The sequence below is a fragment of the Rhinatrema bivittatum genome, chromosome 9 (assembly GCF_901001135.1).
Source record: "Rhinatrema bivittatum chromosome 9, aRhiBiv1.1, whole genome shotgun sequence".
In the NCBI taxonomy this organism is placed as follows: Eukaryota; Metazoa; Chordata; class Amphibia; order Gymnophiona; family Rhinatrematidae; genus Rhinatrema; species Rhinatrema bivittatum.
Window position 1 is genome coordinate 77,965,548 of NC_042623.1, and position 288,358 is coordinate 78,253,905.

At 42.9% G+C, this 288,358-nt stretch overlaps 1 long non-coding RNA gene across 1 annotated transcript; it reads left to right on the plus strand.

The window, feature by feature from the left end:
- Positions 1–13,208: 13,208 nt before the first annotated feature.
- On the plus strand, positions 13,209–157,027 carry LOC115098511. The gene is made up of 3 exons (XR_003858539.1): positions 13,209–13,292; positions 69,542–69,664; positions 156,802–157,027. It is a non-coding gene; the product is annotated as an uncharacterized LOC115098511 (long non-coding RNA).
- The last annotated feature ends 131,331 nt before the right edge of the window (positions 157,028–288,358 follow it).

Sequence of the window (288,358 nt, forward strand, 5' to 3'; positions counted from 1 at the left end):
TACTATCGCTGCACAATCATATACATGTGTCTGTAGAGCCAAGTGGAGTTGTTTGAAAGTTAACCTCCTTGTTTATATAGTGTTGTCCACAGGATGTATCTTTCATGTTGAGTCTCTTGAATTTAGAATTTCAAAGACATATGCAATTATTTTGAAGTTTTCATGTTTTGATCAGTGATGTAGTTTAAATCACAGCACATGCATTGAATGAGTTTTGTCTTAATTTCATTGCTTCAGCTGCACTTTGCACGTTATTCTGTCTCCTAGTTGCTGCTGCTGGTTTGCTTCCTGCTGCGTACAGCGCTGGGTAGCTCTGCCTGCCATCATCCCAACATCATCATTCTCTCACCCCTTGGCCACCAAAAAGGTAGACTTGCTGGCAGGCCTGCAGATGGAGATGGAGAGCCACCTGCGACTACAAAGAGTAGTGTCCCTTTGCTGGTCCCTTCACTGGGATCTTTGCTGGGTTGCTCACCAGTTATTTTAGGCCTGGTACTGCTATTGGCAATGACTGTTTTGACACAAGCTATTTCGTTTATCAGGGGCAGGGGCAATATGGGACATTTTATAAGTCCTACCAGGGCTGCAGGTTTGAACAGAATGCTAAAAGTTCTCCCTAGGTTAACTTTATCTGCAACACAATGTTTTGTCAGTATATCTCTTGGTTGAATATGTCAATATTTGTTCTCTGAGGTCAAAATCAGATATTATTTTCCAGTTATTACTTAGTGAGAAAATAGATATCTTGTTTTTAATGGAAACCTGGCTCCCTGCTGCAGATAACTCTTTGCTGCAATTAACTTCCCCATGGGATTTCAGTTTTTGCATAAGGCACTTCAGGGGAAAAGAAGGGTTGGAGTTGCAGATATATATAAAGCCGTCTTTCATGGAGGACATTAGTCTTAGAATTAGGCCATGGAAGTGAAAGACTAACCTTTATATTTAATCAATGGGTTCTGCTTTAATTTTTTGTCCCCCTGGTGTCATTTATTTGGATCTTTCGGTGTTAGATTTTTTACAACTGCTACAAATTTGAGGAGAGAATGTTTTAATACTAGGTGATCTAAACATTCATCAGGACTGTTCCCATAGAGAGATCTATATTGATTACCTAACTTTGACATAGATTTATCATTTTGCTATAAATTTTGCATGAATAGCACCTGTGATTTAAAAAAAAGTGGCATGGTTAGAGTAATTTTTGAAAGAGAGAGAGAGAGAGAAAGAGAGAGAAACTCTTTATAAGGCTCTCATATAAGTAAACTTTTTATACCACTGTAGGAGGGACAAGTAGTAACTTAGGGTGAGGTTTTGGTGGTGGCCTAGGTTTTGGGGGGCAGTTTTACAAGCACAGTCAGAGGTGCGAACAGCACATTTCACATCAGTGCAGATTTGATATGATTTGGAGTGATTTGTAGTGAGGAAAGGTATACACAGATGAAATTTGTACATTGTACTCTTGACCTAACTTGATAACAGCTAGGAAGAGAGTGCATCAAACTAGGTTGAGAGTGAATTGCACCTCATCTTTGTGTACCTTTCCTCACTCCAAATCACATCAAATCTTCACTGATGTGTACTGGGATGGTACCATGGTTTACTATTGATTTGCGTACTGCAAATCAGGTTATGTGTAAACTTGAATGCAAATGGAGGAAATCTCATACTGTAGAATTACTAATATAAAAGTGCTAGGAATGAGTATAAAAGATTATTTATCATTGCAAGAAAATCTTACTTTACAAACAAGATCAGTAACTCTCTAACAAGGTCATTTATCAAATAGCGTTATGGCATTTTTGCATGTGTTAAGGCATTTTCGCATGCTTTAAGCACTTTTAACGCATGCAAAAATGTTTTTCAGTAGCGTTAAGCTGTGCAATAGGTTGCATTAAGGCTCTATCGCATGTTGTGATGTGTTCTCAAATACCGGTGTTAGTAGTTTTGAAGCTCCCGGAGCACCAGCCTAGCTATCAAGGGGGGAGAGAGAGAGAGAGAGAGAAAACCTAGTCCTCACACTAGATAGGTATTTATATCTCTATGGGAGGCCCACCTAATAACTCGAGGTGAGGTTTAGGTATTAGTGAAGGGCTTAGGGGCCACTTTGACATTCAAAGTGATATGTATGAACAGAACAGTGCTCTCTTGTGAAGATTTGATGAGCTTCGGAGTGAGGAAACTCACTCAAAGATGAGATTTGTGCAATGTTCTCTCAACCTAGCTTGATGGACTCTCTACCTGGGTAACATCAGGAAATTCATCTCTACTGACACCTTTTTAAAACAGTTTCCCCAAACTTACCTACCGCTTTATCCTCCAATATAAATGACACAGTAATATCCTGGAATACCGCCATCACTAATACCCTAGATACTATAGCCCCTCTTAAGTTAATAAAATGTAACAATAGAAAGAAACCCACTGCTCCCTGGTATACAAAATCCCTACACACTATCAAAACTCTTCTTAGGAAATTAGAGAGAAAATGGCGAATCACAAGAACTACTGAAACAAAAAACGCATATCGTTGCACATTACGCCGCTATAACAAAGAAATAAACCTAGCAAAAAAACTTTACTACGCAAATATCATCTCTAAAGCCAATGGTAACCCCAATACACTGTTCAATATAGTAAAATCCCTTACCACTCCATATACTGAAAACATTTTAGACTCTGATACCAACTTCTGCAATAAAATAGCAAAACACTTTGAAACAAAGGTTTCTAACATTTCAAAGGAATTCTCCAAGTTGCCCTACCCTACACAGGGAAAGGCCGACCCTAACCATACCTGGTCACAATTCTCTACTGTACAAGAAAGTACCATTCTTAATATCATTAGCAAGCAAAAACCCTCTAATTCCCCCTATAACCACTGCTCTGGAACCTTCTTTAAAGCCCTCAAACAAGAGGCTTGCTTTTTTCTCAGTCTTTTTGTTAACCAATCCCTAGAAACTGGAGAATTCCCCCATACCTTGAAAAAGACTTCCATATTACCTATCCAAAAATCAAAAGCCAAAGAAATATCAGATCTCAACAATTACAGACCAATTGCCTCTCTTACTTCTTTAGCGAAACTTATAGAATCTGCAGTACTACATCAATTAACCGATTTTCTCACAGAACACAATATTCTACATATCAATCAACATGGATTCAGAAAAGGACATTCCACAGAAACACTCTTACTATCCTCTTTCGACACTTTTTTTCGTGCTTTTGACTCATATACGGATTACATTATAGTTTTTTTAGACATTTCATCTGCTTTTGATACAGTGGACCATCAAATTCTCATCTCAGGTTTAAAATCTATAGGTGTTACAGGAACAGTTTTGAATTGGTTCTCATCATTCCTCTCAGAGCGCCCCCAACAAGTTAACTACAATCATCACTCATCCACTCCCTACATTATCAATTCCGGTGTCCCCCAAGGTTCATCTTTATCCCCTATTCTGTTCAATATATATCTCTTACCGCTATGTAACATCTTATCCTCACTCAATCTTCAATTCAAAATCTATGCAGATGATATTCAGTTCTATGTCCCTTATAAAACATCTTGGTCAGTAACATTATCTTTGGTTACCCTCTATCTATCCACCATAAACTCCTGGCTCTCTCATAACCGGTTAAAACTAAACTCCTCAAAAACTGAAATTATACATTTATCGTCTATTTCAGATACTACAATAGGTCCACCATCACACTTGTCAATAAACAATACTACCATACCCATAACACGTCAAGCTACAAACCTAGGTATACTCATAAACTCTGATCTTTCTATGAAGCAACATATCTCTTCACTTACCAAAAAATCATTCTACAAACTACGGCTCCTAAAACATCTCTGACCACTGCTCTTCTATCGTGACTATCGAACCATTCTTCAATCCCTAGTCTTCTCCAGTCTCGATTATTGTAATGCTCTTTACCTAGGGCTACCAGATTCTTCACTATACCCCCTTCAACTAATTCAAAACAGTGCAGCCCGAATTCTAACTAGAACACCTTTATATCATCATATCACTCCTATCCTTCAATCTTTACATTAGCTCCCCATAAAATTCAGGATAAAATATAAAATTCTTTCCACTATACATAGCTTAATCCATAATCCAACTTCCACCTGGCTTTGCTCATTACTACGGATTTACAAACCAACAAGACACTTAAGATCACTTACCCAAAATCTCTTAGACATTCCCTCACCCAAACAAGCCAGATTAGACGTCACCAGAAAGAGAGCTTTCTCGGTAGCCGGTCCCATCCTTTGGAATTCACTCCCAAACCCTCTCCGATCTATATCAAATCCGTCTCATTTCAAAAAATCACTCAAAACACATTTGTTCCAACTTGCATTTCAAACATCCACTCAAGAACAAGTTTAATGCTCATTCATTTCATTTCCACATTCACCAGATTCATCTCATTCCTTCCCCCTTTTTACCATTCCCCCACTCCCCTCTTACTAGCTACATTTCCATTTTCTCATACCTCCCTTCCCCCCCCCTCCTTCCCTTCCTCCCCCCGATAGGAAGTCCATGGCAACATATTCTTATTATTTTGTTTTTGAGTAATTAATTTGATTTATTTTTTTAAAGCTAAATTTTTAGCTATTGACTAATTTTTGTATATTTTAACTTATTTTTAATTTGACTTTCTTTGAAAAACTTTATTTTAATTATGTAAACCATTTTGACAAAAACTCATTTTATAAAACGGTATATAAATATTTTAAATAAATAAATAAATAAATCAAGCTAGGTTGAGAGAACATTGCACAAATCTCATCTTTGAGTGAGTTTCCTCACTCCGAAGGTCATCAAATCTTCACAAAAGAGCACTGTTCTGTTCGTACATCTCACTTTGAATGTCAAAGTGGCCCCTAACCCCTATATTAATACCTAAACCTCTCCTCGAATTACTATGTGGGCCTCCCATAGAGATATAAATGCCTATCTAGTGTGAGGACATTATGGCTAGTCTCTCTCTCTCTCTCTCACACACACACACTATTTAGTGCATTTTGATAAATCCAGGCCTTAACAGCTATTTGCCATTGCTCATAAAATTTTGGAACAAAATCATAATCAAACCTTTGAAATTTCCCCGCAATAATATGCTGATTTTCTTAAAAGTAAAGCTCTAGAAAATCCAGTAAAATGTTCCTTATTCGATACAGGGGCAGATTTTGAAACCAGCGTGCGCGGGGTACATTTGTGCGCACTACCCGGCGTGCACAAATGTACACCCGATTTTATAACATGTGCATAACCCTTTGAAAATCTACCCCACAGTGAATAATGTAATAGATTTAAGGGCTTCAGCTACTTGGAGCAATTTCAAGGCAGTTTCCAGTTATGAAATGGAAACAATGTTATGGGAATTTAGAAATTCCTTTTGTGCTTTGGACCATTGTCCAACTAGCCTTTTGGTTTTGTTAAAAGATAAATTTATTCAAATAATGATGAAACTGGTTAATCTTCCCTTGTCTGAAAGGATAGTTCAGCAGATCTTGAAACAATCTGTGATTTGTCTGGTTGTTAAAAAAGGCAATCTGCTGGTTAATACATTAACTAGTTTTAGGCCAATTTGAAATCAACTATCCATTGGGAAATTATCAGAAAAAGTAGTATTGCCACAGTTAACCAAGTGTTTGCATTCAGGGCATCTATTATACACTAAGCAGTGTAGTTTTCAATAACAATGTAGCACTGAAACCTTATTGGAAACAGTGAATGATTTTCTGTTGGATATGATGGATTTCGGGGGTGCAGTGATTGTCTTATATCTGGACATCTCTTCAGCATTTGATTTGGTTACTCTCATACAGTTTTGCTCACATGACAAAGAGAACTTGATTTAGGTGAGATGGTTTTAAAGTAATTTGAATCTTATTTGGATTCTCATTAACAACAATTTAAAATTGGAGCCACTTATTCGATATGTTTTTATTGGTATTGGGGTACCTCAGAGCTCAATGTTATCCACTACATTATTGTTTTGTCCTTTTGTAAGTTGTTGGATTCACTAAATGTCAAGTTTAGATGCTATGCAGACGACATTAATTTATATTTTATATTGTTTTTCCTAACCAAGACTATGTTGTGCTGCAGATGAGGATGTATTTAGAAGCAATAATAAACTAGATGGAGGTGAATGAATCATCATTGAATTAAAAAAAAACAAACAGATGCTCTCTGGATTTCCAGAAATAAGAGACCCGATAATTTAAAACAATTAGTTTTCAATGGGACAAAATTATATTTTCATAGAGGGTATGTAATCTTGGTTTCTTTTTTTATTCTGAATTGAAGCATGCTCAATAATTGCATCTCATTTTGTCTACAGGGTATTTCAAATTAAAATTATTGAGACACTGAGAACTCAGAATCATCGTTAGTTACGGGTGTGGTGTGTCTGGAACATGTGACCTCATCGTTGAAGAGTTTGCACTGGTTACCTGTAACACATCACATTAGATTTAAAATTGTGATGTTTATTTTTAAGTCCATTCATGATGAGGCCCCACAAGATTTGTCTGAGCTCTTTCAGAAATATCAGCCAATGCGCACACTGCAGTCTGCTAGCCAACAATTGCTGCAAGTCCCTAATGCTAACTCTGCACATCTGCAAACCTGTCAATGTGCATTATCTGTGATAGGCCCTATACTGTGGAACATACTTTCAGATGATGTGAAACAAGCTCAGGATATGAAATTGTTTAGAAAGAATTAAAGGGCTTTTTATTTGATGATGCACATGGGCGCATGAGCGGAGAAATGCTTGCATTTTAAATCATGGGCACATTTGGCACATATGATTTAAAATATGCCTATCGTGCATACATATGCTCCCAATTTTAAGAGATTACTCTAGCAAACCTACTTTGCGTATCTTCCATAGGACTTTGCCAGCTTTAACTTGAACATGTAAGCAGATTTTTAAAAAATGCTTGCTCAAGGGATATTCACAGTTTTTCAAATTAGTCCACCAGTTTGCTCAGTCAATCTTGAGGTCATCCAGACCTCTCTGTTTCTCTTGCCCACCTTGATGGACTCTATAACTGGGTACCATCAAGCTATTGCGAGATAACATAGTACAAAATTTCATCTTTGTGAGACTTTCCTTACTCCAAATGACATAAAATCTTCACCGAGGTGTACTGTGCTGTTCATACGTCTCACTATGCATGAAAAACTGGCCCCTAAACCCTAAAACACCACCAACATCTCACCTTGAGCTATTAGCTGCCCCTCCAATAGGCATGTAAATAGTTGCATACTGTGAAGGCCTCCCCAGAGGCTCTCTCTCTCTCTTTCTTTCTACTCCACTCCACTCCTCTCCTTCCCTCTCCCCTCTCCTTGTTCCCTTCCCAAACCCAGAAATGGCTGAAATGCAATTTGAAAAATGTGTCACAAATTGCGTTATGGCTGTTTCAGTCATATCGCACAGCTTAACGCCAGGAAAAAAAGGTGTAGTTATTTCCGGCATTAAAACCATGCAATAGCATGCAATAATGCTCCTCATTTTCATAAATCCCACCCAAACTCCTCCCTAATCACAGGTCTTCCCAGAATTTGTATTTGCACTGTGCAATAGTGCAATTATTTATTTATTTATTTAATTAGTGTGTTTTGTATACCGTCATTCGGTTTCGCCATCAGAACGGTTTACAGAATCATGCAACATGTAGTCTAAACATCATCACAGTATCTTATCATGTAGTATAAGTTGATTATTACTTATTCCTTGTAAGGTTCATTATATACAGTAAAGGTATTACATACAGCAAAGATATTACATAGATACTGTTGTTACATATAGGCTTGGGTTAATAAGTGAGGGAAAGAGGAATGTGTATAGGTTGGGTGAGGTATTATACATTTGGATCTCTAACAGCAGGGGTTTAACAATTCAAAGTATCTTTAAATGAAGTGATATATGCTATATGAGGTCGGTTGGGTGATCCATTGTTAATTGTTATTATATGCCTTATGATCCATAGTTAATAATTGTTATTATATGCCTTATGGCGTTGAGACATAACGCGTTTTTACGTGCGTTAACACCATAATGCATTTTGATGAATGACCCTGTTTGAGAGGTAAAGAAGATCAGGACAGGAGGAGGAGAAAGAGGGGAATCCTAGATCATTCATGTTTTGAGAGAAGGTGGATGCAGTGGCATTGAGGGGGTTCTCAGCTCGATAGTTGAAGTCACTTTAGAACTAAGATATCTTAGGACTTAGTGGTCAAGTCACAGATGAACTCTGAGAGTTTCAGGTAGGAGGCAGGTGAATATCAAGTGACTGATAGATCAGGGCAATCTTAGGACTTGTGTTGCCTTGGAAATTTAGCACCAGGCAATTGGATTTGCCTGTTTGTTGGGTGACAGCTAGGACGAGCGAGAGGGTGTGTTGATATATGATGGTGACACCCCCTCCAGGGCTCCAGTGATGGGCTTTGTGTTGTATTAGATAACCAAGTGGGCATAGTTGGATGAGGGAGGCGTGGTCTCCATCTCCAATCCATTTACAGTAAGGATAAGGATGTGAAGGCTAAATTCTTCAATAAGATTGGTAATGTGGTAAGATTTTTTTCTTTGCTGACTGAGTGTTAAGGAGACCTAGATGCAGTAAGAGGGAAAACTTTGGATATATTTAGAGGATATCTGTGGTGTAAAATGATTGGGAGGAGTTGACTAGTATGGTGTTGTTTGGGTGGTGAGGGGATCTTTTGCCCCATGTTACCTCCTGCTATCATGTCCAATACTGTCAAAATCATGGCAGCTCCCTACCACCTCATGCTTTGTCCACATGCAGGTCAAAGTGCAACACAGAGATGGACAAGAGAGCAGAAGGTAAGTACTCCTCATCCCTGATAGAGAAGCAGTTCAGGGAGGCCTGGACCCTGAAGAGGGTCTTTTTAGGATTGCTACGTCACCCAAAGTCATTGAAACACATGGATTCAGTCCTAGTTTTTCACAACCTCTCCATAAAGGGGCTAAGGAGAGCACAATAAAGATCAGACAATCCTGTCTTTCATCTGTCTGTCTCTCTTTAATTCCCTGTTGATCGGCCTTAATCTGTCACTATTATACCTGCTCCTAATCCTAGTTTTTAACTCCCTGTCTGCCTCTCTTTCCCCTCCCACTATGCTCAGATTATAAAATAAGTTTTAAAAGTTTAATGTATTTCTCTTTATAATGTATTTCTCTTATATAAATCAAAGTGGTTTACTCTACATTTACAAAAAAATATTTCATCAGAATAAATATAGATAATAACATATAATAAAAATAATTCAGAAACTAAAATATAAAAGTATAAAACTATAACAGTCATCAGGTATTAAAAGCATGATCAAAAAGCCAGGTTTTAATCTTTTCTAAAATTAGCATAGTTGTTTTCACACTGTGCCCAGAAGTGTTGTAAAATGATAGTTATTAAGTCTCTCCCTCTCTCTCCCCTTAAACTCTGCCCATCTTAGTAGATTTCAAGCTTTTTGGGACTGGGACTCTCTACCTTCATCCAATGCTCAGTATCTCTCCCTTTTTCTCACCCTATGCAGAATCCATATTGCCTATCTCCATCCCCTCCTATCATCTCCCTACTTCCCCCCCTCCCCCAAACTGGCTGCTCTTTAATTTTCCATAGTCCCAAGTCCTTCTACCAGTTGTGATTCCCTGGTCAGCAGAATGCTCCCTCCTTTGAAATCTGTCTCAGTACAGATAAGGACAGGCTCCTCCATTAGGAGTAATATGAGCAGGCAGTAATAGAGCTCCCAGCTCCTGCATGTGGCAGGTGTGCCCACTTTCACACATAGACATCCATGTGCCAGATCCCAGGAAGGGATCCTGTTACCAAATACAAAGTGTATCGTAAGTACAAAACAAGTTGTGACTCATCTTACGTGGTATATGTCATCATTTGCCCCTGCCTGATGATATATATAGGCAGAACCACCCGAAGCATTAAAACACGTTTAAATGAGCACAAATCGAGAATAAACACCTGCACCATCAAGACTCCAATGGTATCCCATTGCCTACTGGTTAATCATACCTTCAGTGATTTACAGTGGACTATTATAGATCATGTGAAGGAGGCACCACGGGGTGGTGATCGCATGCAGGTTTTGAACCATAGCGAATCTTATTGGATTTTCAAAGTCTCAGACACCGACAGGTCTTATTGAAGAATTGGACTGGAACTCATTGATTTAATTGCACGTCGGCAGCAGGACCACTTACATAAACGGTGATTGGTTCGATTTGAATAAAGGAACAGAGCATTTAATTCACCCAGCTGTGTAGAAAAATCAGCGAGCTTTTGAGAAGCACAAAAAACTATGGCTCATAAAGATAGAGAAACACTCACGGCTTGCCATTATCTCCAAGAAATTGATTGGAAGACCATCGTGAAGGAAAAATATAGCACGTTGTCCAATATAAACATGATTTAAGAAGTTGACCAGATTTGCGGCGTTTAAAATACCTACCGACCATCCAGCAGGCACATACATCTACTGAAGAAAGACCCTTCCGGGTCTGAAACAAGGCCTTGTCGGGGAGTACAAGTACGGGTGGAAGACGACACCCATCTAAGATAAGTCGGTTTCGTTTCATTCTAAGTTTCAAACATTGACATTGAGTTTAAATAAATCGGTTTAATATTGAGAACATGGACATTGATAGCTATAATAATCGGCAATGAAAAACATTTTAATTCACACATGCGCACTAAAAAAATAGCACAAGTATTACAAGGATGGAGGGGGAGAGTTCATGATTAAAAAATCAGATACATTACATTGTAGTAGTGTTCAAGAAATTTTATGAAACATTCCACCTTCTCCTTAACAATATTTTTTAATCAATGGATTTAAAGAAAAAAATAGAAAAATAGATTATAGATCTAATTAATGTCAAAACTCAATAAATAGTCATAACGGAATATTGCAGCAGTTGGTACAGATCCCAGGAAGGAGCATAACTGGAAATCTTTCTGTTATTGTCACCCTGAGATTCATTGTGGGGGGGGGAGGGGGGAGCCTCACACTTTTTTCTCTCTCTTCCCCTCATCCTTTAGGGATGACCCCAGTATTCTCCCTCAATTGCCCAAGACCAACAATAGCACTATTCTTGATCCCAGGACTCTCCCCCTTGCTAAGCATCTCAGATTCAGATTATTGGCATGGCTATTTGCATGTAACAAGGGGGACAAGACAGGGGGTAAAGTTAAAATTAAAATGTTAAAGTTATCTGTGTGAAGAAGGGTAAGATTGGTTCTTGTTTGGCCCTTTTGGTGCTGAAATGCAGAGGTGTTGGACTGCAGTCTTTTTTTTAGGCAGCTGTTATGGCCCATGCCTGTGCAAACCAGAAAATAAGACTATATTTTAAAGCTGTGTACGGCTGCAGAAATAGAGGAGGCAGTGTTTCATTGCAGCATTGTGCTGTTGGATCAATGTTCACAGCTGCGAGCGGCGTTTCACTTATTCTCACTTGTAGTGTTAGAGAGATCTCAGATAACTCTGGGAAGGGGACAAGCCAGTGGCAGTTTCCCTCAGTTGTGTCTAGAAAGTTTTGCCGCAGCTCAGTCCTTTGAAGTGGCGGCAGCCTTAGGCAAGTTGCAGCTGAAGCAGGAAGTCTAGCTTCAATGCCCAGGGGTATTAGGAGAGTCCCTGGTATTAGGAAGGCATGAGGGTCATATATTTTAATGATATCATCAGGATGTCACTTCTAGTTTTGCACAACAAAAACTGGTGTGAACTGTGGTAGAAAATAACAAATACTAAGAAAAAACCACGTTTAACGAAATGCCAACACTATGGAGCAAATGACAAAACCCTCATTGGTGAGCTGGTACCAGAGAACGACAATGCGTTATAATGTATTCACTTATACAGGTAATTTCTTCTATAACCAAGTGATACGTGATGAACCGCTCAAATGTATAATCATAGGGTTTGACATTAAATTTTTGAATTTTTAAGTTTTTTGGTTCAATTTAAATGCCACAAAACAAAGAGAAAAGAATGAAGACACTTAACATAAAAGTAGTGCAGCAACATAGATTTTAAATGTCCTGCATTGTATGCCCTTGTTTGCCCACACAGGTGTGTTTCGTGTAAACTTCGTCAGGGGCTCACAAGTATTTATTTGTGTCTTTATGCATTGGACTCTTCCTATAACAGCACTGTGGCTGAGGCATTTCAAAAACTTCTAGTTTTGCTGCACTGATGTGGGAAAATAAAGTAAAGTAACCAAAAATAAGTTAAAATGTCTATAAAAACACTTGGCCTTTGGTTAGAGCAGTCTCAAATGGACCCGTGAGAGTTTTTAAATTCTGGGAAGGAAAATGGCAGTCCCGGTGCAGACTTCAACAAAACATGAAACATGATAAAATAAATTTTAAAATATATAGGGGATACCTGAGAGTTTATCAGGAAACTCTAATATGACCCCAGATGGGTTTTTTAAAAGTTTAAAGGCTACGAAAATATAGTAAGTCCAGTGCCAATATAAAAAGACTAAAACCAGCCAAAGATGAATATAATAATATGAAACGCACTTAAGGAGCTACATGTTAAGTGGCCAGGGACCTCTAATGGGGCTTTTATTTGGTATAAAAGCACAAAGTGTAGTAGGTTTGACAGCCATTAACATCACTGCATTTTTAGGTAAAATTAGGTTGAAACAAAGGTTCAAAACAATGAAACTCACATCAAACATTCTTAAAACTGTTCAAAGAATATGTTTTGAGGAAAAAAGAATTTCAACAATTAAATTTATTGTACAAATTAACTCTTATCCAGACAGTCTGGGTTTTTGACACTGAGGAGCATGGCTTTGCAAGATTCCATACAATTTGAAATTTGTTACAGAAGCAGTCTCCATAGCAACTGACCTTCCTCCAGAATACTCTGCAGAAACAATAAGACGAGACACTGGCGTAAGGACACCTAAGCCATGCTGTGACCAACTCCCCTGGTGTTTTTGAGGCTACTCTGTTAAAAATTAATAATGTAAAAAATCCTTACCCTTTTATATCATCTGTGGCAAGTGGTCTTATAAGGGGCACAAACCATCATAACAACATTTACAGTACTTCTTTGGCACTACTTTCTTTAATGACATCAAGAGAGGAAGGATAACTCTAAAAGAGAAAAATCTCTTGTCAGTTTAGAATTACTGGGGAGAAAAACTGTTTTTATTGGGCATGTCAGAAGTGCTTCAGCTGAGCTCTGCAGAAATAAAGTGAACACACTACAGGATCTGAGGTACAGATATTGTAGGAACAATTGTAGGCACACAAGTATGACTTTATTTTAATGTGAATGAGAATGTAATCTTGTTAAAAGTTGGAGAGACTGGGGGTCTCACCTAGGCCATGGGCCAAGGCACAAAGCAATGGGCATGGCCTATGCCCAAGCATGACACCGGCCCCGCAGCCTAGGCCTAAACCAGGGCTTCACCTAGGGCATAGGCCAAAACCAACGGTAAAGACCACAGCCTAGGCCTGACTGTGATACCAGGGCCTCAGCTGAGACCAGAGCCCACCTTCCCTGAGTAATCACTTACCTGATCTGTTGGGTATCTGCGGAAGTGACCTGGGTCCTGATGCCAGGGCCGTGACACCGGACCCATGTCCAATGCCAGCTTAGAAAAGAAAAGAATAAAACATATTCTTTGTTTAAACAAACTTTTTCTTGCCTTAATTTCATTCATTGTAAATTCTTCTGGGTCATTCCACGAATCCTCAAACTTTAAAACAGGATCTGTGAAAACCAAGAGCCTTAACTGTTGACTACTTATGTAACTGTGGGAAGAAGAGGTCTGCTTCTGACCTGGGGGTTAACAATAGGAAAGATAGTGGAGGGAGGGGTACACCATTCAGAACAGCTTCTCCTCTAAGATTGCTGGAATGGCCAACCCCGTTCTGTCTTTAAAAGCAGCCTGCAGCATTTCACAGTGTCCAAAACAAAGAATTTCACTCTAAACTCTATAAATATTTACAAGGCACAAAACCGTTATGCAAAACACTTCAGACTTTATACTGAATGACCATCATAATTACATCAAAGGGCTGCATCAGTTTGCTTACAATGACTAATGTCCCAATTTTATTTTTTATTTATTTATAACTTTTTCTATACCGAAGTTCAGGTAACAGAGTTACTTATCACTCCGGTTTACATTGCAACAGATATAAATATTAAACAATGACAACAAGTGTCTTACAGAGAACAGGGAGAGACAACTTGGATAACATAACTGGGAACAAGAACATTACAAACTATTAATGCGAAACAAGTCCATGGAGAGGGAGATTAGCTATTGGTGTCGACAGTCTGTGAGAATTGAGGAGTACTTAGTAAGTTATGGGAATGCTTGACCGAATAGCCATGTCTTGAGTCTTTTTTTGAATGTGCTGTGGCAGTGTATCAACCTTAGTTCCAGAGGAAGAAAATTCCACTGTTTAGGGCCTGCTGTAGATAGAGCTCTTTTACTTAATGATGTTTTCATGGGAGGCGCGTGTAGAGTTCCTCTTTGTGCTAATCTTATTGGTCGTGAAGATGTGTGAAGTTGGAGAGGGATTCTGAGGTCCAGTGGGGTGTTATTGAAAATGGCTTTGTGGGTGATTGATAGAAGTTTGAAGAGGATTCAAAATTTGACTGGAAGCCAGTGGAGCTTTTTTAGAATTGGTGTTATATGGTCTCTTTTGCTGGATTTGGTGAGACATCTTGCTGTTGCGTTCTGTAACAGTTGGAGGGGTTTTAGGGAGTAGCCTGGCAGACCGGTGTCGCAGGAACACTCCGACACCGGTCAAAGAGCAATATAGCCCTCTATTATTTCCTCGACCGCCCATATCCCCTCAAGGCCCGACCACGCCTTATCTGGACAGCCCACTTGCTTTGAAAGACTCCATTGCTGATGCATCAGTTCTTTAGCTCATGCATTACTCTTGTATATGCCCATCAACACTATTCTGTTACCTGTATATCCCTATATAGCCTACCCTCCTTCTTAGCTAATCCCTACATTAATTCATGTTATTTTGACGAGTTATTGTTGTCTATTTAATATTTAATATTTATGTTCTTAAGTTCAGAAACCCTGTTTTATGTAACGCCTGTTTAATGTAACGCCTTAACCGCGACAGTTTTGTTCTATGGAAACCAACTTGATTTGATATTTGTATCGAGAATGTCGGTATATAAAAATCCTAAATAAATAAATAAATAAATAAATACCTACTTTGAAAGTTTCCTGGTCATTTGACCAATCAAAGTGGTAAACAGCAGTAAGAAACACAAAAATATATTAAAAAAATCAAAATCACTAAACAAATCAGAAAAAAGAAAACATGCAAAATAACTACTGAATAATTAGGTGAGAGTCAAAGTCCCTAGCCTATCATAAATTAATAATTACTCAAATTTCAATTCATTCACCCACATCAGCCAGATGTTGGGAGGTTCCTATTTTTGCCACTTAAAAGAAAGCTGCCCTGTACAAAAATGTTAAGACAGGCTTCAGCTAATCTGAGTGCCCTCAGTGTGACAGGTCCCCCTAGACCCTTGCCTTTATGAGATATCAGTGTAGTGTCAGTATACAGGGAGGAGTACCATTCCCCTTTGGGAGGGGTTCTGGGAGGGTATCGTTACCCTTGCACCCACTAGTGCAAGGGGAGAAAGAGCTAGGGATTCCAATATCTGGAGTCCTGGGTGGGTGTGGTTGGAGCTACCTCTTCACAGAGATGCCCTATTTAGGCCTATTTCTTAAAAAGAGGGTTCAGAAGAGATTGAGGAGAAGGATTCCTGAAGTGGAGGTCCTGAAAGTCCAGCAGGAGAGAAGGAAAAAATGGTCCCAAAGAGCATCAGATCCTGAGGAGTCCTGAGAAGGAAGGGATTCCCTGGAAGCTGGGGATGAGTGTACTGGGAGGTGACAGAGGAAAGGCATCTTGCCCAGGAAAGTCCATAGAGTCAAAGACTGATTCAACCAAAACTCAGCTACAGACAAGAGAAACAGGAAGAGGAAAAGAACCCTTGAGGAAAAAGATTTTAGCTACCCAACAAGTACTGGGAGGTCCCAGGGTGGAGCCAAGAGCTGACCTGTTTGGGGAATGGTGTATGAAGGTGAAGAGAGAAGAGAGAAGGAGCCTAGACTTTTATTGTTGCTGCCTTTTGGACTTTCTGTTGCAGTGGTACACTGTCCAATAGTGTACTATTTTTGGAATTTTGTTCCTGCCATTAGCTTCTTTGGTGTGAACAACAGCACAAGTGAGAAGAGGGGTTATTTTTGAATGCTTGAAGCTAATGTGCAGAAGAGCCCTAGAGAGGTAAAAATCCTAAGGAGGTCATGGGGGCCTGCATGGCTCATGGCTTTTCCTGTGTGCCCCCATGCCCAGGACCAGAACAGGACAGGAGCTACACAGATATTTCTAATCCTTTTCCTCCCATCCTGAAGATCTATACACACAGATAACTCCAACTCGTGTTACAGGGAAAACTAGAATTTTCCCTTGCTTATACTACAGAAGGAACCAGGTTCTTAACTTCTGAAATAGTGATAGATTTTTTTTCTGACCTAATATCAACTGACAGACTGTTCTGTAATATAGGTACTGCAGCCAAATACTCTCAGCTTGAGGTAGGATGAGAGCCTATCTCACGCAGAGAAGGCATCTTAAAAAAAAAAAATCTAACTTGATCTTAAGGCCTAATCTGCATTATAGCACCAAAACACTAGAGAAAATAGATGGGCCCATACCATATAAAGCTTGGAAAGCTAATATTCTAAGTTTGAATTTTACTTTTATTGCCACCGGTAACCAATATAGGTGCTGTAACAATGGCCCCTAATCATCCATCTAGAACTATTTGTGACCACCCTTGAGGTTAATTGTTGAAGGATTTGGGGCCTCCAAAGACTTGGCTTGAAGACCCATAAAAAGCATGTTATAATAACGTAATTGTGAATGCACTGGAATATGGACCATCTTTTGAAAGCTGCAGTATATTCAAAAAGGATGCAAATGTTTAACCAAATGTAACATAAAATATATTTTAATATCAACTGCAGTAAAAATGCCCACCAAGTCAAAAGCATAATCAAGCTCCATCTCTAGATCCATAATTTGCAAAACCACAAATACAGAAATCCCTCAACTGCAGGATCCATATTTTCCTATTTTCAGGATTTCTGTCTTTTGGCCACTGAGGACTAAATTATTAACTAATAGCCATTTGGCAATTGCCCCAAGGCAAGTATTCAATTTGATCATCACCACCTTGGGATCTTTGCCCAGCAGGACAAATAATTTGATGTATATAAATATGCTACAAACTCAAAGGAGCGAATAATCTTCCCTTGGGGATTCAAAAAGATGTTAAATAAAATTGGTGAACGAGATGACCCCGGATAACTCCACAACAGATGTTGCTAGCTGTGGAAGTTGTGCCATTAATGCATACCCACTATAGTCTATCAGTTAAGAAACACAGAATCCAATTAGTAATTTCCCCCTTGCAGAGCACGACAACACTGCCTTCCCCAGAGAAATTGTGTACAGTGCCTGGTAATCATCCAGTCCCCGTGAATCCCCAAGAAAAGAGGAATCGCCTCCTGTTTCTGACTTTCCTAGGAATGCCATCATATTGTATTATACAGTCCTTCTTGAGGCTTATGAATCATGTATTGTTACGTGCAAGATTGCAGACATGGAATCAAGCAGCCAGTTAAAAGTAGTGTATGTCCTAGAAAACTGAAGGGAACCCAAAACAAAACACTGCATTTAATAGTGTATATCCCTGTTAAGAAATGGAAAATTATTCTATGGCATACCCTGTAATCCTCAGCACATTACAAAGCTAGCTTCAGGTTTATTTTTCATTATTTTTATTCAAGTAATTAAACTGTATCTTATAAGCTCAGGGTCAGGACACGCTCTTTATTCTTTTAAACAGATGTTTGGGGAGATCTTGAATGCTTTTTATCACTTCCTGCTAATTACTATCTGCCCATTCCCTCCACTCTCTGGCTTTCAAGAGGCCAGTGGGCTCCTGTACACCATCTGTTCCTAATTCTGCTCTCTGCCCTCTGTGAGGCCTCCCTGGACCATAATCTCTTTTCGCCTCCATTATGGAGCCCATGCATGTCTTTGGTGGGCCATGTTCCTTTCATTAAAGACAGTGGCACGTGCCAATGCCCCCAGGGGGAGTCAGCTGTAATCCTAAATTTGCAACAGGCACAATTTCCCCCCAAACAATATACTTCATTAAGCTTTATTCTTCCAGATTCAAATGTGCCCAATTACACTGTCATGGCTAATTGTCTGACCTGGCCCACTTGGGACAATTTGAAGTATCTTTTTTGAGCAGGAAGCTACAATTAAATGTAAACAGTGCAATGCAAAAGGGAAAAACACTGTTCTTTAATAAGGATATTTTTGCATGTTTGGAAGAACTTTTTTTAAGTAGAGCTGACTCTAGGATACATCTTTGAAAACATGCTGATGTATTTCAAGGTGTCCTGGTGGTTAGAATAATGGATGAGTTGCCAAGTAACCTGGGTTCAAATCATGCCTCTAACAGTCTTTGTGACCTTGAGCAAATTCCTTTATCTACCTCTGTATCAGGCAAACATTTGAATTATAAGCTTTCTGGGGCAGAGACCCATTTTAACTGTAGGCATATTTTTGTGAAATGATCTGATTTAATGTAGTATAGAAATACTTAAATAACAATTTTCTAAAACCCCACGCCTAATGCCCAATAATAATCTAAATATATTGTTGCAAGTACATTGTGGTATACAACTTAAAAAAAAATAATACAGTTTTGGCTACCTTACATTCAGGCCAATAGAGAACGGTGCGCTCGGCCAAACGTACCGTTAGCCCCGGTTTGGACGTGCGTTTTTAACACACTATTATTACCTAGGGGTGTGCATTCGGATTGACCGCATTAGTAAAACGCAACTCATTTTTTTTTTTTACTTAAAAAATGGATTCGACATAAACAATCGGATTTCCCACATATCGAACATAGATATGTTCGATATGTGGGAAATCGCGATTGTTGAGCCAAAATAAAAATATAAACCCCCTCACCCTCCTTAATCCCCCCCCCGACTTACCACAACTCCCTGGTGATGGAGCGAGGAGTGAGGACGCCATTTCTGCAATCCTTGGCGAGAAGCATGTGACGTCGGCGGCACGTCGAGTGACGCCGGCGTCACGTGATTCCCGGCTCGTTCGCGCCGGACGGCTCGTTCGGCCCAAAAAGAACTTTTGGCCAGCTTGGGGGGGCCTCCTGACCCCCTCAAGCTGGCCAAAAGTTCTTTTTGGGCCGAACGAGCCGTCCAGCGCGAACTCGCCGGGAATCACGTGGCGCCGCGTCACTCAGACGCGACGTCACGTGATTCCCGGCAAGTTCGCGCCGGACGGCTCGTTCGGCCCAAAAAGAACTTTTGGCCAGCTTGAGGGGGTCAGGAGGCCCCCCCAAGCTGGCCAAAAGTTCTTTTTGGGCCGAACGAGCCGTCCGGCGCGAACGAGCCGGGAATCACGTGACGCCGCGTCACTCGACGTGCCACCGACGTCACATGCTTCTCGCCAAGGATTGCAGAAATGACGTCCTCACTCCTCGCTCGATCACCAGGGAGTTGTGGTAAGTCTGGGGGGGGGATTAAGGAGGGTGAGGGGGTTTTAAATTTTTTTTTTGCACATATGTACATATACCCAACTCATTGGATTTTTTTTATGTCCATATTGGCCGCAAGTGGGACCCCCTTTCGGACATAAAAAATATGAACATAAAATTTTGCTCTGCACATCCCTATTATTACCCCTTATACAGTAAGGGGCAATAGCGCGTGTAAAACGCGTGACCAACCACCCCCCCCCCCCCCCCCCCCCCCCCGAAACTAATAGCGCTCATCACATGTAAATAAATGTTGATGAGCCTATTAGCTATTCACCTGCAATACAGAATGCAAAATGTGTGGCACCAGGCAAGTGTACAGAAAAGCAGAAAAAACTGCTTTTCTGTACACCCTCCGACTTAATATCATAGCGATATTAAGTCGGAGGCCCCAAAAATAAAAAAAATAAAAATATTAAAAAAAAAAAAAATCTGCCCGCGGCCTGCGGGTTGGAAAACGGACGTTCAATTTTGCCAGCGTTCGTTTTCCTAGCCCATGGCTGTCAGTGGGTTCAACAACTGACACCGGTAAAATTAAGCGTCGGCTGTCAGACCTGCTGACAGCTGCCCCTTCCGCTAATAAGGAGGTGCTAGGGACGCGTTTGTGCCCCTAGCGCCTCTTTATTAGCACGGGCCCTAATTTAAATAGTGAATCCGCGCCCAGGAGAGGTGCCTGGGAGCGCATTGGGAGAGCGGGCGCTCGCCTCGGAGCGCTGGCTCTCCTGCGTACTTTACTGTATGGGCCTGATTATCACTTCTGCCTGGATCTGTTGTTAATTGTAAGAAACATTTTTTAGGAGAAAAGATGACTGGCCACGTGCAGCAGCACCTCCTGAATCAGGTTCTTCCACATAATTGAATATATCCACTATGAATTCAGTTGGTTCCTAGAATCTATTAAGCTCTGTGGGGCCAGAAGCATTTTTTTTTTATGAAGTAAAATTAACCAAATATGAAACTCTCAGTTGTCATCAGCGTGCTTTAAAATGAACAGCTCTTGTTTTTTTCACACTTGAGGTACACCGCTGTGGTCCTCAAAGAAAGACCTGCTTTTCAGGATAACAATAAGTACTCGTGAGATAGATTTGCATACGTTAGGTCTGAAAACTGGGCGAGTTTGCATTGTTTGGTTACCCAGGAAACCGGCCCAGGCTGCAACCCTGTTTGTTCTCCACAAAGGGTGATAATGGGGCAGGCGGGGGGGGGGGGGGGGGGGCGACGTACAATGTAACACACTGGTCATAGAGAACGTGGAATCTGGAGACACTGCTTTCAATTCCAATCTTTGCTGTCATATTAGTTACCTTTTTGAGAACAGAGTAAGCTTTACTATAACTGCTGCTCATTACTAGTTTCCCCAAGGGCAATATCCCCCCCCCCCCCCAAAAAAAAAAAAAAAAGGGCCCAATTTACTGAGGCTTTTTTTCCCATTCTGTGTCTGTGGCAAAAAGAAAAAAAAAAAAAAAAGCCCTTAATCACTGATCCAAGTTCATTCTTGGGACCCGAGTGCTGCTATTTGGTCCAGATGGTACTATTCTTAGCAAAAGTGAGACAAAGGCATAGCCGCACCTCCTGACCAAAGGCCACACGTCCACCCGGCTCCGGAAAGAGCCACCGTCTGTGTCTGCCGAGGAGACAATCGTTACCGCAACTCCAGGCAGAGCTTCCTGCCTAACAATAAAGTCCCATGCATTCAATAAGTAAGCTGCAGAGTCTAATATCAAAATGCATACCTCAAGAAGAGAGGTGAAATGAAACAGACAGGGAGGAATCTGCCACTTCTTACTGTCGAGATATGGGTTTTTTACCATTACTATTAGATTCTTTATTTAAAATATTAGATCTAGCATTATGAGACCCATGGCTGTTTCAATGTGGTTTACAACTTAACATAAAATTCCCAGCCATTTGGTTATACAAAGCCTAGCAAACATATGCTAACACACAACAAATAGTAGGCTGAGCTTTAACTTAAGATTAAAAAAAAAACAAAAACCCGCTGCCCTAATTAAAAATACTTCAGCTATTACTATGCTTTTGACCATCACATCTTAAAAATGCCAACTAATAAAGGCAACCTTCGTTTCACCCTTTCTCCAGCTGGGACGGTAACTTTTAAACTAGCGCGCAGGCGCACGCACATGTGGGCACAATCATCAGCCCACTCCCAGGCATGCAGCTATTTTATAACATACAAGCCCATATGCGTGCATGATACAAAATAGCCTGGCTGTGCCCACATGGCTGTGCCCACATGGGCACTGAATTTTAAGTGCCCACATGCCCACATGGGCACTTAAAATTCAGTGCCCATGTGGGCACAGCCAGGCTATTTAAGTGGGCGCGCATCTGTGCACGCAAATCCTGCATCTACCGCGTAAGGGAGGGGATTTTAAAAGGGATGCATGCATTTGCTAGTTTTACCAATTTGTTCCCAGTTCACCCAGCCAACAGATTAAGTCCTTCAACTCCCCCCCCCCCTCCCACCCCGGTTTGATACCCTGTATACCCTCCAGTTACCACAGACCCTTTAAACCCTTCCAAAATGTCTTGTTGTTTTTTTTTTTGTGACTGAGACTCCATCCTTAGCAGAAGTAAAGTTTTGCCACCAGGGGCCTTGAGGTACACCAGATCGTGTAAGTATTTATGCGCAAGTTTCTGGTTAAAGTTCCAAAATGCCCATGCCCTGCCCACCCAGACCATACCCGCACCCTGAGATGTGCGCGCAGCGGCATTTATGCATTTATATGAGCAGTTTTTAAAATCTACTCGGCCCACATGAGCCTGACATATTCGCACATCCCCTAATGAATGCACGCATCAGGCTTTTAAAATTCATCTTTCTGGTTCGAAGCATGGAGGGAAAATCCATGCAAGTCACAAAGGATGCTTAGTGGTACCTCAGCTGCTGACTTCACTTGGAGAGGAACTTGAGGTGCATGCTCCCAGAAAGTGAATCCTCATGGCTGACTAACTGAGGGACACATAGCATTACAGTTAAAAACAGCAATAAGCCGCCAGGCAGATGGCTTGTTGGTTCAGCAGCAGTGCCGTGATGTGCTCTGCCATGCAGAGATTCTTCAGTCACTCCCCGGGTCATCAGAGTCTGAGAATGCTGCAGAGATTGTGCTTGCAGCACCCGGGGGAGGGAGAAGAGAGCCGTGGTCATCACTCAAGGGCAACATCTAGTGACCGGATCAAAACCTCTGATCGCAGAGTTCCAGAAAGAGCTCTAGTCATAGACCCCAGCCAAAGGACTGACACTGCAATAAACCAGACTCGGTGCATTTTGAGGTGGGGGAATTTAAACATTAAGAAAAAAATGCCCATGTAGTTACAAATGAAGGATCATTGCATTAGGATCCCAGCCCTGATTTTGATTGAACTGGATGCCCAAAGGCGCAAAAGTAAAAACAGAAATAATGTCATTATAACAGAAAGGAAGGAAGAAATAAAAGTGGATGAAAATTTAGGATGAAAATTCAGTCTTGGGATTATGACAAGACTAATAAAATCACTTGGCCTTTTCTCCTGGTTAAGAATTGCATTAAGTATTACCCAGAAGCAGAGTGTGGTATTCATTGTCTGGGAAAGAGCCCAGAAAGAAACAAAGTGGCAGGAAAATACCACCACCAACTACAGTACGTGGCCACGCTAGGAAATTCCACTCCATTCCACCTCATTCCCTCCCAGTCTCTCATCCTTCTTTCAGAAAATTCTAGCAATATTGTCATTTTCCATAATATTTTTTCTATAACTTTGGCTACTTCTTCCCACTCAAATACATTTTATCTGTTTTTGCACTAGAGAAACCAAATGGATCTGTGAAAGTATATGACTTGAGGAAAATGCAGTACGTCCTCTCTCAATGCTGATTATAAATTCTGAACATGTGCTGTTCCGTGATGGCTTATTTTATGAGATATTTGAATCAAACTGATGCCCAGGGGATGTGAATAGAATTGAAATAGCTTTACATTGCCATAAGAAAGATTGGACCAGTTCCCTACGCAGAGGTTAGCAGTAGAATAACATATGACAGATGGTCATTTTTTGCTGCCCATATCTCTTGAAGAATATTTTTATATAGGAAAATATTTCTAATTTTTTTTTCTGTGGCTCATGGATGATAATAATAAGAAAAAAAATAATTCTTCATGCTTGAGTTGTTATAGCAATGTAGATTGTAGATTACAAAAAAGAAGTTATTTACAGGTATGGAAGTTTTCAGAGGGGCATGTTGGCACACATTGATGCATGTGCATTGGTGCACACCCAGAAAAGTGGCCATTTTATAACATACCTGCACATTATAAAATACCCTAGGCGCCCGTATGTGTACACCTAGGGCCAGATTTTCAAAGGGGTATGCGCGTAACCCCCGAAAACCTGGCCTAAACATTCCCTGTGCGCGCCGAGCCTATGTTGCTTAGGCTTCTGGTGTGCGCAAAGCCCCAGGACATGCGTAAGTCCCGGGGCTTTCCTGGGGGGGGGGGGGCGTGTCGCGATCCGCGCATCATCGGGGGGCGTGTCGGGGGCGTGATGCGGCCAGCGCGTCATCCGAGAGCGGTGCGCGGGTGTGGTTTCGGCCCGGAGGCGTGGCCGCGGCCTCCGGACCAGCCCCCGGCCCGACACGCACAAAGTTACGCCTGCCTCGAGCAGCATAACTTTCGCAACAGAGGTGGGGGGGTTTAGATAGGGCCAAGGGGTGGGTTAGGTAGGGGAAGGGAGGGGAAGGTGGGGGGGAGGCGGAAGGAAAGTTCCCGCCGAGGCCGCTCCGATTTCGGAGCTGCCTCGGAGGGAACGGAGGCAGACTGCACGGCTCGACGTGCGTTGGCTGCCGATTTTGGGCAGCCTTGCGCGCGCCGACCCCAGATTTTAATGGCTACGCACGTATCTATTGAAATCCCGCATACTCTTGTTCGCGCCTGGTGCATGAACAAAAGTACGTGTTTGCGCAAGTTTATGAAATCTACCCCCTAATTTTGAAACCGAGTGCACTCATCTGCGCCTATCCGGGTAGTGCAAGTGAGGGAATTTTATTATAGGCGTGTGTCCAAGCCATGACCAGTTTCACCAGTCCATCCAGTCTAGAACTAGGTCACCGAAAACCCCTTTGGTTCTTTAGCCTGCATTCCCCCAGTTACCCCAGATCCCTCAAACCCCTCACAGATGCCTGTTTTTTTCTTTTTAACTTAAACCTCCTCCATAGCAGCCATAAACTTACATGGCACTGGATCTGGGCCCAATACACATCTCTTGGGCCTGCCCCAAAACTCCCATGCCACACCCACACCATGCCCATACTACACCCTTTTATTGTTTGATGTGAGATATTTGTGTACTGGGAAATGTGCGTACATGAAGGCAGCTTTTAAAATCTGATGGAAATGCACATTGGCCTTCGGGCACACACATCTGATTATCATGCATGCCTGGCTTTAAAAATTCATCTTTCAACTTTTATATTCACAAGATTATTTTCTAGATCTGAGCATATTGAGATAATGTTAAAAGTAGGAAAATGTCTTTTATTCGAATAAGGCCTTGCTATATGTATTGAGGTAGAGTTTATAAATTTGCACCAGGCACGAACAAAAGTATTTTATAAGATTTTATAAGATTTTATAAGATACGCGCGTAGCCGCGTGTATCTTATAAAATCCGGTGTCGGCGAGTGCAAGGGGGTGCGGCCTCGGAGGGGACTTTCTTTCCACCCCCCGTACCTTCCCCTCCATTCCCCTACCTAACTCACCCCCCCCCCCCGGCCCTATCTAAACCACCCCCCTACCTTTGTTGGTAGATTTACGCCTGCTAGAAGCAGGTGTAAAACTGCGCGCGCCAGCGGGCTGCTGGCGCGCCATCACCCAACCTGGGGGCTGGTCTGGAAGCCTTGACCACGCGACCGGGCCGGCGCCTCGCCCCCGGTCCCGCCCCGAACCGCCCCCGGACCCCGGACACGCCCCCGGACCCGCCCCCTCCCCCGCCCTTTTACGAAGCCCCGAGACTTAGGCGCGTCCCGGGGCTGTGCGCGCGCCGGCGGCCTATGCAAAATAGGCGTGCTGGCGCGCAGGGCTTTTAAAATCCGGCCCATTGATTTTAATTCCTCTGCCTCTGTCCTTTGTCAAATACTTGTTAAATATATTGTAGATGGTGATAAGGGCAAGGAATAAACATGACTAAGGTTTAAATAGGATCAGAATTAGGTGTCAATTAGATAGATCAGACAGGCCAACAAGGTCTTCACTGGCTAAAAACAACAACAATTTTACTATGTGCAAAACCTTTTTCCAGATCTTTACTTGAAAAAGAAGTATAACTTCAGGTGCAGCTAAGCCTATCAAAACTCAACACAGTTGAAGAACATGAAGATTTCTTCAATATTTAAACAATTAAACAATATTTAAATTGTATGGCATGCAGGCTTCACTGAACAGAGACATTTTTCCAGAAATCTTATCAACTGGATTACCAAAAGAGTAAACATTAAGGGGCAGATTTTAAAAGCCCTGCTCGCGTAAATCCTCCCGGATTTACACGAGCAGGGCCTTGCACGCCGGCGCGCCTATTTTCCATAGGCCTACCAGCGCGCGCAGAGCCCCGGGACTCGCATAAGTCCCGGGATTTTTTGTCAGGGGCTTGTCGGGGGCGTGTCAGGGGCGGGGCCGATCGACGCGGCGTTTTGGGGGCGGGACGCGGTATTTCGGGGGCAGGCCCGGGGGCGTGGTTTCGGCCCGGGGCGGTCCGGGGGCGTGGCCGCGCCCTCCGGAACCTCCCCCGGGTTGCGTCTTGGCGCGCGTGGATTTACGTCTCCCTCCGGGAGGCGTAAATCCGTGGACAAAGGTGGGGGGGGTTTTAGATAGGGCCGGGGGGGTGGGTTAGGTAGAGGAAGGGAGGGGAAGGTGAGGGGAGGGCGAAAGAGAGTTCCCTCCGAGGCCGCTCCGATTTCGGAGCGGCCTCGGAGGGAACGGAGGCAGGCTGCGCGGCTCGGCACGCGCCGGCTGCTCAAAATCGGCAGCCTTGCGCGCGCCGATCCAGGATGTTATAAGATACGCGCGGCTACGCGCGTATCTTATAAAATCCAGCGTACTTTTGTTTGCGCCTGGTGCGCCAACAAAAGTACGCGAACGCGCAGTTTTTTAAAATCTACCCCTAAATAATTTGGAGAGAAATACAGCAATTTTCTTTTCTTTATGTTTTGGAGTGGTGTATTCTTTTTCATTATGGTTTTTGGCATTGGAAACAAATGCAGATTGCTAAAAAAAAAAAAAAAAAAGTGAAGTCTTTTACTGATTTTAAAAGTAAATACTGAGCTGGTAGGTAAATGCTTTGCTGCTGTTGTACATTTTTCCCATGCAAGATAAGTCAGATGGAGAAAACAGAATGAAAACATGAATTTTCATTATTAATCTCATTAGTAATATGGAACCGTATGTGCATGCATTTTGATATAAGTTTTAAATATCCCAGGAGTTTTTTTTCTTGACGAATTTAAGGATAAGGAGATGGTTCACACCTTATTAGTACTGACAGCTTATTTATTTCAAAAAAGATGCGTATATAACCTATGACAAAGCAAATCAACATCATTTTTGTGACCTATAAGTAAAATCTGCAACCAGAAAAAAAAACATGTATTTTATATTCAAACATTTGAAGTATGAATGCAGACCCTGTATACAAATAAGGCCAAGGTGCTATAAATTAGTGTCTTTTGAACATAAATTGTGTGGGTTAACATATATGCTAATGAGGTTGTAGGTCTGTAGATTTGTTATTTATATTCTGGTTAGTTGAACAGATTAACATTTTAACAAATGATAATCTATGTCATGCAAATGTATTTTGCAAAGTTCTATTTATCTAACAATCCAAGAATATTTTGTCATGGGTTGTCATGGGTAAAGCCTAGCTTTCCGTATCGCTTGATTGAATTAATTTACAATATGTTACTCGCTATACTAGATATCTCTGCTGCTTTCGACACTGTCAACCACCAAATACTCCTATCCCGGCTATCAGAAATCGGCATCTCTGGCACTGTACTATCATGGTTTACCTCATATCTCACCCATAGAGAATACCTGGTCAACATTGACAACTCTGAGTCCCCACGCATACCCCTCCTCCAGGGTGTCCCCCAAGGATCCTCCTTATCCTCCACCCTCTTTAACATATATCTTCTTCCCCTCTGCTATCTACTTTCTAACCTCGGTCTCAATTTCTTCATGTATGCGGATGATGTACAGATCCTCATCCCCATGCAAAAAACCCTACAAGAAACTCTAAACTTCTGGGAATCCTGTCTTGCCTCCATTAACTCTCTCTTAGACAGCCTCCAACTCGCTCTTAACACAGCAAAAACTGAAATCATCCTCATTTCCAACAAACTCGAGGTTACCTCACAGGCCTCTACTAAAACTACCCCCACAACCCTCCCCATCCTGCCATCTGTAAGAGACCTAGGTGTTGTATTAGACAAACACCTTAATTTTCATCCACACATCAAATCCCTTCTAAAAACCGGCTTCTATAAACTCCACATCCTCAAAAAGCTCAAACCCCTCCTCCACCTTCAAGACTTTCGCCTTGTATTGCAGTCCACAATCCTATCAAAATTAGACTACTGCAATTCACTTCTCCTAGGCCTGCCCTACGCCACAATTAAACCACTACAAATCTTGCAGAACTCCATGGCACGAATCATCACAGACACTCGTAAGAGAGAACACATCACACCCATTTTAAAAGAACTGCATTGGCTCCCCATCCCTTTCCGTATAAAATACAAAACCCTTACAATACTCCATAACATGCTTCACAAAAATGACCACGAATGGCTCAAGGAAACACCATGTTTCCGTACATCCAATCGTCCATCCAGAGCCTCCACGGCAGGCACTGTACACATCCCACCCCTCAAAATAGCACACCACTCAACTACCAGAGAGAGAGCCTTTACCATAGCCGGCCCCTCCCTCTGGAACTCTCTTCCCACGTATCTCCGCCTTGAACCTTCCTTACCCAACTTCAAAAAAGGCATCAAAACCTGGCTTTTCTTACAAGCATACCCTGACTCCAATCAGACCTAAACCCCCTCCACTGCCACTTCCAATTCCCTTACCCCTTCTAATCCGTTGATGCATCCTAGGGAATTCCTGATTTTGTAAATTTGTTAATTTTTATTCTCAGTTTTTTAACACAGTTCCTATCAATTTCTCTCTCCCCTAGCACTTCACTACCTTTCTCCTTCCCGCAACTCCTGCGCTTACTGTCACCTGACCCCCATCCTCTCCTTTTTGCTTCACTGCTCCACCTCCCCCCTCCCTGTTATTTGTAACTTCCTCTTCCTCCTTTACAATGTTGATTGTGAACCGGCATGATATGTCCTATGAATGTCGGTATATTTTAAAAGCATTTAAATAAATAAAATAAATAAATGTTAGGGATGTGAAAGGGCTCATCCTCACCTTCTCATGCTAAAAGTGTTATGCTTTCAGTATTCATAACTTCCTTTTCCAGTCAATGTGTTACTAGTCATATAATTCTTTTTATTTTTTCCTAGAACATCAACCAGTGACTGTATTAATGCTTCTTTGGTAGAAACATCATTTAAATAAGTAATAATGCCCCATGGCCAGGGTAGTTACTGGCAATGAATATTTTGACTGAAGAAACTGAATATCTGGTATAGCCAATGGTACGTAGCATAGACCGGGCATTATCTCATAGCAAATGCTCTGGCAAAAAATAGATTATTACTGCTGTAAATTAATATGCATTTGCCTTTAAGCAGCAGCATTTCCAAAGGATTTAGATTAGTGTTCCCCAGCCTGTTCCTGGAGATTCACCTAAACAAACCCAGTTTTCAAGATGGTTCACAATGAAAATGCTTAAGATATATTTCCTCACACTGTGTCTCCAATAACCATCTTCTGCAACACTTTGTTATATGACTAGGTTAACCTACAAAAATAAAATACAATTGTAGATAAGGCCTATAAGACCCATCAAGTGTACCCAGCTTCTGGTTTTTGCTAGGGATGTGCATTGGGTGCCCGATCGTTTGCGCTTTTGGGTTCGTCTGGCCGCGGGAAAATCTTGTTTTCCCGTGGACCGGCATTTGTAGTTTTTTAGTAAAAAATCTTTTTTTGGCTTAGTGCGTGCTAATGGGAGTCAGTGCGCACTAACCCGAAAAACGATTTTCACAAAAATTTGGGGGGAAAAACTGTTTGTTTCGTGTTTTAACCGATATATATTGAATTAAGAAATATCATACGATATTTCAATTCATTATAAAAATGATTTTCATCCTTAGTTTTTGCCTCTGCATCACCACTAGAAGGTTGTCCCATGCATCCACCAAAATTTAAGTGAAAAAATATGTTCTAACATTATTCCTGAGGTCTAACCAAAAAATCATTTAAAGTCTTTGATTTTTTTTTCGGGGGAGGGGGGGAGGGAGAGGTACCTAGAGAGCTTACAGCTAGATGGATGTGTGAGAGATCTTCTTTCTGAGGAACAAGCCAAAAAGAAATAAAGCCTATAAGTAAAACTGTTCTTCCAAATGCATATCCTAAGAGGTAGGTGGTACCATTCAGTAGTGAACAATGGCGCTAGCAGGATTGATCTCCTATCCCTTCTGTGGGTGAAGATGGGAACCACAAGAGGGGTGGTGAGTGGATAGAAGGATCTAGGGGTCAAGAGGAGAAAATTGGGGGAGTATCTGGGTCATGTCTGATATCAAGAGGGAAGCAGAGGCAATTATCAGACTGATTTCTTTATATTAACATCAGCTAGGAGGGAGGGGGGATTACCAGCTCCAGGCAAAGACATAGCTGACTAGATTTATGCCAGTTATGTCTGCCTCTAAGTTAATTGACTAATGCTGAATATCAGCAATAGCTATCTGACTTCCGTCCCCCAATACAATCCTGTCATGGGGTTTCCCACTTTTTGAGCAGCTAAGTTTAGTCGCTCAGTCCTGTTCTGTTTTCAAAAGGGCTGATCTATCTGCTGTAACAGAGTTTAAAAAAATGTATTGCCTGGGCCACCTGAAGAATGGTCCTGGGAGAAAGAGAGAAGCAGAGCTGCATTAGCTCTAACATAGATTCTGTGATTATTTTAATTAATTGCTTGCTAACTGATAGATCCTTCTGAGGAAGGAAATACAAACAAAAAGAGCACTTGGACGGGAAAGAAAGGTAAACAAGCAGTTGAGCAGAACAGTGCTCATTTTTATTGCTTCTGCATTTGGAAAAAGAACAATTTGGAGCCAGATTGAAGAGAGATTTACAGAGAACTAGAAGCATGCTTGTGTAGCTACAGCTAGTGAGAAAAAAAAGCAGCTTTCTTAATCAGAGAGAAAAAGAAATTATTTGGCAAAGGAAAGTTCTTAGCCTTAGCAGATGTGGGTTGCATTCTTGGTTTTAACTCACTGATACAGCTCTACTAGAAAAGGAGAATCTTTGAAGAGAAGGTAAGCAAAATGATTAATTTCTATGAAAGAAAATCTAGTTTAAAGTTTACCAGCAGAAATGGAAATCTGTAGTTAAAAATTTGATGGCAAGTGAAGAAAAACAGGGAGATCGATGTAAAAAGAAGCCTTTATTGAAACTTGCCGACTCTGGCCAAGTTTCTCTCTCACAAGAGCTGCCTCAGGGGCTACTAAGGGCAAAATTTAAAAGTTAATCAAGATACACATGTATATGACACATTTACATACATGTATGTAAATACATAAACAAAATTAGTAACATACATATAAAACAAAATAAACCTAAATGGTGTGCACACATATTGACAACATGCAGAAATGAATTAAAACAATTTAAATGAACTGCACAAACATAAACATGTAAATAAATGAATTCAATAAAAAGCACAACCAAATGAACAATTTTTTTTAATTACTTTACAAGAAACAGTGCTTATTAACCTAAACCATTTATTAAAATGTAATCCATTGAAACCATATGTGCAAGAAAAGAAATGGTACATGATGCCAGAGAGGGGGAGAGGAAGAGGGAGAGGGAAAGGGAGAGGCAGGGGTTATTACAACCCATAATAGAAAACAACAGTATATTAAAGGAGAATAATTGAGTGATTAACATCTCCAATAGGGTATTGAACACAGACAGACACATTCTGAACAAAGGCATGTCCTTTGTACCAACAAGGATTGAATTATTCAAATGCTATCAATTTTGTTTTATAATTCAACAAGGTTACTAGGTGGCCCTACCATAGGGATACAAATACCTACCTATGGGCCATGATATTATGGCCAGGCTCTCTCTCTCTCTCTCTCTCTCTCTGACTTACGGGAGACATCACAAATGGCGAGGAAACCTTACCGCACGGTCACGGCTGCTATCACATAGCCTAATGCAATCCAAAGAGGTGTTGTTATAATCGGCGTTATGGCTGTGCGATAGCTCTTCGCAGACAGGCTAACCCAGCCCACTCTCCGCCCCTAACTCCTCCTATTTTTGGAATTTGCATCGCACCATACAATATGGTGCGATCGCATGCGGTAAACACATTTTCGCATGCGTTAAGGGCTTATCGCATGCATTAAAGGCCTTCTTGCATGTGTTAACGGAGCTTTACGCTCCATGGAACAATACAGAGGCATTATTATATTCTCTGTTTTATTCTCCATTCCTTTCCTAATCATTCCTAGCATTTTATTTTCTTTCTTGGCTGCTGCCACACACAAAGCAGAAGATTTCAACATATTATCCACAATGACACTTAGATCCTTTTCTTGAGTGGTAACTCCTAATGTGGAATCTTGCACTGTGTAGCTATAATTTAGATTGTTCTTCCCTAAGTTCATCACTTTACACTTGTCCACATTGAATGGCATCTGCCATTGCATGCCCATTCTCTCAGTCTTGCAATTTCTCTAAATCCTCTTGTGATTTAACAACTTTAAGTAATTTTGGGTCTTCTGCAAATGTGATCACCTCACTCATTGTTCCCATTTCCAGGTCTTTCATAAATGTGTTAAAAAACAGAGGTCTTAGAACACATCCTGAAACCTCTCCTGCATTTTCAGGAGAGGTTTCAGAACAGTCCTCCAAACAATACTATTTTCCAAGATCGATTACTGCAACTCTCTGCTTATAGACCTTCCAACCATAACCACAAAACCTCTACAAATGTTGCAGAACTCCGCCGCAAGGATTCTTACTAACACCAGCAGAAGTGAACACATAACACCCATACTAAAACACTTACACTGGCTCCCCATCAGATCCAGAATCATTTTCAAAGTGCTAACTATAACACACAAGAACATCCATTCACAAACGTCGCTAGATCTAAGCCTTCCACTTCGCCTACACGAGTCTTCAAGACCAATCAGAAACAGATACTTAGGCACCTTACACGTACCTTCAGCCAAGTCCTCACTCAAGAAACGTGCATTCTCGACTGCCAGCCCCCTTCATTGGAATGCCCTCCCCACGGACATTCGCCTCGAAACGTGTACTCGAACATTCAAAAGAAACTCAAGACCTGGCTCCTTACAAAAGCCTACACTTAAAGGTCTAGCTCAGAACCACATCCCAGAACTTGAATCATTCTCGCTTTTATAATCATATCAAACAACTCCTAATTTTATCCTTGGTCTCACAATTCCAAATCATTAAATATTTGAGCATGCTACACCAATACCTCTTAATCCAGATGTAACCTCAGTTTTTGAAGTCTTCACTCCTATAGAAATAACCGCCAGTTCTTATTTACTTAACCCTATTCTGTAGACGTAAACTTTTCATGAAGACTGTAATCTGTAAACACCTGTATTTATTATAAGAATTTGTATTTACTATTTATATTTATTATTTAGCCATTAACATTGTTCTGTTACCACTTGGTACTATTTCTCTCCTTTACCTCAAACTCTAAGTTCCTACTAAGTTAGCCATGTTATTTATACCCAATTGTTGGATGTAATTGTATATTTGTTTAATTGTTCAATCTGTTTGATGTAATTTTCTGTTCCTTGTTCTGTGTAAACCGAAGTGGTATGCACAAGTGCATGAACTCCGGTATATAAAAGCCTTTAAATAAATAAATAAATCCATGGAGTAATCCACTATTCACCTTTATCTATTGAGAAAACTGACCATTTAGCCCTGCTCTCTGTTTTCTATCTTTTAAGCTGTTCCCAATCTAAAATAGAACATTGCCTTCTATCCCATGACTTCTTAATTCCCTCATGTCTGTCAAATGTTTTCTGAAAATCCAGATCCACTATATCAATTGGATCACCCATGGGTGGCCAATATGATGGCAATTTTTAAAAAGAACTCCAGAAGTGATCTGGGAAACAGTAGACCAGTGAGCCTGATGTCAGTGTTGAGCAAAATGGTCAAAGCTATTATTACAAACAAAATTACTGACCACGTAAATACACATGGTTTAATGGGGGATAGTCAACATGGGTTTTGTAAATGGATATTTTGCCTTAATAAAATAATAGGATGTCAATATTTAAAACTATACTTCAAATAATTGGTACACTTGGTATTCTTTAAGACATTTATAACATCGCTACCATGTATTTGTAGGACCTTTCCTCACAGAGTCAGAGCATTTTCCAGACTCCCTCTCATGGTAATTGGTCCGTTTTACTTTATATTTAGATGGATAACTCACAAGCTATCCATCTAACTCCAGATTATCCAAGTTATCCATCTAACTTATCTGGGATGTGCAGATAAGTACTGTTTATGAATGCACGAATTTTTGAAAAGTGACTGATCTTCAAAACATGGGATTGAGTTGGTAGGAAAGTTGTGTGAGATAAAAATGAAAAATGAAGAATGAAAAAAAGAGTTTTTAAAAAAATGTGTGCAAAAAATACTTGAAAAAATATAAAGTAAAACGGACCAATTACCATGAGAGGGAGTCTGGAAAATGCTCTGACTCTGTGAGGAAAGGTCCTACAAATACATGGTAGCGATGTTATAAATGTCTTAAAGAATACCAAGTGTACCAATTATTTGAAGTATTGTTTACAAACTGAGGTACTTGGAATGCATGTAGTTTGAGAGCCGACATTGTTGTGATTGAATATTTAAAACTAAACATTTAAATGGATAACTTGGAGTTAGATGGATAACTTGGATAATCTGGAGTTAGATGGATAGCTTGTGAGTTATCCATCTAAATTTAAATGGCTTTAAGTATTGACCGCTAGAATTGGTACACTTGGTATTCTTTAAGACATTTATAACATCGCTACCATGTATTTGTAGGACCTTTCCTCACAGAGTCAGAGCATTTTCCAGACTCCCTCTCATGGTAATTGGTCCGTTTTACTTTATATTTAGATGGATAACTCACAAGCTATCCATCTAACTCCAGATTATCCAAGTTATCCATCTATCTTATCTGGGATGTGCAGATAAGTACTGTTTATGAATGCACGAATTTTTGAAAAGTGACTGATCTTCAAAACATGGGATTGAGTTGGTAGGAAAGTTGTGTGAGATAAAAATGAAAAATGAAGAATGAAAAAAAGAGTTTTTAAAAAAATGTGTGCAAAAAATACTTGAAAAAATATAAAGTAAAACGGACCAATTACCATGAGAGGGAGTCTGGAAAATGCTCTGACTCTGTGAGGAAAGGTCCTACAAATACATGGTAGCGATGTTATAAATGTCTTAAAGAATACCAAGTGTACCAATTATTTGAAGTATTGTTTACAAACTGAGGTACTTGGAATGCATGTAGTTTGAGAGCCGACATTGTTGTGATTGAATATTTAAAACTAAACATTTAAATGGATAACTTGGAGTTAGATGGATAACTTGGATAATCTGGAGTTAGATGGATAGCTTGTGAGTTATCCATCTAAATTTAAATGGCTTTAAGTATTGACCGCTAGAATTTTTAGAGGGTATAAATAAACATGCAGACAAAAGTAAGCAAGTATATTGGGATACTCAAAGGCATTTAATAAAGTACTTTGTGAGACTTCTCTGGAAAATGGGAGGTCATGGCAATGGAGGTAGTGTCCTATTGTGGATTAGTAACTGGACAAAAGCAAGAAACATTAGGGATGTTGAGGCAAAGCAGGCAGGGAAAGTCGGTGGAGTCATGCCTCATTGGTGGCATTTCCTAAAAACCACAAGTGGGGCATGTCTCCACTGACTTCTTCTGCCTGCCCTGTCACAATCACCTCCACTGAGTATGGACTCTGTTGAGATCCTCTGCCTCCTTTGCTCTAAATGAATGAGAATGAAAAATACAGGAAAGCGCAGCTAAGAATAAATGACATCACGATATGATAAATACATAACACAGTTAAGAAGTAAATCGAAATAAAAGTATCTCAATAACTTTCCTGGACTAATCCACCACCACCCAAAAATTTGATTTTATTAATGTTATTGTAACCGTTCTTAATTGGCACTTGTTAGAATGTACGATAAACTTCCTATATATACCTTATTTTGAACCTATTTTGTAAACCGTTGCGATGGTACATGACTTAGCGACGGTATAGAAAAGTTTTTCAATAAATAAATAAATAAATAAATGCTACCACTGAGGCCTAATGTATCTGCATAAGCCTGTCTTGCTGCAACAATGACCTCTGTGACACTTCTAGCTGCAGCATCCAATGCTGCACCATATCCTCTGTGGCCTGATGTATCCTGCATAAGCCTGTCTTGCTCCAACCATGAGCACTGAGGCCTGACACTTCCAGCTGCAGCATGCAGCATTCCATGCTCCCCCATGTCCACTCAGGCCTGCAAATCTTGATTAAGCCTGTCTTGCTGCATCCATGATGACTGTGGCATGACACTTCCAGCTGCAGAATGTCTTGCTCTGAGCAGAACAATTCAACATATTTTCAGCGATGATACCTAGATCCTTTTCCTGAATGGTGACATCTAATGATGAACCTTACATCATGTAGGTATAATTTGGGTTACTCTTCCCTAAGTGTGTCACCTTATACTTGTCTACATTAAATCTCATTTTCCAGTTGCATGCCCAGTATCCCAGATTTGCAATAAATGATAAAGGGGATGGAACAATTCCCCTATGAAGAAAGGCTAAAGGTGTTAGGACTTTTCAACTTGGAAAAGAGACGGCTGAGGCAAGATATGATAGAGGTCTATAAAATAATGAGAAGAATGGAACAAGTAAATGTTAATCAGTTGTTTACTCTTTTGAAAAGTACAAAGACTAAGGGACACACACAGTGAAGTTACTAGGTAATACATTTAAAACTAATAAGAAAAAATATTTTTTATACTCAATGCATAATTAAGCTCTGGAATTCGCTGGCAGAGCATGTGGTGAAAGCTATTAATGTATCTGTGTTTAAGAAAGGTTTGGACAAGTTCCAGAAAGGAAAAGACCATTAACCAAAAAGTACAAAGACTAAGGGACACACACAGTAAAGTTACTAGGTAATACATTTAAAACTAATAAGAAAAAATATTTTTTATACTCAATGCATAATTAAGCTCTGGAATTCGCTGGCAGAGCATGTGGTGAAAGCTATTAATGTATCTGCATTTAAGAAAGGTTTGGACAAGTTCCAGAAAGGAAAAGACCATTAACCATTATTAAAGTTGCAGAAATCCACTGTTGTGCACCCCGCCCATGTTCGGCCCACGCACGGGCCTGCTCACTTCTCTGGCTCTTCTGCAGGTCCTGGGTTGGCCTCCCCAGAAGAAGCCGCGAGCTCCTCCAGGCCTTGGCGTCCTGCTGCAGTGGTCGCCGAGCCTTCTACTGCATACCAGGCCTCACGCCGGAGTTCGGCATCTCCCGAGGTGTTGGTCATGGCCCTACGCACACGCACAGACAGCCTGGCCCCTTGTAGGGCCAGGGGCGGGTCCTAGATCCGTGGCGTGCCCTAATTGAAGGAACTACTTAAGGAAGTTGCTTTCTGCACTTCCTTGCCTTGGCAATAGGGTTGATATTGTATGGTGTGCTAGATTGTCACTGCATTTTAAGCCTTGTTCCAGTCTTGTTCCAGTCTCTCCAGTCTCGTTCCAGCCTTGTTCCAGGATTCTACTGTTCCAGCCTTGTTCCTGCATCCTACTCTTCCAGTGTTCCTCTGTTCCTGTGTCTGTCTGTCCGTCTCCCAGGTAGTACCCTCGGACTGTCTCTCTGGTACTGACCTCGGCCTGTTCCTTGACCTCTCTGTCTGATGCCTGCCTTCGGACTTCTGCCTGCCTTGTGACCTTGTCTGACCCCCAGAGCCTGACCTCTGCCTCGTTGACTACTCCTCGGACTGACTCCCGAATTCTGACCTGTGCCTGATTGGGACAGTCTCCTGATTCTGGCTCTGTCCCTTGCCTTGACATCGCCTATGCTGTTCTGATCTTCCTCACTCCATCAGACCTACAGCCTCGAGTCCAACCGTGCTCCCCTGCTGTCTTTGGGCATGCCTGTCTACTACCTCTCCAGGAGACCCTGTGAGGCTCACCTAAGTCCAAGCGGCCTGGGTCCCTATGGGCTCCTCCCTGGGGGATCTCAGGCTTCCAGTGGTAAAGCACATCCTAGCCTCTGTCTCCTCCAGTGCAATCCCCCCTGGGGGACAGGTGCTTCCTGGTCCCTACCAGGGAGCCGTTCTTCACTGCTCCAGGACAAGAGCCCAACCCCAAGTGCAACATCTATTCTTCTTGGGATAAGCAGATTGGAATCTTATCTACCCTTGGGATCCTGTCAATTACTTGTGACCTGGCTTGGCCACTGTTAGAAAGAGAATACTGGGCTTGATGGACTTTTTGTCTGACCCAGTATGGCAAGTCTTATGTAACCATAACCACTGTGGCCTGATGTTTCCGGCATAACTCTGTCTTGCTGCAAACATAACCACTGAGGCTTGATACTTCCAGCTGCAGCTTCCCATTCTCCACCATATCTACAGAGGCCTAATGTAGTGTTAGGATTCGTGGGTTAGTGGGCCCTTGGCCCGAGGTGAGAGATGGTACCACCCACAGGGAGGAGCCCCACTGAACCTCACCATTGGGAGGCAAGGTCTGCAGCAATAGGAGACACAGCCTAGAGAGTACAGAGAGAACAGGAGACTGGGGTGTGGATATGATTGCCAGAATAGGTCCTCCTAGTGGTGAAGCGCTGAAGTGCTGAACAGGCCCCAAGGAGCGGGCAAAGCAGGCAGGGTATGGAGGAGTGCTGAGGGAGTGACCCCAGGGGGCGGAGCCACAAAGAGAGTCAGCACGGGAGGAATGACGTAGGCTTACCCGAGCAGCGGGCAAGCCCAGGGGCCTCTGGCAGTGCGAAAGGACACTTCCCCGAGGAGCAGGGGAGTGTGGTACAGTCTCTGAGTAAAGCAGGATGCTACCCCAAGGGGCAGAGAGCGAGGTGTAGTCACAGGAATACACAAGGCGCTGCCCCAAGGAGCGGGGAAGTGTGGCACAGTCAAGGTACACAACTCGCTACCCCAAGGAGCGGGGGGTGCGGCTCAGTTCACAAGCACAGTGAATGGCCTGCAGAGCGGGGTACACCAACGCTAAGTCTCCATGAAGCAGAGTAGTGAGGCAATGGCCTGCAGGGTGGGGTACACCTACATTGGGTCTCCACGAAGTAGAGTTGTAAGGCAATGGTTCGCAGAGCGGGGTACACCACACTGAGTCTCCACGAGGTAGAGTAGAATGGCAATGGCCCACAGAGTGGGGTACACCAATGTTGAGACTCCATGAGTAGAGTAGTTCTGGGAGCAACCCTGAGAAGCGGGGGAGCTGGTAGACAGCGTCCGAGGTGCAGGGCCATCTGAGGAGCGGATAGCCAGAGACAGGAGCAGGGCCCCCAAGGAGCGGGTACCCGAGAGTGTCTCACGCCAGGAGGAGCAGGAACCAGGAACCAGCATCCATAGAGAGATCAGCAAGAATCAGCAAGGAAGGAACTTGTTGCCAAGTCGATTAGAACCAGGTCCTGACGGTGCTTAAGAGTCCAGGGCTAGTGATGTCATCAAGAGGAGACGCCCCTGAGGGTCCCGTCCTGGCGTCCTTAAAGGAGGGCCATGGAGTGTGCGTGTGTGCCTAGGAAGGCCCGAGAGAAACATGGCGGTCAGTGGCGTCCTTGCCGCTCTGGGGAGTTCTGGAATGGAGCCATGGGTGTCGGAAGTGGCTAGCCCCAGCCGCGAGATTTCCCAAAGGAGTGAGGGTAGCAGCACACGAAGTGAGTAGTAACCATCTGTGATAGACAGTCATAACAGTACCCCCTCTCTTAAGGCCCCCCCCCCCCCCCGGGGGTTTGGTTTTTCTAGGATGTGTGCCATGGAACTGCCTACTTAGATCCTTGCCAAGGATGTTGGCTGCAGGCTCCCAGCTGTTTTCTTCAGGCCCAAAGCCCTCCCATGAGAGGAGATATTCCCACCTCTTTCCATGCTTTCTGACGTCCAAGACATCCTGCACTTGATAGCTAATGCCCGCCTCTGATGACAGAGGTTGTTGCTCAGGTGCTTTTTTTGAGAAGTCGTACAGTACCAGAGGTTTCAGTAGTGAGATATGAAAAGCATTGTGGATTTTAAGAGATGAAGGCAGTTGAAGGCTGTAGGTAACTGGGCCCAGCCAGTGAAGTACAGGAAAAGGCCCAATGTATCTGGGGGCGAAGCGGGCCGAAGGCAGTTTAAGATGAATAAAGCGAGTGCTGAGCCACACTTTTTCTCCTGAGTTAAATTGCGGAGCTTCTCGATGATGGGCTTCGTAGAACATTTTTTGATCTTTTGGTGGCTTGCTTAAGGAGTTGTTTAGTGTTGTCCAGAGTCAATGCAATTCCCGCGTGGTAGCCTGCGCCGCTGGGGACAACACTGAAAGTGAGAGCTGGAGAGGAGGCAGTGGCTGGCATTCATAGACCACCTGGAAGGGTGATAACCCGGTGGATGCAGACTGGTGTGAATTCAGAGCAAACTCTGCCCATGGCAGAAGGTCGGACCAATCATTCTGCCATGAATTTACATAGGCTCGAAGGAACTGTTTTAAGGTCCTGTTTGTTCTTTCCGTCTGACCATTGCCTTGGGGATGGTAAGCCGAAGTGAGATCCAATGTAATGTCAAACGTTTTGCAGAGGGATTTCCAAAACCGGGCGGTGAATTGTACTCCCCAATCAGAGAGAATATTTCTAGGGAGACTGTGGAGGCGTAATATGTGGCAGGTGAACAGATTCACTAGCTCCGGAGCCGAGGGAAGACCAGGTAGTGCCACAAAGTGAGCCTTTTACAAAAATCAGTCCATGGTGACCCAAATTCTATTATTCCCCCTTGGAGGAAGGTCCACAATGAAATCTGTGGCTATGTGCATCCTCAGCTCGCTGGGCATGCGAAGTGGTTGCAGGAGACCCCAAGGATGACCCACTGGAGGCTTATGATGAACGCAAGTGGGGCAAGACTCAACATAGGCTTGTGTGTCCTTCTTCATGGTGGGCCACCAAAAGAACCATTGGAGAGTGGAAAAGGTTCTAGACTGTCCCAAGTGGCCTGCAGTTAAGGAGTCTTGAGCCAAGCAGAGTATCTTTCATCAGAGTTGTCGGGGAACTACCGTTTTCCCTGGAGGCACAGTGAACATGGCAGAAAGGAGGATTTTAGCTGGATCAATAATGTGCCGTGGAACATCGGGGACATCTTCAGTGACAAAGTACTGGGAGAGTGTGTCGGCACAGCAGTTTTTATTGGCTGGACAATATCGTAACAGGAAATTAAATTGAGTAAAAAAAAGGGCCTAATGGGCCTGTCGATGATTTAGGCATTGAGCCCGGTGCAAATACTCAAGGTTCTTGTGGTCAGTATATACTGTAATCTGATGCTGCGCCCCCTCGAGCCAGGGACGCCACTCCTCAAAACCCAGTTTAATTGCCAACAACTCCTTATCCCCGATTGCGTAATTACGTTCCGCTGGAGAAAAGCGTTTAGAGAAGAATGAGCAAGGGTATAAGGTATGGGTGGCTGAATACTGGCTGAGTACGGCTCCTATGCCAACATCAGAGGCATCAACTTCAATGATGAAGGACCATCGGGGGTCTGGATGGCGCAGGCATGGTTCCTTTAGGAAGGTGGCCTTGAGGTCCTAGGAGGCGGTCATAGCCTCGGGTGACAACTGAGACGCATTGGCCCCCTTACGAGTCATGACCGTGAGTGGGGTGGTCAGCGTAAAATAGTGATGAATAAATGATCTGTAGTAATTGGTAAAGCCAAGAAATCTCCACAGGGCCTTGAAGCCTGTGGGTTGAGGCCATTTACGAATACTTTTTGATTTTTGAGGATCCATCCAAAAGCCTTGGCTAGAGACCACATAGCCCAGGAAGGGAACAGACTCTTGTTAAAAAGAACACTTCTCCAATTTTGCATACATCTGGTTGTCCCGCAAATGCTGAAGAACACTGCAGACATCTTGATGATGGCTCTGAAGGTCTTGAGAAAAAACCAAGATGTCATCAGGTATACTACGACACATCGGTAGAGCATGTCTCTGAAGACCTCATTCATCATATTCTGAAAAACCGCTGGAGCGTTACAGAGGCCGAATGGCATCACCAGGTATTCAAAGTGGCTGTCACACAAAGTGACGGTTTTCCATTCAAATCCCTGGCAAATTCAGACCAAGTTGTAGGCCCCTCTAAGGTCTAATTTGGTGAAGATTTTAGCACCCTGAAGTCTGTCGAAGAATTCTGAAATTAAAGGTAGAGAGAAGCGATCCTTTAAAGCGATCTTGTTTAAGCCACGGTAGTCAATGCACACCCTGAGAGAGTGCTGTCTATCTTCCCCATGAAGAAAAAGCCCACTCCAGCGGGGGACTTGGAAGGCCAGATGAAACCCTTGGCTAAATTTTCACAAATATATTCCAACATGGCTTGCGTTTCAGTCAAGGACAATGGGTAAATCCTACCCCGAGGATGTTCTGTGTTGGGCAGCAAATTTATTGCACAGTCAAAGGAGCGATGTGGGGGTAGGGTGTCCGCAGCCTTTTTGGAGAAGACATCCGCGTATGAGGAATACTGTGGCAGAAGGCCCGGGAGAGAAGCTGAAGTGGTTAGGCAAAGGCACAGGTGATACGGCCTCCAAGCATTTGTAGTGGCAGGAGCTACTCCATCAAGATAATTGTAATGTGACCCAGTCAAACTGTGGGGTATGCAGCATTAACCACGGCAGTCCCAGAACCACGGGGTATATTGCTTTATCCAGCATGAGAAATGATATGGTATTTACATGTAGAGAGCCGGTATGGAGCTGGATAGGGGCCATGGAGTGAGTAACGTCGCCTGGTAGAGGTTCACCATGAATGGAGGAGAGTAGTAAGGGCACTGGGGAGCGGATGGTGGGAATTCAGAGATGTTCCACAAGTTGCCTCAGAATAAAATTCCCACCTGCCCCAGAGTCCACAAAAGCCAGAGTGTGAAACTCTTGAGCGTCTAGTTTGATGGAAACTGGCAAGGTTAATGGAGGACAGGGTGAAGTCAAGCCTAGGAGCAGCCCTCCGGCAGAACCTAGGCCTGGGAGTTTCCCAGACAGACAGGGCAAGAAGCTATGGCATAAGAACATAAAAACATGCCATACTGGGTCAGACCAAGGGTCCATCAAGCCCAGCATTCTGTTTCCAACAGTGGCCAATCCAGGCCATAGAACCTGGCAAGTACCCGAAAACTAAGTCGATCCCATGCTACTGTTGCTAATAATAGCAGTGGCTATTCTCTAAGTCAACTTAATTAATAGCAGGTAATGGACTTCTCCTCCAAGAACTTATCCAATCCTTTTTTAAACACAGCTACACTAACTGCACTAACCACATCCTCTGGCAACAAATTCCAGAGTTTAATTGTGCGTTGAGTGAAAAAGGACTTTCTCCGATTAGTGTGCCACATGCTAACTTCAAGGAGTTGGCCACAATACAAGCAGAGACCTGATTGTTGGTGACGGCGTTTTTCTTTTGGAGAAAGCCTACTTCAACCCATCTGCATTGGCTTTTCCCCTTCTTTATTCTGAGCAGTGTTGGGCTTGGGAGATTGCATATATCGAATTCAGTGTGAGCTCGGTGCTATCCTTCTGGACACTCTAGCCTTTGAGAACGTTCTCGAAGATGGCGATTGATGCGACCGGCAAGGTCTATCAAGGAATCCAGGGATTCAGGAAGCTCCTGGGCCACTAGCTTGTCTTTGATCCATGGGCTTAGGCCTTCGAGGAAGATAGTCTGCCAGCAATCCGAATTCCAGTGAAGTTCAGACGAAAGGGTCCTGAACTCAATGACGTAGTCGGTCAACGACCTGGAACCTTGTTGGAGATGTAGAAGGGAAGACCCGTTTATGGTTCTTCGACCAGGATCATCAAAGGTGGAGCAAAATAAGGTGAGAAAGCCAGGCAGATCTCAAAGAGCCGGGTCAGCTCGCTCCCAGATTGGTGATACCCAGGCCAAGGCTTTACCATCCTGGAGTGACAGGATGTAAGTCGTCTTGGTGATCACATCTGGGAAGTATGCTAGTTGTAGGCAAAAGTGCATATTACACTGTTTCAGGAAACCCCTGCACATAAGAGGGTCTCCTGAGAACCGTGGATATGCCAGCAAGAGCACAGTAGGCCGGAGAATCGGCGTGTGTGTAGCAGGGTTAGGTTTTGGCAGTTGTCAAGGCGGAGTCCAACAGAGTACTCAGGTTATCTATGGCTGCTGCTAGAGTTTCCAAGAATTTTTGTTGTTCAGATATTTGTTGCGCCAGGCCAGGAATGGCCTGGAGAACTGAGACCTCTGCCAGGTCCAAGGACTTGGCAATCTGTTAGGATTCATGTGTTGGTGGGCCCTTGGCCCAAGGTCCTCCTAGTGATGAAGTGATGAACAGGCCCCGAAGAATGGGGAATGCAGGCAGGGTATGGAAAAGTGCTGAGGGAGTGACCCCAGGGGGCGGAACCACAGAGAGAGTCAGCACGGGAGGCATGACGTAGGCTTACCCGAGGAGCGGGGAAACCCAGGGGTCTCTGGCAGTGCGAGAGGACACTTCCTCGAGGAGCGGGGGAGTGTGGTGCAGTCTCTGAGATAAAGCAGGACGCTATCCCGAGGGGCGGGAAGCAAGGTGTAGTCACAGGAATACACAAGGCACTGCCCCGAGGAGCAAGGAAACACAGCACAGTCAAGGTACACAACTCGCTACTCCGAGGAGCGGGGGGCGTGGCTCAGTTCACAAGCACAGGCAATGGCCCACAGAGCAGGGTACACCAGTGCTAAGTCTCTATTAAGCAGAGTAGTGAGGAAATGGCCCGCAGGACAGGGTACACCTACGTTGGGTCTCCATGAAGCAACGTCATAAGGCAATGGTCCGCAGAGCGGGGTACACCAATGTTGAGTCTCCATGAGTAGAGTAGTTCTGGGAGCAACCCCAAGAAGCAGGGGAGGTGGTAGACAGTGTCTGAGGCACAGGGCCCTCTGAGGAGCAGATAGCCAGAGACAGGAGCAGGGCCCCCGAGGAGTGGGTACCCGAGAGTCATAGCGTCGGTTAGCGTCGGGAGGAGCACGATATAAGACATATATTTCAGTTGCATGTTAGCATTTCAAGTAAGAAAGAAAAAAGAACAAAAGTTTCCTGAGAAGGCAGTTCATGCCGAAACTTGCGCAAGTCGGAACACCGTAAGGAACATCGTAACATCGCCATATGATTCTAGCATATGGCAATTGAATATTGGACATGCAGGAGACCTTGAAAAGCTAAGTACATTTGAAAAACCTAAAATGGTTCTTGCATTCTTTATACTGGCGAATTTCTATGAATGTTAAAAGAAGAAGATAACAATATCGGCTTTTTTGGCACAATTTAAAATGACAAGCTAATTATAAATTCAAAGTTGCATTAATATTCGCCAGAGTTTTGCAAGCATTAATAGCCAGACATATAGTATATTCGTGGCTTTTTCGACGGTGATACATTTTAGGAGTTGTGCACACACGTATAAGTTTTTAAACATCAAGATAAAAATTGAAAAAGTTAAATAAAATAAAAATATGAGTTCTATGCGGGTGTTGGAGTCACACTCAAAATATTAGAAAATGTATTCTTAAAAAATGGAGGTTGGTGGGTGTTAATGATTAAAACTGATGAAGGCATTTGGGTAAGTGCCGAATAAAATTTATGAAACTTCCATCCATCCTCTTAAAAAAAAATTTTCAAAATTAATTGAGAATAAGTTTGCATTTCAGGTAATATTTAATAACAGATTGAGGACAACCTGAACCGATTATCTCCATTTAGATACAGTAAGCCTGTCTTGCTGCAATCATGAGCATTGTGTCCTGACACTTTCAGCTGACTTTATGCTTTCCCCATAGGTTTTAATGGAAAACAAATAAGTCAAAAGAAACGAATATACATTTTTTTTCATCTTGTAACTAATGAAGCAAATATGGGTGCCAACAGACTGAATGAATGAACCAAAATGGATTTTTTTCTTCTACACATTCCTAGGAAACATAGGGTAGGGCTAAATGGTCAGCTTTCCAAATGAAGAAAGGTAATTAATGGAGTGCCCCTGCGGTCTGTATTGGGACCTGTCCTATTTAGCATATTCATAATTGATCTGGCAAAAGGTATATCGAGAGAGGACTACATTTGGTGATAACACAAAATAGTTTTGAGCTGTCAAAATGGAAGTGGATTGTGAACAACTGCCGAAGGACCTTGTGAAACTAAGAAACTGGTAGGATTCATTTGAAAAGGAATAGAGAAAAAAACTGAGAATATCATAAGGCCTTAGTATAGATCCATGGAGGGACACACCTTGAGTATTGTGTGGTTGTGGTTGCCCCATCTCAAGAAAAGACACGGCAAATATAGAAAAAGGTATAGAGCAAGGTGACAAAAATGATAAAGGGGACGGAAATGATCCCTTATGGAGAACAGCTAAACAGATTAGGGTTTTTAGCTTGGAAAAAAGACAACTGAAATTGATTGAAATTCAAAAAATCATGAGTGGGAAGGAATGGGCAAATTGGGAATATTTATTTACCCTTTCAAATAATAGGACTAGGGGACAATCCATGAAACTAACAATCATAGGAAGTCGTTTTTCACTCAGCGCACAAGTAAGCTTCAGAATCTGTTGTCAGAGTATGTGGTCAAGGCAACTAATATATGGGAGCGATGCAATATATTTATGCGCTGAAAGTGGGCACCATGCCTCCAAATGCCCCTCCTGGGGGCGCCATGCAATATTTAAATTAGGGGTCACATCATCAAAGAGGCGCTAGGGTCGTTTGCACATCCCTAGCACCTCCTTGATAACGGGAGCCCGCGAACGTCAGCCATCCGCCGGTTAGGAAAACTGACACCGAATTTAGCGGCGTCGGTTTCCCTAAACGGCGCACAGCCAGGGATTCAGGAGCATCCGTTTCCTGCATCCAACTGCCAGGTGTAGGAGGCTGTACAGAAAAGCAGTTTTTTCTGCTTTTCTGTACTACTTTTAGGAGTGCTCAGCAATTAACACCTGCTCTGGACAGGCATTAATTTCTGAGCGCAAAAATGTGTATCTTAGATGCACATTTTTTTTTTGCATTCAGAGTGAATAGCTAATAGCCTCATTCGCATGTATTTGCATGCGATGAGCACTATTAGTTTCACTCTGCATTAGACGCGCGTTGTGGAGTCGTTAATTCACTTATTGCATAATGGGATTTTGTAGCACCTGTACAACCTGCGTCTAACTGCAGGTTATACAGTGCGCTCAATTGAGGATATTGGCCCCATACTGGAGCTCAAAAGAGGATTGGACAAGTTCTTGAAGGAAAAGTCCATTAATGGTTATTAGCTAATTAGATTTGAGAAAGCCAGCATCTATCCCTAAGATACAAGAAATAGATCAGCTATTGGGGATCTGCTGGGTAATTTTGACCTGGCCTGGCCACTGCTGGACACTGATTGCTGTGCTCGATAGAACTTAGTCTGACCCAGCATGGCACTTATGTTCTTATGTGCCTTAATATAGATGCATAGGTAGACAGATGAAAATGTAAACAGATAGAGACCTGCATTGACAGAAAAACTGTCTTTATACGAGATGGACTGGAAAGCAACACATTTGTCTACGGCAAATAAAAATTATTATTGTAGAATTTGACTGATATAACATACCCTGTAAAGGAAGATGTTTGTGATAAAAGAGAGGCCACTCAATATACAGTATGGGCCAGTTCTTTAAAAGCTGACAGAAAGCTGTAGTCATGATATGTGTAGAAGTTCCAATGAATACCATTTGGGCTGCCAGTAGGAGCATAACCATGGCTGCCTGCATTACTTTTATTGATCATACAGTGTACAGTATATCCTGCTCATAGAAGAACCAGCAAAAATTCCTGTGGATCTTAGATTACCAAGTCTAAATGATTAATCATGCAATTAGACTGATTATAAAAAGCAACAATACTTAATTTATTATGGACAATGCAGCATTATATAAACACAAGCTGACAACCTTTTCCTTTCAGTTGTAAATTGGATTTAGAGATAATAACAGACTCACTTCAATGTTTTCCTTTGAAGTCAATGATTAGAAGTCTCTTTCTGTGTGCCAAAGCCTATAACAGGAAAAAAAAAATCCCCTTGTAAAATACTGAGACCACTGTGTTTTTATTCAAAGACCATCTCTCTGTGAATGAAAATGATTAAAGGTTGAAGCACATAAGTGAGGCCTTTCTTGGCCTTGTCTCTGAATAGGCAGCAAGCATTACCAACACTGACTCTTCATGCTGCTGGAGTGCTTAGAGAGCCCCTGAACAGCAATATACCAGACCTATCAGCACAAGGAAAAAGTCACTCTTGCGGGGTCAGGGTACTATAACTAGAGCTTTCTAGGAACACAGCCAGTCTAAATAAAATGCTGCCTTGCTCTGATTTTTAGATGGCACTTTGTACAATAAGCCTGCATGTCTTATATTTTTCTCCTTTTTCAAGAGGTGACACAGTGCATTTACAAAACTGACAAGTGTAATTATCCTGACAAATGACTCATTCCATTTAATTAATAGCTTTAAATGCCTAACAAATCAAAATTTAATTTGCCTTCTATTTAAAAATGCACACTTATCAACATGTTGTAGTGAAGAAAATATATTGTGCATACATATTTCAAACTATAATCTGTATAGACCAGGCCAAATACTTGAGAAGGCACTCAAATTTAAGTGGATATAGAAAACATACTCTGAATCAAGGATGCCATCAGAGAGATTCTAAACAATTTATTTGAGGAAAGGGGTGGTTATTGTTTACAATATGGTAGTTATAGCTAGGCTAAGTAATTGTTAGTATGTGTGCCTGATTTTAAAAAACAGAAAACTAAGCAATTTTGTACTGTCTTTCATTCCCTCCCACCCATCCCTAACCACATTCTTTAATTTATAGATTCTTATCCAAATTAAAAGGACAAGAGCCATTTTAACAACTAGAATCTAATGGAGATTTAGATAAAACAAGGCAGTGACCCAAACCTTATCAATAAATTAATTATTGTACCCTTGCAGGTCATTGCCAAATTAACAAAAAATAAACCAAATAAACTGAAAGGATTTTACTTTAGGCATCCTTACTAGAGATGTGAATCGTCTCCTCGATCGTCTTAACGATCGATTTCGGCTGGGAGGGGGAGGGAATCGTATTGTTGCCGTTTGGGTGTTTGAAATATCGTGAAAATCGTGAAAATCGTGAGCCGGCACACTAAAACCCCCTAAAACCCACCCCGACCCTTTAAATTAAATCCCCCACCCTCCCGAACCCCCCCCAAATGCCTTAAATTACCTGGGGGTCCAGCGGCGGTCCAGAACGGCAGCGGTCTGGAACGGCCTCCTGCAATTGAATTGTGTTGTCTTCAGCCGGCGCCATTTTTCAAAATGGCGGCGCAAAATGGCGGCGGCCATAGACCAACACGATTCGACTGCAGGAGGTCGTTCCGGACCCCCGCTGGACTTTTGGCAAGTCTTGTGGGGGTCAGGAGGCCCCCCCAAGCTGGCCAAAAGTCCCTGGGGGTCCAGCGGGGGTCCGGAAAATGATCTCCTGCCGCGAATCGTTTTCCGTATGGAAAATGGCGCCAGCAGGAGATCGACTGCAGGAGGTCGTTCAGCGTTGCAGGAGGCCGTTCCGGACCACTGCCGTTCCGGACCGCCGCTGGACCCCCAGGTAATTTAAGGCATTTGGGGGGGTTCGGGAGGGTGGGGGATTTAATTTAAAGGGTCGGGGGTGGGTTTTAGGGGGTTTTAGTGTGCCGGTTTTCCTGCCCTCCCCCTTCCCCCAATTTACGATTTTTTGATGATAAATCGGGGGAATTGGTATTGTATCGTGGCCCTGAAGATTTTTGATGATTTAAAATATATCGGACGATATTTTAAATCGTCAAAAAACGATTCACATCCCTAATCCTTACTCACTTAGCAACCTTAATTAACTAAGAACTCAACCATATTAAGATGCAGACAGTAGTCCAGCAGTAAGAAGGGACCTTCCAGCTGAGTGCCTTATATATGATTATGTACCAACTGGTGAGTGGTTGTATGTGTGTGCTCAAAACAGAGATCTTCTAGCTCATTCAATCTCTAGAGGCTAGAGTGGCAGACCTGACGGAGCTCAGGAGAACAGAGGGATACATAGATGAGATGATCTGGGACATAGTAGCCAAATCCCTCCTTCGGCCTGGCAGCCCCTGTGCTGTCTTGGAGAAGCAAAGTCACCTGGAAGGAGACAATCACCTTGGGATAGTAAGAAATGATCCTGTAGCTAGGATCTGCTCTCCAGGTGATGCTGTATCCTCTCACATCGAGGTCTCCAAGGGCTTGTGCTCAGGATGGAAGGGTTAGGACAGCCATCATTGTTGGTGATTTGATCATTAGGAATGCATCAATCTGGGTGACTGGTAGACATGAAGATCACTTGGTAACTTGCCTGTCTGGTGTGAAAATGGCAGATACACACGTTACCTAGATAGGATTTTAGACAGTGCTAAATTTATCAAGGTACATGTGAGTAACAATGAAATAGGAAGATGTGGGAGGGAAGTTCTGGAAGCCAAATTTAGGATCTTAGGTAGAAAGTTAAAATCCAGAACCTCCAGAGTAGCATTCTCTGGAATGTTCCCTGTTCCGCGCACAGGACCTCAGAGGCACTAGAGCTCTGGAATCTCAATGTGTGGATGAGACGATGTCGCAGGGAACAGGGCTTTAGTTTTGTTATAGCAACATTTTGTGGAAGGGGAAACCTATTCAAAAAGGATGGACTCTACCTTAACCAGGCTGGAACCATGCTACTGGGACTAGCCTTTATAAAGCAGTTTTTAAACTAGAACATGGGGGAAGACCAACAGTTGCTCAGTGGGCGCATTGTTCAGAAGGAGGTATCTTCAAAGAATACTAACAAATTTGGAGAGTTAGAGCATCTAGATAGTTTCCAATAAAAACTCCAATAAAGGGAAATTATTGCTCTAGCATTTAACTTTCAAAATGGATACTTTGATAAAATGAGTAAATAGAAAAATACTAAAAGGTCTAGCTGCAAAGGTTAAGAATTTACATCAGATATGTGGACATTGTTTAAAAATACAATCTAGGAAGCCCAGACCAGATGTATTCCATGCATTAAAAAATTTCAAGGATTGCCAAATGACTGCCAGCTTGCTTAAAAGATGAGGTAAAGGAGACTATTTTAGCCAAAAAAAACTTATTTTAAACAATGGAAAGAGAATCCAACTGAGGAAAAAAATGAAAAAGCATAAGCACTGGTAAGTTAGATGCAAAACATTGATAAGACAGGCAAAAAGAAAATTTGAAAAAAAGCTGGCCTTAGAAGCAAAGACTCAGAATAAAACGTTTTTTCAAATACTTCCAAAGAAGAAAACCTGTGTGGAAGTTGGTTGAACTGTTAGATGATCAAGAGGTTTGTTTATTTATTTATTTTATTTATTTACAATCACATATGATCTTCCTATAAAGAGAAACCACCTGCTAGGCGGAGTACAATTATCCTTAGGTACACATAATAAACACATGTATTTATTTATTTATTTGTTAATTAATTAATCAAGTTAATCAAAATAAAACAATTAAAATAGGTATACTTTCAGTTGTTCATGGAATAATTTATAATCTGCCAGAGACCACAGTTCAATAGGCAAGCTATTCCATAACTTTGGGCCAATAATCCAAAATACCATCCTCTAGGTAACCTGCAAGTAATAATCCTTAAAAGATGGAGCACTCGATAATTGATTATTGGAAGAACATAAGCAGCCAGCAGGCAAATATGTAACTGGCATATCAGAAATAAATGATAGTCTCCATTCATGCCTTATATTATAAGTAGTCAATGCAATTGACGCAGTACTGATGTATTATGATCTTGCAATGAATAAGAGACAATCAACCGGGTAGTCACATTTTGTAATACTTGGAGTACCCTAACAAAATATTTGGGCAAATGAATACTTTGAATGAATTAAAGGGATTGCAATAGTCTACCTTTGTCAAAACAACACATATTTCAACAGTCCTAGCATCCAAAGCTTATAAAATCCAGAACAAATAACAACAGCTAACTGAGGTCTTACTGTCAAATATTGATTAAAAATAAAACCTAAATCCCTGACAGACTTAGTAAAAGGTAAAGGATACAATCCACCTTCAAGTTAGTAAATTCATCTGGACTGTCACCTTTACCCACCCACAGGCCAATAGATCTTGACACATTTAAAAACAAATTATTTTGTCAAAGCCATTCCTTAACTGCACCCAAGCAATCAGTAATAAAAGATACAGTGGAGTCCACTGGACCCTTAACTGGAAACAAAAATTGTATATCACCCATGTACATTTTAAAGTTAATGTTATATGACTCAAACAATACCCTAAAGGACTCAAATAAACATTAAATAACATGGAGGAAAGTGTAGATCTCTGAGGCACCCTAAAACAATAGGTTTCCATGAGAATTGCTGCTGACCAAAATGAACCTGAAACTGTCGACCTCCCAAGTATGACTGAAACCATCGGAGTACAGTATCACAAATATCTATTGATGAAAGTCTACCTAATAAGGTAGTATGATCAAACATACCAAAAGTGGATAAACTATCTAGAGAAATCATCACTACCAAGACACTCAATCAAGTTGTCATAGCATATAATCTTGCAACGCAAAAAGTATTCTGTATTGTAATCTTTATGAAAGCCCCGTTGATGAGGTGACAAACAGCAATTGGTTTCAAGAAAATCAGTGAGCTGGAAAAGCACAGTTTCTCTATTACTTTGGCAAGAGTGGGTAAATTAGAAATAGACCTAAAATTAGACATACTACCTCCAGCAGACTTATTGTCATTTGGAATCAAAACAACTATTGCCTTTTTTAAAGGATAAATTCACAATCCTCATAACCAGCTCTAATAAAACAAAGAGCATTGAACCAATAACCTAAAAAGGGCAAGGATCTAACAAACAATGAGAAAACCTAACCTGAGAGATAATCTCAGCAACCCTTGTTGTAGGCACCTAAACAAGTGTTTCCCAATATGCCATAACATCCTCTTGCAAAACATTAGAAACTTCAAGAGCAGCTGTCGCCAAAGAGCTTAGCAGTTGTTTTACTTTCTCACCCCAAAAAGGTAGCATAGTCTTCACAGTCAAAATCAACATTAGTGTGCTCATCTCTCACTGTTTGACTTAATGGATTGACTAAACCAAATAATTCCTTAGGAAGATTCAAAGACTCCTGTAGTCTCAAAATGTAATAACTACACCTAGCTTTATCAAACTCAGATCTATGGCTAAGCTGAGCAGCCTGATAGTTCTCCTCATGCTCTAGGAGTGCGTCTTGAGCCACTTTCACACCACATGCCACATAATATCTTTCTTCTGCCTCAATTCCTGAGAAAACCAAGGCACAGTTTGCTCCTTTGCATCAAAGGAGCCACAGCCTGAATAGTTTCAGCAAGAGTGTTATTAAAGGACTCTACTAATGATTTGACAGAGACAAAATCTATCATAGATTGTTTTATTGCCCACGCCACCACAAATTTTTCCAAATCTATTGGTCCATGATATGTCTGTTTAAGCACCAAGTTCTTATCACCAGCAACATCCAGTGACAACCTCAAACTTCATTTTGATCAAAAAATGATCAGATCATAAAACTGGACAAATCAACAATTCCTTATTTCGGGACTCCACAATCCAGGCATCATGTAGACATCAGCAAATCTAAAATGTTCCCTGCCTCATGTGTGGGATGCTGAATTACCTCAGACAAATTAAAAGCATCAAGCAATTGCAAAAACTCATAACAACATTTTAAAGATTTACCTAGGTAAACATTAAAATCACCTAAAATCATTAACTTCTCATTCCTCATCATCAATGGGGTCTAAAGTTCAGTGAAATACTGATAAATCAGAACTTATCGTCAATAGAGGACAGTACATCAAACAAACTACCCATGATTCAACTCTAAGCATTACACTTTCACAGCCATGACCAAAATCAAAAGGAAACTAATGAACAATTAATCGAGTTTTTAAAAATACCACAACCCTACCTCCATGTTTTGCCTGCCTAAATTGACGAAAAGAATAGCCCAAAGATCAAAACTGATTTAGTAAAATCCAATCAGCATCCACATGCCATGTTTCTGTCAAACAAAACAAAATCTGTTTTTCATTAACCAGGGTTGCAAACAAAATATCCATCTTACTATAAATGGACTGTGTATTAAAGTATGCAATAAAAATAAATCTATCCTGAACATCACTGGTTAACATATGTTTACTAGCTTTGCTACAAATCGGACACACTTATGGGTCAATTTTCAAAGGGACCACGTGCGTAAAAAGTAGGGGTAATGTGTGTGGCCGGGCTTTGCGTGCACCACGCACATTTTAGAATGGGCCCAGCCACACACGTAACCCCCATTATGTGCAGAGGTTCCAGGCCAAGAAAAAGAGACAGGCCGGGGCGTGTTCTGTGTGGGGAGGGGCAGAGCAAGTGAGGGCCAGGACAGCGTCATTAGCTGCTACTCTGGGGAAGCGCACACCAGCAGCCGGCTGGCATGTGCAGAATACTTTTGCTCCGGAGGAGCAGTAAGTAATCTACCAACAAAAAAGTAAGTAGTTAGGAAGGAGTTAGGGGTCGGGGAGGAGAGGAGAGGGGAAAGCGTAGGAAGGCTAGGTAGAGGTGTAGGGAAGTTCCTTCCCAGTCTGCTCCTTTGGAACTGGGGAAACCCTAGTCCTGACGCTATGCATGGGCTTTGAAAATCCCCCCCCCCCCCCCCCCCCCGTGCGTGGAAAAAGCCATTCACCTGCACATGTTATAAAATAGCTGCATCCATGTGTGCGCGCCAGGAACCGCGTGCACATGGTCAGGCATGCACTCCTTTGAAAATCGACCCCTAAGACCCCTACTGCCTCTGCCATGATATAGCCAAAGGTAGTGTAAACCAATAATTAGGACTATACCTGCCCCATCTGCTCATAACCATTATAGGAGAGGCATTAAAATTATTTCTCACACATTCCAAATTGCCCCTAAAACACAAAACCCCCACAATCCCTAGGATCACAAAACCCCGGGTAGAATAAAAAGTCATGTGAATGTCATGAAAAAGTGTGTGCAAATGGTCAGAGCTTTTTATCATAGCTATTTGCTAATGGCCTGCTGGCAGGGCAGGTCATTTTACTGGTGTTCTCTGTCGCCACTCTGCTAATGCCACCACCTAGTGGACGGAGCTGGTTGGCTCTGTCAAATAGGGTAGCAGGCTGCAGGTAGACCTGGAAACAACAATAGCATGATGTCAGGCCATTCTGTCCAGCTAAAAGGAAAGAAACTATACAGGCATGTCTTTTCACAAGTGTTAACCATCACCACTCTGTTCATGTCACCACCTAGTGGATCTATCAGTGTCAGTTTAGCAGAACTGCAGGTAAACCTAGAAACACAAGAACAACAATATGTCAGGCAGTTCTGGCCAGCTGAAGGAACAGGAAACTGTCAAAATGGTAGGTGGGTCTTTTTAATAGCATTCACTGTGACCACTCTGCTGATGGACCTTTAAGAAAGAGAAGGCCTTAGTGGAAAAACTAAATGAATTCTTTGTTTTGGTGATTACTAAGGAGGATATTGGGGAAATACTCATACCAGAAATGGTATTTAATGGTGATGATTCATAGAAACTGAAACAAATCACCATGAACCTGGAAGATGTAATAGGGCAGATTGACAAACTAAAGAGTAGCATATCACCTGGATCAGATGGTATATACCCCAGAGTTCTGAAAACAAATCTCATAAATGAAATTTCAGGTTTATTGCTAGTAATTTGTAGCCTATCATTTAAATCATCTACTGTACCTGAAGATTGGAGGGTGGCCAATATAACACTGATCTTTAAAAAAGGCACCAGGGATGATTTGGGAAATTATAGACCAATGAATCTAACTTCAGTCCCAGGAAAAATCATAGAAACTATCCTAAATGATATACAGATATACGTGGTTTTATGGGACACAGCTAACATGGATTTATCTTAGGAAAACCTTGCCTCACTAATCTACTACATTTTTTGAAAGGGTTATTAAACATGTGGATAAAGTTAAGCTAGTGGATGCAGTAAAGTTGGATTTTCAGAAGGAGTTTGACAAAGTCCCTCATGAGAGACTCCTGAGGAAAAAAATTCATGGGATAGGAGGCAATGTCCTATTATGGATTGCCAAATGATTAAAAGTTAAAAAAAAACAAAGAGTAGGACTTAATGGGCAGTTTTCTCAATAGATAAAGATATTCAGTGGAGTGCCCCAGGGTCCTGTACTAGAATCAGTGCTTTTTAATATATTTATAAATGATCTAGAAAAGGGAGCAATGAATGACGTGATAAAATTAGTAGACATCACAAAATTATTCTGAGCAGTTAAATCACAAGCGGATTGTGAGAATTGCAGGAGGACCTTGCGAGACTGGGAGACTGGGCATCCAAATGGCTGATGACATTTAATGTGGACAAGTGCAAAGTAATGCACATATCAAGAAGTAATCCAAACTATAGTTACATGATGTTGGGTTCCATTTTGGGAGTTACTACCCAGGAAAAGGATCTAGGTGAAATCATGGTCAATACTTTGAAATCCTTGGCTCAGTATGCAGCAGCAATCAAGAAAGCAACAGAATATTAGCAATTATTAGTAAAAGAATGGAGAATAAAACAGAGAATGTCATAATGTTTCTGTTTCACTCCATGTTCCCTGTCAAGCGCTAATTTAGTGTAGTTCTCTGTTTATTGTAAACCGATGTGATATCACCATTGAACGTCGGCATATAAAAACTGTTAAATAAATAAATACATAAATGATGAGACCGCACCTAGAGTACTGTGTATAATTCTGGTTCTGACATCTCAAAAAAGATATAGCTGAACTGAAAAAGGTTCATAGAAGGGCAACAGAAATGATAAAGGGGATGGAACAGCTCCCCTATGAGGAAAGGCTAAAGAAGTTAGGGCTCTTCAGTTGAAGAATAGATGGCTGAGGGAGGATATGATCAAGGTCTCGAAAATCATGAGTGTAGAAAGGTTAAATGTGAATTGGTTGTGTAGCACCCACTTTACATGTATACTGCTGCCAATGGGAAAGGGATTGTACACGAAGACTGAATCCCACCTGCACCTCTGAGCAGAAGTAAACAGTAGGGATTGAGGGTACATTAGCACTGCGGTAGATAAGCCACTTGCTCACCTGTTCCATCTTTCAATGGTCACTCTTTCATCCCAGAGTCCTTTTTCTGACCTCACTCCTACAACAGGGGCACAGGAAGGAAAATCACCACACTACGAATGCTTTTATCACTTTTACTTATAATATTAAACAGCAGGGAGGGATAGAAGAAGGAGGGCAGGGGATAGGAATTATATAGAAGTTAGTGAGTAGCAAAGTCAATATAAATAGCAAATGCACTCAAAAGCACAGTTAACATAAACTAGGGTATATGCAGTTCAGTAAACAAAGGATTAACATGCACGACAATATGTTGATTAAACTGCAACTAACACTTGCATATTGGCTCTCCCCCTCCCAAAAAAAAATGTTTTTTCTTCTTTTTTTGTTTTAAATTTATTAGTTCTGTCCTTGTGCACAAATAAACAAAACAGGTGAACAATCAAAATCCTGGTTGGGGCCCACAATTGCCTTGATAATGTGCCAAATGCAAACAGTTGCAAGTCATCTGAGATTTAGGATTGGGAATTGACCACTGGCTAAATTCTCTTCACTGTCACTTGTTTTATAGTTCCTTGTTGTATGTCCAGTAAATCCCATTGCTCCCGACCCCACACAACTCTCTCAGCTGTGGTGTCAGCTCTTTGCTGGTCATTCTGGGGTACAAAAGTCTGATAATCCACCCTCTAGATGGCAGGCTATGCCCTTAACAAGCTGACTGATAGTAGCCACTGATCAGTCCTCTATATTAATACCATTCCCTACTGTATGGCTGTATACTTAGCTATTGGCACTGATGGGAGAAAGAATTCTAGTGGGCCCAGCATCCTCTGACTCCAAAATCTTGGCAGTCCAACAGTCTCTTGTCCTCCACAGAGAAGACTAGCTGTGATCTCTCTTTTTTCCAAACAGCTCTTTTTTCTCCACAAAGTTTGCTTTCTTCAGAGCAGCCCGCTTTGCTCTGTCTCCTCTGGAAGTTGACACCCCTCATTCCCCTTCTCTTTCTCTAGCCCAGCCTCTATAGCCATTTCCCCAAGAGAGACTGGCCAAGACAGAAAATTGTGCCTTTTCTTCCTTATTTGGGCTTCTTGTTTTGCTGGCCAGCTCCATAGTCAGGTGTCCTTCTTCCCTTCTCGTTCTTGGTTGGGTTATCAATGTAATTGCTGGGACTTTTGTCAGCAGTACCATCTTCAATAGCACAAGTCTATTACTGTGTTTTGTAACCTGAAGCAGCTCTATCCTGGTGCCTCTGTGCTTGCATTGGGGGGGGGGGGGGAAGAAGAGGAGAACATTGCCCACCAGTTCCCCTACAGTATCTGGAGAATAGTCTTTACCAGTCCAGCTCGAGTCCAGAGTTCCAGGGCCACTGTATACAGTAGGGATGTGAATCGTGTCCTCGATCGTCTTAACGATCGATTTCGGCTGGGAGGGGGAGGGAATCGTATTGTTGCCGTTTGGGGGGGTAAAATATCGTGAAAAATCGTTAAAAATCGTTAAAAATCGAAAAACCGGCACATTAAAACCCCCTAAAACCCACCCCCGACCCTTTAAATTAAATCCCCCACCCTCCCGAACCCCCCCCCAAATAACTTAAATAACCTGCGGGTCCAGCGGCGGTCCGGAACGGCAGCGGTCCGGAACGGGCTCCTGCTCCTGAATCTTGTCGTCTTCAGCCGGCGCCATTTTCCAAAATGGCGCCAAAAAATGGCGGCGGCCATAGACGAAAAAGATTGGACGGCAGGAGGTCCTTCCGGACCCCCGCTGGACTTTTGGCAAGTCTCGTGGGGGTCAGGAGGCCCCCCACAAGCTGGCCAAAAGTTCCTGGAGGTCCAGCGGGGGTCAGGGAGCGATTTCCCGCCGCGAATCGTTTTCGTACGGAAAATGGCGCCGGCAGGAGATCGACTGCAGGAGGTCGTTCAGCGAGGGTTCCGGCGCCTCGCTGAACGACCTCCTGCAGTCGATCTCCTGCCGGCGCCATTTTCCGTACGGAAAATGGCGCCGGCCATACGCGTATGGCCGGCGCCATTTTCCGTACGAAAACGATTCGCGGCGGGAAATCGCTCCCTGACCCCCGCTGGACCTCCAGGAACTTTTGGCCAGCTTGTGGGGGGCCTCCTGACCCCCACGAGACTTGCCAAAAGTCCAGCGGGGGTCCGGAAGGACCTCCTGCCGTCCAATCTTTTTCGTCTATGGCCGCCGCCATTTTTCGGCGCCATTTTGGAAAATGGCGCCGGCTGAAGACGACAAGATTCAGGAGCAGGAGCCCGTTCCGGACCGCTGCCGTTCCGGACCGCCGCTGGACCCGCAGGTTATTTAAGTTATTTGGGGGGGGGGTCGGGAGGGTGGGGGATTTAATTTAAAGGGTCGGGGGTGGGTTTTAGGGGGTTTTAGTGTGCCGGCTCACGATTCTAACGATTTATAACGATAAATCGTTAGAATCTGTATTGTATTGTGTTCCATAACGGTTTAAGACGATATTAAAATTATCGGACGATAATTTTAATCGTCCTAAAACGATTCACATCCCTAGTATACAGTCCCAGCACCCTATAGCCCATGAGGGCAGGGACCCAAGTCAGAAGACCTTGCCACAATTGTTTGCTCTTTGAAAAAATAAAAGGACTTGGGGATACTTCATGAAGTTAGTAAATAGAACATTTATAACAAATTGTAGAGAATATTTTTTCACTCAGTGCACAATTAAGCTCTGGAATTCATTGTCAGAGAATGTGGTAAAGGCAGTTAGGGGGTTTTAGAAAGGTTTGAACAAGTTCACAGAGGAAAGGTCCATAATCCATTATTAACCAGGTAGACTTATTCCTGAAGCCACTACTTATTCCTGAATGTTAGCATCATGGGATCTATCTACTATTTGGGTTCCTTCCTGTCAGTATATGTGACCTGGTTTGGCTACTGTTGGAAATAGGATACTGAACTTGATGGACCCTCAGTCTGACCCAGTATGGCAAGCCCTATGTTCTTATGTTCTATGTATGTTACACCATACTAGATATTATGCGATGAAATGTGTATTTATGAGGTGTGGTCAAATGTAATACAATAGTCAGTAGATTTTAAAAGCCCAGCTCATGCCAAAATCGCTAGATACATGCATGAGTGGGCTCGTGCATGCCCACCAATTTTAAAAGCCTCACATATGCACGCATATCTCCCGCTGCGCAAACATCTCAAAAGTGTCCAAAAAGGGGCGGGGCATGGGCAAGACATGGGCAGGACATGGGTGTTTCATGGGGACATGGTCAAGAGATGTGCACATGAATACTTACATGCCCAGGCATGCGTCCAGATCCCCTACCACGTAAGTTTACTTCTGCTAGGGATGAGGTGTAAGTTTCAAAAAATAAAAAAATCTAGCCATACCTGAGGGGTTTTAAGGGTTTGGAGAAACTTGGTGGGGAGTGTAAGTTATTCAACCAGGGGAGTTTGGAGGACCTAGCTGTTAACTTGGCTAACTGGTGGACAAACTGGTAATGGCATGGATGTGCATCCCTTTTAAAATGCCCCAATTTACAAAGTAGAAGTAGCATTATGGAATGCTAGGAATTATTAGGAAAGGAATGGAGAATAAAACAGAATATCATAATGCCTCTGTATTTGTCAATAGTGTGACCTCATCTTGAGTACTGTGTGCAGTTCTGGTCACCATATCTCAGAAAATATATAACAGAATTAGAAAAGGTACAGAGAAGGGTGACCAAAATGATAAAGCAGATGGAACAATTTCCCTATGAGGAAAGGCTAAAGAGCTTAGGACTCTTCAGCTTGGAGAAGAGATGGTTGAGAAGAGATATGATAGAGGTTTATAAAATAATGAGTGGACTGGAACAAGTAAACATTAATCAGTTGTTTACTCTTTCAAAAAGTACAAAAGACCAGGGGACACACAATGAAGTTATGTTATGCCCGTCAGTCGCAGATGGCTGCAACCATGCTTACTTACATCCTGCACCGTCTCCAGCCCTCCCCCGGTCTGCTTGTGGCACAGGCCAATCTCTCCCGCCACGTTCCCCATAGCTCCTCGTGGCGGCCGAGACACTGCCGCCAGCTACATAGTCTCCGGGCCTTCCTAGGCAGGCGCACGCATCACCGGGCCCTACTTTGAAGCCTCTTCGGCGGGAACCTCAGGGGCATCCGTGCTTGATGATGTCATCGGATCAAGGTATTAAAGCTCCTCCTTCGCCCTCAGCTAGCCAACTTGGCAACAAGTTCTGTACATCTCTACTAGCTCCTGTTCCGTGTTCCTGTGGCTACGTATTGGACTCCATTGGACTTTGGACTCTTTCTGGTACCCGCTCCTCAGGGGCCTGTAGGCGCTCTTACTGGGACCTTATCTCCTGGCCTCCCCCGCTCCTCGGGCTGGCCCTGTGCTTCCTGAAGTCCTTCTCTGCAAGGCTCTCCGCTCCTCGGGGCTGCCCCCTGGAACACCTTTACCACTCAGTAGTTTACTCTAACGCTTCCCCGCTCCCCAGGGTGGTGCCTATGTGCTGTGTTGGACTGTCAGCACTTCCCCGCTCCTCGGGGCTGCGTCCTCCTACTTCAAGAGACTCTGCACTGTCCCGCTCCTCGGGACAGTGTCTTTGTGCTTTGTTGTGACTGTCCGTGCCTCCCTGCTCCTCGGGGTCACGCTTACGTGCTACTGGACTACCAGCGCTTCCCCGCTCCTCGGGGCTATGGTTCTCTATCATACAGAGACTGTTGGTGCTCCCTGCTCCTTGGGTTCTACCTACGTCATCATCGGAGACTGGACTCGGGCTTCCCTGCTCCATGGGTTAGCTTGCGTCACTACAGCTGCACCTCCCTCGCTCTGCAGCTCCGCCCCTCGGGGATGTCTCTCTGCTATACCTCCTGCATGCCAGTCTCAAGCCTCCCACTCTATGGCCTGCCTGGTGCCTTCCCCTTCGGGGGGTCTCCGTCAAGGTATTATCTTCAGCCTGCTTGTCTACTGGGGAATTCCTCCTGACTCCTCGGGACCTCTCCACAGTTTTACCCAGAGCTCCCTGCTGTGCTTAACCTCGCCTCCCGACAGTGTGGGCCTGTGAGGCTCCTCCCCACAGGTGGTAACAACTCATACCTCGGACCAAGGGTCCTCAAACCCACAAACCATAACAAGTTACTAGGTAATATATTTAAAACTAATAAGAGAAAATATTTTTTTTCTCTATTCATAATTAAGTTCTGGAGTTTGTTGCCCAAGGATGTGGTGAAAGCTATTAGTGTAACAGCATTTAAAAACGGTATGGACAAGTTCCTGAAGGAAAAGTCTATAAACCATTATTAAGGTTGCATTGCAGAAATCCACTTTTTATCCCTGGGATAAGTAGCTTGGAATCTATGTACCTCTTGGGATCCTGCCGGGTACTTCTGAACTGGGTTGACCACTATTTGAAACAGGATACTGGGCTTGATGGACCCTTTGGTCTGACTCAGTATGGTAAGTCTTAGGTTCTTATGATTTATGTGCATAGGCGTGCACCCATTTAAAACTGAGCACACATGCGCCTGGTCAGGCTGTTTATAATAAATGTGCATATAAATGCGCAAGTTATAAAATGGCTGCATAACTAGGGATAATAATCACAACTAATCTGTGGGTATAATGCTTTTTTTTAAACACGCGGAAATGGATTTTTTTTATTATTGTCCACCATCTATGCAGGTAAAATACTGTGTACATCAACAAGTTGGGTATTTTTAGCTGTGTATGACTGAAGGAGTTCCCGAGGAAGGCATTTTTGCAGCTAGATTTTAATAATGAAAACTATCAGGATAAGTTTGCCTTAAAAAAGTGCCCAGACAAAAAGCAGCTGCAAATTTGTGCAGATATTTTTCATGGGGAAATAACCAAAGAAAAACTACCTTGATTATTTTGTCAAACTCTGCATGTAAAATAACTTACGTGGCTTGCCACAATAAGGGCAGCTTGAGAACTGATTCCTAAATGAAAAGTTCTCCCTACTGTTTGCAAAAATGTAGGCGCTTATTTTTAATAGGCATTTAAATGTAGGTTCCTAGAAAGTGGGTGAGGCCAGTAGTGGGTTCATATCAGGAGAAGTACTGATTTCCAGGACTAGGCATCTAACTTAGGGCCTCATTTTCTAAAGTATCGCAGGCCTATGATACTTTAGAAGATGAGGGGCGGGGGGCCGAAACGGGGGGCTGGCCTGCAGTAGCCGGAAGCGATCGCATAAGCAAATAGCGCCACCATAGGAGGTGTAGCTATTGGGAGCGAAATAGGCAGCGAAAACGCACGTACCTTTTCACTGTGCGCGCCGTCGTCGCGGAGTCGGCCCTGGTGACACCCCGACTCCTCCTCTTCCGGGGCCGACTCCACCCCCATTTTGGTATCGCACGCGAAAAGGGACATTTCGCGTGCGAAACGTCCCTTACCGCGTGCGAAACATCCCTTACCACGTGTGATACATTTAGAAAATAAGGCCCTTAGTCCCATAAATATAGGCAAATAGATAGAAGGATACATTGGATGTCCTAATTTTAAGCCCCTAAATTACGTGTTCATTTTCAGGTGCCTATGTTATATGCTGAAAACAGGGATCTATTTTAGGTACCTAAATTTTAGGTGCTCAGCTTTTTTTTTCTAATATGTGTTTGGTGCAATATGCTCTAGTTTCTGCTATACCAATAATTCCTGAACCTGCTAGAATCAAAGGGAGCAGCTGAGTTTGAACAAAAATTGCTTAGACAGTGTCTCTCTTTTTAAATTCATTACAATTCCTTCTTGAAAGCAAATGGCTTTCTGTACTGTGTCATCCCCACAAGCTGATTAATGAATTCGATTTCAAAATATGCTTTCTGTCCTTCACATACGGTTTATTTGTGAGGAGTTTACAAATGCAAAAAGCAACATGACTAAGAAATGACCTCTCGTTAAAAAAATCTGATTAGTATTAAATTATTAAAACATTTTAATGCAAAACCAGTTGATTTGACTGACAGGTTTAATTATATCAGCTAATGCATTTTTCATGTTCTTTCTAATAAATTAGAATGTATAAAGAATATGAAATGTCATTAAGGTGCAGAAGACACATACTCTTTACACTGTATGAGTTCAGATAGATTGGTAGAACAAGATAAAGTGAAGGTTTAGATTAAAATAGAAGATTATTACCTTATAATGAATCACCTTTATACACTATTGATCATACTCTCAGAAGTGCTTCTTATCTGTTTTATGAAAAATGAATAAGGCTTGTGGCCAGTCTAGGAATTCACTATGATCACAGTTTTTAAAATCTTTTTGTTATACAGGTATGGCAAATTCGGTTTCATTAGGGTTTGATAGATATGGTCATGTTGAAAACAGAAGAGCCTCCAAAGGTTAGCACACTTTGGCGGCCATTTTCCAAGCCACTTTAGACGTTTATTGCACAGTAAGCACATTATGGTAGTGATAATGTGCGCTACTTTAAATTATTTACCCCAATAATGCTGGTATGGTTATTAGCTGCTTTGCAAATGCAGGCAAAGCATCTCAATGCTATGTAATTTAAAGTAAATAAAGTAGTACGGTTTTCCTGAAAAATCACAAGCCATATTATTTTTAGGAAAGTTAGCTACACTCAGGGGTTGTAGCTAACTTTCTCTGGAAGCATCAGCATGCTAATGTGCATCCCAGTTAATCTGGGGCTGGAATTTAAAGGGCTAGAGTCTCCAGAATGCACCCCCCCCCCCCCCCCAATATGTGGAACCTCCCTGGAAGTTTTGGCAGAATCCCATCCCACCCATCCTCCTGCCACCCATTGGTCCCAGTGCCCATTAAAAAAATTTACACATAAATGTGGCTCATGCCCCTCCCTCTGCCTTCCCAACCCTGGCCCTTTGTACAACATGACCCTTCCCAGCCTACAAATGCTCCCCAGCCATTGGGCATCCCTATGCCTCTCCCCAGTCATACCTTGAAAAACCTGATGACTTAGGGGGTCATTTTTTAAAGGGATCGCATGCGAAAAGGGACTTTTCGCATGCGATACCTAGATCGAGGCGGGTTCTGGGTGGCGTCCGCACCGGAAGGGGAGGAGTCAGGGCGGCACCAGGGCAGAAGCCGCAAAGATATCACTGATGGCGAAAAGGTAAGGACGCTTATCGCCGTCAGTAACGCACCCAATAGCACCACCTTTCATGGTGGCGCTATTGGTTTGCGAAAGCCGGCAGCGATTGCACCGCGGTGGTGCGGTCACTGCCGGCTTTCGCAGGCCTGCCCCCCGCTTTGCCACCCCCCACCCCCCAGTATTGCACGATTCACAGAGCCATGCGACGATAGAAAATCTAGCCCTTAGTGTGGCCCAGAGTGCTTATTAGGCTCCAGGTTCTGTATCGGCTAAAGAAAAATAGCATTAGCCAGCAATTTATACTTCTATCACATGATGGGGCTTAAGTTGAAATGTGGCTGGCCATTGCCATTTTAAATCAGACAATGCAAAGCCTGGAGCCTAGGGGGCATTCCAAGCCCCACTAGGCAACCAGGTTTTCAAGGTATGACCATGGAGGTTGGGGGTGGGCTAGGGTGGGAGGGTTCTAAGTCTGGGTGAGGGGATGGGGATGTGGAGGGATGTGTATTTTTTTTTATTGAGCACTGGGTTCACTTCTAGGGGCAGTGGGGGTGGTAAAAGGGGGTCTCACAAGACCCCTGGGGGGAGGATTCCATATATTGGAGGGGTTTGTTTGGGCCCCTCTGGCCCTTTAACATGATTGTGGCTCCAAGCTGAGAAGCTGCCATGATGTGGCATTAGTGGGGCTATTAACCCTCATTTTTTCCCACTTGGGAAAATAATGTGCAGTTCCCCAAGCTGCAGTACCTCTGGGAGAAAATACCACAGTTTAGTAAATCACTGATTTTCTCCCATTTTTACCATTACAAAAAGAAACACTGGGAAAAATAAAATAAAAATTGAAAACAGTCCTTAAATCTGGTGTGAATTTTCAAAAGATTTCAAGTATAAATATAGCATATATTTATTTATTTATTTATAACTTTTTTTATACCGAAGTTCAAATAACAGAGTTAATTATCAATCCGGTTTACACTACAACCAAAATACAGACAGTAACAAAAGTTGTCTTACATAGAACAATGGAGGAGATAACTTGGGAGCAACTTAAACAAGAGGAGATGTAGTGTGTCAACTGAAAGAACTGGAGGGATGAGAGGTTATTACAGTTTTAATAGGGGATCAGATGAAAAAATAGCAAGCTAAGAAGAAGATGAACTTAGAACCTAATCTTGGGATGAGAGGATCTGAGGGGTAGTAGTGAATGGCGAGTGGTTATGGGAAAGCTATAGCAGGTAAGCATCCAAATGCTAGTTTATAAGCAAGAGTATGCCCGTCTTTTTAGTTATGGGTGTATAATTTTCCTGGGGGAGGGGGGAAGGAGTGCTCCAGTAGCATTATGGGGCAGGATTAAGAAGTAAGTGCAAAAATTGCTATTTTATAAGAGATATACACTTATACACTATGAAACTTGTTTGTACACTTTTACACCTGTTAATTGACTGCTGCAAGTGAAATCATACTTGACTGCAGTTTTCGGTTGGGAGGTATAGGTGAAGTGGATTGAGGATGAAATAATAGAGGGTCTAGGTTAACTGGAGAAGGACTGGGAGAACTGGTAGTGGTATTGGCAAACTGGTATTTCCAAGCATTCTCGCATACTTTAAAATATACCTGCCTCTGCATTTAATTATGGGTGTCTATTCGCACTGGCAGGATTATTTTGAGTATAAAAGATAAGCACGCATATTTATAAAATGGATAAAGAAAGAATGCATTTTCTTGGATTGGAATTATTCGTTTATACTTTTGGAGTAGAAATATGCATTTTCTGCCACACGGTTTATAAAATCTTTGTGCATTCACTTACGCATGCAAATGCAGTATCAAGGATACATTTGAAAGTTAGGGTCCCTATTTCTTCTGCTCTGAAAAAATGCAATGTTTATCTCTTATGTGCTATTAAAAATGGCAATATTAAATGATATGTCCATGGCCTAAAGAATGTAACCATTTCTGGGGTGAGAGGTGCAACATTAGATTAATTTTATTGGCAAAGATGTATCTCTGTTTAATGAAAATTTGGTAAGATGGGATGTGATGGGGAGAGGGGTTGGGTTGTGGACTGTGGGAGGGATATAGGGAAAACCAAAAAGCTATGTTTTGAGACATTTTGTATAGAAGGTATGCAGAGTTCACACATCCTTGGGTGATTGCTTGTAGTACTTGCTATTCATACAACAGGTCAACTCATCATGGAGTAACATAGATCTAGTACATCTACTGTGATTTTCAGATACATATTAACTAAAGACCTTGTTTTTGTGATACGTATATTCTAATTCAATAATTTTAAACATATTGGTCATTGGGATGTCTTAAGATACTTTACATCTCTCATTGCTTCTTATTCATTCTTCTAATATTTTTTTTTCCTTTGATATTGTTATTCTTTGTATTTTGATATTTTAGATCTCTGCAATTTGATATTTTAAGTTAGATCATATGCATTTTTGAATAGCCAGGTTTCATAGTGTTTTCCTTAACACAAAAAATATTTACATAGGCACTATGCACAAAAATTAAAATTTGGTTCAGGTTCCTGATTTGTTTGGTTCAGATTAGATACTCATTCATTTCATCCGGGTCATACAAAATCAGAATCAACACTACGGAATCCAAACAAATTCCCCTCACTCATGGAGTACCTCAAAGTTCATCCCTCTCAACCCTGTTTAACATCTACATCCTTCCCCTATGTACGCTCCTATCAGGACTAAAGCTAACATTCTTCTTATACGCTGACGATGTTCAGATTCTACTCCCCATAAAAGAAAACATCGCAAACATACTAAAAACCTGGGACAACCACCTCCAAAAAATAACTCACCTTCTATCACAAATGTCCCTCAACATCAATCACAATAAAACTGAAATTCTGCACATCAAAAAGACCATCTCAATTCTCAAACACAACAACTCATCACCTACCAGAATGAGTAAAACAACCTCCACAGTCAGAGACCTCGGAGTTCTCATCGACAACGAACTCAGCATGAAGAATTACATCAACACAATAAAAGAGGGATTCTTCAAGCCCCAGGTTTTCAAAAAAATCAAACCACTACTCTACACAATCACGACTACAGAACAGTACTTCAAACCCTACTATTTTCCAAACTCGACTTGCAACGCCCTACTCCTGGGCCTCCCAACCAATACTCTAAGACCACTACAACTACTCCAAAATGCAGCAGCAAGATCAATCTCAAACATCAAAAGAACTGAGCACATCTCACCAATCTCAAAAACCTACACTGGCTGCTCATCCCACACAGGATTCAATACAAAGTCCTAACACTCATCCACAAAGCACTATACACCGAAAAATTCGACTGGATGAGCCCCGCCCTGCACTTCCAATCCACGCAGAGAACACTCCGCTCCACCAACACTGGACTCATTTCAATTCCATCACTAAAAATGGCCCACCTAACCTCAACAAGAGAACGATCCCTAACAATTGCAGGCCCAACAATCTGGAACAGTTTACCATCTCAACTCAGGCTCGACTCCACAACCCATTCATTCAAAAAGAACCTTGAAATCTGGCTCTTCAAAAAAGCATATCCCACAGCAACACATCACACATCACCTATCACACCAAGCTGAGCCCCCCCACAATCAACACAAATGTCACTCCCCCCACCCCACAAAAGAACCTATAATGGTTAACCCATGCGCATCAATCCATCTTGCTACATCTACACCTAAGTTATAGTGATCTCCTTGTCACAAAGTTACCCTTGTTCCAAACTTACCTTTGCTACAAAAGTACTCATCACAAAGTTACCTGTGTTACATATGCACTCATGTTTCAAAGTTTTCCATGTTACAAAAATAATCATGTTACAATGTTTCAATGTAAAATATGAAATCTATACTTATAGATTCCATTGTTTAAGCTGTAAACCGGTGTGATAAAACCAGTTCAACATCGGTATTGTAAAATAATAATTCTTTTTCCATTAAAGTCAAAAGAGGAAGCATTACATTTTAGTTTTGACTCTAACTTTGGGCTTTTTCATCCACATTTTTAGAAATTGCTGATAGGCATCACCAGCAGATACCACAGTGCCCCATGACACCAAGAGAGGCATGAACACTCCATGGCACAAAAAGAGGGGCAAAGAGAACCAACAGTCCAAGCCACAATCAGAAAGGTAAAGTTGAACAAATACTGACATGTACATCTCAAAGCACCAAAAGAGGGGCAAAACAACACAAACAGTGAATTGAATACCCCACAGCATCAAAAGAGGGGCAAAGGGGACAACAGTGGCATGAAGAACCCTTGGCATAGAATGAGGGATATGGCAGCAAGAAGTGTGGTAATAACACAGCAGGGTACTGAACCAAGAAAGAAGCAAGGCAATGAAGCAGGAGTAGCAAGGGTGGCAACAAGATCCAGAGGTATCCAGAGATTTATTTTCTTCTTTTTGGGAGGTGGAAAATACCTCAGTGGAGCCAAAAGAGTGGAAGGGTAGCAGAAGCAGGCTGGACAATGGCAGCAAGAGTGGCTTCTGAAAAAAATATAGCAAGGTGTTGAGGCCAGAAAGTATAGGCATTGGTTTGGAGTAACTGTGCAACCAGTCCTCCTCCCATTTACATGAAAATTCATGGAAACCCAGCAGTGAACATAAGAACATAAGAAGTTGCCATACTGGGTAACACCAATGGTTCATCAAGCCCAGCGTCCTGTTTCCAATAGTGGCAAATCTGGTTTACAAGTACCGGGCAAGTACCCAAAACTTTAAGTAGATCCCATGCTTCTAATGCCAGTAATAGCAGTGGCTATTCCCTAAAGGTTTGATTTTAAGACCCGTGTGTGCATCCATGTGCGTACGGTTCTTGGCATGCACACATGGGCGCGGCTATTTTATAACATGCTCGCATGGACAAATTTGGATGAAAATATGATGATTCGTTATTATTGAAATTTTGCTTTTTTAGCAAAGGATGTATAGATGCTTTATTCAATGGTACATATTCTTCTAAGAGGTATTGACTAGCTTAGTCAATGAGGCAGTTATGTCATCTTTCAATGCTTTCATAATCACTATATGAAAAGGATTGAGAAGAGGACATTATGATGCATTTATAGCTCTAATGAATTGATGAATTTCTCCATTGGAAGCTAGGCTAAACTAGTCCCAAGTGCAAACTGAATCATTTGATGTATGTATATTTATTTATTTATTTATTTATTTATAGCTTTTTTACACCGACATTCGTTTGCACATCACATCGGTTTACAATGAAACAGAAAGATAAACATAGTATTAGCATAGGAATAAGCAGTTACATCTCAAACATTAAAAGAAACATCACACAATTTCAGGGCAGTTAAGTTACAGGGTATACAAAGGTGAGTTATCTTTTGAAAATGTGTTATTCTTTAAAAACTGTACAAACACATCGGGCACAATAGAATGATTTGAAGGAGCACAGTACAGAGCCTTTGATAGCTGAGTAACAACAGAAAAGATTTCATGCAAATTACTTTCTGCCTTTTGAATTATTTTTTTAACAATATCCTTTCTTAGCTTCAACAACTATTTATCTATACTTATTAAGAGCCTGAATATAGGAGGAAAAATCACAATGCAATTTTAGTTTATGCCATCAACTCTCTAGGTGATGTAAAGCTGTTTTTGTCTTCTTCAGTTCTGCTGGACAACAGAGGAACCTATTTTTATTTCTGTGTCCAGAAATTACCTTAAGCAGTACTATTTTATTAATGTCCTCAGACAATGTGTCAAGCCGGATGGAAATGGCATTATGTGCACTCATGGAATCAATCAATCCCTAGCAAGGGCAGCTAATTTGATGGAAACAATCAAAAATCTGAATGCCTCCATTTAGTAAAGGAAAGGTAAGAATTCTGGGCGACAGTTCATGCTTACGGGCGAGGCATATTTATGACATTTAAGAAATAATCACTCCAAGGTACTTTAGTGCAAGAAATATTAGGTGTATATCTGGATATAATATCTTTGTTTTTTAAAAAAAAAAAAAGAAAACAGATCAAGTGTGTGACCATAGTGATGGGTGGATTCATGCACCATTTGCTCCCATTCCAAGGTGAACATGGAGGACATAAAGCCTTCACAAGCCATTTAAAGTGAGATGGCATGCACATAAAGGTTGAAATCACCAAGTACAATAATATTGTTAATGTCCACTTTGAGTAACATCAATGCCTCAATGAGCGGTGTGTAATCCGTGTTCATTAACAAAGGAGGACAATAAAATAAACAGATCCCCCATGATTTAAATTTTACTAATAAGGTTTCATAATACTTAACTACTTAAAGCTCCATTTTGGCCTTCAGCAGGTCAACAGACTCATATACCATTACCAATAGACCACCACATTTTCCATACAATTTTAGTCTGGAAAAGAGGGAGTAGTTAGGTGGACATAACTGTGGCCATAAATCAATATCAGTTTCAAGAATATATGTTTCAGTTACACACAATACATCTGGCTGATCATCTAGTAGAAGATCACGAAGTGTAATAATTCTACTCCTAGTTGATCTAGCATTCATCTGTCAGCATGGCCAACCCTTTCTTATCGGAGAGAATGGCGGCACAGCCAGCGGCAAGGTAGCTTTAATGGTCCCAACCTCTCCTCACTCCCTTCGGATGCCTGCTCCCTTCGGACGACCACTGGCTCTACGCTGCCGGACCCCCCCCATGCTGCCAAGCCTTGCCGAGGCCGAATCCTTCCACCGACGCTCTTCCCCCTGGCCACAGCGCACATACTCAACCCAACTGGGCCACCTGCGACCGACCCTTCTCGCTGATGCTCTCTTTCCCGAGCTGCCGATGCAGACCCACTGGGGTCCCGCGCCGACACGAGGGCGATCCCCATCACCCAGCCTCCCAGGCGCTTCCTACCGATGATGAGAAGAATGCCCACAATGACATCACTTCCATGACTGGAGTGCCCGGACCTTCATAAGGCAGGTCCTGACCTCTCCTCGCTCCCTTCGGACGCCTGCTCCCTTTGGACAACCGCTGGCCCTACGCTGCCGGACCCCCCCATGCTGCCGGGCCTTGCCGCAGCTGAATCCTTAAGCCGATGCTCTTCGCCCCTGGCCACAGCGCACATACTCGACCGGGAAGCTGGGCCACCTGTGACCGACCCTTCTCGCCGACGCTCTCTGCCCCACGCTACCCAGCCTCCCAGGTGCTTCCTACCGATGACGAGAGGAATGCCCACAACAGCGTCACCTCCATGACCGGAGCGCCCGGACCTTCATAAGGCAGGTCCCAGTGCATGACACCAGGCCCTCGCCTGGTGTCATGCACTGAGGAAGCGCGACAAAGGGGCCTGCCCCTTGGCATGCCCCTTAGCGCGATCCCTCAGAGAGATCCCACACACAAAACTCAATTCAAGCGACCTCATCAGCTCCCTCATGGCAGCACACACGCGACAAACAGGACCTCCTCGGCTATCGACCACATCTGCAGCGACGCCACCAACTCTTCCAATTTGAGTCCCTCCTATAGACTGCTGATTGCTCCACCGCCCCTTCCAGCCCTTGACTCCACGCTCCGCACCCCCATCACCTGACTAGCTGGGGAAATACCCCTGCCGGTCCCTACCACCACAACCCTAACACCTTCTTTATCACCCACATGTAATGTCCAAAACTGCCCACGACATGGAGAAAAACCATCCAATCCCAAAGCTATTACTTACTAACTTCAACAAAAGATTTTACCCATACCCGCCCACACACCGACGTTCCCCCTCCTTCATCCCTATCAGTCTTAACAACAACATAGCTGCTTTGGCAGTATTCACTCTTTTCCTACTTAATGCCCAATCCATAACAAAAAAATTTCCATCCTCCACGACCTCCTTCTGGACCAACACCCTGACATATTCTGCCTAACTGAATCCTGGTCAAAGGCTCAGACACCACCCTTAACAATCAACTTCCCAAAGATATATACGACATCTACTCCATCCCCAGATCAAAAAAGAAAGGAGGCCCGGAAAAATTTCAGATTTACCATCCAACCACTCAAATCTTCATCCCCGCTTGAGCTTTGTCTATTCAAATCAAAAAACCTTCAAATTATCCTGCTATATGCACCCCCGGGTGCCCTCGATCACAACATATCCCCCCTAATCAAGGCCATTACCAACCACACATACACAACCAACCCCACCATCATTCTGGGTGACGTCAACCTCCACATTGACAAAACACCCCCCTCACCTGCCTGTGAGCTTCTCATCAACACCATGACAGCCATCAGATTCAAGCAAATCATCAATTCCTCCACACAGAAAGCAGGCCACACCCTGGACCTAATCTTTATCAATCAACACATCTCAAACATAAACCCCCCTCAACCACAGCCATCCCCTGGTCCGATCACAAGCTCATCCAGTCCGAGCTAGCTCTAAAAACCCCTACACCGGTTGCCAAGTCCCCCAAGAAATACATACATTTCATCAAGCCATGCACATCTGAAGATCTCATCGAATCTCTACCAGAAGCCCTCAACTCTCTAAATATGAACGATCCTAACTCTGCAGTCGAATCTTGGATTGCTATCAATGCCGAAACAACTAAGACCCTATGCCCTACCATAAAAAGAGAAATCAAAACCACCAGCAAACACAAGACCCCATGGTACACTCTGGAGCTAAAAATCACCAAGCGCACTCTCAGATAAACAGAAAAGGCATGGAGAAGAAATCAATCCACGAACTCAAAAACAGATACAAAACCCTTCTTCACACCTATAATGCCAACATCAATAACACCAAATGCCTCTTTTACTCAAAAAGGATCCACAACTATCAATACAATCCCAAAACGCTATTCTCCTATATATCCAACCTAACCAGCCCCACCCATCCCTCCCCCCACAATGATAACCTGGACAAAATCTGCAAAGATTTAGTGCAATTCTTCAGCAAGAAGACCACCAACCTGATTGCAAACATCCCTAACACCAACGCAAAAACACCTGAATCACCCAACATAACCTATCCCTCCTGGACTCATTTTGAACTCATCGCTCCTCTGAAGTGGAACCACTCATACGAAGAACAAACCCCGCCACACACCCCCTTAACCTCATCCCAATAAAACTCCTCAAACAAGTCCCAAACATCATTGTCAAGCCGATAGCTGACATCATCAATCTCTCCCTAGAACAGGGCATCTTCCCAGACAGACTCAAATCCGCAATCATCAAACCTATCCCCAAAAAACCCAATCTTGACATCTCAGACCCCGCCAACTACAGACCAATCTCCAACCTCCCCTTCATTGCCAAAATCCTGGAAAAAAACTGTTAACAAACAACTATCCGAACATCTTGAAAACCACAACATTCTAAACCCAGCTCAACACGGTTTCAGAAAACTCCTCAGCACAGAGACACTCCTATCCCTCACCGACCACATGCTCAGAGGCCTGGACAAGAACACATCGTACCTCCTGATACTCCTTGACATCTCTGCCACATTTGATACTATCAACCACAACACCCTGCTAACCAGATTAAAGGAAATTGGTCTAGGTGACACCACACTTAAATGGTTTGACTCTTATCTGTGGGAAATATAAGCTTTGCCAGCAAGCCATTTCATCAGGGTTTAAACACTTAACTTCCCTTCTCCCTGGCTTTGCCTGAATAAAAGCATCACTTGTGCTTAAGTCTCTGCCTGGGAAAGGATACCTGACTGTCATGTATTTCTCTAGTTTATAATTAATCCTGATAGCCTGAAAGTAGGGCTGGGTGTTCCTTAGTCAGAGGCAGGACAAAGTCAGGAGGTATAGATTTCAGCAGCCAATGAAATGATCCGTGCACACCCCCTGAGCCAAAGCCAATAGTGTAGGGACTCGTCTGTTGCTATGGGGAAAGTAGCCAATCATGTAATGACACATCATCTGCCTTTGTATGAATGTACAATAAAGGAGAGCGCCAAAGCGTGCTCCAGTCCTTTTGCTGCCTGCGATGAAAGCTGCCTCAAGTGTGTTCTATGCCTCCATATTCAACATTATCTGTCCGGCAGATCTTACTCAGTAAAAATAGAATCATCCCAATCCAAACAGTTCCCACTACCACACGGCATACCCCAAGGATTATCCCTCTCCTCCACCCTTTTCAACATCTATATGTTCCCTCTCTGCAATCTTCTTGCCAAAAAGGCCTCACCTATTACTTATACGCAGACAACATACAGATTCTGCTCCCCCTCAAATCATCCCTTGAAAACACTCTAAAAACCTGGGACACCCACCTGTTGGATATAGCTCAACACCTCGCTCAACAGTCATTCTCACTCAACCACAAAAAGACTGAAATCCTACACATCATCAACAATGCCACCCGCAACCTTCAACATCAAAACACAACAATCTTCCCGAACCAACTACTGACACCTTCAGCAAGAAACCTCTGAGTCACTCTGGATCCTGAAATCAACCTCAAATTGCACATCAACACCACTATCAAAGATGGATTCTTCAAACTCAAAAGACTCAAGCCGCTCCTCTTCCCACACAACTACAGAACCGTCCCCCCGACCTTACTCTTCTCAAAACTTGACTACTGCAACTTGCTTCTGCTCAACCTCCCGGCTGCCACAATCCGACCCCTACAGCTACTTCAAAATGCAGCTGCAATATCCCTCACAAACACAAACAAGTCGGACCACATCACTCCAATCCTCAAGGACCTGCACTGGCAGTGGCTACCCATCAACTTTCAAATACTACACAAGGTCCTATCACTTATTCATAAGTCTCTCCACAATAACAAATTAAATTGGTTAAGCACACCCCTCCGATACCACACACCAAAACGAAATCTCCAATCCTCCAACACCAGCCTGCTCCACATCCCCGCACCAAAAGAAGCACATCTATCCTCAACAAGAGAATGTGCACTGTCCATAGCCAGACCCACACTTTGGAACAACCTTCCAACACAACTCAGATTGGAACCCTCAACACAGCTCTTCAAAAAACTCCTAAAAACCTGACTCTTCCGCCAAGCCTTCCCCCAATGACCCTATCCCCCCACCACCTTTCATCGCAGCTCCACACTTCCCGTCTCTGACTCCTTTCTATCCCATGATGCATAGTAAATGCATAAATGAATTACTAAATAAAGATATGAAACCCTTTATACATTCTTCTGCGCATAACCCTAGGGCGTATTTACAGAGCCCTTGCAATAATCCTCGACATACAACCCTGGTATATAACCTTTGTATATAACATTGTATATAGTCCTGTGGTGATACAACACTATATAAAAATCCTTGTATATAGTGCTCTTCTGTATAACCTTTGTATATGACCCGTACATGATCCTCTTGTGATCACTGTATAAAATCCTCCGTTTTTTAAAACCAACACTTGAACTAACCTCTCTCTCCCTCTAAGTAAAGTAACCAACAAAAATGGCCCCTTAGTGACCTTGGGCAAGTCACCTTATCCCTTTTCACCTCTGGTACAAACCTTAGATTGTAAGCCATCCGGGGATAGGAAAATATCCACAGTACCTGAATATAAACCGATGTGATATCCCTGATCGAATGTCGGTATATAAAAATAATAAATAATAATAATAATCATTTAAATGGATAAATTATTTGGAATGAACACAGATGCACCATAATGTTAAGAAATGTTGTATATAATATGGATGATCTAATTTTCTATTTTGCCTTCCTTTACATAAAGTGCTGTATCATCTTTTATCCATTATTACAGGAATATTCAAAGCATAACCTGCATCACTGATAGCTGGACACATACTGGGCAGAATATTACAAAAGCACCCATAGATAATCAAAACTAAATCCCTTAAATCTGCAAATTTACAAATGAACCAGCCAAAATATCCTAATAATACCGTACTTTGCATACATGAAGGAGCGCACAAAGAGGCAGGTTCCTTTGTTGTGCTCCTTAATGCGTATGACCCTTCTAGTGTACAGCACCTCTGGCATTCCACCTGACCCTTTAACACTGTGCTTAATGATATCACCAGAGGAGCAGGTCAAGCAATGTTCCTGCTCAGGTGGGAGGCAATCTACCGGGTTTGCAAGCTGGTAAATGTCAGCAGCTTTAAGGACTTCTGCTGTCTGTTGAACAATCCAGCAGGGCTGCAGGTGGAATACAGCATCTGGCAAGTAAGTTCTTTTCCCAGTGTTTCACCCGGCCCTTTAGCACCACGCTCAATGATGTTACCAGAGGGGCGGGTCAAGCAATGTTCTCGAGAGTCTTACAGAAAGCACTCATTAGTGTCCTGATGACCATGAAGCCTGGCAATGAGAAATCAGTGGGAAGACTAGAAAAGACTTCCTCTCCTCAAAACAGTGTCACTGCAATGTCCTGTAGACAATCTGTTTTGACTTGCAATGTTTCAACTTAAGAGACAGTTTTGAGGAATCAATTGTGTCTTAAGTCTAAGGATTTTGTCTATTATGTACATTGACAGAATGCCTAGAGGGGAGGGGGTGAATGGGGAGAGAATGCCTGGAAATGAGTAGAGGTAGGGAAAGGGAGAGGGAAAGAAGGAGGGGGTGGGGAAGACAGAAGGGGGAGGGCAAGAGGGGCATTGGTGTAGGGGAAGAGAGAAAGAATGGGGTCAGAGGAGAAAGAGAGGCTGTGGATAGAAGAAAAAAGGGTAGTCAGAGTATATTGGTACTAGGCAGAGGGTGGAGCTTGAGATGGAGTAAGGTAAAGAGGGATGGAAGGTGTTTGAGCCACTGAGCCCCCATTGTTATTATTGTGGGAGGAGTTGTGTTGTGGGCGGCTGAGTCCTTATTGTTTTTCTAGGGGAGGGAGTTAGTGGAAGGTGTTATGTTGTAAATGCATAAATAATATTTATATTTTTCGCGGGATGAGATGCACTAAGATCCGTTTTCACAAACCCTATCTTGTGTTGCTTTCAGGTACAGACATGTCAGGAAAATACAAACTGCTTTGATTTCTGTGTATAATCTATATTTGCACATATAATGAAATCAATCTATTTTGCTACCCTATCCTTCCTATAGACACTGTACATCTATAATTTGCTAAGGCTGTTTTGTGGTCACTCTGCCAGTCAGGCTAAAATGCTCTTATTTCCTATGTTTCTGGATCGTCTGGTGTTTGGATCTGGTGTCTCAGTTTGCCTCTTGGTTTCCCACTTAAAATAGGCCCAGGGAAATTTCCACATCATTGGATGGCATGTAGCACATGGTGAGGACATGTCACACAGGGGTAATATGCTCAAAATTATGTAGAACAGGTTTGACTCTGTGACATCTCCCTGCTACTGTATAGTTTTTATATCATCACTGCTGTGATGAACATGTTTTGCCCACAACCCCGTCTCCTCCGCTGTCACATCATGCCTTTTGAATTCCATTGCAGCTGGTTTGACTCATCTTTGCCAGCATGCTGCTTCTTTAGCACTTGATGGGGTTTCAGGCTGGGGCCTATCACCTTCACCAGTGGTGGCTAAAACAACGCTTCTCTTCTTGCCCTGTTGCACCAGGGTCCATCAAATGCAATCACTTCCAGGGCCTTCTCTGCATTTTCTCTAACCTATCCACACAGACAAGTATCCTTCCTTTCTCACTCAGACACACATAGTGTCTCTTTCTCTCACACATACCCATGTATATTCTTTCATTCAAACACACAAACAACCTCCCTCTCTTACCGACACAGTTACGTATGCACAAAGATTTTGAAATTTCAGTAAAGAATAAAGAGAAAAAGAAAACCCATCCAAACTGAATATTTTTAATTAGCATAGTCTACAAAGAGTTATTAGCAAGTTTGTGTTACCTAATAAATAACAAATATTTGCATTATACTTCAAATTAAATGCACAGTTTCCTAATGGTAGGGGTGGCAATAACAATCGTGCATGGAAGTGGAAAGACATCACTTCAGTGCATCCAAGTGTACTGAATTTCACAGTTGAAATTTGGCAACCCTAGTACAGCTGCACAAGAAAATGGTGCTGGTCGGCCCTGAGATCAGCACCATTGTGACATCACTTTGGTGCTGCTCTTAGGGTCAGTGCAATTTTTAAAATCCCTTCCAACAGAGGAAAGAGAGAGGCCTCCTTGGCCATGATCCTTCTTTCCAGCCATACCTCCTGCCAAATTATAGTGGGACTAGGCCCCAGTTCCTTCTTCCTCCCATCACCCCAGCTGGTTACAGTGAGGCTCTGCGCCCAATCTCCCCTCTATCCCAATTATTTTGACCAATAATAGAGTCATCAAGGACAGAGCCCCATTGTTGTGGGATGGAGAGAGGGTTGAGGCAGCAATCCCAGTGTTACCAGTCAGGAGGGTGGGAGGAAGGATCAGGGCCTGGGAGCCTGGTATTAAATTTTATCATGCCTTCCCTACCAACATGCTAACATTAACTCCATTTTCTAGCAAGTACCACATGTATCAGCTGTGGATGGCCTCAACAAATTTAATGATTAGCATGATAAGAGCTATTGACTTCATAATCACCCTATTTGCATATTTTGCATGTTCCTGCATGCTAATTTTTTCCTACAAAAAAACATTAACGACTAATCTACTATTTAGCATGTATACGAAAAGCCTATTGTTTGCACACTAAGCAATAGCAGGCTTTAATGAACTGTGCTTTTAGACTTTGAAAATGTACCCACTAAAGCAAGCATATATCAAACATTAGTGCAAGCACAGCCTTCTGGTGTAGATCCACATATAGTGGTCTAAGCTACAAATTTTAGCATGCAAGCTAAAATGCCCATTAATGGTCGATACACTAAATATTCATGTCTATCTGTCAAAAACATAAGAGCATAATATTGCTATACTCTGCCAGACCAAATGTCCATCAAACCCAGTATCCTGTTTCCAACAGTGGCCAAGCCAGCATTCAAAAATAGTGCATCTTAAATGCTAACCAGCCAAAAAATGAAAGGGCTGGTTTGCAGAGGAGAGTTCTTCCCTTCCCCATTGGACCCAATAAGATGAGCCGCAGTCACTCTCAATCCTTACTCCCACCCCTATACAAGATTAAGCATTACAGTGTCTCTTACTCCCTCCAGCCTGTCACATATTTAAGGGCTACAGTGTCCCCCTAACCCCAATAACTGCATGGACCAAGGGCCATAGTGTCTCCCACCCCTCTAAAAGCATGGATAACGAGCCACAGTGCCCCCTCACTCTAAACACCCACAAGATCAAAGACTCACAATGCTCAATACATGGTCCCTTTCCGTCCTCTGCTAGGTGTCCCGTCCCCCCCCCCCCCCCCCCACACACACACACACAATCCCTCTTAACTAACCACAGGGCTGATGGGGGCAGGAGGGAGTTATGCCTAGCTTTAAAGAAGCTGCTTGGCCCCAAGAATGCCTCCCACACACCCTCACCCATGAGTTGTAAAAGGGTCAGTGGTCTGCTTAGATCCCTATCCCAACCCTCCCTCCGGTGTCCTTGCAGGTAGCCAGAAATAGTACAAATATTAAAAAAAATAAAACTGTTTTTTAAGAAAGGCAAAAGCCCCATGCCCTACTCCCAACTCCATCCCTACCCTGAAAATATTCGGTCTTGAGGCTAGGAGGCCAGGACCCCTCCCCTCCCCCACCCTAGCCTACCCACCAGACTCCAACTTTGCAAAATATTGCCCTGGTAGTCCAGCGGACTGCCCTACACTTACTCCCTGGTCCACCACCTTACACAGAAAAAAAGCTCCCTGATGGTTTTGTGCACCTCCAACCCCCACCCCCCCCCCCCCTTACTCACCAAATAAATATTAGTGGCTCAGTGATAGCCCAGAGATCCCTCTAGGCTGAGGACCTGGGTGGAAACCATTTTACAAAATAGCAACACCCAGCCTGCAGGGGCAGGGGGAGGGAGCAGACCTCTAGGATGTTTTACTATTCACAGGGGTGCATTCTCAGGGCCAAGTGGCCCCTTTAAGTAATGGCAGCCCCACAGTATCAAAGCCACCATTGTGCGTCATGCAAGGGACTTTCACTGTCATGGTATTTTTCCTGAGAGAAGAAAGAGGGGAAAAATACCACAGGATTCACAAATCCAGAGAGTAATTTACCATGGCTTTGTGACTACCGTGGTATTTTTCCTCAGGGAAAATTCCATGACAGTGAAACCTCCCTGCACAATGCAAAATGGCGGCTCTGGAACTGTGGGACTACCATTGCTTAAAGGGGCCACTCAGCCCCTAGAATGCCCCCTGTGAGTTATAAAGCCCCTGGGTGTCTGCTTAGACCATCTATCCCACCACCACTCCCACCGCTCCTTACTTTGGAACTGACCATGTTTGCCTGCCACCTGGACCTGACCCTTTGCTTGGACCTAACCACGTTTGCCTACCCTCTTACTTGGACCTGGCCACGTTTGTCCACTACCTGCCCCGACCCTTGGCCTTTCTCTGGAGCCTATGCAATACGGTGCGCTCAGCCGAGCGCACTGTTAACCGGCAGTCGGACGCACATTTAACTGTCATCTATTAACGCCTGCCTGGAGCAGGCATTATTAGCTGTGCGCATCAAAAAAAAAAAGTACAGAAAAGCAGAAAAAAACTGCTTTTCTGTACTGCCTCCTACTTAATATCATTGTCAGTTTTTTCTGCTTTGAGATTTGAGCTGTGTTGTTTAACTGAGAGTTTTACTTTTGTGATCCTGTTCCTGTTCCTGCTTAAGGAGAATTTTATTCCCTGCTTTGGAAAATCAGCAAGGTGTTGCAACTCCCTCTACACAGCTAAGAAGTGATAGCAGTGACCTGACAGAGCAGTGCACTGACAGGGAAGAAGAAACTTGTATTGTTGCAGTTTTGTTCTTGTTCTTTTTGGGAGGAATTTTTGCTACCAGTTCCTGCCCACTGAGAAGGAGAGAGAGAGATTTTGGATTCTGAACACCTTTTTGGGATTTTCTATCACCAGAAGTCCAGTCTGAAACATCAGAGAAAGATATGAGATCCCAGCTCTGCTAGGAGCCCACTCTATCATCCAAGTGCATTGGGTCTTCACCTAGTGCCTGCCATCCTAAGGGACACTGACTCAGCTGTTAGAACTGAGAACAGAGGCACCCTTGGACTCTTTATTTTTGTGTGAAGAGGATTTGGAGAATTTTGTTGTGAATTGGACCTGAAGTATTTTTTGGTTACGGTAAATTTATTTTGGCACACCCCACATGAGTTCCTGGGTACAGAGACGGAGTGTGAGAAGCATTCAGCAAACAGTGTGTACACTCGTGAGAAAGAGAGTGAGAGCAGACAGAGACTTGGTTTTCCCCTCTTCACACCTTGAGCCCAGTAAGTTAAGCCTCCTCCCCCCATCGAGAGAATTCATGCTCCTGGTTGAAAGGTCTGGTGCAAGAGAACTGGGACTTAGCCTTGGGACTGAGTGTGGCCCCTCATACTGAAGTAAGGGGCTACATGCATGTCTTTTCCTTAATTTATGCTGAAGAAATAAATAAAGATAGAATAAGTATTTTGTTCATCCAACTATGTAAAATCATGCTGAATAATTAGATAGTAGAACTTCATCAGTGACCTTTCAACATTTTACACAGAAATATCATTAAACTATATGAAACATTTTGAAATTTTGATATTTTGGAGTATGATAGATCAGAATTTGGCCTTTTGCCTGGAAACACCACAATTTGTGAATACTGGGAGAACCTTCAAAATAGTGTAAGATTAATCTGAACATGAAGCAGATAGCGTTTTTTCTTTTTTGTATTAAACTGAAACACAAAAAGCCCTGGAGATAAGGAGAATAACTAATAGAGAGGAATAGACGTGGTTATACTATACCAAATGCAATCAATTTAATTATGAGGTATTTGGTCCAATTTTTTTAATAATCCGTGAAGGTCACCAATTCATTATGTAGTCATTCTTATAGAATAGAAATGTCTGCTTACAGATAGCAGTCTCCTGACCAGAACAATACTTCCTCCATGACTAAACTATAATACAAGCCTATAAGAAATGTGAAATGTGTACACATGCAGGATACATCCATGGAACATTTCAAATGTGCGACCATATTCAGCATATATAATCTTAGCAAAATAACTTCAACACAAAATAATGTCATCATGCTCAGATTGTAAATATTATCCTTATACATATAAATGCAATAGAACCTAATTCTGATCCTCCTGATCACTCCTTGTAACCCAAATTAAAATATTAGCACGCTAATGGCACTCTGCTAGGGTGTCTGTGTGCCTTTAATTAAATATGGAAAGGTAAAGTCCTTTGTTTTGATGTGCCTGGCGCCTGCTTTCCTCACTGTAAGGACAATGTGACAGGAAGTTACAGAAGAGAAGCTTTTACTGAAACCTAACACCTGGGTCCCAGCCTGGGTCTTGACTTTGCTCAGTACAACAGAGAAACATACAGAAATGACCACTGGTGATAGCTTCTATTAGAAATGATTAATCTCATTGCCTCTTCTGATCTGAAACAAGTGCAAAAAAGCAGCATATTATCGTTCCTTGCAGTCCAACTTAAGGGTAATACAAAATCTAGTAATGCAGCTCTTTTCCACTTAACAGGAGCCACTCTAGAGGGAGAAAGAAGTGACATTACAGCTAAGGAAGAGGCATTTATATGCTTACAGACAATAAGAACAATATTATCTAAACATTGCTGCAAAATCATTATTATTATTATTATTGTAACCCTTTGTTGGCAGGTTGAATGTGTACCAAAGGGCCATGAAACATTTGTAAGTGGGGGCTGTGTCCATGGGCTTGTTTTCTCTCTTTTTTTGTCCGAAAGTATGGTTCTTTCTAATGGGGGGAAGGCAAATCTCCAAGACCCAGGCAGTTTAATAAAATCCCTCCAGATGTGTGTAACTGTACCCTCTCTGTGATGGTGCTGCTGGGATAGGCAGGACTTAGTTTGGATGTTCAAATTAAGTTTACTGTGATTCTTTATAAATCTACATTATAAATGGGCTCTGACTGACGGCCCGCAAATGCGCAGTAGAGAGCAGCTCTGCCGCACATGCGCGGGTGAGCACGTCGGTCAGAGAGGAACGTGACCTGCTAAAAAACATGGCGCTGGGAGGAGCAGTAGCGACGGCGGCGAAGAGCAGTAATGGCATTAGCGGCAAGGAGCACGCAAGGGAGGGACCCCCAGATCTTCCATCTGCACCGTCCGAGGGTGACTGAGGGGGGGAGAAGGGGAGTGACTGAGGGGAGGGGGGAGTGACTGAGGGGAAGGTAGGAGGGGGGAGTGACTGAGGGGAAGGGGGAGTGACTGAGGGGAGTGACTAAGGGGAAGAAGGGAGTGACTGAGGGGAAGGGGGAAGTGACTGGGGTAGTGACGGGAGGGGGAGTGACTGAGAGGAACGGGGGAGTGACTGAGGGGAGGGGTCAGAGGGATGTGAGTGAGTAAGTGGGAAGGGTAAGAAATTGTGGAGAAGAGAAAAAGAGGGAGTGGAGGAGGGCTGAGGGAGAGGGAAGGGGTTGCAGATGAGCTGAGAGGGGATTGGAGGGATGAGAGTGAGGGATGGGATTGAGAGAGGGTGGGGAATGACTGAGGGAAGGGGAGGGAGGCAATGGGAGACAGATGGTGAGTAAGACTGAGGGGAGGGAAGGGGTGAGTGACCGAGGGGGAGGAGGATGAGTGACCGAGTTGAATGAGTGAGGGAGAAAAAGTGTATAAAGGTGCTGTGTTCAAAAATGGACTGAAAAAAATAATTTAATGTAGCCCGTTGTTACAGGCTTAACGGCTTGTAAATAAATATCCAAACAGATCGATATCTGTTCCCTTTTCATCTGTGTTTCCAATGGGGTATTTACGGTATAGACTCTTCTTCCTTTCCTCTGTGTATGTGTCCTCAGTACAGCACCTAGGCTACAACTTATCCCTCAGAGAGTAAGCTGATAAGATATTCCAGATAGGGAATTCCCTATGTGTGAGGATGATCCCCTTAGTCTCAAAATCATATCTGAGGTCCACATGAGTCCTGGTCATCCCCAGCCTGTATCCTGTGTCCCAAAGGGTAGAAATCCAGTTGTGGCTCTCCAAAGCTCTCGTCTCTTTTATCTGAACTTCTCTTGAAGTGACCTCTCATTAGGAAAAGTCTGATGTTGGGAAAAAACAAGCTAATATAGCCCAACTTCCACCATGAGGAGGGGGTGGCACGAAACTTCTTTACAAACCAAAAGGGAAATCATTTTCCAAGTCTCAAATCTTCCCCTGAGGTTCTGAGTCACTGCTGCTCTTCCCATTTCAGGTGACGGAGAATACAGATTTTCTCTCCCTTGACCTCCAGATTTGGGGCATGTCCCTCATCAGGCTAGACTAGGGTCTCACCACAGATAAAATCCAAATATTTGCCCAAACTGTAACAAAAGTCTCTTTTCACAAATCTATAGGAAGATACTGCAGGCAAAGGGTGCACAGCAGGAATCTCCCCTCAAATCAAATAGTTACAAAATGTCTCCTTCTATCCAGAAGCTATACCAAAATGACCACACTCTGTAAACTATTAGCACATTAAGGAGCTACCATTTACAGCAGGCCTCTAGAAAAAATGCTGTCTCAAACTAAGAGGGTTATTTTCCAAGCTGTGTTATGGGCTTTTCGCATGCGTTAAGGTGTTTTTCGCATGCGAAAAGCACCATAACGCATGGTGCGATGCTAATTTAGAAAAGGGGTGGAGTTTGGGGCAGGATTTCTGGCCAAGTGGGCTGGCTGGCTTCACAACTTGCAAAGCCATATCACAGTTAATAACTACACCTTTTTCATTTGTGTTAAGCTGTGCAATATGGTGTTATAATGTTTTCACACATAGCGTTGTTAGTCTTTTAAAGAGAGAGAGAGAGAGAGAGAGAGAGACTAGCTATAAGGCCCTTCTGGTAGTTAGGTATTTATACCTTTATATGATGTTACCCAGGTAGACAAGAATTACAACAATTGTGGCACTTACTGAAAAGTGTGAAAAGTTATTGCACTCTGTAATAATACCTGTGCACTTTGCGATAAATAAGCTATTACTATAAAATATACCCATCTTCTTATCACATGCAATAGTTTGATGAATCTAACCTTAAGTTGGAATATCCAGGGCAATGATTTAGGACTACCTAGTGGGTCTCTACATTATTATTTCATGATATGTATAGTGCATACTGTTGTGTTTGTGGCATATTAGACCCTTGGTGGCAGTAGAGATGACTCCGCTCACAGGGAGGGGCCCCGTGAGGAACCACTGTGATAGGCTGAACTCAGATAGCAGACACAGTATGGATAGAGTCTTTATTGTACTGCTGTATATAGATGGTAAAAGCAGGAAGGTATGGCACTGATCCAAGAGGTGCCAGTACGTTCAACAGGCTCAGAAGTGAAGTCTCACCCAGATGTTTCACGATAAGCGGAAGCCCACAATGTGGGAACATCGTTGCTGGAGGGTGGAGCTGTAGCACTGGATCGTAGAGGTACTCACAGGAATGATGGCATCTTCCTGATGGTGGAAAGTTGGGACCGAACATCTGTGGTGCAGGATATACGGCTGGTAGGCCCTTGAGGAGCAGTTCTATTAGTTAGAGAGGAACCCCGAAGGGTAGTTGGAAGCGAGAGACCCTCCGAGGAGCGGGTGTCTAGAGCTTCTACAGGAGCAAGGCCCTTGGAGTGAAGCAGCATCTAAGCGTGCAGCTTAGAGCAGTCAGAGTAGCTAAAACCAAAGTCCTTGCTAACTCAAGGTGGTAGCGGAAGCGAAGGCTAGATATACCCGGAGGTACTGACGTCATGCGGTGGGGCCGCCCCCAAGGTTCCAGCCATGACGTGTATTTAAGCGTAGGAGATGTGCACGCTCGTGCCCTAGGAGGCCATGAGAGTGAGCATGGCAGATTGGGACGCCCATGCTGGTTTGGAAACGCCAAGACCCTCAGCACTCGGCACAAGAGGCAGCCATATTGCCCAAAGAGAGAGAAAGAGGTGAAAAAGAGGTAAGGCAGAGTGGTCACAGCCGTCTGTAACTGACGGATGCATCAGTACCCCCCTTCAAAGGGCCCCCTCCAAGACATCTTCCAGGTGGTCTGGGCTTGCGTGGGTGTACCAGGTGGAATTGGCATACCATCTCCTTGTCTGTAATATTGGCCAGTGGTTCCCAGGAGTTTTCCTCTGGGCCATAGTTCTCCCATGAGATGAGATACTGCTATGTCTTGCCTCTTTTAAGTAAATCAAGGATGTCGTCTACGGCATATTCAATGTCATCTTCTGTATCCAGGCTGGTAGGCTCTGGGTGTTTCCTGGAGAACTCGGAGAGTATCACTGGCTTCAGTAGAGATACATGAAATGCATTGTGTATCTTCATTGATGGCGGCAGTTTTAAACTGTATGTTAGATTTCCTAATTGCCGAAGAATGGCGAAAGGTCCCACAAAGCGGGGCACAAATCTTGCAGAAGAGAGCTTAAATTGAAGGTACTTGGTGCTTAACCAAACCTTGTCTCCAGGCTGGAACTGGTGTGCCTTTTGATGATGAGCATCATAGGTTCTTTTTGCCTTCTGTCCTGCTTTGAGGAGAAGCTCCTTCATCTGTCTCCAAAGTTGGGCAGCAGGAGAGGCTACTGACAATGGAATAGGCAGCGGAGGTAATGGTTGTCTCGCGTAGACAAGCTGGAAAGGGGAAGACCCCATTGAAGAAGCAGGATGTGAATTGATTGCAAATTCTGCCCAAGGCAGTAATTCAGCCCAGTCATTCTGTCTTGAGTTGACATAAGATCGCAGAAATTGTTTCAGTGCCCTATTCATCCTCTCAATCTGACCGTTAGACTGAGGATAGTAGGCAGAAGTTAAGTCCAAGGCGATGTCTAATTTTTGACATAATATTCTACAAAACTTTGCAGTAAATTGCACTCCCCTGTCGGATAGGATATGTTTAGGCATCCCATGAAGACGGAAGATGTGTTTAATGAAGAGTTTTGCTAACTCAGTAGCTGAGGGTAATCCTGGTAATGCTACAAAGTGTGCCATTTTAGAGAAACAGTCGACCGTAACCCATATGGTGTTATTGCTGTTGGATAAGGGCAGGTCCACTACGAAATCAGTAGCGATATGGATCCATGGTTCATCCAATGATGGTAGAGGCTGTAACAGACCCCAAGGACGCCCGGGTGGTGGTTTTTGCTTGGCACAGACAGCGCTGGAACCCTCGTACGCTTGTATGTCCTTCTTCATGGTTGGCCACCAAAAATATCTTTGCAACATAGCTAGGGTATGACTCTGTCCTGGATGACCTGCCAGACAGGATTCGCGTGCCCATTTCAACATTTTTTTTTCTTAAACTTCTGGCCACCACCGTCTTCCCAGCAGGTACCGTGTGGGTAGCTGCGAGAACCACTCTTTTGGGATTGATGATATGACGGGATTCATCCGGCACATCCTGAGGTGAGAAGGATCATGATAGAGCATCTTCCCTAGTGTTCTTCTCTCCCAGACGGTACTTCAGAAGGAAGTTGAATCTGTTGAAAAACAGAGACCATCTTGCTTGACGGTGGTTGAGTCATTGAGCATGACGAAGGTACTCTAGATTCTTGTGATGTGTGTAAACTACTATTTGGTATTGTGTGCCTTCTAGCCAGGGACGCCACTCTTCAAAAGCCAGCTTGATTGTGAGAAGCTCCTTGTCTCCTATCCCATAATTTCTCTCAGCAGGTGAGAATCGCCTAGAAAAGAAGGAGCAAGGACGGAGCACATTGGTTTCACTGTACTGACTTAGAACCGCCCCCACACCAACATCGGATGTGTCGACCTCCATGATAAAAGGCTGGTGTGGGTCAGGGTGGCAGAGACACAGCTTCTTTTGAAAAGCCTCTTTGAGTGTCAGGAAGGCAGAGATGGCTTCTGGAGATCAATTGGCAGGGTTGACTCCCTTCTTGATCATAGCAGTTAGAGGGACTGTCAATGATGAGTAGTTTTTAATAAAGAATCGATAGTAATTGGTGAATCCCAAGAAGCAACGCAATGCCTTCAGGCCTGTGGGTTGAGGCCAGTCCCAGATACTCTCAAGTTTCTTGGGGTCCATTTGAAAACCATTCATAGAAACAATGTATTCCTCTGGGCCGTAGGGTACAGCTTCTTTGTGGAATTCACAGTTCTCAAGCTTTGCGTAAAGGTGGTACTCATGCAGGCATCTTAGGACTTTCTTAACATCCTCCTGAAGACTTTGCAGATCTTGAGAAAAGATCAGTATATCATTGAGATAGACTACTACGCATTGATACAGTAAGTCCCATAAGATGTTGTTCATCATATTTTGAAAGACTGCAGGTGCGTTACTTAAACCGAAGGGCATGACGAGGTATTGAAAGTGTCCATCATGGGTGTTAAAAGCAGTCTTCCATTCGTCTCCTTCTCAAATACGCACCAAACTGTAAGCTCCTTTTAGGTTTAATTTGGAGAATATTTTGGCCCCTTGGAGCCTATCAAACAGTTCCGATATTAAGGGCAGGGGGTACCTGTCCTTGATGGTAATCTCATTCAGACCCCTATAGTCGATACAGGGGGTGTAAGGTGCTATCTTTTTCCCTACGAAAAAGAAGCCTGCACCAGCAGGTGATTTGGAAGGTCTGATAAATCCTTTTTGCAGATTTTCTTGTATGTAGGTAGACATAGCTTTAGTCTCAGTAACAGAAAGAGGGTAAACTCTTCCTTTGGGAGGTTCGGAATTTGGCTTCAGATTTATGGCACAATCGAACTCTCTGTGTGGCGGAAGAACGTCAGCTGCTTGCTTTGAGAAGACATCCTGGAAAGAGGCGTATTGTGGAGGTAAGCCAGGTAATGATGGTGTAGTGGGCATGCAGATGAGCGGTGAAACTTCAGCAGTCTGATCTCCACCAGGACAGTTCCAAGGTAACACAATTAAATTGAAGCATATGGTCTTGAAGCCACGGCAGCCCCAATACCACCAGATGCTTGGTTTGTTCCAACACTAGGAAAGAAATTGATTCTGAGTGTAGAGCTCCAGTAAGCAGGCCGATGGCCTGGGTAGTCAATGAAACTAGGGATGTGAATCATTTTTTGACGAATTAAAACAATCATCAGATATATTTTAAATCGTCAAAAATCATTAGAACCACGATACAATAACAATTCCCCTGATTTACGATTTTTTACGATTTAAAAAAAAACATGACGATCAGATTTCCCTCCCCCCCCCCCAGCCAAAATCGATCGTTAAGACGATCGATCACACGATTCACATCCCTAAATGAAACTTCTCCAGGAAGTGGTTCTCTATGGATAGATGACAATAGCAGAGGTTTCGCTATTGGTGTGGTAGGAATCCGCAGATGTTCAACCAAGCACTTCACAATAAAATTACCTCCGGCACCGGAGTCAATGAGAACAAGAGTCTGAAATTCAAGACTTCCACAAAGCAAAGATACTGGTAATGATAGTGGAGGAGTAGGAGAGGTGAGGCCCAGAAGATGTCCTCCTGCAGATTCCAGGCCCATCAGTTTCCCCAACAAATGGGACAGGTTTGGACTGCATGACCCGATTGGACACAGTACATGCATAACCCCATGCGCTTACGGTAACGTCTCTCCTTGGAGGTCAAATGGCTTCGGCCTAGTTGCATAGGCTCTTCCTCCTCGAGGGGTGTAGAAGGTAAACTGGAAGCAATAGGCACAGGTTTAGGATGGTTAGCCTCCACTGTAGACTTTCGTGGACTCTTAGCCTCTTGAGTACGATCTCGGATACGGCAGTCAATTCTCCCTGCTAGTTCCATCAGGGACTCAAGGGTATCAGGCAAATCACGAGCCACTAATTCGTGCTTTATGTGAAAGTTGAGACTCTCCATGAATAGGGCACGTAAGCATCCAGTGTCCCAATGAATTTCAGATGCTAGAGTCTTAAATTCAATAGCAAAGTCTATAAGTGGCTTGTTACTTTGTTGAAGTTTGAGCAAGGCAGATCCAGTGATGGTCTGGCGAGCCGGATCATCAAACATAGACTTAAAAAGTTTTAGAAATGCTGATAGGTCATTCAGGATAGGATCGCCATGTTCCCATAATGGTGAAGCGCAGGCCAGGGCTCGTCCTTCTAGGAACGACAGGATGTAGGTGGTCTTTGAAGCTTCATGGGAGAGAGGCTAGGCTGTAATGTAAAATGCATGCTGCATTGATTAACAAACCCTCTGCACATCTTGGCTTCACCCGTAAAACGGGTAGGTGTGGATAAAGGTACAGTGGTCTTAAGAGTTACCACTGGTGACAGCAATTCCTTCACAGGAGGAGCAGAAGAGATCAGTTGAGTATGTAACTGATTGAAGGCAGTAGCTAGGCTCTCCAAAGACTTTTGTTGTTCCATGATCTGCTAGGCTAGGCCAGGGATGGCCTGCAGGGCTGCGAGCTGAGCCGAGTCCATGGAGTTAGCAATCTGTTGTGTTTGTGGCATAGTGGACCCTTGGTCGCAGTGGAGATGACTCCGCCCATGGGGAGGGGCCCCATGGGGAACCAGTGTAATAGGCTGAACTGAGCAGACACAGAATGGATAGAGGCTTTATTGTACTGCTGTATATAGATGGTAAAAGCAGGAAGGTATGGCACAGATCCAAGAGGTGCCAATACATTCAACAGGCTCAGAAGTGAAGTCTCACCCAGATATTTCACGATAGGAGGAAGCCCGCAATGCATAAGAACATAAGAACATAAGAAAATGCCATACTGGGTCAGACCAAGGGTCCATCAAGCCCAGCATCCTGTTTCCAACAGCGGCCAATCCAGGCCATAAGAACCTGGCAAGTACCCAAAAACTAAGTCTATTCCATGTTACCATTGCTAATGGCAGTGGCTATTCTCTAAGTGAACTTAATAGCAGGTAATGGACTTCTCCTCCAAGAACTTATCCAATCCTTTTTTAAACACAGCTATACTAACTGCACTAACCACATCCTCTGGCAACAAATTCCAGAGTTTAATTGTGCGTTGAGTAAAAAAAGAACTTTCTCCGATTAGTTTTAAATGTGCCCCATGCTAACTTCATGGAGTGCCCCCTAGTCTTTCTCCTATCCGAAAGAGTAAATAACCGATTCACATCTACCTGTTCTAGACCTCTCATGATTTTAAACATCTCTATCATATCCCCCCTCAGCCATCTCTTCTCCAAGCTGAAAAGTCCTAACCTCTTTAGTCTTTCCTCATAGGGGAGCTGTTCCATTCCCCTTATCATTTTGGTAGCCCTTTTCTGTACCTCCTCCATCGCAATTATATCTTTTTTGAGATGCGGCGACCAGAATTGTACACAGTATTCAAGGTGCGGTCTCACCATGGAGCGATACAAAGGCATTATGACATTTTCTGTTTTATTCACCATTCCCTTTCTAATAATTCCCAACATTCTGTTTGCTTTTTTGACTGCCGCAGCACACTGAACCGACGATTTCAATGTGTTATCCACTATGATGCCTAGATCTCTTTCTTGGGTTGTAGCACCTAATATGGAACCCAACATTGTGTAATTATAGCATGGGTTATTTTTCCCTATATGAATCACCTTGCACTTATCCACATTAAATTTCATCTGCCATTTGGATGCCCAATTTTCCAGTCTCACAAGGTCTTCCTGCAATTTATCACAATCTGCTTGTGATTTAACTACTCTGAACAATTTTGTGTCATCTGCAAATTTGATTAGCTCACTTGTCGTATTTCTTTCCAGATCATTTATAAATATATTGAAAAGTAAGGGTCCCAATACAGATCCATGAGGCACTCCACTGTCCACTCCCTTCCACTGAGAAAATTGTCCATTTAATCCTACTCTCTGTTTCCTGTCTTTTAGCCAGTTTGCAATCCACGAAAGGACATCACCACCTATCCCATGACTTTTTATTTTTCCTAGAAGCCTCTCATGAGGAACTTTGTCAAACTCCTTCTGAAAATCCAAGTATACTACATCTACCGGTTCACCTTTATCCACGTGTTTATTAACTCCTTCAAAAAAGTGAAGCAGATTTGTGAGGCAAGACTTGCCCTGGGTAAAGCCATGCTGACTTTGTTCCATTAAACCATGTTTTTCTATATGTTCTGTGATTTTGATGTTTAGAACACTTTCCACTATTTTTCATGGCACTGAAGTCAGGCTAACTGGTCTGTAGTTTCCCAGATCGCCCCTGGAGCCCTTTTTAAATATTGGGGTTACATTTGCTATCCTTCAGTCTTCAGGTACAATGGATGATTTTAATGATAGGTTACAAATTTTTACTAATAGGTCTGAAATTTCATTTTTTAGTACCTTCAGAACTCTGGGGTATATACCATCCGGTCCAGGTGATTTACTACTCTTCAGTTTGTCAATCAGGCCTACCACATCTTCTAGGTTCACCATGATTTGATTCAGTCCATCTGAATCATTACCCATGAAAACCTTCTCCATTACGGGTACCTCCCCAACATCCTCTTCAGTAAACACCGAAGCAAAGAAATCATTTAATCTTTCCACGATGGCCTTATCTTCTCTAAGTGCCCCTTTAATCTCTTTATCATCTAACGCTCCAACTGACTCCCTCACAGGCTTTCTGCTTCGGATATATTTAAAAAAGTTTTTACTGTGAGTTTTTGCCTCTACATCCAACTTCTTCTCAAATTCTCTCTTAGCCTGTCTTATCAATGTCTTACATTTAACTTGCCAACGTTTATGCTTTATCCTATTTTCTGCTGTTGGATCCTTCTTCCAATTTTTGAATGAAGATCTTTTGGCTAAAATAGCTTCTTTCACCTCCCCTTTTAACCATGCCGGTAATCGTTTTGCCTTCTTTTCACCTTTCTTAATGTGTGGATTACATCTAGACTGTGCTTCTAGAATGGTATTTTTTAACAATGACCACGCCTCTTGGACATTTTTTACTTTTGTAGCTGCTTCTTTCAGTTTTTTTCTAACAATTTTTCTCATTTTATCAAAGTTTCCCTTTTGAAAGTTTAGCACGAGAGCCTTGGATTTGCACACTGTTCCTCTTCCAGTCATTAAATCAAATTTGATCATATTATGATCACTATTGCCAAGCGGCCCCACCACCGTTACCTCTCTTACCAAGTCCTGTGCTCCACTGAGAATTACATCTAAAATTGCTCCCTCTCTCGTCGGTTCCTGAACCAATTGCTCCATAAAGCTATCATTTATTCCATCTAGGAATGTTATCTCTCTAGCGTGTCCCGATGATACATTTACCCAGTCAATATTGGGGTAATTGAAGTCTCCCATTATTACCGCACTACCAATTTGGTTAGCTTCCCTAATTTATCTTAGCATTTCACTGTCCATCTCACCATCTTGACCAGGTGGACGGTAGTATACCCCTATCACTATAGTCTTCCCCGACACACAAGGGATTTCTACCCATAAAGATTCAATTTTGTATTTAGTCTCATGCAGGATGTTTATCCTGTTGGACTCTATGCCATCCCGGACATTAAGCACCACATCTCATCCCGGATGCTCCTCTCTTTCATTGCGATATAATTTGTACCCCAGCATAGCACTGTCCCATTGGTTATCCTCCTTCCACCATGTCTCTGAGATGCCAATTAAGTCTATGTCATCATTCACTGCTATACATTCTAATTCTCCCATCTTACTTCTTAGACTTCTGGCATTAGCATACAAACATTTCAAAGTTTGTTTTTTGTTTGTATTTTCATTCTGCTTTTTAATTGATAATGCAGGAACGTTGCTGCTGGTAGGTGGAGCTGGAGCACTGGATTGTAGATGTACTCACAGGAACGATAGCGTCTTCCTGATGGTGGAAAGTTGGGACCGAAGGTCTGTGGTGCAGGATATACGGCTTGTAGGCCCACGAAGAGCGAGTACCTGATGGTCCGAATCCTGAAATGTAGAAGAGAGAGAAAGACCCCCGAGAAGCGGTTGTCTTAGAGAGGAACCTCGAAGGGTAGTTGGAAGCGAGAGACCCCCGGGGAGTGGGTGTCTAGAGCTTCTACAGGAGTGAGGCCCTTATAGTGAAGCAGTGTCTAAGCATGCAGCTTAGAGTGGTCAGAGTAACTAAAACCGAAGTCCTTGCTAACCCGATCGCCTTTGCCCTCACTATGTGACATAGTGAGGGCAAAGGCGATCGGTGCCATTTTGAGTATTGGCATCGGACAGCCTGCGTGCAGGAGGTTGCTCCCGGACCCCCGCTGGACTTTTGGCAAGTCTTGTGGGGGTCAGGAGGCCCCCCCAAGCTGGCCAAAAGTCCCTGTCTGTCCAACGGGGGTCCCGGAGCGACCTCCTGCACGCCGGCCTTCCGATGCCAGGACTCAAAATGGCGCTGATAGCCTTTGCCCATACTATGTCACAGGGGCTACCGGTGCCATTGGTCAGCCCCTGTCACATGGTAGGAGCACAAGATGGCGCCAGTGACCATGTGACAGGGGCTGACCAATGGCACCGGTAGCCCCTGTGACACAGGCTATCGGCGCCATAATGAACCGGCAAATGAGTGCAGGGATGGCTTCTGGACTCCCCGCTGGACCACCAGGGAGTTTTGGTAAGTCTTGGGGGGGTCAGGAGGGTAGGGGTTTAAATTTTTATTTAGGAGGCCGAATAAAACAGAAATCTGTTTAATACGTGGGGAGTTGCGATGCGTTTCGCCTCCCCACGTATTTAACAGATAGCAAAAAATAAGTGCGGATTACAAATACGTGGAAAACGGATGCACATCCCTAGCGGTCGCAGCCGTCTGTGATCGACGGGCGCAACACATACCAGATGCACTTGGCACTTAAATGCTCTATGTAATTAGGGATGTGTATGAAAAGCAAATTCATTTTCATTATTTGGTTCATTTTCGGGAGGATTTTTCCACCCATGAATTTCAGTTCATAGATCGCTTGATTTGTTTGATTCATGTGAAAAAAAAATGAATCAAGCAATTAAAAAAAAACACCTCAAAACAGTCAAAAAGTGAAAACTAGGCTTCCCTTCTCCCCCACCCCACGGTAAAATGCCATGGCCAGGATCCGCTGGCCTTCAATTTCCAGGTCCAGTGGGATTCTGCCAGTAGTGATTAGGCCAAAGTCTTGGATGTGTAGGCTGAGGCTACAGGAGGTCACTGCAGCCTCAGCCTACTGGAGGCCAATGCCTTGGCCTAGGCCGGAGCCTGAACTCAGGTCTGATGCTGGTGCCTGATCCAGAAATTGGGTCCCAATACCAGGGTCTAGGCCAGGACCCAGTTCCAGGCCTGATGCCACAACCTGACCTGAAGGTCAGATCCCGATGCTGGGGCCTTGGCAGAAACCCAGGCCTGATGCTATGATCTGATGTGGAGGCTGGGTCCTGATGCCTGGGCCTCAGCCTAGGCCAGAGCCTTGGCCTTGGCCTGGACCCAGACCCTCTGCCGCAACCCGACCCAGAGGCCAGGTCCTGACATAGGGCCTTGGCCTGGACCCAGGCCCGATGCCGCTATCTGACTTGGAGGCCAGGTCATGATGCAGGGGCCTTGGCCTGGGCCCATGTCTTGGCCTCAGGAACGAGGCCCTGGCTTCAGGACCCAGCCTCTGGATTGGGTCGCAGCATCGAGCATGCGTCCAGACCTAGGCCCCACCATCGGGATCCAGCCTTTGATGGATACCTGACAAATCAGGTAAGTTTGGGTTTTTTTGTTTTTTTCAGGGATCTCCAGAATGCATTTGTTTAAAAAGAAAAGAACAAATAAGGTTTGTTTCATGTGGGGGGCCCCCGATTCTGTTCGGGGGCCTCCTGAATGAAACAAATTAGCCTTATTTGTCATATTTTAAATTTTCATTTTAATCGAATGAACATCTCCACTGTTTATTTCATTTTTATATTCATAGCTGAAACTTTCTCTTTTCCATATTTAAATACATTGAAAAAGGTAGAGCAATACTTTTCTCAGTTCAAACATGAACTGAGTGCATAAAGTTGAAGGCAGTCTGTACTGTAGATTCAAAATACACAAGACCTGATTGTGATTTCCCAGATGGCGAATGTGGTGGGCCATGGTGTGTTACCTGTTGCAATACTTAAGATTCTCCTTCATTTCTTCATAACTAACGATCCTCTGTGCTTATCCCAGGATTTCTTTTATTGTGTTATTGTTTTTGACTCTACCACCTCCAGAGGGATGCTGTTCCATACAACCATCACCCTTCCTGGAAAACAAAAAAAAAAAAAGAAACACAAAACAATCATAACAATGAGAAACTAAAATTCTCTCCCAAACTTTTTTTTTTCATTTAACATTAAAGACAAATTTTGTGAAAGGATCTTCATACAAAAGACCTTGGCATTAATAATAACATATCACTGCCTCAATAATGTCCCATTTTATAATCATTGGTCTAATAATCCTTTTTTTGGGGGGGGGGGAATTGCTTTTTATATTGCAAATAAAACTAGAATGTCTGTGATAAATTAAGAAAGAAGAATGTTTCTCCATCAATGTTACACATCCCAACATAGGTCAGCATTTTGATAAATCTTCTGCATCAGGGACATGTTTCACTTCTCCCACATTCAGTGTTATAAATGAAGCTTCTATCTTCAGTGAATTCAACTGCAAGCCAGGCACAGAATTTAAAACTATAGACATTGCCAGAGAACCAATAAAATTCAACCTTCTAGTCTTGCTCCCATTGATGTTTAAACAGACCTACTACCTTATATTAGTGAATCAAGGATTCAAGTGCTATTACACCATTCTACCTCTCTGTTCACACCATAAGGATCTACAGTTTGTAACATGAGAATGCAAAACTCTTCATGATAGTTCAGCCAACATTTGGGATCATGCTCACAAACCACTGGCCATACAAATTCAATAATGATTCATTGAAGATCTCCGATATTCAATGAGCAGTCCAGTCTAGACATGATATATTACATTCACTAAATTTCCAGAGTTGGTACTGAGCTCCCTGAAATTGGATTTGTCCCTATGTCTCCTGGCATGGTTTATGCACAAAGGGGTAGATTTTCTAACCTGCGCGCGTGGCCTACATTTGTGCGCGCTACCCGGCGTGCACAAATGAACGCCTGATTTTATAACATGCATGCACTGCCACGTGCATGTTATAAAATCCAGGGTCGGCGTGTGCAAGGGGTTGCACACTTGAGCACCTTGCGCGTACCGAGCCCTAGGGGAGCCCCGATGGCTTTCCCTGTTCCCTCCTCTCCCCTCCCCACCTTCTCCTCCCTTCCCCTATCTAACCTACCCCCCAGCCCTACCTACCCCCCCCCCCCCCCACCTTTGTTTCAGGAGTTACGTGCACTGGCCAGCTGCCGGCGTGCCATCCCCCAGCATGGCCTCTGTGCTGGAGGCCTCGGTCCCGCCCCCAGACCACCGCCATGACCACAGCCCCATCCTCTTCCCACCCCTTTTTCAAAGCCCCGGGACATATGCGCGTCCCGGGGCTTGCACGCATCACCGAGCCTATGTAAAATAGGCTCGGCGCGCGGAGGAGGGTTTTTAAAGGGTTACGCATGTATATTACACGTGTAACCCTTTGAAAATCTACCCCAAAATGAAGAATTGCCACACAATCTATGACTAACATCAGGGAGTTTAAGTCTTTGCTTTTTTAATTATCTGGCTAAGTGAAAAAGTTGTCTTTGTTTGCATTATTGGGTGCCTTTTCTGAATAATTTCTGAAAGGGGGTGCTGCTTTGATTAGAAAAGAAGGAAAAATCTAGCCTGTTTTGTAGCTGTTTAAAAAAATAAAGGACAAAGAAACAAACTGCCACAAACCTTGTCTCTATTGGGAGGAGCTAGTTGCTAACAGTTGTTTAGCTTTAAAGGCCAGTCTGTGCCACATTGATTTGCAGGGTTCCAATGAGGAAAGTTCAAAAGATAAGTTCAATTCTTTGCTTTTTAAATTATTTGGCTAAGTATAAAAAGTTGCCTTTATTTGCAATATTATGTGCCTCTTCTGAAGAGGTGGGCTGCTTTGATTAGAAAAAAGGGGGTGAAAGGTAAGAATTGAGCCGGTTTTGTAGCTGTTTAAAAAAAACTAGGGGAACACCCCCCTCCAAATTTACAGTGGATTAGAAAATCTCCCAAAAAGTACACATCAGGGAAAGTATTTAGTTGCTGATAATCTCATGGTTTAAAAGCCCTTCCATTCTACTCTTTTACCCACCCACCCTTGGGCTTGCTCTTCTAATGTAGTCTTCTTCAGAAACGTAATTATAGTAATTAGTAACAGGGTACTTTGCTAATCTTTATCATATTAAAGGAGTTTCCTATCAACAAATAACAAATTATTAAAAAAAAAAAAAATAATAATAATAATAAAAAACCTAATTAACAAAATGACAGTTATTCAATGCAATAACTATGGTGAACTTGTCTTGAAAGCAAAACATCTAGAGGCTTAGAGCTTGCCCTGATGGTTCACAGCTCTCTTTAATGAAAAATGCAGTGACTCAACTCCGAGCAGAATTAGCTACAATGAAAAAGAAATTAGCAACCACTAAAGAAGCCTCCCCCCAGTTTGCAGATTTCAGAAAATTTGCCCCCACTACCATAGAAAATTGATAAACCCAGAAATAAGTGATTTACAGTGGGCTCTGGTAGGACAAGACCTGTGGCACACAGGCACCCACTCTTCCCAACTATGCAGCCCAAATATCCACCCCCTCTTCTGCAGAGCACTCAGAAACCCAGGAATAAATGGATTTTAGTAGGATCTGGTAGGAACCCCGGACCGCACCTTTTGTAAAGCCCCGGGACTTAGACGCATCCCAGGGCTTTACGCACGTCGCAGGGCCTTTATAATATAGGCCACTGGATTTACACGCGTAGAGGTTTTAAAATCCAGCCCTGACTTTTTAGTTAGTCTGTTAGAAATCACTCTCACTAAAAAATGCTCTGCCTTTGATTCACATTTTTTTCAACAAATTTGCAGTTCAGCTATGGGGGCGAACATGGCTCCAGACCTTGCCAACTTATATATGGGGGCATTTGAACCACAATGGCTCAAATATCATCAATTCAGCATCCAGATTATCATCTGGAAACGTTATATAGATTATATATTTTTGCTGTGGAAGGGTACATTGCTTTTATTTGAAGAATTTTTAATGTGGTTGAATTCATGTAATCCTCATTTGACGTTTATAGCTAATTTTCACCCTCAGGCAATTGTTTTTTGGAAATTATGATTCAGAAGACATCATATCGGTTTGTTACTTCTTTATACCGTAAACCGGTTAGTTCTAACATGTTGCTACACTTTACACGTGCTCATCCATGACCATTGAAAGAAAGCCTTACAATAAGACAATTTTTTATGACTCCGTCTATGTTCATCTAAAACTGAGATTCAGATTCAAGCATAACCATTGATGAACCGTTTTCTAGCACAGGGCTACCCAATATCATGTATTCGCAAGGCTTTTTTGCAAGCTAATTTCAGCCACCGTGAATGGGTTTTTCTTCCGCAGTCTAAAGATGATGTTCCTCACAGCATCTGTGTGCTACCCTTTTCTCCAGAGGCACATCAGATTCAATCAGCTATACTAAAAAATTGGTGAGTACTACAAATTCATGACATTTTTAAAGAGCTACCATATATCACCTTTACCCGTGGGACTACCTACGTGGTCACCTTGTACACTCCAATTTTGTAATTACTGCCGGCAGTGTTAACTCTCCTATTCCAGGTTCACATCATCCATGCAGCAATTGTTCAATATGCCCCTTAACCATGGCCATGTCTACATTGCTAACTGTTCCTGCTGGGTATAAGATCTTGTTGAAATATACCACTGTCTGTCTATCTAAGATGGACGTTTACCTCATTGACTACCCATGTCATATGATCTACATTGGAAAGACTACACGGATGATTGAACACTGATCTAATATCCTACATAGCTGCCATAGTGCACCCTTAGTGGCTCATTGTGTTGATTTTAATCACTCGTTTGATGAGCTCCATTTTGCATGATAGATCAGTTTTTTGACAACTGGTCCTGCGGCCATCCTAATTTGGATCTCCTACAACTTGAACAGCATTGGATATATAGGCTGCATTCAGTGGCTCCAGATGGTTTAAATGCAGAATTAGACATAAGTGTTTTTCTGAGCTGAATTATGTCATTGCATTTTGGAGATTTTGGCATTACATCTCTCTCTTTTTTTCACATTGTTATCCTTTATGACATCATGTCCATTGATGTATTTTGACATTTAAGAGATGCTGCCTCTTCCTTCTGGCTCTCCACTTCCCGAGATGCTATGTCTGAAGCTCTGAATGGTAGCCTGGCTTGAGTTAAGTATAACAGACTGACTCTTACTTTTTATATGAACTATTGCTTAAAAGTTTCTGTTTTGTTTTTAATTTTAGGCAACAATCCAACCTGTTTAAAATTGTAAGTTTTGCCCCTGATGAACCAATATTTGAGAAACATCGACCATGTTGGGCTATCTAAATAGACAGTGAGTGTTGTCCATTTTTCATTTGCATTGAAAAAAACATTTTTGAAAAACATTTCCCATACAAGATGAATGATATATATGTCCTCACAATCCACTTGGGTTTTAGCAATTTTGCATAACTTTGTATTATCAGCAGTTTTGATCACCTCAATCTTTACGTCCTTTTCCAGATAAATTATGAACATGTTAAGCAGCACCAGTCTCAGTACAGATCCCTGGGGTATGTCACTATTCACTCTCTTTAGTGGGAAAACTGATCATTTAGTCCAACTCTTGTTTCCCCATCTTTTAACCCAACTATGGCCTGAGGGCCAGATGCAGCTGTTGGCTGAATTTCAGCTGGCAGAAGGAGCTTGATTCAGCCCACAGCAACAACAGAAGGAATTTGATCACGCCTGCAGTGATAGCAGTGGGAGTGCATTCTGCCACTACCACCAACTCAAACACTTGAAGTTGAAAGTGTAAGCGGCAGCCCATCAGAGTGGCATGGGTGGGGCATGCCAGTGCAAGCTTTGGGTTCTGTCCAGATGCCATGAAAGGGTGATGATTCTTGGAGCTTTCAACTACACTGCCATGTCTTCAGAGCCATGGAAGAGGGGGCATGGACGTCATCTCCTAAGGATGCAGGCTTTGGAGATGCAGAGATGCAGAGTACAGAAATCTTCATTATTATATTCCAAGATTCTACATCTGAGTGTTTCTCCCTGGATTAGGGTCCGCAGGGACGATTATGTTTCTCATGTTACAAGAGACGGGCATGATAGGAGGGGAAAAGGAAGACAGGATGGAGAAAGGGATGGGAAAAGGGAAGGAAGCAGAGGGGGAGCAAGTGTGCATGGCGCTATGTGAGAGAGACAAGGGGTACCTCACACAAATACACACAAACACACCATCCTATCATCCATTCCTTCCACCCGCCCTGCCCCTACTTCCCTAGGTGGACAGATATTGGGGAAGAGAAGAAAGCAGAAGGCAAGGTTGCTAGGAGTGTGGCAGAGTTGACAACTTTAGAGAAATCTAGAAATAATGAGGTCGATATTCAGCCACTGAGTAGCTAGTTAAGTTAGCCAGATACAGCTAACTTAATGGGGATACTTTTGAAAATCAACCTCATTATTATTCCCATTATCTGGCGTACTCTGGGAACCATAGTTCCCTCTAAGCTGAGTGTGTGAGTGATTGCTCATACATTTCAAAACAGTGTTGCTCACAGGAAAAGAAATTTGCACACACCTTATCGCTCTTTTGCTGGGAATCCTGCCCCCTGCCTCCCCACTTTCCCAGCATTTAACTGCAAGGGCTCTCAAACCTTATCGGCAAACATCTTTGAGGTGCTATTTTTTATCTCAACCTTCCCCCCATCTTGACTCAGCAAACTCTGAGGACTCCCTTCCTGGTCCCTCGGTAATTTGAAATGTCCTATATGGCCATTCTCTTGAAAAGTTTGGGGACACTTGTTTGAACCAGTTACCAACCCTCACTAGGGCCTTGCCTCCTATCCCATGACTTTTAATTTTGTAAGGAGGTTTTCATGAGGAACTTTGTCAAGTTGTCTGAAAATCCAGATGAACGATATTGACCAGTTATTTATACCTTCAAAACATTCTAATAGATAGGGTTTGACTTCCCTTTGCTGACTGGCTTTTGGGATCAGCCTTTAAATCTTCCTATAAAGCTATAATGGACTTTGAGCTCATGCAGTCCCTTCAGATTGCTTCAACCTCAGGAATACCCAGCACAGTCAGAATGATATGGCTGCCTTCTTGTGCTCCCTTTCTCTCTCGCTCTCTCCTTTCTCCTCCTCTTCCTCTCCTCTCCCTTCCTCTTCTCTTCCTACCTCCTCCTCCTCCTCCTCTCCTTTTACTCCTTCCTTTCTCTCTTTCTCCCTTCCTCCTCTCCTCAGTCTCCTTCACTTTTCCTTGCTTGCTGCATTTTCTGCTAAGGCAGCCAAAACATTTTCCCAACAAACTGCTTCCAGCCAGCCAGTGGCTTTTATAGCATGTGCAATCAGTGCCTAACGCGTGGTTTGGAATGGGTGATAAATTTTTGGTCATAGTGTGCTGATACTAATTAGAACGTGGTTTAATAAATAGGTTGATAATTTGTCAAAGCTCATTACACCTTCATTGCCATCTCATTATGCTCATTGGCCTGTGCCTAAATGTTACGCCTTACTATCCACTTGCTAAAGCGTTTCTGGGTGCTATAACATGCACTTTAAGGCTTTTGTGAATAGGACATTATTTATTGTGCATGCTAAACTAGTTTAAAGTACACAATAACTGTCACCAGTCTTTAGAAATTATTCCCTACGTGTGTTATTTGAGATTCTTCTCAACAGTGCTCTCAGCATACACAGCACAACACTTTAAATCATTTCATGGTCTGATAAAACCTACTGGTGACTTAGAATTATCCACTGCAGGTGTGTAAAATTCCCAGCATATTCCAGATGGGAAAGCCACCCACTTGGTTTCAGATTACTTAGAGTGAAACACCATTGCTTTAAATCATAAGCTTGTTGTAGTGCCACAGTGCCACCATCTGGCAAAAGGCAGCAACATATTCTTGTAAAGGAGCAACTAAAACAGTACTGAGATCTTCAAAGCAGCTGGCAAGGTACCAAGAACTCACAGCAGTTGCAGAACAGCTGTGTGTGCTAAATAGGATCCCCTTTCAAACAATATTCTCTGAATATGTTCATGTGCCTATGTCTATGTTCATGTGCCTGTGTTGGATGGAAATAGCATAAAAAGAAGGCTACCATGATGTGATGTGTTGTCTTCTCTGTTTTGTAATAATGACCCAAGTGTCTTTCGATCCTTGAACTTTATATTCTCATGACTTCTTTGAAGGAAAAATAATAGTGCAAAAAACATTCATAACCCTTTCTTCTTCTTTACAGTATCTGAAATGTTTAAGTAACATAGGTTATAGGTATGTAAAATCCATCATAGAAAGTGTTACGGTCCCGGCCCGTGCCCCGGTCCCTCCACCTACCTCGGGGCCGGCCCAGGCCGCTGGGAAGCTCCCCCCGCCAGATAGGCCGGACCTGGATCCTGCCGCGGCGTTCCCTCGGAGAGGGAGATGCCGGCGATCCTTGGACGCTAACCCCGCCCCCTAGGCGTGCACGCGGGAGGCCCGTCATTTAAAGGGGCCAGAGTGGGAAAACTAAACCCAGCCCTAGGTGATGTCAGACGCCGGTAGGGTTATTTAAACCCTGCAGTCGGCCCCAAGCTTCGCCTTGCAACGAGGTTCACTCTTCGGACTAGCTAGTTGTGCTTCCTGCTTCCTGGTTCCTGTTTGTTCCCGACGTCTGACTTCTGGCTCCTGACCTTGCGTGTTCTTGACTCCGGCTTCTGCTCCTGTTCCTGGTTTTGGCTTCCGACATCTGACTCCTGGCTCCTGACCTTGCTTCATTCATCGACTCTGGCTTCTGCTCCTGTTCCTGGTTTTGGCTTCCGACATCTGACTCCTGGCTCCTGACCTTGCTTCGTTCATCGACTCTGGCTTCAGCTTCTGTTCCTGGTTTTGGCTTCCAACATCTGACTCCTGGCTCCTGACCTGGCTTCATTCACAGACTCCGGCTTCAGCTCTCTCCGTTCCGCAGGTATCCGGTTCTTCACTTGCCCGGAGGTTTCTCATAATTCCCAGTGGCTCGGGTCCTAATGGGCTCCTCCCGGGGGGGCCGCAGGCTTCCAAGGGTGAAGTCTCTTCTTACCTTCTGGGCTCCGCCTAGTCAGTAGACTATCTCGTCAGACTGCTCTTCTGGTCCTTGGTCGCATAGGATCACACCTAAAACCAAGAGGCCAGGTCCCTATGGGCTCCTCCTGGGGGGACCTCGGGCTTCCAGTGGTGAAGCCTTCTCTGGATTCCTCCTCCAGCACCACCTCCCGGCTGTGACATCCACTATGGGTCCTCCATGGTGCATCAACATCACTCTCAGCCAGCCCAAGGGTCCACATCCATAACAGAAAGTACATATAACATAATAACAAAGTCTTGTCAGCAGAAAAAGAACAAATGGTCCATCCAGTCTGCCCAGCAAGCTTCCCATCACACCTGTACTTTTCAATATATTTATAAATGATCTGGAAAGAAATACAATGAGTGAGGTAATCAAATTTGCAGATGACACAAAATTGTTCAGAGTAGTTAAATCACAAGCAGAGTGTGATAAATTGCAGGAAGACCTTGTGAGACTGGAAAATTGGGCATCCAAATGGCAGGTGAAATTTAATGTGGATAAGTGCAAGGTGATGCATATAGGGAAAAATAACCCATGATATAGTTACTAGGGATGTGAATCGTTTTTTGACGATTTAAAATATCGTCCGATATATTTTAAATCGTCAAAAATCGTTAGGGCCACGATACAATACCAATTCCCCCGATTTATCGTTAAAAAATCGTAAATCGGGGGAAGGGGGAGGGCAGGAAAACCGGCACACTAAAACCCCCTAAAACCCACCCCCGACCCTTTAAATTAAATCCCTCACCCTCCCGAACCCCCCCCCAAATGCTTTAAATTACCTGGGGATCCAGCGGTGGTCCAGAACGGCGGTGGTCCGGAACGGCCCCCTCAATTGAATCCTTTTGTCTTCAGCCGGCGCCATTTTGCAAAATGGCCGCCGCAAAATGGCGGCGGCCATAGACAAAAACGATTCGACGCAGGAGGTCGTTCTGGACCCCCGCTGGACTTTTGGCAAGTCTTGTGGGGGTCAGGAGGCCCCCCCAAGCTGGCCAAAAGTTTCTGGGAGTCCAGCGGGGTTCAGGAAGCGACTTCTTGCCGCAAATCGTTTTCCGTACGGAAAATGGCGCCAGCCATACGCGTATGGCCGGCACCATTTTCCGTACGGAAAACGATTTGCGGCAAGAAGTCGCTTCCTGAACCCCGCTGGACTCCCAGAAACTTTTGGCCAGCTTGGGGGGGCCTCCTGACCCCCACAAGACTTGCCAAAAGTCCAGCGGGGGTCCGGAACGACCTCCTGTGTCGAATCGTTTTTGTCTATGGCCGCCACCATTTTGCGGCGGCCATTTTGCAAAATGGCGCCGGCTGAAGACAAAAGGATTCAATTGAGGGGGCCGTTCCGGACCGCCGCCGTTCTGGACCACCAGGTAATTTAAAGCATTTGGGGGGGGTTCAGGAGGGTGGGGGATTTAATTTAAAGGGTCGGGGGTGGGTTTTAGGGGGTTGGCTCACGATTTTAACGATTTTTCACGATATTTTTAAAACCCAAACGGCAACAATACGATTCCCTCCCCCTCCCCAGCCGAAATCAATCGTTAAGACGATCGAGGACACGATTCACATCTCTAATAGTTACACAATATTAGGTTCCATATTAGGAGCTACCACCCAAGAAAGACATCTAGGGATCATAGTGGATAACACATTGAAATCGTTGGTTCAGTGTGCTGTGGCAGTCAAAAAAAGCAAACAGAATGTTGGGAATTATTAGAAAGGGAATGGTGAAGAAAATGGAAAATGTCATAATGCCTTTGTATCGCTCCATGGTGAGCCTGCACCTTGAATACTGTATACAATTCTGGTCGCCGCATCTCAAAAAAGATATAGTTGCGATGGAGAAGGTACAGAGAAGGGCGACCAAAATGATAAAGGGAATGGAACAGCTCCCCTATAAGAAAAGACTAAAGAGGTTAGGACTTTTCAGCTTGGAGAAGAGACGGCTGAGGGGGGATATGATAGAGGTGTTTATAATCATGAGAGGTCTAGAACAGGTAAATGTGATTTGGTTATTTACTCTTTCGGATAATAGACTAGGGGGCACTCCATGAAGTTAGCATGTGGCACATTTAAAACTAATTGGAGAAAGTTATTTTTCACTCAGCACACAATTAAACTCTGGAATGTGTTGCCAGAGGATGTGGTTAGTGCAGTTAGTATAGCTGTGTTTAAAAAAGGATTGGATACGTTCTTGGAAGAGAAGTCCATTACCTGCTATTAATTAAGTTGACTTAAAAAATAGTCACTGTTATTTCTAGCAACAGTATCATGGAATAGACTTAGTTTTTGGGTACTTGCCAGGTTCTTATGGCCTGGATTGTCCACTGTTGAAAACAGGATCCTGGGCTTGATGGACCCTTGGACTGACCCAGTAAGGCATGTTCTTATGTTCTTATGTTTTTAACTGGTGCTCCATGCTCCATTACACCCAAGTGTCCATCAAGGGCAGTAATTGCCACTCTGTGCAGGTTACCCCATGTGCTTTTAATGTTAGTAACTGCCGCTCCGTGTATGTTACCCCCATGCCTTATATGAAGGATAGTAATACTTATAAGAAAAACCAAGCAACTGTCAAACCCATAACAAAATTACTGCAACATTTTTACATGGTGCGTAGCCTTCCTAATAATTGAGAGAATGCTGCTTGAATGTTCTTGGCTTTTGGACTTGGCTATAGAAGCTTTATCCTCAGGGTCAACATATCAGTAACCCAGACTATAAAAATTGTGGCCCATTATTGGCTGTCTTCAACTAAAGCCTAAACATCCCTCTTCTTAATTCCAAGTGGCTGTGGATTTGGATTTAAGTCATAATTTATTTTATTGTACTTATTTATACATATTCAGACATATTCTATCCTACTTGTTATTGGCTACATGGTGGCAACCCTTTACAAGGTCCTGCCTTTCATATTCACAGCACTTCATGAAATTCGCCAGATTTCTGTGGCAACATTTTGGCTCAACATAATTATTTGCACTTTATCGTTCGTTCCTGGATGTTTTAACTGGCTGGTACAGTTGTTTTAACAGAATTCAAATTTTACTACATCATTCTTACACAATATAATTTCACAATGTTCTCTAGGAATTTTGAGCAATATGCAAAGTGGGAGGAGAAATTCAGAAAAGGGCGTTATTTTCCTCTAAGTCTGTATTGAACCAAAACCCCAGAAAGATGCTGGCAAATGACATGCTGTTCAGTTCTATCTTTCAGATGCCATATTAAGCCAATGCTTTGTCTGTACTATTAAAAGATTCCATAGCACTTTTTACAGTGGCAGGGATATTAATCCCAGTCTTAAAATGAAATTCTCGATTTTTGAAACAATTTTGGTGTGCACCCAGTAAGGGAGAAACTCTTTAGAAAGGGTATACAATCTGGCCTGCTAAAATTTCCCCTTAGAAATAAACTGAATTATGATATTCTACCCCATGTATGCATCCCTTTATTAAATGTATAGCAATATGCATAACAACACCTAAAAGAACCAATCCTGGAAGCCAGCAGAAAAAGGGAAGTAAAAGAAAGAAGAGGCTAGTAGAATAAGCGAAAGGGTTTATTGATTTTGTATCCCAAACAATTTAAAGATCCATGATACAACAGATCAGGTTTGACATTTAGGGCAGGTCTGCCATACCAATAGGAGAGGAAAGATAGAAGTAAAAGGGCACTGAATCCTCAGAAAAATAAAACAATTAAATGTGTGCCTCTCAGCCTTACTCTTTTGCTTTCTCGATATTTCTTATAGTTGTAAGATAGAGAAATGCCTGATTAGTGGTTGGCATCCTTCTTCTCTCAACAGATGCTAGTATCAGGTAGTCTATCCACCACAGCTTGGCATGTGGTTGTCTACCAAACCTATGGCCTCTAGAAAAGTTAATAGGGAGCATGACAAAAAAATTCAAGGTCATTTCTGCCTGCCTGCCATTCGGCTTCTCTTACTCATCTTCATAGAGCGCAGTAGGAGAATTTGAAGATGAAAAAGTGAAAATGTTAAAATATGCATTCAAATGCACATTTGTAATAAGCTGCCTACCCATCTGCCAACTCAATTAACATAAAAGCAAGCACAAACATACTTTTTTCTTTCCAATGAATTGCATGCATTGCTGATTCTGATCCTGTTGATGATATTTATTTGCTATCCTTGCCTATTGTGTCCTCATGGCCTATATCTTTCCTAAAATAAAAAAACATTTAAACAACTCAGCATTGCCATTTTAGCCATTTATAAACTTGTTACTTGCTTCTTACTGCAGCTCACAATTGTTTATTCTTTTGTAATGTGAAGCCACAAATGACCTGTTTGTAAGCAAAATTTCTAATAAATTATAGTCCAATTTCATCATTGCTGTTTTTGACAAAAGTATTTGAAGTAGCAATCTTGAAACAGCTCGAGGAATGCCTCAATGGCCACATTCTTCTCAATCAATATCAATTTGGCTTTAGAAGATTTCTGAGTACTGAGATCTTGCATTTTCACAGCCTTGGTGTCATCAAAATAATTTTTGACAGAGACAAAATATTTCTCCTGATATTAATTTACATTTCTGCTGCATTTGACACAGTGGATCATCAGATTCTGCTCGCTCAGTTAACTGAGATTGAGATTACCAGATTGGTATATCAGTGGTTTGCATAATATTTAGAAGTAGAAAATATCAAGTTAGCAAGGTTCAATTGACAACTGAGGAACTGCAAGGGTCATCCCTATTTAGCTGTATTGTTCAATATTTAAATGGCTCCAGTTTATAAATTATGCTGTAGCCTAAATGTTAATTACCAAATTTATGCTAATGATGTACTGTAAGGTTCATGGGGAGTCTTGAAGCCTCAGCCCTAGAAGTAAGGGGATGAAAATCTATCAGAGAGCTATCTGATAAGTGGGATCAGAGAGAGGGAAAGCGGCTAGACTGTTGGTTTTTAGCTATTCATGTGAAACCCCCCTCACAACAGACAGAGGTTTGAGCATGATACCATTTAAGTGAACTGCAGTAAAGGAAAAAAAAAGGAGGACAATGCAACTATGTAGGGATGTGAATCGGTTCCGGAATCGTGTTCATACTAGAACTGTGGAAAATCTTCGTTTCCAGCGGGACCGCTTTTTTTTTTCGGCTGTCCCGAGCCAAAAAAAAAAAAAAACCACCCCGACTCTTTAAATCTCATTATTTAGAATTCCCCACCTCCCGACCCCCCAAAACTTTTCTAAAGTACCTGATGGTCCAGTGGGGTCCCGGGAGCGATCTCCCACTCTCGGGTCATTGGCTGCCAGTAAACAAAATGGTGCCGATGGCCCTTTGCCCTTACCATGTGACAGGGGCTATCGGTGCCATTGGCCGGCCCCTGTCACATGGTAGGAGCAATGGACAGCCAGCGCCATCTTAAAAAATGGCATGGGACATCCATTGCTCCTACCATGTGACAGGGGCCAGCCAATGGCACCGATAGCCCCTGTCACATGGTAAGGGCAAAGGGCCATCGGCACCATTTTGATTAATGGTAGCCGACAGCCCGAGAGTGGGAGATCGCTCCCGGGACCCCCGCTGGACCACCAGATACTTTAGAAAAGTTTTTGGGAGGTCAGGAGGGTGGGGGGTTCTAAATAATGAGATTTAAAGGGTCGGGGTGGGTTTGGGGGTTGTTTTTGTGTGCCCTTTCTTCCCGCCATCCCCTAAAATGGTGAGAACCCCCACAAAAATTTTGTGGGGTTTTCCTATCACTTTTGGAGACCCCCCGACTCCTGACAGATGAGAAAATATTGTACGATATTTTCATCCATCAGAAAAATGATTCACATTCCTACAACTATGTAACTTGAGACACCAGCCCAAGAAATTGAAAATATGGCCAGACTCCTTACTGTGAAGGTACTTAAATGACCATTGAATAGATGAGTCACAGATTCAGGTAGGGGATTTGCATGTCACAGCCCCCTGAGCATCTGCTGATAATTTTGTAGGACATATCACTAAACAATCAGAGGATTCAAACTCCTAAATTATAGAACTATGACTGAGAAAGGGATTTATGAGAGAAATATACTAGAAAACAATCCTAAGAAGCAAACAGATTTTCACCCTGACTAACAAGGGTATTCAGACACTTGAGTACTGAATTCCCAGACAACAAGGGGATTGAACAGGCTGGATGGAGGAGTGTACACAAGTTCTCTCTTTGTGGGCCTGCCTGAGGTTTGGCCTTTTGGTGAGATAAAGTAACCCATACAGGGTCATACAGCAGATAAAGCAAAAGCCAAGCTGAGAGAATGTAATGTATCCAGGCTGGGTAACAGCACATAAGTGGCCATGAGCTAGTAGAGCAAAAATTGCTGAAAGCTAAGATTGTGGAGGACCAGAACCACTGAATGCTAAAACAGCAATTAGCCTAGTGGAGCTGTAAATCCAAGCCAGGGAAAACTTTCTTACCAAGGGACGAGAACTGAAGAATAGCAGCAAGCCTGGAGATGGAGTGGTTCTCCCCCCTTGATTAAGGGGACCCCAGTGGCAGATCTGAAGATCAAGCAGTCCCTCTTGAGCAAGGGGACCCTGGTAGCAGTTGAGGAGGCAGAATCAGGTCCCCCAGGAGGGTGTGGACCCCAGCATCAGATTGGGAGGTGGAGTTGTCCCCCCAGGAGAGTGTAGACCCCAGCGATAGTCCGGGAGATGGATTCGGGTCCTCCAGGAAGGCATGGACCCCAGTGACAGACCAAGAGGTGGAGTCAGGCCCCCCCAGGAAGGCATGGACCCCATCATTGGCACGGACCTTTCAGTGGAGTGGAAGGAGATGGTTTAGATACAGTAGAACCCCCCCAGGCCAACACTGCCCACCAGATTTTCACATTGGTGAGACTTGGAATAAAGAGGGGAGGATAATAATAATAGTTAAGTAAGCGGGAACACAAGAGGTCCCTTCTATTCTATTTGGTGGTATATTGTGGGGACCAACAACCCCAAATTACCAAATACTAAATGTTCTTGCTACCTTGTAGAAATGTTATAGTTGAGATTATTAACCATGAGTAGATAAGTGTGCTGATTGACATCCTATTAGTTATGTACATAGTTATGTAGAAATGTATATGCTTGTATAGTCTAATAAACCCGTATATATTTGTACATACTGCCAGCCTTGTTCATAGTCCCATTTGATTTCCTGGGGTGAAGGGAGGGAAATCCCAACCATCCACTAACATGTTCTTCCCCAGGTGGAGGCACCAAGTGCCAAGAACGTGAGGACCGATGGAGTCTGCCCTAGGGAGGCTCCCACCAGGTCAGTCACAGACCCAGGAATGCCCCATGAGGTAAGTGATCAAGGGGGTGTTACACGTAGGTGGAGTCATGACAAAGAAGATTGACATTGGTTAGCAGACAGACCCACCCTGCCTGTGCAGCTGTTTTTAAATGACAGCCTGCAGGGAGTCCCCCGCTGGCACAATGTCATTTGTTTTATAGCGAACAGAGACTGAGCTGGGTCATGCTGGATACTCAGGGCTGTGATGGATCTTGCCCTTTACCTATATGGTACATTTACTGGACTATCTTGTTTTTCTGCAACCTGTAAATAAGGAAACCCATGTTATATTTGAACTTATGTTGCTTCCATTTAACCTTATTGAAAAGTATAACTGTTGCATGGTATTTGAACCAGATCCTGACATACACAATGTTTTGTGCCCATCTCCACCTCTTGGGCTGACACATAAAATATGGTTATGCATTGTCTGAAATAAGAAATTGGCTGAAGGAGAATCGACTAGTTACAAATATGTGTAAGAGCGAAGTAATGATCCTAAGTAGACTTCCACTGGTTAATTTTCCATCTTTGAAATCTTTTAATGGCATTGTGATCCCACTTGTCAGCCGAGTAAGAGAGTTGGGAATAATTTATGAACCCAATGTATGTTTTCATTTACACAGTAATAGTAAAATAAAATAGTTAGTTTTGAAATTACAGTTGCTTTATAGGATGAAACCATTTTTTTTTCCATCAGATTTTCAGACTGTGCTTCAGGCTTTAGTATTTTTGGGACTAGACTATTGTAATTCTATTTACATGGTCTTTCTTTCAAACAAATTAGAGCCTTAAGGTAGTTCAGAAAGCAACTGCTCGAGTTTTGACTGAGACCCGGTTTCACAAGCATATAACCCCAGTCTTGGAATCACTCCATTGACTGCCTATTGCATGGAACATAAAATATAAGTAAATTAACCGCTTTAATCCACAAAGTTCTGAAAAATGAGGCTCCCATATGTATTGCTTCCATACTAAGAATCTATCATCTATTTGTAATTTTGCGCTCTAGCAAAGTCAGTTGTAGATTCCATCTCCTAAATGTATTCTTTTGAGTGAGGGATTCTCAGTAGCAGGACCCACTTTGTGGAATACCCTTCTGAAAAATTTCTGGTCAATTGAATGTCACAAACTATTCAAAACTTTTTAAAACAAGCTTTTGGAGCAGTCGGTTAGTGCAGTCAAGGTTTTCCTTTTTCTTTCTGATCAAGTTGTGACAGATAATTATGCTTCTATATGTATTATTTGTGTTTCTAATTAAGAGGGTCATTTTTCAAATCGCGATAGGGCCTTATTGCGGGTGTTAGGGTCCTAATTCCTGTGATAACACCATAAAGCATGCAATAAATAATAGGGATGTGAATCGTTTTTCAACGATTAAAATTATCGTCCGATAATGTTTATATCGTCTTAAATCGTTATAGAACACGATACAATAGAAATTCTAACGATTTATCGTTAAAAATCGTTAAATCGTGTTAGTGCGCACTAACTCGAGTTAGTGCGCACTAACTCCCCGTTAGTGCGCACTAACTCGATTTAGTGCGCACTAACTGAAAATGATACAAATAAACACTTTCCAGGTCACTGAAGGTCAGTTAGGAATGAATATGTGTTCCTATTGGCTGGCTGCCCTCTTATCTATTGATATTACCAAGGTTACCACTGAGGTGATGGTTGGGGGGATGGGAAATGAAACTGGAAACTAACGAACACCAACAGAAAATGAAACAAAGTGTTCACACTTCCCAGGTCAGTAAAGGTCACTTAGGAATGAATATGTATGTATGTATTCCTATTGGCTGGCTGTGCTCTTATCTATTGATGTTACCAATATGGTTGGGGGGATGTGAAATGGAAACAGTTGGAAGCTTGACAAAAAAAGTAATGTAATGATCAGCACTCACGTGACTAGAACTTGTTTGTTTATTATTTTGTTAGCAGGCACCTGAAATGCTAGTGCATGTTGAATTTGCCAATCACTGTGCATTTTAGAAAGGTGGTCCTGGCTGGAACTGTACACAGTTCAAATATATGTAATTGATTGTTGGTAAGTGTATTTTTTAAGTAGCCACACTGGCACCAGTATGTTTACTTTTCCTCCTACTTAACTCACTAGCTCAGCTTTGTAAGAAGGGCTTCTCTGCTTGTGTGTTGTTTTTGTTTGGTGTGAGGAGAGCAGAAACATCAGATCTTTATTAAATCTACTACAGTCATCTCTTACAGTGCCCTATCCCTATTAATACCAGGAGTGTTGTGATCTTCCTGCACACAGTGCCCTAACCCTGATACCAGTCTGAGACAGCTCCCTCCCTGCATTACTAGTGAGAGGCTGGCTTCACAGACAGGGGGGAGCTGCCTGACCCTCACTCCTGACTTCCCCCATGTCCCAGCTAGTGAATGGTGTGTGGGTGAGGGGGGGAGGATGGTGAAGTCTGAGACAGCTCCCTCCCTGCATTACTAGTGAGAGGCTGGCTTCACAGACAGGGGGGAGCTGCCTGACCCTCACTCCTGACTTCCCCCATGTCCCAGCTAGTGAATGGTGTGTGGGTGAGGGGGGGGGGAGGAGGGTGAAGTCTGAGACAGCTCCCTCCCTGCATTACTAGTGAGAGGCTGGCTTCGCAGACAGGGGGGAGCTGCCTGACCCTCACTCCTGACTTCCCCCATGTCCCAGCTAGTGAATGGTGTGTGGGTGAGGGGGGGGGGGGGGGAGGATGGTGAAGTCTGAGACAGCTCCCTCCCTGCATTACTAGTGAGAGGCTGGCTTCACAGACAGGGGGGAGCTGCCTGACCCTCACTCCTGACTTCCCCCATGTCCCAGCTAGTGAATGGTGTGTGGGTGAGGGGGGGGGGGAGGATGGTGAAGTCTGAGACAGCTCCCTCCCTGCATTACTAGTGAGAGGCTGGCTTCGCAGACAGGGGGGAGCTGCCTGACCCTCACTCCTGACTTCCCCCATGTCCCAGCTAGTGAATGGTGTGTGGGTGAGGGGGGGGGGGAGGATGGTGAAGTCTGAGACAGCTCCCTCCCTGCATTACTAGTGAGAGGCTGGCTTCACAGACAGGGGGGAGCTGCCTGACCCTCACTCCTGACTTCCCCCATGTCCCAGCTAGTGAATGGTGTGTGGGTGAGGGGGGGGGGAGGATGGTGAAGTCTGAGACAGCTCCCTCCCTGCATTACTAGTGAGAGGCTGGCTTCACAGACAGGGGGGAGCTGCCTGTCCCTCACTCCTGACTTCCCCCATGTCCCAGCTAGTGAATGGTGTGTGGGTGAGGGGGGGGGGGTGGATGGTGAAGTCTGAGACAGCTCCCTCCCTGCATTACTAGTGAGAGGCTGGCTTCACAGACAGGGGGGAGCTGCCTGACCCTCACTCCTGACTTCCCCCATGTCCCAGCTAGTGAATGGTGTGTGGGTGAGGGGGGGGGGAGGATGGTGAAGTCTGAGACAGCTCCCTCCCTGCATTACTAGTGAGAGGCTGGCTTCGCAGACAGGGGGGAGCTGCCTGACCCTCACTCCTGACTTCCCCCATGTCCCAGCTAGTGAATGGTGTGTGGGTGAGGGGGGGGGGGGAGGATGGTGAAGTCTGAGACAGCTCCCTCCCTGCATTACTAGTGAGAGGCTGGCTTCACAGACAGGGGGGAGCTGCCTGACCCTCACTCCTGACTTCCCCCATGTCCCAGCTAGTGAATGGTGTGTGGGTGAGGGGGGGGGGGGGAGGATGGTGAAGTCTGAGACAGCTCCCTCCCTGCATTACTAGTGAGAGGCTGGCTTCACAGACAGGGGGGAGCTGCCTGTCCCTCACTCCTGACTTCCCCCATGTCCCAGCTAGTGAATGGTGTGTGGGTGAGGGGGGGGGGGGTGGATGGTGAAGTCTGAGACAGCTCCCTCCCTGCATTACTAGTGAGAGGCTGGCTTCACAGACAGGGGGGAGCTGCCTGACCCTCACTCCTGCCTTCCCCCATGTCCCAGCTAGTGAATGGTGTGTGGGTAAGGGGGGGGGAGGATGGTGAAGTCTGAGACAGCTCCCTCCCTGCATTACTAGTGAGAGGCTGGCTTCACAGACAGGGGGGAGCTGCCTGACCCTCACTCCTCCGGGGTATTGTGATCTTCCTGCACACAGTGCCCTATCCCTGATACCAGGGGTGTTGTGATCTTCCTGCATGCAGTGCCCTATCCCTATTAATACCAGGAGTGTTGTGATCTTCCTGTATGCAGTGCCCTATCCCTATTAATACCAGGAGTGTTGTGATCTTCCTGCATGCAGTGCCCTATCCCTGATATCGGGATGTGTGCAAGAAGATCACAACACCCCCGGTATCAGGAATAGGGCACTGTGTGCAGGAAGATCACAACACCCCCAGTATCAGGAATAGGGCACTGTGTGCAGGAAGATCACAACACCCCTGGTATTAGGGATAGGGCACTGTGTGCAGGAAGATCACAACACTCCTGGTATTAATAGGGATAGGGCACTGTGTGCAGGAAGATCACAATACCCCTGGTATCAGGGTTAGGGCACAAGTTCTAGTCACATTGACTGATCACATTACTTGTTTTGTCAAGCTACCAACTGTTTCCATTTCCCATCCCCCATATACTGTCAGTAGGAAACTTGGTAACATGAATAAATAAGAGGGCAGCCAATAGGAATACATATTCATTCCTAAACTGACCTTAACTGACCTGAAAAGTGTCAAATTGTATCATTTTCAGTTAGTGCGCACTAACTCGAGTTAGTGCGCACTAATCGGAAAAAACGATTTTTAACGATTTTTTAACTAAAAAATCGTGCCTAAGACGATTTTCTTGCCCTGCCACACGATTTCTATCGTTAAGACGATATGGAAAACGATTCACATCCCTAATAAATAATGCATCCTGAGATGCGTATGCACATTTTTTTAATTCAGTCAAGTGGGAGGAGTTTATGAAAATAAGGGGCACTTAACGTGTACAATAGCATAACACACGCTATCATGGGATTTAATACCAGGGAGGGGGATGAGGAAAGAGAGGCAAAGATATTAGTCAACTTTTTATACCATTGTAAGAGAGGCCATTCTGGACTCAGGGTGAGGTTTTGTGGTGGGCTAGGTTTTGAGGGGCAGTTTTACATGCAAATGAGATTTGTACAATGTACTCTCGACCTAGCTTGATGCACTCTCTACCTAGCTGCTATCAAGCTAGGTCAAGAGTGCAATCTACAAATCTCATCATTGTGTAGCTTAACGCTAGCAGTCGTTACTCTTATGCTTGCTTTGTCCATCGAGATGCCCCTATACCTCATAATCATATTTGTTAACCTTTTTCCCTGTCTCATATTAATCACTCTGACACTGATGTTGGTTGAATAAGGCCGCAGCTTTTATTTTATACATTATATCTTTCAAAAATCTTCCTGGGTACCCGGGCCAGTAATCCATGTTCCCCGCTGCCCGCCGTGGTAACCGAGCAAGGCAGCATTAATCCTTTTGGTCCCCCGCCTTGTCCACCAGCAAAGGGGCCCCGCCCATCAGCGCTTTCGACTCCATCACCTTTTTGCGCTTCCCCAGCACTAATCGGCTACCCAGCCGTCTTTTGCCACCTCCGGCACCACTTGCCATAGGCTCCAACTGGCCCAGGTTACCGCCAAGGCACGAGGTAGGAATACCCTCGTCTCGTGTCCCCCCACTTGCTCATTAAGCTGCGGCCTCTGTGGTCTTCCTCTGTTATGCCAGGTCTCTATGGCTTCCTGTAGTACATTATTAAAGATGTCATAACCAATGTCTGACAGGTGGACCCCATCCTGCCTGAACAGGCCTGGGCATTCAACTTCAGCCCATCGGTGACTAATCTGTTCTCCTCCCCTCTCCTGTATCCATTTCCCAATTTGCCTATTTACTTTCTTTCTACCCCTATTCCATAATTTTGAGTTTTTCCACTTCATACGGGGGATTATTTCCGACCAGAATATTGCTGTTTGTGGGAATATGTCCATAATCGTAATAATGTCCCGTTTTGCTGCTTGTATCAGTTGCTTGCATGTGGACGGTCCTAAATCGTTACCCCCCAGATGAATTATCAGCAGTTCTGGCGCTGCTCTCGACTCACCCATGTGCCGCAATAAAGGTATTAATCGCTCCCAACGCATACCTGGTTTACCTATCCAGGTGATGTACCATCATGTGATGACAGCCCTAGATGCTGCCCGTATGTTCTTTGCTTTGCCCTTTTTGCGGCCCAACGCACATAGGAGTGTCCCATGATGCAAGCCGAGTGCCGTGTCACCCGTAAATCTGTGAAAATATAATACAATTAATGCTCCTGGTTACCTATGTTTACCTTATCTAGACGGACATATGTATTAACTGCGTTGGAGCACCACCGCCCAATTTTTTTATTGTAGACGTCTGTAGCCCGGCTTGCGCTGCTCTTGTAGCTGCCCCAATTCTGAATGAATGTGTCGTGAATTTTTTAATATCCAGCTTCATTTTTTGGATTGAAGCTTTTAACACTGCCGCAAACTGGTACTTGGTGAGCGGTGTACCATCCTTGTGTAAGTGTACGCCTTTGTCGGGCTTCAACTGTAAATACCTCCGCGCATTGTATATGGGACAAATCTCATACCCCTCTACCCGTTTTAATAACAGTGTAGCTCCTTTTCCCTCCTGATCTGTTTTTGATTTTTGAATTGTTATGGATAGTGTGTCCATTGTCAATGTCACATTCTTTAGCAGTAACCCGCTCTGGCCGTGGTCCTCTTTGTTGACGGCCACCAGTTCGTTCACCCTCATTGCCCCGAAGAATTTGAGTGAAAATGCCAGGTGAAATAGCTCCCGTTCGAAATCCGAGGAACATATGAACGAGAGGATTGCCCAGAGTGATCGCAACATGTCATGCGTGATGGGATTTCTTCTGTCACTGATATGACCCACTTTCTTTGCCCACCCTGCCATCATCTTCTTCACCATGAAGGACTTGGTTGGATCCCCCCAGCCCTTCACCTTAAAGAAGAATGACATCCCTGCCAAGTGTGTTGTTACAGCATTTCTCAATACTCCTCTTTCTTTCGAAGTGGCTACGTACTTGATAATCATGTCATCGCTGACCGGTCCTTGCCTCCATCCGTTCTCTCTGAAGAATGCAATTATGTTATCGTATCCTCTGCAATACGCCTTCCATGTGGATGGTGTGACTGATCTGCATACTAGGTCCATGGTGGTCTCCAACCTATCCTCCATAAGTGCTTGGGCATGACTGTCCCCGTTTCCTCTGCTGCTGGGACCTGTTTGAAAAACAAATGCCATTTAGCTCTAGACAGGGCATCCGCTGCGCCATTGCTTGCTCCAGGAACATGCCTCGCTCGCAATGTAATGTTGTTGTTTAATGCCATAAGCACCACCTCCCTGAGGAGATTGACCACTCTTGGGCACTTTGCCGACTGTGTATTCAATACTTGGACCACTGCTTTGTTGCGTACCAAAATATAACCTGCTTATTCCTCGGTCTGTCGCTCCATAGTACCAGAGTGACTAATATGGGAAACAGCTCCAAGAATGTTATGTTCTTTGTTAGGCCACTGTCTCTCCACTCTGTCAGCCACGGTTCTGCACACCAAGCCTGCTGACAGATGGCACCAAAACCCCAGCCTCCCGATGCATCCGTGTGTATTTCCAAGTCTCTGTTGGACAGCGGAGCTTCCTGAATAACTGACACTCCGTTGAAGTCTTGCAGGAATTCCTTCCAGATCTTTAAATCTTTCCGTATTTCCTTCGATAATTTGAGGAAATAGTGTGGGCGTGTTATCCCTGCAGTTGCTGATGCCAATCTTCGCATAAATGCCCTTTCCATAGGGATGACCCTACATGCAAAGTTCAGCGTTCCCAGTATAGATTGTGCCATCCGCAATGTTATCTTCTTTTTTAACATTGTCTGCTGTATAGCCATGTGCAATTTCATTACTTTCTCCTCTAGTAATTTTTCCACCATCCTGGTGGAGTCCAGCTCAATACCAAGAAATGATGATATAGTTGTCGGACCTTCCATTTTTTCCTGTGCCAGCGGAACTCCGAATTCCTTAGCAACCTCCTGAAATTCATTCAGCAGGTAGTGGCATGTATTTGCTCCTTTTGACCCAATGAATAAGAAATCATCCAGGTAATGTATCATGTTTTCTAAATTTGTCTTCTGTGCAGTGACCCAGTGCAGGAATGAGCTGAACATTTCGAAGTACGCGCATGATATGGAACATCCCATTGGCATACACTTGTTGAAGTAAATTTTTCCTTTGAATGTGAATCCCAACAGGGGAAAGCTGTCCGGATGTACTGGCAGAAGTCTGAAAGCAGATTCGATGTCAGATTTTGCCATCAAAGCACCCTCTCCACAGGTCCTGAGCAGGACCAAGGCCAAGTCAAATGATGCATATTGGACTGTGCATTCTGCCTGGGGCAGCATATCATTGACTGAGGTTCCCGAGGGAAAAGATAAGTTTTGGGTAAGGCGGTATTTTCCTTCCTCCTTTTTGGGGATCACTGCCAGTGGTGATAAGCACATATTCTTGAATGGTTGATCATGGAATGAACCTGCCATTCTCCCGAGTGCCAATTCATTCTCGACTTTTTCTTGAACTAAGTCCTCGTGTCTAGTTGCCGATTGAGCATTGCTATGCTTTGTGTTTTGATGTGACCTTGCATTGGTATGATAAATCCATCCCGGAAGCCTTGTGTTAACTTCTCTGCTTTTTTTTGGTTAGGATAAGCTTCTAGCCAGGGCTGCATCTTCTCCAAGTTAATGGGCGAGCACGCTTTCTTGAAGTGTTCCTTCTCAATTTGCTTTAGGCTTACTCCCCGACACTGTCTTCTTGGGGCATCTGGATAAAGGATGTTGTGCTGCGCACCCAGAACACACATGTTTGAATTTACATTCCTGAAATGTACATGTCGCTCTGTTATATCTCCAACAAGTGTTGTCATGTGATTGTGGCAGTCTTGCAGAGGATCTGGTAGGTGATGGTCTTCTAGAGCTTCGTGGGCAATCTGTGGTCTTTCGTGTCATTTGCTGCATCCACAAGCTGACATCCTGGGTGCCCCATGTCATAAACTTGTTTTCTTCCATCTTGTCCCTGAATTTCCAGTCGTAATTCAGCCATGCCCAGCTGTCATGGTCTTTATACGCTTGCATGATGTTCACCGCGTATGTTAGCATGGGTCCATATTGTGACGGGTCACGACGCCCCACTACGCTTATCATGTGTAGGAAAGCGGTGATCCAATTGGCAATGTTCTTGGGGATTCGTTGCTTTTTTTCCCCCGATGTAGCCCCCTCCTTGGATTTCTTCCGATCAGGCGCTTTGCATCTCCCCTGCAATATGCTGAAAATGTCAATGTACTTCCTTTTTATTATTCTCTTTCTCAGTCATCTCGGTACTGCCTCCCATGGTTCTGATAATGTTGTTAAAGCGGGTGGGCCTCTGGCCGTCTTATCTTCTGTTTTGTTCGCTGCCGGTGTATCACTATTGGTGTCTGAGTCGTATGTGGAGGTGAAGAAGGTGCTGTCGGAACTGCAGCTCAACTTTCACCTGCGCTTCGCCTTGCGCCTCTTGTCACCCGCCTCTATGTTCTTCTCGGGTGTCTTACGCCCCTTTTCCCCACTCTTGTCCCCGCACTCACCTATGTTATGGTCTCCCATCCGCTGAGTATTCCCTTCTTGGTTGGGTCGTACTGTCTCATCCGTGCTCTATTTGTCCTGTCATTCTTCTTTATCTTTCTGCACCTCTGTGCCGGCCAACTGTCTCGCAGGTGCTGCATTCGCATGGGAAGGATCTGACTCACTTTCTTTGTCTCCGTTCTGTGGCACCAGCCTCTTCTCGATGTTCTGTATTGGTGCATTCTGATCATGTCCACTTTGTTGCATTGGTGCATTCTGCGCTTGTCCACCTTGATTTTGGTAGGCCCCTTGTGGCATAGCCGGCCATGCCCACCTCTGCGGTTGGAAGAAAGGGTGGTTACCTATTCCTCCATAAGGACCGCTCTCCCATGGCCTCCCGGTGTTCCATGTCTGGTATGGGCCTTGCCCTCCGGGTGCCCAAAGTGGTCTTGAATACCAGTGGGCGCTGTCCGTGTTCTGCCAAGGTGGACATATTTGGTTACTATTTCCCGCTGGCGTCTGGATACCATCTGCTTGCGGCTGTTGGCCTTCGTTATTGCTGTGATGTGCTATATCCTGTGTCACCGCATTAATGAGTGGTTGCTGCTGCAGCGCTGCCGTCATGTTTCCCACAGCTCTTGTGCCTTCTTCTGTGCTGGGAGCGGGGCCGCTGGTATATCTTGATTGTCTCTGGGACTTGCATTCTTGCCGTTTTGGAGCTCTTCTCTGTTCATGTCTGCTCTTCTCGCTGTTCTTCTTTTTCCACTGGCGTGCGTCTGTCCCGCTTCTTGATTCTTCCCCCTTTTTTGTCCTGTTTTCGTTGAGCGTCCAGTGCGTGGTCTCAGATTCGTCCGCACTGCGCTCCTACTGGCGGATTCAGAGGTGCTACTATCGAGACTGGATGACATATTAATTTAACACTGTGAACGATATGTAATATGTTAATAATATCCTTTATGAACGTTTGACTACCCCTCCCTTTCAAATTCTCCTTTTCAGTTTCCTACCGCTGTATCCCCGCTTGCAGCTCCGGACACTCCCCACACCTCTCCATCCCAGCTGTTCCAGATCCACAGGGCCGTGTCCACGGAACCCCCTTCCCCTATCGTTATCACGATCTGATTCCCCCTCCCCAATAGTCAGGAGCACCTTTTACACTTAATAATATTAAATTTCTGTTAGGAAAGGTATCCCTCTTTTTTTTTTTTTTTGTACCCGTCTAGCACATCCGGGTGATCTGTTTGAAAAAATTGTCACTGCTCTAAAATGCAAAACAAGGACTAGTAGTCTCTCTTTCAGGCTTGGGGCTCAAACCAGTGGCGTAGCCAGAATTGATTTTTTGGGTGGGCACAAGGTTAACATGGGTGGGCTGTAGGCATGCAGGTCTACTAGTTGTTTTTTTACTGATAAATAATGCCAAATTATGCAGCATAGCAATCACATCTACGCCTAAGTATGAGGTTTACTTAATGATACAAACATAATTCACGGTGATTTGTGGTACTTTAGCCTTCTTATTATTACGATTTTATACACGGCTCCTACCTGTCCATAAATTTTGAGAGAACGGTTGTGTTGCTTATATTTAAATTGCTAACATCTCAAAATATAGATATATATTTTTACCTTTGTTGTCTGATCTTTGTATTTTTCTAATCAGTTGGTCCTGGTCTCTTTTTCCCATTTTTTCCCTTATAGCTCATTTCCTAATTCCTTTTCAGTGTCTTTCTTCTATTACTGTCTTCTTCCCTTCTACACACACACACACATACACGCTTTTTCTCACAGACTCCCTCTCACACACTCAAGCTGTCACTCTCACTTGCTCTCCCCCCCCCCCACAAGCTCACATTCTCTGCAGACACACATACAAGTTCTCACTTTCTCACCCCTCCCCAGGCTTATATTCTTATGCACACACAGACGCACATCCAGGCACCCATTCTCACCCACACACATAAACCCAAACTCCCATTCTCACCCACAAACCCATGCTCCCAGTCTCACCCACACACCCATGCTCCCAGTCTCACCCACACATATTCAAGCTCCCATTCTCATCCATACATATACACATTTAGGGTCCTATTCTCACCCACACATACACACATTCAAGCACCCATTCTTATCCACATATTCAAGCTTCCATTCTCACCCACCCACACAAACCCAGGCTCTCATTCTCACCCATATATACACACATTCAAGCTCCCATTCTCACCCACCCACAAACCCAGGCTCCCATTCTCAACCACACATACACACATTCGAGCTCCCATTCACCCACATATTCAAGCTTCCATTCTCACCCACATACACACCCAGGCTCCAGTTTTCACCCACACACACTCCCATTCTCATCCACACATACACATTCAAGCACGTGCACAGCTTCCGCTTTCTCCCCCAGAGCAGGAAGATCAGCTGCCTCTCCTGCTGCCACCGGACTCCTGCTATCTTCGGGCGTCGGGCCGTACTGCCCGCCGAACTTCCTGTCGGGGGGGGGGAGCGGAAGCGCAGCGCACACCGTCCGCTTCCTCCCTCCCCCCCCCCCCCAAGCAGGAAGATCGGCGGGCCATACGGCCCGACACCCGAAGATAGCAGGAGTCCGGTGGCAGCAGGAGAGGCAGCTGATCTTCCTGCTCTGGGGGAGAAAGCGGAAGCTGTGCATGGCGCTTCCGCTCCCCCACCCCCAAACAGGAAGTTCGGCGGGCCGTTTGGCCCGAAGATAGCAGGAGAACAGGTGGCAGCAGGAGAGGCAGCTGATCTTCCTGCATTGGGGGAGGAAGTGGAAGCTGCGCGTGGCGCTTCTGCTCCCCCCCCCCGAACAGGAAGACCGGTTGGCCATACGTCCGCAGCAGCGCTTCCCCATGTGTGCCGTGATGGCGCGCGAGGCGTGGGTTCTCTTGTTCGCTGTCACGGGGATGGGATCCCGCGACAGCCTTGCAGTTCCGGTGCCAGTTGGGTGGGCCTGGGTCTAAGTTGGGTGGGCACCTGCCCATCCAGGCCCACCCGTGGCTACGCCACTGGCTCAAACCCACGTCTAACTGGTTATTAAGCAGCAGATTTGCTATTATGCTACATAGAGAAGCTTGTTGATGGCTTCTTGCAATTACCTCTTAAGTCTCCAGCCGGCACGCGCTCGCGCACGTGCATCGGAGCGCGCAGCCGGCCCAATCAGTGCCCCTTTGTAGTTTTTTTTTTTTTAAATGCCGCATTAGCCAGCACCGAGGCCGTGGCAGGTGGGCCTGCATGTTAGTTGAGTGCTAGGCCCCGGCGGGCAAGCCGGGGGGCTGGAAGCTGTGAAGGTAAAGGGGCTGGGGCAAGGGCCCGTGGTCTGACCCGGGGGGGCCGGGGCGGCGGATTTTATTTTATTATTTTTTTTTTATGGATGTGAGCCTGGCGGGGGTGCTGGTGGTGCATGGCAGTGCCAGGCAGGGGGGGACAAAGCCACTAGGGGGAGCTGCGCCAGGGTTTTTTTACATCGGACGGGGGGGGGCTAGGTAGGCAGGGATTGGGGAGGGGGGTCGCGCGAAGTTGGCGTGGCAAAGAGGCCGAGCAATTTTTTTGGGGGCGGCCATGCTTATGCTCGGGTGTGGAAAAAGCGGGGGGTGCGGCAGGGGCTGAGCATGCGGAGACCGGGCAGCCGGGCCTGTGGATGCTTGTTGAGAATCCCGGTAGGGGGGCCAGGGTTCATCTTTGCCGATGCCGGGCAGGGGGTGGTGGGGCACAGCTGCTCATGGGAACCGCTCCAATATTATTATTATTATTATTATTTTTTTATATATATATATATCAACGGCGGACGATAGATGGGGCAGAGGGGGGTCGATGGGGGGGACAGGCACGAGGCAGACGCGGATGCCATACCTCTCACTGTGCACCGTGCTTGCCTCTGTGCTGCGCTACCGCTACTGCTGCTTTCTCGTCGGGAGTGATCCAAAAAGGATCGCCCCCCGGGCGTCGCGGCTCTTTAAAGGGCCGGCGACGTCATCCTCCATTTCCCTGTTGCTTCTTTCATGCGTCATAGCCCTGGGCGGGACTATGACGCTGTGCCACTCGTTTTTCACAGGAGAGGGGCGAGGGAAGCACACGCACCCGTGGAGGGAGTGCGCTCCTGCGCCCCCTCCCCCTCCTTCTCTCCGTTCACGCTCGGGGACGGCGCTGTGGTTAAGGATGGGCTCCTTTTAGGTGAGTCCCACCTATTTCATCACTCCAAATCACATAAAATCGTACCTCTGACTGTGCGTGTAAAACTGTCCCCCAAAACCAAGCCCACCACCAAAACCTCACCTCGAGTTATTAGTTGCCCCTTTTATAGTAGTATAAATAGTTTACTTATATGAGTTTACTTATATTAGAGCCTTATAAAGAGTCTCTCTCGCTCTCTTTCCAGCAGCCCAAAATAGCAATGAAGTATCAGGAAATTACCCTACTCACAACCCTTTTTTATCACAGGCACTATTTTTCGCAATTTTATAGTAAAATGATAAATGTAAAGGTATGTTTTTGAAACCTCATGAACTGAGAAGTGAATGAGAAATAAATTATTATTATTATTATTATTATTACTGATATATTATAACCAACTTTGAGTGAATTTCTTGTTCAAAAAGGCAGGATATAAAGCCAAGTATAAATAAATTATTTTTGTTAAATGCACAGTTCTATTAGTATATGTGTTTATGAGTTTAGAAGTCATGACCTTGTAGTTTATTGTAATAAAAGTGCTAGCCTGCATATTTAAATACACCTTCTAGTGAAAAGCATTGTTTCTCATCCTATAAAAGGATTCTATCATACCAAGATAAGTATGCAGCAAAGCTAATTGCTCAAATATTCACTTTTCAAAATGGAACCCAAAATATTTTAATTCAAATAAATACCTCCATTAGAATTCTCCACTTAATTTTAATGAGTGTTATTTTCAAATAGGTTTCTCCTAAAACTGCAAGAATGTATACTTAAATGATGATAAAATATTAATGTCATTGAAAGAGGTTGTCTAAAATGGAATAGCAAAAAAATGAGATTTATAATGCACAATGAGAAGCTTAATTTAGAAGGCAATACATCTTTAGTTTCTGTTAGGGAACAGTAGAAGAGATCAGTTTGGTTTCTGATTTGGATGAACCAAACCCATTATAACTCTAATCTGAGCCTTTGCAAATCAACTATAGGAAATGTCTTCAGTTGCAGACATGTTCACTGGGTTAGAAGCTGAACTCATGAATTCCTGTCTCAGTAAGGTCATCAAGCTATGAAAACATTTGAAGTTGCATATATCTTTATGAGGTTTTCAGGGTACAACCCAGGGAAAAAGTCAGGGCAGGGGTCATCTGTAGAAGTCATGGAATCTTAGACCCTTGCCTGAAAAAGTTACCAGTAGAAGTTTCAATGGATGAGCTAAAATAAAACACAAAAAAATGGTAATTTATTTGCTGGTTAAAAATGAGCACAGTTATTAATAACCCTCATTTTTGTTCTGATTTCTATTTCATGCCTGAGAAAATATTAATTGGAATACTGAATTGCTGACCTCTTCCTAGGAATTTTATTCAGGCATCATACTGTTCATGCAACACATCGAAATAGCACACACACACCTAAAGAATGGGCTCTGGAAAGGAAATTTTAAACAGCAGAGGCATGGCTATTAATAAACGGTGTATGCCATTCATTTGGAAAAACAAAATCCCACTGTAAAAATAAAAGCAAAATACAGTACACCAGGAGAAAAAAAGGAGATGTACAGAAGTTTAATTTTGTTGTAGCAGCAGTGATAGAGCGTTCTTCATTTTGACAGCCCTATCCAGTTTACTGACATCTCCAGTGTCAGAGGCAGCTAGAACAGCAGTGTGAATGAAGGAGATGTAAAAAAAAAAAAAAAGAGCATTTACAAAACTGCAGCTTTCCAAGAAGTAGTTTCATCTCCAGGATTCAAGACTCAGCTGACATTATATAGTCCTAGATTAAGGGTCAGTCAAAAAAAGTAAATAGAAAAAGTCTGCCAGTTACTTTGCTTTCACTCAAGGCCAGATTTACCGTCTCTGCTCCCCTAGGCAGGGGAGAGGGGATTGGCGGTTCCCCTTCAAGAATCTGGGAGCCGAAGATTGAGAGTTTGCAACAAGGATGCCCTGCAACGTAAGGATGCCTCCTACTCCCCCTCTTGCTCAGCCTGAGCTGCAATCTTCTGTCAGACTTGTCCCGGCGTTAAAGGCACAAGAGCAGGCCAGCAACCATTCTACAGAACAGGGTATAGGCACAGGGTTGGGCTGGTGGCACTTCCATTCATTCTGAGCACTGCTTAGTGCTTAGAAGGAAATGTTACCAGGACAAATGAGGAGGAATGCCCCTTTCAGTTTGTTGCCCTAGATAGCTAACAATCAGGGCCTGCTTGCACAGTTTTGAAATAATGCATTTTTTTGCTCAAGGCTTTTCATTTCCTGCAAATTCAAGAAGGGAAAACATTTAACAGAAAAAAAAAATTGTGTAAGTAAAAAAACTTTTGCAAAAAGCACTACTAATCTTTTACCCTTCCCCCCCCCGAAGCTAAATTTAAGGATTAAGCAAAGGATCGGCAAGCTCTTTACACATTATTGCCTTCATTTTTCCCTATTCTTAAATCTGGCCCACAGCTTTACAGACCAACCTCTGAATCGCTCTTAACAATTTCCTGACAAATTTTCTGTAATGGGAGAGTTTGACAATTGCCTGCGACTTGTAAAAGGATCCATGAACCATGTTATTATATTGTAAATAGTTTAGCATATTTCCTTCAAGGTAGACAAAATATAGCCCTCATGTTTAACACCAACTATGGGCATGTACACAGCATTCTTACTACAGGCAAGTATTCCACAGAACACTCTGCCATACGATTCAAATCTCACTTAGAAATAAAGGTCAATAAACAAGTCATAAGTGATGCATTAAAAGAAAACACTTGAAAGATATGATTGCCATCTGATAAATCCAGAAGGTCTTTGCCCTTTGTCGGAGGGCTGATTTCCTTGAGACATTAAAGGCTTACATTAAAAGAAGCTACTTGAATGAAAAAAAAACTGGGAAAGCGTTTTCAACATATGACACAGAACAGCGCCTTGTCTTCAAGGACAACCATTTAAAGGTGAACATCATGCTTTACGAGTTGATGGTTACACTTGGGTTCTTGCTGAACATCATATATATTATAAGGATATTATTGTGACTGGTTGTGTTTTTATTTATAATTTGTTTCCAGTAAATTGAGAATTTGTATTTGACTATCAAATAGGGAATAACTATAACTTAAGCATGCTGTAAGGGGAAGGATATATTTTGATGCTGATATAGTATGAATGTATATAGAAATATAGAAATGAGGGCAGAAAAGGACCAAACAGTCTGCCCAGCAAGCTTATGATAGTATCAGCCACGCCACACAGGTCACACCCATACTTAGTTTCCCAGTCCATAAAAGTCAGGGTCCTTGTTGGTTGCTGTCTGAATCAAATTTCCCTTTTCCTCTTTCCCCCCTATGGTGAAGCAGAAAGCAATGATGGAGCTGCATCCACCGCAGGAAGGCTTATTGGTTAAGGGTAGTTTCCGCTGCACCAGCAAGTTACCCCCATACATTCTTTTCTTCATTTCCATCCTCTAGCCTTTAGGGACCCACAGTGTTTATCCCATGCCCCTTTGAATTCTTTCACTGTTTTTGTCTTCACCACCTCCTCCAGAAGGGTATTGTTAGGATGGTGAACTCTTGGGCCGGCTGAAACGACAGGTGTAATGCTGTGGAATCCCACAGCAGGCGTCGCAGCCGGGAGGCAGCGCTGCGGAGAGACTTCGAAGAGGGCTTCACCACTGGATGCCCGAGGTCCCTCCAGGAGGAGCCCGTAGGGACCCAGGCCTCTTGGTCTTAGGTGGATCCTATGTGACCAAGGATCAGAAGAGGAGCCTGCCAAGGTAATCCAGCGATGAGATGGCGCCCAGGAGGTCAGGAGAGACTTCACCCTTGGAAGCCCGCGGTCCCCCCGGGAGGAGCCCATGAGGACCTGAGCCGCTGGGGCTTAGGAGAAACCTCCGGGCGGGTGAAGAACAAGTACCTGCGGCAGTAGAGGGAGATGAAGCCGAAGTCCAGGAACAAGCCAAGGTCGGAGCCAGAAGTCAGATGTCGGATGCCAAAACCAGGGACAGATGCTGAAGCCGGAGTCGAAGAACAAAGCAAGGTCAGGAGCCAGGAATCAGATGTCGAATGCCAAAACCAGGGATGGAAGCTGAAGCCAGAGTCGAAGAACGAAGCAAGGTCAGGAGCCAGGAATCAGACGTCATGAACAAGCAGGAACCGGGAAGCAGGAAGAACAACTAGCTACTCCGAAGAGTGAACCTTGTTGCAAGGCACTGGCAGGCTGTGACTGCCGGGTTTAAATAACCCGGCAGCGTCTGATATCAGCAGGGGGCTGTCCTCCTGTTTCCCGCGCTGGCCCCTTTAAATCAGAAGCCCCGGCGCGCGCACCTAGGGGGCGGGGCCAGCCGCGGATTGTTGTCAGCGTCTCCCTCGCCAGGAGAAGGCTGCAGTAGGCCGCGTTTCAGGCCTGGGTGGCCGAGGAGGAGCTCCTGCGGCCGGACTGGGCTGCATGGTGAGTGAAGGTCCTGGGGCACGGCCCGGGACTGCAACAGGTATTCCAGGTCATCCACCACCTTCTCATTGAAGAATGAATGTTTTTTTATGGCCATTTTATTGATGTGCTGGTGGTGATGAGATTTGTGTGAGATATTCATGAGGGATTGTTTAGAGTTTTTCTTGAATGATGTATTTAGAATTAAAAGAGTAAAGAAATATTTAGTTTTTTTTGCTAATTTGAATAAATTTGAGCTTTTGTACTTTTTTATATGGGTTTGTATGATTTTTATTGACTTACTTGAGAACTCTCTGGGCTGGATATTCAGGAATCTCAATGAAATTTTAGGGCTAGAGACACCTGGAAAATCTCCTGGTGCCAGACCTTTCCCCTCCTGTTCCCTGCAGGCTGCTTGAGGGGGAAGAAACAGAAAAGGGTTGAGGTCTGGGTTAGGAGCAAAGTAACTCTTCTTTGCTCTGCTTTGCTCTGTCAACTCCAACCTCACTCTCTCCTTTCCTTTTCCCTGCTTGACAGGGAGGTAAGGGTTGGATTAGAGAACACAGTGACTCTTATATTCTCTGCTCTGTCTGCACAAGCTTCAGACTCACACCCCTTACCACAGTGTTTCTTGCACTCTGCCTCAATGGGGATGGTCTGGATCAGGCATCAGAGGGTTGTTCTTTGCTATGTGAGACTGATTGCAAGAGACCTATGTGCCCATGCCAAGGGAAAGGGGAAGCACTAGAGTCAGGGAGGGGGAGGAAGAAGGGGAAGGTCAGAGAAGGGGAAGATTGCTGAATTAGTACTGGGAGAAGGGGGGGGGGAATACTTGAGTTGAGCTTGGTGATAGAGTGCTTGGTTCAATCCTGGATGAGGGAAGACAGAGATGAGAGAGAATGTGTGTGAGTTTGTAAGAGAATGTGTGAGAGAGTGGAAAAGAGAAAATAGATACTACCATCCCTCTCCTTCCTCCCAGCTACTCATACCAAATCTCAGTGGGACCACAACTCACATGTTCTCAGGTATGTTGTTTATTAATTTGATTTGTATTACTGATTTGGCAATTAAATATAGTGAGAAACAGTGTTCTGGCAGTATTTCAGGTTCAGATTCTTCAAAGTGTCCCTGCACAATCTCCACTGCAATTTTAGAGTAATTCTCAAGTGGGAGATTGTGGTTAGGGCTCTAAATAAGTAAATATGTGGTAATTGAGGGGACCAGTTCAAAGATAAATGGCCAGGAAAAGAAAGAAAAGGTAAGCCAATGAACAAAGTGATAGTAGAAATCAACTGGAAAAGTTAAGAGTAAGAGAGAGGAATTTTAAAGAAGCAGGAGGGTGAGGGCCTGGGGGCGGCTGTTGATAAGACCGCAGGATGAGGGAAGCCAACCTGCCCTAGATAGATAGAACATACTCACAGTGAAATTGACAAAGACTAATTTTGCTAGTTTTTTTATGGAATAGTGCTAGTGGACACAGATTTACAGAGAACAACTGGCATGATATAAGAAGGTACTTGAAAATATACCAGGGAGCAACGCCAGTATTCCCACAGTGATGTGGTCTTTAATGTCCTAGATTTTATTTTTTACATTATCCTACAGGAACAATGGTGTTGGACACTGTATAGAGTCTGGCTACCATTATATAAATAGCAGAAATAAAGCTAATGGAACGCCGAGGAGTACAGCACACCAAGCCTGAATGCCATCGGGCCGTCCCTTAGATGCTCTTGTACTTTTAAAGGGCCCATGGTGGGAAACGTCTTGCGGTGCCCTTGAATGAAGTAATTCACTTGGGCCCTTATAAAGATTCCAGACCTTCAGTTCCCTACCTCAGCAACAGGTCTCCTGGCATCCTTGTGTCCCAGTGTGTGTTGCTGTTTGTGTCCTACTTCTTGCTTGTTCTTATCTCATTCCCTGTCTTGTCCATTGCCTTGATCCTTCTTTGTCCCTGCCTGTTCCTTGTTCCTCCCAAGCCCTGTCTTGCTTGCCATTTCTGTCCTGTTTGTCTCGGCTAGTTTCTCTGGATTCTGACCTCAGCTTGCTTCCTGACTTTCTCTTCTCTGCTGCCTGCTCCAACCTCTGGCCTAGTACCCATACCGCTGTCTGCTGCCCACCTCGACCTCCGATTGGAATTGGACACTCAGTCTGGATACCCCCAGGGACCCACCAACCCACGAGATCAACCTGCAGGGGAGGCAGCTGGTATAGGCAAAGCTCAAGCTGGTCCTGCATACGGGTTTCTCCGCCAGCTACGGTTCAGTTGCTAAACTGCACCAATCGCATCCACTAACCCTCTTGGTGTTGCACTGTTTCTGTAAGTTCTAATAACATCATGGCAGCACAGAATTTCCCAGTCCCCTCCTCCTCATAACTGCACCAAAGCCCATAGCAGTAGACTCAAAACAGCAACAATTCCAGTCTGAGTCAGATAGCAAACTTATCCCTTCTGCAAGAAAAAATTAAAATAAAACAATGAAAGGCACCAAGGAAAAAAAATCAGTTTTTAGAGTATTCTTAAAAGTTTCTTGATTACCTACCATGAGAAGAAAAACGCACCACAACTACAAGGATACTACCAAAACGTGGCTCCTCATCTCATCCTCTCGCTCTACAGTGGGCAGTAATCATAAATCTGAAAGGAATCATAGCCGTGAAATAAAACGATCAGAGCCTAAGACACAGGACAGCAGTATCCTATTGTAGCAGCAGGTGCAGCAAGGAAAAATCAATTAAGAAAAAAAGACAGGAGAAAGTAAAAGTGACAAATGGGGTGCTTTTTCTCTTGGCGCAATAGTTATTAATGACAATAATAATTATGATTGGGGGTACAGCATAGGGATGGTGTAGTCAGCAGTAGTGTAGTAGAGGTGGAAGAGATAGAAAACACATTAGTGTCAATGCTTGTAGGAAAAACTTGAGCATTGTCTTTGACTGTTGAAAATGTCCTTTGCCACTGACTCCTATGAATACCCGCTCAGGACTAGGATGTTTGTGTGGAAGGATAGCTAACAGAGCTTAACTTCAGGACTGAACTGAGTCTAGCCTACCACAGGACTTGAGTGAAGATCTTTCTCAGTTCTTTTAAGAACGTGATTTATCAAGCTGAGTTGTCAATGTCCCAACAGCAAGTAAAGCCCTGAATTAAATGTTGTCCCACCAACAAGAAGGTGCAAGTACAAGGCATTGCCCCAGTTTGCACTTATTTATTTTTTCTATGTCTTTGATTTTGAATAGATTATAAACTCCAAGGAGTAAGAATTGCCATTTTGCGTCTAAGCACTGCCTACAACTGGTATGCTTTATAAAAATGAATAATAATAATTAACAAGCATGCTATCACATACTACTAATCTGACTGAAGATGTTATCGACTTCCCCCTGTCATATTAAAGAGAGACGATCCAGCACAATCCCATATCTTCGTCAACTAAATGCCTAGCAAGCATGTGTAAGGAACACTGAATATCACAAAAGTTATTCTGTTGCAGTGTGGCTAAATCAAACAACAGCTGCTGTGACTGTAGCTGCCGCACCAGTCCAGAAAGAAAGTTTGAAGTTGATGAGAGGGGCTCCTAGTGAGCCACTTACACTACTCTTTCCTCACCACTGGGAATGGCGGAGTATGTGGAAGCCCAGAAAATCCCTTCCTTCACCTTTAAAAAGAGAGCATCCAGATCATGCTGGGGCTATTATAAATATCATGTGTTTTGGGTCATTCCTCTTTCTTCTTTGTTCCCACGTCATAGACTTTTTTTTCCAATCTCTTTTGGATTGTGCTGAACTAAGGCACTATAAATAATCCATAATAAATAACAGTTCTTTTTTCCTAGCAGTGTTATATTTGGACCCTGTAAAAGAGAAGTAAATCAATTCCTCATGATTTACTATATATATGTATAGAGGATGATATTCAAAGCTTTTATAAAAACAAAAACCAAGCTTTAAATATTTTCCCCCCATGCACACATATATTTTGTGCTCACAGTCCGTTGTTTGCCACAGCCCCTGCAGTTCTGTTTGGAAAAATGCCAAGCAAATTAAAGAAATGCAGAATTTAAAAAAATCACAGCAATCTAAATCTAAATTTTGGATTACTGTATGTGTTTTTCTCATGTTGCTTCTTTACTTGTGTACAATTTGTAGAGTTGCATACACTAAAACTGCGTTCACAATGGGGAATTCTTTCAGCTAAATCAGCAAATGTAACCTTTATCCCTCTTTGCCTTCATCAGCAGTCTGGTTGTTCCTGATTATTCTTGTGTTAATGCTGTATAAGTGAAAATGAACCAGACATTCTGTCCACTGAACTGAGAGGCATGACAGAACCCATGAACTAAAGCAGTGATTTGAGTTTCAAGAAATACCTCGCCTTGAAAATCATCCATCTTACTTCACTTATCCCCATGTCCCCTCACATTAAAATATCAACAGTTTGCAGCATCTGATCTCTTTTGCTATGATGTAATGCCAAATTAAAATAATTAATATGTTTCAGCAACTGTCAGTTCTTTTCAACAGATAAGAATTTTATGTGTCTGCTTTAAAATGTGATAGAGGTTATCCCTAACTAATCTAATCAGCAGAGATAGCACTATAGTTTATTACCATAACCATATCTGTAGAGAACAGAGAGTGTGCTCTGGAGATGGATACAGTTTAAACAAAATACAACTCCTTTAATCCAAGAATGTTGGTTGATTGATAATAATTTTGAACATAATCCTGATTTTAAAGTTGACAATTTATATTAACTGTGAATCACTTTGGTGGCTTAGTCTATATACCATGCCATCAGTAAAATAGCTCTTCTGCTGGTAAGAAAAGTTGCATCTCTTTTATGCCACTAGGTGGAGACATTTCCCAACCCCTGAAAGCAAGCAGACTGCATTGGAAAGTTAGGAGAATCCATCCCCTGAGGGAAAAAAAAGTATGTGGAGCAAGTAAGGGACGCACACCTTGAACAGTCCTGGAGAATTTCTCCTCCTCTTTCCAGGACAGAACGTATTGGGCCTGAGAAATACTTCATACTCCCCTCTCCTGGCAGTTTGGGAGAAAACTGTGAACTGGCTTAACAGAATCTCCCCAATCTTCCTGCCTGCATTTCAGGAAAGATGATGTGTGGGGCTTCACCTTATCCAGGCCCATCATTGGGCTAAACGGTGCCTTGAGCAGGCCAATAGAAAGGCCCCCTCTACAAACTTCCAATGGCCAGCCACAAGCTAGCCAGAGTCCCCATCTGATGCCGTTGCTGTGCAACATCATAACACTTGTGCCATTGTAGCAGCATGGTGAGTTGGCACAGGGCCCCCTCACAAAGCTCTGTGGCACCCGCAGGCCTGGTACTCCACATGCTAGGCCATTTCTCCATCCCTTCCTGAAGTCCTCATCCTTCCCACAAATACTTCTCTCTTTCTCTCTCTCTCTCTTTAAACTCCAATGTGCAGATCCCAGGGGAATTCCTCAGATTGATATTTTGCTGACCTGTGGGTGCTTTTAGTCTGTTACAAAATATATATATTTTGAGAAACCTCAGGAAATTCTCTCTCCTTCACTGCTGTACTTTGCGTCCAATACATATATTATATACTCTGCAGTAAGGTCCAACCCTCCTCTTTATTGGTGCAACATGTTATAATGAAAGTCTGTAGCCAGCAAGAGAGTACGTGGATTGATAGTTCTTCTGAACATTTAACAAAAGCCTATACAATTGCACTTAACCACAGCATTTAACCACTACTCAAGTAGCACTATTTATTTTTTCATTGCCTAATGCATATCAGGGTACAGTCACCATAAAGACATAGCAGCATATTTAGCAGAGTTCTCTAGCACTGGAGTTTCCACTGGCCAATTATTCCATTAATCATCTTATGGGTGTTGCAGTGCTGGGTTAAGGAGATAATGCAGATTGAACAATTAGTAGCATCTTGATCAAATTAAATGAAAACCTCTTCCATAGCTTCACAGAGCTGCCAAAACCTAAAGCCAATTCTTTCTCTCTCTAGTTACTGCCTCCTTTTTTTCCAGCAACTACAACCTTTTAAATCACTGTGACTTACTATGAGTATGCTCAGATCAAACCAGGCCACACCAAATTAAAATAATCTTCACTGGGTAACTGGACAGTAGCAATACAAGTAACCAATATTACACATAAATTAATGCATAGATCATAGTCAGGCATATTTTTTATAATGAGCTAAATCTGGCAAAGATCTATGTCCACCATCTTGACTTCTAATCCACACTAACAAAATCCTTATGGCTAGAGTCCCATAGATTTTTATGTATTTGACATGACCCATGTTACAATATTATCTTTCTGAAATATAATTCCTTTTCCTTTACTTTTAGATATACCAATATATCAAAATGTTATTCAGTAAACATGTCTACCAAAGAAAGTAAATATTAGACTACTCTCTCTTATAACATAACATAATGTTTATTTATGACATGCCTTTTATATTTGATGAGTTACAAGAAATAAAAACAGATACATAAATTAAAAATTGCACCATAAAAAATAAAACTAATCTTAATAAATCCAACATTTTAGTACCTTATACAACCTAAAATGACATCGGAAAACAAAATTAAAATTAGCCAAATTAATTAGAAAATTTGATTAAATCAATCTAAAAATGATTGGAAAAAACATATCTAATGGTCAGATCAATGATACATAATTCTATCCAACAAATAATTAAGATGCCAAAAATAAAAATAAAAGCTATTTCTGGTACATAAAATGTAAGCAGTATTTTCATAGACAAATCATGCATATTTTTGATGGTGATAAATTCACTAAATTCAGTACTCAAATATCTTGAATGCATGCTTATGTTGTCCTTTTAATATGAATACAAATTTTAATGTATGTTTCAACAGCATAATTGGTAAAACTTGCTTTTACCCTTTTCACGCCATATGAATTGTTGCCAGTGAAATATTGCAATGACACACACTTGATTTGCTTAAAGAATGTGCTCTCGATTATAATGACAATGGTTAGAATTGTTCCTATTCTATCAAGATGAAAAATAAAGAGAAGCAGAAAATATATGCATTTTAGGGTTTTACTAATTTTTCAGAATCAAGAACTGAATTAGGGTCAGAGCACTAGAAATTGAAGACAAATAAAAATAATTCACTTAAGAATTATCCAATTATCTAATTATCATGACTACTGAGTTCATTTATTCTAAAAGGAAATATCACATTGAAGTTGTGCTAAAGTATATTTAAGGCATATGATTCTATTGTTATCGACCTTTAACATTTGAGAAGTTTCATTGTAATAGTTAACAAAATCACTGTTCAATGAAGGACACTGGAATTGGCAGATGTGGTGTCATAAGGTCTACTGATCTTTAACCATTAAAGGTCAAACTCTGTCCCACGAGGCCTATATATAATTAGATTTTGTGTATATTTATCATCCTGATCATGCAAGAAGGTGCAACAACAAATAGCTGGTCAGAGATGTCAGGGTCAAACCAAGCTAGATTGCGTGCCCCAGGCCATTTTAGAGATTACGATAACAGAATTCACCCCTTGTGTCTGCTTGCATTGTAATCAATGCATATCGTATGTTAGAATTGTACTGCTCCCTTAATTGCTTTTTTTTTTTTTTACCTTATCATTAACAAACCCAGGAGATCAGGAAAAAGCTCTCTAATATTACATTCTATGGCAAGAGAACAGATGTCTAGGAATAAATTTGTTTCAGAAAATATATAGTAATGGATACTGACTAACTATCATCAATACTATCAAATATATATATAATACATAACAAATTAAACTTTGCTTGCAGTGATATAAATATAGTTTATATTTTCCTTGATGGAGAGAGATTCTTTGTTTCTAACATTCTGCATCATATATAGGGACATTTGTTTTCAGTTTTTATTTTATTTTTAAGAGAATTTATCAGTTTATTACACGAACAAACATTATATTTTCCCAGAAAAATTCCAGTTCATTTTCTCCCACTGTCTCCCATTTTTGTTCTTGCTGTAATAAACACTGATAAATTCCGAGCAAAAATAAAATAAAAACTGAAAACAATGCTCCCTAATCATACAATACCTATTGGACTCATTTTCAGAAGAACGCACTTAAAGTGATGGTGACAGATCTGTGCAGACCTGAATGAGCATGTGATGCATCATGTGCGAGCCATTGTAACTGTATGTGTCATATGAATCTTTTTGACTGTAAACTTGCAAAATGCACTGAGTTAGACAGTTGTTGAAAATAAATGCTTTAGTGAGATGACCTCATAACCTCATGTAGAGTGAAGAAAGTGGTTTTTATAGAGGGTACTGGAGAAATGAATGGCTGCTTTCTAGGCAGCATTTACTATGCAACAGCTACCTATTGCTTTCCATTCTAAAATGTCCATAATAATTTAATAAAGAAATTATCATTATTCCACTATGCTAGACAAAGCAACATTTTCATTTCTGCATTTTGTAATTTGCTTTAGTGATAACACTATAAGATTATTATAGGGAAGGCAGAGGGAAAGCAAAGAAATTCTTATTGTAGAACCATAGTACATAGAATAGTTCCCGCTAAATATGAAGACTGTTCGCATTGAATAAATTCACCTTTTTAAGACCAATGCATACATGCTTAAATGCATTATATATAGAGAGAAATAAATTTTATAAACCAAAACGTTTGATTCAGTCATGTATTATCTCTTTCTTCTTGTTTCCCCATGATGCACGGTAGAGTACAAAACACACAGCCTAGCCACACAGAGAATACAGCAATTTAGCCTTTACAAATATCTTCAATAATGAATAACAGTACATTATTTCAAGAACTCAGATTATAGTTGCTTAATTCTGACAAACATATCCATTGCAGTTTTATTAGATGCTTCCCATTCTTGGACTATTTTTCAAATGAACCAAGCTATTTTTGAGATGCCATCATAATCACAGTTGTTTCATATGCTAATGGAAATGATTGAGGGAGATGAAGACCGAGAGCATGACAATGGTGCAACGGATGAACTCGTCTTGAGGCTAGAGACAGCACAATGCCATAGAGCACCAATTGCCTATGCTGGGATGGGAAGCATATGGACCCTGGGGCATTAGCATTAATTTATTGGGATGGGGCAAAGAAAATGAGACAAGGGAACAGCAATAGGCTAGGATTGGAAGAGACAGAGCAGAACAATGATAGTACTATCTCAAGATGCAAGATCATATGGCTAATTTACAACATGCAGTGTTATTCAGGCCAGCAACACGGCATACACCTTTCCACCAGAGTTATTCACAATCCACAATAAGATAATTAGTCATAGTGGTTTCATTTATGTACTACTTAAAAAGAGTGTTGTCAGATGATAGTGTTATAAATATATATATAAATAGCACCTGCATTGACTTAGCCATGTCAGAAACTGGTGAGAAAAAAAGCTCTTTCCTCACCAACAGAATAGACACATTTAGACAGTATTGTAAGACCAGCCTCAAACGTTGAAAAACATTTTAAGTAGAAGTACTTGCTAAACAAATTTCCTCCTGCTTTTCAGTAGCAATAAATCTGGAGTACAAAATCATAGGCAGGTAGCAATTTGTTTTGTAAATATCACTGAATTACATGGAGAGATTTATCCATCCTTGCTATTCATTTTCATGTCATTAGAATTTTATGTGCCTCCTTTTCCAACTGGAAATGAAGGTGCATAGAATGTGGGCAATAAAGTAAAGCTAATAGACTTCACTTCAAAATACAGCACTATTTTCAGAGTCAAGCTCTTTGCAAATATTCTGTTCTCATTGCTTGTGATGCTATACAGCTATACAGATAGCTAAACTTGGATTTTGCTTGATATATGAAGACAAGCTCAAGTCTTAACTTCCAAAATATTTGTTGAAAATATAATGGAAAACAGAGAATTTCCTGTAAGATGAAATGAAAATATGAATAACTGTCAGGATCTCTGAACTATTATAGGTGCAATTAATCTTTCTTGAACATTTTAGCTGAATTCAGGTAAAAAGCAATGCTTTTTTCAGGTTCTATGTGACAGGCAGATAAGATGAGCTGCAGGCTTATCTGAGCTGCTGATACAAAATACAGAATCTTCATAGAGTGAGGCAAATCTCCCAGAATACACTGCTGCTTGCCCAAGCAGAAAAGTGATTGAAACTTCAGTGTTAACAATTAACACTAATGCAATTTCCCTCTACCATCACTAGGCGGCAACATAACACATTTTAAAAAAGTCTTAGCAAGCAGAATACTGAAAGACAGAACAGCATTATGGCAGAACAGTAAATATGCTAACACTGTTAATGCTGACACAAAGCCTTTTATGTAATTATTTACAATTTGTAAATGAGCCCTCATGGATCTATAATCTTTCTTGCTTGACATTAATATTGAGTGTCAATTTTTCTGTGATCATTTTTGTGACTTTTAGAGGTCCATATTCAATAGGCAGGTGAATTGTAAGTTATTTACATAAAGTTATCTTGATAACTTTAGCTGGTATTTTCAGTGGGACAAGTCTCTGGGTAACTTTGCCATTCACTGACTTACTCAATATATGAAAATAAAACCCTTGTAGGCCAGCAGCAGCTAGATTCTCCCTCACTCTCCACCCCCTAAGTTAAGAAAACAATGTCAGGACTTTTGTGACCCAATCCCTCCTTCCCTGCTTAAAAACATGAAACACCATCCCTATCCTCCAAACTTCCCAAAGCCTTCCATAACTGAGCCATTCTCACAGGGGCTCAGTTATAAACAGAGGTATTTTTTCAAGCTATTGATTCAAGGGCTGTGACTTAATTTTGAAAACCAGATATTTTTTACATTGCTTTTCTGTTTGTTGGGTTAGTATTGCAGCTTAGTTTATAAATGGAAAGGTATACTTTATTTCTGGGATAATTTCTTTTGGGTTTTTTTTCTACTTAGGGTCCCTATGTCTCATCCACCCCACCTTTTATTCATAATATATAAACTAAGCCACTAATTAGGGGGATGATTACACAAAATAATTTGACATTGGTTGGCACAGAAACATAACGATGCAGTTTAGATTAATTATTAGTAATTCATTAAAACATTACACTTAAGTAAATTTCAGGAGCAGTTTAATCAGTAATGTCATAGTAGATCCTTCAAGTAATTATTTTTTGTTGATTTGGTCTTTTGTACCTAAGGCAACAATATACTTTATAGATAATACACCAGATAGATACAAAAACACATTTTAGAGACTAAAAGATAAGATACATTACTCCATACCTCATATTTATATAAGCGGGCAAATAGGGCTTGGCAAAAAATAATCTGTAGATGCTAGATTTCACAGAAAGGATGCTAACTGATTGTACTTGCAGGACAGCTGAGATTTAGTAGATCTCTTTTCTCTAGGGAGAAGGTATAAATATTCATGCAAACATTTATGCTCATACTTTCAAAAACCAAAAGCACACATGTAAATGATTTCCCTACCCCCAACTCAGCCCCCAGGAATGCCTCTTCAGAGTACATGGAAATTGCTTCCACATATACTTTTCCATGTACAACCTCAGGGTAATTTTCAAAAAGCACATATAAGTGCATAAAATCACATTTTATATAAATAAATGCTTTTGAAAATTCACCCCTAAAAGTATGCACCTAAGATCCAACTCTTCCACAACTCTGCCCACTGGAGTGCCTCTCTCCAGTTTGCATAAAAGTAGACATGTAACTTGGTTCTGTACTTGTAAGCAAACTGATCCTTGGGCTATTTTGTAACATCCCTTTGTTGCAGTCGGCCACTGCAGGCGAGGTAGTGGACCCTTGGGCCGGCCTACCTAGGGTGACAGGGTAGGCCGGGAGGCGGAGCCACAGGCAGGAGGTGTTAACCCGGGAACCAGGAACCCCCCAGGAGGAGCCCGTAGGGCACTGGGACCTCGGGACTTGGCGTATAGGCAGAGTCCAGAGGCAGAGATAGGCTTAGGCCGGGACCAGAGTAAACAGGAAGGATAGGAAGTCCAAGGTACCCGGGAAGCAGGGAACCGGCTGTACAGGGCCGAGGGCCAGCTGAAGACAGGGCAGCGGGCAGCAGCGGAGTCTGTAGCAAACCGGAGACTGAAGCAGGCTGTGAGCTGAAGCGGAGTCTGTAGCAAACCGGAGCTGGAGCAGGCTGTAGACTGAAGCGGAGTCTGTAGCAAACCGGAGCTGAAGCAGGCTGTAAGCTGAAGCGGAGTCGGAAGCAGACCGGAGTCAGAGGCAGGCAGCAGGCTGAAGTGGAGTCGGAAGCAAACCGGGGTCAGAGACAGGCAGCAGGCTGAAGCGGAGTCGGAAGCAAACCGGAGTCAGAAGCAGGAAACGTGAAGATCACCAGGAACGCAACTAAGAACAACTATGCAGTTGTGAACCTCGTTGCAAGGCAATGAGAGAGAGTTTGAGCGCCGGTTATATCGGGACTTGGGCGTGACGTCAGCAGCACGGGCGGAGCCAGGCTTCCGGGAGTTGAGCGCTCAAGACGGGCGTCCTCACGCGCGTGTGAGACGGAGGAGAAGCAGGCACGTAATGGCGGCCGCCACGTGGAGTGAGAGAAGCCCCCGGGGTCCAGGGCGGGCGGAGCGCGGGGATTCCTGAAGCGGAGGTAGGCAGGGTTGAGCCCTAAGCGAGGGGAAGTGGAGGAGACCGCAACACCCTTTACATACATAAAAAATGCGTATATGACAGAGTACAAAAACCCTGAATAGGAGAGAGGAGACATGATAAAGACAATCCCAGGAAATTGTAATAAAGTAAATAGTGTTGGCAGGAGCAAATTCATGTTTTCATTTGGTCCCTGAGGAGTGATTCCTCAGAAAGCAAGAACAGAACTGGAACCGCTTTCAACCCCAGCAAGATATGGACAAGTAAGGGAATTTAAAAGACAGGAATAGGGACCTAAGTGTATGGTCCTATGTAGAGCTGGCTGAATGCTGTGAAGAGGAGAAACTTTATCTTTGCCTTTTCAAGGTACCAGGCAGACACAGGTGTCAGCTCTGTGGATCCTGTGGGTGCTTGAGCACCTCCAATATTTTCACGTGCCGCTGGTGGCATTCCCTGACCTAACCAAGATATTTTAAACTCCGTGGAGGTGCAGAACACATTACACAATGTACCTGACTCACTCACCATTGCAGCAACCATGCCCAGAAGGAAAGACAGGCCTTGTAGATTGCCTGCCGTCTGCTGCAAATTTAATCTTCCTAGGGCTGATAATAAAGGTGAACTTGACTTACTGAGTGGCTTCCCTCACCCCACACTGCACCCCAGGAGACTGCCGCCACTGCTGGTGTCCCTATCTCTACTTCGGACTGGCTCTAATCAAGTAGTTTTATGTGAAAGAAAGCACTTTCAAATTAATTTTGAAAGGACTTTCTTCCACATAAAGCAATCTGGAGCTGGCCTAGAGGAACAAGAAGTGAGAGTAACAGTGATGTGGAGGGGTGAGAGAGTGTTTGGAAGCAGACACTGCAGATTAGGTGCATTTTTTCCTGGGAGAATGACCGAATACAGAGCTCAGTTAGGCGCTGGAACATCAAGAAGGAACCCCTGAGAGTGAATGCACTGCTGGGAATGAGTCAGGAAGACTTCTGATTAGTGACGCAGCCATGAAGCAGCCGCTGCAGAGAGAGTGGGAACAATGTTGCATGGGTCTGCTGCCAGTGTCCCTGGCTGAAGCAACAAGTGAATTTGGTAATGCATGCATATTATTATTTATAACAATGGGCGTGTGCAGCCTTTCAAGTGATTGCATTTGTCAATATTTTAGGATTTAAAAAAAATGTTGGCATACTTTTTTTAATTTAAATAGAATTTTGCTTTATGGTCTGCTCTCTGTGTCACATTATCTCTCAGGCGTGATTGGGATGGCATTTACCCACATAACTTGGCCATCTGAAAACTGCCCTCCCTCAAGAGGAGAGGTGACAATAGCAAGGGTGGACGAATTGAAAGCATCAGACCACAGGCAGCAAGGCATGGAGATGAAAGGTGAGGGGAAGAGAGAGAAAGACGTGTTAGGAGATAGAAGCTCCAGGGGGGAGGCAAATTAAGAAGGCAGGAAGGGTACGAGTGGGGAGGTTGAGTTGGGGCTATGGATGTGAGAAGATGGGCTGAAAGTTGGTGAAAGATTGAGAAGTCGTGAGAAGGAGCTGGATGGCAGGGATGGTGTGAGAAGCAATGGAAAGGGATCGGTCGGTGAGGGGGTGACAGGGTGAAAAATGGAGCTGGAAGGCCGAGTAGGGAATAAGAGAGGGGATGGAGGGAGGAGAGCAAGTAACGAAGAAGGAACTAGGGCAGCTCAGGGGACAAGAGGCAGAGGTAGATGAGAGTTGGAGAGGGAGGTGAGCACAGACGGTGGAATGGAAATGGGGGCCTAAGGAGTGGGTGAAAGACAGACATGGGATAGAAGGCTGGGGAAGGAGTAAGAGAGGAGGGGATGGGGTGGGAAGGCTAGGGAGTGAGTAGAGTGGGAGATAAATAGTTGGTAGATACATGTAAAAAGAGGGAAATTGAGAACTGGAGGGTGAGTGGAGAAGGTGGGGTTAAAGACAGAAAAAAGGCATTTGAATTTCTGTTTATTGATTGGAATGTTAGCTTTTATAATGTGCACCTCTTCTATCTTCTGGATTCTGCTCAAAACAAGAGGACATTTATTTTTGTTTCTATTTCTCCAGTGTTGCACTCATGAGAAGTTTGGTTTCTTGGTTTCCAATTTTTGTCTGCACATTTCTATTTCTAATTTGTGCGTACTTCTTCTGGTTAGGGATACATGTGTTGTTTGAGCATGACCGAGGGTCAGTATTCTGCTAGCATGTAGTTTCTGTGTATTGTGTGCAGTTGTGGATTGATCACCTCATCAAGCATAGATATAGCAAAACTGGAAAATATACAGAAAAGGGCAATAGAAATGAGAAAGATGATAGAATGGCTCCTTTATAAAGTAAGGTTAAACTAGTTAGGGCTGATCAGCTTGGAGAAGAAGGCACTGAGAAGGGATATGTTAGAAGTTTCTAAAATAATAAATGGGTGGAAAATCTATATATAGGAAAACTAGTTATTTACCTTTTCAAATAGCACTAGGACTAGGGGACATTCCATAAAACTAACAAGCAGAAGATTTAAAACAAACTGGAGAAATTATATTTTTTAACTCAATGCATAATAAAGGTATGGAATTTTTTGCCAGAGGATGTGCTCAAGGCATCTAGCATATCAGGGTTTAAAGGCAGTTTGGGCAAGCTCCTGAAGAAAAAGTCCATAAACTATTAGTAGCCAGATGGAATCGGGGGAAAGCCACCACTTCTCAGAATGGCCACTAGATGGCATCATGTATGGTAAAATTGTACTATGCATGTGTAACAGCAACCCGGTATGTGTGTCCTGCATGAGTGGGGCCATAAACTTATTTGTAAATTGTTTGGGGCAGGAACCCTGACTAGCTCTTCTCTGTTGCCCCTTCCCCAGGGTGTGGTTCCTTTGGCTTGGGGGGAAAGGGTTCCTTTCAGGACCCAGCGAAGGGGGTGGTTAACTTCCTTTCTGAAATTCCCTGGGAGAGGGGTAATCTCTAGCCACTGTATGCTGAGTGCCCAAATAAACACACTAGAGACAGAGAATTAGTGTCCAAAATCAAAGTCTTTATTGTTCAAGCACTGATGATGAATGGCACAATAACAAACTGAAGCACCTCAGAATTCTTTTGTTTACTCTCTTACAGTCTCATTCCCTCTATCTATGCAGGACTCACATACCAGGGCCAGGGAAACATCCATCCTCCAGGGCCTTGTTAAGTGGAGTTCCCAGGTGAGCAGGTTCTCTTTAGCTTGGTCAAAAACCCCTTCCAATCTCGTAAAAATGGTAAAGAGTAAATCTTCTTTCTCACTCCCCAGGGTAGTGAAAACACTAGATGGGTGTCCCCAGTGATTTGTGATTTCCCTTTCTCATGGTTAGCAGATCTTCTGGATCTCTTCAGTTCTTGCACAGTTTTTTGTATTTCTTTTCTCTGGATCACTTGCTTCAGACAGGAAGGGCAGTCAAAACTTCCTCCTGGATTTTGAACTCCTGAGGTTGATATTCAAAAGTCATTTAGATGGATAGCTGAAAAGTTATCCATTTAAATATCTACCCAACTATATTCAAAGCCATGTGTGGCTAAATTCTAGCCACATAAGTCAGGGGCATTCCAGGGGCAGTCGGGAGGCATTTCTGCATGGAGCAGAATTTGCCGCATAAGTTATATGGCTTACTCCAATATTTAGTGTTAGCTGCTTAACTTATGTGGCTAGCTCTGAATGCACCATAGGGCTGTCCTAAAGTTGTCTGGATATACTTATCTGGCTAACTTTAAGATAGCCAGGGATATTCAGCAGCATGGCTAAGCTGCTGAATATCCCCGTTAACTTAGCCGGCTAACTTAACCAGGATATTCAGCTGAGTGGCAGTACTGCTCAATATACCCAGCTAACTATATCTGGCTTACTCTAGGACAGACCTATGGCTCCTCCTGGAAATGCCTCCAGCCTGCCCCCAATTTATGTAACTGCATTCTAGCTGCATAGCTTATAAAGTGGCTAGAATGTAACCGCACAATGATGAATATCGTTTTGCCATTTAGACGGATAACTTTTCAGTTATCCGTCTAAATGGCTTTTGAATATCGACCTCTTAGAGTCCACTGAGTGAGTACTGATGCATCTAATGTAGTATATTATGCTAAGACTGTGCAAAAAATGGTCTACTAAGTAGCAGGAGAAATAGTGTCTGAACTGAGTAATAATTGTATTCACTTGGTATATCTTGGAACTATTGCAGTTGAGAGTAGGGAATATTTTGCAAGTTGTTCTCCCAACCAAGAAGCAAGTGTATATAATTGTTGAAGGGCTGGCTCATTGATTCTTTTCTGTTTTTTTGCATCTACTATAAGCTTAGTTATGTAAGTCTACATACCCTAATTTAATCAGTGACTTTCTCTCTATTATATACTCTGACTGCTGGTATCACCAGAAAATTAAACTTATTTGTTGGAACATATCCTTAGAGTGAGTTTCCATTCAATTTTCTACTGTGAGTTGTTGACATAACAATACTATAGCAGTCAGAGGGGGGTCAGAGAGGGGATTCTCATTAAGTGAAGGCCCTATCCAGCTTAGCACATTTCTACTCCTTTACCTCTGCGTCCATGTCCACTACATCATCTGTCTTGACCCAATTTTACTTGAACACTATTGAGAGACTGCTATTCACCTCACTCAGGTGCCAGATCCCCTCACATTTTGTGTACCCAGGTATAACTATATGCATGACCAATGACCATTTTACACACTAGGATAGCTATGGACCTTCTCCACAAATTTTCTTTGGCTTCACCCTGCCAAGGATACTAAATTCACCTTCTTTCTGCAACTATATGGCTAGATTAGCCTTTTGATCCTATACTAGGACATTATAACCAATTTGCATGTAAATACCACTCCAAAACTTCTCCAGAGTTTCTTCTGGCTATAGGTCACCAATTATAAGGGATGTGTTTAATTTATAACAAATGTGCAAATATAATGAATAAAGCCATTTTTTGTTTGTTCTGAATGGAACAAACCAAAAATAGCCGTCTAGAGGACGTGAATGAAGAGTGGGTGGCTCGCGGGAATGACGGCTACTACCTGGAGATAATACCCTTATTCAATAAATATACACACGGTTAATGCGACTCCAACATTGCTCTAAGAGGCCAACATTGCTCTAAGCTTCAACAGCAAGAGAAAATGTGGAAAAAAGGATTTGCATTCACAAAAAAGCGGGGAGTAGCTTACTTGTTACGGCAGTTACTACCCCAAACCAAATAAGCCTGATACTTCACTTTCAATGCATATCCAGCATAGCTCTTGCTTCAACGGCAGGGGAGAAAGACCGATACTTCACGCATATCCAGCACAGCTCTCTGCTTCAACGGCAGGGGAGAAAGACCGATACTTCACGCATATCCAGCATAGCTCTCTGCTTCAACGGCAGGGGGAATGAAGAAAAGTGGATCTATATACAGACAACCAACAAGGACTGAATTACATAGTCTGGGTAAACAAATAAGCATGGGTGTAGCTTGCTTATTGCGGCGGTTACTACCCCTAACTAATTAAGCTAGATATTTCACTTAGATGCGGTTCCAACACTGCTCTCTACATTAATAGTGGGGGTGGAAGGGAAATAGAATCAAAAGGTTACTAAGAGCCAAGAGTAACAGATAAGTATGAGAAAGAAAAAAAGTGTGAAGCTTGCTGGGCAGACTGGATGGGCTGTTTGGTCTTCTCTGCCATCATTTCTATGTTTCTATGTTTCTATGAAAATACCCAAACATTTACTGGTATTTTGTATAAATGGGTTTCAGACCTCAGAGCCAGCACCCAGCCCAGAGGCCTGGTCCCATTGCCAAGGCCTAGGTCTAGCCCCAGGCCCAATATGGGCTAATGGCCCGGAGCCTAGTCTCATTGCCAAGACTAAGCCTTAGGTCTGATATTGGGACCCAGCTCAGAGTCCTGCTCCTATTACCAAGGCCTAGGACCTGGTGCCATGGCCAAGGTCTAAGCCTGACTCCAGAGCCCTGCCTGACCTGGAGGCCTGGTACCATGGCCGATGCCTAGGCTTAAGCCCAACAATGGGGTCTAACCTGGAGGCCTAGTATCAAACCTCCAGATGTCATCTTTTAAGTATGATACTCAAAAAATGATGCCAATTGCTTGGGAGATGTGCCAGAGTGAATCACAGCAGTACCTTCCTCCAGACTGGATGGCATCATTTTTTATATACAGCCATTTAAATGTACAACCTTATATCAAAGTGGAACAATTCACTCTGGAAGAAGGTACTGCAGTGATGTTACTCTGGCACGTCCTCTAATCATCATTTTTTGAAGTTCACAGATATAAAAGGATGTTGGTGAGTCCTGGTCCTAGGCCTCCAGGCCTAGACCTCAGCAAATGGACCAGGCCTCTGGACCAAGTCTCAGCATTGGACCTAGATCTAGGCTAAGCCTAAGTGTCAGAAATGAGACAATTTCTCAGGGCTAGGTGTCAGCATTGGGCTTAAGCCTAGGTCTTGGTGACAGGACCAGGTGTAGGGACTTGGCTCCAGTGTTGGTCCTAGACTAAGTCTTGGCAATGGTAACAGGACTGTGCCAGCCACAAAATCAGACCTAGGTGTAGGCTTTGGCCTTGGCAATAGTACCAGGTCTCCTAGCATAGGACCTAGATCTCAATGATATAACAAGGCCTCAGGGCCAAGCCCAGGCATCAGGCCTAGGCCTTCCTAACAGGACGAGGCTTCTGGGCTGAGCCCTGGTTTCATGATCAGTCCTAGGTCTCAGGGCTGGGTATTGTTGCTGGGACCAAGCATCAATACCGGGACTTGGCCTCAGAACCAGGACCAGATTTTAGCAATAGGGCCTGGCCTTGATGGGTTGAATAAACATGTGGGTAAGATGATCCGGTAGATGTTGTGTATTTGGATGTTCGGAAGGTGTTTGACAAAGTCATTCATGAGAGCTTCTAAGAAAACTAAAAAGTCGTGAGATAGGAGATGATATCTTTTTGATGATTGTAAAGATAGTAGGATTAAATGATCTGTTTCACAATGGAAAAAGGTAAACAGTGGAATGCCTTAGACCAAAGCTTTTTAATAAATTTATAAATGACCTGGAGAGAATACGATGAGCGAAGTGATCAAATTTGCAGATGACACAAAATTATTCAAAGTTGTTAAATCACAAGTGGATTGTGATAAATTACTGGAGGACCTTATGAGACTGGAATATTGGGCATCCATATGGAAGATAGAATATAATATGGAAAATGCAAGATGATGCATATAGGGAAAAATAACTCATGTTGTAGTTAGACAATGTTAGGTTCCATATTAGACGTTACCAACCAGAAAAAAGATCTGGGCATCATAGTTGATATTACATTGAATTCATTGGCTCCGTGCGCTGTGGTGGTCAAAAAATCAAACAGAATGTTAGGAATTATTAGGAAGGGAATAACAAATAAAACAGAAGATGTCATAATGCCTCTGTATTGCTCCATGGTGAGACCACACCTTGAATACTGTGTGCAGTTCTGGTCACCACATCTCAAAAAAGATAAAGTTGCAATAGAGAAAGAATACAGAAGGACGACCAAAATGATAAAGGGGATGGAACGTCTCTCCTATCAGGAAAGGTTAACGAGGTTAGTGCTGTTCAGCTTGGAGAAGATATGACTGAGGAGGGATATAGCAGAGGTTTACAAAATCATGAAAGAACTTGAAAAAGTAAATGTGAATCGGTTATTTACTCTTTTGGATAATACAAAGTAGAGGGCACTTCATGAAGTTAGCAAGTACCACACTTAAAACAAACTGGAGAAAATTATTTTTCACTCAGAGAACAATAAATCTCTGGAATTAATTGCTAGAGGATGTGGTTAAGGCAGTTAGTGTAACTGGGTTTAGAAAAGTTTGGATAAGTTTCTGGAGAAGCCCATGTACTGCTATTAATCAATAGGGAATAGCCAATTCTTGTTGCCGGTATTATTAGCATGGGATCCATTTAATGTTTGAGTACTTGATAGGTTCTTGTGACTTGGATTGGCCACTACTGGAACAGGATGCTGGGTCTGATGGACCCTTGGTGTGACCCAGTATGACATTTTTTATGTTCTTAAGTTTTCTCCTTTCTTCTTTTCTACTTCAACTGACACCATCCGCTGGGAGTTGTGCTGGAGTTATTCTTATGAAACAACATAACAAAACAAATTAAAATACAAACTGAAACTAACAAACCAAAATGGCAAACAAACCAAAATAATGAACCAAACCAAAATGGTTTTCTGTGCACTTTCCTAACAAGTTGTGCAAGAAATGATTTTGACTAATTTATACCCCAAATAAAAGTACCATACAGCATATTTAAAAGTATATTTCTGGTAGAAAGCTTCCGTATTGTCTGCACCCTCACTGGGAACATATAACAAGGCCAAAAGAAAGTAGGTAGGTATATTGAAAGTGCAAGTCAAGTATCTAAAATTCTTGGTGACATAGCTGGAAACAAACTGAATAAAATATAGTCATCACATGAAGTGCCAACTAGTTAGTTAAAAGTTAATTTGCAAAACTGGCCGATGTTGAACTATAATCAGAAGATTTTACAAATGATCTTATCACTAAAGGTACAATTTTAGAATACAGTACAGTACAAAGTACATATACATAAACCAGTGTTCAGGTACAATAGTACATAAGTACAAAACTATACAGGTACATTGGATGATAGGGTGTTTCCATCTCCACAAATATTTTTTAATTGAGGCATATGCAAAACGTGGCACATGAGATGTGATTGCAGGATTAGTACAAAATGTCAACTTTCAATCAGCAAGGTGGGATCAGGGATATGGGAACATTCTGGTATGTGACAAATGTTAAAAGGTTTAAAATCTTGGTAAAGGAAAAATGCAGAATTGGAAGGAGAGAGCAGATGAATAACTAATGGAAACCTTCCTGATGGAGTCTTCAATTTTTCATATGGCAAAGAGAGTCAATATTTTGAATGGAAAATCTATACACTATTGTTATTACACTGTATTTTCTGTATTTTATGGCATGTACCCTTTAAAGAACTGTAATGTTTGTTCTTTAATTTCTTAAAGTAAACCTCATGCTCTGTAACACTATATATGTCATTTATATTAAAAGCAAAGCATTTTTCGCTTTCCCTGTTGTCCCTTTATTTGTGGTAGTCATTCTCTCTAATGTGGTTATTATTGTTTTACTGCATATATTGTGTGCTACACATAATACAGTTAACATAAGTAGCTAGGATCCTCCCATTCTGTTGCCCCTCTATCTCCCTTCACCCCTCACAAAAATAGAGATCAAGCAATTAACACTTTTCACATTGTACCTATTGGATAATGGCAGTTGTAGCTATATTGGTTAACACAATCATCCATAATCTACCTGAGCCAGAGTCTAATCCCTTTCTGACACCTCTTGGCCTGAAAACCAGACTGGTTAGGTGTACCTCCAGGACAGGATTAGGAAACACTGGTGGGCAATAAATCCAAACAGTGGTCTCTGTAGTGCTATCTAACACAATGCATCTAACTACTACATTGAGGAATGTGATGGACTTATAGTCAGGGGTGGGAGGGTGAGTGCTTTTTGATGCTGTCACATATTCTTGACAAAAGTAAATCACATATTAATCATTCCTAAATTATGTTTTTAGGTGGTAGCAAAGGGGAATCTTATCCTACAACAAGAGTATCAGAATGCATAGCTTGCGACTATATGTTGGTGGAATAGGAAAGTTTGGCCAAAACCTTAGTGGGGTTCTTAATTGAGGTTCATGCGTCAGGGAATAAAAGACTTTCTCCAAAGTAAAGGTGGTAACAGCCCAGATTTATATGGTTTTAAGCTCTTTGTTTCCCATGTGTGGAATCCATCTGGTGGTTCACAACTTCACTGACCAGGTCTTCAGCCAGTCTGTGCCTCTTGGAGGAGAAGTCCTTAAACTGTTATTAACCAGATAGACTTGAGAAAAGCCTCTATATATCCCTGGCATTAGCATCATGGAATCTATCTACTGTTTGGGATCCTACCAGGTATTTGGATTGGCTGGACTGGCCACTGTTGGAAACAATATATTGGGCTGGATTGGTCACTATTAGAAACAGTTTGCGGTCTTAATGGATCTTTAATCTGACCTAGTTTGGCAAGTCTTATGCTCACATACATATTCTGTCCAAAGTTCTCTCTGGCCACCTCCTCTCCTCCAGCTTGTCACTTCTTCCTCTCTCTCCTTCTCTATATCTCTCTCCCTTCTATCAATTTATTTATTTATTGCTTTTATATATTGTCAATCTGTAATACAATCTTAACGGTGTACAGGGTAACATAAACATAAAATAATAAGTAACAATATAAAATCCTCACTAACATGAAAATAAAATTAAAAGTTAAAAATAAAAATAAAACATAAAGAGCCAAGTTTTTAAAGTCTTTTTAAAAGCCGTTAGATCTTTCTGCATCCTCAGTTCACATGGTAGTTGATTCCACAGTTTCAGGCCTGCTATGGAAAAAAGCTCTCACCTTGACGTCTGCCTCTCTTACCTCTCTGGCTATCTCTCTCTCTCTCTCTCTCTCTGTCTCTTTTGCAATCTCTCTCTCCTCTGTCTCTCTCCTGTCCCCTATTCACTACTCCAGAACTCCTTCTGTTCCAATAGCTCCATCCCCTGCATCTTGATACCTGCAATGCATCCTGTCAAGTGAGTCTTTTAAATAATGTGTGAGCTTAAAAGTTAACATCTGGGAAGAGAAAGATTCTCATCCTCAATGAGCATGCACTAAATAGTAGATAAAGAAAGCATACCATTCTATTTTGCATGCTCATTAAATCCTAATTTACATTTGTTGCTCTTTCATTTTAGAAGAGCAAATGCACTAATTTTAGCATTTACAAATGAATGTCTTCTGGAATCAATTTAGCATGTACACTAGAATCTTACTCCATAGTACACTATCCTAAGTGCATTATAAATGGCCATTGTGTGCACTCTAAACTTTAATGTACATGTCCTTATGTCCAGTAAGCAGTATAATATTCAGAATAGTCTGTTTTAGTGAGAATGACCTAAAACAAATTAGCTGCCACAAATGCATTCATTATTATCTCTATATTCTGTTTTTCAAAATAGGTTATTGTATCAAAATGCTTAATTTTGCCTTAAATTGAATTTTTACCTTCAGTTTCAATCCACTAAGCCCTTTGTAGCAAGCTACTATAAACTAGGTTCCTGCCCCCACACGTTTATCAGTTGTTGGAGCCTTACAATGTAGGCTGAGCTGCATCTGGATCTAAGTGGTATGTTTTGGACCTGTCAAACAAGTGTTTTCAATCCTGCAGAAACTGTGCTGCAGCCAATGTGAAGGAATATAAAAATATGTAAAAATCCCTGTGTGTTCTCCTGAGAATAACAAATGTTCTGCAATAACCTGCATCTAGCACTCACAGTGATAACAAGTTGGGAAAAGTTTTAGCCTGCCAGTGAACGTCACTACAAAGCCAGCAGAGGAGGAAGCCAGAGGAATGCTGGGAGATCATTTAAGATAGAAAAAGTGCAATTTGGCTAGCTTTGTCTGTGTGTCGGGGGCAGGGATGGCCAGGAGTTGGAGCCAGGAACAAGGAAGAGAGAAGTGCCTCTGGCAGCCCTGCAATCAGTTCTTCTCCTAAAGAGCTAATTATCAAGAGGGAGAGACAGAAGTCTGCACTCAGAGGAAATAGAGAGACAGTCAGTTGTTCTTTCTTCATAGCAAAACTCCATGTAAAATCACAACAAGGGACAGATGAGCCAGGAGCTGAGAGACTGAGAGACTGAAAGACTTCCTTTCCAGAGATATCCAGGCCCAGGAGCACATGGCTGGATTACCCTCCTAAGAGACTGAGCTAAGTAATCTAAACTTTGCACAGAGAGTATCTTAGCAGAAGAGTGAGAACATTTATTTCCTTGCCATTTGTTACAAATTCAGTATCTCATTTAAACTGCTTCAGCCTTTCAGCCAAAATCAAATAAATATAAACCCTTGCTGGCAGGTACTGGGAAAGAAAAACTGGTGGCCTATGGTCTTTCTGTAAAAGACTGAAACCAGGCTGGCTTTCTGCTTAGTATCAAGTAAACCATTTGGGGAAGCTTTCCAGGAGAGAGACCATTAACACATTACAGTGCTCATCAAATTGGTTTATCTTCTAGCCAGCTCCATCATCAAGAGGGATTTCTTCATTTTCTGTTTGAGACAGGGTTCACCCTTTACAAATTGATGACATTGGGGGTGGATCTGTTTCCCTCCCCCCCCCTTTTTTTTTTTTTTAGTTCTCAGGGGTAAAGACAATTTTTGAACGCTGCATACTTTACAGCTGTTCCCCACAACCTTTCTCTATTAGCGTTCCTTTTTTTTTTTTTTTTACTGTCCATATGAGTGTGTTGGTTCCCCTGGCTAACAGGCCATATCCAGTGTTATTTCTGCATTGCTTGATTTAAATAAGAAAACTGCAAGTTTATATTGCACTTCACTACTGTACTTTTCCCATGTAATGTTCTGGTTGGATTTACTGTCTACTTACACAATACCAGTAAAAGAGTTAATTACTGTTTCATTCTGCTGTGATGATTTTATCTGGTCTGTGGTGCCACAAGTGAGAGGTTGTTTGGGAAGGGCACAGAATTGTGGTATCGAGATGACTGGGACCCTCATCCCCCACTCAGGCTACGAACCTGAAGATAAATCATATTAGTAAATAATATACATTTTTCATGTGGTACTCCCCACCCCAAGCATAGGGATAATTCATAGTCCGGACCCAGGGGGAGGGGGGGGAGCCATATCTTTAAAATCAATTTTTCTCTTTCTTGATCAAGATTGCAATTTTAAAAATATAGTAATAGTCCAGGAAATTCCTCTCAAGAACTGTTATATTGAAATGAGGTTTTATGTTTCCACTATTTGACTGTAAATGAATGATGCATGTTTTATGTCTTCCAGAAAGTAAGACAGCAGACTGAATGGACCAATTGGTTTTCATCTACCGTCATTTACTATGTCACTTTGGATATATGAGAACTATGTCAAAGCATATAATATCTCACAGTCAACACCAGTGGCTTGGACATGTCATAAATTTAAAAAAAAAAACCTCTTCTTAATTTCTGCTGAAACGTTTACCTATATAGATACACTGTTTGTATTCCTCTGACCCAGTTTGATTCCATTTTCAGATCAGTGAATATTTGACTCAAAATGTGCTCTAAAAATAAGAATTAGTATTGACCAGATTGAAATATGTGACTGATTTATTTTGAATTATCTGGATTTTATTATGGCTGCTTTGTTTTGATGTAACAATTCACAGATTCAAAGTCTCAGAAAGAGCTAAAGACATTATGGAATTTCAAATTACAGGGAAAGCAATTTTCAGAACCTATTTACTGGAAAAATGGCCTGATTGAATATCCTCCCCTCCCCCTCCCAAAAAAAAGTGCTCCCGTGTTCCATAGCATGTAATCGTTGAGCTGTGGGAAAATGAGATATTCCTGTAAGCATGTTTAGGTCAGAGGAGAAAAACAGCATAGGATTTTCAAATGTACATCCACACTATTTTGCCCCCTATACCAATCGCAAAAATTAGCAGGTTCAAAGTATGCAGATGGTTTTATTGTGCACACTTTCAACTTATTCATTTTTAAAGGGAAACAACGTGCATTAAAAGCACCAGCATTTGTGCGTATAAGTGGATATACACATGTATGTTTTAGTGCACTTATATATTTCCAACGCAAGAAAACACATTCACTCTCTACCCATTTTATAAACATATATGTATATATTTTATGCATGAAAAATCAAAATGCTACAAGAACAAGCAACTAGAATTAAAGGTGGAGACAGGTATTTTATAAAGAAAGTGTTTATAGGTCACCAGTTTGCCAATACCGCCAGCAGTTCACCCAGTCTGTTGTGTTTGTGGTATTGTGGATCCTTGGTCGCTGTGGAGATGACTCCACCCATGGGGAGGGGCCCCGTGGGGAACCACAGCGATAGGCTGAACTCAGATAGCAGGCACAGAACTGGATGGAAGGCTTTATTGTACTGCTGTAGATAGATGGTGTAGAGCAGAAAGGTAAGGCACTGAGATCCACTAGGTGCCAATACGTTCAACAGGCTCAGATATAGAATCTCACCCAGATGTTCATGATAGGCAGGAGCCCGCAGTGCGGGTAACGCCATGGCTGATGGATGGAGTTGGAACACCGGATCGTAGAGGTACTCACAGGAGTGTAGGCGTCTTCCTGGTGAAGAGATGGTGGGACCTAAGGTCCGTGGTGCAGGATACATAAACCGGTAGGCCCTCAAGGAGTGAGTACCTGATAATCTGACATCCTGAAATGGAGAAGAGAGAGAAGACCCCCGAGGAGCGGTTGTCTAATTAGTAGAGGCCCCGAAGGGAGTTGGAAGCGAGAGACCCCCAAGGAGCGGTGTCTAGAGCTTCTAGAGGAGCGAGGCCCTTGGAGTGAAAGCGACATCTAAGCGTGCAGCTTAGAGCAGTCAGGATAGCTAAACCGAAGTCCTTGCTAACTCAAAGGTGGTAGCGAAGCGGAGGCTTGATATGCCCGGAGGTATTGACGTCATGCGGTGGGGACGCCCCAGAGGTTCCCGCCATGACATGTATTTGAGCATAGGAGATGTGTGCGTACGTGCCCTAGGAGGCCACAGGAGTGAGCATGGCGGACTGGAACGCCCATGCTAGGTTGGAGACGCCAAGGCCCTCAGCACTCAAAACCAGAGGCAGCCATCTTGCCCAAAGAGGGAGAAAAGGGAAGAAAAAAGATAAGGCAGAGCGGTCGCAGCCATCTGAGACCGACGGACGCAACACAGTCATTACTTCGTTAAATTAAGCCAGATTAAAAGAGGCAGTGCAGAGGCATTTCAGAGGTACGGCTTCAAATTATCCTTCTAGCATTTAAATGCTGGTACAGCTGAGAGGTACTGACACTTTGATATTAATTTATTCATGTCATTTGAGCCTGGTTTGGTTTCTTGACTGACAACCCAGTCTGGAATCAAATGAATGAATAGCCTAGTGGTTAGAATAGCGAGCACCATGCCAGTCATTGCCAATTTGGAAATTAGCACCGACTGGTCTTTGTCCCATCATGTGATGAGATAAAGGCTTGTCAGCTCCATTATGCAAGATGGCTATGACTGGCCTGTATTCAAGGGGCCCACAGGAATTCACTATATACCAGGGATTTCTGCAAAGTTATGGAGGGGTCCAGAGGGTGGTCTAGCTTTGGGGGTCCTGCTAGACACCAGAGTTTTCTTCTAAGAAATGAGGTGTCTAGGGGGTGGGGGTTGGAACTGAGAGAAGTGATTAAACCGGGGAGGGAGATTTTTTGGGGAAAGGGATGGGGCATCACTGCATGACCTTTAAATCTTTTTTCAGATTTTTGCTCCTGTCTGGGCTGCCACTAGAGGTGGCAGGTTCTAACGAGCCCCCTAAGTGGGATTTCTCAAGGTGGGAGGGGCTCATTTTGGGCCTCTGGTGACTCTTTATACAGCAAGCCCGAGCATCAGGATGTGCATTGACGTACTGATCCTCCAGGAAAAACTTTTCTACACCTTTCTGGCAAAGAATGTCGCTCTGATAAGCTGCATTATTTGCTTAGCATCGAATTAGGTATGCATGAGCTGCTTTGCATGTATTTGGAAATTTTATGTATGCAAATTGCATGCAAAACAGCTCATTTTAATTGGGGTAGGTTTTCTGGCTTAAATATTGTGCGATATCACTGCAATTTGGGTATCATATGATAAATGTGGTTTTTCCACACATTATACCCTTGTCGCAGTTTAGTAACTGAACCTCTTAGATTGTAAGCCCACTGGGGATAGGGAAATATCTACAGTACCTGAATGTTGTCTGCTCTGAAGTGCCAAAAAGTGGTTATAAATAGAAAAAATAAAATAGATTAGATTCTTTTCAACCAGAATTTCTAAAAGTATGACAAGCCGTGCAACCAAGGATCCCACACCAATCAGTAAGGAAAGTGAACTTATGTTTGTTCTACTATATTATGCTAGTATATAAGTTATTATATATTATTATGTATTGCATTATCATAGACTCATCACATTGCATCTGAGAATATAACCAATCTCAAAATAAACTGCTGCTGTTACTCAGAATAATACAAATACACTGGCAAATCAATAATATATCACAAAAAATCAGACAAACAAAAAAATCATATGGTGACATATAATATATTATAATCTTTATTTGTTTTACAACAATATTCTAAAGCGCACCCTTCTTTTAAAATTTCAAACACAAACCCAAGGAATACCAACCTAAAAATCCCAACCCATACTTACAAACCATTCATACTTCCTTTCACACATCTATTCTCTAAAAATCTCTCTCAAATCTTTTCCTATATATTGAAGTTTTACAAATATTTCTTTCTTTTTCATACAGATTTTTCAAAAGCAGAAAAAGAGTTTTTTTGCTGTAAATTTTCATAACTACCAAACAGTCACATCCTTTTCTTATATAAACAGTTATGATATTTTTATACTCTCTTCATCTTCTCGATCCTTCTATATCCTCTTCATCCTCTCAACATGTTTCGCCTTTCCACAGGCTTCTTCAGGAGAGCATAAACAATTTTTTTCTGCTGCTCATATATCTTCAATGCGTCTGACCGAGTTTGAAATGGATGGTGGTCAGACGCCATAGTAGTGGTGGCGTCTTTTTTTGTAATCAGTAGAGTAATATGGGAAAAAGAATCATGGGATATACCACAAGAGTGTCTATTCTGTGGGAGCTCATTTAAGATATATTGAAAAGCGGGAGTCGAGGAATGTATCTGTAAATGCGTCTATTATTTCTTGGTTGCACAGATGAAATCTGTATGGGAATACTGTAAAAATGAATGTATTGAAGATTTATGAGCAGCAGAAAAAAAATTGGTTTATGCTCTCCTGAAGAAGCCTGTGGAAAGGCGAAACATATTGAGAGGATGACGAGGATATAGAAGGATCGGGAAGATGAAGAGAGTATAAAAATATCATAACTGTTTATATAAGAAAAAGGATGTGACTGTTTGGTAGTTATGAAAATTTACAGCAAAAAGAGTCTTTTTCTGCTTTTGAAAAATCTGTATGAAAAAAGAAATATTTGTAAAACTTCAATATATAGGAAAAGATTTATTTATTTTATTTATTTATTTGCAGTTTTTTATATACCGACATTTGTTTAGTAACCTCACATCGGTTCACAATTAACAGAAACATTGCAGCTGTGCCAACTAGAACGAACATGTGCAACAGTGCTTTACAATAAACAATAAAAACATTTACAATAATCAATAAACTTTACAATAAACTGTTAACGAACATCTGCAATAGTGCTTTACAATAAACTAGTTAACCGGGGGGGGGGGGGGGGGGGGGGGGGGGGGGAGGGGAGGGAGGGGAGAGAACAGTGGAACAATGAAAGGGAAAAATAAAATAGTGGTACAAAGCAAATTGTTATCTCACTGAATTTATAAGTCTATAAATAAATAGAATGAAAGGTTTTTAGAGAATAGATGTGTGAAAGGAAGTATGAATGGTTTATAAGTATGGGTTGGGATTTTTAGGTTGGTATTCCTTGGGTTTATGTTTGAAATTTTCAAAGAAGGGTGCTCTTTAGAATATTGTTGTAAAACAAATAAAGATTATAATATATTATATGTCACCATATGATTTTTTGTTACTCAGAATAAGTCATTGCTTTACATGGAATCGGAGTGTGAGTGTGTTGGGTGCACAGAGAGGAGGGTGGGTCTTCATAGTCAGAAGATACCGGCCCTGAAACAGGTCAAATTCCAACTTGTAATGGTTTGATAGAGGCTCAAGTATACATGCAGTCGACTGGTACCATAGTGAAAGTGACTGCTCCAGACCAGGAGCCTAAGGGGCACTCCCCACCAGGCCACCACGGATTTTGAAGATAGATAAGGCAGAATTTCTGGAGGAGGACTAGGGTGGGAGAAGAGGTCAGAGTCGAAAGGGAGAAATTTTAAAAATATGGGGGGGGGGGGGGGGGGGGGGAAGAAGGAGAGGCCTGAACCATAACTTCATTTACTGCTTTTTTTTTAATACCATTAAGGCCACCTCAGGGGGCAATAGGGAAGGGAGACTGGAGGGTCTCATAAGTCCTCAGGGTTTTTTTTATATTGGGTAGGGTTGCTGTGATGGCTGATCAGCCCAAGATAGTGGTCCCGGTCTGTGGGGCTGCCATCATGCCATCTCCCCTGGAGCCAGCTAAACAACAGTATTTTTCTCCATGGTAAATAGAGAAAGTGGTTTTGAGCTCTTTTGACTGGGCGGTTACATTGTAGCGGTCGTTATGTTTAGCAGAGGTACTGAGTGTTTGTAGTCCTTGTGAAGTGTGTGGTGTGAGAGTTTTTTAATGCTATTTTAGTTGTATGTTTTATTTTAGGATTTTTTCCTTCAGTACAAGAGAGGCATCTGTTTGAAAAAGATTGTTTGATGTTCAGCCCCTGATGAAGGCAGTGGGGCTGAAACATGGTCCATGTCAGGTGGACAAAAAATGCTGGTTGGATAATGAATGCCAATAGAATGTATGGTGGTGTTGAATGCTTCTAAGACAGATTGTGGTTTGAATAAAGATTGATTGCCATTTGAGCTATATATCTTCTATTGCATTATGATAAATAATGATAATCATTTTGGGTTAAAAAAAGTTTTGTGTTAGGACAGTAATAGAATTAATATAATTATATATATATATATATATATATATATATATATATATATATATATATTTAGGTTAGAAACTGTTGAGTGTGACGGTAAATGATTGAATTAAGAATGCTGTGAAGGTTGATACTGTTTGAGGCCCATTGCGGGTGAGAGACAGTGGATTACATCTTTTGGCACAACAATTTCTGATAGCATCCCTCTCGTTATTTTTTGCTATTTAAATTGAAATTGTTTTTTGTATTTGACTGGTTGTTTCTCCTTTTTTGTGTGTGTCCTATTTGTAATGTACATAGTCATGTAGAAATGTATATACTGCCAAGCCTTGCTCACAATCCCATTTGCTTTCCTGGGGTAAAAGGAGGGAAATCCCACCCACCAACAACTTCTTCCCAGGTGGAGGCACCAGGTGCTAAGAACATGAGGACCAATAGAGTCCTGTCAGGTTGGTCCTAGACCAAGGAATCCCCCACAAGGTAAATGGTCAAGGGGGCATTACATAAGTTTTTGGAGGCACCCTTCCTCCTGGGGAACTGCTCATCTGCTGCTGAGATCCCCTGGCTCAAAGGGGGACCCAGGGTCACCTCCCAACCTGTTACTGGGGTACCCTTCCTTCTGGAGGAACCACTCTACCTATAGATCTGCTGCTGTCCTTTGGTTCCTTTCCCTTGGTAGGAGGACTTTTTCTGGCTTGGGCTTATAGCTCTATTACGCACATTGCTTGTGTAGCATTCAGTGATTCAGGCCTTCCGCAGTCTCAGAGTTTAGTGATTTTAGCTCCACTAAGCTCATGGTCAGTCATTTGCTGTTACCCAGCCTGAATGGGTCACCTTCTCTCTGCCAAAAGGCCAATACCCAGGCAGGACCACAGGAAGAGAATGTGTGCACACCCTTCCATCCTGCCTGGCTTTTTTTTTCTTTTCTGTTGTCTGAGAACTGGGAACCCAAGAATCTGATTCCCCTTGAAAGTCAGGGTGAGAATCTGTTTCCTTCCTAGGACTGGTTTTCAATATATCTCTCTCATAAATCCCTTTCTCATTCAGAATTCTCCAATGTTGAACTTTTCCAGTTATAGTTCTGTAATTTAGGATTTTGTTATCCTTTGATTTAAAGTGATATTTCACTGCAAGTTACCAATAGTAGTCCAGGGGTCTGTGACATGCAAATTCCCCTACTGAGTCTCTAACTCATCTGTTCAATGGTCATTTAAGCACCTTCAAAGTAAGGAATCAGGCAACCTTTTCAATCTCATTCTGGGTTACCTGGGCTGGTAAATCATGTTACATAGAGGCACTGTCCTCTTTGTCTTCTCTGCTGCAGTTTACTTAAATGGTAGCATGTTCTTTAACCTCTCTCAATGGGAGGGGGGGGGGGATTCACTCAGGTCACATTCCTGACTAAGATCCTGAAAAGATTTGAACACATTTGTTTTCTATACCGACATTCAATTAGAAATATCACATCGGTTTACATAGTAACTTGATGGATAATTTGACAACAGTAACAACAGGGTCCAATTATCTTTACATTATAACAATAATAATGTCTTATTATCTTATGAGTAAAAAGTAACAGTTATCTTTACAATACTGCAATAAAAAGTCTTATTATTTTAACAGTATAGGAATAACAATAACAAAACAAAGTTTTAATATCTTAACAGTATAAAAGAGTAATGTTTTTGACAGAGTGGGAGCTTGTTTGATATTTTATGGGGAGACTATGATAAGTCATTGGGGAGTATGGTATTTCTGCATTTGAGGTAAGCGGATATTCTGATGGGTAGAGCGAATTGTTTTTTTTCATTTTGGATGTTGGGTAAGGGTGTGTGGGAGGATTAATGGGGTGGTCTCATAATATGCTGTGGACCGGGTTGGTTTTTTGGTTGCTTTGCAGGGATGTGGGGTTAGCTTGTCAGTTGGAAGGCTTTCTGGAATAGCAAGGTTTTTAATTATTTTTTGAAGGTCTGTGTTGAGGGTTCCGTTCTGAGTTTTGTGGGCAGTTTATTCCACAATGTGGGTCCTGCTATTGAGATTGCATGTTCTCTTGTAGAGGTGAGGTGAGCCAGCTTGGTGGAGGGAATAGTTAGTACAGTGTTTTTGGATCTGAGATTTCTTTGGGAGTTGTATGGTATGAGGGTGTCCTTTAGCCAGTCTGTCTTTTCATTGTTGATGGATTTATGTAGGAGTGTTAGGGCTTTATATTGAATTCTATGGGTTATGGGGAGCCAGTGGAGGTCTTTCAGTATGGGAGTGATGTGGATGGAGCGTTTACTGTTTGTGAGGGATCTTGCTGCCGCATTTTGCAATAGTTGGAGAGGCTTGAGGGTGGAGGTTGGGAGCCCCAGGAGAAGGGAATTACAATAATCTAGTTTGGAGAATAGAAGGGCCTGGAGAACTGACTGGTAGTCTTGACTGAGTAGTAGCGGTTTGATTTTTTTGAGGGCTTGTAGTATGAAGAAACCTTCTTTTATTATTGCATTGATGTGTGGTTTTATGTTGAGCTCGGAGTCTAAGGTGACTCCTAGGTCTTTTACAGTTGTGATGAGTTGGATCTTAGTTTGTGAGAATGGGAGGTCTTGGATGTACTTTGATGGGGGTTTGTTGGATATGTATAATATTTCTGTTTTCATGTGGTTGAGGGTGAGCGATATCTGAGTTAGGAGTTTTTGTATTTGTAATGATATGGAATTCCATTGTAGTAGGGTGTTCTTTATGTTTTCTTTCATGGGGAGGAGGATCTAGACATCATCTGCGTAGATGCAGAAATGTAGGGCCAGGTCGGTGAGGAGTTTGCAGAGTGGGAGTAGGTATATGTTGAAGAGGGTGGAGGAGAGTGATGATCCTTGCAGAATGCCATGTAAGAGAACTGGGCAACAACTTGTAACCCCTTCTCTGTCAAAGAAGCAAAAATTGTCGAGTGCCAGCCTGGGACAAAATCCTTTTATGTAAAATTTCAGGACAGCTCCTTCTCCAAACCATGTGATACCTTGGCAGTTTTATTACAAAATTCATAACTTCCACTATTTCTTTTCCAATATGCACTATTGCTTTTGTGATGACACCAAAATCTAGAACTGAGCAGCATTAACACTGAGCATGTTCTTACAATGATGTCAGCTCTAACTTAGGATAAAAGGCTGAAAACACTTGCCAACACTTCAGTCACCACACTGTCCTATTTAAGTATGCTTGAAAACACTCACATTGTCCAACGCATAGGAAGCAACAGTAAAAAAGAAAAGAACATGCATATGTATTATTCCTGATGGAAATAGCACTGTCATAAACAGAATGAAGTTACAGAGAACGTAATATAGAATTAAAGAAAAGGAAAAATGTTCTTTATATCAAGAAAGATCATGCATGCCATTTACCTAGGGATGTACACTTGTTTACAATGAAATAGACAATGTCCATGACAACATCAGTGTCATTGTCTATTTCAGCAGCCGACGGTCCGAGTGCCGGAGGTCGCTCCCGGACCCCTGCTGGACCACCAGGGGCTTTTGGCAAGTCTTGGGGGACCCTCCTGACCCCCACAAGACTTTCCAAAAGTCCAGTGGGGGTCCATGAGTGACCTCCTGCACTCGGACCGTCGGCTGCCAGTATTCAAAATGGCGCCGATAGCCTTTGCCCTTACTATGTCACAGGGGCTACCGGTGCCATTGGTCAGCCGCTGTCACATGGTAGGAGCACAAGATGGCACTGGCCATCCAGTGCTCTTACCATGTGACAGGATCTGGCCAATGGCACGGATACCCTGTCACATGGTAAGGGCAAAGGGCCATCGGCACCATTTTGATTAGTGGCAGCCAATGGCCCAGGAGCGGGAGGACGGCCCGGAGCGGGAGATCGCTCCCGGGACCTCCACTAGACCACCAGGTACCTGTAAAAAGTTTTGGGGGGGTCGGGAGGGTGGGGGAAGCTAAGGGGTTAGCTTTAAAGGGTCAGGGTGGGTTTTTTGTTTATCGGCTGGGGCGCAGCCAATAAACAAAACCGTGATCGGGCCCGATGAAAAAAAACCCACATGTGAATCGGAACCGGAAAAATGGATAAAGTGTGTAGCTTGCTGGGCAGACTTGATGGGCCGTTTGGTCTTCTTCTGCCGTCATTTCTATGTTTCTATGTAAGATGCTAGGATATTCAATTCCCATACTATATCACAGTACCTCTCTCAAGATAAAGCCTCCAAAGCCTCCGCTGCGATACCATCTCATATCCCGCAGAAATCTCACCCCAGTTATGACCTCCCCTCTTACTCAACTCCTTGGACTTGCCCTATTCACTCTAACATTATGCAATGCCCAATCAATCACCAAAAAAACCCACATTCTTCACGACCACCTGCTTGACGCCAAACCAGACATCTGTGCCATCACAGAGACCTGGCTGAAGCCTACAGACACTGTCCTGACAAATCAACTTCCTACCCAGATATATGATGTCTTCTCCATCCCTAGACTAAAGAAAAAATGGGGAGGTCTCCTTCTGGCTGCCAAAAAAGTGCTTAATCTCACCCCACAACCAATCAATACAATACCAAAACTAGAGGTTGGCTTATTTAAATCTAAATCTCTCCAAATCCTCCTCACATATGCCCCCCCCTGGATTATTAGACCTAGATGCCTCTCCTTTAGTGGAAATCATAGCAAAACACTTAAACCTGGACTCACCAGCCATTATCCTTGGGGACTTTAATCTACACATAGATGCCATGCCTCAGTCTTCCAACTGCGAAGCCTTCTTATCCTCCCTTTCGAACATGGGCTTCAAACAACTCGTCAACCAACCCACACACAAAGCAGGTCATACTCTTGACCTTATCTTCACAAACACCAGCCTCACTACTCTCTCACCCCCTCTTTGCCTGCCGGTCCCATGGTCAGACCACTTCATGATCTCCTCCACCCTTAGATCGACGACAAGATTGTCTGCACCGCCTCAGCTCACCACTCTCCACTATAATGTATCTATGACTGGTCTGATATATTGGTGAACACCTATCACATGGATTGCATGGGAAATGTCCATGAGAAAAGTCATCCACACTATTCTCAGAGGTATAAGATAGGGACACTCTTACCTCTTGATCTCATATATTAGATAAACAAGTATAGACAGGTAAAGTCAATTCAGAAAACATGGAATGTAATAACAATATTTTCATTCAGATGGTGTTGTTAGGATATCAAGTGAAGAAATATCAAACATGGGAAATATGTGTTCTTCAGCATCCAAATAAATCAATTGATGTTGCTAAGAGCATCAGACATCACTGGTGTATATTGTCATTACATTCTGTGTTTTCTAAAGTGCCTTTAATTGCCTATATTTTTGGATCTAATATATGAGATCAAATGGTTAAAGCGGCACTTTCTTGTACCTCTGGAATAGTGTGGATGACTTTGCTCATGGACATATCCCATGCAATCCATGTGATATGTGTTCTACCACAATATCTGGTTAGGTTCAGGTACATCCAATTATCCACTTTGAAATTAAATATAAATATCACATGGATTGCAATTCAATCAATGTTATATATGTGATTCAATATAGCTGCCCTCAGCTATATTTTGGTAGAACAAAGAGATTAATAAAGGTTCTCTTGTATGAACATCGAAGTTGTCTAAAGACATGCAAAGAGCAGGCCCCCATCATAAGACTTTATAGTGCAAACTACCATCTATTTGAAGACTTTCGGTGGAGTGTCATTGAACTTGTAATAGAATTACACCATGGGAATGACCTGGCATCTATTGAATTTGAAAGAACAACAATGGATATTTTCATTAGACACTATATAACCAAAGGAATGAATGAGATCATTGGTTGGATTAGCCTTATTTGATTTTGCACACAAACATTTTGTTATCACTTTGAGATACATCTGACCCCCTTGCCTGGACTTGACCCTTTACCTGGACCTGACCACACTTGCTAGCTATTTGCCCTAACCTTGGTCTGTCCCTGACTCTGTTAGCCTGTTACCTGCCCTGATTCAGATGTACCTTTGGACTTTGATTATCTTCTCCACACTAGGCACCAGCCTAAGTCCTGTCAGTTACCAGAACCCAAGGGTTCAACCTGCAAGGGTGATGGCTGGTAAAGATGAAACTCCAGACTGTCCCACTATAGGGCACGTTCACCAGCTGCTGTGTAGGCATCTTGGGTTTTCCCTCAAGGCCGCATCAACTATACCGCAGCACAAAGGGCTCACCCACCAGCCACCCTTCACAATGATAATATCTCAGATGGGTTCAAATATCTGAATAATGAGGTTTGTATTTTCAGAGAGCAGAACCTCCCAAATGTCTCCATTGGTTTTACTATGGGAAATGGTTAGCAGCTGAGGAATGTTGGTGAGTACTCCATTCCCAAAGTTACCTCCATCTGAGCAGTTTGAACTAGAGTAGTACTGCAATATGCTCAGCTACCACAAACCATTCTGATATAAATTCAAACTTTAAAAACCAAGCAAGGAATACTTAGCTACATGCGCTGACACATACAGATTTTTCTTCTTTTTTTTTGTGTAGTAATGACACAAATGTTTGAACATGCTGCAGAAAGTGTAAAAACCACACTGAAACAATGCATATATTCACCATTCTACTAGCATCGTGCTTGATTGCAACAATATACAGACTGACCCTGTCCCATACCACTGCCTGGTAAGGTCTACTCTAATAAACGCTGAAATGCTGCTTCTTCCTAACAACTCCAAGCATTCCTATAGAAATACAACCAATGGCACCAGCGACAGCATTAAACAGATTCTCAGCCCCCCCCCCCCCCCCCCCCCCCCCCAAACAAATGCCATATTAGATTTAGCCACAGAACTCATCCAACAATGGAATGAAATATTCTCTATTACCATGGACATACTTCCTCCACTTAAATCAGGTTCAATTAGATTATATGGGATTATTTGGTTTCACAAAGACTCATAATTCATTAAACAACAGTTCATGCCAGCACAAATGGAGATGGCACAAACACAAACCTGCTTTTAACATACTCATTTGCAAGGAGCAGGCCAAAAAATATAAAATTGCTATTTGACTGGCCAAAAAATCAATATGTTGAAAAACATCTCAAGCTAGCACAAAACTACCCAAGAAATCAATTTCTGCTTGTAAGAAAACTCTTGAAAATAATTCCAACTTGTACTTTCATTACTGGTCCCACAGTAAATGATTTTGTTTTATTGTTTGATTCAAATATCCAAACGATAGGCTCATCCTTTGACACTACCCCCTCTTTGACCTACTTCAGTACTAGCTGATATGACCACATCCAGCGTAATCTCACTTGACATAATCAGATCATGTACATTACCCCAGTTGGTAACCCACTTTCTAAGTTCAGGATGATATCTTCCAAACAGTTAGAAAAGCTACATCAGCGAATCAATCTGTCCTCTTGTTCCTCATATCCCATCCCCTGTAAATTCATATAGGAGCTGAAGCAGGACTTAACTCCATGGCTAGTTTCTATTATCAGTGCTATGTTGTCCCAGGCCTGTTTACCACCCTCATTCATAGAAACAGTGATTGCGCCTATCTTGAAGAAACCCATCTCCAGCCCTAATACAGTTGGCCATTATCACCCAGTCTTCCTGGAAGAGACCCACATTCTTTACCCCTACAAGTCTAGGAAATTCTATGGAATGGAATCCATCCTTTTAGCCTTAATCGGCTTTCACCAACATGGTGTCCAAGGTGATGACTCTCTTCTTGTCCATCTTGGTTTCTCAGGTGCATTTCACACTGTTGACCACCTGTTCCTATTACAGCAATTGGAAACCATTTATATTGAGGGCTCCATTCTTATATGATTTGAATAATTTCTGTTAGACAGATCTTAAATTATCTCGTGGATCAACAAATCATATGCCCTGAGGAAATTCCTTGTGTAGTACCTCAAAGTTTAGTACTTTTCCCCCCCATCTTCTGAAACATCTGCAACCATCCAATCTGTGATATAGCTCAATTCTTCAACATCGAATGTCATGAAAAATCATGAAAGATGGAATATAACTAAAAAAGAATGTCATCTATTTGATGACATTTATCTCTGTGCAAAAACTGGGACTGTCCAAAACACAGCCATTTCCAACTAAAATAAATGTTTTGCAACAATAATTCATTGGCAATGGCTTGACAAATATAAACTAAAGCTTAATCCTACCAAGTCTGATAGTCATGCCATTAAGGACAATCCCTATCTGATTCGGCTTGAAGACTCCGTATGCAGTCTGGGGGTGCAACTTGACTATTGTCACTTGATGGAAGTTAGTTAGCAAGTAGCACATTTAAAACAAATCAGAGAACATTCTTTTTCACTCAACACAAAATTAAGCCCTGGAATTCATTGCCAGAGGATGTGGTTAAGGCAGTTAGCTTATCTGGGTTTAAAAAAGATTTGGACGAGTTCCTGGAGGGCAAGTCTATAAACTGTTATTAGTCAATCTGACTTAGGGAATAGCCCCTGATTATTACTGGCATTAGTAGCATGGGATCTATTTAATGTTTGGGTACTTTCCAGGTACTTGTATCCTGGAATGGCCACTGTTGGAAACAGGATGTTGGGCTTGATGAACTCTTAGTCTGACCCAGTGTGGAAACTTCTTATGTTCTTATGTAGTGAGGTCTTCTTTTGAAAATATGAGATAGAATCAACTGCACAGTTTGTTTGAGAAAGGCTATCTAGCTACTATCATAATCTCTTTGATCACCAATTGTTTTGGCTACTGCAACTCCTTATTCCATGGCATCTTGCAATACAATCTTAAATGACTATAGAACACAAAGGAAAGATTTGTTACGGCTGAGAGGTGGACCCTTGGTCCGATGAAGAACGTAAGTCCCACCATTGGAAGGCGAGGCCAGTCCCGAGGGTTACTGGTGGAGGTAGATGAAGCTCTGGATGCAGGCTCCTCCTGCAGGTCGTGTAATCCAGATGGCTGGCGTCTCCAGCAGGTCATAGGAACAGAAGCTGGCGCCTCCAGCAGGTCGTGAGAACGAAAGCTGGTGCCTCCAGCAGGTCATGAGATCAGAAGCTGGCGCCTCCAGCAGGTCAGAAGAGCATAAGCTGCCACCTCCAGCAGGTCATGAGAGATAAGCACAGTTCCGTGAACAAAATCAGAAGAATACTCCACAGCCAATCCAAGGGTCAAAAGCCAGCGTACTCCGCAGCCAGTCCAGGGATCGAGAGCCAGAATACTCCGCAGCCAGTCCAGGGGTCAAGAGCCAGAAAGTACCACAGCCAGTCCAGGGATCAAGCACGGAGAAACAAAACAGGAACCACGAACAGGAACAAGCACAAGAGCCAAGAAGCCAAGGCAAGGTCTGAGGCTCCAAACCTTGCCTTAAATAATCTAAACCCCATTGGAGCCCACAGGAAGGTCCTCCTCCATTTCCTGTCGAGGCCCCTTTAAGGATCGGCAAATGCCGCACATGCGGCCCTAGAAGCTCGACGGGGGCGGAGCCAACAGCAAGCAGGAGACTGGCCGACGCCGCGGCCATGTTGAGCCGCAGGAACCACTGCGGGAGGAGCTCGTCGACGCTGAAGAAGTCACCGGGAGCGGAGCGGTCTGCCACGCTGGTGAGTGCCTGCTACCGGTCGCGGCTTGCCACCACAGGCGGCCATAACAGTATCCCCTCCTTTAGGCCTCCCCCTAGAAGGCTTGGGCTTCCCCGGATGAATAGCATGGAAATTCCTGAGAAGTTCTTTATCAAGGATATTAGTAGCAGGTTCCCAAGAATTCTCCTCTGGCCCAAATCCTTCCCAGGCAAGTAGATACTCTCATCTACGACCTCGTCTCCGGACATCGAGAACTTCCTTAACTTGATAAGTCGAGTCGTCCTCCAACTGCAATGGAGGAGAAACGGGAAGCTTCCGAGAGGGCCACTTGAGGAGCAATGGTTTCAACAGAGATACGTGAAAGGCGTTGTGGATACGTAATGAGGCGGGTAGACGCAGTTGATAAGTCACGGGGCCTATTTGTTTAGACACAGGAAAAGGGCCAATATAGCGGGGAGCCAGTCTCATCGATGGGACCCTCAGACGGATATTTCTGTGCTAAGCCACACCTTCTCTCCTGGATGGAATTGTGGTGCAGGTCTCCGATGTCGGTCCGCGAATCGTTTTGCAGCACATGCCGCTCTTTGAAGCATTTGTCAGGTATGAATCCAAAGTTGCTTTAACTGTGTGGCAGTAAGCTGAGCCACAGGAGAGGGAACAGATAAGGGTAAGGGCTCCGGTGGTGTAGGCTGCCGACCAAAGACGATCTGAAAAGGGGAAGATCCAGTCGAAGTACAGGTATGGAATTTGTGAGAGAATTCCGCCCAGGGTAACAATGCTGCCCAGTCATCTTGTCGGGCATTAACTTAGGAGCACAAGAACTGTTTAAGAGTATGATTAGTCCGTTCTACCTGCCCATTGGCTTGGGGATGAAAGGTGGTGGTGAAGTCTAAGGCAATGCGGAACTTGGCACAGAAGTTCTGCCAGTATCGAGCGGTGAATTGGGATCCTCGGTCCGATGTGATGTGCTGGGGTAGACCATGAAGCTGGAACACGTGTGACATAAATAATTGAGCCAAACAGGGAGCAGAAGGGAGGGCGGGCAGGGGTGTAAAGTGGGCCATTTTGGAGAAACGATCGATCACTACCCAAATAACAGTATGACCTTCTGAAGCAGGCAAATCCACAACGAAGTCGGTGGAGATGTGAGTCCATGGTTTCATCGGTGCCGGAAGTGGTTGTAACTGTCCCCACGGTCTCCCCACAGGACTCTTATGTTGAGCACAAACAGGGCAGGAGTCTACGTATGCACGAATGTCCTTGCACATCCCAGGCCACCAGTAAAATTGTTGAAGGAGCTCCTGTGTTCGCTTACGTCCTGGGTGCCTGGTGAACTGAGAATCATGTCCCCATTTCAGTACTTTATTACGGAGTCTACTGGGTACCACTGTTTCCCCCACCGGAACTGAGAGGGTAGCTGAGAGAATGATGCGGGCTGGATCAATAATGTTCTGAAGAGGCTCCTCTCCATCTTCGCTGACAAAAGAACGGGACAATGTGTCAGCTTTTGATATTCTTGCTTGCAGGTCGATATCTTAACTCAAAGTCAAAACGTGAAAAGAATATCGCCCAACGGGCTTGACGTGGATTTAGTCGTTGAGCTTGCTGTAGATAAATTAAATTTTTGTGATCTGTAAAAACTGTAATTCTATGTTGGGCCCCCTCTAACCATTGTCACCACTCTTCGAAAGCAAGTTTAATGGCTAAGAATTCCTTATCGCCAATAGAATAATTACGTTCTGCAGGTGAAAACTTACCTGAAAAATAGAAGCATGGATGGGATGTTCCTCTTACGTCATTCTGGCTCAACACTGCTCCAACTCCCCCCGTGGATGCATCGACTTCTACAATAAATAAGCATCTAGGATCAGGGTGACGAAGGCAGGGCTGTTGTAGGAAGGAGTCTTTGAGGACTTGAAACGCTTCTACCACCACAGCAGGCCAGGTTTTGACATTAACTCCTTTTCGTGTGAGAGCGGATAACTTGGAGAAATCTTTGATGAAATGTCTATAGTAATTAGCAAATCCAAGAAACTGTTGAAGTGCCCGTAGTCCATCAGGTTGAGGCCACTCTTGTATGCTTTTTACTTTAGCCGGATCCATTTGGAAACCTTGTTTGGAGATAATGTAACCCAGGAAAGGTAAGAATTCAGTTTCAAAAACACATTTTTCTAATTTAGCATATAACTGGTGCTCCCTAAGTCATTGCAGCACTTGTATAACTTGTTGGCGATGAGTCTGTAGATCTTTGGAAAAAATCAAAATATCATCAAGATGTACCACAACACAGATATACAACAGGTCTTTAAAATTTTCGTTAACAAAATTTTGAAAACAGCAGGAGCATTGGTTAACCCAAACGGCATAACAAGGTATTCATAGTGTCCATCCCTGGTGTTAAAAGCAGTCTTCTACTCATCCCCTTCCTGAATCCGGACCAAATTGTAGGCTCCTCGTAGATCTAGTTTGGAAAATATTTGGGCTCCTTGCAGATGGTCAAACAGTTCAGCAATCAGAGGCAGAGGATATCGATCTTTGATAGTGATAGCATTGAGTCCATGATAATTGAAGCAAGGGCGTAATGTCCCATCTTTCTTCTCCACAAAAAAAACCCGGCCCCCGCAGGGGAGGTGGATCATCGAATAAATCCTTTTTGCAGATTGTCCTGGATATATTCAGACATAGCACGGGTCTTAGCAGCAGATAAGGGGTAAACGGGCCCTCATGGTGGTGTGGATCCTGGAATCAGCTTAATAGCACAGTCGAAAGCACGATGTGGGGGCAATGTGCCAGCGGCCTTCTTAGAAAATACGACTGCAAATTGTTTATATGGGCCAGGTAACTCTTTCAAGACTGAGGTGCAGATGAAACCCGAAGCAGGAGTTGTTCCCTTCAGACAAGTCATACGGCATTCAGGTCCCCAATGAATAAGTTGTAAGGAAGACCAATCAAATTGAGGATTGTGGCGTTGTAACCAGGGTATACCAAGAACCACTGGATGGATGGCTCTCTAAAGGATGTAAAAGGTAATTTGTTCAGTGTGGTTGGGTGCAATGTAACAGTCCAGAGGTTCCGTGTAATGGGTAATTCTTCCTGGTAAAGGTTCCCCGTGAATGGAAGAGATGATTAAAGGCTTAAGACAGAGGCAGGTAGGGATCTGAAGTTTGTCCACTATTTCTTGTAATATGAAATCTCCTCCGGCTCCCGAATCCACTAAAGCCAGAGTAGTGAATTCTTGTCCTCCAGTGCGAAGGGTCACTGGTAAGGTGAGTGGGGGTTTTGGGGATGTGAGGCCTAGGGAAACACTCCCCAAGGTTCCTAGGCCTTGTAGTTTCCCGGTCAAATAGGGCAGGTTGCAATTCGATGTCCGGAACTTCCACAGTATAAACATAAACCCGCTTTGTGACGTCTCAGGCGTTCCTCCGGTGATAAAGGACCCCTTCCAAGCTGCATGGGCCTCCTCTACAGGTCCTTCACCTGGTGGCAGCTTCTCGAGGGGTAGCAGAGACGGATTGAGGGAACATGGGAGATTAGTGGGTCGTCTCCTCCAACTTATATTCTCTCGGGCCCTTTCTTGCAGCCGGTGATCGATTCTTGTTGCAAGCTCAATGAAACTATTTAAGGAGGACGGGAGTTCCCGAGCGGCCAGCTCATCCTTAATTTTGGCTGATAATCCTTCTAGGTAAATGGTCCAAAGGACGTTTTCCTCCCAATGGAGTTCATTAGCTAAAGTACGGAAATCGATATTGTAGTCCGTGAGCGAGCGCCCTCCTTGACGGAGATGGAGTAGGTCAGTAGCAGCGGCGGCTGTGTTTCCCTGCTCCTCGAAGATAGTCCATGAATAGTTCTAGAAAAAGTGGGTAGTCCTGTAACACCGATCCGAGCGCTTGACCACAGCGGAGAGGCCCAGGCAAGGGCTTTACCTTCCAATAAAGATAAGATGTAGGTGGTTTTGGTTATATCGTCTGGAAAGAAGGGAGCTTGTAGGCGAAAATGTATATTGCACTGGTCTAGGAACCCCAAACATAGACGAGAATCTCCGGCGTATCGTGGTGGGGCTGGTAGCGGAATAACCGGGCGGGGTTATGCTTTAAACTTTGTGCTATGGATGGAACCGATGTGGGTGGAGGAGTGCTATGGATGGAACCGATGTGGGTGGAGGAGTTGCGGCTGGAGTACTGGGGTGTGTAGCAACCACTGCGTCCAGTCGAGCATTGAGTCGCTCCATGAACGCTGCCATGGATTCTAGCATATTCTGTTGCTCCATGATTTTCTGAGCCAAGCCGAGAATGGCACGAAGTGCAGAAGGCCTCTGCCGGGTCCATGGCCTTGGCTTACTGTTACGGCTGAGAGGTGGACCCTTGGTCCGACGAAGAACATAAGTCCCCACCGTCGGAAGGCGAGGCCAGTCCCGAGGGTACTGGTGGAGGTAGATGAAGCTCCTGGATGCAGGCGCCTCCTGCAGGTCATGTAATCCAGATGGCTGGCACCTCCAGCAGGTCGTAGGAACAGAAGCTGGCGCCTCCAGCAGGTCGTGAGAACGAAAGCTGGCGAATCCAGCAGGTTGCGGAGATCAGAAGCTGGCGCCTCCAGCAGGTCAGAAGAGCATAAGCTGGCGCCTCCAGCAGGTCGTGAGAGATAAGCGCAGTTCCGTGAACAAAATCAGAATACTCCACAGCCAATCCAAGGGTCAAAAGCCAGCGTACTCCGCAGCCAGTCCAGGGGTCGGAGAGCCAGAATACTCCTCAGCCAGTCCAGGGGTCAAGAGCCAGAAGGTACCACAGCCAGTCCAGGGATCAAAAGCCAGAACACTCCGCAGCCAGTCCAGGGGTCGAGAGCCAGAAAGTACCACAGCCAGTCCAGGGATCAAGCACGGAGAAACAAAACAGGAACCACGAACAGGAACAAGCACAAGAGCCAAGAAGCCAAGGCAAGGTCTGAGGCTCCAAACCTTGCCTTAAATAGTATAAACACCATTGGAGCCCACAGAAAGGTCCTCCTCAATTTCCTGTAGAGGCCCCTTTTAAGGATCGGCAAATGCCGCGCGCGTGGCCCTAGAAGCTCGGCGGGGGCAGAGCCAAGAGCGAGCAGGAGACTGGCCGACGCCGCGGCCATGTTGAGCCGCAGGAACTGCTGCGGGAGGAGCCCGTCGACACTGAAGCAGTCACGGGGAGCGGAGCGGTCTGCCGCGCTGGTGAGTGCCTGGTCCTGATTGCAGCTTGCCGCCGCCGGCGGCCATAACAAGATTACTAATAGGAGATACATCTTCTGACCATGCATAACCTTTTTTGTAAAACTACATTGCCTCCAATTGAAAGTCAGGTACAATTTAAATCACTTTGCTTTACCTACAAATGTCCTAACCAATTGGAATTAGATTATTTGTCTCAACTCTTGATCCTCCCAACAGGCCCTCTTGTGATCCTTGTCACTGGCAACAGCTAAATTGATTTGTGTGAGGCCTTGCGCTTCAGTTGTTTTGCATTCAAACAATGAAATATTCTTTCGCCAGAATTAAGGATGGAAACTTGCTATCTTACTTTTTGCAAGAAATGCAAAGTTTAAAGCAAAACCTTGCTGAGAAGCTGTTTTATAAGCAGAGACTTTCCCTCTTATCAGACTCCCAGCAGTCTTCCCACATTGGATCTCCCCATCCCAGTTTGCAAGTTCAAATCCTCTTCTAGGGATGCTGACATTCTACTATTGCCCTTACTTGTGTGACTGTATTCTATAAACAATTTACCTGCACCATTATCATGTATTCTGACTTGTGTCACTGTACTCTTCTAGTTAGCTGCCATATAAGCTAGGTACCCATATTTTGTCTTATACTCTGCCTTGTGCCTTATCCAGGAAACAGTGGAATACCGAATGGAAACAAATACATAAAATAGAAACCATCACTCCCTTCTTCAAATCTTTGTTGGAAAGTATTCCTGAAGCAATGCCTCTGCATGATTTCCTCTATTTGTTTCTTTGGGAAAAGAACCAATATATGGAGACCTGCTATATAAACTGAAATTTGCCATCTGAAGAAAAGTAACTTATTCGCCACATATTTCTTAAATAAAATGTCTTTCATAAAAGAAAATCACCTAGGAATTTAACCTATAGCATTTCACTTTAATTCTATCCTACAAGTTGCCTGCTAGGCTGAGGAGACTGCATAGGTGTGGAGAGTCACACCACTTTTTTTCATTTGGGTGATAAAATTCAAAAACTTATAAAATCAGACAGATTATAGCAGCATTGATGAATGGCTGTGTCTGGATTTCTTGTCTGGAGAGCAAAGCAACCAGCGTCTCAGAAGGAACACAAGGCAGTGAAAGCAGAGGAAAAAAGGGAACATCCTTCCAGCAGATGGATTACATGTGGTTGCTCCTATTATTAATACTGATCTGTATCAGAGCAGTGATGAATACAGGGTAGCATGCAGAAATACTAATGCTTTCATCCTTTAAGCACTAATTTCTACCTTTCTGTTACGTTTAAGATTAAGGATGCTTTGTGATCTTGCAAGTGATGGAAATGGTTGTAATAAAGAGTCAGGGCTCCTGGGAGAAAAGACTATGCTAGATTTAATGAAAAATATTAAAATCAACTTTGGAACAGAAATTTGTGCACTGAAAGCATAAGCATTAATAAAAAAAAGTATATTATACAGAATATCTGCATCTTCACTCAACTCTATTTGGAAATCATTCAGTTTAATTTAAAAAATAACATGTAGCTGCAAGAAGCTTAAAACCCTGTTTCACGTATATTATATTAGTTTATTAAGCCATATTACTAGTTGAAATTTGCTGTGAGAAAAAGAAATATATACAAAATATACAAAATGAAATAAATCATACTTTCAACTTGAAAAATAATTATTTTTATTGTGTTTGTTTATTGTACGGTTTGATGATGGTTTTATTATTAATCTAATTAATTAATTAATTATTGTTAAACTTTTGTTTTTGCATAGTCTTTTAATTTTGTTGTCTTCCCTTTTTTGTCTTTATTTAATTTTATTTCCAATACATTTTATTGTATCCCTGCTTAGTTAATATGATTTCCAGGCAGTATTTAAAATTTCAATAAATAAATAAACCATTTTCTGATAAGGGTTATTTTCCCTTAAAGAAGTTGGAGGTATTGAAAAAAGTCATTGTGCTCAAGATGAATAATTTATGGAAAAAGACATGATTTTAATGCATTGCACAGGTCATTAGTTGACATGAAAATTTTCAAACAGTAAAACTGATATGGGCAGAATATTTTTAATATAACCTTGAAAAAATATGACATGATCTCTTGTAAGAGTTGATATATATTTTTACAGCTTCTATTAGTACTGGCATTTTTTCTAATCTGCCTTATACTGTATGCTAGGGGTGGCCAACTCCAGTCCTCAAGAGTCACAAACAGGCCAGCCTTTCAGGACATCCACAAGGAATATGCATGAGATAGTTTTGCATGCGATGGAGGCAGTGTATGCTAATATATCTGAGGCATATTCATTGTGGACATCCTGAAAAACAGGCTTTTTTTGTGGCTTTTGAGGACTGGAGTTGGCCACCCTTGCTCTATGTTTTCCAATATTGTCATCTCATAACACTATACTGCTTCATTTTGGGTCATAAATTGAAACTTAATAAAGGATTATTAAAAATATAATCACACTAATATAGGTGTCTCAAACTCTGACATTTGAGGATTGCAAAACAGCTGGGTATTTAGGGTATACCTACTAAATATGCATCAGATTAATTTGCATACTGTTGAGGCAGTATGCATGCAAATATATCTCATATATATTTCTTAGGATTCATCTGAAAACCTGATCAGGTTGTGACCCTCAAGGGCCACAGTTTGAGACCCTGTAATAATAGATAATGGACTAGACACACTAAAGGATTTTTTTTTTCATTTTATGTATATGGGGAAAATTGCTTAGTACAGAGGTCCTTTAAAATATAAACAGTGCTGAGATGATTCAAGAGATACTCTTACAAATGTAAAGCATGTACATAATCAATGGTCACATCTTTTACTTTAAAAATATTTGAATGTATGCTATATAATGTGAAATATATTAAGACAAAAAGAAGCAAGACCTAGGAGAAACAAGAGAATGTAATAAAGTCCAGAAATAGGTACACCTTTAAAATACATATATATCAACTTATGGACAAAATAGTTACTCTCCAACAGAAAAATTATTTTTATTTATATCTGGCTCTCTTTCTGTAATTATATTATTTAAATACAGTATTAGGGATGTAAAGAGAAACATTTTAATTTTGGTTCATTCATTCATTTTGTAGGCCACCTCCATTTGTTTCATTAGTTTCAAATGAAAATACATTTTTTATTTTTTTTGTTTTATTTGTTCATTTGTTTACCATTATAGTCAGTGGGGAAAGCAATGCAACATATTTTGGACTCTCAAATTGAGATTTTCTAATAATTTGTAATGAAATTGATGGGTAGACATCATAAAAAAGGTGAAGGCATGCCAACAAATCAAGACTATGTCAACTTGGCACCAAAAGTGGCATGAAGAGCCCAAAGACTCATAATGGGGCAAACCAATACCAGCAGTGGCAATTCTCCAAGGCACCATCAGAGTAGCAAAATGGAGGCAAGACTAGCCAAATCATATCAAGAATGCAAAGGTGGAGGAAAGGGCACCAAAAATAGTGGTACAACTCCTCCAAAGTTGTATGAGAGGTGCATAAATAGCTCAAGGTACTATGATCCCCTATCTCCCTTGTACATATGTGTTGTGGAGCTCTAGGAGAGCGATCCCACTTCCTGAGAGAGGTGTGTCCTTGGGCCGTGGCTCGACCCCAGAGGATTCCGAAGAGGGCCGCGGGAGGCATGGCATGCCCGAGCATGGGTAAGACAGAAGCAAGACTGGAGTGATGACCAGGCGACAGGCCCTCCTCTGGACCTGCACGCTTCGGAAGACCCAACAACGCAATGTTGGTCTTCTGAACAGTCCTCCGACCGTTCCCAGCCCTTTCGGACCTGCTGCAGGGTACGGCACAAAGCGGCAGGCCGGACAGAGGCCAGGACAGCGAAGACTGGAACAGAGATTCAGACGAGACTCAGGAACAGGGTACTGGAAGTGCAGACGTAGACTCAGAAGCAAGGTACTGGACGTGCTGACGTAGACTCAGAAGCAAGATACTGGAAGTGCAGACAAAGACTCAGAGACAAGTTACTGGGCGTGCTGACGTAGACTCAGGAGCAAGGTACTAGAGGTCGATTCAGAGGTGAGGTACTGAAGATGCTGAGGTAGGTTCAGAAGCGAGGTACTGTAGATGCAGAGGTAGATTCAGAAGCAAGGTACTGTAGATGCAGAGGTAGATTCAGAAGCGAGATAATGAAGGTGCAGATGAAGACTCAGGAACAAGGACTAAAGGAAGACATGAGCACAGTCCCTCAGGATACCTGGCTGAGACCACTCCTGGGACTGAGACATGAGCCACCCTGTCCCACACGTCCCCGACACTGCCTTGGAGGGCAGGTCACGGACCACGCAGAGAACGGGATAATGCAGGAGAGAACCAGGCGACGCGAACTCCGATGCTGGGATACTGACATCCGAAGCCCCGACGGCTGGCAGGGCAGAAGCTCCAAAGCGCAGGGACGAATCCCACCTGTTGGCCACTCCAGGGCCCAACAGGCCAGAAGGCTCAGGAGCCAGACAGAGACAAAGGGCAGCACAAGTAGGACTGGATTAGGAACTGGATCTGGCACCGATATCAAGGTAACAGGATCAGGAACAAGGACTTTCTCAGAGACTTGGAAACGAGGTACATGGCTTGCATCACAGATGGCCCTAATCAGCCTGCCCCGAGGGCTGGTCACGGACCACGGCGTGGCTTGCCGCGAGGTACCAGGACATTGGAGGACACAGGATCAAGGTGCTAGCTTTCAGGAGATTCAAGGCAAGGTACTTAGGGTTCAGGCGAGTTTCAGGATCAAGGTATAAAGACTTCACAGAGACTTAGAAATGAGGTACATGGCTTGCATCACAGATAGCCCTAACCAGCCCGCCCCGAGGGCTGGTCACGGACCACGGCGTGGCTAGCCGCGAGGTACCAGGACATTGGAGAACACAGGATCAAGGTGCTAGCTTACAGAAGATTCAAGGCAAGGTACTTAGCTTTCAGGCGGGTTTCAGGATCAAGGTACAAGGCTTGTAATATCTGGACTGGATCATGGATACCGGATAGAGATCGGACCTCTAGGCAGGAACAGGAACAAGCGAACATCAGGACTGGAACAACTGAAGACATCAGGACTGGAACACTGAAGACATCAGGACTGGAACAACTGGACAAGAAGCTTCAACGGAAAACATGGAACACTGGACCTTGCAGAAGGCTGGAATACAAGGCAGCTCCTGGAATGAGGATCTCAGGAGTGACCAACTCCTTGCGAAGGCAAGGACAGACTGGACGCGGAATCCTTTTGAAGAGCTGAGGTGGACAACGCCCACGGAGGAACCAGCAGGGGTCACACCTGGCTGGCCCTTGAAGAACAGACGGGAGGTGCGCGCTCGCGCCCTAGGAAGCTGGAGAGAGCTGGGTCGTTGGTGGCATTCCCAGCCACATGGAGAAGCCGTGGAGAACCAGAGGAACGTCGGGGCAGCCCTGCCCTGCAGCTGAAGAATGGCAGGCTGCTGGGACGGCTCCCGGCCACGAGAACTGAAACAGGTAAGCAAGAAGTGAAGCTGGCTGCAGGCACCGGCAGGGACGACCTCCCTGCCGGCTAAGGACCCCGGGAGCAGCAGAGCACGCAGGGGACGGCCCGGAGAATCAGCAGGGGTCCCGACCACGAGGGAGCACTCATGGCGGGTCGGCCCCGCTGCAAGCGGCAAAAGACAGCCGGAGAGGAGCCCAGACTGCAGCGAGGGACTGCCGCGGCAGCATCCGCGGCCCGGCTGGCTGCGAAAAGGTGAGGGCCTGCCTGCGAGGAGCGCGGGCAGGACCGTAACAATATGTTCAGAGTAGTACTATATCTCAGTTATATTACGCCTTTTATATATCTTTAAGTTATTTATTGTTATTATGTTTCAATGTATCCCACCCCTGAGGTGACAGTTTTAGTTCCTTGTAAACCGGTGTGATATGTATATTATACAGGAACATCGGTATATTAAAAAATAAATAAATAAATAAATAAATAAATGAAGGGGGAAAAAAGCACCAAAAGAGGCAGAAACCCCCTGAAGGAATTGATAGAAGGTGAAAGAAACCAAAAGACTGGCATAAAGACCCCAAAACATCATAAAAGACAAAAAGCAGCCACCCAGAGAAGCAAGAACACTCCAAGGCTTCAAATGAGGGGAAAAGAACACAACCAAATTGGTAGAAACCCCTAGCCAGGGGTTATCCAGAGTAAATCCCTAGAGGAGGCCTAATGTCATTTCTGAAGGAGATAGCTGTGCAGGCTTGGAGATGGTCCTCACTGGAGGCTAAGATGCTACGGATGAGAGGCACCAAATGTTCTTTAACCACTAATTGTTTAAGATTCTGTGAGATGAAGAAATGGCAGAAATATTAAATGAATACTTCAGTTCGGTGTTCACTAAAGAGAACCCTGGTGAAGGACCGTCGCTGCTTAACAAGGAGCTGGAGGGGAGTGGAGTAGATGTAACTCCATTTACAGTAGAAAATGTATGGGAAGAGCTGGAGAAACTGAAAGTGGACAAAACCATGGGGCCTGATGAGGTTCATCCCAGGATACTGAGGGAGCTCAGAGATGAGCTGGCAGGTCTGCTGTATGACCTGTTCAATAGATCTCTAGAAACGGGAGTGGTGCTGAGTGATTGGAGAAGAGTGGTGGTGGTCCCGCTTCACAAGAGTGGGAACAGAGAAGAGGCTGGTAACTACAGACTGGTTAGCCTCACTTCGTTGGTGGGAAAAGTAATGGAGTCTCTGTTGAAAGAGAGAATAGTGAAATATCTACAGTCGGGACAATTGCTGGACCACAGGCAGCATGGATTCACCAGGAGAAGGTCCTGTCAGACAAATCTGATTGACTTTTGGATCAAGGAAGAGCACTCGATGTCATCTACTTGGATTTCAGCAAAGCCTTTGATACAGTCCCGCACAGGAGACTGGTGAATAAAATAAGAAGCTTAGGAGTGAGTGTCGAGGTGTTGGCCTGGATTGCAAACTGGTTGAAGGACAGAAGATAATGTGTGATGGTAAATGGAACTCTCTCTGAAGAGAGAGCGGTTTTAAGCGGTGTACCTCAAGGATCGGTGTCTTTTTGCGGATGACACTAAGATCTGCAACAGAGTGGACACGCCAGAAGGAGTGGAGAGAATGAGACGGGATTTAAGGAAGCTGGAAGAGTGGTCGAAGATATGGCAGCTGAGATTCAATGCCAAGAAGTGCAGAGTCATGCATATGGGGAGTGGAAATCCGAATGAACTGTATTCGATGGGGGGGGGGGGGGGGACGGCTGATGTGCATAGAACAGGAGAGAGACCTTGGGGTGATAGTGTCTAATGATCTGAAGTCAGCGAAACAATGTGACAAGGCGATAGCTAAAGCCAGAAGAATGCTGGGCTGCATAGAGAGAGGAATATCGAGTAAGAAAAGGGAAGTGATTATCTCTTTGTACAGGTCCTTGGTGAGGCCTCACCTGGAGTACTGTGTTCAGTTCTGGAGACCGTATCTCCAAAGAGACAGAGACAAGATGGAGGCGGTCCAGAGAAGGGTGTCCAGAAAGGTGGAGGTTCTTCATCGAATGACTTGTGAGGAGAGATTGAAGAATCTAAATATGTATACCCTGGAGGAAAGGAGAAGCAGAGGTGATATGATACAGACTTTCAGATACTTGAAAGGTTTTAATGATCCAAAGACAACGAAAAACCTTTTCCGTCGGAAAAAAATCAGAAGAACCAGGGGACATGATTTGAAACTCCAGGGAGGAAGACTCAGAACCAATGTCTGGAAGTATTTCTTCACGGAGAGGTTGGTGGATGCCTGGAATACCCTTCTGGAGAAAATGGTGAAGACCCGAAATGTGAAGGACTTCAAAGGGGCGTGGGATAAACACTGTGGATCCATAAAGTCTAGAGGATGTGAATGAAGAGTGGGTGGCTCGCGGGAATGACGGCTACTGCCTGGAGATAATATCCTTATTCAATAAACATACACACGGTTAATGTGACTCCAACAATGCTCTAAGCTTCAACGGCAAGAGGAAATGTGGAAAAAGATTTGCATTCACAAAAAGCAGGGAGTAGCTTGCTTGTTACCAAATAAGCCTTGTTACCAAATAAGCCTGATACTTCACTTTCAATGCATATCCAGAATAGCTCTCTGCTTCAATGGCAGGGGAGAAAGATCGATACTTCATGCATACCCAGCATAGCTCTCTGCTTCAATGGCAGGGGAGAAAGATCGATACTTCACGCATACCCAGCATAGCTCTCTGCTTCAATGGCAGGGGAGAAAGATCGATACTTCACTTATACCCAGCATAGCTCTCTGTTTCAACGGCAGGAGAGAAAGTCTGATACTTCACACATATCTAGCATAGCTCTCTGCTTCAATGGCAGGGGGAAGGAAGAAAAGTGGATCTATATTCAGACAACAACCAACAAGGACTGAATTACATAGTCTGGGTAAACAAATAAGCATGGGTGTAGCTTGCTTATTGCGGCGGTTACTACCCCTAACTAATTAAGCTAGATATTCACTTAGATGCAGTTACAACACTGCTCTCTACATTAATGGTGGGGGTGGAAGGGAAATAGAACCTAAAGGTTACTAAGAGCCAAGACTAACAGAAGTATGAAAAAAAAAAAAAGTTCAAAGCTTACTAGGCAGGCTGGATGGCCCGTTTGGTCTTCTTCTGCCATTATTTCTATGTTTCTATGTTTCTATTCAGGGACTGCAGGACATGATTCTTCTTCTGAATCAGTTTTTGTAAATACTGCCTCCACTATCTCAGAGGCAGGAATCACAGAGGAGTTTAGTCCTGGTTCTGCATGCTGCATTTCTGCAGCCCTTGCTTTTTTTTCCTGTGGAATAATTCACTGAAGGCTAATCATGGGATGTGATCAATAATCAAAAGAACTGTAAGGGTATGTACTTTGAAGAAAATACCCAAGAGAGCATGAAACCATTCAAGATAACTTAATGGGTAAGGCCTGTGTAAAGATTCAGATGACCAGGGCAAGAGCAAGAGTTGGTCAGTACTACAAGGGAAAGGGATTTGGAATGCAACAAGAATAAATTTGGAGCAGCAGAGGAAGCACCCTAAGATACCAAGACTGGCTTAGAGCAGTGGTGCTAGTGATTATTAAAAGCTGAAATGGTAGGAGTAGAGCAATGCAGTTAGAAAGGTAGCTTCAAAACCCTAAGATATACCTCAAGGGCTGAGGTGGAGGAAGAATGTTATCAAAAGCCTGAGGAGTGGTTCAGCAGGTATGCAAAGCAACAGATGGCCAGGGCAAGAGCAAGAGTTGGCAAGTACCATAGGGGAAGGGGATTTGGAAGGAACCTTGTAGACAGCTGGATCTGTGGAGGAAGTGCCCTAAGGTACCAAGGCTGACAGAGCAGAGGCAGCAGCAGTGGTGCTGTCAATTATTAAAAACGGAAATGGTAGGAGCAGATCAATGCATTGAGAACTGTAGCCATATAGCCCCAAAGTGTACATCTAGGTCTGAGGTGAAGAAGTAATGGTATCAAACGCCCAAGGAGTGATACAGCAGGTGCACAAAGCAATGAATGGCCAGTGCAAGAACAAGAGTCAGCATGTACCATAGAGGAATGAGATTTGGAAGAAACTTCATATACAGCTGGAGAAGTGGAGGAATCACCAAGACTGGTTTGGAATGGCAGTGACAGCAGTGGCACTTGCAATTATTAAAAACTGAAATTGTAGGAGCAGAACAATGTAGTAAGAAAATTAGCCATAAAACCCCTAAGGTGTTCCTTAAGGGTTGAAGCGAAGGAAGAATGGTATCAAAAACCTGAGGAGTAGTACACCTGGTGTGCAAAGCAATAGATGGCCAGGGCAAGACCAAAAGTCAGCAAGTACCTTAAGAGAAGGGGATTTGGACAGATGTGCAAAGACAGATAGAGTATGGGATGCCTGTCTCAGTAAGAGAAATGTGGTTGATACTACCAATAGCATATGCTACTGTTAAACTGTAAAGATCAAGCAGAACCTGGAGTGGCAGGAAAGGCCCAAGTAGTGCAGCAGGTGAGAAAAGGAATGGATAGCCAAGGCAAGAACAAAAGTCAGCAAGTAACATAAAGGAAGGGGATTTGGAAAGAAGCTCAAAGACAGCCAGCATGGGGATGCCTATTTCAGTAGAAGGAATGCTGTTGATCCTACCAGTAGACTAGCGTCTGCTTCTGTCAAACTGTAGAGATTAAGTTATGCTTGTGTTATATACACGTGACCAGTACAGTGAAACTGTGAATGGCTCACTAATAGGGGGATTCATCATTCGGCGATGTTTATAGCAGAATGATGAGCCACAAAGAAAAAGGGGCAAGAATGTGATGTGCAGCAGGCTGCATTGCAGCAGTGCATTTTCACCTGCTGTGGTTGTGGCGTGGTGCACACTATCACCCCCATAGCGCCACCGTATAAGGTGGTATTATTTAGAACATAAGAACATAAGAAAATGCCATACTGGGTCAGACCAAGGGTCCATCAAGCCCAGCATCCTGTTTCTAACAGTGGCCAATCCAGGCCATAAGAACCTGGCAAGTACCCAAAAACTAAGTCTATTCCATGTAACCATTGCTAATGGCAGTGGCTATTCTCTAAGTGAACTTAATAGCAGGTAATGGACTTCTCCTCCAAGAACTTATCCAATCCTTTTTTAAACATAGCTATATTAACTGCACTAACCACATCCTCCGGCAACAAATTCCAGAGTCTAATTGTGTGTTGAGTAAAAAAGAACTTTCACCGATTAGTTTTAAATGTGCCCCATGCTAACTTTATGGAGTGCCCCCTAGTCTTTCTACGATCCGAAAGAGTAAATAACCGATTCACATCTACCCGTTCTAGATCTCTCATGATTTTAAACACCTCTATCATATCCCCCCTCAGTCGTTTCTTCTCCAAGCTGAAAAGTCCTAACCTCTTTAGTCTTTCCTCATAGGAGAGTTGTTCCATTCCCCTTATCATTTTGGTAGCCCTTCTCTGTACCTTCTCCATTGCAATTATATATTTTTTGAGATGCGGCGACCAGAATTGTACACAGTATTCAAGGTGCGGTCTCACCATGGAGCGATACAGAGGCATTATGACTTTTTCCATTTTATTCACCATTCCCTTTCTAATAATTCCCAACATTCTGTTTGCTTTTTTGACTGCAGCAGCACACTGTACCGACAATTTCAATGTGTTATCCACTATGACACCTAGATCTCTTTCTTGGGTTGTAGCACCTAATATGGAACCTAACATTGTGTAATTATAGCATGGGTTATTTTTCCCTATATGCATCACCTTGCACTTATCCACATTAAATTTCATCTGCCATTTGGATGCCCAATTTTCCAGTCTCACAAGGTCTTCCTGCAATTTATCACAATCTGCTTGTGATTTAACTACTCTGAACAATTTTGTGTCATCTGCAAATTTGATTATCTCACTCGTCGTATTTCTTTCCAGATCATTTATAAATATATTGAAAAGTAAGGGTCCCAATACAGATCCCTGAGGCACTCCACTGTCCACTCCCTTCCACTGAGAAAATTGCCCATTTAATCCTACTCTCTGTTTCCTGTCTTTTAGCCAGTTTGTAATCCACGAAAGGACATCGCCACCTATCCCATGACTTTTTACTTTTCCTAGAACCCTCTCATGAGGAACTTTGTCAAACGCCTTCTGAAAATCCAAGTATACTATATCTACCAGTTCATCTTTATCCACATGTTTATTAACTCCTTCAAAAAAGTGAAGCAGATTTGTGAGGCAAGACTTGCCCTGGGTAAAGCCATGCTGACTTTGTTCCATTAAACCATGTCTTTCTATATGTTCTGTAATTTTGATGTTTAGAACACTTTCCACTATTTTTCCTGGCACTGAAGTCAGGCTAACCAGTCTGTAGTTTCCCGGATCGCCCCTGGAGCCCTTTTTAAATATTGGAGTTACATTTGCTATCCTCCAGTCTTCAGGTACAATGGATGATTTTAATGATAAGTTACAAATTTTTACTAATAGGTCTGAAATTTCATTTTTTAGTTCCTTCAGAACTCTGGGGTGTATACCATCCGGTCCAGGTGATTTACTACTCTTCAGTTTGTCAATCAGGCCTACCACATCTTCTAGGTTCACCGTGATTTGATTCAGTCCATCTGAATCATTACCCATGAAAACCTTCTCCATTAGGGTACCTCCCCAACATCCTCTTCTGGTGTTATTGCTGGTGATAATGTCTAAAACATTATTGTCCACAGTGGTACCGGAAAAAACATTTCTATAACCCACCCAAATCCCATCCTAACCCCCTCCTCTTTCCCTTATTTAAATTTTACCGCTCCAATGTGGTAATTATTGTATGCAGTAGGGCATTATCATGTGCGATAACGCTCTAATGCATGTGATAACCCCACATCACATTTTGATAAACGACCCTATATATCTGTTATTTTGGCATCTGTTACTTATATAACTGTGGTGATTAATTATACAGCTAATAAATGCTGAAAAGTGTTTATCCCAAAACATAGTGTGGGGAATTGCATAAAGGCATCAAAACCCACAAGGCATATAGTGCAGGAAATCAGAAACAGCACAAAGGCATCAAAGCACCTAAGGTGTATAGTGTAGGGATCACAAACAGCAGAAAGGCATCAAAGCACCCAAGGCATGCAGTGCAAGGAATTGTATATAGCACACAGGCATCAAAGTGCCTAAGACGTATAATGTGAGGAAACACAGACAACATAAAAGTGACTTAATCTCCAAGGTGTAGAGTGTGGTGAAACACAAAGAGCGCAAAAGCCTAGACAGGCCTTGATAGCAAAATGGAGAACTATAAAAGAGGTGGGTGGGAAGCGAAACTTGTATTATTTTCAAATTTCTTTTCCAGGGACAAAACACCCCAGTATAACCAACAAGCAGGGTAGGAGAACTAGGCTGCAATTATAGAGGGGTAGAACAAAATGAAAGACCAGTAAAGATGTAGGGTTGGAGGCAAGGCTTTTATTTTTTTCTTTTGTTGCAATTTTTCTGGGGATAAAACATCCCAGTATAAACAGCAAACAATCTTCTAGTGGAAGAACTAAGCTAAAGTTCAAACAGCAAACAATATAGAGGCCCCCAAACTACCATCTTGGTATATCTGTTGGTGTTTGAGGTAGTTGTCAGTGGATCCTTGGGCCGGTGGCAGATAACCACGCCCCCGGTCATGCCACCGGTCAGGCTCAGAGTATGGAGACAGACACATACAAGTTCTTTTATTAAACAGTATATTGAACCAGCAGAGGTGGCAGTAGTGAGCTGGAAGTGCCCGGCAGGGCTGAAGTCCCTCAGGTACTGGAATAATAATCCTGGATAACTGAGCTGTAGAGAAACTGAATATAGTGAGTAGGCAGAGTATGCAGAGTTCAGGACCAGAACCTTGATTGTAACACTCACACAATAGTTTCTAGAAGTAGTCCAGGTGTTGGAATGAGTTAGGCTCTCGAGGAGCGAGTACCTGGTTCCAGGGAAAGCTCTGAGAGAGAGAGATAGTAACTCACTGGTGTAATAGGCAGTGATGACTTCCAGGCAGAGTAAGTATTCAGCAACCAGTCTAGGAACAAGGGCCCTCAAGGAGCGAGTACCGGTTCCAGACTGTGACCTGAAAAACAAAGAGAGAGCGAGGCCCCCAAGGAGCGGGTACCCCTGGTAAGTCCGAGGAGGCAGAGTAGCGTAGAATGAATCCTTGCTAGCTCAATTAGTTAGCGTTTTCAGAGACCTTGTATATCCAGCATGGATGACATCATCTCAGGGGGACGCCCCTAAGGTTCGTGCCACTGCTGGTACATCAATCGGGGCCGCACGCGCGCCCTTCAGCCCTTGTAAATCGTGGCGGATTGCAGCATCGAGCCGCTCCAGGGATGCTGGATTGGGACAGCAGAAAGGCGCCGCGGCAGCCAACCTTCCACTAGAGCAAGAGGGAATCTCCGAGGAGGTAAGGAGGGTGGAGTGGAGACGTCAGGTAGCGACGGTCGCAACAATATCATAGTTATAGCCTACCTGTTATAACTCTAAGGTGGAATATCCTAAGGTGGAATATCCGGAGCATGGCATGTATGCATGTAGTAGTAAGACCCCTATGCATGATAGATATACATGATAGATATGCATTTTGCATGATAGATATGCATTTTGCAGGAAGAACTTCAAGGTCCTTTCAGTCATCTTTTCACTTGCATGGAAATTCTAGAAAGCCAAGCAAAGGAGGATTGATTTCCAAAAAGACCAGCTATTCCATCAACTCTGGCACCAGCCTTGAGTGTTGAGGGTTCATGATTTCCCCTGTTATGTATAAGACACATTCACTGGGCATGGTGATTGGTGGGCAGGAAAGATTGCACTTAGACAGTTTAGCTTGGTCTGGCCAGCCTGCTGACTTGTGTGCTCAGTATTCTAGCACATCTGTGTCCATGTCCTTGATGCACTCTGCGAGATAACGTGTCTCAGAAATTTTCGCTAGGGTCTCTTTTGCTGGGGTGCTTGCCAGCTGCTTTAGCTATGGCCTGTGTCAGGAAAGATGGTTCTTTGTGGGCAAAATGGCATTGGCATATTGAAGTGGGTGAGGACATGATAGCTATTAGCTAACAAGTGCAACTTCTTCTTGTACTACTTTCTGAGGTGGCGATGCTTTACTGTGATAAATTCCCACTGTGCCTCTGCTTCTGGCACTCCTGTTATCATACTCTAGCTACCAGCATCTCCTTAATGAATGTGAGACATTGGGACTAGAGGACAAGACTTCCTTTTACCTGTGGTTCACAAAGTGTAGAACAAATGTATGCATAGTTTTTTTTTTTGTTTTTTTTGTGAGAGGTTATGGTCTCCTGCACCTCCTACTACAAGGAGCCTATAAACTGCAACATCTCTGATCCATTCCCTTTTGCTCATAGAAGCCCTCTAATCTTTCCTCCAGAAAATGTATTATAGGGATTACCTGCCCAGGGTGCACTTCCGGAACTCAGATCCTCCATGGTATCCTTTAAGAGCTTCAGGATTTCTTTTAGCTGCCTCATCACTACCCAATCATGGTGCCCCAAGGGGCAATCCACACCTATCTCTGTTTTCAGAGAGAGAGAGATCATGAAGGAGTGTCTGCTACTCCACTAATCTCTGCAGCATCATATAGGTAGAATTCCAGTGTGTGGCAACATCCTGAATCAGACACTTGTGAGGCATCCCAAATTTTTCCTGATTTTCATGGAGAAGCTGCCCTCCCTTCATGCTTTGATGGCAATGCCCAATTACTTTCCCGAATCTCTCTATCAAGACCTTCAGGAATAGATTCCTATGGTTCTTTGGCCCCAGCCCCAGAGCATTATTCTCTGACAGGTGCAGCATATATCTATAGCAATGGATATACTGAAAGCTCCCATCTTCTATTATGTTTGCCATCTTTGGCACCACTATCTTTCACTAAGAAACTTGCTTGAAGACCTCTGCCTCACCAGTCTACCTGACAACCCTCTAGCAATTTACTATTGCTGATATAATTGCATGAGATATAGTGTCTATTCATGAACAGGGTGTTGCAGCAAAGCCCATCTACACCCTGATGCTTTGTCCCTGCTAGTACTGCTGCCTACCTGCCCCTGTCTCAGTCAGGTCCCACTAGTGTGCCATCAGCAAGCGTTAAGCATGCATATTATTCATGCTGGCCAAGGTATCACTAGTAAAATGCATTCTACTCTGTTATGCCTTAGCAAGCTGTGTCTGTATGTGACTATGGCACTGATGATACAGGTTGGGGATGACCTTCCTATTAAATGTAGTCCTAAAGAAGAGTTTATAATTTGGGGATAAAATATGCAGCAGATGTTTAAAGCCCACACTTTCCTCCACCTGCAGTGGCTGGTCATCCAGGGCAATCATTTACCTGATGCTTTTTGTTGCCACTTTAGATACTGCCAACTTTTTGACCCTGGACAATGCTATGATATACCACACCAATTCCTCTTTGGGGGCTGCTCCTGGCCTGCCACCTGATTGATGGAAGGGGCTGTAGGATCTATTTGGGGAAACTTCTTCCTCTTTTTAACTCATTTCCTATGGCTTATACTTTGACTGGCAGAGGGTTCCCCTGGCTAATACTGCCAACCTCCTCTGATGCCAGTGCGCTACTTCTCCAGGTGATGTTGTATACCAACATTTGTCAGATGCCCCACTTTCTTCTCTCAACTGCATTGAATATACTAAGGAAAACATGGGTCCTCCCTCACAATAAAGTACCTACATATCAAGTATGTCTTCTGTCATCTTTTCTCTACATATTTGGGGGATGATGCTGGCACTGGAGTTGAGATTGAGCTTGAATCCTGAGGAAAAATGGCAGTGTCATTACTCATGCTCTATACCTGGGTACCTGCTGTTGCTGGGGGCTATTCTCATAATCATCATCATCATCATAATTTATTCCCCACATCTAGTATTGGAGGTTAATATGCTACTGACTAATCCCCCTAAAATTTTCTTCAACTTCTAGCTGTTAAAAGATTCTTCCTCAGAATCAGTTGTTGAAAATACTGCCTTAATTGCCTCAGAATGAGTAACTAATGAGGAGGCGTATGGTTTTGGCTGTTGCAGTTCTGCTGCCCCAGTCTATGCCTGTACCCTGTTACTGTCTAGAGATGTGCAAAGCCCAAACCTTTTGGTTCAGGCTTCATTTTCGGCCTGCTGCAGGAAATTTCATATTTCCTGCGGTTCAGGCCTTTGTAATTCGGGGGACCCAAATTTTGGATTAGTGCATGCTAACTCACCTTAACTGGACACTAACTCCCATTAGTGTGCACTATCATTTTAACATTAGTGCGCACTAATCCAAAAACTGAATATTCCCAAAAGTTGGTTCATTTTCAGGTTCCCCGAACCAGGATAAATTAGGCAATTTTGTTGAAATTGCCTAATTCGTCCTAAATCCCTATCACTGTCTGTCTTCCAGCTTTTTTCCTTTGCTCCAAAACAAGAGGGAGACAGTAAATGATGCTGGCACATGCTCTCCAAATTTCAACTGCTTCTGCCTTGAGCTGCCAATGCTTTCCACTCCTGAAATTCTATGGCTAAAGAAGTCTATTTTCAATTTAGGTCAGGACTGGTGCATTTTCTTATCAATGCTACTAGACTGACCTGGATCTGCCCATGTCGTCTACCGCGCCCTCCTCTACCTTTTTATGACATGATAGAATTTGTTGAAGTGCACTGCCTACTGGGGGTTTGGATATTACAAATGATTTTATTTATTGATACTGTAACTGTACCCCTACTCACCATACCACTCATTGTATAGAGAACTCTCTGTCACACAAACACATATAGACACATACACAGTATATGTATGTTATCCTGTATGCGCTTAGTACTGACTGACTCCATACAGAAAGAAAACTGTTAGATCCAAAAAGACTAGCAACCTGGTAAGACTCTTCTTTTCTTCAGTCTGTCAGCATGCCTTGCTTACTGCACTGTCCATACAAATAGAATCATTAGCATTGCTACAATCTCTACACTGTCTCTTACTCTGACCCTCCTGAAGTGAAAAGAAAAATCCATATCAGCAGTAGTATACTGTCTCTGAATTTCTGGTACAGTGCGTGAGACCACTGTAGCATAGTGAAGATCAGACACAGTCCTTTACCAATGCTAAATCCAAAAGTTTATGTTTCTTAAAAATCATCTGTGAGAGCTTCTACAAACACATCTTTCTCTGCCAACAACTAGAGAGGAAATAGGCTGCTTCTTTCTCATGCTTAGATTTTAAAATGGGAGTAGGTCAGCGTTACTTGATCCAGACAGCAGCTATTTAAAAAGATGCTGCACCATGATTTTTCCTCTCTGTGGTTTCTTGCCAATTTGTCCTGACTCAGCTCTGACATGGCTGTGAGGTAACACAGCAAAGAGTTGGGTGCTATAGTTACCTCCACCTATTTATTTACACAGAGCACAACCATAGACTTGAATATGCTATAGACTTAAATAGAAAACATAAATGAATGAGATGAAGATTTTTTTGTTTCATTTGAGGTTCCTCGAATAAAATGAAAATGTACTAATTGGTTGTTTTTTACCCATTCATTTCAAACAAATGCATATAGCTCCATGGTGAGACCATGGAGCGATATGCATGGTGAGACCATGGTGAGACCATGGTGAGCCCACACCTTGAATACTGTGTACAATTCTGGTCGCCGCATCTCAAAAAAGATATAGTTGCGATGGAGAAGGTACAGAGAAGGGCAACCAAAATGATAAAGGGGATGGAACAGCTTTCCTATGAGGAAAGGCTGAAGAGGTTAGGGCTGTTTAGCTTGGAGAAGAGATGTCTGAGGGGGGATATGATAGAGGTCTTTAAGATCATGAGAGGTCTTGAACGAGTAGATGTGACTCGGTTATTTTCACTTTCGAATAATAGAAGGACTAGGGGGCATTCCACGAAGTTAGCAAGTAGCACATTTAAGACTAATCGGAGAAAATTCTTTTTCACTTAACGCACAATAAAGCTCTGGAATTTGTTGCCAGAGGATGTGGTTAGTGCAGTTAGTGTAGCTGGGTTACAAAAAGGTTTGGATAAGTTCTTGGAGGAGAAGTCCATTAATGGCTATTAATCAATTTTACTTAGGGAATAGCCACTGCTATTAATTGCATCAGTAGCATGGGATCTTCTTAGTGTTTGGGAAATTGCCAGGTTCTTGTGGCCTGGTTTTGGCCTCTGTTGGAAACAGGATGCTGGGCTTGATGGACACTTGGTCTGACCCAGCATGGCAATTTCTTATGTTCTTATGTTCTTATATGTAATATCACCTTCCCAATTCCATCCCCAGAATGCCTCTTTCTTGTGTACATAAAAATATGTGCATAAGTGAGTTACTCACATTCTTTTATGTGCTAAGCAATTTTCTAAAACCCATTTACCTGCAAAAAAAATGGGTTTGATTGAGAAGAAATACTTCAGGCCCATAATCACTCACTCTTCTTCTTCACATCATACCTCAGTTTGTAATTCAACACTTATATATTTTCTGATATGCACAGCACTTCTGGATTAACAGTAAGCCTAAAGTAACTCAATATGCTATAAATATGCAAAACAGAGAAGATTTATTTACTGAAAAAATATCATTTAAACAAAAATTTTGACCACTGGGTTGTTGGCTCTTCTTAAGGGTAGAGTACACATGTATTGAAGTTGATCGGTTTGAAACATGACAGTCCTGTATTATGTCCCTTTTCGCGTGCGATACCAAAATGGGGGCGGAGTCAGCCCTGGAAGAGGAGGAGTCGGGGCGTCACCTGGGCCGACTCGACGAAGATGCCGCGGACGACGAAAAGGTAAGGCCCTTTTCGCGTTGGGGTTCGCTCCCAATAGCTACACCTCCTATGGTGGCACTATTGGGTGCGAAACCGGCAGCGATCGCACCACGACGGTGCGATCGCTGCCGGCTAGTACAGGTCCGGCCCCCATTTCGGCCCCCCGCCCCTCATTCCCTAAAGTATCGCAGGCCTGCGATACTTTAGAAAATGAGGCCCTTAGATTGTAAGCCCTCTGGAGATAGGGAAATACCTACAGTACCTGAATGTAAACCGATGTGATATGTCAGATTGAATGTCAGTATATAAAAATAAATAAATAAATAATGCTGCCTCAAAAAACTCAACCAATACATTTCAATCCTCTCATGCAGCCTACATAAGGTGGTACAATTCCATGCACTGAGCGAGTGTAGGCATAAATCAGCACTTTGTGAAATGTATGTCTTCGGTATATAGTTTCACTGAAGTAAAATTTAATTTCTTCCTTTCTTCTATGTGATCTATAGGCACACCAGAGGGCAAAAGATCACTTGCCTGAATGGTTTTGGATTTCTTAAAAGAGAATCATCCATAGCCATAGAAAGAAAAATCACTATTCTGTTATATGTAAATTGTAAAGTTTGTATGGTAACAGATAACAATTCATACAAGGAATAACCTATGAAAATTAAAAGAACCTATTCAAATCAAAATAGTTTTGTAAGGGAAAACATCAGTAATCTCATATTGCACAGAAAGAAAAGGAGTCAAAGCATTGCAATTTTTGGGAAAGAGGAGAAAAGATGCTTTCAAAGTTTGCATTTCATTAAGTAAGATTGAGTTGGTAAAGTTGCAAGATCCACATGCAAGTGGAATCCTACTGATTTGCTTACCATTTACAAATCATTGATTTAGTATGCCATGAACGTGGCCTGCTGTGTTCTTAAAATATTTCCAAATGAGTTCTTTGTCTAAGCTGTATGTGGGAAATGGATCTTCCCTATATATTATCCATTTAGACTGAGGAAAGTGGAATAAACATGCTTCTTTGCTAGCTCTGTCAACATACAGTATCTTGATGTCCTTTTATTGCTCCCCAGGCTTCTGACAGCATGTGCCAGAAACAAATAGCTGATCTGGAGAAGGGGCTCTTCCCTGTGTGCCCACTGAAGCCAAAGGTTTATGAAGGTAATGATCTAGGAGAATCAATTTGGCACAATCTCCATCCCATATGCATTACCAGGGAGGGCACTATCCATATCTAAGCATATAATCCATTTACATGCTGCTGAAAGACGAAAAGGGCTGGCATACAAAGTGGCTGTACTGTTTGGGGTGAGGGGTTTCACGGATTTATCCACCGGTGTGGGTGAAAAATCATCAACATCAAGATTCTCGAACTAAATGACCATGGCTTTGGCTTTTTGATGTAGCCGTTGACCCACGTGCCCCTCAAACGTCCCTAGTTCTTTAAAAATATACTGACAAGAAGGAATGTAAATCTGAAATAGGGTTCTGGATTTTTACAGTCACTATCTAGTAGAATTATTCTGACTAGAATAATGAGTACCAACAAACAATAGCAAAAATGGTGATAAAATTATTCTACTAATTTTCTGCAATTCTTTATCACCACTTGTCCAAGGAGGATCCATGTTCTGGATGGCAAATAGCAGGAAGCCTTTGGATTTTGCCAAATAAAAGAAGATATTTACAAGACTTTAGCAAAAAAAGAAATACTCATCAGAAAAAAAAAAGATATTTGAGGTGTGCAGAAGTAAGAATCACGATAGATATTTCATTTACCTGCTCACATACCCACAAAGACCTATCTTAATACATCTTAATACATATTTATTTAAAAAAGGAGTCAACTTATTGTCAAGATGTTTGGGCAGGCCTAATATACTGGAGGGCCTGTGATGTCATCGGGAAGCACTGCAGAGAATTTCTCGATGTGGGCCCTTTAAATTCTGACAAGTCGGGCACATGCGTGCCTAGAGAGCTCCTCTTCATGTTCAGCAGCAGTGGCAGGGTGGGCCTGGCTGTGCTGTGGCAAATAAGCAGTTTGGGCTGGGGGGGCCTGCTGCGGCCTTGGAAAGGACCAGAGATGGGTCGGGGTTGGGAGATAAGAGCGACAGTCCGTAGGATGGGCCAATGGACCGCCGACTGCAACAACCTCTGCCATTCTGATTACTGTATCAGGTAGAGTAGCCCTAAACTCTCAGAATTGTTAAATTTCATTGTAGAAAGTGAACTTTTAGCTGCTGCAACTTTGAAGGGGGACAATAAAAAAAAAAAAAAAGCAGAACTGAGTTCCAGTCTATAGCTTTTCCCTAGCACTCCAGTCTATAGCTTTACCTAGGGGTAAATAATCAAACTGCCTATGTTGTTACAAACCCTGCAGGCAGGCTCGGATTTAGGCATAGGTAACATAGGAAATTGCCTAGGGTGCCAAATTTTGGTAGGGGCCAATACCCTAAGCTAAATTAGAATCTGTTCAAAGGGTGGCCACTGTGGCACTTCATCCACACTGCCCCCCCAACCCTGAATTTCTGGTCCTGCTTAATGGGCAACAAAATCTTAAATCTAGCCCTGCCCCAAGGCAACTTTTTCCTACAGCATTTGTACCAGTAACCAGAGCAAAACCGCACAGGTATTTTTATCTTGAATATTGCCCAATGAATTGTTACCTACAGAGACCACATAGATGTGCGCTTGCATTCTCTGCAGGTAAATTTTATTTTTTAGCAGAAACAATGCAAGTTTAAATAATCAAATATACGCATGTTGGTTCTCCCTTTGTCCTCTGCCCTCTGCTGCGCAGTCTGTGGATAAAACTATGCATGTTGTTCAACAATGCACATACTTTTACCCTCCAACAGGTTGGGCAATAATGTAAACTCCCATTTCATGGTTAAAATGCTTTTTTTTAATGTAAGGAAAGGGCTTTGGAAATTGCTTTCTCAATGCCAGCAATCACTCTGGTCAGAGACTGGGTCACTCTCACTGAACAATGCATCCACACACATAGAACAGACACGGTGCAGCTGCATACATCAATCTAACTTACACATACATCTGCCAAATCCTATTGATGCATGCAATTTTACTCCCGTGACTTAAATACTACTTCCCCCAGGAGCACCTCTCCTTAACCAGAGAAAAAGCACACATGGTGTGGAATACCATGTATACTTTTAGTAGGATAAAGGAAAGCAATCTTCACACAGGCCAATTTACCTAGATAAATCCCTTCATTAATGTGCACAATGTAGCAAGCTAGAAATCTGCATTAATAGTTAACATATTAGGTGCTATCTTAGAAGTTACCACCCAGGGAAGTGATCTAGGATTCATAGTGGATAATACAATGAAATTGTCGGTTCAGTGTGCTATGACGGTAAAAAAAAACCAAACAGAATGTTAGGAATTAATAGGAAGAGATTGGAAAATAAAATAGAAGATGTCATAATGCCTCTGTATCACTCCATGGTGAGACCGCATCTTGAATACTGTGTGCAATTCTGGTTGCTACATCTCAAAGAGGATATAGTTGCAATGGAAAAGGTACAGAGAAGGGCGACCAAAATGATAAAGGGGATGGAACAGCTCCCCTATGAGGAAAGGCTAAAGAAGTTAGGGCTGTTCAGCTTGGAGAAGAGACGGCTGAGGAGGGATACGATAGAGGTATTTAAAATCATGCGAGGTCTAGAATGGGTAAAAGTGAATCGATTATTTACTCTCTCAGACATTAGAAGGACTAGGGGGCACTCCATGAAGTTAGCAAGTAGCACATTTAAAACAAATCAGCCAGTAATGTACAGCTAACATGGGCGCAATGGACAGAAAAAAGGTGTAGTTATTTCCGGCATTAAAACCCACATTGCTGTGCCTTACTCTATTGCATTTGATGATAGGAGCTACTCATTGCCATTAACTCTGCCCAAACTCCTCCCACTTGCATAACTAATGCAACATTTGCATATTAGCGCACATTAAGGCAGCGCTGCTCATTACCATTAACTCTGCCCAAATCCTCCCACTTGGACCGCCCTGAACTCAGGGTGAGGTTTGTGGGGGGTGGGGGAGATTTTGGGGGGCAGTTTTACAAGTAGTAAAGCCCCGGGACTTACATGCGTCCCGGGGCTTTATGCGCGTCGCCGGGCCTTTTGAAATAGGCCCGGCGCGCATAACCCTTTGAAAATCTGGCCCATTGTGCTATTTAGCACACGCGTTAGTGCCCTAATGCAAAATGATAAATGACCCAGTAAAAGAGCAAGAGCTGAGGGTAGTACAGTAGTACACTCACATTGCCCTGTCTTATCAGATCTATGAGATGGGTGGTCACTGGTCAGTTCTACACTGGGCATGGAGGTAGAATAATGCTGGAGAGGAGACTTGACCTGTTAAATTCACTTTCACTTTGAAACTTTGGAGAAAGTCTGAGTGTAAAAAGTACCCACAGACTTTGTATTAAAATGCACTGTTTGAAACTTGCTCCTTTAGAATCTGATTTTCAATGTTATTTACTCACATAAAACAACATAGTCTCCAGCCCAGTGAACGTAAAGGTACAGTGTAACCCAGTTTCATGCTTAGTTTTATGTGAACTTGGGGTAGGTGTTCCATAGGGAGGAGCTGAGGCTGGGATATAACTTACATACATGCTTTGGTGGGTACTCGCATATCTCCCACTATGCGCACAAATCGTAAAAAGCAAAACAAGGGTGGGGTATGAGCAGGGTCTGGGTGGGGAATGGGTAGGCCATAGGTGGGCCAAGTTTGTAAAATGAAGTCAGTGCATAAGTAGTTATCCGCACAAGTGTGCTCCAGGGTCTCCTGCTGTGTAACTTTACTTCTGATATAAAAAATAGGCTAGTCAGCAGGGTTTTAAGGGTCGGGGCTAATAGGGTAAAAGGGAGGCAAGTTAGCTAGGGGGATTAGGAAGTCCTCTCCTTTACTGGGGTGAACTGGGACAAACTGGGAACAAGGGCTATTGTGTCAGTGCGCGTAGCTACTAAAATTCCCCCCACTTATGAGCTCAAGGCGGCATTTGCCTGCATATGCTCTCATCAATATAAATTTGTGCACACATGTATATGAGAGTAGCTGATTTTATAACATGAGCGAGTATGTGCATATGTTATTAAATCACTGCATCCAGGTGCATGTGCCAGCAAACGTGCACACATGTGCGCCCGCTCGCGGGTCTTAAGATTCACTTTATTGCTTTTTAAGATATTTAAATGTACACAGGTTTTGAAATTACATGCATGCTTTTAGCTGCCTGAAAATTCACTTTGGCAGATTCATCCATGCAATCTATATAAACCCTATTTTTATCTGCATGGTTCCAAGCTAAGCCTTTGAAAATTTGCCCTGTAAGTAGTAACTGACCTACCCACCTACAAGTCTTTTTATATTTTAAAAGCAGCATGTGTCAATTAATTTTGTTCACAATGGGATCACAGGCCTTCATAAAAGAGATACCCCCACAGATGTCATCACAATATACAATGGCTGCAGATCTGATTATCATATCTTCTAATTTTATACTGCATCAGGAGTATAAATCTAATCATTCATGCAAAATTACCTGCACTATATTATTGAACAGTGGCAGCATGAAATTATACACTGCAAAAATATGTCATCCTTCTAGAATTTTATGCCTTTGATTTTGTATGTATTTTGTTTCATATTTACTGTATATGCTGTTGATTTATTAAAATGCATTTTTATTGATCTTTGGCTGTGTCTTCAATGTTAGTTATAATTGTATTTATAGTTATAATCAACAATGAAGGCACAGCCAAAGATCAATAAAAATGCAGTTTAATTAATCAAATAGCATATAAACATGAAAAAAACATAAAAAAAATCAATGGCAACATTTATTTTTTATGTATTCTGTTTCATGTTTTATATACTTTTATTTGATTTATTAAAATCATTTCTATCAATCTTTTCCTGTGCCTTTATTTACAATTTTTATGTTTATAGTTATTGTTATATTTATTTAAAATTATTAATTATATAATTTTTACCTTTATTTTCAAGCGCATGTGCCATGTTCCCCTTTGTACTTACAAGTGAACCATTTTTTTCTTTACCTACAAATAATGCATTAAAAACAATAACACAGGTACAAAGGCAACACAGCAAGATGGGAAGATCCAAGTGACTCTGAATTACCAGCCTAGGTCATCTGTGTGAAGGACAGAGAACAGCACCTGGAAACATACTACAAATCTGCTTTCAACCTGCTGACAAAAAAGGGGGAGGGGGAGGAGGAGGAGGAGAGAGAGAGGGAAAGAGAGCATGCAAGCCAGCACCTTAGTAGAGATGAACGGGTCAGTTTACTATTTATATCAGTGTAACAGGGGGCACTTTAAACTCACGGTGAGGGGTTGGGGGGGGTGTTGAAGGCTTGGGTGGGGCAGTTACAGATACACCGTAACAGGTATGTACGGCACAATATGCACTTGTGACGATCTCCTGTCATTAGGAGTGCTGAAATTTGAAAGAAAAGTAAATTTGCTGACTGTACTCTTGACTGTATAAGCAGGGCTTGAGCAGGTGGTTGTGGGGGAGAGTAGCTTGTCTGTGCCTGGGACCTGACTCAACAGGAGGAGGGATGCCTGGCCAGCAGCCCTATACTGGACAGGAAGGTTCCCAGACTCAGGCAGTAGCTTGTCTTCATGTGCACTTGTTTACTTAGCCCTATAAAAGTTCGGGGTTCTTCAGTGGGAGCCGGAGCCTCACATGTGCACTGATGAGTGGCGCAGGATCTTTCCTCTTGAAGCTGCATGCTTCTGTTTTTCGGTCACACTGGGGTTCCCCGATCTGATGAGTGACAGGATGCTGATTTGCTGCTTGCTCCTGTTTTTTGGTCGCACTGGGGTTCCCCGACCTGATGAGTGGCAGGATGCTGATTTGGTATGTATTATAGTCACAGGAAGTGACGTATGTGTGCCTTAAATAAAGCTGTATTTTATTACTGTATACCTTGTATATTATATTATTTTATATTATAGTGTGTGTGTTGGGCACCATGTGTGTGGTCTGTATATCTCTCACTGGGGCATTCTGTATCAACTCTCTACCTAGCCTGTCAGGTAGAGAGTACAGTTTAAAGTTCCCCCTGTTACACTGATACAAATAGTAAACTGACCCATTCATCCCTGTTGAGGTTCTCCCGCTCCTCCCCCTCCAAGCATTCTCAACCCTATCATGGGGGACAGCACAGCCAAAAAAGGTAGTTATTTCCAGCAATAAAATACATTATCACATGCAATAATGTGTTATCACACGTGTTATTCTACTGCAAGTGTTGTTAACTGCCAAACATTACCATAAACTCTGCCCTAACTCCTCCCATGAATGAATAACTAGTGCCTAATTTGCATAGTAATGCACATTAATTGCATTGTGGTAATTTAGGGCTCGTATGGCAAAATGATGAATGACTGTAAGTTCTTTAATCAATTTCACATGGAGTGTTAACCATAACACATTTTCGCTTTTGAATGGTCACAACAGGGGACCATTAGATATCATTTGAATACTTCAGGAACCAATCTCTGTGAGGAAAAGATGTAGACACTTCAATGTGGTCTCCTCAAGGAGAGAGCATCACACCACCCCACGGTAGTAACTCTGGCCTACAGTTGCTGCCTTTTGCTTTTAGATCCTTTTTGAAGCAAAAATACAAGCATACATATACCACATTGCCAGGAAGGAGACATTAGCTCCTCCTTCTTCTGTCTTCTTTTCAGGCCAGTAACTGAAAGAAAACTGGGTTAGTAATGACAATCATTTTCCACTTTGGATACAATATCCTGAAAACAGCCATTATTGTTAATGTCATTCAAATAACAAATTACCATAGAAATAAGAAAAAGACAAAGAGAGATTTTGAGTATTTTTTCAAAATGTTATGGTTTTTATTGAATTTTTTCAAATTTGTATATTTTATTTCTCCAACTTTTTTTCAAATGTTCCTTTTACAATAATATATCACACTAATAACACATGGCAAATCACTTCCTAGACTGCCCAAAATAATTATCCTTTAGATTTAATTTTAGGCACCCTAAGCAATGGCACAAAGTCCATTCCCTTTACAGATTTCTGCTCTGCCTCTTTCTCTGAACCAATAAGCTTCAGGGATCTGGTTCCCCTCAATTCTAGCAAAAGCCCAAACAAAATCCAACAACCAAAGTAAATAACGTCTGGCACAGAAGCTTGATACGTATCCCTATTTGCAACAAATACAAACACACAAGGCAACAAAAAACACAACACAAAAATAAAGGTCCTCTTTGTGCTCATCTTTTCTTCAACAGGCTGTCTTGCATTCTGCATGGGAACACTTTCTTTTATTTAGAATTGCAGAATTTTCATGATCAGTTTAAGGGGAGTGCCAGACAGGGTCAGGTATCTGTATGCTGTTCCCATCAGGCAGAATTCTTGTTTCAGAATATTTTCTGGGTTTCCTATCTGTTTATCTACAACGAACACTGAATGCTTCCTCACTCGGTAGCCCACCTGCCACTGCCCATATTGTTTGTTGATGACTGAAACCACCTGCAGATGGTACCGGGGAAAATGCTTTCATGCAAGATCTTTCTTCATCCGATTTTAAATCTCCTATCTCGCCCATTATTCTCTCCTGAGCTCCATCACATACATCGCAGGAAGAAGCGCATATGGGTAAGAATACTCTCTCAATTCATACATGAACCTGTCCTCTCTGGACCGGGCAAGAAGTTTATTTCTTCCTGGGCAACTCAGCTCAATCTATGGCTCTGTCATCAACACCAGATCGGAAGTAACAGGCATGGCAGCCAGATCCTCAGCTTCGGTTTCTCCTATGTGGCAGAGATGGTTATATTTTTTGTTTGTATGGTTTTGTTTGTAACACATTTTATGATTGGTCTGATTATGTAAGCCACTTTAAGCTGTGGATATATGTGACATAGAAAAGTTCTAAATAAATAAATAATAAATAAATTCCCCTCCCCTAGGCCAGGTCCAAATTCTTCGCTTCCACAATGTCATACTTCCCAAGAGGATCCGGTCTCTAATTTGAAGTTGGACACAGACCAGTCTGGGGACACCCCAATATGGTAGTTTCCTTCACTAGGGACTCCTTAGCCATGATCACAAAGTCCAACTTTGTTGCTACTTTTTGCAAACTATTACAGGGATTTATCTTCAGGGTCTGGATGCACCCACTGATTATAGATCCCATGTCAGTCCTCATGGAAATCTGAGCCTCTCAGGACTCTACTCTCTTTGCCTAGGATATGGTCTCCCTACTAAGGTAGGCTGGTGATGATAATCTAGAACTAAGAAGAGGTGGTGCTGCTAGGCCCAGAACCTCCTGATGGAGACTCTGCACAAGCTGCCCACACCCCTTCCCACTCATGGGCAATTTTTCAGGGGTCTTCTCTCAGTTCAAGGTTTCCAGCTGAACCAGGCTCCTTCCACGCCACTTTGGTAATGGCATCAAAATGGGAGGCCTCTTCTCCTCCTCCCAACTGATCTTCCTATGACACGGGGGCACATGAGAATTTTCTGGGGGATTGGTAAGGATCTCCCCATACTCAACCTGGTGCCCTTGGTTCCTCCGCTGCTGCTGCTGCTGCTGCTGCTGTGCATTCCTGGCATCTTCTTCGAGGCATCCTTCATTCCGCTGCTTCTCTCCAAGAAGGTGGGTGAAGCTGAGAGCTCTGCAGCTTCCACTGCTGCCTCTTCCCCTTTCTCTGGTGCCGCACCAGCTTCCTCTAGTAGTGCTGTTCTCAGTTCTGAGACCTCCCTGAACATTGCTGGGGGGGAATCAAAGCTGGTCAAGTCTCCAGCTTATTTAGAAAATCCAGACGGTGAAAGGGGATTGTTAAAAGCCCGAGGGCATTAATTAGGGGATGCATGAATAAGTCGGACTCATGCGCATCGAGTGGATTTTAAAATCTGCCTAGATACGTGCATATCTCCCGCAGTACGCACAGCTCAAAAGTTTTTTTAAAAGGGGCGGGCCATGGGTATGGTCTGCACAGAGCATGGGCAATTCAGGGCGTGACCCTGAGATGTGCACATGAATACTTACTCAACCTGGCACATGCCAAGGTCTCCTGCTGTGTAACTTTACTTCTGCTATGCATGCCATGTAAACTAAAAATGAAAGAAAACTAGGCAGAGCTGTGGGGTTATAAGGGTCGAGGCTAATTAGGGGGAGTGAAGGCTATCAAACTGGGGGGGAGGGGGTTGGAGGATCTATCTCTTAACTGGGTGAACTGTGGAAGAACTGGTAAAACTGAGAATGGTGTCAGCATGTGCTCCTTTTAAAATTCCCCAATTTACATGTTAGAATGGGATTTGCATGCACATGCAAGTGCCCACTTAAAATTTGGCGCTCATATGCGTGTGACGAGGTTATTTTATAACATGTGCACATATGTTATAAAATGGCCACATCCCTGGGTGCATGCGCACCAGCTTGAAAGTTACCGTCCCAGCACATTGTATCACCCTCTGGCCATGGGTCTTGAACCTGGTGACACCTACAGCACTCAGACCACCCGATGTTTACTCCTCTTTCAATGTAGAGCCAAACAGGATCCTTTAATTTGTAAGTCGTCTTCACTTTTAGCGAAACTATTTCAGAACACCAGATGAGATGTAACAGGTCTCCTCCAGCTGCCCAAGCCATACTGCATTCTTTCTTCATGACTCTCAAAATGGCTGCTGCATCTGGTGCCAGTGCATGCCTCTGCTCCGAATAGCACCAGCTCTCCTCTGATTCATGATCAAGCATCAGCTGGAGTATGGTGTCAGACATTGGAAGTGCATGGGGACATGTGCACTCTTCAGCTGTATGGTATTCCTTACAGTCCATTGGCAAGAAAGGCAGTCATTTTTTTTATAGAAAACAAGAACATCTCAAAAAAAGTACATTTCAGCTGTTTCATACTCAAAAACAATGTGAAACTGATAAAAATTGATGGAGCACATGCAGTCTCTCCCAGCCACAGTCCCTGTCACCTTCCCAGTTCCTAGAGAGCACTAACTTTGATCAACCAGGGTGGGGGGAAAAGAGTTTTTGGGGGTGCTTTAAAATGGGGGCAAAATCACCCTCAAGGCCAAAAAGGACTGAGGTTATCTGTAAAAATAAAACACCATCCACACAGACGTTGGTGTTACAAACAGAAAAATATTTGCTTAGAAATATAATCAAATTCATAAATAAAGTTTATAATAAAAGTATAGACATTCTGGACACAATAATACAGTTGGTATTTCTCTAAAGAAAACAGATCGTATGATCTATATGTTTCTGCAAACCTCAGTACTCTGCTCCTTCCTTCACAGGCTCTATGCTGTTCCCAAATGAAGTACACAAGTCTCTCTTGATCTTTCTCACAGTAATCACAACTCAGCAGATGATTCATGACAGTCTTCCCCTTGTTTCTGGTGGATAGATGCTCCCAGGTTTAACTTTTGGATATTCAAGGACAAGGGAGCCGTAGAATCAGGATAGGACAACTTTTGGTTTTGTACCTCCCTTTCTGCCAGTTCTTTATATTTCAACAACTTGAAATATAAACAACTTTTTTTTTTCACACAATACACAGGACTTTCCACTTTGGAAACTCTATCAGACTCCTCCAAACTCCTACAGAAACCCCACCTTGTACATTGTGGGAGGAATATTTTATACTCCTATCTTTGTCCCATCCCCTTTGGGGGAAGAACTGCCCTGTCAATCCAGTAAACCACATCCTTCCCCTAAACACTTTCTGCTAGAAGATCCTCAATGTTACATCCCCCTCTGAACTCCTTGTGAACCCTTCATGCTGGAAGAACTCCCTGTTAAAACAAAGACATAAATTTTACAGACCTACTCCATTCTCCCTCATATCGTGCTGTCTCTATTTTCTTCTCTCTTTCTCTCTTCCCTCCTGTTGTTTTCCCTTTTTCTTGTTTTAATTTTGTAAGTCAGATTTAATTTCTTGCTTACTGATCATATATTTTTGCAGCTACTAGAATTTTTGCTGTCTAGTTTTGGGCAATATTTGCATTCGCACTGAAATTTATACTTTTGATATGCTAATGTGGCTGTTACTTTAGATTCTAAAATCCTCCATAATGCATTTGTAGCGAATAAGGGGTGGGTGTAACCTTAGTGCTGCAGAGTCGTTCTCTTCAACAACTGCATGGCGTTGATGCTGGTCCTAATTTGGCATCTCACTCTGTCTCCTGGGTGGCCCAGAGTAGTTGCTACAGTATGCTCACAGCTGTCATATTTGTTAAGTGTACTGGAAGGGCACTTGTTGCCCTTTCTGCCTTCCCATTAGGTTCCTCTAGTATTCCAAGTCCTTCTTTTCTCCATTTTAGACAGCATTCTCTGTCCCTGGCTCAGAGGTTTGAAGCTCCATCTGGTTGGCTTCCTCCCTCTGTTTCCTCAGTGTGACCCCCCCTATGCTTTTCGAAGAGGCAGACGGAGTAAGGCATGGAGCTTTAGCCCTCCCTCTTTTACAAAGCTCCACCCCCAAGACCTTCTTTCCTCAACCACAAAGTCTTTCCCTTGCATTCCTCATCTAATCCTTCCCTTGAGGCTAAACTGTGGTGCTCTGTTACACTGGCAATTTCCTCCATGTAGGATGTAAACTCCGTTACACAATTATTTAATAATGAAAAAACTATTAACAGGATTCCTGCTTGTACTGTAGTTAACCAGTACTCTCTCAGCAGATATTTAAGTATTTTTTTATATTTTTAAAAACCGAAACTAGTGACCTACACTCACTCCTATTGGTTGATAATCACATAAGCTATTCTTATCGCTGTGTTTGCATATCAGCGCCTCCCGTTGTACATCTACTGTAAAAAGGTGCTGGTGCTGGAATTAGGTTTCCCTATTTTTAATCACAGGATTTATCATAAGTAGTGTTGCAGGTCACGCCTTCGATCATTTTTTATAAGTCGTGAAAATGATACAAAATGACAATTAACAGCCATTTCATATTGGAATGAAATCCCTCTGAATCATCATTTTTAAGCCCTCACCACAGTGTCTGATTTATTCCGGCAATGAGAAAAAAATAACCTTTTATAAATTAGTTGCGGCTATAACATTGAACAGTGGACACTTTTAGAATAAAGAAAACAAAAATACAACAAAACTACCTCAAGACCCCTCGGGGAGGGCTTGAAGAGGGTAAAAGGAAGAGATGGATAGAGACTGTTAGCTTAGCCATGACTAATACTTTTACTGGATCTTCAATATAAATAGCCACAAATCTGTATTTCTAAATTGTGAGATTGTGTCAGTATTTATCACACTGGTATAGCATGAAGTACAGGGAGAATAAGAAAACATGCAGTTTGGTGAGAGGTGCAAAAATATCTTGTGCTAGTGTCATGACACTTACTTATTCATGAAAGATGATAAAAATGTATATTTAGGGAAAAACTCCTCCTTTGTGCTATCTTATTAGGTGCTTGTCAGCAGAATCTATTTACAATTAATCCTGAACTCTGAAAGCCACATGTAATGAAAGCTTGTGCAATATAAATCCCATTGACATTATTATATGCATGAGAACAGGGGTTTGTCATATTGGTTAAGTAATTTCTCTAGATTGGGTTACCTGAATAAGCTTATGAGCAAAGATGTAATACATTTCAATTGAATATTGAACAGTTCTGTGAAGTCTCTGTGCAACATGCTGTGCCAACTATTTCCATCACGCTTTCAATGTCTTCTGATTCATTTTGATCAACTTGTTTAGGATAAGCCCATGTGCATGGAAGAAGCCACTTTCCTATTAAAATGTCAATAAAAGATGAATGCATACCTTCAAGTTTCCTGTAAATGCAATGTGAGAGTAACAGCGTTGATTTTTTAAGGAAGCATTTTGTACCTCAAATAATCATGTGCTAGAACCATATTTTCCACTGAATTAAGGACATCTCTCATACCCACACTGAACAACAGAAAAAAATTAGCACGGGCACCAAAAATCATAAGAAAAATGTGTTAAATTAGAAAAGTTCATACTCTGCTAGTAACAATGTAATGTACGGTATATCATTTAAATAAATTGGTTCAAACACTAGACTTAAGTGGTCATGTTGTTTGTTCAAGTGTCTGCTTTTAATTTACATTTTTCCTACTATGATGTTAAATTCTCTAAAACTGTAAATGCACAAAGGAAATCAAATTGGATGACCTGCTTAGATGTATGTAATGTAATTCACTACTTGGAACAAAAGACAATAAATAAACTTATCACGAAACCAGCAAAAAGCCTTGATTACCATCTAAACATTATTAAGATTGCTTTTTCTTTACTGACCATATTTGAAAAAGGATTTGGGCAGCACTCAGGATGATTCAATGTTGTGAGGTTTGGAGGTATTTAGCAGAGACATCACCCGATCTCATTATGAGATTTAGTCATACCAGAGATTATCTGATCAACCTTTCAGGTTTTGCAATGCAGAAATATCATTGCTTGGGTTTTCAATTCTTTTTTTTTTTTTTTAGCAATGCAATCTCCACTCCCAGCACACAGACAGTGGCTCAGTTCATCAGGAGCCAATGCCATGAAGTACTCCCAGCCTAACGCATACATTTACGCGTGGTGGCATTTGTGTTTTTAATGCGCTAGACTAGCACCCGATGCAATAAGCAGATTAGTGCGTCCAAAATGTGCGCCCAAACAAACGAGTAGCCGTTAGCACTCATCGCATGTAAATTCCATGTAGATGAGGCTATTAGCTATTACCCCCTGATGCAGGAAATTGCTGGGTGCCCAACACACACTTTTTGATGCAGAAAATTTAATTCTAGCTATGGAGTTGGCGTTAAGTCAAACCACGAATCAAAGGCTCAGGAGAAATTTAAAAAATACTGTCCTCTGTGGGTCCTCCTATTTTGGTATCATTGCTATATTTAAATCTACTGACTGTGGTGTTTAAGAAGGGAGAATGTAATGGCTTGATGAAAAAACAAAATTCTGGATGCACAATAGTCATGCAGAATAGACACACTCCAGGCTGATTTCATCCCTTGCTTTTGTGCCTGTATATTGTGCAAAATTGACCTGAAGCGGGATAAAATGGATGCTCATTTTGAGCACCCATTGCAATTGTGGCGCCTGATGTATTTGAGCCCTGGAAACATACAATTCTTCCCTAGCACATCCTTTTTAACACAGTAGCTCATTTAAATATTGCATTGGGAACCCAGGAGACATGGCTGTGCGTGTGTTAGGAAAATGGGTGCTCACTATAAGTGCCCATTTTAACGAACATTTAACTAATTGCATTGGCCTGTGAGAGTTTTGATTCAAATGTACTACTTCAATTCATGTCTCATTGTTCAGCGTCCATCCTAAAGAAAATGCAACAATAGGACTGTGAAAGGATAGTGTTATGTAATTAATTATAGCAAAACAGGATTGCAGATCTTTCATTCTAAATTGGTGAAGTGGTTGGATTCAGTGTTTGTCTAAACTCACGCAGCCTCTAGATGTTTTTGGTATGAAAAATACCCACAAAGAGGATGATTTAGTAAAGATTAGAAACTCATTGTTGCGATTCCGCTCATGGGAGGGCCCTGCAAGTGACCTCACTGACCTTCTGACTCCACTTGTGTCGCTAATGCCGCCTTGGCCTTGCCACCTTGCTCTGCTGGCTGGAGAGACGCTGCCAGTCTGCCATGCAGCTGTGAGCCACCACCTCTACCTTCTTCTTTGTGGTCTGAGTGCTGCCGACTCTGGGTTTTCCTATCATTTTTTTTCTTCCCGAAATGCAATAAAATAGGAAATTTCATCTTTATTTTCTATTTTGTTGCAAACGACTGCACATCTCTGGGTATGCTAGGCACTTCAACCCTGGGTATTGAAATGGGCCCATCATTTGTTCTTGGGGGACATAAGGGCATTAAAAAAACAGAAGAACTTATTAGCTGATATTATTGGTGGCCATGTCTTGTGCAAGATGCATGGGCATATGTGGCAGCCTGTTCCAATTGTGCTCAAAACAAGGTTCATGGCAAGCCTCCGCAGGTCATCTTCTCCCCTTACTGGTGCCACAGAAACCATGAACCCATATCTCCATGGATTTTATCCCCAGTTTACCTCCTTCATCTGGTTCACAACTATCTGGGTTGTGGCTGATTGCTTTTCAAAAATGGCCCATTTAATCCCTCTAAAGAACCTGCCAACCACTAAAAGCCTGGTTAAACTCTTCTTACAGAATATCTTTCACCTCCACAGCCTCCTAGAATATATCATCAGCAACCGTGGAGTTCAATTTATTTCTAAACTATGGCAATCTCCCTGTAAAAAACTTGGCATTGCTCTCAGTTTCTGTTTGGTGTACCACCTGCAAACCAATGGACAGACAGAATGTACCAACCAGACCCTGGAGATCTTTTAAAGAGCTTATGCTGCTGCCAGACAGGGCCCAACTCCTTACCTGGGTCAAGTTCTCCTATATTAATCATGTCAATGCATCGTTGGGGTACTCCCCTTTTTATGTTGTGTTTGGCCATCATCCCAAGTTGCCTCTTCCTCTCCCTAATGACACTCATGTACCAGCAGTAGAGGCTTTATCCAAGTTTTTTCAAGAAAAATGGAACAGTACTAGGGATCTCCTCCTGAGAGCCTTGAAAAAATACATACTCTGTGCAGACAAGAGATGCAGAGCACCTCTCCACTTAGTCCCTGTGGAGACAAGGTCTGGTTAAGTACTAGGAATCTGCACCATAAAGCTACATCTTACAAGTTTGCTCCCAAATTCTTTGGGCCTTATTCCATTCTGTGTCATATAAATCCTGTGGTCATTAAACTGAAATTACCACCATCCTTAAGGATTCCTAATGTCTTCCATGTCTCTCTCTTCAAACTAGCAGTGTTCTACTGTTACATGAAAAAAGACTCCATACCCTCATCAGTCACCATGGATACAGATACTGAATACCAAGTTAGGGATATCAAGGACTTCAATCTCATCAGAGGCAAACTCCATTATCTGATAGATTGGGAGGGTTATTGACCTTAGAAACACTTCTGGGAACTTGCGGAACATCTCCATGCTCCAAAGTTAATTAGAACATTTCACCAGCTCTTTCCTCATAGGTCCAATCCTAAGGGTCTGTGTGTGTGTGTGTGGGGGGGGGGGGGGGGAGGGGGTGGTTAGGAGAGGATTACTGTAATGCCCCATACCTCCCGATATTCCAGGCATAGCTTCCTGCAGTCTGCAGTGTAGACCTGCTTGAAATCACCTGCAGTTCTTGTAGCCCTTTTATAGACCATACAACCAGCATTTCCTATGGGCCCTGATTGATGATGTCACCCAGCTCTGGTATATAAGTGAAGCAGGTTCCCTGTCTGGTGCTTTATCCTTAACTAGGGGTGCCATGTGTCTGGGTTCCAGTCTGGACAGGGAGGAAGAATTTTCTTTGAGTGCCCTGGGTGCAATCACTCTGACTTACTCATGACTCACACTCCAAGTTGAAAATCTCAATAAGGTGCAATATTGTCCAAAAAACGAGCAAGGAAACAAAATGAGTAGAATAGGTAAAATATATCAACCCAGTGTCCATCCATTCAGCCCTTTTACTGCAATCAGTAGGGGATAATTCAAAAAGAATCCAGAAATGGTGTTAAAAATAAATCCTTTACTGCAAATTAAAGACAAGTGTCCAGGCCAATACCACAAAAATGAGAATCAGCATACAGCAGATAACCAAATTAAAACATAGGATTTTCTTCTCCATGATGACCCTTCTCATGTTCCTATCTCTTGCACCTTCATCCTGATGGAACATATCCTCACCATTGAGGGTGGGATAGCTTTTCCAACATCCACCAAAATAGCCAGTGGAGAGGTATCCCCAAGTCCAAGAAAAATGTCAAAATGAGTTCCAAATTTCCCAAAACCTCAACTGTAATCCAATTATCCAATGGTGAGACTCTTGACTCCTTGTTTTTTTTTTTCAAAAATCTCCAAACTTCTCTCCACCCTTGTATGACTGGATGCTTGGGCAAAAAAAAAAAATATCTGATTCCAAATCCACAGGGAGACAGGTGGGCAACCTTTCCCCTCAGACCAGGAAATTCAAAGAATCTCCAAAACAAACCACTTCTTCTCAATTGAAACTCTGAATGAATCTCTCCAATTTCTTCCTTCTGCTTATCTCCTGACTCACTTGCTCATGAAACCAAGAGGTTATTTCAAGCTCCTCTGTCTTCTACAGCAGCACCTAACCTTCTCGTCAGCTCCTAACACTCTCTCTTCCAGTGTCACCTAACTTCTGACTATTGAGCATGCTCCAAGGGATCTTAAACCCCCTTGAAGCCAATCCCCCATAAAGAAGGAGTTTTGGAAAGGGGAAGATTAAAAAATGTGAACTTACTCCCAATGCCCATAGCTGGAAAAATCTGGGGATTATAATTAGTGACGGGCATAGGCTGATCATATAAGGAAGCTTGGTTCTACCTCCCAGCACATCTGCAATAGGTTTTCTGCCGAGCTCCTGCCTGCAGTACTAGTTGCTTCATGTTCCTGCCCTGTTGTGTTCAACTTCTCTTGCTTTGTTCCTGCCTTATCATGTGCCAGTCTTACCATCCCATCCTGCCTTCCTTCCTTATTTGGATCTCCCTGGTCTTCATCTCTTTATCTCTAATCTTCTATTGCAGACCTCGGACCAGATTCTGACCTTGCTTTGCCTGACACCTGCCTTGATCTTGGACTGAACACTGACCTTGCTTTACCTGTCACCTGCCTTGACCTCAGACTAGACACTGATCTTGCTTTGCCTGCTGCCTGCCATGTGGGAGAGAGCTTCTTTGCAGTACTTCCTCCTCACAGTGGCCCAAGGGTTCACTCCATTCCACGAAACAGAAAGCATTTGCACAACACGAAACAGAAAGCATTATCTGTGCATTCTGGAATGTGTGGAGAAGAAATGAGGTCACCTGGCTGAAGTTCTGTCACTGTGTTGCTCCTGAGTCATCAATGGAGCCTTTCCTGTCATCAAAATGCTGTGATATTCTACTCCTTGGCTCCTGCTCAGTAGGACTGCTGACCTTCCCATCTCTGTTATCATTATTGGGTGTTGGACATAAAGAGAAGTTGAGGATGCTCTGGATTCAAAGAGCTTCTGTCACGTGGCTGAAATGCTGCCTCTGCGTAGCTCCTGAGTCATCTGTGGAGCCTTTCCTGCCATTGAAGTAATGCAATATTCTGCTTTTTCAATCCCTCTCCTTCCCAGTGGGACTGCTGGCCCCACCCATCCCTGATGTCATCTCTAGGTGCCAGGCATAAAGAGATCTCGAGGATGCCGAAGGTACTATGTGCCTTTTTTTGCACACAGAAGAAGTACGAAAAGGTGCTTGCCCCTTTGTGCGTGCTATCGGTAGTCCTGGTTATTTACCTTCTTGGACACTTTTTCTTCATTGGCTCTTTCTGAATCAATTTTCATTGGTAATATGGAAGAAACTATTTCTGTAGTTTGGGGTAGGAGATGATATGCCAGTACTCCTCAAAGAAAGATTACCAAATCTTTGAGGCCGGATAAAACATTGATCTATTTTAAACAAGTTAATTCATTCTCCCTATAGCTACGTTCTCCTTTTAGTTTTTATTTGATGAATATTCATGTTGTAAGGAAAAAAATGACTGTTGTTAAATAGTAAGTCTGATTTGTTTTGCATTACTGAGTCATGGCTGTTGGAAACTAACTCATTTCTTTTAAAACAGTGTGAGATCCCCAATTATCAAATCTTTTCACCACCAAGACCAGAAAGATTGGGTGGTGGTCTATTAATTCTTATAAAAAGTCCACGTAATATGTCATTAGTAAAATTAGAGTCAGCTGCACACTTGGAGGCACTTGCTTTCTCTAATGCTGATTGGAGAGTCTGCTTAGATTAAGCTCCTCCCTCTTTCCTTAATACCTTTCCTTCTTTTCTTATTGACATGCTGCTAACGTTTTATGCAGATATGAAGAATTTTACTGTTTTAGGCAACTTCACTTGGATGTTTTCACAATATCAGATAGCTGTGAGGTGGTTTTTGGCATAATGGCAGCATCGGGGTGGTCTTAAATTATTCAGCAGCCAACTCACAAATGTGACTACTGGCTAGATCTTATTTTTGTTAAATCACAGTCCTTTACTTTTAAGGATTTTAGTACTGCTTGCACCAAAGTCCCTTAAGTCAGATTATTTTCTGATAAGAGTCTCTAGCCTGGATAGGTGGGAATCCTATCAGTTGTAACCCTCAAAAGCTTAGGGTCGAGAAATGTAGTCATTATGAAATTGATGCCCTTCATGATGTGTGGCTTCCTAAGTTTAAGGAGGCTAGCATGCTGATGAGGCTGTTGCCTTCTGGAGACAGTCTTTACAAATCTCTTGAGATAAAGTTGCCGCCATGAGCTGTAAGGTCATTAAAAGATGTTATAAAGCCCCTTAGTTTGGCCCTGAGTTAATATCATTTAAACAACAGTTGAGATGTCTTTAAGCATCTCAACTGTGTTTAAAAAAGGATTGGATAAGTTCTTGGAGGAGAAGTCCATTACCTGCTATTAAGTTCACCTAGAGAATAGCCACTGCCATTAGCAATGGTAACATGGAATAGACTTAGTTTTTGGGTACTTGCCAGGTTCTTATGGCCTGGATTGGCCACTGTTGGAAACAGGATGCTGGGCTTGATGGACCCTTCGTCTGACCCAGTATGGCATTTTCTTATGTTCTTATGTTCTTATCACTGGTGTAAGTTTAACTGTGCCACCGATTGTGAGGCCTAGTAAATGGGTTGTATGAGTTCAGAAATAAGGCTGAAAGTTTGAAACATCAGTTCTTTTCTGCCCAAATTCAAGCTGCACCAAATTGTTTCAGAGAGTTGTTTTATATAGTGAAATCATTGAATCTCCCTTCTGCTGGTAAAGTTGGAGAGGAGGTTGGGTTAAATGTGGAGGCCATGGGACAATTCTTTGATGATAAAATGTGGAACTAGCTGTCAATTTTCCTTCTGTAGCTGAGAAGCTGGATGATATTTGCCTAGCTCAACCAGACTTGTGGGACTCTTTTAATGAAGTATCTGTTAAAGAGGTTTGCTGCTATCAATACAAATTTTGTCCCCTTAATGAATGCTCCAATGTGCCTATGATGTGCCTGAGGCATGATTTGACTAAATATGTGTCTTTGTGAATTTTTCCCTGAAAGAGGGTCATATTCCAGAGCCTTTGAAAGCTGCTGCTGTCCAGTCAGTCTTAAAAAATCCTAATCTAGATTTTAATGATTTTACTAATTTCTGCCCTACCTCGAATCTTCCTTTTTTAAGTGAAAATTTAGAAAAATTAGTGTTGTTACAACTATATGCTTTCATGGATGAGCATTGCATTCTAGATGCTCATCAGTACCAGCTTTAGAGTCAGTCACAGCACCGAGTCATTATTGCTTTCAATTTTTTTTATCTTCTGGTGTGAATTTGACAATGGCTCTGGGATTTTTCTAGTACTACTCAACCTAACAGCAGCATTTGATACTATTGATCGTGCATTGTTGTTGAGGCAATTGAGACAGGTCAGTATCTGTGATCGTGTCCATAAGTGGTTTGCATCTTTTTTGCATCTTTGTACACAAAGGATTATAATCCCTGATTCTAAACCCTGTTTCCCCATTACACACAGGTGTTCCTCAGGGCTTGGCTCCGAATGTTGTACAGGTTGTGCCCATTTTTAACTGAGATTGATTTTAAAACCATCAAGCATATTTTAGTAATATCATTACTTGACTATTGTAATGCCTTATATGTTGGGCTGCTTCAAACAACTCTATGAGCTCTCCAGTTGGTTCAAAATACTGCAGAACAAATTGTCACCAGGACTTCAGTCCGACAAGATATTACACCAGTGTCACTGTCCCATTTTGTACTGAGGCTGGTGAGACTTTCAGGTCTATTTATAAATATGACAGTGGTTTGATACAGATAAGTATTTTTCTTTTTTTCTTTTACTTACATTTTCACTAATTTATAACTTTTGGTCTGTTTCACATAGACGTTGATCCTTTTGTCTTGAGATTGGTTTAATAATAACCTGCCCCTAAAGAAGTGTTCTTATGCAAAAGCACAGTCATTTTCGGGCTTTAAACTATTCTCATATGTTTTTTTGGACTTTGTTTTGAATTTTACTTGCCTTAAAAAAATGTGAAAAAATTGACACTGTTGTGCATCTGAGGTAGATGAATGATTAGACTGGTGACCCACTCACAACTGGGCACGCTGACTGGCTTGCTAATATCTCTAACCCACAAACAACCTAGTGCTTTAACTAAGGAATTTCTACAATAAGTTTTTTCTTGATCACTTTATGTGTCAAAAAATTTTTTTAAGCTTTATATAAACTTTATATAAGGGGGTTCCTATTTTTTTTGTTTGCTGTTATATTGATTTATGGGACTCTAATGGCCCTTTCACATTTTTGTTATGTGTATCTCAGCCAGGAGCTTTAAATTTTACTCCTGCCCTGACCCAGGTGCTAAAAAGCCAGTGTAAAAAAATGCACACTAGCAGGTCTCCCTGCTATCGTGTCTGACTCCCTGCATTGCCCGTTAATACCTAGTTGCTTCATTTACACAGCATTTGCATGAGCCCACATTAAACCAACCCTATGTTTTTATGAACAGGTTTTTTCGATGCTAAAACCTTTATTATATGAGTAAGGTTAGCACTGAAAAACCTGCACAAAAACTGGCATAATAAGACGCAGATGGTTTAGCGGGGCTTATTACATCGGCCCCATAGAAAGGGGCACTGTGATTGATGTTTTATGTATGTAGGTCTTTTATTTATTTATGTATTTATGTTTTGGGGGTTTGTTTTAAATATCTGTTCTTAACATGCTTTTCTGGAAGGTTTTATTTTTTTTAAATTATGGCTTTCTTGTGATAGGCAGTTTAGAAATTTTATAAATAAATGAATAAATTTGTTTTTACATAGGATTTTAAAAAAGCAAGAAAACTTATTATATACCAAATTCAATCTGAGATATCACATTGGTTTACATTCAGGTACTTCCTTATCCCCAGAGGGCTTACAATCTAACTTTTGTATCTAAGGCAATAGAGGGTAAAGCAACTTGCCCAGCATCACAAGGAGTGAAAGCAGTACTCAAACCCTAGTCTCCTGGGTCATAGCCCACTGCTCTAACCACTAGGCTATTCCTCCTCCTTTTGTAACACTGAAGGAGAAATTGCAGGTTTAAAAGAATTTGGCACTAACAGACAAACCTGGGACATGAGCTAAATAAGAAAGAGATGTTTGAGTGAGAAAGAATAAGAAGAAAATACATACAAGTACGAGGTAGATTTTGATGATACTTTAGAGTGCATGAGACAATTCTGAACTTCAGCCCAAAAGAGAGCAGGAGTGAATTAAAATGTCCAAGCACAGGGGAAAAGTGATTGGGATTGACATTGAATATGTCTGACTTTCAGCTATGTTTACCTCATGAGACAAGAAAGTTGGCGAGAAAAGATAAGAAAAGGAATTACTCCTATCATTTACATGCAATACCCTTGAAAATGAATGACTACTGTACATTTTTATCTGTAAATCTTTTCATGAACATTTCTTTAGAGCCAGGAAATCTTATTAAACAAAGGAGAAGTGCAAAAGCTGTCAAGGCACAGATCTTATCTGGAATGCCAGCAATTCATTTTTTTTTTGTGAGATAGACTCTTCCAATTACTGGTCTTCTTTTAAAAAAAAAGTAATGTTTAAAGAGTTTTAATTTTAATTGTCGCTGTGAGATGAAAAAAATGTTAGCTTCTAATTGCTGTTTCCATTTTTTTTTTTAATAATGTTCTAGTGAGTTTAGTGCTTATAAAAATGTGCCAGACTGATGGAACTAGAAACTGATGTCCTCCATTTACCTGCAGAACTGCCAAGCACAGAATCTGACAGTACAGACTTTCCCATAGTGCCCTGCCAAGGTGCCTCCACCTTGTTCTGGAGGGATCACATCTAAGGGGGAGAGGATAAAATTCAGTCTCCCTATGCAATCTTTGCTCTCTCTGCTGAGATGGTCAACAATGGTATCAAATAGAATAAAATTATAATTGTGTTTTTTTTTCTCTATGTGAACATTTGGGAGCTAGACTGAGACTACAAACTCATTTCACAGACAGCGCCAAATAATTTTTATTTAATTCCCACTCATCAGTGACAAACATGGTCCCTGCCAAAAAGATTCTGGATAAACAAAAGCCACTGCATGACCAACCTCAAACACAGTTCCAGTGACCAGTTACCTCACGGAGCAGATCACAATATGGGCAGGAGAGGCCCTGCCCTTAGGAAGAACTGCAGAGGGAGGGAGGGGAGGGTAAGCAGGGTTAGTCAGAATTGGCATGGGTTGGGCTTAGGGAAGGCAGGTTAGGGATTGGTGGGACAGTAAGCAAAAAGGGCAAGCACTCCTGGCCAAGCCCCTTCTGCTCTTCCTGCATGGCTGGTGCTTTAAGCTTACCTTCATTTTCCCTCAAGCCACCATGCTCGTTTAGACTTTAGTCTTGCCTGCAGTGGCAGTCAATCTATAACAGCTTAGCTCCACAAGGCAGCTGGCAATGTTGTTCACAGGGCTCTGAGGTACTGTGAGGCACTGGAATGAGTGGGCGGTTCTAGTAGGATCGAGGTAGGCATATGGCAACAAAAAATTATTTTATTGTTCGGTAGCTGAGCTGGAGGTCAGCATGTTCCTCACAAAGAGATGAGGGGCCCACGGCTTGTTCAAAGCACGCAGCAAACGGCGGGGGAAGAGCAGAAAAGGTGGCGCAGCAGTGATTAAACGGAGGTGGGGCAGTCAACAGTACTGGCAGTGCATTACCCAGGTGCTTAGCAGAAGTAGCAGGGGTGTTTAAATGCTGCCAACTGGGGATACATCGAGTTCTGCCAGGGACTGTGAGCTGGCACAGGAATGAGTTTAAAAGGCTTCATCTTTTGAAGGGCCATTTCAGTGTGAGAGTTGGCATTTGGAATATTTCAGTGGTTTAAAAAAAAAAATCCTCCCTATTGTGGTTAGATTGGGTTTCAATCCTGTAGTACTCATTTGCTTGCGATTGCCATTCACATTGTCAGCGATGGCTGAGGTGGGGGGATTTTGAAATGTTATACTTGTTTTTTTATTCCATTTGTGCCCATAACGAGTAGCCATTAGGGAGGCCATGCATCTGGGGTTTATGGCCAATATGCTTCATGGCTTAAGAGGGCATCGCAGGGAGGGTGGAGGCCATCTTGGTTTGGGGCATGAGAGAGTGGTTGGGGGCCATGTTAGTTGTGGGTGCCACGATATGGATGGTGGCCATCTTTGCTGAGGGCAATGTGATGATTATAGTGGCCATCTTTAAAGAGGGTGCTGTAATATGTGTGGTGGCCATTTTGATGCAGGACATGATTTTGGGTGCTACAGTAAGTCAGCAGCCATCTTTGGTAAGGGAAAACGTAAGGTTGTGCTGTTAGCCAAATTGTCGCTTTCCCAGGGAGTCGTGATATTGTTTGTGCTCAGATGACCATTGTTTTGTGGTCCAAAGAGTTGGTAGTAGTTGGTATGATGTCAGTATTTTGCACTGTTTATAAAAAAAAAAAAAAAAAGAGAAACTGCGGGCCAGGAATGAATTTCATTTAATCATTCCTTTTATTTTGCAGCTTATGCCAGCCATGAAATTTATTTGCTCTGTTCTTTGCATTTGGCAATGGATTGGCTATGTAGGAGGGCTCTCAGTTCCTAAGGAAAGACTGATCCTTTCCTGTCATTCTGCATGCTTAATTGTTCTGCTTTGTCCTGTTCATCATTTCTTACTTGTATTAGGGGCAGTAAGTTCCTCAGTGACATGGCTCCAAGGAAATATTCCTAGACTGGCACATCAAAATGCAAATTAGCTGGCGTGCAGGAAAACAGAGGATTGGGGTGGCTACTGGCAAGGAATCTTCGCATCAACAGAAGTCTTGACATGCTAACCCCTCATCTAACTTGATTCCTTGCAGCCGGGCATTCATTTCAACCTCTCGCAGGCCAGCAGGTGGTAATCCGCTCATTGGCATATGGTATACTGCAGAAAATCAAGAAAAAGATTTGGAGATGGGAGTTCATAGATATATTCATGCTCTTTATAAGAGATCAAGATGGTGGAGATAGCGAGCTGAAAGACAAAGATGCGGCTGCAGAGACAAAAGAAAAGAAACCAAAAGTTTTCAAAACAGTAACTGCATGGCAGCATTCCATATATTCATGAGTGTCATCGAGCATGAACCCAAACAGGCCTCATAACTGATTAGGTACTTAGACACTATCACGAAAGCCCACTAGCGGGGAGGGTAAGCTTGGTTAAATTATGACATTGTTTTGAAGGAGCATGGCAGAAAACAGCTCTGTTTCTTGGAGACACTGGAACTTACACCTCTGGTTGGATGAGATTGTGGGGCACAGATGATTGGGTGCAGAGAAGCCAGGGTTTAATGTGAGGGGAGCTAAGGACAGATTTCTCCCAACTAGTGGACCCTTGCTGGCATTTCAGCACTGGTCCCTGCACTTGGACCCATTGCAAGTTCAGGCATGCTTGCTCATCATGTGGCAGTAGAGATGTGCAGGCAAAAAGTTTTTGTTGCGTACGCAATAGGTATTCGTGGGGGGTCAATTCCGTTTCATGCGGAAGTATGGAGAATTCAATAAGTTGTCGATCTGTAAATACGTTACTACTAAATTAACTACAACCGCCCACCCTCCTGACCCCCCCCCCCCCCTCAAGACTTACCAAAACTCCCTGGTGGTCCAGCGGGGAGTCAGGAAGCCATCCCTGCATTCGTTTGCGGTTTCCTCACGGTGCCGATAGCCTGTGTCACAGGGGCTGCCGGTGCCATTGGTCAGACCCTGTCACATGGTCACCGGCGCCATCTTGTGCTCCTACCACGTGACAGGTAGGTCATGTGGCAGGAGGTCGCTCCGGGACCCTCGTTGGACCCAACCGGAACTTTTGGCCAGCTTGGGGGGGCCTCCTGACCCCCACAAGACTTGCCAAAAGTCCAGCGGGGGTCCGGGAGCGACCTCCTTTCACGCCGTCCGTCCGATCCCAATACTCAAAATGGCGCCGATCACCGCCATTTTGAGACTCAAAATTGCCGTCCCGCCAATACTCAAAATGGCGCCGATCGATCGGTGCCATTTTGAGTATTACATTTTGCACAGCGCTTATCCCTGGTGTTGAGAATAATATAGCTGATTCTCTGTCCTGCTTTAAGTAGGCATCTTTCAGGTGCTTTGCTCCGGAGGCAGAGCAGTACGCCACCCTAATACCCAAGGAGGTTTGGCAACTTGGTCCCCCGACATTTGGGAGTTGATCCCGGACCCACTGGCTGTGAACACGAAGAGGAACTGCTGCCAAACTTTGTTTGATTTTCAGGCTTATCTAACTGGGGAGAGGGAAGTTTTAAGGTAGCCTCAGGGCCAGCGCAACTCACTGTGCAAGCCATGCACTTGCACAGGGTGGAGGGCTCAGGGCTGCGACCAAGTTGAGTCAGCTGCTGGTGCTGCTGCCCCACAAAGAAATGAAGGAGCCGCAGGCCACACGGTGAAGAGGAGGAACTTGCAGGGTCCTGTGGTGGTTCCCAACCCACCACACAGTGAAGATGAAGCGGCGGAGGAGGATCGCGCGGTGCTATGGCTCCTTCTCTTCTTCACCGCATGGTAAAGAAGAACCCTAGGGCCACGCGGCGGCTCGCAACCTGCCACATGGCAAAGATGAGAGATTTGCAGGGCCCCACTGCGAAGCAGAGAAGGAGCCATAGGACCACGCGGAATTTCCCAACCTGCTGTGCAGCAAAGAAGAGGAGGAGACCTAGGGTCGCACAGCAGTTCCCAATCTGCTGTACGGCAAAGAGTTGCAGAGCTGCAAGGTCATGGTGAGCTGCACAACCATGTGCTAGGCATCCAGAAGGAAAAAATAAGCCACCAGGCAGCTCCCAACCTGCCCTGCCAAAGAAGTGGAGGGCCGGGACTGCTGGGAGAGGCCTTGGTTCTACAGTGTATGTATGAGCAGGAGGAAACCTGTGTGTGTCTGAGCATGTATGTATGTGCGTGTGTGTGTGTGTGTATGTGTGTGTGTGTGTGAGTCTGAGCAGAAGCGGAGTGTATGTGGGTGTCTGAGCATGTGCATGTGAGAGGAGGCATGTGTGTGAAAGAGGGAGCATGTGTTTATGTGTGAGAGAGAGACAGAGAGCACTGAGACAGGTGCAAGTTCTAGAGATGATGGAATAAGAGGTCTAAATAGTAGTAAGTTCTTTTTGAGCAGTAAATTCTTCAGTTTATATCAGGAAAGACTGAGGTATTGAAGCATAGGGTGTTCTCTTCATGTGTGTCTGAGCATGTGTGCATTTGTGAACGTGTGTGTATGTCTGAGAATGTATATGTAAGAAAGAGAGGGATCTTGTGTGTATGTGTAGTAGGAGCGAACATGTGTGTGAGTGTGAGTGTGTGAACATGTATATGTAGTCGGGAGCCTCTAGGAGCATTTGTGTGATTGAGAATGTGTGTGAGAGAGAGGAAGCATGTGCATGTGAGCATTTATATGTAAGAGGGTGTTACAGAAGGGGAGCGCTAGGACAGTGATCCCATCTTGAGAGGATTGTGTGCCCTTGGGCCTTGGCACGACCCCAGAGAACTCCAAGGCAGCACGAGGGTTGGCAAGGCGTGTCCCAGCATGGGTGGAGATGGACGGTCTGACCCTCTGCCAGATCTGCATGCTTCTGGAGCCAACACATGATGTTGGTTATTGAACAATCCTCCGACCATTCCCAGCCCTTTCAGACCTGCCACAAAGAATGACAAGAAGCAGCAGGCCGGACTAAGGATGAGGGCAGACAAAGGTTCTGGAACATAGAGACTCTAGACGTAGACTAGGAACTTGCAGGTACAGACGAAGACTCACTTGAGTGCGCAGAAGAAGACTCATGCAAGGACTTTGGATGAAGGTTCAGAAGCAAGATCAAGTACTGGGTTGAGACTGTGACACAGCATGCCCTACACAGCCATTACACATGGGCTGGTCACGGACCACGCTTGGATGTGAAGCAGGCTCTAGACGAGGTGTGGAATAGATGAAAATGGGAACATGGCGAAGATTCGGTAGAAGCCTGTACCAAGGCGCGCACCACACAGCCCGTCCTAGGCTGGTCGCGGACCACGCTGGAATGGCACAGGTTCAGTCAGAGTCTTTGGCATGGACGGATGCAATGCAAGGAACTCCGAAGACCAGGACAGAAGTAAGCAAGGATTCAGAGACAACTCAGGACTAAAGCAGAAGTTTTCCGGAGGCTTGTACTACGCAGGTGAAGATGGCCTTGTACCATGAGCGACCTACACAGCCACTACCCATGGGCTGGTCACAGACCATGACATGGCATGCCAGGAAAGGAGGCGATGAGGAACCTGGGGTACAGGACATCAGGAACAGGTGAGGAACATCAGGACAGGATCACTAACATCAAGACGAGACATGGAGCTCCAACAAAGAACGCAGGCCTGACGGCGCACTGGCAGGCAAGACATCCAGGAGCAAATAACTCCAATGCAAACAGTGTTGATTGATGTAGCAGATTGGATACATATTCTTGTGAATAACTGAATGCACTATGCCACATATTAGTCATCCCTATAACCTTGCGAATCGTAAAATCAATTACAGAAACCACTGGTTTACAAAAACCAACTCAATGGATTGACCAGTGCTATTTTCAAGGTTTACTTCTGCCAATAAGAACATAAGAACATAAGAAATTACCATGCTGGGTCAGACTAAGGGTCCATCAAGCCCAGCATCCTGTTTCTAACAGAGGCCAAACCAGGCCACAAGAACCTGGCAATTACCCAAACACTAAGAAGATCCCATGCTACTGATGCAATTAATAGCAGTGGCTATTGATTAAGAGCCATTAATGGACTTCTCCTCCAAGAACTTATCCAAACCTTTTTTGAACCCAGCTACACTAACTGTATTCAATGGAGGCAGTGCATGTAAATCTATGTCATGTATATTCATTGTGGAGATCCTGAAAACTTGGCCTATTTGTGTCTCTTGAGTACCGGAGTTGACCACTCCTGTATTAGTTCATTTGGTTTCTATAATAATTCAATATGAGAAGTATTGCAGCCTATTTTGTGCTCCACAATTGTGGTTTTCTTATCAAGTCTCATAAAACTTGTGGGAAAAAAACATCAGAAGTTGGAAAGAATTCTAAAGTACCTAGATTGTGGCAAAATGGTACCAGAAATGGCATGAATAGCCTAAGGCTCCAGAAAGGGGCAAAGGAGCACCAAACTTTTTGGGAGTTCTCCAAGGCACTATTAGAGTAGCAAAAGCAGCAGGAGGGGGAAGAACACCCCATTACTCCAAAAGAGGGCACCGGCAACAATGACACGAACCCTTGATGGCATCTCAAGAGGCAGATTGGTACCAAAAGTGCCATGAGCATCCTAAGGCAGTATGGAGAGGGTATGAAGCAAAAAAGGTGGCAGAAAAAAACTTCAAGCCAGGTACTGATAAAGGAGCCAAGCAGCACATGTGACTTCAAGACTCCAAAGCAACATGAGAGATGCAAAGTAACCCCAAGACTAGCAAGAACAATTCAAGATATATGGTCTGGAGTATGACAGCAATGCATATTGGCAAAGAGAACTCCAAGGTATAAGGTCTAGGCATGCAAGCAAGGCTGAGTAACACAAAGATAGCCAAGATGCTGGATGGAATATTGATTTTCTTGTAAAATGGGCTTTTCAAATGAAAGTATCACATTCTGAACATGTAAATAGTTTCACAAATGAGTGTAGATAGGTTTTGCAGTAAGTTGTCTGTTTTTGAGAAAATTTCTCCTATATTCTGTAGCTCAACTCTGGCTGTTCTATTTCCTGATTTTCTGGTTTTGCATAAATTCTCTCTGCCTGTCTTATACTTTTAACTCATGCAGAATATGTAAATGGTTACTCTAATGAGTTTGGTTAGGTTTTACAGTAAGTTGTGTGTGGGGTTTTGTTTTTTTTTTTAGAAACTTTTTCCTGTATTTGTATCTGAACTCTGGCTGTTCTTTCCCCTGATTTTCTGCTATTGCATGAATTCTCATTATTCTTTTTCCCCCTGCTTAGACAGCAGGAGCGAAAAGAGGAATTAAATTCAGACAACAACAGTGGGCCATGATTTCTATGGTCTAGGATACTGATACACAGACATAAGGGAAAAAGCACAGAATTGTTTCTATGGCTAAGTCCTAAAGGAAATGAAGAAAGAGTGCATGAGGATAACTTACTGATATGGCAGTTACTACCCTTAGCAGAAAGCATGAAGATTACTACCCTTAACCAATGCCTTGATGCTTTAATGTAATTAAAACGTTGCTCCCTGCTTCAACGGCAGGGGGAAAAGGGGAATTGGATTCAGACAACAAACAAGAGTGGCTGACTTCTACGGTCTGGCACACTGATATACAGACATAAGGGAAAAAGTATAGGTCTGCTTCAACAGCCAAGTCTATAAGCAAATCACGTCAAGCAATACTGTCTGAATTGTCAAGAAAGCTCATCACCCAGTAAACAATGTTACTAGTTGAAATGTTTATGGGTATCATAAGGTTTGGGGATAACTGCACAGAGCGACAGTTACTACCCTTAAGAGAAATCTGGGAGTAATCTGCACAGAGTGACAGTTACTATTTTAACCTTGTTGGGCAGACTGGATGGATCATTTGGTCCTTTTTTGCCATCATGTTTTTATGTTGCCCAACTGATACTTTAAACACATTCAGTACAGGTAAATTGATTCTCTCTGTATTTTCTGTTCTGCATGTATTTCTTCCTTAAGACTGAGGGCTTTTATGGACAAACCATACCATAGTAATCAACAAATAAACAGGGTGGGAGAACCAGGCTGAAATCATTGCAAATGGGTTAAAACAAAATAAAGAACTGTAAAATAGGTGGAGGGGAAGAAAGGAGAATTTTTGTTTCTAAATTTTTCACTTTCTTTTCCTGGGGAAAAGCAAATACACTGGTAGAAAAAAAAACAACAGCAAACAACAAGAAGGCTCCACAACCCCCATGCATATTAGGCAGGCATAGCAGGTAGACAAGCAGTAGCACTGTGGCGTTGTAAAGCACATGGAAGGCAGATAGAGTGGTTACAATCAAGCCCCTGTGGTGTTATAAAGGGCATAGCAAGTAGGCATGTGGTAGCAACTTGCAAGTCCCCTATGGTGACATAAGGGGCATGGTAGGTAGGAATATGTTAGCAAAACCCCATGGTAGAATTAGGGTATATTTCAACCAAACATCCAGCAGCAAATTCCCTGCTGGTACTGGAAGTATAGCAGGTAAGCATAAGGTAGCAAGCCTTTATGGTAGTACTAGGGGCATGGCAGCTGGGAACCAGGCAGAAAGTACCCTATGCTGCTACTAGAAGTTTCAAACACAGAAATTCATTCATGCAAGCAATAATATCAAAGAGACAAATTAAAAAAGATTATGAAAAGTATGACCATTATATATAACATAAGGACTGCACAAACAAAGTTTATGGCGTATGTCCATACAATGCTCATTGAATCCAACTGAGAGGTACTTCTTTTTTTGTTATTTTCTTATATTGTATGTGTTATATTTCTTATATATATGGTGCAGTCCAAAATTTATTCTCTTGAGAAAAACACCTGTCTTCTCATACGTTCATTTTTTCAGTATGTATGTACAGTATGCATTTATATGGCTGGACCACCTAGTCCATCACTATATGACAGCTATGAATGCCCTTGGATTCAAACAGATTGTGAATAACCCCACACACAAAGCGGGTCATACCCTAGACCTTATATTTACAAATACCTTAATCCAAGCTGACCACCCCGTCTGTACGTCCATTCCCTGGTCAGATCACTACCGTATCGATACTTGGTGCACTATACAAGATTCCCCCCAACCATCACAACCTACAAAAACAATTAGTTTCCGCAAACAGGCTAAAACTGAAGATATCATAGAGGCCCTTTCAGAAGAACTACCCAACCTAGACTTCACAGATGCTAACTCCGCTACCTCTTCATGGTTCCAAATCACCACCAACATAGCAGATAGACTCTGCCCCTCTCAAACAAAAAAAATCAACTTAGAAAAGAATAACAAAAAACCATGGTATGTAAATGAACTTAAAACCATGAAACAGAATCTTCGTAAATTAGAAAAATCATGGCGAAGGAACCGCCTCCCTACCACACTATCACAGTTTCGTATTCAATTACATGCCTACCGAAAAGCCACAGAAAAAGCAAAGAAAGATTTCTATGCCACAAGAATACATCAATTCCAATTCAACCCGCAAGCCCTCTTCCATTATGTAAACAGCCTCATTACATCCCAAGACAGAGGCAACCCTGACAATGACGATGAAACAAAATGTGAGAATCTAGCGTCTTACTTCCTTTCCAAAGTGGAAACCATTATGGCACGCTTCACAGCTCATTCTGGCTCCCCAAACTCACCTTCACCTAAAAACACCTCAATAAACTGCTCCATTCAAAGCACTCAATCACACCCACACACAAAAAACCCAACTTCCTCTCTATTGAACTTCGAAAACACATCTGCACTAGAAATTGAAACCACTCTCAAAAAAATCAAACCCGCCTATCACCCCTCAGACAACCTGCCCACCAAAATAATACTCACAAGCCCGGCTACTATAGCCAAACACATCGCAAATATCCTGAACAAATCCATTACGCTAGGCCAAGTCCCAAAGCAACTCAAGCATGCCATTATCAAACCCACTCTCAAAAAACCTAATTTGGATCCTAATGAACTAGCCAACTATCGCCCAGTATCAAACCTGCCATTCCTCTCCAAAATACTGGAAAAGATCATCAACAAACAACTCACGGAATACATTGATGAACATAACATACTCTCCACATCCCAATATGGTTTTCGCAAACACCATAGTACAGAAACGCTACTCATCACCCTCTCAGAATCTATACTTAAAACCATGGACAACGGACAATCCTACATACTTGCACTATTAGATATCTCTGCAGCATTCGACACTGTCAATCACCTCACACTCATCAAACGCCTCATGGAAATTGGCATTGCTGGCACTGCCCTACTATGGTTCCAATCATACCTTAGTGACAGAAGCTACAGTGTAAAAATGGGTTGTAACAAATCCAACCCTGTCAAACTATCTCAAGGAGTACCACAGGGTTCATCCCTCTCTTCTACACTCTTTAATATATACCTCCTCCCCCTCTGCCATCTCCTTTCTAAACTGGGTATTCAGCACTTTATATATGCTGACGACGTGCAGATACTCATCCCCATCAATGATTCCATTACAAACGCAATGAAAATCTGGAACTCTACGCTATTTGATATAAATAAACTGCTCTCCGATAACTTCCTAGCACTCAATACTAACAAAACAGAGCTACTCATTCTTTCCCCTCCTAACAACCCTTCACGCAGTCTCTCCCCCACACCCTCACTACCCAATTGCCATCCTACCCTACAAGTCCGCAACCTTGGCATCATGATAGATAACCAATTTAACCTCAAAAAATTCATTTCAGCCACCATAAAAAGCGGATTCTTCAAACTCCACACCTTGAAGAGAATCAAACCTCTCCTTCATAACTCCGACTTCCGCACAGTTCTGCAAGCTATGATCCTGTCCAAACTTGATTATTGCAATGCTATCCTCCTAGGCTTACCAAAAAGTACTCTACAACCCCTACAGTTATTACAGAATGCTGCGGCACGTATCCTTACCAACACTCACCGTCATGACCACATCACTCCCGTCCTTCAATCATTACATTGGCTCCCCGTAACCTCCAGGATAATATATAAAGTACTCACGCTCATACACAAAACCATTCATAACCACGACATGCAATGGTTCCCAGAACAGCTCCGGCTTCACACTCCAACAAGACCCACAAGAACACATCACCTGGCCAAACTCCAATTACCCTCTCCGAAGCTCATGAAGCATACCACCTTTAGAGAGCGATCTTTCATCACTGCAGGAACTGCCCACTGGAACAAAATGCCTTCCCAACTACGCCAGGAACCCTGCCACAAAAAATTCAAGCACAATCTTAAAACATGGCTGTTCAAACTAGCGTACCCTGACTGACGAACTGACTCTCCCCAAAGATGCGACATAACTGCCCTACTGACACTCACCCTCTCTATTCTCCCTCCCTACCTCCCACCCACTGTGGGTATACTCCCCACTTCCTTCCCCCCCGTCCCCTTCCCTTCATTACTTCACCCTCCTAATTATCCTGACTGCTTTGTTTAACTATCTTGTTAAATCTAACTTGTACATATGTATATAATTTTCGTTTTATCATCTCCTGCCCTTGTTAACCCTCTCCCTGTTAATGTTTTTATTGTAAAGCTAGTTGCTAAGTTATGTTACATTGTGAACCGAGGTGATATTTTGCAAACGTGCCTCGGTATATAAAAAACCCTTAAATAAATAAATAAATAAATAAATAAATAAATAAATATGCCCTTAGTTTCCATTTCTAGATATTTGACACTTCTTGAGCTTTCCGTACCCCCTCACCCTCCTCCCACCTAGGAGAACTGGGATTGGTTGCTCTTTTCTTTATAACCAGCCATTTTGTGATTTAAGCTATGGCTAGAATAAGTTCAGTGCAGTCACCAAGTGGTAAAGATGTAGGTATTTACCTCCCTGGTGAGGGTTTTGCTTTTTGAAAGGAGTCTCTTCTGTGCACACCCTGCCAGAGTGTTTTTATAAGTTTAGTTACAATAAGGACCTCTTCGTGCTGGAACCCCTGCTGGTCTTCCACTCCAGGACTGAAGATAAGTGAGCCCATTCAGTCCATTGAATGAGGCAAGCACCTGTGACAGGACTGGCTGTGTAAGATGCTTGAAGTCTCGAAGTATCCTATTTTTTGGAAGAGTCTGTGTTTAACCCTGCTTCTTTGAATATATTAATTCTTGCTGGCTGGACTAAGAGTGCAGGGGCTGAAGACCAGTGAGCCCATTCTTCCCATGAATGTGGCAAGCACCTGTGATAGCAGAACATTAATCTGGGAAGATTTTTGATTAAGGAAAGTATTATCTCTTTTATTGTGAGGAGGTTTTAAGCCACCCTCCTCACTGGGAGCTGGGCTGGATCAGCAGGTGCCTGAACTACAGACTCTTCAGCCTGAGGAGTCCCCTTTTCAGAACAACTAAAAGGAGTCAAGTAAGATCATGGAGACCCCATCCAGATCTCCTCCTACATGGGACCAGGATCCAGGGCTGGGTGTTCGGATTTGAACTGACGATTAAGGTAGGATGTTTTTTGCTATGCTAGGAGGGGACCCCTGACATAAGAATCTCAGGTAAGCTGCTGATAGAGCTTTAGCACATTTTACAATGGGCCTAGCCACGAGCATAAACCCTGTATTCACAGAAGTGCCAGCCGAGGGAAAAGGGGCGACCCGGGGGCGTGGTCTGGGTGGGGAGGGGCAGGCCGGGACAGCGTGTGCCTTCCGTCTGCTAACGCGCACAGATTACTTCTGCGCCAGAGGAGCAGTCAGTAGGAAAATAAAAAATTTGGGGATAGTTAGAGTAGGTTTATGGGGTAGGGAGGAGAGTGGAAGAGGGAGGAAGGATAGAGTTAGAAGTAGGAAAGTTCCTTCCCAGTCCACTGCTTAATTGGAGTGGACTGGGAAGAAACTGGGGACCGGCCGCATGTAGGTTTTAAAATTCCACCCCCGTGCACGCGAATCACGGGCTGCCTGCACATGTGCGCATGACCATCGGATTTTGTAACATGCGCGTGCTGCCGCGTGCATGTTGTGAAATCAGCATGTTCATTTGTGTGCATGTGTGCGGGTCTTAAAATCGACCCTTTAAGAAAGTGATATCCCTGATGAATGTCGGTCTATAAAAATTTTAAATAAAATTTTTAAATAAATAAATAAATAGCCACTGCAATTACTAGCATTAGTAGCATGGAATCTACTTAATGTTTGGGTACTTGCCAGATACTCCTGGATTGTCCACTGTTGGAAACAGGATGCTGGGCTTGATGGACCCTTGGTCTGACCCAGTATGGCAACTTCTTATGTTCTTATGTTCTTACATTACCAATTGGAAAGCTCGACCAGTTTACTGGTCACCTACCCAAGATGAGACACCCTAACTGTAATATATCCCTCTGTAAATGCACACTTATTTAAAGTTGGACTTTAATTAGACTTTAACCAATGAGTAATATTTAACACCCAGTGCCTAATCCTGCCTGTTTTGTTATAGCAACTCCCTCCTGGAGTTGCCATAGCTACCATTACAAACAGGATTTTCTGGCCCATAGATGAGAATCTCCTCCCCCAAAAAGAATCTGTCTCTGGGACAGAGAGCTCAGGAGCAGGAGGTGTGCTAGCCAGAGAAGCTCTGAAGAGTAATAAATAAGTTTGTGTGCCCTGGGACATTAACACATCCCACTAAGGATGGCATTTAACATTTTTAAAGTACTTATCTTAGATAAAAAACATATTTTCACTAGGGATGTGCAGAGGGACCGCATACGTTGCATTAAGTATTCGTATTCGTTGGGGGGCAGATACGTTGCATTCAGCAAAGGGGTCCCCCGATACATTCATGCGTTCATTCTTATTCATTTCCCAGCTAAAATTTAATTAACTACAACCCCCCACCCTCCTGACCCCCCCAAGACTTACCAAAACTCCCTGGTGGTCCAGCAGGGGGTCCGGGAGCCATCTCCTGCCCTCATGCCATAAGCTGCCGGTATTCAAAATGGCACCGATAGCCTTTGCCCTTACTATGTCACAGGGGCTACCAATGGCACGACGGCGTGAGTGCAGGAGATGGCTCCCGGACCCCCCGCTGGACCACCAGGTAGTTTTGGTAAGTCTTGGGGCAGTCAGGAGGGTGGGGGGTTTGTTTAAATTCGCTCCCTTAGACGGCCGAATAATTCAGTGAAGATTTGTTGTATTTGAAGGGAATCGCTATACGTTTCACTTCCCCACGAATACAACGAATATGGTCCTATACGTTGCGGATTACCAATACATTGCAAACGAATGCACACCCCTAATTTTCACTGTTTGGGGTTCCACAGCTAGATGATACAATAGAAATCAAACAATCAAAACAGCAACCTGACACTGCAAAATTATGAATGGACCATTCTTTCTCAGGAGTTAGAAATGTTGCAGGAACTCGTTGCCTCCCGATTGGGGAAATTAATCATTAAATACTATTCAAAAATAGCGATTAGCTTCATCCCAGTATCACGATGTTATTCAGCTTCAAAATGAAGTAATCTGCTGGGGAATACTGCGACTGTCAGCCACCATTCTGAAAGGGTTTACCAGCATAGGGAAAGAAACGGTCAGTCAATAGCATGCATGCCCATTGTTGTTAGTGAACTTCAAAATCTCTTTTCAAAGAGCAGTTCCTCCCTTTAACTAATAGCGTTTTCCTGCACACTATTGATAGCTTATGCTAAAAGCTGGCAGCCCTCTGCTCTTCCCCAACAGATTAATTCTGTGCATCAAAGCTGTTACAAAATCCCCCCTCACTCCCACCCCTTTAACTCCCTCACTTAAGTTTAACAATCCTGGAGTTCACTGACATGATGAAGAGGGGATGAGTCTTAAAAGCTAGTCACAGATGTATTGTTAGTCCAATAAAAAGGTATCATCTACAACTTTCTGTTGAAACATATTCTTCACATTCAGGTGAACTAACATGATAACCATAATTATTGTCTCTTAAGAGTGTACATTATTTTTTTCAGTAATCGCAATTTCACAATGCTGTTCCTCCCAATGCATCATTCTAAGGAGGCTCTTTCTGAAGCTGAGCTATAATGTGCCTTCTGGCATGCACTGTACATGGTGATTCACACTCTTCTTGTCTACAGAAGAGATGATTATATCATCACAATAACCCAATAGACAAATAAAAGGAGTCAAGAAGGTAGGGCTCATTGCCGAGGCCTAGACCCAGGTTTGTCCTGGCAATGAGCTGGGCCTGGCACTGAGGCCTGGCAGAGTGCCAAGTCCTAGGCAAAAGCTAGGCCTGGCACAGATGCCAGGCTTGGCCTAGTGCCAAGGCTTTGGCCCCCTCTGTAAAGCAGCCAGGGCATGGGCCTCACTTGGGTTTCCACTTGCCCCTTCTTGGATCTGGCCATAAATGGTCAGGGGCATAGCCCAGTTACTCCTGCCTGGGTTGCATCACTTTAGATATGCTGCATCTGCTTGGAGATTGGCTCCGAAGTAACATGACTTTGGTGCCTTCCATCATTGTGGCTGGTGCCATTTTGATGTAAAACCATACATTTCTACAGACATACATCAAAATAGCACTGGTTGCACTGGAGGAAAGTGCCAAAGTAATGTTGCTTTAATGCTGTCTTCTAGACAGACACGCCATTATAAAGTACCAAGACCCAGGCAAGAGCAACAGGGCTTCACCTGTGGCTGTTTACAGTCAGATCCAGGAAGGGGGCAAGTGGGGGCCAGGGAGAAAGTTCTCCAGCCTCAGCAGCATTATAGAGGAGAATGGCCCTGGCACCAGGTAGGCCCAGGCTGGGCCTAATTCTCTGTGTCAGGCTCATGCAGTTTTCTGGCCCAGGAAGGCCATTTTATTTATTTATTTACTTATTTTTTATTGGTTCAGGGTTTTTTTTTGTTTTGGGTTTTTTTTCTCTTAATTAATAGCTTTTTTTGGTTTGGCAAATTAACTGATCTGAAAAATAAAAACATTAAATGAACTGAATAAAAATGAATGAAAAAGCCTTGAAACAAAAAAAAAACCAAACTGAAAATGTTGGGATTGCACATTCCTGCTCTGTATCTATGATACATCTAAGCGTCACTGATAATATTTTGCCTTGAGAGTTTGAACTGTTGACAAAACTTGCCAATGCATTTGGAATTTTTATCTTTAAGCTTCCCCTGCTGATTTGTAAATAAAGATGGTGTGTATCAGCATTCTCATATGTTTCTAAATGGAGGTCCTTTTAATAAAAATTCAAATAATCCATATCTCGTATTGCAAAGGTGTATTCTTTGCCAATGACAAGGTCAAGATCCTTAACCCAAAGGCACATTTCTACAAAAACTATAGAAAACGGGTTCTGAATATAATTCAATCTTTGGAATTTGGGGAAGAAACATTTCTGGGAAAGGTTGATAGCTTTCATTCTTTGGCCCTATAGGAACAGGATCCGAAAACTCCATTTTTGACTGAAAAAGAACTGATATTTCTTGTAGCATTCTAATTTGGCATAAAATTGTCTATTCTTTTGCAGAATATCTTTTCTATTGGGACTCAGTTTTCTTTAAAGTCTCTTTCCAAATATATGAAGTTCAAGAAGAATAGTTATATATATTTTGATCCACATCAAATGTTGATTTTTCTGAAGGCTAGACCCCAGATGTGACTAAGAGTTCCTTAGTGAACACTCCTATTGCTTTTTCCAACCACCTAAGTTGTTGAATATAATTCAACAACTTATAATTTGTTATATAACTTATAATTTGAATATAATTCAACAACTTATAACTTATAATTCCCCAGCTCTCCAACAGACGGACGCTCAAGCAAAGCTCGCCCGTCCCCTCACCACAAGAGAAACATGACTCAAGGTTACCCAATCCCTATCCTACACCACAGCGCTCTTACCAAGGAAAAATCACCCACGCAACTCCAGACCCGCGCTACTAGAACTCTCATCCCAATCATGATCTCCCCCTTTACTCAACTTCTGGGTCTTACACTATTCTCATTGGGGTAGATTTTCAAAAAACGCGAATAGGCGTACTTTTGCTGGCACATCAGGCGCAAGCAAAAGTACGCTGGATTTTAGTAGATACGCGCGGAGCCGCGCGTATCCACTAAAATCCTGGATCGGCGCGCGCAAGGCTATTAATTCTGTATAGCCGGCGCGCGCTGAGCCGCGCTGCCTACCCCCGTTCCCTCCAAGGCCGCTCCAAAATCGGAGCGGCCTTGGAGGGAATCCTCTAACGCCCTCCCCTCATCTTCCCCTCCCTTCCTCTATCTAACCCACCCACCCGGCCCTGTCTACACCCCCCCCTTACCTTTCTCCGGGGATTTACGCCTCCCGGAGGGAGAAGTAAATCCCCGCGCGCCAGCGGGCCTCTTGCGCACCGGGCCGCAACCTGGGGGCGGGTACGGAGGGCGCGGCCACGCCCCCGGACCGCCCCGGGCCGTAGCCACGCCCCCGTACCCGCCCCCAAAATGCTGCCGACACGCCCCCGAAACGCCGCGACGACCGGGCCCGCCCCCGACACGCCCCCCTCGGAGAACCCCGGGATTTACGCGAGTCCCGGGGCTCTGCGCGCGCCGGTAGGCCTATGTAAAATAGGCTCACCGGCGCGCAGGGCCCTGCTCGCCTAAATCCACCCGGTTTTGGGCGGATTTAGGCGAGCAGGGCTCTGAAAATCCGCCCCATTGACTTTACTCAATGCACAATCTCTCACAAAGAAATCACATATTCTAAATGATTATCTCCTCAACTCAAAGCCAGACATCTGCGCTATAACCGAAACCTGGCTCAAACCTACAGACATAGCCCTGATAAACCAACTACCGACACACCTTTATGACCTCTTCTCTCTTCCCAGACAAAACAAAAGAGCCGGAGGCCTGCTCCTAGTGGCTAAAAAAGAATTTAGGCTAACTCTACAACCAGCCAAGTCCGCATCTAAACTAGAATTAGGCCTGTTTAAATCGGACCAGCTTCAAATCCTTCTCATTTATGCTCCGCCAGGCCTCCTAGACACTGATGCCTCCCCCATTGTAGAAACCATAGCCAAACATATTAACCTAGAATCTCCCACTATGATCACAGGGGAGTTCAACCTCCACATTGATTTGATCCCTCTCTCTACCAACTGCGAAGCATTCCTCACCTCCCTCAAGGCTATGGGCTTCAAACAAATTATCAACAAACCCACCCATAAAGCAGGTCATACTTTAGACCTAATCTTCATAAACTCCGGTCTCTCACACTCCACTCCCCCTGAATACATCCCAGTCCCCTGGTCGGACCATTCATTGATTTCCACCACCCTCACGAGAAAGGAAATTCCCAACTTTCACCCCTCTCAATCTACAATTCACTACAGGAGATCATGCTCCCCTGAAGTCCTCAGTGAACACTTAGCAAAGGAACTTCTCGACCTAGATGTTTCAAACCCCAACTCAGCTCTCTTCTCATGGCACAGTATCACAGAATCAGTAGTGAACAAAGTATGTCCTCTTGCAGCCAAAAAAATCAGTCAGACCTCTAACAGGAAACAACCATGGCTCACTGATGAACTCAGAAAACTTAAAACCTCAGACAGAAAGAGAACAAATGGCATAAGACCCCATGCCTGAGCACGCTAGCCACCTACAGATCAACCCTCCACTCCTACAGGAACTCCACTCTTCAAACAAAAAAAGATTTTCATGCCGACAGAATCCACGACCTCGTTTTCGACGCCAAGGCCCTATTCTCCTATGTATCGGATCTCACAAAAACCACCACCCCATCCATCCCGGACGATCAAGCACAATCAAAGGCAAATGAATTGGCTATCTTCTTCCAGAGCAAAATATCCAACCTATTAACCCTCCTTCCCCCCAACTCTACCTCTACTTCCATCTCCATCTCTCTCTCCTCAACCAGAACTTCACTGGAATCATTTGAACCTACATCCACTCTAGAAATAGAATCCTTAATAAAGAAAATGAAACCCTCATTCCATCCCCTCAACCAAATCCCAACTAAACTACTCCTATCGATGCCAGACACCATCTCCAAGTATCTAGCGGATATCATAAACTGCTCACTATCACAAGGAATCTTCCCAGCCATCCTAAAACTTGCCATTCTCAAACCCCTTCTCAAGAAACCAAACCTAGACCCTAAGGAACCCAACAATTTCCGTCCCATCTCCAATCTGCCTTTTGTTGCTAAGATTATGGAAAAACTAGTCAATACCCAAGTATCAGACTACCTGGAAGACCACAACATTCTCTTCCCAACGCAATATGGATTCCGCAAATCGCTAAGCAGTGAAACCCTCCTCATCTCCCTCACAGATCACCTCATCATGGGACTGGACACCGGACACGCCTTTCTTCTAGTCCGTCTTGACATCTCAGCTGCATTTGACATCATGAATCACTCCATTCTCCTTAAAAGACTTGCAGACATCGGGATAACAGGAATGGCCTTCAAGTGGTTTGACTCCTTTCTCAGTAATAGAGGCTACAAAGTAAGAATCAACAACAAAGAATCTCCACGCATCAACTCCACAAGAGGAGTACCCCAGGGCTCCCCCACACTCTTCAACATATACCTTCTTCCCCTCTGCCAGTTGCTTACGAATCTAAAACTTAAACACTATCTCTACGCTGACGACGTACAAATCCTGATCCCGATAACCGAATCTCTCTCAAAAACACTTAGGGCCTGATTTTAAAAAACATTTACTCACTTAAAACTGGATTTTACTCGAGTAAATGGACTTTACTCATGTAAGTGGGCTTTTGAAAATTGCTACAATATATGCCATGAATTGTCCATAGGATTTGCTCACGTAAGTGTCCTTTACTCAAGTAAATGGCTTTTGAAAATTGCTACAATAGCAGTTACATTTACACGTGTAAATCCTTATGAAAATTACCCCCTTAAGTTCTGGGACAACTGCCTCCAAGATATCAACCACCTCCTCACTAGCCTAAACCTGGTTCTGAATACGTCTAAGACGGAACTGATCCTTATATCTCCCAACCATACCGATAATCTTCAATCAATCCACAACAACACCTTGGTCAACCAAGCAAGAGATCTCGGAGTTATAATTGATAACCAGTTAAATCTAAAGAATTTCATCAACAACACTACCAAGGACAGCTTCTTCAAACTTCAGGTGCTAGAAAGACTCAAACCACTTCTCCACTTCCAAGACTTCAGATCAGTACTCCAGGCCATTATATTTTCCAAATTAGACTATTGCAACTCCATTCTACTAGGTCTTCCCACCTCTTCCACCAGACCTCTTCAGATGCTTCAAAACTCGGCCGCTAGAATCTTAACAAATTCCAACAGAAGAGACCACATCACACCCATCCTTAAAAATCTGCACTGGCTCCATGTAACCTTTAGAATATTACACAAGTGCCTCACTACCATTCATAAAATAATTTACAACCGGACCCCTATCGATATCCAATACCCACTCACACTCCACACCTCTTCAAGACCCATCAGAGAAGCTTACAGGGGATTGCTATACCCCCCCCCCAGCCAAATCCACTATCCATTCAGCCACCAAAGAACGAGCCTTCTCGACAGTGGCACCAAACATCTGGAATGCTATACCCCCTGACCTCAGACAAGAACCCTGTCTACCGACGTTCAGAAAAAAACTCAAGACTTGGCTTTTTCAACAAGCCATCCCTTAATCTGGGTCCTCCCAAGTCACAGTCGCACGCTAAGGCCCCCTAGCCAAAGTACCTCATTACCGTTATTATAAATAATTCTCTGTTTAGTTCCAAGTTACCTCTGCCACTGGCTCCTCTTCCTCCCAGTTTGAGCACCCCTGTTTTTATTGTAACTTTTCATTATCCTTGTGTTTATGTTAACGTTATTTCCCCCTTGTTCTTTGTAAACCAATGCGATATGATCTGATCATGAATGTCGGTATAAAAAAAGTACTAAATAAATAAATAAATAAATAAATAATTTTGGGATTGTTTGTGAACTAAACTAATGCTTTGATAAAATGTATTTCTTCTTCATTAAGATGATGTTCACTTTATTTTTTGTATTTTATGTTCTCTACTTTTCTTCAATCTGTTGGGGGTCTTTATTTTGGTAGAAGATGATATATATGATATTATTTTATTTTTTTCTTTTGTTGTTTTCATTTATTATATTATTTTTGCTATTCATTCCAAGAATTTATCTTGGAATATTTGTTTGAAATGCAATAAAAAAGATCAGTTATTGTAATGTTTTCACTTTTCATTTTCTGTTATTCTATGATTACGTGTATATGCAAATTTAAGCATAGTTTACTGAGTCATTATATACTTCCAAGGCTCCTGATCTTATTTGTCAGTCTTTTAGACTTGTAAAGAAAAGACAGAGTATGAGGACCCTTATGAAAACACATCCTTATGATCTGGTAGGATGATTTATGTAGCATAAGAGGGCATAGAGAGGTAGCTGACTTTGTGTTGGCATAGCATTTACCAACCAGTGTCATGGGAACTACTAAAAGCTGGAAAGAGTTATGCCAGTTACATTGTTAAAGCTGTAAAACCTGTTAGAGGAATTTATTTTATTTTCAAGTGCTTATGACTCGCTTATTGTAACTGACTTATTCCAAGTGAGGGACAACTGTTACATAAATAGCAATTATTTTTTTCTATTGCTCAGCTCCCTCTTTCACTATTGAGATCACATTAAAGTATTTCTGAATTGTCAATCTAAGAAAAAGAACACACAAATTAGGAGTCCTGAAAGAGGAGAATAAATTGCTTTGTATGATTACATATTTTGGTGGTAGTACAAAAAAAGTGGAGCCATGATTCAGCGAGGCTTTATGATCCAATGTAACCAAAATGACACTTTCCTACTATTAAACATTTACTTAGATGCAGCAGCTATTCTGCTAAAATTAAGGTTGTGTCAATATATGTGATTTATCAGACAAAAGTGTAGCTATTTAATGTACTCGTATTATAATCAAAGGGACCTTTTTGAAGAGCTGATTGAGTTGAAGGTGTTTAATCTCTTGCTTAGTTTCTTTATGGGGGCAGGAAGTAAAATTTAAATATGAACAGTTTAATACAGAGAACTCTGCTCTGAATGGTCTACCTCGCAGACCTCCGCTCAATACCCAGCTCAGGTTCTGCTGTTCACTTATAAATTGTTTTAGGGGCTGTCCTAATCTCCTGCAGCTTTTAGCCAATTAATTCAATCAATCTATGACCCGCAAGTGAACCCCAGTTAATTATTCTCTTTCTAGATTCCTACATACCTATAGGTGCCAGCACTGTGGGTGTTGTGAGTGCTTGAGCATTCCAGTATTATCTCCTGGTCTCCTGAGGATCAGGAATTGAGAGCTCCTTGCTGCAGGGCTATAAAGGGAGCTCAGGAAGGAAATGCTTATGTCTTCCTGCTACTGCTCCTGCCTCCCTTGTAGCTTATTGGCTGGCTATGGCTTTTCTGGCCAATGGGATTCAGGGGGACCAAAGGCAGTCAAGCTTACTGTCTTTGGCCTGACCTGAGATGGGAGGGTTGCTGATTAATGAATTGGGAAAGAGACTGAGATGCTGAAAGATGGGGAGAGAAGGAGAGGGAATGCTGGGTGAAATCACTCCTGGCTAGCATTAGCATGCCTCTCCCTCTTCCTCAAAGGTTAGGATCCTTTGTTGGGTGGGGGGGGGGAGTTTTCTTCTAAGGCCCAGAGTGCTAGGAGTGACCCTTTGTCTTTGTCCCTAGGGACAGCCATTTCAGCACCCTCAAAGGGAGGGGCTGCATTTAAATGGTTTCTCCCTTCCTTCACTAACTTGTACTGCCTAACACTATAGGGCAGTGGTCCCCAAACCTGTCCTGAGGGCCACCAGCCAGTCGGGTTTTTGGGATATCCACAATGAATATGCATGAGAGAAAATTTGCATGTTATGGAGGCCGTGCATGCACATTTTCTCTCATGCATATTCATTGAGGATATCCCAAAAACCCGACTGGCTGGTGGCCCTCCAGGACAGGTTTGGGGACCACTGCTATAGGGAATACCCAGGGCTTATGGAACTGAAGTGTCTAATACAGAGGATAGTGGCTAGGAAAGAGAATGCTGTTGTGAGAAGCTGGGAAAGGAAATGAAAGAAGAAATTCTGGCTTCAAGAGGTGGAAAGGAACTAAGAGGGGTTAAGAGAGAGAGCTGGATAGTGGAGCTGTGAGACAGGGTGAGGAATAAGGCTGTGGGAGGAAAAAGCACTGGGAGAGGAGCTGAGAGGGCTGAAAGAGAGGACATGTGAATGGGAAAGGAGCTACGAGAAGGAGATGCCAGCTGATAGGAGGAAGAGATGGGGTGAAGGGATAGGCCTAGGGAATTTAAGAAAGGGAGAGCGAACTGAAGAGGACTGGGTGAGGAGCTGTGTAGGACAGAGAGGATGGCGGCTGACAAGGGAAATAAACCAAGAGATGGGCTATGAGAATAGTGAATTATAGTGGAGGGAAAAGGCATGAAGGGGTGAGGAGAGAGATGGAAGTAGAAGGGGAGGGTGAGATCAGGATGAGGTGATAGATGATAATGAGCTGTGGTGAAAGGACCAGCAAATAGAAAGAGTTGTACATATGGAGTAAAAATATCAGGATAATTAAATTAGAGGAAGACCAGAAAATAAGTTTTAAAAGAAAAAAATGAGGAAGCTGACAGGAAACTGAGAGAAAGCCAAGAGTAAGCAGAGACTGTGAGCATAGATTCAAATTATAGACACAAAGGGGTAAATTTTAAAAGCGACGTGCGGGCATCCATGTGCACATGCTACCCGACGCGCACACATGGATGCCTGATTTTATAACAAGCGCGCAGGTGCGCACATGGTACAAAATCAGGGGTCGGCGCGCGCAAGGGGGTGCACACTAGTGCATCTTGTGTGCGCTGATGCGTGCGGCCTTCACCCGTTCCCTCCCAAGCCTGAGAGGGAACTTCTCTTCCCCCCCACTTTATCCTTCCTACCTCTTCTCCCTAATCTTCCCACCCTCTAGCCCTATTCTATCACCCCATCTTTATCTTACCTTTTGCGCCTGCATCTGGGCAGGCGCGTTGCACGTGCCAGCAGCCTGCCGGCACGCGATCCTCCAACACAGCGGCAAATGGCCGCTGTGCCAGAGGTCTCTGGCCCTGCCCCACCCCTCCCCGCCCCACCTGCCCCGCCCCCTCCCCGCCCCTTTTTCGAAGCCCTGGGACTTAGACCCGTCGCCGGGCCTTTATAAAATAGGCCCAGCGCGTAACTCCATAGGATTTACGCATGTAGGGCTTTGAAAATCTGCCCCAAAGGTTGGAAAATTGTTTAAGGTGGGTGAACATTTCTGTGCTAGCTGGGTTGGGTCAAGGATGGGGGGCAGTGGTATGTGCCCTTTTTTTTCCAACCCTGCAGACATCAGGGTAAATAAGGTATTTTATGGGAAGGATGAGGAAGGGGGAGGAAGTTGTGGTGGCATGCAATGCCAACGGCTGAAAATCTCTCTTAAAAATAGCTCCCCTTTGGCAGCTCCAACATGATGAGAAACGATGGTCAGGTCATGATGAGAAACTGAGGGGGAATGGAGGGGAGCATCCTTTCCCTTGCTCACAAAATAAAAGAAAAAGTCACTGTTAAGTCCTGCATGAGACAGCAGTTATCTCCCAGGGTGGGAGGCACCACATGCTGCTGTGGCACTGTTGCTGCCAGGGCTCAGTGCATTCATGCAGTAAAGTGTCTTATATGGGACTCTGCAAGCATGGGCCTGGAATCTGTGAGTGGTGGCATAAGCACTGCAAGAATGGGGATGCGGGAGGAGTTCCAGAAGAAAAGAGATGTGCCTGGGCTCAGGAAATGATTCAAGCCTCTGGGGGAGGGAGAATTACAAATTGGGAGGTGATCTAAGCCTGCCAATTAAGGTGTGGCACTCTCCCCACCTGGGTATTGTATGTACCAGGCACCGATGTTAGGGGCTATGCACGAGAAGAAAAATCAGTCACTACCCAGATCTCCAGTGACTGTGATGGGGAAGAGAGTGCAGAGGGAAAGGTGGTCTCCAAGAAAACCTCAGTGCCACACTTGGGAGTTTCTTCTTCCCAGCAGCTCCAACATTCATGAATCTAGAAAACCCTACCGATGGATATGCTGAACACAATATAACCACAGGAATGAGTTTTAACTCTTTAACTTATAATAAAATTGGCACGGAATCAGTGTTAACATATTTAGAGGCCAATTTAATATGCAATGTGTTAAAAGAATACACTGAAATTCAGCACAAATCTTCTTAATGCGCACTCTAAAATAAATGTTAATTTCCAGTGCAGTAAGATAATGGTATGCTAATGCATTAGGAGTTAAGAAAAAGCACGCGAACCCCCACAATTGTGTAAAAAAAAATTGCTTAGCATGCATAAAAACATGATTTGTGCACATAGACTGTACATTTTGACTCACCACACCAACATTTCTACTGGCTCAGGAAAGGCGCCTCTATCCCAGTGACACCTGGTTGGGAAGGGAATTCCTTGCAGGAATAATAGGCATTTTTGCTCTCTCAGCTGGCTGGATGCCAGGCTGCTCTGACTAGAATGCAGCAGCCAGGGAACACCTCACCCACATGATTTCCATTTCTCTCAGCTGGCCTTTGGTCTCTGCTCTTTCTGCAAAATGACTCAGCCTGGATTCTCTAGTGCAAAATCTGTAATTCCTGGGAAAATTCATGTGGAGAACAGAAATAGGAAGTATGAATCGTACAGACACTGGAAGAGTATCCAGGCTCCCTTTGGTCAAACAGGATCAGCAGTGTTCTGCATAACTGGAACATTTTGTGTGGTCTAAAATTGCTCCATCAGCCCAAAAGGTTAGTAGCAAGCAGGCAGTGTCCTGATGTAAGCACATTTTGCAGGTAACAGTACATGCAAGCCTCTTGTTCCTGCATCTATGAAGGCTCCTTGCAGAGGAGGCAAATTAATACCTGACTGCCTTACTCTCTTTTAAAGCAGCTACTCCCCTTCTTCAAAATCCATACTGAAACAAAATAGGAAATGTCAATTAAATTTCCTGTTTAATTTCATTAAGTTTTCAAAACGGAGTGAAAGAAAAACCAATGAAATTGAATTGGTTTTCCTTTTGTTTCAGAAAACAATCTAAGAAAAAAAAAAACCCCAAACCCTCTACCACCATTTCTGAGCTCCTCAGGACTGACTCGAAGCTTCCCTGGAGCTGACCCAAGGCATCTCCAGGGCCTCCCTGTACCCCAAATCCTACTAGGGCCTGGGACTCCCTGGGCTCCTCTGACAACCACATAAAAAGAGTTGCTGGGGCCTGAGCCCCTCCAATCCCCTCTTCCCTCCTGAAAAAAAGGGGCTGGGGACTACTCTAGTCCACACTTACTTCTTCTTCTGTAGGGGGTCCTATTAGTGAAAGAGGCCAAAGGGAGGTCCACTCACCTCCTGCCCCTCAGAGGACCCTTTTAAAATGGTGTCGGCCGGCTCTGAGACTGGCAGGATGGTGTTGTCAGAATGGCATCTTTATTTTTTGAGGGGGGGGGGGCGGAAAGGGTTTGTAATGGCCTTGGACATTCCATTTCATTTTTTTGTTTGTTTTTATTTTTTTAATGTTTATTTTGGTTTAGTAAACAATCTGACCTGATACAAACATTAAACAAACCAAAACATAACCCCCACCGAAAAAAAATGACCCGGCTGTATACCCCTAATGAAAACAGTAATTTGTTTTACAGTTTCAGGTAGAGGTTAAAGCCCAGGGTAGAGGTTAAGTGTTGTCATATATTTTGCACCCCCTCATAAAGGGAAGCCTATTGTGTTCAGGCGGCAGCAGTGAAGGGATGGGTGAACCAAACCTGCATAGGAGAGCAACTGACTTAAGGAGGTTTAAGAAGGAACATGCTGGGGAGTGGAGGGGTGGGAAGATAAACTGGGAGGGGAACAGACCCAGACACGTCAAAGGGAAATGGTGAGCACAGCAAACTAAGGGGATGTGGGAGTGGAGCAGGCAGGGGGGGGGTATAAAACTCCTTGCCCCAAATTATAAGAATCAGGAAGGGGAGAATTAAAATAGTGTAAACGGGGGAAAGATGATAAGATGCTGAAGAAAGGAGGTTAGGAGACTGTGAGAAAAGGTGGGGGTTATGAGAGAGCAGTGGAGACAGGCAAGGGTGGAAGGAGGAGAGACTGCAAAGGAAAAGGAAAGGAGAAGGAGACTGTTGTTGGGATTGAGCTAGGGTTGGGAAGAAGAATGACTGGTGGGACACTGAGTGCTTCCCTAGCTTTTGTTTTGGTAACATGATTCTTCCATATGTCCCTATTACTTGCTGCTCTCTGGACATTTAAATATAGGCTAGGCAGTCACCCGCATGAGCCACTGTGTTTTATTTTGTTTTCTTCTTTGCTGGGGGTGCTGTAACTTATGTTGAGTTTAGCACTCACAATCATTTTTGAAAGTTGACTCCTATGTACTCCCCTTATTGGCTGTTTTCTTATATAGATTCCAAAGACGACTCACATAAAGTTGCCTATTTCTTAATTAATTCCCACTGACCTGGTCTAGCTCTGCACTGTTGCTAGCGAGCAGCCTCTAAATGACTTTTGTCTCTGTTTTTGTCAGTCTCTCTTGAATAGCTCCATAACCTAGGGACTGACCTTGACGTGTCTCTGCACAGCGCTGTGTACATCTGGGATGTGCTCTTTAAATTATTATGAATGTAATAATTAAATCTTTAATAATTCAAAAAAGTTATAAGTATTGTTCAAAAAATGAATAAAGTGCAACATGAATGAAGTGCTCAGATGTTCATTTCACACACCACAAAAACTCACATTTTCAAAGAATGCAATACACATAGATAAGTTTAATAAAATACAAGTATTTCCTGGTGGTAGGTTCATTGATTTGCTTTCAAGGTCCTGTTGGTCAAGCAGTGTTCCCAAGTTGATAAAATGTAAATCCTGCATGCCATTATGGACAGCATGGTCCACTAGTCACTACTATTAATATACTGTATTTCAGGTTCTGATGCACAGTGGGTTATCCTAACATGACATAAATCATCTAGCATTTACCTACAAACATATCTTGAAATTCTAAGTGCAGTAAAGCTCTCCATTTTTTTTTAAATAATGTGCTACTTTAAAATGAAATAGAAATGCGAAAGATCACAGGTTTCTTCTTATTACTGTATATTACAGGCATTTAATTTCTCTTTGCTTTAGAATCTCTTTATCAACTTTGTTTTTAATATACAAAATGATACATTAAAATACAAAAGTATCTTATTTTTTCCCTTGGTTTCATAGCTAAAAGAACAAGATTTTCCTGTGGCTGAACTGAAGTGTTGTGTTGGAAATTGCTCTTATAGATGGTGCATCTGCTTTGGGCATACATTATGCAGGATAAATGGCTTCTACGTATGTTGTCTCCAGAGACTGTACGTGATATACCTGGACTGGTTATGGATCTTTTGTGTTAATTGGTGGGAATGAGATGAAATTCTCCAGGAATAAATCAGGGCTGTCAAGCAGTATCTGAAAGGGTAGCCATTTCATCACTGGTACGGATAATAATACTAACAGTTATGGAAAAGTGTCATATTATACTAAGTACTTGTATTTAAAAGAATATTTTTAGGTTTAGGTACATTTTTTATGTTATTTTCTTTGTGTAGATTTCAAAGAAATGACAGTTAAGCCTTGCACTATTCACATCATTATTGGTAATGTAAAAACTACCAATTTGTTTATGCAAATTTAAAAATTGGTGATGCTTTTCTTTTGATTACGATACCTGCCTGGAATGATCCAACTTAATTTCACTTTTATGCTGGATCTATTTTACTGTCAAACCCAGAAAAAAAAATATGTGGTTAGGATTTCAAGTAATAGTTCTAGGGTAAAACAAAAATCCTAGCGAAATTGCCATTGTTTTATTTTGCTTTCATTTGAGACTGAATAAAATCCAAGTTTTCTGTTGTGTAGTTTTCTGTTGTGTAACTGATGATCTCATACAATTCAGGTTTTCAGGAAAATCACAATGAACTTGCATGAGATAAAGTTGCATATAAAAGAGATCCAGTGTATGCAACTTTATCTCATGCATACATGAGTGCACATGTACATGTGTATGCTAGCTCGCACCAAAGGACACGGCCATTTTATAATATACGCATGTATATGCGAGCATGGTATAAAATAAGGTGAACGCACATACATGGTACATGCAATTTTATATGGACTTGTGCAAATGCAAGGCAAATACCGCCTCTACCACATAAGTGGAGGGATTTCAGTAGTTATGCGTGCTGACATAATTACCAATTAAACCAGTTTGTTCCCTGTTCACCTAGTTAAGGGATCAGACTTCCTAACCGCCCCTATTAATTTTAGCATCCTCTTTACCCTGTTAAACCAAGCCTTAAAACCCTGCTCAGTTCTTTATGGGGTTTTTTTCTGACAAACATGCCATCTATAACAGAAGTAAACTTACTCAGTTGGGGACCCCGGCACACACTTGTGCATGTATTTATGTGCTGGATTCATTAAGAAATTCTGGAATGTCCATGCCCCGCCCAGACCATGTCTATGCCCCACCCCTTTTTTGTAAAAAACATTTTGTGTACGTACTGGGAAATATGCATGTATGCACACGCTTTTTAAAATGTGTGCACCATGCGCCATCCCGACTTCTCTTCATATCTCCCAGCTTTGGCGCGCATCAGGTTTTTAAAATTTACCCTCACGGTTTTACAAGAAAAGTTTTGAGAAACCCCGTGTTAGTATAACTGCCTTAAATGGACAAGTTTAGGGCCAGATTTAAATTCTGGCCAAAATTATGCTAAAAGCCAGTAAATCAGCATGCTTGGACAATTTTGAAATGATATATTTTATTTTATTTTATTTATTTAAACATTTTTATAGACTGACGTTCGTTGGGAACATCGTATCGGTTTACATGTAACATTAATACAGCAAACAGGCTTTACAGTGAACAGAAAGGTAGCTTTTATGAAACTTAGAACAAACAGGCATTACAGATAATCAAGAAATGGATTTTAAATAACTTAGAACAACAGGCTTTACAGAGAACTGAAAATTGGATTTTAAGTGACTTAGAACTTGGAGTTTGGAAATATATAGCAATGTGTAGCGACAAAATATTTAACGTCATAAGGATGTGTTGGTTAAGTATTTACAGATAGAAAGAAAAGGTGATAACCTGATTTGGAGTCAGAAGGATGTGGGAACAAAATATTAACATATTAACATACTAGAAAGAAATGGAATAGGTTGGCAGTGAGTGAGGAGGGTATGGGGTTGTATGCAGGTGTGCAGGGGGGCGGGTGCGGTGGGAGGCTGGACATATATCATTTGCCTATAGGTGTAACACCTTATTTTGTGCAAACAAGCAGACTTGCAGAATTTATTTGCTTTCTTTTATACTTTACTTTTGCTTGCAAAATTATATTTGGTTCTTGTTTCTTTATTATATATTCTCAAAACCCACTTGGCCTCTTTAAATATGTTTATTAGGGATGTGAATCGTTTTTTGACGATTTAAAATATCGTCCGATATATTTTAAATCGTCAAAAGTTCCTGGGGGTCCAGCGGGGGCCCTGGAGCGATCTCCTGCCGCGAAAATGGCGCCGGCAGGAGATCGACTGCAGGAGGTCGTTCAGCGAGGGTTCCGCTGAATGACCTCCTGCAGTCGATCTCCTGCCGGCGCCATTTTCCGTACGGAAACGATTCGCGGCAGGAGATCGCTCCAGGGCCCCCGCTGGACCCCCAGGAACTTTTGGCCAGCTTGGGGGGGCCTCCTGACCCCCACAAGACTTGCCAAAAGTCCAGCGGGGGTCCGGTACGACCTCCTGCATCGAATCGTATTGGTCTATGGCTGCCGCCATTTTGCGGCGGCCATTTTGCAAAATGGCGCCAGCTGAAGACACCACGATTTAGTGTGCTGGATTTCCTGCTCTCCCTCTTCCCCCGATTTAGCTACGGACCCGGGTGTAATTTAAGCTACGGACCGCCGCTACGGACCCCCAGGTAATTTAAGGCATTTGGGGTGGGGGATTTAATTTAAAGGGTCGGGGTGGGTTTTAGTGTGCCGGGGGTGGGTTTTAGGGGGTTTTAGTGTGCCGCTGGACCCCCAGGTAATTTAAGGCATTTGGGGAGGGTAGGGGATTTAATTTAAAGGGTCGGGGGTGGGTTTTAGGGGGTTTTAGTGTGCCGGTTCACGATTTTAACGATTTTAACGATACTCTAAACACCCAAACGGCGACGATACGATTCCCTCCCCCTCCCAGCCGAAATCGATCGTTAAGACGATCGAGGACACGATTCACATCTCTAATGTTTATCATAAAGAACAGAGCTATAATCTCCCTCCATAACTTTAAATTTCATATTTAGTGTAGACTATCACTTTCTCCCATCTTATCTTTCATTTCTTGCCTCTGCTTCTGTCTATCATTCTCTTAAATTAAGAAATTCTTTATTTGAAAGAAATGGATTGTTAATTTCTGCTTTTTCCCTATCTCCTAAAGCTTTATAAATGTTGTCTATTTATTTAGTAGTTTAAGAAGACAGAGGAAAGTGATGAAAGGGTTGATAGATCAGTGGTTCTCAACCCGGACCGGGAATCATCCGGCCAATCTGTTTTTCAGAATATTCACAATGAACATGCGCATGAGATATATTTGCATGTATTGGAGGCAGTGCATGGAAGTTTATGTCATGTTATGGGGACATCGTGAAAACCAGATTGGCTAAGTGGTTCCTGAGGACTGGGTTAAAATTTACTGGATTGGATGGTTACTAAAACAACAGTCAAAAGGCCTTATTTGAAAAGATTTTTCTCCCATTCTGTGCTATGGAAAAAAATCTGTATTGAATAAGACCCAAAACATTTTAGGACAAGGGTTCTCAGCTTTGATCCTCAAGTGTCACAAACGGGCCTGGTTTACAAGATATTCAATTATACATAAGGACTTTTCATTAGGGCAGTGAAGCCAAAAAGATTTTTGCTCTTTTTCGTTTCAACCGTTTATTGAGACATTAGTTCTGAAAGTCCCACTGTCACATTTTCTTTGATTTTCAGAAGTTATGAACATAAATGCCATTTTATGTCTGTAAGTTGTATTTACTAGCATAAAGTTTAATTTTATGCGTGCAAAAATTGTTAAGCGCACAAACCTCCAAAATCAATCTGAACGAAAGCACGATCCTACTCTTCATTAGGTCTAAAAGACAGCTTCATTTGTATATGTAACCCCAGCTCAGGAGGTCTTTAGAGGTCTTGGTGCTAACAATCAATACTGGGGCTAAGTTTCTACCAATTTTGTTCCATCTCTCTTAGCCTCGATGGAAGGGTCTCCATTGGGGCGGGAGGTGTGCAAAATAAACTTCCATTGCCCTTAGTGTCACATTTATTTATTTATTTATTTAAAGACTTTTCTATACCGATATTAGTGGGGACATTAGTGGGGTTTGCATATCAATCTCTTCAGAGTACCAGTAAAGAAGATGGACATTGTAGTTGTGTTTCAACATAAACTTTTCTAAGGAATTCGTTTAAACATGAAAAGTATGATACTTGATACAAATTTTTTAGAGGATATCCATTAAGCAACTGAAAATAGTAAATCTGTGATCTTTTGATCTATCCATCAGAGTCCCTTCTTTATGTAAACCGTCCTTCCAGGGGAAGCCTCTCCCACTATGGTGTCTACCTGGCTGATGGTGGGTAAGGTAGAGACTTACGATGTTGCTGGCAGGGGACACACTCAGAAACCTTCTCTCTGGGTGCTGGACCCCACCCAATATGGTCTCCCATAGGTAGGGAGGAAAGCAGGGGTAAAAGGAGGAAAGGGAAGAGGAGTGTACCAAATAACTGGATTTCTTCTGCTGAACAACATTTATTAACATAAACCGAGATTTAGTTAAGCAAACAGAAAATAAGATGTAATGTCTCATGAACAATTTTGTTAACAATAAGAAGAATTTCCTCTCTATACTCTATTGGTGTGATAACTTCTGGAATTTCAGTGCTCTCACTGTCCGTTAACCAAGAATGATTGTTCAGGAACAATTATTAGATAACTACATACACTATTCACTCTTAGTTATACTCTTATTTGCTTGAAGTTTGGCAAGTATTAATCAAAATAGGAGTAGTAAATTATGTCTAATAATTTGATTCTCTCTTTTTACGTTCCTTTGCAGGTGTTCCTGTTTCTTTGCTTCCAGGCAGTAAAAAGGAATGAAAGTATATCTACTACTGAAAACTGTAAATTGTATCTTGTTGTTTGTCAGTCTTTAACAATTTATCCTGTTTTCTACTCGGACTTTTCTTTGCTGTCTCCTTCTTTGGTAGGTGCACTCCTTTGTTTAAGCCTTGTCTCTCTTGTATATTGGTCTAGCTAGACTCTGGTCAACATAAGAACATAAGATGTGCCATACTGTGGCAGACCAAGGGTCCATCAAGCCCAGCATCCTGTATCCAACATACTCAAGGTGCGGTCTCCCCATGAAGCAATGCAGAGGCATTATGACATCCACCATTTTATTTGCATTCCCTTCCAAATAATTCTAACATTCTGTTTGCTATTTTGACCACTATAGCACACTGCACCGACAATTTAAATGTATTATCCACTATGACGCCTAGATCTCTTTCCTGGGTGGTAACTCCTAAGATGGAATCTAAAATTGTGCAACTACAGCAAGGGTTATTTTTCCCTATCTGCATCACCATGCACTTGTCCATATTAAATTTCATCTGCCATTTGGAAGCCTAATCTTCCAGTGTCACAAAGTCCTCCTGCAATTTATCACAATCCACTTGAGATTTAACTACTGCACATAATTTTGTGTCATCTGTAAGTTTGATCACCTCAGTCATCGTACCTTTTTCCAGATCATTTATAAATATATTAAAAAGCACCAGTCCAAGTACACATCCCTGATGTACTCCACTGTTTACCTTTTTCCACTGTGAAAACAGACCATTTAATCCTACTCTCTGTTTTCTGTCTTTTAACCAGCTTGCAATCCACAAAAGGACATCACCACCTATCCCTTTACTTTTTAGTTTTCTTAGAAGCCTCTCATGCGGGACTTTGTTGAATGCCTTCTGAAAATCCAAATACACCACATTTACTGGTTCACCTTTGTCCACATGTTTATTCACCCCTTCAAAAAATGTAAGAGATTTGTGAGGCAAGACTTCCCTTGGGTAAATCCATGCTGGCTGTGTCCAATTAAACCATGTTTATCTAAATGTTTTGTGATTTTATTCTTTCTAACAGTTTCCATGATTTTTCCTGGCACTGAAGTCGGGACACCGGTCTATAGTGCAAGGATACTTAGCTCAGTCTGTGTATCTTGGGTCTTGTTTCCAAATCGGGAACTGCTGGTTTCCTCTCCTAGTCCTGCAGTTTCAGAGAATACTTAGTACAACTTCTTTTCTTCATAATTGTGTGACCTATTCTTAATTAAAATAAAATGGGAAGGGATTGACTACACTATTTGCGAAATTCTTCCGAAGGTGCACTAAGAAAGCAATGTTCTCTCAGTGTAGTCTCGAAGGCTTTTTGACACTGCATCTAATAGGGAAAAAATAAAATGCTAAGCAATATTCCTAATTCTCAGTGTGTCAGAGAGTATAATAGGACATATTAGCATCTTTCGAGCAGCAGTTGCAAAGGAATTGGCATTCACACTATGCTTTACTCTCACTCTCTCTGTCTCTACAAGTTTCCTTTCCTGGCACAGAAACTGTGGTTCAGGTATAGTTCTTCTGGTACTTCAGTTACTTTTAATTTCCTTTGGTTGGGACTACCATTCCAGCTATTTCCCTGCTTAAAGTTAGATAGTTTTCTGCAGTTTACTGGCTGCGGCAGCCTCTGCAGTTAACTGGCTGTGCTAAGGTTCAGTAGAGTGCAACAACAGATAATTCAATAAATTCTCACAGTCTTCCTTCTGGAACAAGTTTCCAGGAAACCTAAGATAAGAACACGATTATTTATATTTTAGAAAAACGTTGAAGGCTTTTCTGTTCACTTGTTCCTTTAATCTAAAGTCAGATTGCAAAACCTCGGACTCAGGACAGGTGTCCCCTGCTGGTTGGGATCATCTGTTGTCTTCACTTTAGGTTGTCAGCCTTAGACTGTGTAGATGTACTAATTTATTAGTTGTGTCTGTTTCATTGTTATCCTGTTGGTTTTATTGTCCTGCTTCCACAGTTCAGTTGTTATCCGCTGAGTTTTGTAGATCAGTGGGTTAGCAAATTTTAAATAAATAAATGAATGAATAAATAATAAAACCCTTCAATAACTCGTAACAGACCTGTTTAGGTTTGCACTAAGCAGATTATTCTCATATATCAAACAAAAAGAGCCTCTTTTTGGAGTACTTCCATCAAACAGGACAATTTTATACTAAATAAAGGGGTGAATTTTAAAATTGTTGCTCAATCTAAAAGTCCTATATGTGAGTATATGGGCTGTGCATGAGCAACGTGTATTTTAAAAGCCGCAAATTAAGTGCATATATGTGAGTACGCAAGTAAAAAAAAAAAAAGGGACAGAATTGGAGCATGTCAGGGGCGTTCCAGGCAGGGCCAAAATGTATTCGCATAAATCTTTATTTTAAATCTGGTGGCTACAGTGCACAGTGGGCATTTAGTCGCACGTGTTTATTTCTGCTCCTGATGAGCTGTAAGTCTGCATAAATCTTTGTTTAGGCCTAAAGTGACTGGGTGGGGGCCTGGGTCAACTCTGGTTTAGTGCAGGCTGAAGAACCAGTGGGGTCTGGATGACCTCTAGATGGACTGGGAAAACTGGCAGACTAATTGCTTTTAAAATCTGATTATCTGCATGTATTAAAGCCAACAAAGTCTTAAGGAACATAAGAACATAAGAACATGCCATACTGGGTCAGACCAAGGGTCCATCAAGCCCAGCATCCTGTTTCCAACAGTGGCCAATCCAGGCCATAAGAACCTGGCAAGTACCCAAAAACTAAGTCTAGTCCATGTTACCATTGCTAATAATAGCGGTGGTTATTATATAAGTCAACGTAATTAATAGCAGGTAATGTACGTGAAATACATTCATTTCTTTAAGGTACCAGAGCAGACCCTGTAAAAGAGCAGGAGTGATGCACTTCGGTGCCTGTCATGTGGCAGCTGCTTCTCTTCTCAAAATACTTGCAAACAAAACCTTTTTCTGACCATGAGTATTCATCCTCTGCTAATGACTTATTAGAAATTGTTCCTCGGTGGTGCCATTTAGAACTACATAAACCACTTTTTTCTCCCCTGCTTTTAATGACCAACAGGAATAAAGATTTTATTCATATGTAAATAAACCTCGGACTAGAAAGACCCATGGAGACCAGTTCTAGAAGTCAGACAGTGAAGTTTATTATTATGAAGAAAGGCGTGGTTTCTTCAGAAGCAGCAGGCATTACAAGCAAAGGGTGCAAGCCAAACCTACTCAGCCCTACACTGCTAGTGCAAAGAGTTATAAAGGGTTACCTTCAGTCAATCAACAGGTGTCTGCGTGTACCTGCCCCTTATCCCTTGTCCAATTAATAAATCTTGCATGTGTGTACGTGCCTCATTGCTAGGGACAGCTGTATTTGCTGTAGTTTCCAGGAAATCAGTTGTCTTTAAGTTTCGTTTTCACAACTCTGACGTCTGTTGCACTGATCATATTCATACACTATGCTGACCTGATGTATTCCGTAGGCGGACTTAGCAATCTGTTGTTATAGACTGCCGGAGAAAATAGTAAGTGGATCCTTGGGCTGGTGGCAGATGACCACGCCCCCGGGGGAAGATCCCGAGAGGGACCACCGGCTAGGCTTAGAGTATGGAGACAGACACACACTAGTTTTTTTATTAAACAGGTCTTGAAACCACCAGAGCTGGCAGTAGTGAGCTGAAGTGCCCGGTAGGGCTGAAGTCCTTCAGATACTGTAACAGTGATCCCTGGAAGGCTGAGTTGTTGAGAAACTGTAGACAATGAGTAGGCAGGGTATGCAGAGTTCATGAACAGAACTAGATGACAACACTCACATATTGATCTCAGGGAGCTCAGGAGCTGGAAATGATAGGCCCTCGAGGAGCGAGTACCTGGTTCCAGGGAAAGCTCTGAGAGAATGATGGTAACTCACAATGATGTAGATAATGATGACTTCCAGGCAGAAGAGAATCAGCAGATAGTCAGGAACGAGGGCCCTCGAGGAGCGAGTACCAGTTCCTGTCTGTAACCTGAAAGGCAAAGAGAAAGAGCGAGGCCCCCGAGGAGCGGGTACCTCTGGTAAGTCCGAGGAGGCAGAGTAGCTTAGGCAGGGAACCCAATCTGAACCTTAGCCCTTGCTAACTCAACTAGTAGTGATATCAGAGACCTTTAAATATCGGAAGCAGATGATGTCATCTCAGGGGGACGCCCCTGAGGTTCACGCCCTTGCTGGTACTTCACTTGGAGCGCGCGTGCACCCTAGGCTTCAAACAGCATGGCGGATCTGCAGCATCGAGCCAGCCCAGGGATGCCAGAGAGAGACGGCAGGGAGACGCTGTGGCAGCCAGCCATCCTTCAGACCTGGAGGGAGTCGCCACAGAGGTAAAGAGGGTGGAGTGAAGACGTTGGGCAGCAACAGTCGCAACACTCAGCACAAGACAAATGCTGGTCTTTTGCCTATCTGTCCCCCTCCCTTCATGTTGGGCCCTTGAGTTCTGGGGGCCAGTCGGACTCTGCGGCAGCAGTACATCATAGTGGTGAGTCCACACAGGTAAGGCTTGGACAAGGCAGGCAAGGCTGGACAGGCTTGGCAGGCTGAACCAGGTAGATTTGGCTGGCAGGACAAGGCAGGGCTGGATACTAGAGATGTGAATCGTGTCCTCGATCGTCTTAACGATCGATTTTGTCTGGGAGGGGGAGGGAATCATATTGTTGCCGTTTGGGTGGGTAAAGTATCGTGAAAATCGTTAAAATCGTGAGCCGGCACACTAAACCCCCCTAAAACCCACCCCGACCCTTTAAATTAAATCCCCCACCCTCCCGAACCCCCCCCCCCCCCAAATGCTTTAAATTACCTGGGGATCCAGCGGCGGTCCGGAACGGCGGCGGTCCGAAACGGCCTCCTGCTATTGAATCGTGTTGTCTTCAGCCGGCGCCATTTTGCAAAATGGCCACCGCAAAATGGCGGCGGCCATACACCAACACGATTCGACTGCAGGAGGTCGTTCCAGACCCCTGCTGGACTTTTGGCAAGTCTTGTGGGGGTCAGGAGGCCCCCCCCAAGCTGGCCAAAAGTTCCTGGGGGTCCAGCGGGGGTCTGGGAGCAATTTCCTGCCGTGAATCGTTTTCTGTACGGAAAATGGCGCCGGCAGGAGATCGACTGCAGGAGGTCGTTCAGCGAGGGTTCGGGACCCCCACTGAATGACCTCCTGCAGTCGATCTCCTGCCGGCGCCATTTTCCGTATGGAAAACGATTCGCGGCAGGAAATCGCTCCCAGACCCCCGCTGGACCCATAGGAACTTTTGGCCAGCTTGGGGGGGGCCTCCTGACCCCCACAAGACTTGCCAAAAGTCCAGCGGGGGTCTGGAACGACCTCCTGCAGTCGAATCGTGTTGGTCTATGGCCGCCGCCATTTTGCGGTGGCCATTTTGCAAAATGGCGCCCGCTGAAGACAACACGATTCAATAGCAGGAGGCCGTTTCGGACCGCCGCTCTACCCAGGGTAATTTAAGGCATTGGGGGGGGGGGTTCAGGAGGGTGGGGGATTTAATTTAAAGGGTCGGGGGTGGGTTTTAGGGGGTTTTAGTGTGCCGGTTTTCCTGCCCTCCCCCTTCCCCCGATTTATGATTTTTTGACGATAAATCGGTGGAATTGGTATTGTATCGTGGCCCTAATGGTTTTTGACGATTTAAAATATATCGGACGATATTTTAAATCGTCAAAAAACAATTCACATCCCTACTGGATACTAAGCAGAACCTGGAACTAGACAAGACAAGGGTGAGACAAGGGAAGAACAGAAGAGGACTCTGAAACAGGCAGTACTGGAGACTGGAACAGACAGGACAAGACCAACAAGTCAAACAAGGGCAGGACTTGGACAAGGCAGACAAGGGAAACAAAGAACATAGAAGCTCGAAGGTAGCAAGGCTTGTAACAGACAGAATAGGCCTGAAGGCTCCAAGGCAGGATATAAGAAAAAATAGGCCAGATGCCTCAAGACAGGAAACAAGGCAGGATATGCCCAAGAGCCTTAAGTAAAGACAAAAGCAAGGCTAGAAGGCCCGAAGGCAGCAAGGCAAGCCAAGGCAAGAACAAGGCAAAAAGGTCCAAAGGCCGCAAGGCAAGAACAAGGCAAGAAGGTCTGGAGGCCATAAGGCAAGGCGAGGCAAGAGCAAGAGTCAGGTCATGGAGCCAGAAGTGACACCATGAGAAGACAAGAAGCTTCTGACAAGGCTGGTTTACAGAGGGCTGGGGTCTGGGTGTGGCAAGGGCAGAGAGGAGGTATTTAGAAAGGCTAGAGGTGAGGCATACTGAGGGCCTCTACTGGTAGGGAGGCATTGCAGGAGTCCAGAAGGTAGGATAAGGCTGCGTAGCAGGCAAAATCCTAACAGAAACAAAAATAAGATCCTGAACTGGATTCTTACAATCTAATGGATGAAAGTCAAATTTGTCAATAAAATCAAATATTAACATTATTTTTCATTCAGATCATAGTGAACACTTATTTTTAAATGTTCCTTTAAAATTTCTTTTTACTTTACACTTTCCATTTCTCTGCATTTTCCCAAAAATGTAGCGGACAGGCTGTTCACTATATCCAAGTTTGTGAGCATTTTTTCCCTTACGTAAAGTTCAAATTAGGGGTCTCTTACCCCACTAGGGGTATCCTGAGCCTCTTTTGTCAATTTCCCCATTATTCTAGTTTTTAAGCACTTTAAAGGAAGCTGGGAGAAGGAATATTTTTGCACCTTTTAAAATCCTCATAAACCCCATTCTTGCATAGTCTAGGAGTCAAGAACATTCCCCAGGTGATCCAGGATTTTATTTTGTTTGATTTTGGACTCCTTTTAGCATTTTAAACAAGTTTATTGCTGCAGCTGCCATTTTGAATTTGTGGCTTTAAAACTTTCATAGTAGCCTCTTTAGGGCCTCTGACCTCAGATATGGCATTTTTTAAATGTTAAGTTGTCTATTTGTTAACTTTTAAATTCAGCTGTGGCTGACCAATGGGACCTGGAAGTGATATTACTGGAAACCCATGGCAGCTCAGCTTGACTTCCTGAGCTCCCCCACACTGTGCTTCCTGCAGCAGCAGCAGCTTCCTCAAGGAAGCCATTGCCAAACGGAAATCAAATTGTGGCTGCTTTAATAGACCTGCGATTGTGGGTGCAGCAGTCCTCCTTCCTCTGGCTCCCAGAGCAGCTTACCGTGGGATACAGAACTGGCCTCTAAACAGCCAACTGACTGCACCGTGGGAGATAACAAAAAAAAAAAAAAAAAGGAAATGCTAGCTTTCTCTCTGCCCAGGCACTGTCTTGCACAGCAATAGGCAGGTAAAAGTAATTTAATTTTTTCTCTCTGGCCACATTTATCCTGGGGTAAGCCCTGAGCTGGCCATAGAGGTACCAGAGGCCATATCCCATTAATGTCCAAATCTTACGTAGTGAAGCAATATTGGTTTAGCTTAAAGTTTGAAACACATGACATGAGAGGATCACTTGACTGAACAATTCTTTTTAATATTTGTCACGTCCACAAGATGGCGCTTCGTTCCCATTTGGTGACAATGGGCACATATGGTACTATGTTCCCATTTGGGAACAACACTGTTTTAATTATGAACTAATGACATTAAAATCATAGACTCAAGTATTTTAAGCAGTTTTGACGGAAAACTATCTAGTAACTACAGAAAACCATTTAATTAGCAGAGTTTGTTTGATCCAATGATCATTGGGTATGATACTGCTGTTCGCAATGAAGATGAAGCGGAACCCTGCACTTGGTGCACACCAGGCGGGAGTTTTTCTTGCACATCCTACATCTTCCTTGTTTCTCTGATGGAGTAAGGTGATGATTATAACCATCAAACTTCACATTGCTGACTGGTCTACTGGAAGGTCCAGATTTCGATGGTGTGCGATGTTCTGAACGCTGAAGCAGGGTGCGAACAATGTGCAGACGAAACTCCAGGTGATCAAATGTACCTCCTACTTCAACATGAAGATGCCAAGCTGCAACAACTGCCATGTTGATGCCGTTGACAAATAGAGGCCACCACCATTTCTTTGAACGAAACACTGGATGGTAGTTTACCATAAATCTGTCCAGTATGTCCACTCCTCCCATATGGGTATTGTATAAGCCAATTACCACTGGCTGTGGAAGGTCAACTGGACACTTTCTGGCTTTGCTCCACCTTCTTGCTTTTCCCAGTGGTTCTATGTTGTTGTAGTTTGAAGCTACAATAACACACTGGTTGTCGTGCCATTTCACAGCCAAGACATGTCCGTCGCATACGGCATCAAAGCAGCCTCTCTCCTTCTTTTTCATTTGGCTTGTCTCCATCAATGAGCACTGCTTCAATCTATTTTCGCGAACAGTTCCAGTGGCCTTGATGTTTTGCTTTTGCAGTGCCAGAAGAAGATCATATGAGGTGAAGAAGTTATCAGAGGAACCAATGGTTGCCACATCCTTTAGTATAGCTACAGTTCCAGGCACTTCATTTGGCAGAGCCAAAGGCAGTAGATCATCTTCGTCAATCACTTCTTCATCAGACACATTATCAACTTTATTTGGAGGTAGCAACACCATGTCTCTTATGTCATCACTTTCTACGGCTTCATCAATAACGTCGGCTAAACGTTCATATTCTTCTAAGGATTCACCATCTTCACAACTTTGATACTCATCTAAAATGAATGTTAATGCTTCTGCACTGGAAAGTTGTTTCTTAGACATTCTGTAAAGATATAACAGCATATTGAATATTAAATCACTTAAATATAAGGATGTTCCCAAATGGGAACATAGTCACAATTGTGCCTATTGTTCACATTTGGGAACATCACTGAATCAATGCAATTTACATAACTATAAACATTTTCAATTTTAAAATAAATAAAATCAAAATGATAACTAAACACTTTTGTATAGTTTTCCAGTAAAATTTGTAAAAAATATTTTATTCTTACCTGCAGAGGAACTTTTTAACCAAAAACACACGTGGCTGTTGTAAAAGGTCAACTTTCAAGATGGCTGCCGCAAACACAGAGTGACTAAATATACCTCAAATGATACCAACGGATGCAAAAACTATTTAAAAACAAAGAATTAGAATCAATATGGGAATATCTTACTTATCACAAAACTATTAATGTGAAATTTCAATGCTCCCAAATGTGGGCATTGGGCACTAAAGGGATATCTGAAATCACAGTTTCAGGTGGTAACTTATCATAATGTTAAAGTATCTCAAACTGCAGGGTTCACTGAGCAGGGGGAAAGATTACTTTCAAGTCCTTTGCATTACATTCCCTTAAGTCACAGTTCAAAGTATTGTATATAGCAGTGATGATAACAGCACTGAGAAGATTTAAAGTCACTGTCCAGTAAGATCACACTGAAAGCTGACTTAGGGCCTCATTTTCTAAAGCTATCGCAGGCTTGCACTAACAGCGCAAGCCTGCGATAGCTTGCGAAGGTAGCGCACGCCTACGCTACCTAAATCAGGGCAGAGTCGGCCCCAGAAGAGGAGGAGTCGGGGCGTCATCGGGGACGACTCCACGAAGACGCCGCAGACGGCGAAAAGGTAGGTGCCTTTTCGCGTCCAATTTCGTGCCCAATAGCTACACCTTCTATGGTGGTACTATAGGGTGCAAAACCGGCAGTGATCGCACCATGGCGGTGCAATCGCTGCCGGCTAGCGCAGGACCACCCCCCCCCCGTGTCAACCCCCCGCCCCCCATTAGCGTGATTTTCTAAAGTATCACAGGCCTGCGATATTTTTAAAAATTAGGCCCTATATATATATATAGGGCTTGCGTGAGCTACCTTCGCAAGCCTGCGATAGCTTTAGAAAATGAGGCCCATAGTGTGAAATGATGAAAATGTTCTTTACAGCGGTTCAGTTCATGTTTTGAATTTGTGTTAAACGCAGTTGATTCAGTTTGTATTCTGGTGTCTCTCACATCTGATTGGCACAGGGCAAATTAATGCTTTCCTCCTAATTATGGTGATGAATTAAAGATGAAAACCATTTTACACAGTCATTTATCTTCCAACTTTCCACATAGTTTTCTCCTCTGGACTCCTTAGTTTCCTCACAGTACCCGAATGGCACCAAGTATACTCCTCTTCTCCCTTCCAATATCAGAAGGATACTTCTGTTATTCCTCTTCTCTGAATCGTCAGTAAAGGGGGGACCATCCCAACTCCTTTCTTCCTTCTGTCTTTCCTCTCCTCTGCATGGCTGTAAGTCATTCCTCCTTTGGATACTGATGATCCACAGGTTCCTTCTCAGTGAAGGATCCTCTCCTCAATGTTGGAGCAGCAAAGAAAATAGTTAAATGGAGTCCTTAGTTAATGGGTACTCAGAACTCATATAAATCATCATACAATTCTAAAAGGGATAGGAGGGGATGGACAGAAACTCCCATATCCAAGATAAAAGTCTCCATGGAGAAGTTAAGAGTCAAACAACAGAAAACAGCAGAGGACAGCCAAAACATGCTGTCCCTGGAAAAAGAAACTAAAATCCACACTCTAAGATGGTGGTCAGAGCTTTTATAGCAGAGGGGGAGCTCTACACCCACACTATTGTTATTATGTTTCCTCCCAAAACAAAAGTGGTTTTCTTATGCCTGCTCCTAGTAGGGATCCAAGGGATCTTACTGTGGAAAAGACGGTACATTCCTCTATTCTATACTGGTCTAACCTAACAACTAAGCCATAACAGTAGGGATCCCATTGGTTACTCTTCAAATCAGATCTGATTGTGACTTTTGAGAATGAGAATCGAGAACATAAATCTTTCTGTCGACCACTGCTTTACCATTGGCCACACAATAAAGATGATCCCTGGAAAGAGAAGATGGTCATGAAACACTGGTAGATGGGGGAGGGGCCAGAACTGCTATATACAACAGGATAATATACAATTAATTATACAAAAGCAATAATCAGTTCTTCCCCTCCTCTCACAAGTGGTCAGGCTTCTAATAGCTAAGACTATTCCCACGCTACTACTGTACACAAAAAATAGTCCCTAACACTCTCATTCCCCCCTGAAGGAGATCCCAAAGGGGAATCTACCTGCATGGATGAGTAGTTCAGCCTATAGCAGCAATGGAATAACTGCTTTGTGCTTCCAGGAATTCGGGTAAGCCACCTAGCGGCGGGTGAGCAGCGGTTATAACCCTAAACAGTACTGGGCAGCCTGGATGGTCGTTTTTTATCTGCCGTCCTTTGCTATCTTGCTATGTTATTAAGTCCCCAAACCTCCTTCCTTCATTGCTTCTGGAAGCTTTCTGCTGTTGTTTCTGTATTTGCCTCATGATTGCCATGCCCCCTTGTGCGGTATCATTCTTTGCTCAAGCTAACAGCTTGAGCAAAGCTGTTAGCTTGAGGGGTGGAGACAAGGAGGAGGAATGGTGGCAGCTCCTGAATGCGTGATCCCTAAGTGGATCGCCCCTTTGGGACGTCCTTCAGGGGGGAGAGAGAGTGTATATTTTGCAATTTGCAGTAAGCTGCCCTGAGTGCTTTTTTAGATTATGGTTATGTATAAATTGCAAAATGAAATGAAAGGAACGGAACTTTTTTTTTTTTTTGATCAAGTATTCAGGTATAGTGTAAGCACAGTATAGCCTCACTTTCATTGAATCAATAAATGTTATATTTATGTTATTTTAATTTATGTTAGTATGTATCACAATATGATTTTAAAGGCAGACTTCATGCCTACATTTCATTTACTTCCTTGCTGTACAATATTTGCAAAAAGTAATTCAGTAAGTATGTGTACTGCAGGGTCTTGTTTGTTTCTCTTTTCAATTTTATTAAGGAAGCATTCAAATCCGCCCATGAGTGTAGCACAATATACGCTGCCAAGTAAAATGTTTAGAATATAAAACAGATCATTTACTGTGGCCCATCTATTACTTTTATAATTTTATAGCTGTTGCTGAAGGGAGTTTGCATAATTTATTATGCACTATTTTTCATGCTGCGGTAGTGTGTGATAGTAATTGTCTCTTCAGGATAGCATCACAGCCTTAATCATACTTTCCTTCATGAACGCTGGATCCACTCTAGGACCACCTGCTTTTTCCTTGTCAGTGCCTCATAAACTTGCCTGAGGTTTACTACATTTTGCACATTAGAACAGCTGAATACAGATTTTGTTTGTCAGGTTAACATTTGGTTTCAGAATAATTTGTAATCATTTATTTTTGCTGTGGAATAATGCAAAATGACAGATGGGTATTTATTCATTGCTGCTGCATTGCAAGAGGTTGATTATTCATGATAAATTAATTGAAAAGGGGGAATATTATGATATTTCATCATAATAATAAGTGAAATATCATTTGAATTTAAGGCATAAAAATATAGCAAAATAAAGACATTATTTTGTTGCTAGCTGAAACCTGTTGAAATTCCCTCAGGCTTCTTTTTCAGTCAGACTCCAGCACTCCTTCCCTTCTCCTCAGTCCATGTCCAGCATATTCTGATCCCCCTCCCCAGCTCCACCCCAGCACTCCATTCCCCGTTTCCCTCCTTCCCCATCACTGATCAAGCTACAGGCATCTCTGACTTCCCTCCCCCGGCCGATTCACCACATTCTGACCCCAACGCTCCCTTCCCCCTCACCAGCCAACCTGTCTCCCTAGCTGAACCCTAGCACACTCTGATTCCCCTCTCCAGCCCAACCCTAGTACACTTTGACTCCCTTTCTCTGCCTGACCTCTGCTCCAGCCTCATCACAGCACTCCCTGCCCCCCATGCCCCAGCACATCCTGATCCTCTGTGCCAGCCTGAATTCAGCACTGCCTTCTCCCTTCCCAGAACCCACTGACCCCAGCTCCAGCCCAATCCTAGCACTCCTTTTCACCTGCCCAGTCTGAGCACGCTCACAGCCTCTCTCCATAAACCAACCCCAGCATACTGTTACCCCCTCCAGCTTGACCCCAGAACACTGTGACCCTCTCTCACCAGACTGACCCCAGCACTCCCTTTTCCCATTCCAGCACACCTTGTCCCAGCCCAATCGCAGCACTCCATCTTACCTGCCTGGTCCAAGCACACTCCTGACCCAGTAACCCTAAGACAAGCCCAGCACATTGCTGACCCCAGAATGTTCTGCCCCTCCCCAGCCTGACCCTCACACTCTCAACCCCTTGCCAGCTTGAATCTGCACACACTGCTCCCTCCCAGTACCCCAAACAAAATTAACAATACAAAAATCCTGAAAAACCAAAGGAAAGTACCCCTCCCCTCTCCCACCCACCAAAACCACTAAAGCAAATTACCCCAGAACTCCACTCCACCCCACCCTAGCCCTTATCCCATCAGCTACTTACAACTAAATTTTAATGATTACAAAAAAAATCCAAAAGTCTGGGCCTCAGTTCTGGTCCCTCCTCCACTAAAGCAAATGTCCCCAGGATGCCCTGTACCTTCCCCCACCACAGCCCTTATCCCATCATGGATTCATCATTGTTCCAGGGCAGCAAGTATTCTCTGTTGCATCTGCCCAACTGCTCTGGGTTTCAAAATGACCACTGGTCAACCCCGATGGTAGTATCACTATGTTGCATGGTTGCCATACTCCCAAGGCACTATCCTCAAAGTTTTGTTTTCAACACCTACTATTCCTTCTTTTCATTAGTCATATGTGCACTCTGGTGGAGACATATGGTAACCTGTTAATGTACAATACCTTTAGGTACCCTTATATATGTTTGATCTATAGTTATATGAACTCGGGGTGGACTTATATACTAAAGTGTGGTAAATTTGGTCAGCTAGTGCAATTGATATAACCCCAGTACCCTGCAGAAATAAAGTATCTGATATTGTCCTATGTACTTAACTAATGATATGCAAAAATACTGCAAAATACTACTTCTCAAGTGCAAAGTTTATATAGGCAGGGGAAAAAACATTCATTATTTTGAACAGATAACAGTGGCACTGAGAGGAGAGGATCACCTTGCTGATGGCTGAAAGGAATCAGTAAGTTTTTGCTTGGGAAATTGTCTTTTTTAAAAGTATTGGGGCAAAGTTAACTATTTGGGAATATTATTTAGTGTGTTTGTGTGTTTCTGCTTTTAATAGTCAGTATGGCAGCGAATAAACAGAAGTTAGACTGTCTGTATTTTTAAATAGTCACTCAGTCAGTCAGTAAGTCAATCAATCAGTAAGGCAGCTAGTAAGCAGAAGTTAGAGTGTTTGTATATTAAAAAAAAAAAGTAGCCAGAAGCTAGAAATAAGCTAGGAGCAGTGTACACCTAAGTAAAAAGGTTGAAAAGTTCAGTTCAGTTACTCACCTTAGGAAGGTGTTGAGGTAGTGTGATTTGGTTTGATTAGATACCAACATTTGTTAATCAAGAGAGCAGTGAGTCACTCTGGCTGACTAACTGAAGTTAGACTGGCATTAGCATATAAACTTTGAAATGTTTCTATGCTAATACCAGAAGTCTAAGAAGTATTAATATAGTTGTCTAAGAAACCCATTTTATACTCCCTGTTCTTATATTCATATATATCCCTTGTATTTGTTGCATATATCTATTAATTACACATATATCTCTTGTATATTTGTTTTCCACATCTTTCTACTGTTCGTTGTAAGGGCCATGCCCACAAGTTATTAGTTGTATGTAAACCGATACGATGTGCAAACGGCTATCTTAGGGATGAGGTCGTTCAGCCGGGGTCCGGAACCCCCTGCAGTCGATCTCCTGCCGACGCCATTTTCCGTACGGAAAACGATTCGCGGCAGGAAATCGCTCCCGGACCCCCGCTGGACCCCCAGGGACTTTTGGCCAGCTTGGGGGGGCCTCCCGACCAGCACAAGACTTGCCAAAAGTCCAGCGGGGGTCCAGAATGACCTCCTGCAGTTGAATCGTGTTGGTCTATGGCCGCCGCCATTTTGCGCCGCCATTTTGCAAAATGGCGGCGCAGAATGGCGCCAGCTGAAGACAACACGATTCAATTGCAGGAGACCGTTCCGGACCGCCGCTGGACCCCCAGGTAATTTAAGGCATTTGGGGGGGGGTTCGGGAGGGTGGGGGATTTAATTTAAAGGGTTGGGGTGGGTTTTAGGGGGTTTTAGTGTGCCGGTTCACGATTTTAACGATTTTCACGATACTCTAAACACCCAAACGGTGACGATACGATTCCCTCCCCCTCCCAGCCGAAATCGATCGTTAAGACGATCGAGGACACGATTCACATCTCTAATCAGTATATAAGAAACTCCAAATAAATAAATAAATAAGATGGGAGAATTAGAATGTATAGCAGTGAATGATGACATGGACTTAATTGGCATCTCAGAGACATGGTGGAAGGAGGACAACCAATGGGACAGTGCTATACCGGGGTACAAATTATATTGCAATGATAGAGAAGAGCACCCAGTAGGTGGTGTGGTGCTTTATGTCCGGGAAGGATTAGAGTCCAACAGGATAAACATCCTGAATGAGACTAAATGCACAATTGAATCTTTATGGGTAGAAATCCCTTGTGTGTCGGGGAAGTGATAGAGTATACTACCGTCCACCTGGTGAAGAAGCTAACCAAATTGGTAGTGTGGTAATAATGGGAGACTTCAATTACCCCAATATTGACTGGGTAAATGTATCATTGGTACATGCTAGAGATATAAAGTTCCTGGATGGAATAAATTACATTTTTATGGAGCAATTGGTTCAGGAATCGACAAGAGAGGGAGCAATTTTAGATGTAATTCTCAGTGGAGCACAGGATTTGGTGAGAGAGGTAATGATGGTGGGGACGCTTTGCAATAGTGATCATAATATGATCAAATTTGAATTAATGGCTGGAAAGGGGACAGTAAGCAAATCCACTGCTCTTGATGAAGGACCCCAGCCCTCAGCTGGACGGGAACCGTGGTGTGTGTCACATGTTCCGGAAGAGGTTTCCCTTGGATCGAGGAGATGACCAAAGGAACTGGAAGACGAACTTGTGGGATCTTTAAGTGTTCCACCAAGCTTTTCATAATGAAATTGCCGCCGGCGCCGGAGTCCACCAGGGCTAACATGTGGAACTCCCCATCTGCAGAGGTTAATGCCACTGGCAGCGTTAGTGGAGGTGCAGGTGAAGTACGGCCCAAGAAGAGACCTCCTTCAGGTCCTAGGCCCGGGAGTTTCCCGACCGCGTCGGGCATGCGGCTATTTGATGGCCTGCTGCTCCGCAGTAAAAACAAAGTCCTTTCTTCATTCGCTGCCGGCGCTCTTATGGAGAGGCTCTCCCACGGCTGAACTTCTGCTTTTACTTCTGGAAGGCGAAACCGCATACGACGATCCACTCGATTGGCTAATTCTATGCCATTGAGGTCATCCGGAAGTTCCTTCGCTTTTAGTTCATTCTGGAAGCGCGAGGCTAGCCCTTCCAAGAAGATCCCATGGAGGCAATCCTCTCTCCAATTTAGCTCTGCGGCTAGGGTGCGGAATTCTGTTGCGTATTCGGCCACTGTCTGAGTACCCTGTCGCAACCGAAGCAATTCTGAGACAGCAGTGGGTTTACGGACAGGCTCATCAAATATCTGTCTGAAAGCGGACAGAAACTGGTTCAAGTTTCCAAACACCGTGTCTCTTCTCTTCCATAGGTGAGAGGCCCAGATCAAAGGCTTCCCGTTGAGCAGGGACATAATGTAGCTGGTTTTGACCAGGTCACTAGGAAATTGATCAGGCAACAAGGAAAAACAGACCTGACAATGGCTAAGGAATCCCCGACACAAATTTGCATCTCTGGCGTATCGAGAGGGCGCCGGGAGTTGTGTGGGATTTGCTTGTCCAAGACCACCCATGGTGGCCTACACGGACCGGGAGGAGTAGAGCTGTCCCCCGGAGCCACAGGTGGGGATGTCAGAGTGGGGTTCATGGGCCCTAACGCTTCAATGCATTGGTTCAGGCCCTCCACAGCAGAGACAAGGGCATCCAGGGTCTTTTGCTGGTCCAACAGGCGCTGGGCCATTCCCAGAATGGCCTGGTGGGCAGATACCTCTGCCGGGTCCATGGACTTGGCAATCTGTTATGCTCAGGCTTGTGAACCCTTGGGGCAACGGGAGGATGGTGTACCTTAGGAGGAACATCCATAGGTTCTCCCGTCGGGTGGCGAGGCAGAACAGAAGATGCGACCAGCTGACCCTCGGCACTGGAGACTGAGGCGACTGTGGAGCAGATGAAGAGTCATGACGTCAAGGAGAAGAATGGAGTCTTCACCACTGGAAGCCCGTGGTCCCCCCGGGAGGAGCCCGTAGGAACCTGGGCCGCTGGAACTTAGGTGGGCCCTTGAAGACAATGGTCCAGAAGAAGTCCGAGATCATGTGCCAGAGGGTCGTCGCTTACCAGTCCGAGGTCATATGCCAAGGGATCACCACTTGCCAGCCCGAAGTCACACACCAGGAATCACCGCTAGCCAATCCGGTCAGGAACCAGGAACACCAAGACGAGACAGGAACCAGGAACAAGGAACAAGGATCCAAAGCACAAGAAGACTCACCAAAGCAAGCAGACTTAACAGCGCTACAAGAGACGTTGCCAAGTCAAGGAATGAGCAGAGGAAGCCTCCTTTTATACTTCCTCTGCTCTGGCTCATTGAAGACAGATGGAAGATTTAAAGGGATCAGGTCCCTTTAAATCTAGTGAGGAGGCTCGGCCTTGTGCCTAAGATGGTGGTGGCCATCTTGGATTCCGGCCGCAGGGTAGAAGCTGTTTGATGCCACGTAGGAGGAGCAGGGACTGCTAGAACGGGTAGATGTGAATCGGTTATTTAGTCTTTCAGACAATAGAAAGACTAGGGGGCACTCCATGAAGTTAGCATGTGGCACATTTAAAACTAATCAGAGAAAGTTCTTTTTCACTCAATGCACAATTAAACTCTGGAATTTGTTGCCAGAGGATGTGGTTAGTGCAGTTAGTATAGCTGTTTAAAAAGGGATTGGATAAGTTCTTGGAGGAGAAGTCCATTACCTGCTATTAATTAAGTTGACTTAGAAATTAGCCACTGCTATTACTAGCAACGGTAACATGGAATAGACTTAGTTTTTGGGTACTTGCCAGGTTCTTATGGCCTGGATTGGCCACTGTTGGAAACAGGATGCTGGGCTTGATGGACCCTTGGTCTGACCCAGCATGGCATGTTCTTATGTTCTTAATACGTCACCACCTTAAGACAAGTATAAAATCCTGGTCAACAAATTAAATGATAATCATTGCTTATTAGCAACTTGTTGTATGCTACTGAAAGAAGGATGAGAGGTAAAAGAAGAAAAGGTGGACAGCAGGGAAGATAAGGTGGAAGGATAGCTGTAAAAGAAAAAAGTCATGGTAGAGAGCGAGGGGGAGAAAAGTTGAGGTAGGGAAGAGGAGTGGACTGGAAGGGAGGGAGCTCCCTCATCTTGAACTGCTGGATGGGCAAGAGTCTATCATATGCAGCTCATAATACTGGGACTATCTCTACCAAGATCTGGATCCGCAGCATCCTTTTTGGCACTGAAAAGAATGACCTTCTTCTCCTTTATGTCTTGGAGCATTGCTGATCACTCTTCAGGGGAAGAATCTAGCAGAAGGTCCATGATTCCCAAACAGAAGTTATCTAAGATACTGGTGCATACAACTAAGACCGGAGGAAGGTGGCCACCTTCTATCCATGGTGTAGGAAATGTTAGAGTGGTACTAGGCCTAGAAAACTGCACTTTGTACTGTCTGCATATGTGTATAGCTGAGACATGGTTAACTAATTTAGATAATGTTATAGTGAATCGGTTATATCCCCCCTGGCTATTTTTTAATTTCACAACCAAGGGCGGAGAAGTAACATGGGAAGGCTTGCTGATAATTTATGAACAGTGTTGAAATTTTGAAAAATTCCATGTGAAATATTATCACCATTCTTCCTCATTATGCAACATCTGTCTAGCATATTGTTCTCCTGGTTTGATGTTCTATACTTGCTCTCCTTCAATTGAAGTCCTTGCTAATGCTAATATTGATTTACTTTCTATTTTTGTAGGTGAGGACGTCAATGTACACGTTGATGAACTTCCGATGGCCTCTGCATGTTCTGTTTTCCTGGACTCCATGGTAGCTTTAGGTTGGAAGTAGTTAGTGCAATAGCCCACCCATAATGAAGCCATAATTTAGATCTGATTTTTTTTAACCCAGCTTTTTGTGATTATAATATGCCACATTTAGATATACAGTCAGTCCCTTGGTCTGGTCATTATTTACTCACTCAAATTAGTTGTTGCAATTTCAAAAATGTTCAACTTCACTAGCTCTGGAAGTTTCCATGTTATCATCAAGAGGGGACATATTAAGGTTCAGCAATATCAGGATTGTTTACGTCCCCCTATGCTCTGATTTTGGTACTAGGGATTTGTAAGATGAATTTGATAATTGGAATTCATTGATTGCTTTTGATTCAATTGTTCCTTTAAAATCTATTTGTGTTCTTTGTACTAAATTCATACCTTGGTTTAATTCCGAGCTGATTGCTACCAGGTGAAGGCTTCAGAGATTGAAAAGAACATGGGGGCATCATCCTTCTCTCTCCAATCTTGAGGCGTTTAAAGCTCACCTGAATGTATATTGCAACTTGGTTAATACAAAAAAGAAATTGTATTTCTTTGCCCGTATCCAGGCCCCTCTAAATAACACACATGAGCTAATTTTCACTATGAGAGAACTAACCAACTGCATTTCTTCATTAGGCTCTAGGCCTGACATGGAACCCAGCTCTGATATGTGTAAAAAGTTTGCAAACATTTTTTTTACAAGGTTTTAAGGCTTCTTGTGATCAATTTTCACATTCTCCTGTTGATTCTGGTGTTAGACTTTCACTCTCTTCGGAACCAGATAAATGGAAAGAATTTGTTCCTATTGCATCTGTGGAAATTACCCAGATTATTGGAGGAATTAATCCTTCATCTTGTCCATTAAATTTGTGTTCTCTCTCTTTGCTTAAAGTGATTAACTGATGTTATTACAAACATGATGAATTTGTCTCGTCATTCTGGTTTTCTTCCATCATCTTTGAAACAGGCATCTATTCATGATTTGTTAAACAAAAAAACAAATTTAGATTAATCTGTACTGACAAATTATTGACCATTCTTGTTACTTTCTTTTGTTGCAAAAATAATTGAGACTGCATTTTTTCAACAACTCTCTGACTTTATAGAGGATCATTTCATTCTTGAATGTCAACAATTTGGTTTTCATAAAAACCTTACAGAATCTATTGTCTTGCACTGACACAATTTGGTGTGGCTTTGATTCTGGTATCAGATATATCATGACTTGGTATTTCCACCATTTTTGATACAGTTAACCATGATATCTTGGTTCACGCGTCCCATGGAAATTTGAAATCGAGGGAACTGTGCTAGCCCTGTGCTATCCCTGTGCGGATTGGCCTTTTTATGTCAGAATGGCATTCAATTTCATCTGGCATTTTGTAGACAGGACAAGGCATCTACGCTTTCTGCTACTCTGTTTAATGTTACCTCAAGCCATTATGTTAGCTTCTCATCACCTGGAGTTAATTGTAAATTATATTCTGATGACATCCAGTTTTTGTTCTTGTAAAGATATCTTGGAAATCCATAATTGATTTTATTTCCATCTGACTATTGGAAATCAAATGTTGGTTAATTCATAATAAGTTATTGCTCAATGTTAATAAAACCGAGTTGCTTGTATTATGTAGACAGTCTTTTGCAGATAGCCCCATAGTTTTCACGTTTGACTATCTTTCTGTTAAATCAGATGTTTGCGACTTAGAAGTTGCCCTAGCTCCATCCCTGTCAATGTGTGATCATATCAGAACTGTAATGAAGTCCTCTTTTTTAAATTATGGATACTTCACAGACTTTAGCCATTAATGGAGCCAAATGCTTTTTGTACCAAATTGCAAACTCCTGATATTTTCTTTGTTTGATTACTGTAATTCTCTTTTCATGGTTTTACCCAATAAAAGGTGAATTTTAAAAGCCCGACATGCACATTAATTAGAGGATATGCGAATATGTCAGGCTTGTGTAAACAGAGTGGATTTTAAAAGTTGCCAAGATACATGTGTATGTCCTGGAGCGCAGACATCTCAGAAGTTTTCAAAAAGGGGGGGTGGTCTGGGCGTTTCAGGGTGTGAACCTAAGATGTGCACATAAATATGCGATTCGGCACGAACCCATGTCTCCTGCTGTGTAACTTTACTTCTCCTGTGGATAATGTGTAAGTTAAATAAAGACAACTAGGCAGATCTGTGTGGTTTTAAGGGTTGGGGATAACTGGGGGGGAGTGGCGGACCTATCTCCTAAATGGGCAAACTGGGGATGAACTGGTAAAACTGGGAATAGCGTTGGCATGCACCCCTTTTAAAATTCCCTGACGTACATGGTAGAAGCGGGATTTGCACACACATACGTGCGCCCATTTAAAATTTGGCACACATGTGTACACAGCCAGGCTATTTTATAACATGCGTGCATATATGCATGTAAGTTATTAAATAGCCACGTCCCTGGGTGCCGGCCAATGTAAGCATGAACATGTGCGTCAGTTTGAAAGTTACTATTTAACTCTCTTAGGGTATTACAAATCATTCAGAACTCATGATCTGACTGGAGTAAGCCCACATGATCATATTAAACTGGCTCCCAGTCTATTAGTGTATGAGATATAAATTGCCCTATTTGATTTACAAAGTAATTAATAATCCTGGAGACCCCTGGATTAACTCAGTACTGCATATTTATCAACCCTCATGGACACTATGCTCAGCTAACTGTGAGGCTTGCTCACTCACTAGGGAGTGTGCATTTTCAGTTGTGGGGCCCTTTTAATGTAATCTGGGAGCTAAGTCCATAAGACTCATCACTGATAAAGCTGGTTTTAAGAACGCTTTGAAGACATATATGTTTAAGGAAGCATTTAATATACAGAGATGAGAATGAATATTTTTATTGTAACCCGCTTTGAATGTTGAACAACGCGACACATACATTTTTAAAAATAAATGAATAAATAAATAAGTTGCGGAAGGAGATACATATGTCTATCACAAGCTTGAGGATTTTCCTAATTACTGTGAATTACTGAAAGAAATGGTAAAGGGAATGCAAACAATTACATTGGCAGACGATTTCTAAGATATCAGCACATCCAACTAAGAACAGAGGAAGGAAGCCACACTCCATTCAGATGTGCATCATGAAGGATATGTTAAAGGAAATGTTACAGTGAGACTAAGCCTAGAAAACCATATTTTGTACTGCGTGCATGGCTTACTCTGTAGTGTTGTTTTCTGAGGGTTCTTCTTCTATAGTCCTTGCAGTACCTGGGTTCTTTCATTCTTTTTTCTCTCTCACTCCTACCCCTCTTTCTCTCTTTTGCTCCTTTCCTTTTCTCACCTTCCTCCTGATATATTCCCTCATCACCGCAGGTGCTTTCCTCAGGCACTTGGGACCTGCGGCAGCCACCTATTCGCTTCGGCTACCGAGAATGCTTCCATCTTCCCAAAGCAGCGAGACACAGCGAGCACTGGTACGACCACAAGTTGGGAGGTAGTTCAGTGGGATAGCACAAGCAGTTGACAAGAGCAATGTTTGGCAGAGAGGTGGGACATGAATTTTTGTTTTTATTTAATGTACCGTTTGATGGTATTGTTGTACACCACAATGGGCAGGTTTTGTGTCTATGACTGTGGTCTATAAGTAATAAATGATTTATTTTTTTTTTTAAATTCTTTGGACTTTTGAAATATTTATCAGTGCCAACTGATTCTATTTAACTTGTACAATTCCATTCTATCTGTCCTGATTTTGAAATACTTCATGGTACTGTAACTGATAAGCACCCTAGAAAGACAAAATACTAAAGTTACCTTTTTATACTGTTTCCAATTTATTAAACATTTCACGAATAAAGCACAGAGCAAACCGGGCATGTTTCAGTGTCTACCACAAAAGCATTTGATTGACCATCAGAATGCATACATTCACTTCATCAGTAACCAATCTCTATCCAATTAGACAGTTGACATATGATTTGTGTGAAGGTGAATGGCCTAAGTTGAAAGGCTAAACAGAAAATCACTGCTGTGTGGAAGGCAAATAGCATAGATTGAAAGCAGAACTATATCAGTGCAATGGCAGTTTATAAGCACTCAAATAATAAGAGCATGCAGAATTTAAGAATATATCTCCTCTTCTAGGTATGACTACAAAGGCAGAGGTACTCTCAGTAGCAGAGTATTAGGGATGTGAATCGTTTTTTGACGATTTAAAATATCGTCCGATATATTTTAAATCGTCAAAAATCGTTAGAAGCGCGATACAATAGGAATTCCCCCGATTTATCGTCAAAAATCGAAATCGGGGAAAGGGGGAGGGGAAGGGGGAGGGCGGAAAAACCGGCACACTAAAACAACCCTAAAACCCACCCCGACCCTTTAAAATAAATCCCCCACCCTCCCGAACCCCCCCCCCCCCAAAATGTCTTAAATTACCTGGGGTCCAGAGCGAGGGTCCCGGTGTGATCTTGCCAAAAGTCCAGCGGGGGTCTGGGAGCGACCTCCTGCACTCGTCGTTCCGGACACCCGCTGGACTTTTGGCAAGTCTTGTGGGGGTCAGGAGGCCCCCCCAAGCTGGCCAAAAGTCCCTGGGGGTCCAGCGGGGGTCCGGGAGCGATCTCCAACGCTCCTGACGTCGGGGGACAAAAAACAAAATGGTGCCGGCGCTACCTTTGACCTGTCATATGACAGGTCAAAGGTAGCGCAGGCGCCATTTCTACAACGCACCGCAGGCCCGAGAGTAAAAGATCACACAGGGACCCCCGCTCTGGACCCCAGGTAATTTAAGGCATTTTGGGGGGGTTCGGGAGGGTGGGGGATTTATTTTAAAGGGTCGGGGCGGGTTTTAGGGATGTTTTAGTGTGCCGGTTTTCCCACCCTCCCCCGATTTATGATTTACACAATATTTACAAAAACAAAACCGCGACGATCCGATTCCCTCCCCCCCCCCAGCCGAAATCGATCGTTAAGACGATCGATCACACGATTCACATCTCTACAGAGTATAGTCCATACATAGAGAGCTTTGTTTTTTTATTTATATTCTATTTTTAGCACTTCAACATGGGTTACATCCAGGTACATCCCTATCTCTAAAAGGCGTATAATCTAAGGGGCAGATTTTAAAAGGGTTATGCGCGTAACCCCGAAAACCCGCTCCTGCGCGCGCTGAGCCTATTTTGCATAGGCCCGGTGACGCGCGCAAGCCCCGGGACGCGTGTAAGTCCCGGGGCTTGAAAAAATGGGTGGGGCGTGGGCGGGGCGGTCCAGGGGCGGGGTGTGGGCATGGCCAGAGGCCTCTCCACTGCCTCTGGGCCCGGGGATCGTGCGCCAGCACTCGGCTGGCACACGCAACCTATGCCTGCCCAAAGGCAGGCGTAAATAAAAAAAATAAAGGTGGGGGGGATTTAGGTAGGGCTGGGAGGGGAAGGTGGGGGGGGGGGGGGAAAGTTCCCTCTGAGGATGGATTTTTTAACATGCGCGCGGCTGCGCGCACATGTTATGAAATCAGGCATAGATTTGTTGCTCCCTATGCATGCATTATTGACTGATTTGCTGTGATTTGACTTTTTTGCACAATCCCTGCTCCAGCTTTGGATAGCAGATTTTTAATAAAAATTCATTGGTGTCAACAAAGCCTCCTTTCCAGTGCTAAACTGGGTGAATTGTGCCCATCGTTTTAAAGACAAGTTGCATTTTTCCTTTTGAAAGCAAAACATGTTCCCATAATAATACTTCGGTATGGTCTAAAGGCAGTCTTAATAAAGGAAAATATTGCACCATGCCAATGAGAAATCCTGTCTTTTATTTCAAACAATATAATACAATCAATTTAATTAGACTTATTTCCCCACATTATTTATTTATTTATTTACTTTCTTATTTAAGCGATTTATATCCCACGCGCTTCAGAAATTTGAGGAGGGATACAATAAAAATATTCATAAATCAAATAAAAAACAATAATACACAAAACAAATAACCATCATGAACAGTTAATTTCTAAAATCAGAGCCAATTATGCCATAGTTAAAGAACATAAAACAATAAAATAGGAGCAAAAAGAGTGTAGATCTGCTGCTTTGATCCAAAGTAAATATACCTTCTATCAGTTTTTGAGACCATTTCAATAATTTTGAGAAATTACAGGGAGCTAATTGTCACATTCAAAAGCCTGTTTGAAGAGCCAGATTTTAAGAATCCTTTGAAATGTATCAGCTCCTGATATAGGGCTAGATTTTAAAAGCCCTGCGCGCGCAAATCCTCCCGGATTTACGCGTGCAGGGCACTCGCGCGCCGGTACACCTATTTTGCATACGCAAAGCCCCGGGACGCACGTAAGTCCCGGGGCTTCGTAAAAGGGGCGGGAGGGGGCATGTCCGGGGGCGTGTCTGGGGTCAGGGGGTGGTCCAGGGCGGGTCCGGGGGCGTGGCGACGGTTCGGGGGCGGGCCGGGATGGCAGTCCCGAGTCCCCTGGCACTGCAGCCTGTGCCGGGGGATGCGAGGTGGCGTGTGCAAGTTACGCCTGCTTCAAGCAGGCGTAACTTGCCCAACAAAGGTAGGGGGGGGTTTAGGTAGGGCCATGGGGTAGGTTAGGTAGGGGAAGGGAGGGGAAGGTGGGGGGACGCTTAAGGAAAGTTCCCTCCGAGGCAGGCTGCGCGGCTCGGCGCGCGCAGGCTGCCGATTTTGCGCAGCCTTGCGCGTGCCTACCCCGGATTATATAAGATACGCGTAGCTACGCCCATATCTTATAAAATCCGGCGTACTTTTTAAAGATCTACCTCAGCATATTTAACTTTTCAGGCATTGGATTCTATAAAAGAGGGCTGGCCACCGAGAAAGTATGCAAGGAGAGGGACACTCAAGGAGGACTTTATGAATGAATCTTAAGCTGATTGTTGGCTTAAAGATATGTAGAGTTGAAGATATCCAAGGTGATGAAGTGTTATTAAGTAATTTGTGGATCAACATAAGGCTTTGAATTTAACTCTCCATAGGACAAGAAGCCAATGGAGAAAACAGAGGGCAGGGTTAATGTGATCTTGCATTATTTGATTTTGTTAGGAAACTAATGGGAAGGTTGTGAGAAAGTGAGTATAACATATTATGTTACTTGGCACTAGGATCCTGAGGAAGGATCTTATTGAAAGTAAAATCAGATTTATACTGTAAGAAATATATGTTTTCCCTATAATGCAGGTGAGATGCCTGGTCTTTGGTATATAAATAGATATATATATATATATATTTTAATTCTACTTGTTTGGCACTTCAAAATGGATTACATTCAGATACTGTTAGTATTTCCCTATCTCCAGAGGGCTTAGAATCTAAGGGGTTCATTTACTAAACATTTTCTCCATAGACACAGAGGGCCCAATATTCAGCTAGCAGATAGCCAGAAAAGTATGACTTATTTATCTATCTAGAAGCTGCAGAATATCAGCTTAAGTTCAGTGGCTACTAGATAGCTTGATAGGCCTCTTAACCAGCTCTCTCTTAGCCAGAGAACTTTGTGGGAAGGCAGTGGGTGGATCGGGGCAGCGGTGCTTAGCTGGATAACTTATCCAGCTAAATAATGATATTTAGACTTAGCTGGATAAATTGTCTATCTAAGGCCTATATTTATCAAAATGCTATAAATATAGTGAAAATAGTGCCTGCAATAAAAGAGGGCGTGGTTAGGCTAATAACTCTACATTGCATGTTAGGAGAGAGGGAGAGAGCACCTCTGTAAGGAAACTTTCATTCTCTTTAGATAACTGTAAGAGGGGTACTTTTAACTTGGTATGGGTTGGGTTTTTTTTGGGGGGGGGGGTTACATATACCCTCATCACTGAAGATTTTCTGTCATTTGAATCGATAAAAGGTATAAGATGAGTTTATTTGTAAGTGCACTCTCTTCCTAGAATCAAGCTAGGGAGAGAGTGCATCAAGCTAGGTAGAGAGTGCATTGTACAAATCACCTCTTCTTGTACACTTCATTGATTCAAATGACAGAAAATCTTCAGTGAGTCAACTTTGCTGTTCATACTTCTGACTGTATATGTAAAACCACCTCACAAACCCCACACTGAGTTAAAAGTACCCCCTCTTACAGTGATATAAATAAATAGAGTGACATATTGCTTTTTATACAGAGGTTTGTTCTCTCTTTCTCTTTCTGTCTCTCTCTCTCTCTCTCATGATTTCTATTCAGCTTAGCCAGTAAATAGCCCCTAAGTTTGTACCTTTTCATTTTTAAATCATGGGCACCCAAAATCATTCTGCTGGTGTAGTATTCTCTTTAGGCTACTAACAAAAAAAAAACCCATGTTAATCAAGCTCACTAGGCCTTTTGTTATAAAATTCCATTTTTAATACTGTTCACCTTACAACAGAATATGTTCTCACAAGTAGATAACGGTTGGGAATATGTGCTAATGATAAATAATGCAGAAACCTTGCCAAAAGAACACTTCCCTCTGATTGTCTAATTTGATCGATTTACAAGGAAAACAACAGTGATCTGAAATTAGTATGGTAAATTGATCTTACCAGTAGGGAATTCTTTTAATGTGGGTCTATTGATTTCTGTGGATCCTGTAAATACAGTACACAACAATACTTTGGTCCTTACTTTCATCTGCCTCAGTGATTAAATGCCTAGCAGAGCCCATTTCTTTCTGAGATCCACAGATGCAGTGGGAATTATACAAATCATTTCTTAGTTTCAATTTACTCATACGCCTTAACCTTTAGTGTAACAATATATTCAGTTACATTGCCTGGAATGCCAATTAGTGCATTAATAAGACGCTATAAATATAGGTCATCCCGCAGGCATCATCAAAATCTGTTTCAACTGAATTTTAGAAATAAATTTCTAGCACAATTTATTGATTTGAGATAAGATGAAAGAGATCATTTTCTTCTGTTCCTCAAAGCTAGATTTTTATTTTCCATGGTGATATTTCAGTTCTGGCAGATACTGGTTTGGCCAACTGTGCTGTTATAAATTAAGAATAGAAAGTCCTTTTTTTTTTTTTTTTACAATAACCATGGGATTCATTAAAGGAAACCGAATAATACTTGGACGTTTGTGAGATGACAAAGAGAATTGATATGTTAATCCTGTATGGATAATATGATGAATGGGGAAAAGAAGGGAAAGAACATTCAAAACGAGGAGTATGCAATTATAATTATACAATGACATGTTTTATTGTATGCCATTTGATATTTCAAAATAATGTTGAATTACAAAAAAAGGCTTCTGTTCCCTACTGTAATATTCTGTTGTCTGGGTTAATTAAACTGTTCAAGAATAGGGACACAACTTTACCAGAGTAATTGGCGAAAATCAATCACTGATAAGCACATTTCATTTTCCCCAGTGGTATTCTTTAACCAACCACCTTATGAAATTCTACATTCCCAGAAATTGGAGGACAATGAAATCCAATGTTAATGATTCCTAGAAAAAGGGGGGAAAAAGCTTCTTGATATGTAGGTTAAGAAAATGTTCATAAAAAAAAAAAAGCTATGACATTTTCCATACTGTAGACTTGGGTCATTTTATCATAGGAAAACATATTTGTCAGACTGCTTAAAATGAGTCAACATTTTGTATGCACTGTAAGACCTATCAGGATCTACATATTTTTATGGTATAACAAGCCTACCTAAAGTTTTTTGTTTTTTTTTTTTAAATCAGTCTGACTATTGGAGTTCTTCTAAGATACTCAATTAGTCTTGATTTCATGTTTTGATTTACAGGTTTTTGATTATTTATTCCAGGTTTTAACCTGACAGCTAATAAATGGAATGAAATGAACCTGCCAGGAAAAATTAATGAGCTGTCTTTTTTTTTCAATTTTTCATGATTTATATGTATTCGACATAGGCCGCTCCATAAAGCTCATATCAAAATCTGATGAAAGATTTTAGATGCACACAACAGGAACATTTGCATGGATATCAAGTTTTAATAAAGAAATACATAAATAATGCTTAAATTGCCCCTCTGTAATGTAAAAGAATTAATACATGAATTCATTATATAATAGATGTATTCCAAAAGATATATATATAGAGAGAGAGAGAGAGAGAGTTAGGGACAGAGACAGAGAGAGAGAGAGATTTTAAGATTAATGATAGCCACCTAAATTAGGCAGAAAAATGCATGTAAATTGCAACAAATTTAAAAGTGGAATTCCATACCTAAGTCTGCTTTGAGAATTATCCCGTCCACTTTACCCATACACAATTATAGCTGCTATTATGTGCATAAACAATTCTAGAAAAAATATACATGGATAATTTTGAAAATTCAAAAGTTTTGTGCTTAATTCTAAAACCCTCTCCAATTCTGACACTGGGAACAACTCTACTCAGTCCAAGTAAACTCATGTGCAATAAGGCAGTTTGTGTATATGTGTGCCTTCATCTCAATATACAGTTTCATAAAAGGCCATTTCTGTGGGTACACCACACTTTACCCATGGAAATATCTTTGAAAATTGCTCTCAATCGGGCCGATACAGTAAAATCGCGGGAGAGCAGGTGAGCGTCCACTCTCCTGTGCGCGCGATTCAGTAAATACATTTATTTAAATTAGGCCCGGCGGTAAAAAAAGGCGCTAGGGACACTAGCTCGTCCCTAGCGCCTCTTTTCGGACAGGAGTGGAGGCTGTCAGCGGGTTTGACGGCCGACGCTCAATTTTGCCGGCATCAGTTCTCGAGCCCGCTGACAGCCACGGGTTCGGAAACCAGACGCCGGCAAAATTGGGCGTCCAGTTTTCAACCCGCCTATTTCAAAATTATTTTTTTTTACTTTTTTTAACTTTTGGGACCTCTGACTTAATATCGCCATGATATTAAGTCGGAGGGTGCCCAGAAAAGCAGTTTTTACTGCTTTTCTGTGCACTTTCTTGGTGCCGGCAGAAATTAGCGCCTACCTTTGGGAATCGCACGGGAATACCTAATAGGGCCATCAACATGCATATGCATGTTGCGGGCGCTATTAGGTTCGGGGGGTTGGACGCGCGTTTTGGACGCGGTATTACCCCTTACCAAATAAGGGGTAAAGCTAGCGCATCCAAAACGCACGTCCAATCGCAGGTTTACTGTATCAGCCTGAATATGATTTTATGGATGCATGCATGCACTGGTTGCATGCCTGGACTGCAAGTTACTCGCCTTTTGAAGATGCAGCATAAACTCTGGGTAATTAGGGAAAAAGAGAAGTGTGAATAAACACAGATACAAGGAGGTAACAGTTATATTAAGAAGCAAGAAAAATGAATGTAAAGCAGCAGGCACAGAAGAGAGAATGCATACAGAGTAAACATCACACATAATTTAAGCTGCAAATACATGCATATGTTACACCAATTTTCAAAGCAGACTTAAGTGCATATATCCATTTCGAAAATGATCACACCAAAACTACCTCATACACCTGCTATTTGATGATACATAAATTCCCTGAAAAATGTGCACAAAGTGTTGAATTTTGTAAAGTATGTGCAAAAATCTAACCCTCTCCCCAATTCCCCCTGAAATGCCACTGTTCAGTCTGGTTAAACATATGCACGAACATGACATACATGCATAGGTTTACCTGCATATCAGACAAATAATTTTGGAGATGGCACTTTTGCATGGAAAACACTGCTGATACACAAAAGCTCCCTTTGAAAATTTACCTTCACAATGTAACCAAGAAATACTGAGTAGCAACATAATAAACAGTTTTCACTAAACAGCATTTGACTTTTCAGTGGCAACACAGGAGCATGCACAGAGCATGGGAAGAAAACAATGGCTCAGCACATGCGCATGCACACACACACACACAAACACACACACACACCAGAGCCGTTGTCATTAGTGGTATGAGTTTAATAAGTGTCAAGCTAAGTGTGATTGGACCCCCAGTACGTCATCACATGCTTTAGTTTCATTTCCCTTTTCTAAAACATCTTGAGATATTCAACCCCTCTTGCCCTCCTCCCACCTAGAAAAGCAGGAATTGGTTACTCATGCCCTTCATAACCATCAATTTTGTGGTTTAAGGTGTGGCTAGTTTCATTTTAGAGCAGACACCAGAGAATTAAGATGTAGGATTTTTTCCTCTGTGCTGAGGCCTCCTGCCTTATCAGGTTTCACCTTTTTTGTGGGGATTGGCCTCTGTGCACAACCTGCCAGAGGATCTGTAAGGTATGTAGTTCAGTAAGATAGATTTTTGCTGGATTTCCCTTTGGGGCAAAAGGGCTCTCAAGCCATAGGACTGAAGATCTGTGAGCACCATTCTACTCCCTAGGTGGGCAACACCAGTGACAGATCTTTCCGAGTGAGATTTTTGATGACAAAAATGTATCCTGTTTTCAAGAAGGAAGATACATTTTTGTTGTGAAGAGGTTTTAAGCCACCCCTCTTCACTGGGAACCTGGTTGGATCAGCAACTTCCCACCCAAAGACTTTTCAACCTGAAAAGTCACCCTTCCAGAGCAGCTTAATAGAGTCAAGGAAGAGTGAGGAGACGCCATCCAGATCTCACTAATTTGGGACCAGGACACAGGCCTGAGTGTTCGGGAAGACGCTTCACTGTAAAGTAGGTCAGGGGATCCCTACTAGAATAGTAAAATTCTAGTAGGGATCCCCTGACCTAGGAATCCTGGTTAAGCCACTGGGGAGCTTTGAATGCACAATTTACATCACCATGGGAAGCTCAACCAGTGTGCTAAAAGGAAAGAAAACCTACCCTCAGTGAAACATTCTATCTGTAAAGACTTCATCTGTAACTGCACAAGTATTTAAAGATGGACTTTTATTTGCCTTAAACCAATCAGTAAATTATTTAACACCCATCACCTGGTCCTGTTTGGTTATTCACAGCATTTCCTTCCAGAAGATAAAACCACTACAAATATACACAGGGGACACACTAACATTTCTTTCATAGAAAGAATCCCCCCAAGGGATCAAGAGTCAAGCTGGGAAGAAGTCAGCTAGCTGAAGCAGCCTCAGTGGTTATAAATGTGATTGTGCGCCCTTGGGACTACATTCCCTGGGTAGGGGTTATATAAGTATTAGAAAAAAAGACTCTTCCTCCCTCTGGTTGTACTAATTGGACACATCAACAATGATTCTATAACTGACCCTTGACACACAGAAGGACCAGACATAAGACATGCCCAACTTAGCCAGCAGAGGCCCCACCAAGGGTACATTCTATTCCCAGTACTGGTTCCAGTGGATCAGCTGGAAGAATGCTAGTCAGTAGCATGAGCATGATCAAGTGACTGGGTCTAGCATCGTCACTAGAGTGCCACTTTTACATCCCTTAAAGGTATGTAGGCCACCACAAGGGTAGGAATCAGTGAAATGGGTTCCCTCAGTACATACACACTATTTTATTTATTTATTTATTTATTTATTTATTTATTTATTTATGTGATTATCTTTATTCAATTGTTCTGTAACAAATGTTATAAAAACTAAGAAGCAAGTCAATCTGAATATCTAAAGATAGATCATAGGATAACTGTCTAGTAACAACAGAACAAAAGTGTGGGGCAAGGGCAGAATAATCCTTGCATCAGATTTTGGGCATGCTTCTGGCAAATATGGAGAGCAGTAGCTATGCATGCAAGGGTTGAGTGGTCAGATAAAAGACATGGGGGAGCAAGGAGCAGGTGTTGGGTTAAGTACTGGAATGGAATTTCTATGAGTGTGTATGCAAGGTGTACAACTGTGCAGACTGAATGATCTATTTTGATCTTTATCTATCAACATTTACAAAATTACTATGCTATTTTTTTTAATAAAGACTTGTAGACCCTAAATAAACCCAATTTAAAAGGATACTGAGTCAGTGAGAGCTCTAGTATGTAGAGAGAGAGGGCAGAATAATTACTGCAATAGATTTTGAGCATGCTTGGAGAAGATATGGAGAACAGTATTAGGAAAAGGATTGAGAGGTCAGGAAAAAGACAGGGGGGAAGCAGTATATCTATTTAATTAATTGCTATATACTTATACTTTGTCTTGTAATATTTTTAATCTTCAAATTGCCTCTAGGTGGCCATGAAAATTTCTGCTGTGGTTTATTCCTGTAAAAGGGATGTAATCAATTCTACTGTATAACATGCATCTAGCTCAGTCGGGTCTCATAGGAATTGTATTTGCATGCTGTAGATTTAAGAGAAATTATTACTCAAAGAAAAAAACCCCAGATGGGTCCACAACAGAAAGATAGCTACTATTGATTTTACAATTATTCAGGCAAGAATAGAATGAGAAATAGTAGCAAGATATTACCCTGTTGACATGCTACATAGCTGTAATGAAAGGGGTAAACATGAAGAGAATTTTTAAAGCAATCGGCAGCCATGCATGACTTGATATCAACTAACATATTAGTGCACTTCATTGTGTCAATTGCCTGTAATTCATTTTCATTCCTGTTGCTTTACTTAACCACCTTGTTCACAACTGACCAATAGAATGCCAAATTTGTGCATGAAGGAATGTTTTAAGATATGAGAGAACAAACCAATCTTCTAGAGATCTGGAGTCCGATTTCAATTTCAGGGAACAAAAGCACAAAAATGCTTGGTAAGTCAGTTTGCATAGTTTTGGCATAACATGTCTTTTGCCCAAGGGTTTAAGTTCTTTCAGCTTTAGGAAGGGAAAAAAATCTACGGAAAAACCTATGCATTCAAACACCTTTGTAGGAAGGGCTACAAGTCGTTTGCTTGAAAGTACAAAAATTCAAGCATTTTAAGCATGTTCTGCTTGCATATGGTTTCTGTGGAAAGGTTTCCATTCCTGAAGTTGAAGTGAATTAAATCCTTCAGCAAAAGATTCAGTATTTAATAAATTGTGCAAACAATTATTGTAGATTTTTGTTTTGTCCAAAATGCGAATCTGGCTATTTGAGTTTTCATCCTTTTAAATTTACCTCAGCATCAAATTCGAAGAATCAGATTTAGGTCTTTGGGAGGACATTTCTGAAAGGAATTTGCCCAGATAACTAAGCAGTCACCCAGGTGATTCCCCATGGCTGAAAATTTCTCTTCCCTCCATGATAAAAAGTACACACGCTGTTTTCACCCGTGTATAATTTTTGCCTCAGCACCGGGAACAAGTGTGACCCGGCTTTGCTTGTCACTAGGTTGTTCCTCATTTATTTCATCTAAAGAGGGGTTTTGCATTTTTGAGTCCTCCCCTTGCTGTATCCCCATCTTTTTTGTGATTTGTAGCTCGGGGGTATAAAGTGCCCTGTGAGCATACTCAGAGGGCAGGTGATACTAGAAAGAAGAGGGAAGGAGATTTTTGGTAAGTCTCTGCTCACCAGTTCAGAGGCAAGGAGGGTCTTTGCCATCCCCAAGGTGGCTGACCAAGAGGAGAAGTTCTTTGGAGAGTTT